Below are 245,203 nucleotides of genomic sequence, written 5' to 3'. Positions count from 1 at the left end.
CTCTCCTTCTCACGAAGAAAACCGTTACAGAATCACCCACCACCAACGGACCAAGCAGCGTGTCAACAGGCAGCAGCAGCAGCGTAAAGAGGAATGGACATGGGAGGACGTTTTGGATGGCAAGGGCTGTTACACTTGGGAGGAGATACTGGCTGGAAGAGATCGCCTCCCATGGGAACAGGTGGAGGCACTTAGGAGAGCAGAGGCAGCCGGAGAGAGGAGCCGGCGATATGAGGGAACACGGCTGGCAAGGAAGCCCGAGAGGCAGCCCCAAAAATTTCTTGGGGGGGGGCTAACAGGGAGTATGGCTACGCCAGGTAGGAGACCTGGGCAGACTCCCTGTGCTTACCGGGGGGCTAGAGAGACCGGACAGGCACCGTGTTATGCAGTGGTGCGCACGGTGTCTCCAGTGCGGGTGCATAGCCCAGTGCGGTATATTCCAGCTCCGCGTGTCGGCCGGGCTAGATTGAGCGTCGAGCCTAATGCCATGAAGCCGGCTCTACGCAGCTGGTCCCCAGTGCGTCTCCTTGGGCCGGTTTACATGGCACCAGCCTTGCGCTCGGTTTCTTCGGTTCGCCTGCATAGTCCAGTGCGGGCTATTCCACCTCGCCGCACTGGCAGGGCGACCGTGAGCATTCAACCAGGTAAGGTTGGGCAGGCTCGGTGCTCAAGAGCTCCAGTGCGCCTGCACGGTCCGGTTTTTCCAGTACCACCTCCACACCCCAGCCCTCCGGTAGCAGCTCCCCGCACCAGGCTTCCTGTGCGTGTCCTCGGCCCAGTACCACCAGTGCCAGCACCACGCATCAGGCCTACAGTGCGCCTCGCCTGTCCAGCGCTGCCAGAGCCTCCCTTCTCTTCAGCGCTGTCGGAGTCTCCCGCCTGTTTAGCGCTGTTAGAGCCTTCCTTCTCTACAGCGCTGCCGGAGTCTCCCGCCTGTTCAGAACTGCCAGTTAGCATAGAGCTGCCAGTTAGCATAGAGCTGCCAGTTAGCATAGAGCTGCCAGTTAGCATAGAGCTGCCAGTTAGCTTAGAGCTGCCAGTTAGCAAGGAGCTGCCAGTCTGCAAGGAGCTGCCAGTCTGCAAGGAGCTGCCAGTCTGCATAGAGCTGCCAGTCTGCATGGAGCTGCCAGTCTGCAAGGAGCCGCCAGAGCTGCCTGTCTGCAGGATGCCGCCAAAGCTGCCAGTCTGCAAGGAGCCGCCAGAGCTGCCAGTCTGCAAGGAGCCGCCAGAGCTGCCAGTTAGCATGGAGCAGCCAGGGCCGCCAGTTAGCATGGAGCAGCCAGGGCCGCCAGTCAGCATGGAGCAGCCAGGGCCGCCAGTCAGCATGGAGCAGCCAGGGCCGCCAGTCAGCATGGAGCAGCCAGTCAGCATGGAGCAGCCAGTCAGCATGGAGCAGCCAGAGCAGCCAGTCAGCATGGAGCAGCCAGAGCTGCCAGTCAGCATGGAGCAGTCAGTCAGCATGGAGCAGCCAGAGCTGCCAGTCAGCATGGAGCAGCCAGTCATCATGGAGCAGCCAGAGCAGTCTGCCAGCATGGAGCAGCCAGAGCTGTCAGTCAGCATGGAGCAGCCAGAGCTTCCAGATCTGCCAGTCGTCCAGACTCTTCCAGATCTGCCAGTCGTCCAGACTCTTCCAGATCTGCCAGTCGACCAGACTCTTCCAGATCTGCCAGTCGACCAGACTCTTCCAGATCTGCCAGTCGACCAGACTCTTCCAGATCTGCCAGTCGACCAGACGCTTCCAGATCTGCCAGTCGATCAGACTCTTCCAGATCTGCCAGTCGATCAGACTCTTCCAGATCTGCCAGTCGACCAGACTCTTCCAGATCTGCCAGTCGTCCAGACTCTTCCAGATCTGCCAGTCGTCCAGACTCTTCCAGATCTGCCAGTCGTCCAGACTCTTCCAGATCTGCCAGTCGTCCAGACTCTTCCAGATCTGCCAGTCGACCAGATTCTCCCAGATCTGCCAGTCGACCAGATTCTCCCAGATCTGCCAGTCGACCAGATTCTCCCAGATCTGCCAGTCGACCAGATTCTCCCAGATCTGCCAGTCGACCAGATTCTCCCAGATCCGCCAGTCGACCAGATTCTCCCAGATCCGCCAGTCGACCAGATTCTTCCAGATCTGCTAGTCGACCAGGATCTGCTGAAACCGCCAGCCAGCCAGGTTCTGGTAGTTTCTACTACCTGCCTGGGCTTCCTCTCAGTGCTGAGCTTCTTCTCAGTGCTGAGCTTCCTCTCAGTGCTGAGCTACCCATCTGTCCCGAGTTACCTCTATCCCGAGCTGTCCCTCTGTCCCATGTTATCATTGTGGTGGGTAACCTATTTAGGGACGTTTAGGAGGGGGATTAAAACTGTCATGGAGTGGGGTCCACGTCCAGCGCCAGAGCCGCCACCGCGGACAGATGCCCACCCAGACCCTCCCCTATAGGTTCAGGTTTTGCGGCCGGAGTCCGCACCTTGGGGGGGGGGTACTGTCACGCCCTGACCATAGTTTACTTTGTATTTTCTATGTTTTGATTGGTCAGGGTGTGATCTGAGTGGGCATTCTATGTTTCATGTCTTGTTTGTCTATTTCTATGTTCAGCCTGATATGGTTCTCAGTCAGAGGCAGGTGTTCGTCATTGTCTCTGATTGGGAACCATATTTAGGTAGCCTGGGTTTCACTGTGTGGTGGTGGGTGATTGTTCCTGTCTATGTGTTTTTCACCAGATAGGCTGTTTTAGGTTTTCGTTACGTTCATCACGTTCTTTATTTTGTAGTGTTTGCATTGATTCGTGTTTTACGTTTGTTCATTAAAACATGGATCGCAATCTACACGCTGCATTTTGGTCCGACTCTCCTTCTCATACAGAAAATCGTTACAGGATGCAACATGGAATCTGATAGCTGGATCGGTTGAGAAGTACTCTAGTGGCTAGCTAGACAAAGACGACTCACTAAGTTTACCATCGGGACAGTGATTGTATTGCTCTAATGCTAAACAAGCAGCATAAGCGAGCTCTGGTTAGAGCAAAGAGATAATTGAATATAGCTGGACAAAAGGTCTTCAAAGAGACAAAACCAAGATCAGTTATGGTTAAACTGGGGGGAATGGAGGTTCACCACCTATAGATCAGTTATGGTTAAACTGGGGGGAATGGAGGTTCACCACCTATAGATCAGTTATGGTTAAACTGGGGGGAATAGAGGTTCACCACCTATAGATCAGTTATGGTTAAACTGGGGGGAATGGAGGTTCACCACCTATAGATCAGTTATGGTTAAACTGGGGGGAATGGAGGTTCACCACCTATAGATCAGTTATGGTTAAACTGGGGGGAATGGAGGTTCACCACCTATAGATCAGTTATGGTTAAACTGAGGGGAATGGAGGTTCACCACCTATAGATTAGTTATGGTTAAACTGGGGGGAATGGAGGTTCACCACCTATAGATCAGTTATGGTTAAACTGGGGGGAGTGGAGGTTCACCACCTATAGATCAGTTATGGTTAAACTGGGGGGAATGAAGGTTCACCACCTATAGATCAGTTATGGTTAAACTGAGGGGAATGGAGGTTCACCACCTATAGATCAGTTATGATTAAACTGGGGGGAATGGAGGTTCACCACCTATAGATCAGTTATGGTTAAACTGGGGGGAATGGAGGTTCACCACCTATAGATCAGTTATGGTTAAACTGGGGGGAATGGAGGTTCACCACCTATAGATCAGTTATGGTTAAACTGGGGGGAATGGAGGTTCACCACCTATAGATCAGTTATGGTTAAACTGGGGGGAATGGAGGTTCACCACCTATAGATCAGTTATGGTTAAACTGAGGGGAATGGAGGTTCACCACCTATAGATCAGTTATGATTAAACTGGGGGGAATGGAGGTTCACCACCTATAGATCAGTTATGGTTAAACTGGGGGGAATGGAGGTTCACCACCTATAGATCAGTTATGGTTAAACTGGGGGGAATGGAGGTTCACCACCTATAGATCAGTTATGGTTAAACTGGGGGGAATGGAGGTTCACCACCTATAGATCAGTTATGGTTAAACTGGGGGGAATGGAGGTTCACCACCTATAGATCAGTTATGGTTAAACTGGGGGGGATGGAGGTTCACCACCTATAGATTAGTTATGGTTAAACTGGGGGGAATGGAGGTTCACCACCTATAGATCAGTTATGGTTAAACTGGGGGGAATGGAGGTTCACCACCTATAGATCAGTTATGGTTAAACTGGGGGGAGTGGAGGTTCACCACCTATAGATTAGTTATGGTTAAACTGGGGGGAATGGAGGTTCACCACCTATAGATCAGTTATGGTTAAACTGGGGGGAATGGAGGTTCACCACCTATAGATCAGTTATGGTTAAACTGGGGGGAATGGAGGTTCACCACCTATAGATCAGTTATGGTTAAACTGGGGGGAATGGAGGTTCACCACCTATGGATTTACTGGCATTAAACAGTGAGAGTGGAATCCTAAATTATGTAACTGCTCATGAAGTTCTTAAACTAAGTAAATTAAGTAACAGCAAAGGACAAGATTGTACACATATACTAGGGTCGCTAATCTCAGAGTGGTGGGCAGGGGCAAAGGGACATTTAGGTCATCAATCCTTATCTGCAAAGCCTTTTAAAGCTAGTATCAACAAAGTGCTGTTCTTATCTGTGTGACAGCAGAAGTAGAATAAGTCCTGCTGAGACTGAGCCTGTGCTAACATGGACACCGTGCGGCAGTCATCTCCCGGGCAGAGGAATGATGGTCCCTCAGAGCTACTTCAGTAATACATAGTGGCGCCAAAAACACAAAACCCAGGGCCACCCAGTAAAGAGCCAGAGCAAAAGCAACAGAGCCAGGACTAAACTCTGAAGAGAGAATAGCATCCCTCCAGTGAATTGCAGTAGTTTGTATACAAGTGGATTTGACAGGTTCACTGTAATACAGCTTGCTTTGGTACATGTCAGTGGTGGGGTGAAGAATGACTCTCCAGCACACATCTCAGGGTCAAGTCTGTGTCAGAGGAATGGATGGGGGAAAGTGTCCACGGGCAATGCTGTTACCTACAAGCCATTGAACAAAGACTGCCTGATCATGACATTAATGCTTTGTGTCACAGTATACATGATGCGATTTCTGCATGTGGAGCAACACAAGCCTTCATAACTGTGGACCATCTTCACCATCCTCCCCTCCATCCTCCTCAATCCCAGAGGCTCTTATGTAATGTGGGTCCGAATCAAAGATGGAGACGGCTTGTATAGGACAATACACAAATCCATCCAGCTAAACACTGTCCCCGAGGGTGTATCTGTATTAACAGGGCAACAATAGAATGGGATTTGAAATAATTCAGACAATATTTTCCCCTAGACTACATACATTTTATTCCAGAAATTGGTGAATTATTTGCTGTATTACTTTGTTGGTTGGAAAGAATAGGTCATATTTCTTAATGAGTATTGTGTCGGTCACTAAAATGATTGCTAGATTGGTAGAGTTGTGACGCAGTAGCCAGGAAACTGCTAGTGTGATCGTTAACTACGGTATTGCAAATTAACTGGAAAGATACTTAGCAATTTAGCGGAATATTGAAAGATAATTGAGGAGACACCAATGCCTTGATACAACATACATCTCAAGACCATAGAACAATGCTGACCAACAGCCGTTCACCAATGTCAGCAACCATGAACTGTGCAGTGAGATACTCTACAGTACATCCCAACACAGCCATGTGCCAAGACGGAAGCCAGCATTGAACTCTGTCAGTCTCTGCCCATTTAGTCAGTGCAGCATGCAGGCTCTCCAGTACTTCTGGAGCTTCTGTCATATGTAGGACTGCTTCTCCTCCGAGCCTCCTAGCCCGCCAGGCAATGCCTCCGGGCTTCAGTGTGGGCGAGGGTGGGGAAGAAGCATGCCACGACCACTTACCGCCTCATGCCACTGCGACTCTCAGAAACCTTCCATCCCCTTGACCCCCGGTCGGCCTTGTAATTAGAGTAGGCCAAGTCAGCTGCGAGGCAAGGAGCAACCATGGGAAGTGACCTGGAAAAATTATTCATTTTTCTCAGCTGCCCCTGAGGGGTTCGGAGGGCGGGGGAGGGGGGCGGGGTTGGATGAGATCGATGTGTTAGCCTTATAGCCTCCATTAAGCCAGGGTAGGCCTTCATTGTAAATAAGAATTTGATCTTAACTGACTTGCCTATTTAAATAAAGGTTAACTAAAAAGATACAAAATAAAAAGCCTACATTGCCTCTTGAGGGAAATGTGGCAAATGTGGTGTCACGTACAGGATGTGAACTAAACCAATAAGCACGGCAGTGACCCTCAGAAGGCGACGGTACGTACATCACAATGGCTGCAGATTGTGCTCTGAACTTTACAGTGTTGTTCCAGACAGAAGTATATATTAACATTTTATCTACACATTCAGAAGACCCTCCAGGACCCTGAAGCGTCCTCGGAGCATAGTTTCACTTGGATTCAGTTTGGAGCCATGTCTCGCTCACTGTGTTCTTCAAGCGATTTCTCGCTATTTGCTTCTTTGGGGGGCATGCTAATTTTAATTACATTCACTGCCTGTTCCAGAAGGCCAAGAACAAAACCAACACAATTAATGAGTGATTCATTTTGGTCTTTGTTCCTCCACAGTTAAGCCAGCTCAGTACTCCCCCAAGCCCAAAACGATTAGCTTTTTTTTGTTTTACTCAAATCCGCCTCTGTAATTTTTATTTGCTAAGTATGAAGTAAATATCTCCTTCACAAGTTCACAAACTCTCTGAGCAAAGGGAATTTGTATGCAAGAGATTGAGTGTAAACACTAATGTCTTCTTGGACTCTGAAATGCTGTCATAGTGATACTGTGTCTCTTCCAGGACAGCTCACCGCACAGTTGGATTTCTCAGAATTATTTTTGACTGAATAAATTGCAGATGGTCTCCATCTCCCATGTGCCACTTCACTGCATATTGGGGTTAATTAGCTAGTGAGTGCAATGATCTGGAGAAGAGAAACCATCAGACGTGTGGATGGATGTAGAGAGTACTGGGTCCTATTCATGAAAACACATTTTACTTTTTGGACACATTCAGGTAGACTGTCCCTGTTTCCATCCATTTTTCTTCTGTTTGGTTTCTAATTAACATGACCCTGCTTGGTGACCTTCATATGAGCAACATGATAATAGTCCACCCTGGGGATAACATATATAATAAGTGTGTAGCTACAGGCATTAGTGAAAACTAGGTTATGACTGTATATTTCCATCATACTAATTCATTTATGGGATGATCATGGCGAAGGACACAGATTGAACCGAGAATACTTAATTATGGTATGTTATGTTGTTTTATATTATACTGCAAATTGCAACGTTTGACAGGTGTCGCTTTTTGTAATGTATTATGTAGTGGAGCTGCATAAGTGTTGCTCTCCACTTTCTGGAGAATCAAGTTTTGAAATCAGTGAAATTAGAGAGTGATCGCTAAAGAGATGGAGAAAACACCTGTCTCCGGATTACATCTTCAAACTAAGGGCAACCGTGGTATGGCATTCCTGACAGGGAGGGAGACGTGTCCATCATGCATGATGATGTATACAGGTAAGATAGTCTAGCGTTGTCTAGCTACATTTTCAAATATTACACATTTCTAATTTAGACAGAAACTGGTTTCATTTCAAGCAAAAGTGTACTGTTAGCTAGCTAGCTAATGGCTGGCTCCCTAGCTGACATTATTTGTTTCCCCGAGCTGTTTGCTTTTCTAGTTAGAGCCTAATGTTAGCTAGCTAACATTGAACCTGGTTGGTTAGCTCCAAGCACTGTGGTATTGTTGGCATGTTGTTCATTGTTGTTTAACTAGCTAGCGTTAGCTGGCTGGCTCGTTAGCTAACGTTACGTGTGTACAACACCCGTTGAATGTGGCCGGTGTCAGTAAACGACTGCAAAAAAGCGTAATGAAATTGTTGCCAGTAGAGATGGTTAGGCTGTTTTCATGTTATCCATAGGTAAACAAATCATCGGGCAGAGCATCAAGTGTGCACTCCGAGAGCAACATGAGATGGGTGTGGATAAAGCTTAAGAGGGTGTGAACGATGATGAATGGGTGTAGACAAAGTAGAGCCCTTCACTAGACTCCAAAGCATTCAAAATCAATTTTCTCAAAAGTGAGTTTACAAGTTGATAAACTTTCAAAGCAGAATTACTTTCCCATATTTTTCTCAAATGTAGCATATGATATACCATTTTGTAGCTCTGATTCTCTACTTGTATCCAATGTAAAAAAAACCATTTCACATTTTGTACACAAGACCAAATCCAGGTAGTGACTCACATTTGAGGTTTAGGGAAAAGGGGATACCTAGCCAGTTGTACAACTGAATGCCTTCAACTGAAATGGGGATTCAATCCAGCAACCTTTCAGTTACTGGCCCAATGCTCTAACCACTAAGCTACCTGCCATTTAAAAAGGCTTCTGAAGTTTGGAAATTCCCATTGGAAATTGCAGACTTGATTTTTTCTTACAAAAAAATGTACCAGCCCCTACAAAAATGTCCATTATTTATAATCCACAATTTCTGTTTCTGAAGGATTTTTTTTCCTGCTGTAGCAAACTGGCTCAAATTAAGATCCTACATCTGTAGCCTATGGACGGACAACTACCGCATCCCACATTGTCCACTGTCGTACTATGGATAAACGTCATACCTGAGATAATGCCTCTACACATGTCACAACAACACGGATATATTTAATAATAGTCAGTATTCCCAGTGGTCTTATATCAGTGTTTAGTGGTGATAATTCCAGAGGAAACATTTACTTAACAACTGTAGGCTAATCTGTAGTCCACTGGCTCATGGTTTCTAACCTTTGAAAGGTCATTTGTTGGCAAACCGCCTCAGACAGACAATGTCCTGGGACTAAGGTCATGCTGATGGGCAACCAGGACCTTTCCATGAGAGACTAATGCTAGATAGAATAAATAGAATGTGCAGTTGTTTCTCTGCTGAGAGAGGGAGGTAGAAAGAGAGTGGGGGGGATATAGTATCACGACCCAGATGCAGACAGTTCGAATCACAGATGTTCATTGACCAAACAGGGAGCAGGCAAAAGACAGGACAAGGGCAGGCAGAGGTCAGTAATCCAGGGTAGAGTCAGTAAGGTACAGAACGGCAGGCAGGCTCAGGGTCAGGGCAGGCAGAGGTCAGTAATCCAGGGTAGAGTCAGTAAGGTACAGAACGGCAGGCAGCGCCAGGGTCAGGGCAGGCAGAGGTCAGTAATCCAGGGCAGTGTCAGACAGCTACAGAACGGCAGGCAGGCTCAGCGCAGGCAGAGTGGTCAAAACCGGAAAAACTAGAAAAACAAGGTGCTAGAGCAAATCAGGAGTACGGGAAAAACCACGCTGGTAGGCTTGACGAGACAAGACAAACTGGCAACAGACAAACATAAAACACAGATATAAAGGCACATGGGATAATGGGGAAAATGGGCGACACCTGGAGGGAGGTGGAGACAAGCACATGATGGGTGAAACAGATCAGGGTGTGACATACAGAGATAAATAAATGAGAGACAGAGGGAAGAGAGAGGGGGAAAAGATGAGAACTATTCCCTGATTATATTAGAGAATGGCTGTCATCCTCTCATACTCCGTCACGTTTAACAAACATGTGTCTTGTATTTTTTTCATTGATTTCATCCCATACTGCACAATGCATGTGTTCACATAGAGTACAGTTCATGCCGAGACATTGTTAATCTCCCCGGAGAAGCACAAAAAAACATTCATTCTATGTTTCATTGTTTCACCGGGATAGGGATTTGTTTTACAAAGTGTTTTCACAGGCCTCTATAGATTTTTGGAACACAACAGACCTCAGGTTTGGAAATGAGAGTATCAGGTTTAGTAATTTCCTGAATATGTCAGCACATACCAGCGGCTGTTTTACATGGCACATTTCTTATGATTGGACAGCACATTGAGTTGAGCCGGATCATTTGGTGAAATTGAGAATAAACAATGGTGTGAATCATTTGAAGAGGGACTGTCATTCTACTGCAAGATCTCAGCAAAGACCCACAATCTGATGATTTCACATCATTTGGTGTTCCTAAAATATCTTTGAAGCTCTTGTCATTCAAAGGTGACCACCCTAGTTCAATCACTGCTCATGGGTAGTCTACCGCAGATTAACTATTCTCATCTGGGTATTTTCCCGAAGAGAACATAGACAGATTGTGTTCTCTGAACCCCACAAAGAGCATAAAGAGCCCTTCTGTATCGTCCCTATCGGATGCATGTATTTCTCCCCACGGAGATCATGTCGAGGCATCTTCAAAGAAAAAGGGGAAACCGCAGCATCCACTTTTGTTGATGCGTATTTCATAACCTCTCATTTTGTATATAAATATATATTCTTATTTGGCCAAGTGGGTCCCTGAACAATGCAGTCGTAGCTCTTAGGAGGCATTAAGAAGAAGCCTTGTGCTCTCAGACGAAGAGTAGCAATCACGCGTTGAAGGAATGAAGGGAATTGAAGGCTTTCAGAGCCACGTGAAAACTTAAACACATCTCTGGCACATTTTTTGTTTTGTGACTAAAGCCAGCTCTCAGAGCAAGGTTTACGGAGAGTTTCATCACTCTAGATTTGTAGTTGTTTTTTGAATGTAATTCATGAATTAATTAATTTTCCCACTGTGTGTTACTTGCGATGTGTGTCTTCAACTGCAAAAGTGTATGTGTTAACACAAATGTCCCACTCGGCACACACTGGTTGAATCAACATTGTTTCAACTTAATTTGTCCAGTATTGTGACGTGGAATCAACGTGGAAAATACATTGGATTCGAATAAAGTAATCAACCAGTATTGTTTACTTCATTTCAACCAGGGTTGCAAACATTGAAATTAGGGTAAAAGAGAAAGAGATACTTTGGGATTTTGGCAATGAGGCCCTTTATCTACTTCCCCAGAGTCAGATTAACTTGTGAATACCATTTTTATGTCTCTGTGGCCAGTATGAACAAAGTCAGAGGTAGTCTCGCGAGCCAATGGTAGCTAGCGTTAGCACAATGACTGGAAGTCTATGGTTATCTACTAGCATGCTAGGAAAAACAAAATGGTATCTACGAGTTCATCTAACTCTGGGGAAGAAGATCAAGGGCCTCATTGACAAAATCTCAAAGTATCCCATTGAAGGTAGACTCAGTGACGTACAGTAGATGCAGAAAGTAAACAGCATAGTGGGTCACTTTCTGCACCAACTACGAGCGTTGAAGTGTGAGGCTCATCTTCTCTGCTGTTTTGGTCCTGTGGCTACCACAAATTATGACAACTGACTATTTCATTCACTTTTGGAAAAATCATTATTTTTATTCTTTCATTTATTCCTGCCTTCAATTGTCTGTTGTGGTTGCCATAGCTGTTTATCATCGAAACACAACTTACCCTATTTTTGTTTTCACAACTCCCTGGCAAGATGGCTACACTGCATATCAAGTGTCAGTCTGGGCAAGAAATGTGTTTTCGTGAGTTCAGTTACAGAAATTGCTTATGGCAGACTGAGACTGCTATACCAAAACAACATTCCATAAATACACCATCAGATATATAGAGATTCAGCCAGCTGAGATTTATGGTAATCTTGCACACATAGAGAGAGAGACACACACACACACACACACGCACACACACACACACACACACACATCTAAGTCAATGATTTTTACAAGCATGTCGAGAGAGTGCATAAGTAGATTAACATCAGCTGATTTTAGGTCAAATGGCCAAGTTGAAAGTGTTTTCAATCAATCAATGTTGGCCTAGTATTTTCCACTAGATAGTCATTGGATGGTCATTGGTCCCCGCTTACGCCGAACAACTTGGGATGACATAGCGGTAGTTACATACAGCAGCCTACTATCAATCAACTTTATCAACCAGCATCCACACGGCTGCTGTATAATGTCACCTCTACTGTTGCACTTGAATGAATCAAATTATACTTCTAAAACGTTTCCAGCAAAGAGTTAGATGTGTGTATTTTCCCTTCACATGGAGATGTAATTGTCAGCTGTTCATTGGAACATGTTGCACTCTCGCTTGAGGCACGAAGACCCAGGCCTGGTACGATACAGTGCACTTCACTCCTCTAAGAAAGTTAGCATCGAGGGCAGCTGGGACTCGTCATACTGTACTGTAGGCTGGAGCACTGGAGCAAGGCAAATTAACTAATCCAGAGATGGTGCTCAAATCTGTTTGTGGAAAACGAAGCAGCTGTTAACCAAACTAATTACCACAGATAATGACTCTCAGTTTTCCAGAACAAACTCAACACGAACCCACACGCAAACAGTGGACTGGCTGGAGTCACAGTTTCCACTGTATGTCCAGGCATTATACCATGGTTCCTCAGCAAAGTTCCACTGTCTGAAATGGAAGCAGATCCATGGAGCTCCACCCCACTGTTGGACCTGGGTACAGTTTGGCGCTGTGGCTGGGATTGCCCACGGAGCGGGCAGGGCAGTAGAGGAGAGGACCAGATGATGATGAAGTTATTTCTGGCTTTGGCCACCGTAATCTTGCAATTTGTGGATGAATGCAAAATTGGACATACTTTAGTTGATAGCACTCAATGTGTTGGCAATGTTTCCCTATGTTGTTCATCTTAGTTTTGACATTGGATCATTTAGAAAACAACACAACCAACAATATGGCTGGCTATGAAGTAATACTACACCCAGTGCTTGACTTGGGATGAAATAAGAGCAGGAGCTGTCTTTTTCCAAGTACATCAGACTGTGTTCACCGAAATTCACTACATTATACTATAGAGACCTCTGATTATTCACTCTTACGGGTCCATACAGCTCTTCCATGACTTCTCAATGACTTTCAACCAAATTTTCATGACTATTATTATTATTAAAGCCTACATGAAAAAGAAAGCATTATTGACATTGGAAGGCTGCTGTGTCTGATCCCATATAGGCCCACCATCTCCTGCCACTGTGGCCTTGATTTAGGCACTTAACCCCCAACAAAGTAGTACTGCACTGTTAGTCACATGTTGTCAACATGTGGTCAACCCTACATCTGGAGAGCTCCCAGGTGTGCTGCCCTGGCTTTTGATCCAACAGAAGGTCCTGTTGAGCAGCTGTTGTTTAAGCTACAATGTGGGAAAAAAAGATCCGGGCTTGAACAAAAGCCTGCACACCCAGTAGCCGTCCCGGAGGAAGGTCGCCACCCGTGATATAAAATATTTTAACATTAGGCCCACAAGCAAATTATTTTGTCTTTATGAAGTACTTCCCTCATTCAATAAATCAGGGATCAATGGATGAGGTAGGCTACTTCATAGCATGGTATCTAGACATGTATATAAGGCTCAAATATTGTTTCAGCAAGTTATTTGTCAATTAGGCCATTCTTATAATATTTGTAACATTGGCGCAATTACATGGGAATCCCAGTTTCCCGACGTTGCAGACTTATTTAGGTTATCTACAGTGCTGGTTGAAAGGCGACAACGACATTAGTAGTTAGTTAGCCATAGTTAAACACGGACACCAATTTAAACAGTTTTTGTACACCTGCCTTTAAAATGATGGCATATTTCACTCCCACATGATGGGCTGGGAATAAGCCCTCATCTAGCGCAACACATACAAAGATGATGGTCTTGGTGGCACAGTTTGACATGGAATGATGGATTACAGGAATTTGTCTCGGCACTTTACTGTCAACTTTGATTAAGGTGTAGTCAGTGCTTGATGTGGGCCAGAGCGGTCTTGAGCGCCTTACCAGCACCTACAATTTTGGCATACCGGCTTCTCTATAATCACCAGCCCAGATTCACACACTGAGGCAAAAAAGCTTGATCAAAGCGGAATGAAGGCGAGATCTGCATTAATTCTTCAGGATTGGTGGGTCCCCTGCGGGACGGTTGAGCTAACGTAGGCTAATGCGATTAGCATGAGGTTGTAAGTTAACCCACCAATGCTGTTAACTTCTTCAGGAAGTGAACCCACCAAGTTAAACAGCAACAGACAGTGGGCATTTCACTTCTTGATTCCGCTTTGCTCAAGTTTATTTGCCGCCTAGTCTGTGAATCTGTGCGTAATCTGTTTGAGATAGGGCAGATTGAAAACGCGCCAGCCGGAATACGTATGATTCGCTGTTCCAAGTTGTCAAATTAGGGTTTGTAAAAGGTCATGAAAAGTCATAAAACCATGTGTTTCATGTACCTGATACCATTTCACTGATTCCTCTCCAATCATTACCACGAGCCCGTCCTCCCCAATTAAGGAGCCACCAACCTCCTGTGGTGTGCGCCAGTGTGAGTGGGCCGTTGCCCGAGGCGAGGGAGCACGGCATTTCAGCAGCAGGTAAAAAATTATGACAAACAGACTAAACAGATAACCAATTCAAAACAAAACTTGAAGCAGATATATCACTAGTTAATTGGTCTGTTGGAAAGTATTCAGACCCCTTGACTTTTTACACATTTTGTTACGTTACAGCCTTATTCTAAAATTGATTAAATTATTTTTTTCCCTAAATCAACACCCCATAATGACAAATTTATAAAAAATTAAATACTGAAATATGACATTTACATAAGTATTCAGACCCTTTGGCAGCGATTACAGCCTCAAGTCTTCTTGGGTATGATGCTACAAGCTTGGCACACCTGTATTTGGGGAGTTTTGAATAGCACACTGTTTTACTATAAAACCAATATCAGGACATGAGACAGGAGTAGAAACTAACGTGGGCATTGTTAAATGTGTTTCACAGGACAAAACATTCCAAGCATTACCTCGATCCTGACTAGTCTCACAGTCCCTGCCGCTGAAAAACATCCAGACAACACGATGCTACCACCGCCATGCTTCACTGTAGGGATGGTGCCAGGTTTCCTCCAGACGTGACAGGTGCCTTTTGGCAAACTCCAAGCGGGATGTCACGTGCCTTTTACTGAGGAGGGGTTCCGTCTGGCCACTCTACCATAAAGGCCTTATTGGTGGAGTGCTGCAGAGATGGGTGTCCTTCTCCCATCTCCACAGAGGAACTCTTGAGCTCTGTCAGAGTGACCATCTGGTTCTTGGTCACCTCACTGACCAAGGCCCTTCTCCCCCGATTGCTCAGTTTGGCCGGGCGGCCATCTCTAGGAAGAGCCTTGGTTGTTCTAACCTTTTTCCATTTAAAAATGATGGAGGCCACTGTGTTATTGGGGACCTTCAATGTTGCAGAAATGTTTTGGTCCCCTTCCCCCAATCTTTGCCTCGACAAAATCCTGTCTTGGAGCTCTACGGACGATTTCTTTGACCTCATTGCTTGTTTTTTGCATTGTCAGACCTTTAATAGGCAGGTATGTGCCTTTCCAAACAATGTCCAATCAATTGAATTGACCACAAGTGGAGTCCAATCAAGTTGTAGAACATCTTGATGATCAATGGAAACAAGATGCACTTGAGCTCAATTTCGAGTCTCATAGCAAAGTTTTTTTTACACATTTTGTAACAACCTGTTTACACTTTGTTATGAGCTATTGTGTGTAGATTGATGAGGATTTTGTTTATTTACCTATTTCCAATCCCATCGCTGCAGCTCCCCATATGGACTGAGGAGAGGCAAAGGTCAAGAGCCGTGCGTCCTCCGAAACACAACCCAGCCGAGCTGCATTGCTTCTTAACACAATGCCCGCTTAACCAGCCACACCAATGTGTCAGAGGAAACACTGTACACCTGGCAACCGTGTCAGCGTGCATTGCGCCTTGCCAGCCATAGGAGTCGTTAGAGCACAATGGGACAAGAACATCCCTGCCGGCCAAATCCTCCCCTAACCCAGACGACGCTGGGCCAATTGTGCGCCGCCCCATGGATCACTGGGAGCAGTGATGGCCAGCTGTGACCGACCCTGGACTTGAACCAGGATCTCTACTGGGACAGCGAGCACTGTGATGCAGTGCCATAGACCACTGTGCCACTCGGGAGTCCCTTGGATTTTTTTTAGTTAATCCATTTTAGAATAAGGTTGTAACGTAACAAAATGTGGAAAAATGTGGAAAAAATCAGTATGTTTTCCAGAAGTTACTATGTCTGTCCCAAAATTGACAAAACAAACATATACTGGGTTAGTTTGTTGTATTGAGTAATCTTGGCCAGCATTGCTTAAGTCCACTTTGCTCTCCTGTCATTCATTGCCTTGAGATAAAACATTCAGTTTGAAATAATGAACACAAATGAAAGATAAGTAAACCCGTTTGTCAACTACGATCAGTCAACCAGAGTAGACAGTACGTTTAGCTCGCCCCTGAGAAAAATCCATCACAATTGTCTGAACCACTTTTCTCCCAATTCAATTTCAATGCAAATCATTCCCAAAAGCAATTTTCAAACCAACCAAAATACAGAGAAATATTCCGCATTAAATTCATACAACTGGCCCATAGTGCATTAGTCGCTTCATGTATTTTGATAGGATTCAATCATTACATAACCAATGCGCTATCCTTATAATAATTGTGCATTATTCAAACATAATGTCTGGGCAAAACCAAGTCCTGATCTTGCCTTGTACACCTGTAACATTAGTAAACAGATTTGTGGGTTGCAGCATATGATCTTGTATATTAATCCATGCTGAATATTTATTTTCCCTGACAGGAGAGGATCATGAGCGAGAGTGACCCCAACAACTGAAGTTCTATGGCGACGGACGAAACCTACTGTACATAAGCCTTAGCCCGCCTACGCTATAGACATAAGTAATTCATAAGAAATCTTTATTTCAGTATAGCTATGAGAGGGTAACTGAGAGAAGCAGTGAGGGGAAAGTATTTGGACATTTTTCCTGGGACACAAAAGGGGTGGGGGGGCACCAGCTCTGAAACATTCATGTGGACAGGAAGGGACGTGGTGATGCCTCACTCACTTTTAAATGAAACATATTTCCTAAAGGGGAACAATTAAGTCATGCATACACTGCACTGTGTACATCAATCATACACCAACTAGGATGCATACAGTATTCACACACTGTAACCATACCTGAATGATGGGTGGCATTAGAAACTTTCTTACGTTTTGAAGAAAAGGCTCCCCCCCCGTGAAATGAAGAAGTAGGATGAATCCTTGGGGAACCTCCAATGAAGCCATCCACTTAATGACTGTAAAGTGAATTGTCATGTTTAATGATGCTGGGTCTCCCTCCAGCTCTACGCACAATAGCTTTGAGAACCACATAGAGAGAGATCAATGAAGAAGAGGAGAGGGAGGAGTAGGGTCACTACCCTGGACCGTTCTGACCGAGAATAGGTGGACAACTACAAATACCTCAGTGTCTGGTTGGACTGTAAACTCTCCTTCCAGACTCACATTAAGTGTCTCCAATCCCAAATTAAATCTAGAATCGGCTTCCTCTTTTGCAAAAAAAAAGCCTCCTTCACTCACGCTGCCAAACATACCCTCGTAAAACTGACTATCCTACCGATCCTCGACTTCAGCGATGTCATTTACAAAATAGCCCCCAACACTCTTCTCAGCAAACTGGATGTAGTCTATCATAGTGCCATCCGTTTTGTCACCAAAACCCATATACTACCCACCACTGCGACCTGTATGCTCTCATTGGCTGTCCCTCGCTTCATACTCATTGCCAAACCCATTGGCTCCAGGTCATCTATAAGCCTCTGCTAGGTAAAGCCCTGCCTTATCTCAGCTCACTGGTCACCATAGCAACACCCACCCATAGCATGCACTCAAGCAGGTATATTCCACTGGTCATCCCCAAAGCCAACACTTCCTTTGGCCGCCTTTCCTTCCACTTCTCTGCTGCCATTGACTTGAACGAATTGCAAAAATCTCTGAAGCTGGAGTCTTATATCTCCCTCTCTAACTTTAAGCATCAGCTGTCAGAGCAGCTTACCGATCACTGTACCTGTACACAACCAATCTGTAAATAGCCCACCCAACTACCTCATCCCCATATTATTTCTTACCCTCTTGCTTTTTCCACCCCAGTATCTCTACTTGCACATAATCATCTGCACATCTATCACTCCAGTATTAATGCAAAATTGTAGTTATTTTGCCTTTATGGCCTATTTATTCCCTACCTCCCTACTCTTCTACATTTGCACACACTGTACATAGATTTTTCCATTTTTCTTTTCTATTGTGTTATTGACTGACCGTTTGTTTATGTGCAACTCTGTGTTGTTGTTTTTGTCACACTGCTTTGCTGTATCTTGGCCAAGTCGCAGTTGTAAATGAGAACTTGTTCTCAACTGGCCTACCTGGTTAAATAAAGGTGAAATAAAACAAATGAAAAAATAAAAAAGGGTGGGACGGAGAAGAAGGAATGAAACGGGGAGGAAGAAAATATAAAGTCATTGCCTGACCCGTCCAAGATGGTGGACAAGAAAGGCAAGATACAGACTTGTGTATAGCCGATAAGTCCTGACCTCATGTGTCTTTCCAAAAAAAAAAACACAATCTATCTTGCCTTTACACCACAGTTCCACACAACAACTGCTAAGTACGGAATCAATATTTCACAGGGACAGCTGAAGCTCAGACCTCTCCAAACAATGGAATAGAATAATAGATGCCCATCAGGCATTGACCTTGCATTATTCATTCATTCTCTCCTCTCCAAGTAATACACATAGCACACGGGGATGCAACTTTTACCAAACTTCAGATAAGTGAATCTCAACATCCGTCTTTCCTATCCACAAAACCTCTGCGGCGATGCATGATGTTTCAGGCCATCTACAATCACGAGCCTACCCAGTAGACTGAGCGGGAGGCCATTGAAAAACATCACAACTTGGAAAAGATTTCTTGTGAATCTTATTTATTCATTCTAACAATAGATATGGAGTGGCATACAACTGCAGATTTGGCATCCATGCCAAAGATGCACGGTGGGCCACGGGAAAAGATTTAAAAGGTACCTCAAAATACATTCCGCTCGTCTCTTCAAGTGGGATTAATTTAACGTTTTTTTTTTTTTATATATATACAATTTGGTATGGCTCTAAAAATATGTGCAACCGTTAAACTCATTTAAGTAGAGCAGATCTGTGTCTCTCCCTTCAATCAAACGTAGCTCAACAAGAACATCAGCGTAGCATCCTCATTAAAACGAGAACGCGTTATCTTAATTAGAAATGGACTCGTTATATTCTCGTGCGGCAGTCCATCTGAGCGAGTGTTGAGCCTCGACATCCAAAGTCATCAAGCAGAACAAGTGAGTCGTTCTGTCAAGAGGAAGAGCGAGGGAAAGACAGAGAACATATCACCTGTTGGGACTATATTAAGTAGTAAAGAGTTAAAAGTCAAGTTTGTTCAATCATTTCAACCCCGTTACCTGCACAACTGATGTCAAATGTGTCTGTGTTTTGAGAAAAACAGACATCAGTGACTATACTTATGGCTTGTCTATATAGCGTACGTTAGCTGATCCTTAAACGATTTGCCTGCTGCTATCTGCTGTGCAAAGTGAGTTCTCGCAGTAAATGGTGCATACCAGTCCCAGCAGTCTTTTTACAGACAGGCTCACTGAGAGGGAGGTACAGTGAGAGAGAGGACCGAGGAATGTGGAGAAGAGCCAACGGTTCTGCTTTTCTATTACTGCTCATAGGACCGAGGCCAAATTCAGTTCGGCCACCTCTCTGCCCCTGCTCTCACATGCTCAGGAATGTTCAGTGAACGGTTTACATTGACATTGTGTGTGTGTGTGTGTGTGTGTGTGTGTGTGTGTGTGTGTGTGTGTGTGTGTGTGTGTGTGTGTGTGTGTGTCTGTGCGTGCGTGTGTGTGTGTGTGTGTGTGTGTGTGTGTGTGTGTGTGTGTGTGTGTGTGTGTGTGTGTGTGTGTGTGTGTGTGTGTGTGTGTGTGTGTGTGTGTGTGCGTGCGTGCGTGTGTGTGTGTATAGGCCCAAGATGACCCTGCCTGTACTCAGAGTCTTCTCTTCAGCAAATACACAGCCTACTTATAATCAGGACTTCTGCTTCAGCATAATTACAACCTGCTCTGAGAGCCTATGGTTATGTGGTTAAAGGCGGCCGTGCCCAGAACAGTCTCTACGCTCTTCGAAAAAAAGGTTACATCTAGAACCTAAAAGGGTTCTTCAGCTGTCCCCATAAGAGAAACCTTTTGGAAGCCTTTTTTCTAAGAGTGTATAGTGTAGTTTAGCTTTGCCTCATAGACACAAACTGAGGCAAGATCCGGTTTGACTAACTGCAAGGTCAGCAGGAGTTACCACATTGTCTTCCAAAGCAGTCCTGTCATTTGTAATTATCTAAGTTCCCTTTTAAATGATATGTTACTTGCCAGAGAGTTGTAGTTTAAACGTTTCTTACTCCTCCAAAAAACAACCATCTCTCAACATATTCTAAAAATGTTCGGAGAACAAAGCTACTACTGCGAGTTCAATGAAGAAGGGGAGGGAATGTGTTGATGGTCTATCTTAAATCCGTGCAGACATAACAGAGATTTATTTTACAACCATTTTGCACCTGCAATACAAATAATGACAGTTGATTTCTGAATTCCATGTTGAGTGACATAATTTCTGGTCAAGATGGTGACAAGGGATCCAGAGCATCACTTCAGACGCTTCTGCTGTCCCACTGTTACTTACTTTCCACTGAACCGGTCATAGAAACAAAGTTGTGAAAAAACCTGCACCTTGAAACAACTGGTTTCCCTTCTCCTGAGGCATGCTGGGATTAATAACATCTCTGAAACAGTGTTGCCTCTCACCCCGGAGGTTACTAAGAGCAAGGGGAGCACAATCTGTCATAACATCTTATTCTTCCTGTACTTCCCATGTGGGACTATACCGTCATTGCAGAACTCCCCTCACCTCCCCTGAAATAACAGAAAGGTGTTGTGAAGTCATGAAGTACAATACCAACCCCGGGGTAATATGCCTGCTGAGGATAGTGTTTGCAGACGACGTGGTAAAGAATGTGTGTACAATATGTTTTGACAGCTATTACATGTAATACAAAGCCTTGTTTTAGCAATATGAGTTTAGAACGGTATCAGATGGAGAGAGAACCCTTAACACCCCTCAACATATTACATGGATTTTATCTATGTGCTTTTTAATATCCTGAGTGAAATGTATGTGCCTTATCGTGGCGGTCCGGAAGCTAGCATGGGTGCGAGTCGAGAGCAGAGGAGAGGAGAGGAGAGGAGAGGAGAGGAGAGGAGAGGAGAGGAGAGGAGAGGAGAGGAGAGGAGAGGAGAGGAGAGGAGAGGAGAGGAGAGGAGAGGACGGCTTATCAAACGTAATTTCACAGGAGCTTATTGGTACCTGGTAACCTGGGGATATTTAGTTGATACTCAGCACACATTCTCCATACGCTTCAATGGTGAATGATGCATTTATTGGAGCCAGGTGACGGGGCACAGAATGTTGCAGGAGGTTTTAATAACCATTTAAACAGATAGCTGACTGTACCTGTCTCTAGTTACCCTGACCGTCCTGTACCCATACACCTCCATTCGCTCATATGTCAACATAGGTATGCAAAACATTTTACTGAGTATGTCTTCACAGAAGGTTTGCATCACAAATGGCAGCCTATTCCCTATATAGTGCACTACTTTTTTTTGTACCAAGGTCCATAGGGAATAGCCCACTATATAGGGAATGGGCTGCCATTTGGGGCGCACCCATGTAGTCACAGTTCTTATAGGAGAGAAACAATCTGTCTGTCTCAGGTCTGTTGGCACCACGAGCCAAACGGTCTCCATTTGGTTCTCTGCCAGTGCAGCTAAAATGGAAAAAAGGACATCTTACTCAAAACAGTCTGTTCGCTCTGCATGCAAACATCTGAACAAAAGAGTTGCAAGCCCTTTATTTCACGGATGTAGTTGATGTATTGATTTAATGGGTTTTGACTGTTGGATGGCATGTCCTTTTCACATTGTCCGACTTGATTAACCCATGGTGAAAATGTCACGTGAGACATTCCATTACTGTAGATTAGCATCATATTAAGGTCATACACGACACGTGTATGAGTATGTGTTGACATATACATACAGTTCATGAATGTATGAAGACATGTTTGTAAAAAACCCAGAGCACTACAGAGCTCTACAATCACAGGCTAGAATTACTCCATAAACAAAATAAATAGAAGCATTGGTTGTAGGACAAATTTCACCTTTGCAAACAACATGCAGACACTTCACGAAGGGCAGATCCCAGCTGTAACACATCACATCGGCAGTTGGCATAGTGTTTGCATTGGGGGATGTTAGTTAGCGCCATCCTCCCTGCCAGAAATAATAACCTCCTAGTGGGCATCTCCCTGCTGCTGCCCCACTGGAGGGACCATTCAACCTGATTGTCACAATCAAAACAAAACAGGAAATTGCACTCAGCCAGTCAGAAGCAGCAAGGCTGTCGCCTAGGAAACCGATGGTGCAGTGAAACAGAAAGACACTGCGTGTGCCCCTGATGTGACGTGGTGCTTTTCAAATTGGCTTATCACATTTGTTCATCCAACAGAACACATGGGAACACCCTTGAGAGTGTCAAGATGATTGAGGGATGTTCTCTATCATTTGTTTCCTCTACAATGTCATGCTGGCATGGTTCATAGACTTGACTGTGAATCTGAATGGTGTAGAGGAGAGATTGACTGCATCACTATTTGTCTTTGTGAGAGGTATTGACATGCAGAAAACACTGAAGTGTCTGTACAAACAGCTAACACACAGCTCAGACATCTTCCACATCAAGTAACTCATGCGAAGCCGTAAAATCAGATAAAAAAAAACAGAATAAAACAACACCTCAAGGCACAACGCGACAGCAACGCGGGAGCTAACACACAGCTCAGACACCCGTACAATACATGCCACCAGTGGTCTCTTCCCAGTCCCCAAGACAGAACAGACTCTGGGGAATGTGCAGTACTACGTAGAACTCTCTTCCACATTAAGTAACTCAATTTAAAATCCAATTTTTAAAAAACAAATAAAACAACTCCTCATGGAACAATGCGAACTGTGAAGAGTCCCACACACAAACACACACACACGAATACACACTCTAACATACACACGAACACACACACACACACACACACACACACACACACACACACACACACACACACACACACACACACACACACACACACACACACACACACACACACACATTGTAATGTTATGGTATTGTGGATTTTATATTGTAATTTGTAATAATGGAGTAAAATTGTAATAATGTCTTGTATGTTGCATTGATTTATTTAATGATGTAGGCTGTTGTTGTGTTTTGTTCTGATGTAGTTGTTCTAATCCTCTTCGGACCCCAGGAATAGTAGCTGTTGCTTTGGTAGCAGCTAATGGAGATCCTAATAAATACTACATACTGGCATGATTGTTGCATAATGAAAAAATAGGTGCATGTTTTTTGAACTTCAAATGTTGACCATCAAGTTGCATATCGTTGCATCTGAATGTTCGAGATCTGTTTACGTATACTCTGGCCTATCAACAACGGCTGCCAGAGACAACTACACTTTGCAGCTCTGGGCTACTTCCAAGCATCTAACAGTTCTTCATTCTCTCGGTTTCAGTACAGTAAATGCATTGGGAAGGCTAAAGGAGGTGTGAGGGTTATACCTCCACTTCCTCATTTCAGCACTTACTGACCTCCACTTCCTGATTTCAGCATGATGGGTAACATCCATCATACAGCGCCGAGCTCTGGGAAACACCTCCATGGAAAACGTGACCATGGTCTGAAGTCACTATTGTCACGCTTCACGGCTGCTGACAGGGAGTGATCAACGACTGGGAAAGGATGTCAAGGGGACTCTGCATGACATGTAATGACATACTGCATATGATCTATGTCTGTCATAGTTCTACGTCATCTGTCATAGTTCAATGTCATCTCATCTGTCATAGTTCTATGTCATATGTTATATAGCATGTTGAGCGTTTTTTGTGCTTTGTTTGTTTGCCACCTAGAAGAATGTAATTTATCATACTGTTTTCTCAGAGGCAGAATCTTGTCAGACCCACTGTATGATCCAGGTACACTAGATGTTGCCCCAACCTACTCTTACCATTGGAAGGTTAAAAACATATCCTGACCTTAGAACAGTTCTTTAGGTCAAACCGAATCACTTCACTATGCTTATAAATGTTATCTCAAATGACCAGTTACAGCAGATGTTTCCCCAACCTACTCTTACTATTGAGAGGTCAAATGCAAAAGTGACCTTAGATTAGTTTAAAGGTGTGAATCATATGAGCCAACCCACTGAACCCACTGAGCCAAAAACCAAGAACCACACAGGATACTGTCCCACAACATTGATTTCACCCAGAACATTCAATATGTGTTCAGGTGAGAGAGACAGAAAGGACATACCTGAGTTGGCCTTTATTTTCAGCGTGCTCAGACAGGCCTGTTCCATACTGTAAGGGCCCGCGGTAGGCTTTGATCGGACAAAGAGCAGGATATGGAACACATGTGCTTTCACATGGGGAGGGATCACAGCTGTTTCAGGGCTATCGGTGTTGAGCTGGCCTCTTAGACATCAACGGTGTGTGTGTGTGTGTGTGTGTGTGTGTGTGTGTGTGTGTGTGTGTGTGTGTGTGTGTGTGTGTGTGTGTGTGTGTGTGTGTGTGTGTGTGTGTGTGTGTGTGTAGGGTAAGCAGGGTATCTGTGTGTGTTGGGGGGTCACTGAATGTTTTGATGAGCATGGATACGATGTAAACCATATGCCATGGCTGTCTCAGTCACCAGATCTCAACTGAACATTTATAGGAGATTCTTGAGCGACGCCTGAGACAGCGTTTTCCACCACCATCAACAGCACACAAAATGATGGAATTTCTCAAGGAAGAATGGTGTCACATTCCTCCAGTAGAATTCCAGACACTTGTAGAATAATCTATGCCAAAGCGCATTGAAGCTGTTCTGGTGGCTTGTGGTGGCCCAACGGCCTATTAAAACAGGCCGTTCCCTTACAGGAGTAAGGGAAGCGCTGCTAAGGTACGCATTAGTAGATCTTGGCAGACAGAAGGTGCTCTTTGGTAAAGGGGTAAATGGGTCATCAAATAGAAAGGAGGACCAAGGTGTGTGTGTGTATGTGTGTGTGTGTGTGTGTGTGTGTGTGTGTGTGTGTGTGTGTGTGTGTGTGTGTGTGTGTGTGTGTGTGTGTGTGTGTGCGCGTGTGCGTGTGCGTGTGTGTGTGTGTGCGTGTGTGTATGTGCACGCTTCTGCTCGTACATCTGTGTGAATGTGTGTGTTTGCATGTGCTTCCATAAGTACAGTACAGTATGTTAGCATCAGTATGAACATGTGTAGTCCGTGTTTGCTCTGTATCCCCCGTGGACAACGTTACGGTCGGATGGATAAATTTCCCTCCTCCTCTTCTTCCTCATCTTCCTCCACCTCTCCTCCTCTTCCTCCTCTCTTTCCTACTCCTCTTCCTCCCCTTCTTCCTGATCCTCCTCTTCCTCCTCTCCTTCCTCCTTTCTCCTCCCCTCCTTCCAACTCTTCTTCCACCACCTCCTCTTCCTCCTCCTCCTCCTCATCCTCCTTTCCCCTCTCCTTCCTCCTCCTCTTCTTCTTCCTCCTCCCCTCTTTCCTCCTCTTCCTCCACCTCCCCTTCCTCCTCCCCTCTGGCTGCTAACAGAGCTAACAGAGCTCTGAATCGCCCATCTTCCATCCTACTTGCTTCCCAGCCCCCCTGATGATGTGCCCATCCACTCTGGGCACTGTTGACATCCAGTCAAATCAGAGTCCCTCCCTGTCCCGACCACCACAACCTCAAACATGATGCAGATGAGCCAGTGGTAAAACACATCTGGATGATTATTTACTAAGTATTCCAGCGTTCTTGATTCACAACTGTCTTAGGGTTGAATCAAAATGCTGGCCCAAGGTACACAGCATTATGCAGGCTATTTAGTTCATGTGGAAAACGTTAGTGGGTCTCCTTGGCAAAAACAGTAACAGAACACGAAAATCCATGATATTTAGCATTTTCTCACTGTGTGATAACAATAAGGGACAATTGGGTCAGAAATCTTGATAATAAACAGACAGCTAGCTGCTGGTCCTTTTTGCTAATGAGGTCCTCCTGGGCTCAAACACCCTTCCTTGTGCAACACATGCACACTCACACGCATGCAAACACATGCACACTCACACGCATGCACACACAGTGATGGTGAGAAAAACATTGAGGATATAAGAGGCTCATTAATGCAGTGGGCACCATAACACGTGCAAATATTATGTAGAAAAATAGATCCACATATGCTCCATCTAACTAAACACTCCAGTACATCAATGGTTTGTTGACCTCCCACAGCTCACACCAACCAACTGTTTACCCCCCTGCAGCAAGAAATCAAAGGCCAGTCGGCTTATTCTGTTAGGAGGCCATGTCATCACGCTCAGAAAGAAAGCTGCTTTGTATTGGCTATATTTGTTTTCACAGTCCATGCAAAGGCTATTCAGAACAAAGCTGCTATCCAGAAAACAGACATGTCCCACGGGCCCAAAAGAGACAGAAGACAAAAGAACCGGGCCTAATATTCACATCCCATTGGGCACCCACTGGTTGAATCAACGTCGTTTCCTCTTCACTTCAATGAAATGACGTTGAACCAACGTGGAATAGACGTGGAATTGATGTCTGTGTCCAGTGGGATAGTCAAGCATCATTCCCCATCGCTCTCGCGTTACTAAGGCAGATTGCAAAAAGTTAGTCTTTTTTATATCACAGATTCTGTAAGCATTCAGCAGCATAGCGACTTTTCACGGTATCCTTTGGTGGGCTCCTTTGAATAACTAGAACATTGAAATAAAACAGAAACAATGCATGGGCAAGCATTCAGTAACAGAGGAAAGCTTCTAAGGAGAAAAATAATTGTGTGCCATTGTTTGTAGTCATTGTTTGAGCTTCGATCTTACTGGGCTTGTCGGTTTTTGGCCACAAAAGAGCTTTTGTTGTACAACTCCTTTCTAGTTGAGATAGATACCAAACAGTTCACATTACTTCTGGAGGCGGATAAATACTCAGGAGAGAACACAGAGTCAGTCAAACCTTCTCCCTGAAGGCACAGGGGTGTGTGTGTTCATCTCTTTGAAGAAGCGTACTTTCACTTGTTTTCTCTCTCTCCTCGGTCTCCCCCTCTCTCTCTTTCTCTCTCTCCATTCTCTCTCCCTCTCCTCTCTCTACCAGTTCCCCCCCCCCCCCCCCCCCACACACACACATCTCTCCCTCCTTCCCTCCCGCTCTCCCACCAGGAGTGTTTTCTATGAAACAGCGTTGCGTGGGCAGGGTAGCAGAGCGGAGTCGGGACCTCAGAGACAGAACAGAACCACCGACGGAGTGTGTTCCTTCTCAGAACCAGAACCACTCCTCCTCCACTGGGCTAAGGATTGAGGTCAGCCTTGGGTCTGGCTCCAGAACCATCTGGTCCCCATGGTTCCACTTTGCAAGAGCCAAACCGGAGACAGAGGGAATTACTGTGGCCTGCATGCGATCATCTGCCTCCACTGTATCTGCTTGTTCTGCAACACTGACAATCTATTACAATGCATGGTTAATGTCAGGTGGACAAGGGCAAATAGCTACACCGCTCCATACCTGTAGAGTATGATCACTGCTTTCCATAGACTAAGATATCCACTGGGAACTAATAGAAAAATGTATCCCTCTCTTAATAAGTGGTTGATGTCAGTAAGATGTACTCATTGATAACTTGAGAGAGAAAAAAATCTGATTGATTCATTATGTCTTGTATCCTTTCTCTCCTTGTGTCTGTGCTTACACCAGGCTAAGGGGAAATTGAGCCCAAATTTAGTAAGGATTGTAAGACCTACCGCTGCCTTCTGGGAAAAAAAGGAGGGAAATATTCAGTGGTCTACAGATACACAGTGATTGGAATTCCGATTGGGTGAACCACAGGCTTTAAAGGAAATACTTGAATCACATGCTTTGACTGCCGGATTGGATGCCAAACTAGAGGGGATTCTGAACAGTCCATGGGACACTGCACCATTGAATGTCAGCTATCTTCGAGGAAGTCCGTTTTCAGATCATTATGCAGTCTGATTGCACAAATCAGAATGATTTTGTTTTATGGAAGCAATTTTCCACAGAAAGCTTAACATCCCTTTGAACTATTTTAAGCTAGGGGATTTGATTCATTTTCAAATGTTCAAAATACTTATAGTTGATGGTTTGCAAGTAATTGCACGAAATGACCTACTGAATAGCTTAATCAATCGTCAAATTATCAAAGAGTAGACCATGTTTCTATGATCCTCTGACGTCGGTGGGAAATCATTGTGTCTTCTGACCACATCTCTCTGGCTGTACTTACACACGGGATTAGCAGGACATGACCAATTAAGATGTGGGTAATGATCTCCTGGAAGTTAGTTGTCAGCTCTGTTCTACGCCGTAAACAGATTTAGGACTTCTCCTGAGCTCAGTGGGAATTAAAGCCGCCATGCGTGGAACGTTCTCATCTCAGGTTTCTAACACGGAGGTATTGGTCTTCACTCTTACCTCCTCCCTTCCCACACTCTCTCGTTCGCCCTCTCGCCTCCTCTCTCTTTTCATATGATTTTTCCTCAAGGTGAAGAATTATGAAATTGTCCAACTATATCCAAATGGTTTTAAAAGAGCGTTGGGTGATAAAGGATGATGTGGAGGATTTAGATACCTTTAGAATGACAAGATGGACAAGATGACTAAGCAAAAAGATCTAGGGTCCCCTCTTTTGGTTCAAAACTGTTATTACACCGTCAAACATTTACATCGGTTACATTGCCACTGGTAAAAGGCGTATCAGGGCACAAGCTGTTAACCAACCAAGTACACAAAACACCTTCTTTCACGTTTAATTACACCATGGCACATTTAAGACGACACACAATACAAAAGCTGACATCCGGTCAAAACTCAGGCCTTATACATGTGTTTGTAGATTTTTTTGGGGAGTAAAAATTGTTAGACATAATAGTTATTAAGAAAAAAAAATGTATTGGATGACATGCTACAAAAAAAATCATTGACAACCACAAAGCAATGTGGGGTATCAAATCATTTTCAAAGAGCATGGATCTATGGCATACTTGACTCCAAACACACAGACATTCAGAATAGTGCTTAGAAACACAAGCTGTTGAAAGCGTTTTTTTTATAGAAGTAAAGATGGGACACGTTTTCGAAACAAGTACTGTCATTTTGTGGGACACTGCAAAGACATGTAGAAATGTGTGAATCCTTGTAAATAATTCCAATGTCTATCACACATCAAATTCCTCTGACATGCGGACGGATTGAAACAAACATAAACCACCCAAACTCCCATTTAGAAAGTGTGCAATATTTGCCAGCAAATATCCACAAAACTGGGAAATGATTGGAGACTACTAATGTATTTGGGAGCAAAAAGGTAAGTTATAGAGGCAGACAGTGCACGTAATGACAAAAGCAAGAGACGTGTTTGTTTTGTTGTTGAAAAGGAGGAATCAAAAATAAAATGGGCAATTCCCAGAGTCCACAGTAGAGTAAGTGCAAATATCTAGTTGAAATCCCATAACAATCAGATAAATACAGTGAGAGGTAAAGCAATGAACCTGTCAGGCAAGCAATGAACTTGTCTTTTTAATCTGCTTCCAAAAATACTCCTATGCAGCCATAACCTTGACATCAACCACCTAATGGAATGAGGGAGATCATTGGAATTGGAATCATGTTGATTTGACCTTGTACGATAAGCCATGCTGTAGCAACCATGGTGAAGTGAAATCCAAAAGCTAAAAGAACAATGCTAACTACGGAATGAGAGAAAGCAGATGAGACTTTATAGACGGCCAAAAAACATTTGATGAAAAGAGAGAGGAAAGGAACTTTGGCACGTGGCACATTACTGTACTGATCGCAATAATAGTTTTCTTTTAGAACCCAATTTTGTTCAGTAAAGCTTTGACAGAGGTTAACTTTTTAAACCGTGTTAAAACCACACGACACAAACATTTAGACAGCCTGTAAAAGGTTTTTGTTTAGCTAGGTCGACCTAAAATGCATTAGAATGCTTATATACAAACTGTTGCAAAAACAGTACTGTGGGCTCTGTTACTTGGTGACTGACATTGAATAAAACTCTGTTCATACAAACTCGTACGATACTTACCGGGATATATTATCAGCAAGTAAATACACTCTGAATATTTAGCAGCGATCACTAATATATATGATGACTTCAGTAAATATATAAGGGTAGGATTGGTCATGTAAATTGACTGTAGCTTATCAATCGTTGCCATAAATGTTAAACCTTCCTGTCTTCAAAAGTCACCTCTACATATTACATTCAGTTCAATTTAAACTGGGGCCTTATCGAAATGTGGACATGCAGTAATAACTGTGAATCAAATTGATGAACTTGACGTTTGAGGTATGTCTTGCGGACAGTTAGTTTTGATCCTCTCAAACAGCTCAGAGAGAGTATTTAATAACAAAGGGGTCCCCAGGATACAACATCAATTGCGGATCAATACATAGCAAACAGGAAACACTTGTGACTCCGTACCAAGTCCGTAGTATAGGCAGCAGCTGCACATGTAAACAACCCCATGGCGTCCATGTTTGGGGGGAAGGACAGAGGGGAGGACAGAGGGGAGGGATGGAGGAAGGGATGGTTAGCATCACCCCACGGTCCGATTGTCCAGCTTACACCAGTGTCTCTGGGAGTGTGTCTGCATTTTCCGAGGACAAGAGTTGCCAGATCTGCCATCTGTCCCTCTGCCAGTCCTGCCACTCCTGGCTCATGGGTACCATGCTGTACGTGGTAGGGGAGGCTGAGTTCTGTGGCACCGTTGGCCTCCCACCCTGCAGGGGTTGCTGATGAAGGGGTGCTGCGGGGGAGGGGGAGACAGGCTGGGCTGGTTTAGAGGCAGCAGGGGAGAGCCTGGAGGACGAGCTGTTGTACGGGGGAGGGGGTGGACGCCCTGAGAGGGCGGGACCCAAGTGGGCAGAGTTAGGGCTGAGGATAGCCTGGTGTCTAATTCCCTGGGGGAGGTCCTCTGCGCTGCTGGCTGCTGATTGGCTGTCGGGGTGCGGATGGGGTGGGGTCAAAGGGTTGAGGCTCAGCAGGAGGAGCGGCCGTCCCGCCTCGCCGTGAGGGCTGCTGCAGACCCGTGTCACAGGGGGGTGGGGCCTGCACTCAGCCACGCCCAGCGAGGTCTGTGTCCGTCGTACCACCTGCCTGGCATCGCCTTGGAGACAGTCAAGTCCTTCCTGGGAGCTGCGTGAGCTGCCCTCTGACATGTTGCTATGGGAACCTGGAGATACAAATGTCAATGGGAAAAGTCCGAAAACGAAGATAAGTAAAAGTCCAAAAATGTGATTGTTACATTTCAACAGCTTACCTGCATAAGCCTGGTCCTTCAGCCCTGGTTTCAGAGTAGAATGCCAGGCTCCCCAGATATTAGCATGCTCCTCTGACACATAGAACATAATGAACATGACCGTGTTTAGGGACCGTCATACTCATCATCATCATCAAGATTATACAGTGCCTTGCGAAAGTATTCGGCCCCCTTGAACTTTGCGACATTTTGCCACATTTCAGGCTTCAAACATAAAGATATAAAACTGTATTTTTTTGGTGAAGAATCAACAACAAGTGGGACACAATCATGAAGTGGAATGACATTTATTGGATATTTCAAACTTTTTTAACAAATCAAAAACTGAAAAATTGGGCGTGCAAAATTATTCAGCCCCCTTAAGTTAATACTTTGTAGCGCCACCTTTTGCTGCGATTACAGCTGTAAGTCGCTTGGGGTATGTCTCTATCAGTTTTGCACATCGAGAGACTGACATTTTTTCCCATTCCTCCTTGCAAAACAGCTCGAGCTCAGTGAGGTTGGATGGAGAGCATTTGTGAACAGCAGTTTTCAGTTCTTTCCACAGATTCTCGATTGGATTCAGGTCTGGACTTTGACTTGGCCATTCTAACACCTGGATATGTTTATTATTGAACCATTCCATTGTAGATTTTGCTTTATGTTTTGTATCATTGTCTTGTTGGAAGACAAATCTCCGTCCCAGTCTCAGGTCTTTTGCAGACTCCATCAGGTTTTCTTCCAGAATGGTCCTGTATTTGGCTCCATCCATCTTCCCAACAATTGTAACCATCTTCCCTGTCCCTGCTGAAGAAAAGCAGGCACAAACCATGATGCTGCCACCACCATGTTTGACAGTGTTCAGGGTGATGAGCTGTGTTGCTTTTACGCCAAACATAACGTTTTGCATTGTTGCCAAAAAGTTCAATTTTGGTTTCATCTGACCAGAGCACCTTCTTCCACATGTTTGGTGTGTCTCCCAGGTGGCTTGTGGCAAACTTTAAACAACACTTTTTATGGATATCTTTAAGAAATGGCTTTCTTGCCACTCTTCCATAAAGGCCAGATTTGTGCAATATACGACTGATTGTTGTCCTATGGACAGAGTCTCCCACCTCAGCTGTAGATCTCTGCAGTTCATCCAGAGTGATCATGGGCCTCTTGGCTGCATCTCTGATCAGTCTTCTCCTTGTATGACCTGAAAGTTTATAGGGACGGCCAGGTCTTGGTAGATTTGCAGTGGTCTGATACTCCTTCCATTTCAATATTATCGCTTGCACAGTGCTCCTTGGGATGTTTAAAGCTTGGGAAATCTTTTTGTATCCAAATCCGGCTTTAAACTTCTTCACAACAGTATCTCGGACCTGCCTGGTGTGTTTCTTGTTCTTCATGATGCTCTCTGCGCTTTTAACGGACCTCTGAGACTATCACAGTGCAGGTGCATTTATACGGAGACTTGATTACACACAGGTGCATTGTATTTATCATCATTAGTCATTTAGGTCAACATTGGATCATTCAGAGATCCTCACTGAACTTCTGGAGAGAGTTTGCTGCACTGAAAGTAAAGGGGCTGAATAATTTTGCACGCCCAATTTTTCAGTTTTTGATTTGTTAAAAAAGTTTGAAATATCCAATAAATGTCGTTCCACTTCATGATTGTTTTCTACTTGTTGTTGATTCTTCACAAAAAAATACAGTTTTATATCTTTATGTTTGAAGCCTGAAATGTGGCAAAAGGTCGCAAAGTTCAAGGGGGCCGAATACTTTCGCAAGGCACTGTAATCAACATCATTATCAAGATTATAATCATCATCATCACCTTCACCACAATCATCATCATCATCGTCTTAATTATCACCACCACCACCACGATCATATCAACCACAGCTAAGTAAGACTGGACAGTAGTCCTCTCACCCTTTGAGACCCAGGGATTGGACCCATGGGGGTTCCGTGTCCGTCCTTCCACCTGCCTCACCAGGGTGTACTGTTCTGGGACATGAAAGAGCCTCTCTGACCCTGGGCTGGTCCCTTCCCCCGGGTGCTCAGACAGGATGGGGGAGTTGTTGTCATAGGGGGACAGCTCTCCACTGGAGACCTTGTTGGAGTCACTGGATGAGCGCCTCTCGCTCAGGGAGAAAGGATCCTCCGATCGCAACACGTCTGGACTCCTGTGGAGTGGAGGGAGGGATGGATGGGGGAGAGAAAAGGATGGGTAGAGAGAATAAAAAGATATTGCCATAGATAATGGGTTCTCCACTTTCTCTCAACAGACATGAACACCAGGCTTAAGCAACTACTTTCCATGAGTACTCAAAATGTGTGACTGTGATATGTGCAGTGGAACCAATGTACTCACTGTGATGCTTTTCTCCTGAGCAGATAGTCTACCACATCAGGATCAGTCTCCAGTAAAGTCATTAGGACCTCATTCTGCAGGTCGGGGGGCACCTACACACAGATAACCACAGACATAACCAAACATGTACATAAAAAACGGTTTATGTATGTAATGGCAGTTGATGGAGCACTAGGGGGTGCTATTGTCCAAGACAACCTCATGTGAAAGTGAGTCTAACTTTTTCCATCTTCACGTTCAGTGACCACAAGCCAATCAATACATGAACATAGTATGTTTGCAGGAAATTAACTTGAAAAATAACATTTACTCCGACCCATGAGCCACTGCGGCCCCTCATAATGAGTTCCCGATTTTTTTGTTGCCCCCATCAAAGTTTCCCATCCCTGATGTATAGTGTCTGGGCAATGGGCAATAAAATACAAGGGTAATAAAAGAAGTGATTTGGCAATGAAGCACGACAGTCCAAACACATCCGACTAAAGAGCTACAAACATCTTTATTGGTTTACGTCAGGACCTTCAGCAAACAACCCAGCCCAGTCGATAAAACACGAGGGATAACATTTCAGAACCTAACAAGACCTCTTTCCATTGTCCCGCCACTACCCTGAATTCCATGATCTGGGCGGAGGAGAAAACAACCTCTGCAAAGTTCAACGAATGCAACTTCTGTTCAGGGAAATAGTGGTGGTGGTGTCGGAACAATCAGTGCAAGGGATTGGCCCATAAGTCCCTCTGGCACTGTCTCAGAAGCCTGTGATCTGTAGTGGTCCTGAACTGGGCCCTAAGGCCTTTAATCAGGTCCAGGATCAGCTCTAACAGCACTAACAAAGGCCCACAGAGCTTTGTTTTCATTCTATAAGACAGAGCCATTGTCTGGTAAAGCCTGGAGATTCTCTAACTTAAACACAGGCTCTGTCCCATATGGCACTGTATTCCCTATGAGCCCTGGTCAAAGGTAGTGCACTATATAGGGTACAGGGTGCCATTTGGGATGCAGATATATTTTACTGAGTGGCACTGCTAGGGAGGGAGGGAGGGAGGGAGGGAGGGAGGGAGGGAGGGAGGGAGGGAGGGAGGGAGGGATGTGTGATGAAAGAGGACAGGCAGAGATAATGGAAATTGAATGGATGTATATGGACCCAGGACATAGAGAGATCATCAAATGTGTCAGTGCTAAGCCCATGTATTTGACATGGTAACTACATAAACAGATTTGAGTATACTATGCAGTTGTTGCAACTTCTCTACAACTGCGTCACCTCGCCTGTATGTAGTGTATACAATGAACTCACAAGGGAGTCTTACTTACTGGCCAATCTAAAGTGATCATTAATTGTAGCTTGTTTGCTGGCTATTACGAATACATTACTGTAAAAACACAGTACCTGCCTGTCCAATTACCATACAAGTGCAAGGTTGTATTATAAAGAGTGACTAAACAGGAGAGTGGGTAGGATATACACACACACACACAGACACACACACACACACACACACACACACACACACACACACACACACACACACACACACACACACACACACACACACACACACATAGTATGTTTATATCTTTATTCTTTATTCAAACACAGACATATGTGCGCAGGCACGCACACACAAGGAACCCCCCACACACCATGAAGAGAGAGTGGAAGGTTGTGATCATCCTCTGGAGGACAGCGATAACAGCAGTGCTCTCCTCTGCGCGGGCCGAACTCTGCACACTGAACTCCTTGTCTGAACTCTTCTGCTTGTGGAGGAGGTTAGGACCAAAGATGGTGGCCAGGTTCAGAGAGGTCATCTTGTTCCCGGTCACCTGGAGGAGATGAGGACATAGGAATAACAATAATGCCAGCTGCTTATCAAACAGTTATATCTAAACAACTGACAGTACAGGGAGTGCATTCAGTTTTAGTGTGTCCTGTAGGTGATTCCTGCATACAGTAGCATGGAATCACATACTAGACAAACAAGTGCAATTGATTGTCTTTAACAAAGAGAGACACACCATGGAAAACAATTCCTTTTTCATTATACTTCCTGATTTAAAAAATTTTTTTCGACCAGATAACAATATATTGACCTCATAGAATACCATATTAACCTCATAGATTACTATATTGACCTCATAGAATACCATATTGACCTCATAGACTACTATATTGACCTTATAGAATACTATATTGACCTCATAGAATACTATATTGACCTAAGAGAATACTATATTGACCTCAGAGAATACTATACTGACCTAATAGAATACCATATTGACCTCATAGACTACTATATTGACCTTATAGAATACTATATTGACCTCATAGAATACTATATTGACCTAAGAGAATACTATATTGACCTCAAAGAATACTATACTGACCTAATAGAATACCATATTGACCTCATAGACTACTATATTGACCTCATAGAATACCATATTGACCTCATAGACTACTATATTGACCTCATAGAATACCATATTGACCTCATAGAATACCATATTAATCTCATAGAATACTATATTGACTCAAAGACTACTATACCGAATAGAATACTATATTGACGTCATAGAATACTATATTGACCTCATAAAATACTATATTGACCTCATAGACTACTATATTGACCTCATTGAGTACTATATTGACCTCATAGAATACTATATTGAGTTTCCTTATATTTTTATTGAGTGCTTCAAGAAAATAACTAGTTAAACAGATTGGACAACTACCATGAAGAACAAGAGACCAAATCAGTCACTGTGCATCAGAGGGACACAATTACATGACAATGTTTTGATTGCACGTTCCTGAGAGCTTGTGCCCCTAGTCTCGGTGCGAGTTAGAGACCTAGTCTCAGTGAGGGAGGAAGCTATACTGTTGAAACGGCAGCTTGACGCCGGTTACACCCCTATCCAATCCTCTCAGATCTAGTTTCTAGGGAGGTCTAGGGGGTAGGGGCTTGTGGTTGTTTTGGGAATAATGGGGAGCGGTGGGGGTAACAGAGGGGGTATTCGACTCACCTCCTGTCCGTCTTTGTCCTGGCTGTCGTGGGCGTGGTTGGCCACGGTAGAGAGGAACTGCAGGAGGCGGTGCAGGGTGTCGCTGTTACAGGCTGGCAGCAGGTAAACCAGGAGCTGGGTGGCACTCTGCTGCTCCTCACAGTCCAGCACTACAGAGGAACAGGACAGGGGTCAGGGGTTAGATGTCAGGGGTTAAGAGTGAGGATTCGGTCTAAATCATTAGAAATATGTCACACTCTCACATACAGTGCATACACATAGCCAAATATACATGCATAGACATACATGTAGACAACGACAATCACATACACAACATTTGGCACAATGTGTGCACTCTGGTAGGCTAAAGCCCAACATTTACAGAGCATACAACATGTCTGTGTGTCATTGACTCAAGTATACACTCTTAAGTGTGGGTTTAGTGCAATCTGAGGGTGTGTCCTACTGAAAGAGGCCAACCAAGGTGATTGGGCCTAGGGAAAAGAGTGAGTCTACTACTGCACACACAGAGAGTAGTATTCATAAGTAGTGAAGTTGATGTGTCCTCACACATGGTGTTTATGAAGGCAGTGTAGAGCTCCTTGGTGAGGAGAGGGTCAGGCATGTCTCTGAGGAACTCCTTGAGCAGCGCGGCCACGTCGTGGACACTGTGCTCCTCATCCAACTGGACGTCCACTCCCCGGTCAAACTCCTCCCTCAGCTAAGAGACAGAGTTAAACAGAACATGAGATATACCGTGTAGCCCACGTACTTTACTGCTTATAGCGACTACAGTTAGAAAGTGAACTCAAGAGAAACACTCAAACAGATTCACAAAAATACATTCCACACACATTACGGGGACACACAGATACACACAGATATACACAGATATACACAGGTATGCACACACCAGGTGTGACCTTGGCGGTGAAAACATTCTCACAGGTAGTCCTGGTCCGACCGGTTCTGTTCCCATACTGTATCAACCTACTTACTCCACAATCTGACCCCTAGCATTACTCAGGGTTAAAATGGGTCCACTTTGTCCAGTAAGATAAGCATGATAACCAAGTATTGTATTTGATGAAGCATTATATCAAAGTGTGATTATAGCTTGTGTTTTGGATTTTTTTTTAAACAAACTTTGTTACAGATCTAAATGTCGTCAGGAAGTAGCCAACCAATATAGGTACTTCCTTAAGTGAGAGATAGTTGAGATTTAAAAGTAACTTTGAAAATACTAAGTGATGTCGATGAGCTAGTCTGTTCTTTTTCAAGTCAGCAAACTACAGTGAGAAGTCATGGAAATTGTCTCACATGGTGACAATTTGATTCAACGCGCTGAGAGCATTGTATTCCCTCAAACGGTGAGATGTTGGAAATAAATGTAAAAAATCCCCATCATAGAACGGAAACAACACCATTTAAGACTGAGACTGAAACCGGCTGGCACCAGTGCTTGTTTTTGCTGACTTGAATGAAAGATTAAGATCTGCCATTGTGAGCGTTGCGTATGAGCTACGCAAACAGAGAACACGAGAAGTTCAAACTCGGAGAACACAACTCAGAAAACACTCAAATCTCCTTTAAACAAAGACATTGTCCAAGAACAACACTAAAAACGAATGGAGTTTTCTGCCACAATAACCAAAAGCAAATGTTCAACTGGCATTTAAAAAAAAAGGAGGGAAAGAAATTTATGGCGAGCAAAATAAGACTAGAGAGTAAAACCACACCTGGACGATATAGGCAAAACATACCTGTCCATGTAATCTGATTCATTATGATATAAAAGGCTAATCTGATCCTAGATCAGCACTGGGATGGAAATTGAATACAGGCCCTGGGATGGAAATGAATGCTAAAAGCCCTGCTTGAATTACAAATATGGCATTAAGGCTCGACTGCGTCCCTTTGTAGAGCAGGGCCACGGCTACAGAGGAGCCTGGCTCTTCAGCCGAGAGACAAGTTCATTTGCTCTGCTTCCTTTAATAACAGACGCTGAACTAATGCTAAGTGGGTGTGTATTCTCCGCAGCGGCGGCAATATCAAAACCAATGCATGAATATAAATATATTCTGTTAATATATCTGAATTTGAATAGCTTCTATCTATATCACAGTATGCAGAAATATAAGGTAATTAGCATGGGCCCCTGTAAAAAAAAAAAAAGTACTTATGAAACCATATAGTCAACCAGAACAGTCAATTCATAAAATGTGTAGTTCATGACAATCAATGCTTCAACTAAGTTAACACTACAAGATCACCTATTAATAAGATGAATTAAGTTACAAGGTGTCGCCGACCACTCACGGTGAGCTGAAACAACAGTGTTGTGCAGCAATGTGTGAGAAGTATCAAAAAGTGCCTCTCCCAGATTCTCACCTGCCTCACTCTCTTCTTGGAGCTCCCCACTCGGAATATCCCCACCGTCTGAAGACCTGTCGGAAAGAAACAGCGGAGGACATAAGTGAGCATCATCCTCCCCTGGTCAAAGAGACACTCAGGCCGAATAATCACAGATGGAAGAGACGTGAAGAAGCAGCCGCCATACGCCTCCTTTCAACACAGACATCATGAGCCATCAAACCTAAACCAACGCTGCTGTGGCCCATTCACGCCTTAGAGGACTTTAGCTCCTAACATTCAGTCCAGCAAGTGAGGATTTAAAGACTGTGGGAGAGCGGGGGGAGTAAACCCAGGGGTCCACGTTGAGAAGGATTGCAAAGTCGGTTCACTGAGTGTCAGGAATGAATGGCCAGACACTACTGTCTTGTTTCTACATCATCTTGGTTGGGCAGTGCAGGGCAGGGTAAAGATGTGGGGCTGGTTGGGCAGGGCAGGCTAAAGATGTGGGGCTGGTTGGGCAGTGCAGGTCAGGGTAAAGATGTGGGGCTGGTTGGGCAGTGCAGGTCAGGGTAAAGATGTGGGGCTGGTTGGGCAGGGCAGGTCAGGGTAAAGATGTGGGGCTGGTTGGGCAGGGCAGGTCAGGGTAAAGATGTGGGGCTGGTTGGGCAGTGCAGGTCAGGGTAAAGATGTGGGGCTGGTTGGGCAGTGCAGGGCGGGGTAAAGATGTGGGTGGGGCTGGTTGGGCAGTGCAGGTCAGGGTAAAGATGTGGGGCTGGTTGGGCAGTGCAGGTCAGGGTAAAGATGTGGGGCTGGTTGGGCAGTGCAGGTCAGGGTAAAGATGTGGGGCTGGTTGGGCAGGGCAGGGTAAAGATGTGGGGCTGGTTGGGCAGTGCAGGTCAGGGTAAAGATGTGGGGCTGGTTGGGCAGTGCAGGTCAGGGTAAAGATGTGGGGCTGGTTGGGCAGGTCAGGGTAAAGATGTGGGGCTGGTTGGGCAGTGCAGGTCAGGGTAAAGATGTGGGGCTGGTTGGGCAGGGCAGGGTAAAGATGTGGGGCTGGTTGGGCAGGGCAGGGTAAAGATGTGGGGCTGGTTGGGCAGGGCAGGGTAAAGATGTGGGGCTGGTTGGGCAGTGCAGGTCAGGGTAAAGATGTGGGGCTGGTTGGGCAGGGCAGGGTAAAGATGTGGGGCTGGTTGGGCAGTGCAGGTCAGGGTAAAGATGTGGGGCTGGTTGGGCAGTGCAGGGCGGGGTAAAGACGTGGGGCTGGAAACTCCAACAGACTGCACCCTGTAGGGTCAGATCGGGTGAGTGATCCCGGACAAAGACCAGGATTTTGAAGACAGGAATAGAGCCGTGTCCAGCACATAGGAAACATTTTGAAACAGGGAGGTGCTACCTGTGCTCGTTTTTGTTTTCCTTTGCAAAACCTTTTGCTATATTGTGCCATACTGAACAGGCCCCAGGTCTGGTCAGTGAGAGGGGCTGTGTTCATTCGTACCATACTTCTCCAGGTGCTGGCAGCAGCTGTCCACCAGGCGAGGCACCTGTCTGTAGATAGGGTTGAGGCTCAGCCTCTTGTCCCGGTGCTTCTCCTTCTTGCTGGGCGCTTCAGCGGGCAGAGAGAGCTGCAGCGCCTCCAACAGGCGGGATTGGTTATTGTCCAGATCTGTGATGGAGTCCACTGACATGCCCCCCTGCAGACCACAATGAGAGCATTATCAAGCTGACGTCTACTTGAGGTCACAGACACACACACAAACACACACGCACAACGATGGAGTGTGTGCATGGAGTTGGTACAGTAGGCGTGTGGGGGGAGACCCTCACCCTCCTGCGCGCCCGCGGGGCAGCCTCGGGCGTGTTGGGCGACGTGGACTCGTTAGCTGTCTCCGAGGTGGAGCTGAGGGAGGAGTTACTGCTGGACAGCTCCTTATTGGTGGACCTCTTGGTGGCAAACTGCAGGATGGACGACACCAGGTCCGACGGGTCCTTATGCTCCTCCCTGTGAGGAGGGTCCTGACGCAGGCCGTCCTGGCGCTGCCTGTGGGTCCGGTCGTTGGCGATTACCTGGGACAGGGCCATACCAAAGGCCTGTGGGATGCATTCTGGAAGGGGAGGGGGAGAGAGGAATGTAAATACCATATTCTCAGGGAGAGAGAAAGAGAGAGAGAGAGAGAGAGAGAGAGAGAGAGAGAGTGTGTGTTTGGTCGTGTATGGATGAAAGATGTGTGCCGCCCTCTGTGTGAATGTGTTTGTGCGTGAACGATCGAGATCTTTAGATTACGATCGTTACTGTTTGGATTGTTCTGTGATTACTCATTGAATATTTGGACGCAGGTGTTTTGGCACACGTATCCACGCATTCGACTACATCATACTTCCTTTGAGACATTGACAGGCCCACAAGAGAAAATAGAAACATTCTTAACGTGAGCTATAATAGTGAGAGAAAAAAACATCACAAATAATGTTTTAACGGAAATTCAATTCACAAGACAGAAAGAGAAGGGATTAACGGAAATTAAATTCACACTACAGAAAGAGAAGTGTCACGCCCTGACCATAGTTTACTTTGTATTTTCTATGTTTTGATTGGTCAGGGTGTGATCTGAGTGGGTATTCTATGTTTCATGTCTTGTTTGTCTATTTCTATGTTCAGCCTGATATGGTTCTCAGTCAGAGGCAGGTGTTCGTCATTGTCTCTGATTGGGAACCATATTTAGGTAGCCTGGGTTTCACTGTGTGTTTGTGGGTGATTGTTCCTGTCCTTAGTGTTAGTTTGCACCAGTTTAGGCTGTTTCGGTTTTCATTACGTTTATTATTTTGCACTGTTTGTATTTAGATTCGTGTTGCTATAGTCAATAAACATGGATCGTAATCTACACGCCGCATTTTGGTCCGACTCTCCTTCACATACAGAAAACCGTGACAGAATCACCCACCACAAAAGGACCAAGCAGCGTGTCAACAGGCAGGAGCAGCGCGAGGAGATGCGCAATAAGGATTTCTGGACATGGGAGGAAATCCTTGACGGGAGAGGACCCTGGGCTAAACCAGGGGAGTGTAGCCGCCCAAAGGTGCAGCGGGAGAAGAAACAACAGGAGCAGCCCAAAGAGGAGTGCAGTATGGAGTATACGACTTGGGAGGTGATCGACAGGTGGGCGGCCGACCCAGGGAGAGTGCCGGAGCCCGCCTGGGATTCGATGGAGCAGTGCGCGGAAGGATATAGGAGAATGGAGTTTGCGAAGCAAGCAAGGCGGCGCGGACGGAGGCCCCATAGTCAGCCCCAAAAATTTATTGGGGGGGGGCTCAGGGAGAGTGTGGCAGAGTCAGGAGCCAGACCTGAGCCAACTCTCCCTGTTTATCGTGAGGAGCCAAGGAGGAGACCAGAACCAGAGCCGGTGTTGGAGGTGAGTGAAACAGAGACTGTGAAGGAGTTCATGGGGAAATTGGAGGAGAGAGAAATGAGGGAGTTGCTGTGTTGGTGCATTTTGCATAGAATTCGCCTGACGGAACGTGTCAGGGATTTGATGGCACCTGGGTTAGCGCTCCATACTCGTCCTGAGGTCCGTTTTAGTCGGCTGGTGAAGTTGGTTCCAGTCTCACGCATCAGGCCTCCTGTGCCCATCCCTAGCCTTGCACGTCCTGTGCCAGCACTATGCATCAGGCCTACAGTGCGCCTCGCCTGTTCAGCGCAGCCAGAGCCTCTCTCATCTCATGCGCTATCGGAGTCTTCCGCCTGTTCAGCGCAGCTAGAGCCTCTTTTCTCTCCTGCGCTATCGGAGTCTCCTGCCTGTTCAGCGCAGCCAGAGCTTTTCTCCTCTCCTGCGCTGCCGGAGTCTCCCGCCTATTCAGCGCAGCCAGAGCCTCTCTTCTCTACTGCGCTATCGGAGTCTCCCGACTATTCAGCGCAGCCAGAGCCTTTCTACTCTCCTGCGCTGCCGGAGTCTCCCGCCTGTTCAGCGCAGCCAGAGCCTTTCTGCTCTCCTGCGCTGCCGGAATCTCCCGCCTGTTCAGCGCAGCCGGAGCCTCTCTCCTCTCCTGCGCTGTCGGAGTCTCCCGCCTGTTCAGCGCAGCCAGAACTGCCAGTCTGCATGGAGCAGCCAGAGCTGCCAGTCTGCAAGGAGCTGCCAGTCTGCAAGGAGCTGCCAGTCTGCAAGGAGCTGCCAGTCTGCAAGGAGCTGCCAGTCTGCAAGGAGCTGCCAGTCTGCAAGGAGCTGCCAGCCTGCAAGGAGCTGCCAGTCTGCATGGAGCTGCCAGTCTGCAAGGAGCCGCCAGTGCTGCCTGTCTGCAAGGAGCCGCCAGAGCTGCCAGTCTGCAAGGAGCCGCCAGAGCTGCCAGTTAGCATGGAGCAGCCAGGGCCGCCAGTCAGCATGGAGCAGCCAGTCAGCATGGAGCAGCCAGAGCTGCCAGTCGGCATGGAGCTGCCAGTCGGCATGGAGCTGCCAGTCGGCATGGAGCTGCCAGTCAGTATGGAGCAGCCAGAGCCGCCAGTCAGCATGGAGCAGCCAGTCAGCATGGAGCAGCCAGAGCTGCCAGTCGGCATGGAGCTGCCAGTCAGCATGGAGCAGCCAGAGCTGCCAGTCAGCATTGAGCAGCCAGTCAGCATGGAGCAGCCAGATCTGCCGGTCGACCAGACTCTCCCAGATCTGCCAGTCGTCCAGACTCTTCCAGATCTGCCAGTCGACCAGACTCTTCCAGATCTGCCCGTCGTCCAGACTCTTCCAGATCTGCCAGTCGTCCAGACTCTTCCAGATCTGCCAGTCGTCCAGACTCTTCCAGATCTGCCAGTCGTCCAGACTCTTCCAGATCTGCCAGTCGTCCAGACTCTTCCAGATCTGCCAGATCTGCCAGTCGTCCAGACTCTTCCAGATCTGCCAGTCGTCCAGACTCTTCCAGATCTGCCAGTCGTCCAGACTCTTTCAGATCTGCCAGTCGACCAGACTCTTTCAGATCTGCCAGTCGACCAGACTCTTTCAGATCTGCCAGTCGACCAGACTCTTCCAGATCTGCCAGTCGACCAGACTCTTCCAGATCCGCCCGTCGTCCAGACTCTCCCAGATCCGCCAGTCGACCAGATTCTCCCAGATCCGCCAGTCGACTAGATTCTAACAGATCCGCCAGTCGACCAGATTCTAACAGATCCGCCAGTCGACCAGATTCTCCCAGATCCGCCAGTCGACCAGATTCTCCCAGATCCGCCAGTCGACCAGATTCTCCCAGATCCGCCAGTCGACCAGATTCTCCCAGATCCGCCAGTCGACCAGATTCTTCCAGATCTGCTAGTCGACCAGGATCTGCTGAAACCGCCAGCCAGCCAGGTTCTGGTAGTTTCTACTACCTGCCTGGGCTTCCTCTCAGTGCTGAGCTTCTTCTCAGTGCTGAGCTTCCTCTCAGTGCTGAGCTACCCATCTGTCCCGAGTTACCTCTGTCCCGAGCTGTCCCTCTGTCCCATGTTATCATTGTGGTGGGTAACCTATTTAGGGACGTTTAGGAGGGGGATTAAAACTGTCATTGAGTGGGGTCCACTTCCAGCGCCAGAGCCGCCACCGCGGACAGATGCCCACCCAGACCCTCCCCTATAGGTTCAGGTTTTGCGGCCGGAGTCCGCACCTTGGGGGGGGGGGGTACTGTCACGCCCTGACCATAGTTTACTTTGTATTTTCTATGTTTTGATTGGTCAGGGTGTGATCTGAGTGGGTATTCTATGTTTCATGTCTTGTTTGTCTATTTCTATGTTCAGCCTGATATGGTTCTCAGTCAGAGGCAGGTGTTCGTCATTGTCTCTGATTGGGAACCATATTTAGGTAGCCTGGGTTTCACTGTGTGTTTGTGGGTGATTGTTCCTGTCCTTAGTGTTAGTTTGCACCAGTTTAGGCTGTTTCGGTTTTCATTACGTTTATTATTTTGCACTGTTTGTATTTAGATTCGTGTTGCTATAGTCAATAAACATGGATCGTAATCTACACGCCGCATTTTGGTCCGACTCTCCTTCACATACAGAAAACCGTGACAAGAAGGGATTAACGGAAATTCAATTCACAATACAGAAAGAGAAGGGAGTAACGGAAATTACATTCACACTACAGAATGAGAAGGGATTAACGGAAATTCAATTCACACTACGGAAAGAGAAGGGATTAACGGAAATTAAATTCACACTACAGAAAGAGAAGGGATTAACGGAAATTCAATTCACACTACGGAAAGAGAAGGGATTAACGGAAATTAAATTCACACTACAGAAAGAGAAGGGATTAACGGAAATTCAATTCACACTACGGAAAGAGAAGGGATTAACGGAAATTCAATTCACACTACGGAAAGAGAAGGGATTAACGGAAATTAAATTCACACTACAGAAAGAGAAGGGATTAACGGAAATTCAATTCACACTACGGAAAGAGAAGGGATTAACGGAAATTCAATTCACACTACAGAAAGAGAAGGGATTAACGGAAATTAAATTCACACTACAGAAAGAGAAGGGATTAACGGAAATTAAATTCACACTACGGAAAGAGAAGGGATTAACGGAAATTAAATTCACACTACAGAAAGAGAAGGGATTAACGGAAATTCAATTCACACTACAGAAAGAGAAGGGATTCATTGAAATGTAATTGACACTACAGAAAGAGAAGGGATTCATTGAAATGTAATTGACACTACAGAAAGAGAAGGGATTAAGCTAAAAACAAATTGCTGTTTACAGAGTTGGTTTATCGCAGCTCAGGATTATCAACATGAAACAATTCACCAATTAAACATTACAAGATACCATCTGTGTTTCGATGAACACGCCAAAAAGAGATTACTGCACATGCTACGAATAAAACAGATGAAACTAAATCTCTTAAAACGTCTCATCCAGCCTATATTGTCCCATAAATAAGTCAACAAGGAACCATTTCTTAACAGTACGTCTGTTTAAGACTTCTCTGCACATTAGCCAGGTGGTCTTTGATCCCAGTGAACAATAAAGCCTGTCCAGCTACAAGTCATTTTTAGAACAGGCTCACGGCAGTCTCGTAAACTCAATTAACAGCGTCCGTGTGATCTGGCTCTACTCTAGGCCTGTTCTCATTCTCTGTCTAGGAGAGAAACTAAACTATTTTAGTTTGCATACTCAAAATGAGCACTAAAATCAACTACTGTTACAGCCTTCAGAGCAAGTGCGTCTCCAAAACTGGTGGTAGAAGGCTACATTATAAACAGATCCCTCTCAGGAGTGAGTTTAACGCAGTGTGTACCCAAATGTAAGAAAGTTCATTTACTATGGTTGTCTAAACAGCTGAGAGAGAGAGGCTGCTCCAGAGGCCAGTATGGAATCACATCAACCCAGTGGACCACAGCACATGCCACATCATCACATATGTCCCACTCTGGTGACAGACTGAGCCAGAGCTTTGAGACAGCACAGGACAGCTGGAATAGAGAAGGGGGAGAGAGATAGATGTGGGGGAGGGATGCAGGGAGAGAGGGGAGAGGGAAGGAAGCAGGGAGAGAGAGCGGGAGGGAGGGAGGGAGAAAGAGGGATGGAAGTAAGGAGAGTGAGAGAGGGGGCGGGGAGGGAGAATGAGCGAGTCATCATGTACTAAACAACCATATATGCTAGGTGACACAGTCCACTCTCTCTACAACCACACACTTTGAGAATGTTTACTTAAACACACACACACACACACACACATGCATTTGAACATGAATACATACACACACACACTGTAATGACAAAGCATTTGGCAGCCTGCATGTTCACAGCCACTATGGTTCTAACCCAGTACCTCAGGGGAATGTTTCATCGACCGCCAACCTCTCCCACAGTGAGTTTACATGACATGAGAAACTGAGAATGGGACTGCTGCTGTGATGAATTATTTACATACAGTGCCAGTCAAATGTTTGGACACACCTACTCGTTCAAGGGTTTTTCGTTATTTTTTTTATTTTTTACATTGTAGAATAATAGTGACGACATCAAAACTATGAAATAAAACATATGGAATCATGTAATAACCAAAACAGTGTTAAACAAATCAAAATATATGTTATACAGTGGGGCAAAAAAGTATTTAGTCAGCCACCAATTGTGCAAGTTCTCCCACTTAAAAAGATGCGAGAGGCCTGTAATTTTCATCATAGGTACACTTCAACTATGACAGACAAAATGAGAAAAAAAATCCAGAAAATCACATTGTAGGATTTTTAATGAATTTATTTGCAAATGATGGTGGAAAAAAATGATTTGGGCAATAACAAAAGTTTATCTCAATACTTTGTTATATACACTTTGTTGTCAATGACAGAGGTCAAATGTTTTCTGTAAGTCTTCACAAGGTTTTCACTCACTGTTGCTGGTAGTTGAAGTGTACCCACAATTGGAGGCTGACTAAATACTTTTTTGCCCCAGTGTAAGTAGCCACATTTTGCCTTGATGACAGCTTTGCACACTCTTGGCATTCTCTCAACCAGATTCATGAGGTAGTCACTTGGAATGCCTTTTGATTAACAGGTGTGCCTTGTTAAAAGTACATTTGTGGAATTTCTTTCCTTCTTAATGCGTTTGAGCCAATCAGTTGTGGTGTGACGAGGTAGCGGTGGTATACAGAAGATAGCCCTATTTGGTAAAAGACCAAGTCCATATTATGGCAAGAACAGCTCAAATAAGCAAAGAGAAATGACCGTCCATTTACTTTAAGACATGAAGGTCAGTCAATCCGGAAAATGTCGAGAACTTTGTAAGTTTCTTCAAGCGCAGTTGCAAAAACCATTGAGCGCTATGAAGTAACTGGCTCTCGTGAGGACCGCCAAAGGCATGGAAGACCCAGAGTTACCTCTGCTGCACAGTATAAGTTCATTAGAGTTACCAGCCTCAGAAATTGCAGCCCAAAGAAATGCTTCACAGAGTTCAAGTAACAGAACAAAACAATACAGCATAAACATGACGTTCTGTAGAGCTCACAGGCATCAACACAAAAACAAGATCCCACAAAAACCCAGTGGGAAAAGGCTGCCTAAATATGATCCCCATTCAGAGACAACGATTGGGAACCACACCAGGCTAACATAGAAATACAAAAACTAGAGTACCCACCCTAGTCACACCCCGACCTAACCAAATGAGAGAATAAAAGGCTCTCTAAGGTCAGGGTGTGACCTGAAGAATCGGCCTAGAAGTGGCCCTCTTCCAGGGGGGCTTGAATTGATTGAATCAGCCCGGAATCGGGTTAGACCGATTGAATTCTGTCTTTTGGTCTGATGAGTCCAAATTCTTGATTTTTGGTACCAACCGCTGTGTCTTTGTGAGATGTAGAGAAAGTGAATGGATGATCTCCGCATGTGTAGTTCCCACCGTGAAGCATGGAGGAGGAGGTGTGATAGTGTGGGGGTGCTTTGCTGGTGACACTGTCAATGATTTATTTAGATTTCAAGGCACACTTAACCAGCATGGCCACCACAGCATTCTGCAGCGATACACCATCCTATCTGGTTTGCACTTAGTGGGACAATCGTTTGTTTTTCAACAGGACAATGAACCAACACACCTCCAGGCTGTGTAAGGGCTATTTGACCAAGAAGGACAGTGATGGAGTGTTGCATCAGATGACCTGGCCTCCACAATCACCCGACCTCAACCCAATACAGATGGTTTGGGATGAGTTGGACCGCAGAGTGAAGGAAAAGCAGTCAACAAGGGCTCAGCATATGTGGGATTGCTGGAAAAGCATTCCATGTGAAGCTGGTTGAGAGAATGCCAAGAGTGTGCAAAGCTGTCATCAACGCAAAGGGTGGCTACTATATATAACATATATTTTGATTTGTTTAACACTTTTTTGGTTACTACATAATTCCATGTGTTATTTCATAGTTTTGATGTCTTCATTACTATTCTACAATGTAGAAAATAGTTTTTAAAAAATTGAAAAACACTTGAATGAGTTTGTCCAAACTTTGGACTGGTACTGTGTACAACGGGCAGAGCTGACGTTGATGTTACTGTTGCCCACCAGCATCAAAGAGAACCTGAAATACATGCATGTTTACATCGAATAAACTGACTGCAAGGAAAGTTCCCCACAGCTTGTGAGCAAATGTGGAAGATACTTGGAGTGGTTTTTACCTCCATCTCTATTGGAGAGTTACCTTCCTGCAGATCTGTAGTTAGCACATTGCCAAATATGCCGTCTGTGATGCAAGCACAGTGGCTGTATTTCAGCCCAGTCCCCTTACAAGGAGTCGCTCCACTTTGCTAAAAATATCCCTCCTCCTCCCCTAGTAAATATGTCTGTGTTTTCATAGCCACTCTGCTATTCACCTGGGGCTGATGCTACACTTTAAAAAAAGGTGCTATCTAGAACCTTAAAGGGTTCTTCAGCTGTCCCCAATGGAGAACCCTTTTTGGTTCTGAGGCAAAAAGCCTTTTGGGTTCCATGTAGTACCCTTTCCACAGAGGGTTCTACCCAGAACCAAAAAATAGTTCTACCTGGAACCAAAAAAGGTTCTCCTATGGCAACAGCCGAAGAACCCTTTTGGAACCCTTTCTTCTAAGAGTGTAGGGCTGGAGACTGACAAGGTTCTGTTTTCCCTGAAAACTAAATGACCAGGACTGGGAAAACGTCTTCATAAATGTAAGTGACAGCATAAAAAGAAAAACCCAAAGAAAAAATGTCAACTAGAGCGCTCCCCCCTAACCCCTGGTTCTAGTTTGCATCTGAAAAGACACCCAATCCTTATCTTTCCAATATTTCCACTATCCTTCTGCCTCCTTAGTCCATTTTGAAGCACCAATAGTGAAGGGACTGCTTTCAATGTCTGCCTTGTTAAACAGTGTTAATTGCATTACCAAGGGGGATGCTGCTTGCATAGCCTAGAGATCTGTTACATTAATTTGAACAGTTTGTCACAGCAAGAAAATGTACTGTACAAAGCACTTCGTCTTTCCATAAAAATTCTATTGTTGGGGCGGGGTTCCACTAGTTACCACAGACACAAAGTCAAAAGTAGCTATATAAAAATTGGTTTATATTTTGGTTAATTTAAAGTTAGGGTTAGGCATAAGGTTAGCCGTGTGGTTAAGGTTAGGTTTAAAATAAAACATTTAACAAGAGAAATCGAAGAAATGGACAGGGTTTATGACTTTGTGGATGCGGTAACCATGTTGAGGGCTTCACATTCATATACCTTTATCTTTATTTTTCTCTTTCGCCAAAGAGTCCAACTTCCTCCTCAGCGACTTCTTCCTTTTCTGTCCATCTGAGAGAGAAAAATAAAGAAAATAATGAAAACTGTAATTTATCTGTACACACTGATAACAATCCACACATTGACCTGCTGTCACATTAGGTGATATTTTCCATTAGCGTGTATGTCGGACATTTTGAAGATGATCAAGCCAGTGGCTTCAAAGAGCATTGCTTATCAGAACACTGCAGCGATAAAGATGACAGATGAGTGTCTCCAGCCTCTGGTCCAGTGGTTTCATCAATAGAGGATCAAGAGGAAAGAAACATAGGACATTCTCATTTCCTCTTGATCCTCAGGCTTTCCTGTGAAGAGGGATTATTAAGGAATCAGCCAATCAGCATTCAGGACTCAAATCACCCACTTTATAATAAGGAATCAGGGCTCCAGTTCACCTGAGCTCAATCCTGGAGGTGAAGCTTAACCCTGAGAAAAGTAGAGAATGAGCCCCTTCAATGGCCAGCAGCATACTGCCCTGCATACCACTGCTGGCTTGCTTCTGAAGCTAAGCAGGGTTGGTCCTGGTCAGTTCCTGGATGGGAGACCAGATGCTGCTGGAAGAGGTGTTGGAGGGCCAGTAGGAGGCACTCTTCCCTCTGTTCTAAAAAATTAAAAATAATAATATCCCAATACCCCAGGGCAGTGATTGGGACACTGCCCTGTGTAGGGTGCTGTCTTTCGGATGGGATGTTAAATGGGTGTCCTGACTCTCTGATGTCATTGAAGATCCCATGGCACTTATCGTAGGGGTGTTAACCCTGGTGTCCTGGCTAAATTCCCAAACTGCCCCTCAAACCATCACGGTCACCTAATAATCCCCAGTTTACAATTGGCTCATTCATCCCTCTCCCCTGTAACTATTCCCCAGGTTGTTGCTGCAAATGAGAACGTGTTCTCAGTAAAAATGTAAAATATATTTTATAGCATATTATTATACTGTTATATCAAGGTTACAGCACACCACTTAACAAGAAAATATATTACCAGCTGTGGACTGTTTGGACAATTTCACATCATGCTTTGAATTAGTGTGGATCCAAATATGAGTTTCAGTTTGAAAAGGACTGAATCGTTATGAGGAAGGGAAAGAAGTGTTTTGTCAGCTGTCAACAAGATCTATGACTCCTAGCAAGAACTTTGATTAATGCACAGGAAACCTCCGGTAGCTTGGACCAGGGGTTGGAACTCTATTAGGGAAATACCTCAAAACTGTGTCTATAGCCAGAGCAACTCTAATCAAACAGTCGATTGATCTGTCTTCAAAACAGTCGAGATGTTATTAACTGAGCACACACTGGTTGAATCAACATTGTTTCCACACCGTTTCAATGAAATTACATTGAACCAATGTGGAATAGATGTTAAATTGACATCTGTGCCCTGTGGTTATGCTCTTTTGTAATTGGTTTATAATCTTAACAAGGATTGTTTTTTTCCCAATTGACTCAGTCAAATCTGTTCTTGGAACAGGTACATAGAACAGGTTGCTAAGAAACTATGCTTCGACATATCTACAGATCGTTATGGAATATCTGAAGACCGAGTATGAGAGAACAAGAGTGAAGAATAGAGAGGGAGCGGGAGAAAGACAGCGGGGGGGTATGAGACAGAGATGCCATGAGAGAAAGGGAGCGGGAGACAGTATGTGTGTGACAGAAAGAAAGAGAATGGAAGGTGTATGAGAGAGAGAGAGAGCAAGAGAGAGAGAAAATGAGAGAGAGAGAGAGAGAGAGAGAGAGCAAGAGAGAGAGAGAAAATGAGAGAGAGAGACAGAGAGAGAGAGAGAGAGAGAGAGAGAGAGAGAGAGAGAGAGAGAAAAAAAAAGAGAGAAAGAAAGAAGAGGAAATGGTTTGGATTCTTGTCAGTTGATTCTGCAAAGTTGGACAGTAATCCCAGGAATCTCCAGTCCTCTCTCTCTTCCCCACTCCAACGACTCGTGAAACGATCCAACGAGCCATTTGCTTTTCTGTTCTCTATTTTTTCAAGGATCTCCGGGCCTCAGCGAAACACCGGCTAACCCAACCCCAGGCGAAGATAAACAAAACCCACAGTCAGTGTGCTGAAATATCTCAGTAACACATGCCTGAGGGGTTCTGGAATTCATAAGGAACACAGACAAACGCATTAAATCATCCGGGGGAGAGGTAGAACTTTTGACTGGAATGCACGCCCTGGCTAATATACAGCTCTCCACAGAGCATGACTTAGAACAGAGCAGCAGGCTACGGCCCTATGGTACTGAGTGGAAAGGGCTACACATCTTCATGTGTAAGAGTCTTAGTGACACTACATAAGACAGGAAGTTCACTCCTGAGTCTTCTAGATGTACTGTATAGGAAAACATGTGTACTGAGGTTTGCATCTCAAATCATAAGTGCTTAAAGCTTCTCCAAACACACTCTGTGGAGGGGAAGCTCACGGTTGTCTGCTAGACAGTTTGATGTTGGTCTCGGAGAGGTCCAAGGTGGATGTTGATGGCATATGTTTGTGAAATCGCTTGTAGCATTGCCACAGGGACAGACTGACTAGCCATATGAACAGACAGGCGGATGGACGGACTAGAAAGGAAGACAGACAGACAACATTTACACACACACACACACACACACACACAAAACACCTCGATGCTTTACCTTTGGGGATGGTGATCTGACAGCCCAGGTCATAGTCTTGATGGAGCCTGTTGAAGGCTACCTCCTGTAGCCAGGTCCGTTCCAGCTCCGACAGGCTCTGGATGGCCGTCGGCGTCAGCCGTACACTCCGCCCTGACAGGCTGTTCCAGGTGAAGTCACCCTGGGGAGAGATTTCTATTCTGTCACTTGGCAGAGGAACATTTGTTAGCTACCGGAGCGAGTGGCTAGCACCAGCTGTTCTTATTTAAGACTACCTCCACTGTTACCACTTTCATCAGTGATACTGTCACCAAAACCTGACCGCGTTGTCAGATATTTTCTGTTCGAAGAATGGGTCTGCAATAACTACAATTGACCGTGATGCCCATAATGATCGAAGGCTGCTTGTTTGTAAAGTTGCAACACCTTGAAAGGAATGGACAAGTCTCGACTATCGTCACAAACAGATGCTACAGTATCGGGACAGATTGTCCTTAGATTCAAACCTCTACAGCTCAACCCAAAGCATTTTATGCCTGAGCAATAAGTCCTAAAGGCGCACTCCTTAGCTTGAAAGAGAAGCCCAGGTCAGTGAAGCTGATGGATGTTTAGGCTCAGCATTTGTTTTGTTTTTGTTTTTGTTTTTTTTACCTTTATTTTAACAGGGACGACATATTGAGACCATGTGAGGTTTTCAACTGTTTTTTTTTGTTTTGTTTTTTTATAATTGCCCTGACAGTACTCAGTGGTATATTCAATCACTTGTGGATCTTCTTGTAGCCATTATCAGATTTAGGAAGGTCTACGACCATCTGTCCCTTTTGAACTGCCCGTTCTTTTCTTTTCTTCATGGTGTTGGATGACAAAGGGATATTACATGCGTGTTACCGCATTTTAATACCCTAGTGAAAAGGGAAGTGATGTTATGGCTCAATATAGTTCCAAAACACTTAGATCAACTTAAATAAGTGCAATTTAATTCCTGGTCTAATTTTGGTAGATGTTATTCACAATAATATTTAAGGGTGCCATTAATTGTGAAACCTTGATTTGGAGGACATTGATTTTAATTAAATCAATAAATTATTTTGTTGGGTTCCATTGAAACATTAATAAAGTACAGTATTTTTCACATGTTGGTATTTTGAGTTTATCTCTAAAATTGCATTGTTTATATTTGTTTAAGTATTGTTTATGCATTGCCAGTAATTTTGGGCCCACTGTATATACAGTATATATACATAGTGGAGCGGACAGTATTGTATATGGTGGGTTAGGGAAAGGGGAGGGACGAGAGTGGATGGCTAGACTAGCAGTCAACTCAAAAAGAGCTTCATGATGAACTCATAAATCACCTCAATCCCTGGGTCTATGGTTCTGCATTCCCCTCTGTCATCCCTACAAGCTGGTGAAGAGAGAGGACAGAGCTAGAGTACTGATGTATTAGCCAGCGATCAGAGCAGGTCAGCATTTTTCATCATGAATCTTGTTCTGGAGGCAGCTCTGCAGAGTGGTCACTAGTGGGCACAGCCACAAAGTCTTAAATCTGACACACACACACACACACACACACACACACACACACACACACACACACACACACACACACACACACCTCCTTGAACCGGCCTTAGTACGTCATAGAACTTCATTTAGCTTGTAATTTGTTCTTACGCAAGCCTAGTTTTGTGCAACAACTTTGAATTCACTCCTGCTTAAAGATACAACAATACCCACCTTGTGCTTCCAAAACGCCCCAGCCAGCTGAGAGGAACAACAGCATCCTCCACCAGAACAGTGAAAAACAAGGAGGTGGAAATAGAAGATCTACACAGCTGTACTAAGAGGACAGAGGCTTCTCACCCGCCCTGATACTTCCTAGCTAACGAGCATGCAGAGGAACAGCCAGATGCACTCGCTCCAATAGTTAGTCATTAGCGTCTAGCCCTGTGTGGATGAAACCACAGCAGTGTTGTTGTGAGTTCCCCACCCCACTGGTGGTGGCAGGGAGCTCGTTCCGTTCCAGTCCCCTCCACTGGTTGCACACATAGGACACAGCCGTAAGGGGTGAAGGGAAGGGGGACCTTTGAAGGGGGTCGGGGGGGGGGGGGGGGGGGGGGGACAGCTGGAAAAGCAGGGGCTGCTACTCTCTTGAGCTGTTGGCATGGCAGGGGGGCTGAATGCGATGGCTGAGCTCCAATTCCCCCGAGTCCATCTATGGATCATGTATGGAATGTCTATGGAACGCTGGTACCTCAGAAATGGTGCTCCCTCCTCACCACTTGGGAGTTCTCTTCAGACTCTAATTCTAGTCTCTATGAGCACATTTACAATACAGTAAACAGGAAAGCCAGTTGACTTTGACAGTGCTTAGTGTACACAACTCATTTGTTACAAAACAATTCAACATGCTTGTCAGAGCCATGACCCACTGGGTGAATTAAAGGGGTCAAATATCTACTATGGCTCCCTTAACAACCTCAGGAAGAAAAATTATCTTGTCCAATTTTATCCTCTCCTCTGTACATACTGTAAACATTTGCCAGAGAACCAATCAATATCGGTCAGTTTGTGTTTCATAATCGCTCTTTTCACACTTGGCTAAGGACTACAGTTGACTAGGAACTACATCTCCCAAACCTGTTAACCATCTCAACTCCTGTTCCACCACCCAGCTCTGGGTCCCACATGGTCCCAAATATAAAGATATATAAAGACAGGGTCCGACCAGGCTGCCTCCCTCCACACTCTTAGTGTGTTTTCCACTACTCACATATTATCATATCCACTCTGCGCCTGAAAACATGTTTACCCTCGACACAGGTAGACCTCATGGCCGAAGATACTGCCAATAGGATGAGTACAAATTGTCACTCAGAATGAGTTGTCCTCAACACATCAATTCCATTTGATTTCCCAGTGAAATCAGGAAATCAATTCAACTTCCTTGCCAACTGCATAGAGCTGAAACAATAAGCTTACTGTATGCAAGTTGATTCTTACCTTGCCTTTCAGTAGCACATTGTCATAGGTCTCAATCATGTTTGAGCTTGCTTTAATAGCGGGATGAGAATAGAATTGTAAAATGGTCGTGTACTGCAATCGAGTTATTCCATTTGCTTTGAACATCTCTATTCAACCAATCATCAGACGATGTGCAAGAAAACACTTCCTGTTATCTAACTATAATCTTATTCAGGTTGTCATGCTGCGGTCACTAATCATATCACTTAACAACTTGGCTTAGGTAGTAATTCAATTGCTTTGAAAAGTGTAAAAGTCTTGCAAGAAGAAAGGTTAACTGTAGCATACCAATGACTGTCATGTAGGGTAGGCTATTACTCTACTGTGATATAAAGGACACGTCTACAATAACGCCTTCAGGTTCGCTAAACAAAGTATAGAATGTATAGAGGGAGGATCAACATCTTCATCTAATCATGGCTATTCCAGACTCTCAAATCCGAGCTGAAATAAAATCTATTGACTCATGACAATATTCAACCTATAGGTTCTGTTCTCTCCTATGTGATGTATTGTGTGGGAGTGTTACTGTTTGTCAGGGCAGCCCTTCTCTAAATAGCTTTGGGATGGCTCGGCTAATGAGGTGGGCGTATGCACCTTTTTAATTCTGTTCAATGAGCGAGGACAAATTGCACAAATTGAAGCAAAAGAATATGTTTGTTTCCATGGTAACGTATACACAGAGCCTCAAGTGTTCCGGGATATGCAGAAAACATCCCCATGGCAACCCTCGAACGAACGCTCAATCGCTAAACTTGCCCACGCTACTGACCTCACTGAATGGACATACGGTAAAGAAAGCGCATCATCAGTTGAATCAATGCGCATGTTTTCATATTAGAAGACCAACTGGAATGTTCCATACGCTCTCTCTCATTTCTCAGCTAAATGCAGTGACCTAAAACCATCTTCAACAACTCAGCAACCATCAGCAGTAGCAAACTGCACAGTAACTTCAACTACATCATACAATCGAACATTTCATGGTGATTTTCATAACACGCTGTCTGCATGAAAACCAGTGAATTTAAAGTTGGGAAGACACAATAGCCCTGGTTGGCACTCTGCCAAAGACAACATGTTCCTCTCTCTCCATTAGATTCATTCTATTAAGACCCTGGCAGGTACAAACCTACTGCTTTAATTGAGAACACATTCAGCTGATCCAAAGGACCAGATGAACCTGGGCCCAGAAATGAGGTGTAGGATGTCACTCTAGGGATCAACACACAGTCATAGCCTATAGGTGAGAGCATAGAAATAGGGGTACACTCAATATGGCCGCCGGAATGTCGACTTGAACGTTCGTTCTAGTCATTCTAATTCAATGGGTGAGAGAGTGTATAAAAATAATGAATAGTATGAATGAATGACTTGAATAGGAATCCTCTGATATGACAACACATGTCCATAGTGTTGGTTGCAGGACAAAAGATCACGACATCACCCATTAAACCACAGCAAACAAACAATGCAGAATCCTCTGAACATAACTAAGCAATTCACCAGTCAGATGAATTAGTGGGCCACAGGAGGTTTGTGGCACCTTAATTGGGGAGGATGGGCTCATTGTAATGGCTGGAGGTGGAATAGGTGGAATGGTATCAAACACATCAAACACATGGTTTGATGCCATTCCATTCGCGCCATTCCAGACATTATTATGAGCCGCCCTCCCCTCAGCAGCCTCTACTGCAGCGGGCCGACGTGTAACCTCGCTTATGCCCGGACAATAATAGGTTATTGACACCACTCTGGTTCCTTTCAAGTGGTTTCATATGCATATGCCTGTACAGAATCATGTGAAGTCAAACTTTAGAATGAGAATCCAAACCTTGCAAATGAAACAATTTGATCTATCTACGAGAACATTTTAAACAATGTGATTGTTTCTTATGCTGAAGGTACAGGAGGCTATCACTCGTTATACAGAGTATTAAACGGAACTGTATACATCATACAATAAGACAACCACCTCATATTGCCAAGTGAACTTTTGCTCAACCGTTCTTGCACCACTGACCAGTATGCTACAGGCCTCACTTTGAGGATTTCTTATTATAACAACAACCCCATGCGAATGTGATCGTGAACAGATTAAATCGGAGACAGCTGATGTCCCTGTCATCAACTCTCGCCCTTCTAATTTTCTAAATCCATTGTTACCGCGTGTGTATTCTATGTGGTATTATGAAATAGAATCTAATTCATGTAAAAACAAACCTTGAAACACCCCAACACAAACATATCCACACCACAGAGAGAGGACAGGCCGCACATGTAACTAACGGCAACATCTGTTGCCTTTTGAAAATGATCGGCTCTCCAACCCTCACGGTCGGCTCTCCAACCCTCACAGATGTGGATACCACATCGCACATCTGAAGAGGAAACATCCCAATCCCAAATAGGCCTCCCAATCCCAATTTTGCATAGGGATACCGCCTGATTCCGTGGCCCACGAAAAAAAAAAAATTAAAAGAGGGAAATGTGTTAAGCGATTGCAGCAAAGGAATGTTCCTTTTTACGTCATTGTTTTCACTCTTTATGTTTTTGTTTTACAAGTCCCGTTGACTCTGACGGGGTAATGGATTACTCGTGTAGCGCTGGAACCACACCAAGGCGAACATCTGCCTGCAATTACAGCGCCGCTGGGCTAGCTAAACTCTGGTTGGCCTGTCAGAGACAAAGGATTGATGGACCCCTCCACCTGCCGTGGTCCATCCGTCTCGCTGGCTGAGAGAAAATAGCCCGGGGAACATCCTGGTACGTCAACTAGCAAAAGTCAAGTTATCAGAAGACAACTGGGGGGGCTAATGAGGACGATCGTGTATCATAAACATTCAGTAAGAAGCAAAATCATGCCTAACTATCCGAGCACCTCAATTGTGAGCCTACATCTCATCTCGAGCATGGCTGTCAGGGAGAGACTATGTTCGCTGCAAAATAAACCACGGTGAAGCAGGGGAGGTAACTACCACTGGCCATATCAACAATTACAAAATATTTAGTGTTTCTTCAGGGGGATGGTGTGCTTCCAATGTACTATTCTAAATTGCAAATATGTGGGACTGTGACAACACACCAGCTCCAGCTCGTGACAAACATACTTGCTTGCTAATCAAGTGGAGCGGGGTCATATGAGGTAGATTATTTTGAAGACATTAGGGTAGCACAAACTCCAAACTGTAACTACATAAGAATGTGTGCATTAGGGTAACTGAGTTCAACCCTTGAGGTTGAGGGTATAGATGACGTCATTGTTACATAACATATAAAACCAAAACAACTCTGGTATCTAGCAAATGTGACTGTTAAGGAGAGGTTGTAGACATTACCCCAGTCAGGCCAGTAAGACAACATGGGTTCAATTAAATCATAACCACATTGGCCCAATTTTTCTACTGACAAATTCAATCACAGAATGGTTTATTACTGTAAAGTTTTATTAGTGTAAGTTAAGTACTGTAACGTTTCCCTTCAGCTATAACTTTATGTGTGTGCGAGTGGCCCGTGTGTGTGTGTCATATATTTTAATCATATAACCTCATGTAAAACTAAACCACACCTCCTCCCACTGCTCTATTCAGCCTATAGCATGACCCAAGATCGCTCCCCTCTCTCTCCTTCCTTCGCTCTTCTTCCCCACCCCCCTGTCCATCCAGCCAACCAGCCCAAACACTAAGGGGCTCTGGTGCAAGCGCTCCCTGCTCTCTCTTCCCCTACAGCCGAGATCACCACCACCAAAGAATGTGTGTAATCTCCCATGCATGCCAGCAGGCAAATCCTCTAGCTTTAGAGATCAACAGCGCTGTGAGCTAACGAACGCTCTTAATGATTCCAATATTATATGCAGAGCTTTCAATGATTAGTCAATGGGGGAAAATATGTGGAATTAATGTGCAATTTTAAATGTGCAATTGAACTTGAGTGCTGCTGCGTGATTAAAGCTAGAGAGGAAGGCAAGACCTTTCCTCGACTCTTGGTGAATTGGAGCCTTTTTAAGTAGTAGTTGCGACCTCCGAATGGCCGCACAATAACAAAAGATGAAGATGTCACCGCAAACACGTAAATGTGAGGCAGGAACGCAAAGAAGGGTGTGGCGCTGGATATTAGTTTCAAAACTTGGAAAAGTGGTAGCCATAAACATTGAAAATACATACAAATTGTGACTGTATGTTCTCACATCTACTTCTTCAATGTCAAGGGTCAATGAATGGATACATATTGCTACAACATAGCATGACTACTCTTTGTTTCCCCATTTTAACCGCTGCATATACTGTCAGGGACCTGTGTCTTTTAGGGAAATTGATAATGATAATTGATAATGTTAAGGGAAAATACCACCCAAAAACGATCTTTTGGTATTTATTTCATTAGTCCAGTAGAAGCTGGGTAGACAGTGATGGTTGAGTTCCTCACTGGAGATACAAGTACGTAACTTGAATTTCCGTGCCATTGACATCAATGCATGATTTACACAAACGTCTGAGCTATACACACATTTCTCCAGTTAGGATTTGGCCCTGAATCAGGAAACCTTGAAAATATAATTTTTTTTTTTTTTTTTTTTTTTTTTTACTATTATAGCTCACATTAAGAATGTCTCCATTTTCTCTTGTGGGCCTGTCAATGTCTCAAAGTAAATATGATGTAGTCAAATACGTGCATATCATAAGCAAACGCACCTGCGTCAAAATGCTTAGACTAATCACACAACAATCAAAACGATAACGAGTATAATCGAAAAAATCTCTGGCTCACACACAAACACATTCACACGGAGGGCTGCACATATCTTCTCATGCATACACGACCAAACACACTCTCGCTCTCTCTCGCTCTCTCTCTCTCTCTCTCTCTCTGCTGAACACATGCATATCGCAGCCTATTGTGTTTCAAAGGGGGCATGCATCTCTGACCTCTGCCCTGGGATTAGCCACTGATCATATAAGGTACAGTCCTTTTTTCAAAGGCTCCACAGCTGCAGAAAGTATTCCATCTCCCCGCAATTGCTGGTTCTAATCTACCCAGCTAGAAGCTCCTGAGTTAAGGCAGCCAGGGCAATGCCATTCCCCTTTAAAGTCACCCTTATAGTAGGATTTACACATATTTATTGACTGGAGGGAGGAAACCCTAAAGTCCTAATAGTCCCACTTTAAGACAGCTTATGTAGGTTCCCTGACACATAGGTTGATTGATTTTGCTTCATACGCAAGCGCTTGTTACTCGAGGTATGCACACAGTAAAAACTGGAGAGTGTTTTTTGCAGTTAAAATGATTTTCCTCTAGAGTCGTCAAATTAAATCCTTTTAGAGTGTAATTATTACCAGCGGCCGCTAGAGAGAGAGCAAAAATACGGATTCAATTATATTGTTGTGAAACAGCATGACCACGCCCACTAATGTTGGTTAAATGTAGATTTTGCCGCCATCGTCCATTTGCAAGTGTCTCGCGAATGGAAAGAGTGGACAGATCGAGAGCGAGGATCCGCCGAACATCAGAAGTCATTCACAGAACCACAGAATTTCTTCATTTCTAAACTTAATTAGAATTCCAGGTAAGTGCACTGTTATTGGTTAACTTTGTGTGCAAATTGAAACTGTTGAGCAACATTACAGCTAGCTAGCATTGTAGTGTATGCTAACTGTTACAGCACTATTTGCATAGTCAGATGCTAATGTGAGCATCTGGCTAGAGCTAATTAGCTAGCTAGCTAGCTACTGTAACATTAAGTTATACCACTTTTAGTGGTTTATGGACAGTATGTACGCCCGGTGGATCGGTGCATCACCTGCTTTAAATGTTCAACAGAGCGGTATTAGCTATTATCAGTAGCTAGCGGACTTTACTGACTACTGCCAGCAGGTTAGTCAGTGCAACATGTGTTTTACTCTGAAATGGTAAGCTGTTAGCCGACAGTTAGAGGCAGTTGGTCTGTGCTACATGTGTGTTTCACTCAAAGTTAGAGCTATTAGACAGTTTTTAGCTTCGGTTTGGTCGGTGCGACATGTGCATTTTACTCTGAACTTTAGAGCTGTTACCTGTTGACGGTTTTTAGCTCCTGTTTGGTTGGTAAGACACATGGTGTTTACTGTGAAAAGAGAGCTGTTAGTAGACAGTATTTAGTGGCAGGCAGGTCGAGGCAACACGTGTGTTTTACTCTAAACAGAGCACTGCTCTCTTGTCATTTGTGCATATTTGTGTTAACGCAATTTAAATTAACTTTTTTTTCTTGTCATCAAGGATGCAGGCTGTACGTGTGAAGTACAGGGATTGTCAGAAGTACATGTGTTATGAGGGGCAACTGACCTTCAAATCCTTTTTGAATTGTGGTGAGTGAAACGTTTCAAATTTCACACAATATCCTATGGAACAACATACTTATACTGATAAACTTTAAATATGCTTACTTTATATTTACTGTCAAATTGATTGCCAATTACCTTGCTGATAATGAATACAACGCAAACCTGCGCCTCCCCAAATCACAGATCAGTCAAAGATTGGTTTCTGTTTTGGGAGTTGTCTAGTTATACTCATCTGTAACTGCGCTCATTGTCTTTGCCGGTAATTCATGGTTTTAAAGAATAAGTGATACTAACATTTGGATGCCTCTACAATGAGCTCAGTGTTGATAGCTATCTGTGGTGTATTGCTATAATACTCAGACTGCTGTTCTAATAATTCAGTAAGTGGCAGTAGTAGACAGGCTGTAGACTGCATATAATTGGAATTGACGTGGAAAGGAGCACTAAGTCAGTTTTGGGGTTACGATGTTCACGTAAAGATGACCTCTTGATTTCTGTCTTCTGTTCTGGGTTTTCTCAAAAAATACACAACATATTTAATCAATAAGGTTGTGCAATCTTATTTTGTCTTCACAGTTGCCAATAAATTTGAGTTTATTCTAAAGAAACAAGACCTTGGTGTGCAGGAGATTTGTTTACCCCAAGACCCAAATCGTGATGGTGAGTTGCTTATTAGCTTAGAGCTTCACATTCATCCATACAGTCCTGGCTAGCCTAACACATGTTCTGAATATGTGAGACAAGCAGATATATCTGCTGATTTTCTTTTCTCATTTTGATATTTTAAAATGATATTTGTTTCTGTGCTCACCTCTCCCACCCCTTTTAGAACGGTAGTGGGCCTAATCAATTCAAAATGTTATTTTTTGCTTTCCGCTTATCATTAACAAAAGTCCTCTAATCATAATAATGGATGTTTCCACCTAAATTGTGTTATAATTACTGTGTTAATCACACCAGTTAAAGTGTTAACATGAGTTGAGCTCCTCTGCAAGCAGCTCCTTATCAAAATACACTGGATACAATGAGGGGGACTCCGATGACACCATTATATTGCAGCAGAGTCCTGCTACAACAAAGACAGCCGAGGATAACCTTTTTCACTCTCCGGGACTTGTTTTACTGTCGGGTGATGTTTTTCTTCAAACAAAATATATGTTAATAACATGTTTCTATGCCTACCATCTCTGCCATCTTTCCTAAGCTCAACTCTGGTGGTATAATAGCCCAGTTAAGTTCTGCACTGCGAGGGGCAGACCTGTTGAATGAGCAATTATTCATCTATGGGCGCATCTGTAGTTTTATAAGAATAAGAGCACCTCCTCCCAGCTGCCCACTGCACTGAGGTTAGGAAACACTGTCACCACCGATAAACCCACTATAATTGAGAATTTCAAAAAGGACTTTTCTACGGCTGGCCATGCTTTCCACCTGGCGAAACCTACCCCGGTCAACAGCCCTGCACCCCCCACAGCAACTCGCCCAAGTCTCCCCCATTTCTCCTTCACATAAATCCAGATAGCTGATGTTCTGAAAAATCGGCATAATTTGGAGCCCTACAAATCAGCCGGACTAGACGATCTGGACCCTCCCTTTCTAAAAGTATCTGCCGAAAAGGTTGCAACCCCTATTTTTTTTTTTTTTTTTTCTTTTCTTTATTTAACCAGGCAAGTCAGTTAAGAACAAATTCTTATTTTCAATGACGGCCTGGGAACAGTGGGTTAACTGCCAGTTCAGGGGCAGAACGACAGATTTGTACCTTGTCAGCTCGGGGGTTTGAACTCGCAACCTTCCGGTTACTAGTCCAACGCTCTAACCACTAGGCTACCCTGCCGCCCCATTACTATTACTAGCCTGTTCAACCTCTCTTTCATATCGTTTGAGATTCCCAAAGATTGGAAAGCATCCGCGGTCATCCCCCTCTTCAAAGGTGGAGACACTCTAGACCCAAACTGCTACAGACCTATATCTATCCTACCCTGCCTTTCTAAGGTCTTCAAAAGCCAAGTTAACAAACAGATTACCGACCATTTCGAATCCCACCGTGCCTTCTCCGCTATACAATCTGGTTTCCGCGCTGGTCATGGGTACACCTCAGCCACGCTCAAGGTCCTAAATGATATCATAACCGCCATCAATAAGAGACATTACTGTGCAGCCGTATCCATCGACCTGGCCAAGGCTTTTGACTCTGTCAATCACCACATTCTTATTGGCAGACTCAACAGCCTTGGTTTCTCAAATGATTGCCTCGCCTGGTTCACAAACTACTTCTCAGACAGAAATCAGTGTGTCAAACTATGGAGGTGCCACAGGGTTCAATTCTCGGGCCGACTCTCTTCTCTGTAAACATCAATGATGTCGCTCTTGCTGCTGGTGATTCTCTGATCCACCTCTACGCAGACGACACCATTCTGTATACTTCTGGCCATTCTTTGGACACTGTGTTAACCAACCTCCAGACAAGCTTCAATGCCATACAACTCTCTTTCCGTGGCCTCCAACTGCTCTTAAATGCAAGTAAAACTAAATGCATGCCCTTCAACCGATCGCTGCCCGCACCTGCCCACCAGTCCAGCATCACTACTCTGGACGGTTCTGACTTAGAATATGTGGACAACTACAAATACCTAGGTGTCTGGTTAGACTGTAATCTCTCCTTTCAGACCCACGTCAAACATCTCCCATCAAAACTTTAATCTAGAATTGGCTTCCTATTTCGTAACAAAGCATCCTTCACTCATGCTGCCAAACATACCCTCGTAAAACTGACCATCCTACCGATCCTCGACTTCAGTGAAGTCATTTACAAAATAGCCCCCAACACACTACTCAACCAATTGGATGCAGTCTATCACAGTGCCATCCGTTTTGTCACCAAAGCCCCATATACTACCCACCACTGCGACCTGTACGCTCTCGTTGGCTGGCCCTCGCTTCATACTCGTCACCAAACCCACTGGCTCCAGGTCATCTACAAGTCTTTGCTCGGTAAAGCCCTGCCTTATCTCAGCTCACTGGTCACCATAGCAGCACCCAACCCCGTAGCACACGCTCCAGCAGTTATATCTCACTTGTCACCCCCAAAGCCAATTCCTCCTTTGGCCGCCTCTCCTTCCAGTTCTCTGCTGCCAATGACTGGAACGAACTGCAAAAATCACTGAAGCTAGAGACACATATTTCCTTCACTAGCTTTAAGCACCAGCTGCCAGAGCAGCTCACAGATCACTGCACCTGTACATAGCCCATCTGTAAATAGCCCATCCCCATACTGTATTTACTTATCTTGCTCCTTTGCACCCCAGTATCTCTACTTGCACGTTCATCATCTGCACATCTACCATTCCAGTGTTTAATTGGTTTATTGTAATTTCTTCGCCACCATGGTCTATTTATTGCCTTACCTCCCTTATCTTACCTCATTTGCACACACTGTATATAGACTTTTTTTTAATATTCTTTCTACTGTATTGTTGACTGTATGTTTGTTTACTCCATGTGTAACTGTGTTGTTGTATGTATCGAACTGCTTTGCTTCATCTTGGCCAGGTGCAATTGTAAATGTAAATTGTAATTTGTCAACTCGCCTACCTGGTTAAATAAAGGTGAAATAAAATTTTAAAAATTGCCCTAAGCCGTGGCTTCACACAGACAGGCGACCTGGTTCAAAATGCTGAATCCACAACAGAAGTGGAAAATGGTCTGCTGGAATAAAATGATTATACTAATGGAAGGGAGCATTGTTTTTGAAAGCAAATTGGAATGATGTAACTTTCAGTGAAAATGTGTACTTTCAGGATGGGACAGTGACATGTCATCTATTTTGGTCCTTGTCCACCTTCTGCCACCGTCACCTCATGGACACAAGAGACCAGGAAAAACCTCATCCAGACACGCCAGTGACCACATTGTGAAGTTTATCAAGGTGAGGTTACAGTTGACTATTCTGTCCCCATTCCTAATCCTAATTACTACTTTTGTGATTAGGGACAAATCATAGTAAGATCATGTGTAGCTGTAATTTACATTTTCACAAACTGTTTGCGAACCGTGATTCATTTTATTAGCACACTAATGAAGTTCTTGTGTCACAGACTGGGACCAGCATCCAGGGGCATCTGGAGAGCATCACGGAAAGCCTTCAACCCTACCTGCTTGCTGTGGGGACCCAGAGGAGTGTGACTCACAAGTACTTCATTGTGATTGACAAACATGCAATACCTTGTATGTCAGCAGACTCTCTTGCCTGTTTTGATGAGCTTTTCAAAGCTAATTTTGTCTTCGGTACCTCGTACAACCAGGATCTGATAAATGTGTGCAACTTCTTGCTAACCACAATTTATGAAATTGATGTTGATACCGCTAAGGTTAATCCTAGGGTTGCAGAGTTGAGGGCTCGGATGCTGCTTTGAGTTACCGTATTACATTTTTTTTTGAAACACTTAATCGCAGAACACCACGGGTCATTCAAGCAATTTTTTCCGAAAAAGAGGCTGCTACCGAAGCATCATTTTATGGTGCATTACCCCAAATTGGACCGGTTTTGCATAGCTGGTGCATGCGCTATGAGGCTAAGCATAATGTATTTTTAAAAAATGAAAAAGTTTTAATAAATGTAACTAAAACATTGGCAAAAAAACACTGAAGTCAAATAGCATACAGTTGGCAGACAATTGGCATCAACAGTCATGATCGATCCAGGTAAAATGTTATCTTTAAATGTGGTAGAATGACACCATGGTTTTGAATATTAAATGGGCCAAAAACCATGGAAATATGTATCGTTCAGGTTTAGTTGTTTGTCTTAAAGTTCATTGTGAGATGCAAGTTTTTCAGAAAATCCACCATGTTGTTGTTAACGATGAGAGGTTACTGGTTGGTTACATTTGCCCTACAAAACAATATGTCTTGATGAGCAATTTTAATGCATATAGAGTTGGGTGTACAACAGAGGGACCTTATGTAGTTGATGTTAAAGAGCTTTTCTGTCACAAAGCATTTGATGTACAGATGTCTTACAGCTGTGACGATTCAACTTTGTTTATTGTCCCATACTGTTTCCTGTGATTCTAAAAACTGCACAGTAAGCTCTTTAAAACCAAGATGTATTGTATTGCAATATAGGATTTTTTTAATTTACTTTTAATACAGGGGGGACAGATGCCAAAATGGCATTTTACAGAGGCCACAATTTTATTTTATCATCAGTGTTTTTGATGTGCGAGACGCCAGTTTCACAAGATCCTCCATGTCATTTTTAGATGTATTGAATTTCAATATTGAGCTTTTTTTCTATGTACAAGTATTAAAGTGAACCATTTCATTTAATTTCATTTAAAGTGGCCAACATTTCATTTCAGTCCACAATTTTATTTTATTATCATCAGTATTTTGATGTGTGTACTGCAAGAGTCTTACATTTAAGAATAAAGTGCTCTGTTAAATGTGAACTTCTGATTTATTGACATTAAGTTTGGTTGTACAAATGCCAATCTTGACTGATAATATTAAATTCTATATTGAGTGAATTGAGTTCTCATTTGAAGCAAAATTGAGTAAATTACAGTTTGTAGAGTTATATAAAGACTGAATAAAGTAGAAATAACTCCCCCCAAAAAATGAACTCTGAAACGAGTCATTTTCACTCTATTTAGACTAGGACCAAACGTTATCTTTGTTGAGTAAAAATGTATTCAATTTGTGTAAGAAATGACACTTTGCACAGATAATATTCAATTCTATATTGAGTGAATTGGCAGTAGAGTTGTTTCCATGTTAAGCTAAACAGAGTGAATTACAGTTTGTGGCGTTAAATGTAAGCACTGAATAAAGTAGAAATAACTTTGAAAATTGAACTCTGCAACAAGAGTAATTATTACTCTATTTAGACTGGGACCAAATGTTATCTTCTGTTGAGTATAATTGTATTCAATTTGAGTAAAAATTTACTCTGATAAATTTACTGTGCAGGCCACAATGGCACCGCGGTTCTGTGTTTACAACAGACGACGCACTCCATTAGTTTTCAATTGTCCTTTGATGTCAAAGCTACCAGGGTGGTCAAACATGTGACCCGAGGCAAAACATGAGGTTTTGGTTAGGTGAAAGGGGAGTGGCTGATATTGAATGAAATTACCTTTGTCCAACTTAGTTAATTATAGTGCTGTGAGTTATAGACTATGCCCAAATCAGAGGTGGTAATGACAGTATAGCTGAGGCATGTTTTTAAGTATGGCCTTCCAATGTGTGTCAATAACTCTAGGAACTCTTAACTGCAGACGTTAGCTTCAGTAGCCAGCAGCTTCTGGTCTCTTTCCCCCTCTCAGCTGTGTGGGCATTGGTTTCTCACAGATTGCTCCGAGAGAACACTCTGCCATACCCACGGCATGAGAACATATCACTACATAACCCATTCCCCAAGAAATAATGTGCCACTCAATCATCCTCCTCAGTCGGGACATCTGGAAATAAATAGAGAATCAATCAGGAGTAATCAAGCTGAACGACCATATCGAGCCACATGATCCGCTAGTTGGTTTCGGAGAAACTTTGGTTGCTAAGGTGGTTTTCTTAGGACCAATAACTAGAGAAAAACAACAACACAATATTTCACAATGTTCCACCATCAAGACTGGAGGTTTTCTGTGGGGGCCAGAAAAGTGAAACATGTTATTTCCCTAACTCCTCTCCTGTTCGTTTCCTTGCCTCTCTTCCTTCCCTCTCTCCTCTCGCATTTCAGGAAACCAGTGTTTGTTCGCCAGATAACAAACACACCGGGGACCTCCAGACGCGCTATACTCGCTGTGACATTTCACACCCCCTGCAAACCACTCGCATCATTTCTCGAGCCCAGACAGACTAAATCTGTGGCCCTTGTGGCCTGTTAATGTGATGTCACAGCAGCTCTGGCTCTTACGAGAGCTTCTTTAGCAAAATGGCATGGGCCACTCTTTAACAGCGCTTAAAAAACGCTCCAACTAGCCCACTGTGAGCGAACCCCAAGCCACACTGCATTCCATCCGCTACCTAGTCCTCACTTTGACAGACCCTGTTAAAAAAACAGGGATTACAACACTGCTTGGTTCCACTGGGCTGGTTTAAAGCTTTGGTGACAGGGGGAAGGCTGAGCACCAGGCAATACCCCCTTTACGAGACACATGGCACCGTTTACACTCGCTACGCGCTAAGACTCTAAGAAGCCATCAGACGTTCATGAGAATGTGATTGATGGTTACAGAGTGTTATGGCTGTGCTGACTTAAGCAGCCTGAAAATGAAGGCGATTCATAACCAGAACAGTTACGCCTGTAAAGTCGTTTCTCAGATGTCCCGATGGAGAGGTCATTACAGTACATTTATCCTGTCAACTTTCGACAGGCCATTATTCATTCAACATACATCAGGGTTTCTTTAAACTATGGGTCGGGAGCCAAAGTGGGCCGTGGGCATGTGAGAGGTGGGTCGCGAGTTCTGAAAATACATCACACACTATTTATTCTTCATTTGGGTTGTTGGAGGAGGTTCTGGGTCACGGGAGGACGGTCAACTACTTATTAGGGTCTCGAGACGAAAAAGTTTAAGAACCCCTGATCTATAGAATGGAAGAACTCAAATGGTGTCCTCCATTGTGTCACTTGAAAACCACCTCAGGTACTTCACCCTGGTTAAATCAATGCTGTGTCCACGTCGTTTCAATTAAATTATGTAGAACCAATGTGGAATAGACGTTGTATTGACGGCTGTGCTCGGCGGGTTGCTGTTGATGCATCACCACTTTGTCATGGACTGTGTCATGAATGCCTAACTATAGGAAATGTTTGTCTTTGAACCCTGCCAACTGAAATGACCAATAGGAAAGGACCTCTTACAGAACTTTCTCTTGGACAAAGAGAATCTCCATGGCTGAATGAGAATGCCTGTCCCCGGTATGACCTGGATGATATCTGACCGTGGCACAAAAGGTCACCATCACATTCTTCCACCTCAGAGAAAAGCTTTTCAGAGTTTGTTTATTATTTTGTTAGACTGTGTGTGTGTGTGTGTGTGTGTGTGTGTGTGTGTGTGTGTGTGTGTGTGCGCACGCGCATCTGTGTATGCATCTGTGTGCGTGTGCATCCGTGCATTCATATGTATGCAGGCTGTGTGTGTGGCATGTGTGTTGAAATTGCCGAAAGATAATTATGTCCTTATCTCTACCCCAGTTGAGTTGTTTTGTGCACAATAACACAACCACAGTTTAATTTACCAGTTGGATTTGATTTAACAATTACTCGCAACGTCACAAGCTGCCACAGTCAGTCATTGCTGCTAATTTCTCTCCGCTCAGTAAGTGTGAGACAAGTGTCACTTCCGGCAGGTATGTGTGTGCGTGTGCGTGTGTGTGTGTGTGTGTGTGTGTGTGTGTGTGTGTGTGCGTGCGTGCGTGCGTGTGTGTGTGTGCGTGCGTGCGTGCGTGCGTGTGCGTGCATGCGAGCGAGGGAAAGAGTCCTTGGCTTTTAAACACCTTCAACACAGAAAAGCCGCCCAGTGCCCAGCGTTCCAGCACCAGGGCCCTGCATATCAGTCAGTTCGGTTCAGATTATTGATCTGAGTTGCCCGGCTCTGTACCTCCTCCCTCCAGCACCACAACCTTCAGCTGACCTCTTCGGAGTCCAGCGTTGTGGACAACTTTCCCTTTTAGCCGAGTGTTACCATGGGCATTTGAACTGTGGGGTGTAGTCAGTGTTCTATCCAATCAATTCATTTGTTCAAGATGATGAATGTTGTTCAACAGTTTGAATTCTTGTTGATGAGTTTCAATGAGGCATTTTTTAATAGCATACTGTACGGTATCGCTCCACTATAAACATAGTCTAACACTGGTATGCTGTCAAGTCTACACATGCACTGCTTTCCTTCCACACATGCACACACACACACACACACACACACACACACACACACACACACACACACACACACACAATAGTTCCCCAGATAGTGATATATTGGTGTGTTTATGTTATGGTGCGTGAATGAGGACCCAAAAGCGAATTAACAAACAGAGTACTTTAATGACGAACATACGTGGGCTCAGATGGACAGGTAGATTCCGACAGGACAGGACAAGGTTGCAGCACACACGATGATAGTCTGGTTCAGGCATGAGACACATAAACAAACAAACAAGAATCCGACAAGGACAGGAGCAGAAACAGAGACAGATATAGGGACCTAATCAGAGGGAAAAAGGGAACAGGTGGGGAACGGGGTGAATGGGTAATTAGGAGGAGACAAGGCACAGCTGGGGAAAAGAGGGGGAGAAAAGGTAACATAACAACGACCAGCAGAGGGAGACAGGGTGAAGGGAAAGGACAGAGACAAGACAACATGACAGTACCCCCCCACTCACCGAGCGCCTCCTGGCGCACTCGAGGAGGAAGCCTGGCGGCAACGGAGGAAATCATCGATCAGCGCACGGTCCAGCACGTCCCGAGAGGGAACCCAACTCCTCTCCTCAGGACCGTACCCCTCCCAATCTACTAGGTACTGATGACCACGGCCCCGAGGACGCATGTCCAAAATCCTACGGACCCTGTAGATGGGTGCGCCCTCGACAAGGATGGGGGGGGGGGGGGGGAAGACGAGCGGGGGCGCGAAGAACGGGCTTGACACAGGAGACATGGAAGACCGGGTGGACGCGACGAAGATATCGCGGCAGAAGAAGGCGCACTGCGACAGGGTTAATGATTTGAGAGATACGGAATGGACCAATGAACCGCGGGGTCAACTTGCGAGAAGCCGTCTTAAGGGGAAGGTTCTGAGTGGAGAGCCAAACTCTCTGACCGCGACAATATCTAGGGCTCTTCGTTCTACGCTTATTAGCAGCTCTCACAGTCTGCGCCCTATAACGGCAAAGTGCAGACCTGACCCTCTTCCAGGTGCGCTCGCAACGTTGGACAAAAGCCTGAGCGGAGGGGACGCTGGACTCGGCGAACTGAGATGAGAACAACGGAGGCTGGTACCCGAGGCTACTCTGAAAAGGAGATAGCCCGGTCGCAGACGAAGGAAGCGAGTTGTGGGCGTATTCTGCCCAGGGGAGCTGTTCTGACCAAGACGCAGGGTTGCGAAAAGAAAGACTGCGTAAGATGCGACCAATAGTCTGATTGGCCCGTTCTGCTTGACCGTTAGACTGGGGGTGAAAGCCGGAAGAGAGACTGACGGAAGCCCCAATCAAACGGCAAAACTCCCTCCAAAATTGAGACGTGAATTGCGGACCTCTGTCCGAAACGACGTCTGACGGAAGGCCATGAATTCTGAAAACATTCTCGATGATGATTTGTGCCGTCTCTTTAGCAGAAGGAAGCTTAGCAAGGGGAATGAAATGAGCCGCCTTAGAGAACCTATCGACAACCGTAAGAATAACAGTCTTCCCCGCTGACGAAGGCAGTCCGGTGACAAAATCTAAGGCGATGTGAGACCACGGTCGAGAGGGAATAGGAAGCGGCCTGAGACGGCCGGCAGGAGGAGAGTTACCGGACTTAGTCTGCGCGCAGACCGAACAAGCAGCCACGAAACGACGCGTGTCATGCTCCCGGGTGGGCCACCAGAAACGCTGGCGAATGGAAGCAAGCGTACCCCGAACGCCAGGGTGACCGGCTAACTTGGCAGAGTGAGCCCACTGAAGAACGGCCAGACGAGTAGGAACGGGAACGAAAAGAAGGTTCCTAGGCCAAGCGCGCGGCGACGGAGTTTGAGTGAGTGCTTGCTTTACCTGCCTCTCAATTCCCCAGACAGTCAACCCGACAACACGCCCCTCAGGGAGAATCCCCTCGGGGTCAGTGGAGGCTACTGAAGAACTGAAGAGACGAGACAAAGCATCAGGCTTGGTGTTCTTAGAGCCCGGACGATAAGAAATCACGAACTCGAAACGAGCGAAAAACAGCGCCCAACGCGCCTGACGCGCATTAAGTCGTTTGGCAGAACGGATGTACTCAAGGTTCCTATGGTCAGTCCAAACGACAAAAGGAACGGTCGCCCCCTCCAACCACTGTCGCCATTCGCCTAGGGCTAACCGGATGGCGAGCAGTTCGCGGTTACCCACATCATAGTTACGTTCCGACGGCGACAGGCGATGAGAAAAATACGCGCATGGGTGGACCTTGTCGTCAGAGAGGGAGCGCTGAGAAAGGATGGCTCCCACTCCCACCTCTGACGCGTCAACCTCGACAACGAACTGTCTAGAGACGTCAGGTGTAACAAGGATAGGAGCGGATGTAAAACGATTCTTGAGGAGATCAAAAGCTCCCTGGGCGGAAACGGACCACTTAAAGCACGTCTTGACAGAAGTAAGGGCTGTGAGAGGAGCTGCCACCTGACCGAAATTACGGATGAAACGACGATAGAAGTTCGCGAAGCCGAGAAAGCGCTGCAGCTCGACACGTGACTTAGGGACGGGCCAATCAATGACAGCTTGGACCTTAGCGGGATCCATCTTAATGCCTTCAGCGGAAATAACAGAACCGAGAAATGTGACGGAGGAGGCATGAAAAGTGCACTTCTCAGCCTTCACGAAAAGACAATTCTCTAAAAGGCGCTGGAGGACACGTCGAACGTGCTGAACATGAATCTGGAGTGACGGTGAAAAAATCAGGATATCGTCAAGGTAAACGAAAACAAAGATGTTCAGCATGTCTCTCAGGACATCATTGACTAATGCCTGAAAGACAGCTGGAGCGTTAGCGAGGCCGAAAGGAAGAACCCGGTATTCAAAGTGCCCTAACGGAGTGTTAAACGCCGTCTTCCACTCGTCCCCCTCCCTGATGCGCACGAGATGGTAAGCGTTACGAAGGTCCAACTTAGTGAAAAACCTGGCTCCCTGCAGGATCTCGAAGGCTGAAGACATAAGAGGAAGCGGATAACGATTCTTCACTGTTATGTCATTCAGCCCTCGATAATCTATGCAGGGGCGCAGAGACCCGTCCTTCTTCTTGACAAAAAAAAACCCCGCTCCGGCGGGAGAGGAGGAGGGGACTATGGTACCGGCGTCAAGAGCTACAGACAAATAATCTTCGAGAGCCTTACGTTCGGGAGCCGACAGAGAGTATAGTCTACCCCGGGGGGGGGTGGTTCCCGGAAGGAGATCAATACTACAATCATACGACCGGTGTGGAGGAAGAGAGGTGGCCCTGGACCGACTGAACACCGTGCGCAGATCGTGATATTCCTCCGGCACCCCTGTCAAATCACCAGGCTCCTCCTGTGAAGAAGAGACAGAGGAAACAGGAGGGATAGCAGACATTAAACATTTCACATGACAAGAGACGTTCCAGGAGAGGATAGAATTACTAGACCAATTAATGGAAGGATTATGACAAACTAGCCAGGGATGGCCCAAAACAACAGGTGTAAAAGGTGAACGAAAAATTAAAAAAGAAATGGTTTCACTATGATTACCAGAAACAGTGAGGGTTAAAGGTAGCGTCTCACGCTGAATCCTGGGGAGAGGACTACCATCCAGGGCGAACAAGGCCGTGGGCTCCTTTAACTGTCTGAGAGGAATGTCATGTTCCCGAGCCCAGGTCTCGTCCATAAAACAGCCCTCCGCCCCAGAGTCTATTAAGGCACTGCAGGAAGCTGACGAACCGGTCCAGCGTAGATGGACCGACAAGGTAGTGCAGGATCTTGAAGGAGAGACAGGAGTAGTAGCGCTCACCAGTAGCCCTCCGCTTACTGACGAGCTCTGGCCTTTTACTGGACATGAAGTGGCAAAATGACCAGCGGAACCGCAATAGAGACAGAGGCGGTTGGTGATTCTCCGTTCCCTCTCCTTAGTCGAGATGCGGATACCTCCCAGCTGCATGGGCTCAGCACCCGAGCCGGCAGAGGAAGATGGTAGTGATGCGGAGAGGGAGGCGACGGAGAGCGCGAGCTCCTTTCCACGAGCTCGGTGACGAAGATCAACCCGTCGCTCAATGCGAATAGCGAGTTCAATCAAGGAATCCACGCTGGAAGGAACCTCCCGGGAGAGAATCTCATCCTTTACCTCTGCGCGGAAACCCTCCAGAAGACGAGCGAGCAAGGCCGGCTCGTTCCAGCCACTGGAGACAGCAAGAGTGCGAAACTCAATAGAGTAGTCTGTTATGGATCGATTGCCTTGACATAGGGAAGACAGGGCCCTGGAAGCCTCCTCCCCAAAAACAGATCGATCAAAAACCCGTATCATCTCCTCCTTAAAGTCTTGATACTGGTTAATACACTCAGCCCTTGCCTCCCAGATTGCCGTGCCCCACTCACGAGCCCGTCCAATAAGGAGAGATATGACGTAGGCGACACGAGCAGTGCTCCTGGAGTAAGTGTTGGGCTGGAGAGAAAACACAATATCACACTGGGTGAGGAACGAGCGGCATTCAGTGGGCTCCCCAGAGTAACACGGCGGGTTATTGATTCTGGGCTCCGGAGATTCGAAAGCCCTGGAAGTGGCCGGTGGATCGAGGCGGAGATGGTGAACCTGTTCTGTGAGGTTGGAGACTTGGGTGGCCAGGGTCTCAACGGCATGTCGAGCAGCAGACAATTCCTGCTTGTGTCTGCCTAGCATCGCTCCCTGGATCTCGACGGCTGAGTGGAGAGGATCCGAAGTCGCTGGGTCCATTCTTGGTCGGATTCTTCTGTTATGGTGCGTGAATGAGGACCCAAAAGCGAATTAACAAACAGAGTACTTTAATGACGAACATACGTGGGCTCAGATGGACAGGTAGATTCCGACAGGACAGGACAAGGTTGCAGCACACACGATGATAGTCTGGTTCAGGCATGAGACACATAAACAAACAAACAAGAATCCGACAAGGACAGGAGCAGAAACAGAGACAGATATAGGGACCTAATCAGAGGGAAAAAGGGAACAGGTGGGGAACGGGGTGAATGGGTAATTAGGAGGAGACAAGGCACAGCTGGGGAAAAGAGGGGGAGAAAAGGTAACATAACAACGACCAGCAGAGGGAGACAGGGTGAAGGGAAAGGACAGAGACAAGACAACATGACAGTTTATAAGACAATGACTTAATTCTGTTCTCCTGCCCTCACAACTTCCTCCTCAACATCCCTCATAGTGACAAATGACTCCCAAACTACCTATTATGAAAGACTCTTCCACTAAAAGTGTCATTTCATAACTACACAAATCCTGGAGAGATCCGTTCCTTGGTGAATCATCAACAGGCCATAATACAGCCTAAGCTCCGAAACTTTGAGAGCACTTCTGCTGTATAAAGAAATGAAAACCTTGTTGACAATGTTCTTTTGCGAATCCATTTGGGTCCACCCTTTCTAAAAGTACAATTTAGTCCGATATTTTTGAGTTTCTTAATCACACCATGTATCTGTATACTTAGCTTGTTTTCTGGCATGATTTCACCTTCTTTTTGGACTTCTTTACCACAATTAAAATAGATTCCTCTTGGAAAGCAGGAGGTCTGGCCATTAATCCAGCTATCTGCTGGCTGTCACCAGAACCACCCAGCCTTTTATACTCTGTAGGACTTGGCAAGGGAAGAGATAAAGTGCTGGACCTTAACGGTCTTCACTGAATGTTTTCTTAGACAAGGACCCTCCAAGTCAAACTGGGCTCTATCCTCCTGAGGGTCTAAGAGAGAGGGTGGGGGAGTAGCCTTGCTGCCTTTTCAAAGACCTGAGACTCAAAAGGAAGGAACACACCATCGTTTTGTTCTCTCTTTCTCTTTCGTTCTCTGACATCACAGGAACCCTGTGAAACAAAGTGGGAAGCTCTTTGACATTTCTGCGTTGAGTCTGGTGGGGGGGTCTCATTGGGAATACACAGCTAGCTCTAGACATGGGATATACTGTATACTAACGAGGAGGCCTTGGTTGATGTTGTGACGTTACTGGCAAAAGGGAAAGGTCCATCATGGCATCACCTACAGAACAGTGCTTTGACTTAACCACTGACATCTCTTTCCTCTTGAACTCAAAACGTGGAAAAAGGGACAAACAACTTTCACTTCCTAAAGGAACTTGCCTGCTCAGTCCATTGAGAGAGAGTCGCTCAGTCTAACCACACGAGGCTGTCACAACACAAGATAAATGTCCACATGCTGGAGATGAGATAGAAGAGAGACTGAAGGCAGAGGAGACAGCCCTCAAGCCCCACATCACTTCTGACGGATGGTTGTTCGGTCTCCCGTTCATCCCGTTGGTGTTTCCTCTGTCCCATGCACCTCTGACCCTGCCTGTTGGAATCCTCTGAGCTATCCTGTGAGCTATCAGCTCACGGTCACAAGACACGACCAGCAAACATACCAGGAGAGTGGGGGAGACAAGCACGTTCTGCTTTTTGTTCAGCCACATGCAATGTTTACCGCAACCAGTTGAAAGTGAAGGGTGTAGCCATTCAGCTGTAATGATGAGGAATGTCATCCTGATGTCAGAGCTTTGATGTGGTAAATATAATATATTGAGTGGGATGTCAGTGTAGTTGAAAATTCACTAATCAGTGATGCTTAACCTTGTTCGGCCTCAATGTATGATGATGAGGTCACACACTGGGCTGTGTGTGTGTGTGTGTGTGTGTGTGTGTGTGTGTGTGTGTGTGTGTGTGTGTGTGTGTGTGTGTGTGTGTGTGTGTGTGTGTGTGTGTGTGTGTGTGTGTGTGTGTGTGTGTGTGTGTGTGTGTGTGTGTGTGTGTGTGTATGCATGCGTGTGTGTTGTATGTGTTGTATGCGTAGACACACTTTTCGGCCTGACATTCCTCACCTCAGCATGGAAGCAAGCTTATCTACTCTTAAAGGGAAAATTCACTCAAAAACAATCTTTTGGTGTTTTTTTTCCCGTAGTCCACTGTCGATACAGTCCCGAAATGTTTTGCGTGTCAGCTGTCACATTTTCAAGTTATTGGACTTTCAAGAAGCAAAGTGTCACCAGCCGCATCAGCATGAGCTAAGAGGTCGCACACTGGGCTTTAATTAACTATGGCCACCCATACACAGACCTGTGATTGCCATAACACACACACACATATTCACTCACGCGAGCACTCAAGCGTAAACACCCATTTACACATAAAATCACCACAAGCCCTCTTAGGCCTGTAACCTTCTGTGAATAAGTCGTCTGCAGAATTCTCCTTATATGGTAGAATATGTGCTCTTCATCATCTAGATTGGCAGTGCTTCTGTTTCCAGGAATAGAAATTGAACGTAGAACCACTACACTCACTTTACAGTCTACAATAAAGTGCTATGTTCATTCGCTCTTTGCAATGATAACTCTTCGGAGCATGCAAGTGTAGATGTGAAATCAAGTGGGAATGTCCTTTCTATCCATTCAATCTCCTTCTTGGGCACTGCAGGAAATTGGCTCCATGTAAGCAAAGAACATGAATTTGTCAAGGAGTTCCAGGTTTTTGATCAGGGAAAATTATATAAAAAGCTTTTTATATCTACATCATCAAGGGGAATTTACAGGGAAGCAGGGAATCTTCCAGAGTTCATTTGGACACTGTTTCCATCGGAAGCATATCCCACTATTTTTCCATGCATCATCTAAGTTTTTCAGTGTAGCTGCATAAGCTTTTTCTTTGAATGTTCCTCTCCCCTGGCTGGTTGATTTAGCCTAGCCACACTCCCCCGATCCTGAACATTGCCTTGGCTGCAGTTCACTGAGCTCCATGCCCTTTGACCGTACACAGTGAGACATATCAGAAAAGTTAATCAGATGACAGTGATGTGCTGACCCCTGTCTCACCTTTTGACCCTATGACCTCTGTAACACCACAGGATTTTTCCAGTCCCAGGCTAAATGGGCACTGGAACAAAATAACTGCATCCGATTTTAACGTCCAACATTTGACCCCCGTTGGGCTGTTATGGCGGCTTTAATCCTGCAATACAACTTAAATCATGAGATAAATAAAATAAGAAATCGGTCTGGCCTCTTCAAATGTTTTTTGAAAATGATATTTAACAGTACATTTTATTCCTTGTATTTATATGTGAGGTTCTGGTCAGATTACACAACCGTAAGTAGAGATCCAACACACTGAATCTGTTTCCTCAGAGTCCAATACAACGTGTTATACTGTATTATTAGTTTGACCATGTTGGCTGAAATCACTGAAATCGCCGGTAACTGAAAAAAAGTAAAGCGTTGATAGAAATAGAAATGTTAGAACTAGAACAGCTCTAACTCAATCAGAATCAATAGAAATCTACTCAAACACTGTTGGAACTGGGCAACATCCTGGATGCCATAGGATCCGACTGTGTTTAATCATGGAGTCAGGTGCCCTGAAACAGCCTTCTTTGTGCGGCCGATCACCTGAGTCCTATTTGCAGAGGGAGTGGTTGTGGTTGGGGCAAAGCAAACAGCCTTCAGGAAACAACGAGGACAAGGTGAGCGGGAAAAGGGTAAGGGGGCCAGACCCCGTTACGAAACATCTACTTAGTACTAGAACAATGAGAGGAATTTGGAGCCTGTCTGGGCAGGTACTTGGCCCTCAGACTGACAAGGCTCTCTTGAATGTCTCCAGGATAGGGAAGAGGGTGGATGCGGGTTCCTTTTGGCCAGTGATGCCTCGGTTAGGGGGAGAGGCAGGAGGGCAAGAGAGAGTGTGTGGACAGGGGGACAGAGACAGAGGCCCAGCCACTGTGACACAGAAGTCTTTTGAAGGTCAGCTGACACCAGCCCGTATGTAATCAGTCATTCAATTAATCAACAATTAAAGAATCCGATCTGTAGTTAATGTGTCTGATTTTCTGTCTGCTTCCTCTCTCTGAGTCAGTCACATGCACGCAGTAGCCAATAGGTCTGTTGCTACATCACATAATGTACCATATCTGTAGCCCTTTCCTGCAGTCATATGACCAAAGCGCCATCTAGTGGCCTCATGGGTGGAATGTTATTAATATTTTTCACAATTTCATAATTAATAAAAATTCTAAAAACATGTCTGTTTCTTGGTCAAACAATGTTGTTATATTTCAGGCTTCTGTGATGTATATAACATGTAATATTGGGATACAAACTCAAAATTGAATACATTTCAACTCTATATCTGACATGGTTCAGGTGTCTTCTTTTTTTAAGCCCATAACCATGTGTGTGGGGTATATACTTTTGTTATGAAGTAGATCTGTTTAAGACTACCAAGAAACACTCTGTGTGACCCTGAGTTATCCCACTGCAGTAAAAGGTTAAAGGACACAATGGAGAGCCAGGGGAGAGTAAAGATGCAGCTTTCGGACAACAGTGATACAAGTCGGAGCAGCAGGAACCAGCCTCAGTAGAGTGAGTGGCAGCTGAGGTTGACATCACTTCCCCTAACCATGCTACAAACACGTGCCATCCTGTGTAATGCCGTGACACTACAACCAGCCACCAGATGACATCCAGATGACATCAACACATCACCATTTTAGTCAAGGAGGAAGCAGGCAGCGGATGTTCGGCCAAATGAGGAAGAGAGAATCCATCATGGAACCCCAAACCCCAACAAATAGAAAGCATGGGGGGGGGGGGGTCCAAACACATTAGATAACAACCGTGTAATAACACACGTCTGGGAATGGTCTGGAACAAAGGGGTGACCGGGTGAAAACCAACCCTGTGGGGTCTGATCATTTTTTTAAACATTTTTGTCATTTAGCAGATGCTCTAAGGGTAAAGAGCAATTAGGGTAAAGTGTCTTACTCAGGGACCTTTCGGTTACTGGCCCAACACTCTAAACCGCTAGGCTACCTGCCGCCCCAGTGAGGAGTTGTGTCTAGGTTGAGTATTGGGTCGCCAGCTCTAGTACACCTGGAGGAGCTAGCATCACTCCGAAGCGAGCAGAGCCTATCAGAGCCTAGCAGAACTTAGCATAGCCTAGTAGAGCCAATCAGAACCTAGCAGAGCAGAGCCACATGGCTGCCTACAAGACAGATTCAAAGTTTATGCCTTGGCAACAGCCATGGTGCTGCTCTCTCCTCTTCAAATCCTCAATGTCTCCAACCAGTATAACACTGGAATCTGGAATATTTATACACAGTGGACAGAATGACGGAATATGGAATTTGTTTATTGGAAGGCTGATGGGGAAAGCTTATGCGGACCTAATCCTCCTTTCCACGCTTTGTCACCAACTTTGGGATCCTTCGGCAGTGATATTAACCTTGGACTGCATCATCAGAATGCCAGAGTTCACGACCAACAGCCAACCATAAACCACTCCTACACACTCGAGGAAGCAGCACTCAGGTTGCTATGTCTAAGGCTATGTGGAGTCTGCTTAAATAGTTACAATGAAAACCAAGGCACTCTGAAATATGATATGTGCAATGTGTTGCTTACACTCCACATGACATTCATAACTCCAGAGACAGTTGAAGTTGAACGACCAATTAATTGCGGGCGAGAGAAGGCGGACATGTTGTTTATCTAAGTAAAATGTGTGTGAGTGATACCACAAATGAGAGGCTACACACTTGCATGGGCTTTTCATACATACTACGTTTCATGCCCCTCAGGAAAAAGTGTCAGCTGGGAGACCACAGTGTGGGCCAGCGAAGCCAAAGAAAACTGTATTGTTTTTCAATCTTTGGTCGCACTTTTATGAGTCTTCGCCGCAAAAACATAGCTCATAAAGTGAAGTCGACCCACCGAACAGCCTCAGTGGGCAGTAGATTACTCACACATGGGGAGAAATTACCCCACATCATTTCCAAGGGCAAAGACAGCAACCCGCAACGCTGATCTTACCACCCATGAGGATTTACAAGCAGAAGAGTTCTTTGTCAATCTACGATTTGGTTAAGACTCCACTACGTAAACAAAAGACACCACTCACAATTGCTAATGAGGCTATAGTTGCATTAGTTCAGGTATTTTCTGTGATCACCGACAGAATAGACTTGATTTGTCCTTATCTAACACCTCTGTGGTGCCTGATGGCGTCAACCACTTAACCACATCAAAACACGATTGTGGCAACACGGGGTCATTGGCTCTCAGAGCTCCTATATTGTATTACGTAACCCACTATCTTTTAAGTCTCAGAAACGTGTAAATAAACCTGTTTATGAAGGTTTATCTCCATATGTGTCACTTTGGAATGAGCCCTAATGCATGCTGGGATTAAGCAAACATGCAACACATTCTGACAGGTGCAAGGCGTGTGTGTGTGTGTGTGTGTGTGTGTGTGTGTGTGTGTGTGTGTGTGTGTGTGTGTGTGTGTGTGTGTGTGTGTGTGTGTGTGTGTGTGTGTGTGTGTGTGTGTGTGCGTGCGTGTGTGTGTGTGTGTGTGTGTGTGTGTGTGTGTGTGTGTGTGTGTGTGTGTGTGTGTGTGTGCGTGTGTGGTGTGTGTGTGTGTGTATGTCTGCGTGCGTGCGTGCCTCTCTATCCTCTACTCTGCCTCTCTGACCCTTGCATCATTAGACCTCTCTCTCTCTCTAATAAGAAGCATCATAGAATGTGAAGTTAGCAAGAGGGAAGACTGTGGGCTGATGGTAGGAAACTACAACATGTTCAGTTCATGAAATATTGGAAACACTGAGGTTCCAAAAGCCCAGGACGTTGTAGGCTACACAAAACCTGTTGCTTTCTTTGCTCAGAGCTCTATGTGAAGCCTGAGTGCACTCACTGCACTGGAACCCTGACCTGGCAGTGAGGAAAAAGAAGACTTATAGACTGGCTTTGCTTGTACTGTTCTTTCTTCATCTCTGTGGTAACATCCACTCAGCCAGCCACATAACTCTCCGGAGTCATGAGGCAGCCTACCACTGACCTTAGCTGCCTCTGGCTTTCTCCTCTCCTGTTTTGATATCTGGAAGGACACTGGATGGTGTGAAACTAAACCGATTTTAGTTGCATGCTTCTATGGGAATTACATTTGAATAGCAGCTGAAATGAGGTGAGGCTAAAACACTACTGTCTGGAGGAAGAAGTAAAACAAGTGTGCATAGCACATAGCCTGGATTCATGTCGATGCTGCACAATGTGTCAGTCATTTCCTTTCAGGAAACCAATATCCTCCCATCTCTGTCCTCTAACATGAACAAATACAGGAGGAAGCCTATGTCTCAACTACCGTACTTCTGAAAACCACAGGCTGTAATGAGAGAAGAATAAGGCAGAATACTTACAAGGTAAGAATTGTGCCTCTCCAAGAATACGGAGTCGCCCATGGTTCAGAACAAGTATCCACATATACAGTAGCCTATCCAAAAGTGAACGAGGAAATAAAATGAATGTTATTTGAATCCTTGCTAAAGTAACGGACCGAGCGTTGTCGTTATATCCTCACAACTCGCTGTATCATCAATTTCGATTAAAGAAAAAAGCTAAACAATTTTTTAAAACAGTTGTAACAGGTTTATGCTGAATAGTCAAATCCCCGAATAGGACAACACTTGTACGGTTGGAGGTTATGCATGCCACGGAGGACAGCAGTGTCAGTGCGCAACAGCTCCCGCTCCATGCTGGCTACTCCGCTCTGTAGTGGACCTACTGATGAAGTTAGCGATGTTGCGCCGCTGTTCTGAACAGAGAGGAAACGAGTCAGGGAGAGGGGCTAAAGGCGGGGCACCTCAAGGGAGCACACGGAGAGCGAGTGGAGAAAGTAAAAGAGATGATCGGCCAATGCAACAACAACATACCGATATTCAGTGCATTTTTTTTTTGCAGTGTTACAATACATTTCCTGCAATTCTACGCATTTTGCCATAGGGTAGTGAGACACTTTTGCTGTTTTAAAGCACATGTCTTGCAGTTCTATATATGTTTTCATCATGTTCATGATATCTGTGTGAGAGTGACTGGGGGTCAGGGCCACAGTAACCTAATGTAGCGTGTGTAAAAGAAACGCCTGAGCGGGTCCCCACATTATAGGCAGTTATAAGCTGTTATAGGCTGTTATAAGCTGTTATGGGCTGTTATAAGCTGTTATAGGCTGTTATAGGCTGTTATAGGCTGTTATAAGCTGTTATAAGCTGTTATAGGCTGTTATAGGCTGTTATAAGCTGTTATAGGCTGTTATAAGCTGTTATAGGCTGTTATTGGCTGTTTCCTCTCTCACCCTCCCGTTGTACAATTACTGTGGGCTGTATTAGGCATGGTTGTCACAGCGGTGTGTAATTGGATAACAAAAACAAAATAAACAGTTCACCCCATTGCTTCTACAGAAACTTACAAAGAATCAACAGCCTTTGGAGTATGGACGCTGGGAAATGACTGTAAACCAATGAATGTGTTGTGACCTCATCACTACGCAAAACCCCTTCAGTACATTGTTTGCGGTGGGGGGGGGGGGGGGGGGGGCTATAGATGAGACCCTCAGACTTTACAGTTATGCACGATGGCTATGTGTCACACTACTGTTAAAAGGATATTAAAGACAACTAGTGGCTAAAAATAACTCTAAATGAAAAAACCCATTAGGGCTTTAGGGGGACATTGCTGAGTTTTTGCAATGCTTTGTGTGAGACCAGATTTGAGCAATCCTGGCCAAGGTTTGCCTGCAATTTCTACAAACACAGAAATAAAATAAAGCGGTTTCATCGGGTCACGGTGCACAGGGACTAATACTGGCCTCCTGTGAGGGGTTTACAATACACTTTCCAGGCTCATATTCACTTGAGTTATTGCAAACCATTTGCTTTGCTAGCTGACCAAGGGTTTATTGGGAAACTGTCTTCACTGTCCATCTCTCATGTACAGAGCTCTTATAGGGGACATTAATACTGAACCAGCCCGGAGGCATGGTTAAACCTCAGGGGACTTGATTGAAAATGACATGCAGCACATGATTAGGGCATGTAGGCTATACGCACATTCATACACACACACACAAACAGGCTGAATACCGGTGTAATCAGAACGAGACGTGTAAACATCTGAAGAGTGTGTGAGGCACAGCAAAGAGAAATCTGCTGACTAAAAGGAATGGAGGGTTTTTGCATTGCACTACAGTGCAGCTATATCAAGGTGCATGATCACGATCAACTGACGTCATCACTTGTTACAATCTTGTTACAGTATGGAAACCTGGGAAACGTGTTAGGTTGGCCAACCCTGCTCCCTGAAAGAAACATAGACCTTGTGGCACTGTCCAAATGAAACAATTATGAAGTCGTTTATTTACGGGTTTTTTTCCAATGCCACTCATTGAGTTCACTCCACTGGGTAAACATGAGTTCATATCTGAAGGAGCCACTTTGTGATCCCCCTGGAGAAGTCCTTTGTCTCCTAAAATGGCAGTTTGATAGTCCCAGTGTGACTGTGGCTGACACGCTGACCCAGCGGCCTGTGCTGCAGAGGAGGAAGAAGGAGGAGGAAGGAACGTGGCAGAACATCCCAAAACTCCAGATGTGTTGCGTCACACAACATGGGGCGCTTTGTCCCAACTGAGCAGAGCTCTCACTGTTCAAGCCCTGGCAGTGAGAGAGAGAGAGAGTGTTTAACTCAAGAAGGAACGCTGATCAAAAAGAAAAGGTCAGCAGCAGTGGTTTATTAAGTGAAACAGAAGACATGTTTAAGCTCCCACACCTCTCTATTGAGAAAAGGTTGCCAGTTCAATTCCAAACTGGCCACTGCTATGTTACAGTGCCTTGCGAAAGTATTCGGCCCCCTTGAACTTTTGCGACCTTTTGCCACATTTCAGGATTCAAACATAAAGATATAAAACTGTATTTTTTTGTGAAGAATCAACAACAAGTGGGACTTTTTTAACAAATCAAAAACTGAAAAATTGGGCGTGCAAAATTATTCAGCCCCTTTACTTTCAGTGCAGCAAACTCTCTCCAGAAGTTCAGTGAGGATCTCTGAATGATCCAATGTTGACCTAAATGACTAATGATGATAAATACAATCCACCTGTGTGTAATCAAGTCTCCGTATAAATGCACCTGCACTGTGATAGTCTCAGAGGTTCGTCAAAAGGGCAGAGAGCATCATGAAGAACAAGGAACACACCAGGCAGGTCCGAGATACTGTTGTGAAGAAGTTTAAAGCCGGATTTGGATACAAAAATATTTCCCAAGCTTTAAACATCCCAAGGAGCACTGTGCAAGCGATAATATTGAAATGGAAGGAGTATCAGACCACTGCAAATCTACCAAGACCTGGCCGTCCCTCTAAACTTTCAGCTCATACAAGGAGAAGACTGATCAGAGATGCAGCCAAGAGGCCCATGATCACTCTGGATGAACTGCAGAGATCTACAGCTGAGGTGGGAGACTCTGTCCATAGGACAACAATCAGTCGTATATAGCACAAATCTGGCCTTTATGGAAGAGTGGCAAGAAGAAAGCCCTTTCTTAAAGATATCCATAAAAAGTGTCGGTTAAAGTTTGCCACAAGCCACCTGGGAGACACACCAAACATGTGGAAGAAGGTGCTCTGGTCAGATTAAACCCAAATTGAACTTTTTGGCAACAATGCAAAACATTATGTTTGGCTTAAAAGCAACACAGCTCATCACCCTGAACACACCATCCCCACTGTCAAACATGGTGGTGGCAGCATCATGGTTTGGGCCTGCTTTTCTTCAGCAGGGACAGGGAAGATGGTTAAAATTGATGGGAAGATGGATGGAGCCAAATACAGGACCATTCTGGAAGAAAACCTGATGGAGTCTGCAAAAGACCTGAGACTGGGACGGAGATTTGTCTTCCAACAAGACAATGATCCAAAACATAAAGCAAAATCTACAATGGAATGGTTCAAAAATAAACATATCCAGGTGTTAGAATGGCCAAGTCAAAGTCCAGACCTGAATCCAATCGAGAATCTGTGGAAAGAACTGAAAACTGCTGTTCACAAATGCTCTCCATCCAACCTTACTGAGCTCGAGCTGTTTTGCAAGGAGGAATGGGAAAAAATTTCAGTCTCTCGATGTGCAAAACTGATAGAGACATACCCCAAGCGACTTACAGCTGTAATCGCAGCAAAAGGTGGCGCTACAAAGTATTAACTTTAGTGGTTGAATAATTTTGCACGCCCAATTTTTCAGTTTTTGATTTGTTAAAAAAGTTTGAAATATCCAATAAATGTCGTTCCACTTCATGATTGTGTCCCACTTGTTGTCGATTCTTCACAAAAAAATACAGTTTCATATCTTTATGTTTGAAGCCTGAAATGTGGCAAAAGGTCGCAAAGTTCAAGGGGGCCGAATACTTTCGCAAGGCACTGTATGTGGAGCAATCCACTTCATTCTGCTCACTGGTTAGTGAGTAGGATATACTTTGAGAATGCTCGACACTATAGATTCCATCTTCAATTTGCTGCCGAACAAATGCCTCATAAATGTGTCTGCAAATGGCAACCTAACCAAAAGACCATAATGTCACATACGGTCTGGATGAAGCCTACATACATACTATCCTGAGCTCTTCTTGCAATTTACTCACAGCTCGTCAAAGAGACACATTGCCTAATCCAACAAGTGAGAAATAATAATTAAAAGGTGCAGGTCCCTCCCTGCTTCCTCCCTCACAGCGTAACACTTTGAAAGTGTACGGCTCCGAGATGGGACCCTGATAGTCATCATATCCAGTCTGACCTGAGTCATCTTGAGCACATACATCTTGAGCCTTGGGATTTTCTCTGTCACCTTTAACCTGCTTCCTGTGCTCACCTTCAGCGGCAGAGCCATTGTCTTTTGGTATCGTATTTAGCACTGTGCTTGATATTTCCCACCGTTGATTCTGGCATAGAATGATCCTATTGATGAGCGACATATTTCACAGTCACAGTCATAACAAAAATACTAACAAAAAGACTAACAGTGGGACAGAATGTGGAATGTTACTACTCCCCAACACGAGACATAAACACACACATCTAATAATGTTTCACATGCTCCATTATTTCTCACACCGCTGATATTTCTGGTTGTGTGTACATTGGTTGTACGGACAATTGCTTCTTGTGATTCAACTACAGTACAACGTACGGTGTATATATAACCCTGACATATTCCACTGTCTGCCATGTGCCTGTCTCTGTAACTGGTAGTTGAATTGTTTATTCCTATGCCTGGTTCTGTGTGACGTTACTTACTACCTCAGTTGTTTCTCCCAGGCTTATGCATCTGGAAAAATACTAAAGAATGAAATGCACTCATCGGCGGCCATCCTAATGCCTTCTGTCATCGTAAACTCAGAGCGTGGAGCAAAATGCAAATGTTTACATCGCTCAGTTACTACGCGCCCGCTTTATCCAGACAAGTGACTACATGCTTCTGCACTGAAATCCCTGAATCGTATGGAACATCTCCCATAAAAGCCTTTATGACAATCCAATGAATGACAACATATCCCATTAGTGGTCACGACCTGTCTAATAAACATTCGCAGAAGAAACTCGGCATGAAATACTTGCACGAGTTCTGTTGTTGCCCTTTCGGTGATCGTTTGGTGGATTCGTTTTTGTTTACGTGACTCTCTTTCCTCATCTGGATATCTCCCATGATACAAGACAAGAGCCAATGAAACACTGCAATAGAAAAATTATTTATACTTCACCCTGGACAAATTTACCGTACTTGTTTACAGCCGCTTATTACCACTGTGTCTCTCGCTGACGTCTTCAAGGACCTCGGACAACGTCACCTGTACGAACATGAGTTCTTGCAGAGGAAGGGGGTTAGGGTTAAGACACCCTTCTTCGCATCCACCCCATCCCAAACACACAACACCCCCTGGTCTGGATTCAATCAGCAGGCTTCAATCAGCAGGCAACAGGGACCACTTGCCCTGAATCCATTTCTATCCTGAGGGTGAACAGGGGTTCTATACATATTGTTTACTCCAGTTGTCCCATCCAAGAGCTGTTCAAGACCTATGCTAAAGCTTAAATGGGCAGAATTTATTTTCAAAAATTCCAAGTTAAAAGTAAGGCAGGAAGGAAGTAAAATGTTAATCAAATCCAAGTGTTTCAGAAGACAAAAGACTATGGCAGTGAGATGGAATCCAGACCTGCATGCTTTTTTTGGGGGTCAGTGTTTCCTAGTTACACCCTCTTTGCCTGAATATCTGTCTGCTGATGGCTGGCTATACTTCATCACATGCCTCACAGTCATGAAGTTAGGCTTCTCTGGCGAAACTGCACAGCTTGTACTCTCCAGCACAGTGGTATGATACAAATTAGGATTAAGTTGGCCTGTGACGGACTGGGAGTGATGTTTATCAGGGTACACGCATAACACTGTGCTCTATTTCTCCCCTTAAGTTTTACATGTAGACAGGGCCACTCACATCAACTATTCCCTGTTTAGCTCACTTAAAATACGGCATTATCAATTTCCTGTTTAGCTCACGACACAGTTTAAGAAATGTCTCTGTTGTGCCTTGGCTTCGGGAGGCTTTTAAAACCATGGCAAATGATGTAGTTGGAATGGCATTCGTGTGAACTGTTAAGGACCTCAAAGGTAGTTTGAGAAGGCTTGCACATTCTGCGAAGTGTGTGAACAATGTCTCCATGTCAGACTGTCCTTAAGGGGAACACTAGTCCCGAAGAAACCAATGCGGACACAGAGGAACTGAAGGCAGGCGAAAACCAGACCTAGACAGGGAAATGGGATGTGCGGCTCACGCTGCTTTTACACAGCGACAGAGACAGACATCCTCCACCTACGCACCTACATGTTTTCCACTGACCACCGTTGACGACTGTTGCCATGGCGTCGCGGCCTGCCAGCTGTGCAAGACAGCACAATGCTACGGATGTCCATACAATGTCAGTGTCACACAGCGCATTGTTTGTCACATGAAACATACACTAAAGCTGATAGAGGACAGACAGAGGGTTACTTGACTGAAATGAAACACAGCAACGGGCATGCACTGCATCTGGTACTGACAGTTTGACAGATGGCATTTGCGTGAAAATGTGGTGGACAAATTATACTAACTACAATTATCAAGCACTTTAGACATTACATCCCTACCTCCATCGGTCCCCTTCTCTCCCTTTCCCTAAACCCCTTCTATCTGAGTCCTACTGTTGGCTCCAATGCCTTCCTGTGATGCTGTGATGCTGTGTCTAAGAAGAGAGAGAGATGTTTGAGGGCTCCTTGTTGAATTCCTCCTCAATAAAGCCAATGTCTCACCCTACAGTAATCAGAGACGGCAGACCCAGAGAAAACACCAACTCACTGCCGGCTAATGTCTCTCAAGTGACTCCTCTTCTGCACAGCTAAATATCCCTTAATTGCCCTCCCTCAAAATAAGGGTTGTCTAAATGGGCACACAGCAAGAAGAGGAATGGCTACTTTAAATTAGCTGATTATATTGCCCTGCGCTGTTGGGGATGTAGTACACGGTCTGCTCTGTAGTGTCATTGTGTGATTATGGGTGTTCTGGTCCATTAGGGAAAACTGAAGCTTGAGCATAGCGTTTGGTCTTATGAATTGGTCTCACAGACAGAGATAAAGCCAGAGTGAGACGACCGCATCCACACACACACACACATGCATGTACGTGGTCGTAGACAAGCACTGAATTTTCTCTCTCATCCTCCAGCCCTCTCCTTGTCTCTCCCCTCTCTCTGCTGGCCTTGACAGGGTCACCAGGCCTCTGAAGCCTGACCTAGCCCAAACCCAGTAGACATAACAGAACAAGTAGAGTGACAATGTCTGGAATGGCTGTTCTGGCGTGACCATCCTCTCTTTTTTTTACCCCCTTTTTCTCCCCATTTCATGGTATGCAATTGTTAGTAATTACTGTCTTGTCTCATCGCTACAACTCCCGTATGGGCTCGGGAGAGACAAAGGTCGAAAGCCATGCATCCTCCGAAAAACAACCAAGCCGCACTGCTTCTTAACACAGCGCGCATCCAACCCGGAAGCCAGCCGCACCAATGTGTCAGAGGAAACACCGTACACCTGGCGACCTGGTCAGCGTGTACTGCGCCCAGCCCGCCACAGGAGTCGCTATTGCGTGATTTTAAAAAAATAAAATATTTCACCTTTATTTAACCCGGTAGGCAAGTTGAGAACAAGTTCTCATTTACAATTGTGACCTGGCCAAGATAAAGCAAAGCAGTTCGACACATACAACGACACAGAGTTACACATGGAGTAAAACAAACATACAGTCAATAATACAGTATAAACAAGTCTATATACGATGTGAGCAAATGAGGTAAGATAAGGGAGGTAAAGGCAAAAAAAGGCCATGTTGGCAAAGTAAATACAATATAGCAAGTAAAACACTGGAATGGTAGATTTGCAGTGGAAGAATGTGCAAAGTAGAAATAAAAATAATGGGTGCAAAGGAGCAAAATAAATACATTTATCAAATAAATACAGTAGGGAAAGAGGTAGTTGTTGGGGGTAAATTATAGGTGGGCTATGTACAGGTGCAGTAATCTGTGAGCTGCTCTGACAGTTGGTGCTTAAAGCTAGTGAGGGAGATAAGTGTTTCCAGTTTCAGAGATTTTTGTAGTTCGTTCCAGTCATTGGCAGGAGAGAACTGGAAGGAGAGGCGGCCAAAGAAATAATTGGTTTTGGGGGTGACCAGAGAGATATACCTGCTGGAGCGCGTGCTACAGGTGGGTGATGCTATGGTGACCAGTGAGCTGAGATAAGGGGGGACTTTACCTAGCAGGGTCTTGACATGGAGCCAGTGGGTTTGGCGACGAGTATGAAGCGAGGGCCAGCCAACGAGAGCGTACAGGTCCCAATGGTGGGTAGTATATGGGGCTTTGGTGACAAAACGGATTGCACTGTGATAGACTGCATCCAATTGGTTGAGTAGGGTATTGGAGGCTATTTTGTAAATGACATCGCCGAAGTCGAGGATCGGTAGGATGGTCAGTTTTACAAGGGTATGTTTGGCAGCATGAGTGAAGGATGCTTTGTTACGAAATAGGAAGCCAATTCTAGATTTAACTTTGGATTGGAGATGTTTGATGTGGGTCTGGAAGGAGAGTTTACAGTCTAACCAGACACCTAGGTATTTGTAGTTGTCCACATATTCTAAGTCAGAGCCGTCCAGAGTAGTGATGCTGGACAGGCGGGCAGGTGCAGGCAGCGATCGGTTGAAGAGCATGCATTTAGTTTTACTTGTATTTAAGAGCAATTGGAGGCCCCGGAAGGAGAGTTGTATGGCATTGAAGCTTGCCTGGAGGGTTGTTAACACAGTGTCCAAAGAAGGGCCAGAAGTATACAGAATGGTTTCGTCTGCGTAGAGGTGGATAAGAGACTCACCAGCAGCAAGAGCGACATCATTGATGTATACAGAGAAGAGAGTCGGTCCAAGAATTGAACCCTGTGGCACCCCCATAGAGACTGCCAGAGGTCCGGACGGCAGACCCTCCGATTTGACACACTGAACTCTATCAGAGAAGTAGTTGGTGAACCAGGCGAGGCAATCATTTGAGAAACCAAGGCTGTCGAGTCTGCCGATGAGGATGTGGTGATTGACAGAGTCGAAAGCCTTGGCCAGATCAATGAATACGGCTGCACAGTAATGCTTCTTATCGATGGCGGTTAAGATATCGTTTAGGACCTTGAGCGTGGCTGAGGCGCATCCATGACCAGCTCTGCTACCAGATTGCATAGTAGAGAAGGCATGGTGAGATTCGAAATGGTCGGTAATCTGTTTGTTGACTTGGCTTTCGAAGACCTTAGAAAGGCAGGGTAGGATAGATATAGGTCTGTAACAGTTTGGGTCAAGAGTGTCCCCCCCTTTGAAGATAGGGATGACCGCAGCTGCTTTCCAATCTTTGGGAATCTCAGACGACACGAAAGAGAGGTTGAACAGGCTAGTAATAGGGGTGGCAACAATTTCGGCAGATAATTTTAGAAAGAAAGGTCTAGCCCGGCTGATTTGCAGGGGTCCAGATTTTGCAGCTCTTTCAGAACATCAGCTGACTGGAATTTGAGAGAAGGAGAAATGGGGAAGGCTTGGGCGAGTTGCTGTGGGGGGTGCAGTGCTGTTGACCGGGGTAGGAATAGCCAGGTGGAACGCATGGCCAGCCGTAGAAAAATTCTTATTGAAATTCTAATTTATAGTGGATTTATCAGTGGTGACAGTGTTTCCTATCTTCAGTGCAGTGGGAAGCTGGGAGGAGGTGTTCTTATTCTCCATGGACTTTACAGTGTCCCAGAACTTTTTTGCAGGAAGCAAATTTCTGCTTGAAAAAGCTAGCAATGAGACAAGGATATCCCTACCGGCCAAACCCTCCCTAACCCGGACTATGCTAGGCCAATTGTGCGTTGTCCCATGGCCTGGGCTCAAACCCAGAGTCTCTGGTGGCACTGTGATGCAGTGCCTTAGACCACTGCACCACCCGGGAGAACCGATCATCCTCTCTAAAAGAAACACAACCCAGTGAACCCAGTCAACCCACTATATTATACTGAGAGCTGGGAACAGCCCACTACTCTACAAAAAAACATGCAGGACATATTTAGTGACTTTGCTAATAATTCATTTCTACGATTTTTTGTTGTTGTCATTTCACAACGTCCAAATCAACAAAGTCTTGACGTTGAACACATCGAAACCCTTATCTGTCGCACAACCGAGAAGCTCCAGTTCTTTTGCGCTCTCGTCCTAAATATTTATGTTGGATTCTAAACACATAGTTCTGAGAACCCGGTCTGCAAGCTGTAAAAACGGGGTCATTGTATGTGTTAGAAGAAGGACAGGGAGCAAGCAGAGAGAGGGCAAGCACCGAGGATATCGTTTTGGTTTCATGCCGCCTCTTCTTGTGTCAGAGTGCCCTATTTGTCAAACACAACGTAGACTGGACCATGACATTGCTATCTCACCTCCTACTGTCACGACTTCCACCAAAGGTGGCTCCTCTCCCTGTTCGGGCGGCGCTCGGCGGTCGTCGTCACCTGTCTACTAGCTGCCACCGATTCCTTTTTAATTTCTGTTAGTTTTGTCTTGATTGTTTTCACCTTGTTACTTATTTGTTGTTAATTATTGGCCTATTTAAACTTCCAGGGCCCGACTGCATTTGTGCGGGCTTATTCTCGCTGTCAGTGGTGTAATTGTTTTGCTTATACGAATTTTGCTGTCTGTTATTTTTCCTGGTTTTGGGGACATACCTGTTTATTGGTCATTTTGCCTGGTTGTTGGCTAGACTCAGCTTAATAAACGTATGCGTTGCTCTCTGCGCCTGACTCCACACCCACCACTCCTAGCTATCCGTGACACCTACACCACACTAGGCCACCGCAAACATTAACACACACGCTCACACACGCACAAAGACCCAAAAAAAACATTCATGACGTTTCATCTTAGCCTACCCATAGTATAGTTTTGTTGTATATGACCTTGTTCACCTGACCTATGAAGCAAACACGACCATAATGGGTTATACATTCTCTCACATCAGCTTGTGGGGAATTCCACTACACATCATATTATAGTATTTTACACGTCATACTGTATATCCATAGTATGAAGTATGTGGCATTAATGATGAGTGAACACAAACTACCACTGTTTATATAGTCTATTGGCAGTCGGTGTAAAAGTACTGTAAACAATATTGAATTCATTGTTTGCAGCATTAGGTCCAAACTGTACTTTTCCAGACGTTCTGTAAACATTTACACTAACCCACAGAGGATTTGACAATTAAAACATCTACATTTTGGAGAACGATTCTAAAGGTTTATCTCATGAATTGACTCTCCTTCCAAAAGCTTAGACAATTGAAACATCTACATTTTGGAGAACGATTCTAAAGCTTTATCTCATGAATTGACTCTCCTTCCAAAAGCTTAGTTATGTGTTCCACTTCTATTTGAGCTTCTGCAGGCAATTGTGGGAGAGAGAGGGATGAGGGAATGAGGGAGGAGGGGGAGAAAAGGTGGAGATTGAAAGATCCATCCCGGCTCCTCTGCCCTCCCTGGGAGCTCCGGAATGCGTCTGGAATCCTACCCAGACTCCCCCATGTGCCCCACCCCTCAGCTCCAGCCTCCCTCCATCTCAAACCAGCAGGCTCCTCTAGCACTGCAACAAAACACACAGAGATGAGATCTTCAACTAATCACAGCACAAGAGATGGTTCAAACTGATGTGGATGTTACATTGTGTGTCGGAGGTGGTATTCTTGAGGTGGAATTCATGGTTCTTTAACGGACAGACACTGGAGGGTTTATTTGGCCCCTATAATAGCCAAAGGAGGTGGATATTTTTATTTTATTTATTTTACCTTTATTTAACTAGGCAAGTCAGTTAAGAACAAATTCTTATTTTCAATGACGGCCTAGGAACAGTGGGTTAACTGCCTGTTCAGGGGCAGAACGACAGAACAGGGGCTACATGTGGTTGTGAGGAACAAGCATTGGGGCGGCAGGGTAGCCTATTGGTCAGCTCGGGGATATGAACTTACAACCTTTCGGTTACTAGTCCAACGCTCTAACCAATAGCGGCGGCTACCCTGCCGCCCCAATGCTTGTTCCTCACAACCACATGTAGCCCCTGTTCATTACAGCCTACCTACCTATACTGTAAGCTATGTGTATGAGCCTTTAATATTCTCTGAGTGTAATCGGTCCACGTTCTGGTTTATAGAACCTGTAAAGATGCTGTAACCAATCTGGGACTAAATGCAGTATAGAGACATCTCAGAGGCTTTAGTCCAATACCGTTCTTCTGCATTACCCTACGTAGTCACCCTCCTGCAGACAGGGTCACGAGAAATGTTTACAACTCTCCATGGTCGCCATAGCACGCAGGAGGAAGCAGAGAGGAGTGTGTGGGGAAATATCACCGTTGGGATTACGCAAAAGCAAAACGTATATCCGGCAAATTGTACAGTTTTAGGTCCTACCATTGCTTGGCTATTGCAACATTCGATGACCTAACTAACCACATACAAAATGTTACATTATTATCAGATGGAGAATCCAATATTTTTCTTGGACGCAACACAATGAGTATATATATATATTTTTTTTAAAGAATTGCCCAACTGAGTACTGTCCTTGGATTTCACTCCTTAGTCTGCCTTTTTCACACTACCATAGTTCCTGGAACCGTACAGTATGGTTCGGTTTGGCATGATAGTGTGAAAAGGGTACTTCATTTTAGAACCATGTCCTGTAACCCTCCATCTATTGAGTCAGAGTGGATGGTCAACCTAGAGGACAGTGGCCACTCACAGGTCAGTCCGTTTCCCTGAGTCTTAATGCACCACAGGCCCTCGTCTCGAGTGTCCTCTCAGTGAGAGGTTAGCAGCGTGTGTCCTCCTGCTCTGAGAGCTTCCAGCTGTTCTTGGCTCCATAGGGGTGAGCCGACACCAAGTGAGAGAGTGAGAGAGAAAGTGAGGGAGAGCGGGAGGGAGGGAGGGAGAGAGAGAGAGAGAGAGAGAGAGAGAGAGGGAGAGGGAGAGGGAGAGGGAGAGGAAGAGAGAGAGGGAGAGGAAGAGAGAGAGATACACTCCAGGGGTGAGGTAGAGAGGTTTGTCTGCTCGGTTGCATGACGGGCCTGCCTGTTGTTATTACAGATACATGTGTATCCAATGACAACATCAGTAAAAGTAGTGGTAACAGTATCAATTGCTAGTGGTAAAAGTAGATGTAGTAGCATGAAAGTGATAGTGGGCTAATATCAGCAGTTTCAACATGGTAGAGGTAGCATGCAGTTGAGCATACAGTAGCAGACTGATGAGTTTATTAAGTTATAGAAACTTGGATGGACAGCCCCCTGAGAGAAGAATGTTGGGCTGCTGGTTGGTAGCAGTGTTGGCCAGTAGAGGGCATATTCTAGTCGCTCTGCTGCTGCACTACAATGAAACAGTGTTGGCAACACAGTGACGATGACAAACCCACATGCTATGAATCTACGAAGTACAGGTTTAACCCAAATGTGCTGTCGGTCTGTCGGCAAACAGAAGAACAGGAGGTGAGAAGGGACAGTTTGGTATGAGTGATTGCAGTTTGTGTGTGTGTGTGTGTGTGTGTGTGTGTGTGTGTGTGTGTGTGTGTGTGTGTGTGTGTGTGTGTGTGTGTGTGTGTGTGTGTGTGTGTGTGCGCATGTGTGCGTGTGCGCGTGTGTGCGTGTGCGCGTGTGTGCGCACGCAGGGTGTGTGCCTGCCTGCCTGCCTGCCTGCCTGCCTGCCTGCCTGTCTGTCTGTCTGTCTGTCTGTCTGTCTGTCTGTCTGTCTGTCTGTCTGTCTGTCTGTCTGTCTGTCTGTGGGTACAGCACAGTGTCTAACATGAAACCCACTGTCTTACATGGAAGCCATTGTCTCACACTGAACCCAGTAAGACAGTGCTTTGCTCCTCACACAGCGGCAGCAGCAGTAAGTCATTTCAGAGCCTATTAAGTCTCCATTAGAGGGAAGCCCTCCCTGCTGGCTCAGCTAATCTGACACAGGTGTGGCTCCAGACAACCACAGCTCCCAAACAGGCCTCAGGCTGAGCAGCTTCTACCCAGAACTCCGTTTCCCACGCTACCCCTGGGCTTTGAGGCTTATTAACCGCCCTCCTCTCAGTTTAGGGCAAATTATGATTCATTCATTGCCTGGCGACTCAAACTGAGTTCTTCGACTGTTCTATGTTCGCTCCATACTTCAGTCTGAGACTGCCATCGTTGAAGTCGTTTGTGGTGATGTCAAAATGAGGGATGTTGTACAAAACAAAGTAATCTGCAATTGGGTCATTTCTAACCAATCAGAGTATCAAAGCCAATGACACATTTTCAAAATGCTGCTTTTACCCACGTTTTATGGCTCTAGCCCAACCCATCGGTTTCTGGTTCCAATCAGAATGGTTAGAATGTGTTTTCGTTCTAGAAATCGTCTGGAAGGTACTCAGGCCCAAACTCATTGCGGAGAATAAACTCATGTTTGGCCTAAGCAAGTTTGGTTAGCCAGGAAAATGAATTCAGCATTCTGCTGCAAATTAGTAGGAGACGTCCATTTTTACGATCGTATTAAAGCTCAGACTAATGTCTTAATATAATGATCTAGACTCCTAGTTAAAGTGTTGGCTCCTCTTTTTTTTAGATTTACCACAAGAACCTCCCCTCTTTGTTTCAACAAGCCTCCCGAATGTATTTCCTTCATTCAAATGATCCAGAGACAATTAGGCTATTCTAAACTGAAATTCGCCCATCTTTTGGGCTTCTTAATGTAAATGACCCCATGGGGGTCTTGATTCAAATGACTCTGACTTTTGAATAACGAGAACTCAGCCTCCTTTCCCTGTAGTAACACCCTCCTCCCCCTACTCCTTCCCTGCCCCTCCCTCCCTCTCCTCTCTCTACCCCTGAAGCCGTCTGCCTCTCTCCCTAATACTCCTCCATTGCCACGGCAGCTCGAGTTTCCCGAAAGGGCCCGAAAGAAAAATGCTTATTCCTGTAATGTCTACATTCCAGCAGCAGACTGTTCTCGTCTGAGTGGAGCCAGTGGGGTGTGGGTGTAGTGATACAACATGACAAAGGGATGTGGAAGCAGAGAGAGACAGGAGCAGCAGCATGGACAAAGCCAGTCAGACTAGGCACAGTAAAGTGGCCACTAAAGGGGACTCTTTCAGTGTGTTTATTCTGCACACATTCCCACAGTGCACTGGGCTTTGGGTAGAATGATGACATTTTAGACTCTAGAGCAATCTATGGCTCTAGTCTTCTCTAAATCATAACAAGGGCATTTAAAGGTTTATTAAGCACTTGGCCAGGACATGAGCACATCATCAAGTGTATCCAACTGCTAAAACAGACACACACACACACAGAACACTGAAGTGCGTCAGTGCTCTTCAGAACCTGCTCTGGTATGACGAGGGTCTTTGCTCCCTTCCAAAACAGTGTGAGTGCAAGGGAGGGAGGGAGGGAGGGAGGGGGGAGGGGGGGGGGGGAAGAGGAATAGACACAGGCGCTATGTTTACCTCTGTAACCAAGATAACAAAAGGACAGCTTCTTTATGCCGTCTATTTAATTAGCTACTAACATGGAGACTGTGGCAATGTCCCAAATGGCAGCCTATTCCCTATACAGTGCATTAAGGGGCCATACGGCTCTTGTCAAAAGTAGTGCACTATATAGGGAATAGTGTGCCATTTGTGGCACATCCTGTGACTTAAGGAGGACATGCCATCAGAATAAAGAAAGGGATGGCCAATAGAGAGATGAAAGGAGGAAAAGGAGAGATAAAAGGTTTGAGAGGAGGAGGAGGAGAGGGGAAAAGGTGGACAATGAAAGGGTGTTAGAATACAATGCAATACAGCAAGGTGACATATCAATAGATTATCCTAAGTAAAGCAACTAAATATTTCAAGCACCCATATTAGAATACATACAGGGTTGCAGACCGTACCATAACGAGTGTGCCATATCGCTTATTTTTCTATGTTGACATAAGAATATAGCCCTCCATCGGTGTTAGTAGAACAACATACTGAAGGTTGTCGGTTTGTTACCTCAGTTACCCTGCTCGTCCTGGTTCAACTGACTCCCCCACCCCTCATTTGTGCAATAATAATAGTCACTCTCCTACAGTCCTCCCATGTTACCATCTATTCACCCCTGGTGAACTCGACCCTAACCCTGGTGAACTCAACCCTAACCTTGGCGAACTCAACCCTAACCCTGGTGAACTCATCCCTAACCCTGGAGAACTCAACCCTAACCCTGGTGAACTCAACCCTAACCCTGGTGAACTCAGCCCTAACCCTGGCGAACTCAACCCTAACCCTGGAGAACTCAACCCTAATCCTGGTGAACTCAACCCTAACCCTGGTGAACTCAGCCCTAACCCTTGTGAACTCAGCCCTAACCCTGGTGAACTCAGCCCTAACCCTGGTGAACTCAGCCCTAACCCTGGTGAACTCAGCCCTAACCCTGGTGAACTCAGCCCTAACCTTGATGAACTCGACCCTAACCCTGGTGAACTCAACCCTAACCCTGGTGAACTCAGCCCTAACCCTGGTGAACTCAGCCCTAACCCTGGTGAACTCAGCCCTAACCCTGGTGAACTCAACCCTAACCCTGGTGAACTCAGCCCTAACCCTGGTGAACTCAGCCCTAACCCTGGTGAACTCAGCCCTAACCCTGGTGAACTCAGCCCTAACCCTGGTGAACTCAGCCCTAACCCTGATGAACTCGACCCTAACCCTGGTGAACTCAACCCTATGCTAGGGCTGGGAATTACCAGGGACCTCACGATATGATATTATCATGATACTTAGGTGCCGATAAGATATGCATTGTGATTCTCACGAATATATATGTATCGCGATTCAAAACTGTGATTTTATTGCGATTCGATATTCCAAGCATATTGCTCACCATATGTCTGCTGCAAAGGGACAAGATAGTTTTTTATCAGTCATGGAAATAGAAGCGCTGAAAACGAATTGGCTCCCTATTTAAAAATAAAATGGAGAACAAGCTATGAGGGAAAAATACTGACGTTTTGGTGCAGCTACAGCCAACTAGTGCAAAAATAATATTGCAATATTGTCAAAAAGATACAATATATCATCCAAAAATAATATCCCGATATGTAACTGTAGCGATCTTTTCCCCCATCACTACTCTACACTGCTCTCACATCTAGAGGCCAGGATACACACCACATTTATACACACACACACACACACACACACACTCACTCACTCACACACACACACACACACACACACACACACACACACACACGTCACACGTCACACGTCACAGCACCAGGCTTCTGGGAAGGGACCCAGCAGTAGGGTAAGGGATCCATGCCTGGATTTCATGTCTAAACCCTCTGAGTAACTCGTTAGTACTTTATTTTCTGGCTACAGTATTACCATAGTTCACACTCTTCAACAAGATTATTATGTTGTAACAGCATGATCATTTATAGGGGTTATGATCCAATGAGTCATTTCCACCACCAAGTTAGAGCAGGGAGAGATATTCATGTTAGCCAGAGGAGGGGAGTCCAGGCAGCTGGGTACCACGGTAACCACAGGCCACCCGGGAGCTCAGCTCATTCACACTGACTGTGTTTTGCTGGATTGTACCAAATGTCATTGCAGCTGTCGACTCAGCACTCAGTTCAGCAAGCTTTGAGTGAGGCTGTAATATGGGATGGGGAAGGTCAATAGCACCCCCGTCTGGTTAACACGGCAACCTACACCTCCAATTTCTCAACATTCCATTTTGTTTCTTGCACTCTGGATGCGGTCCAGTCAAACTCCCAACTCAGCCACATTGAAATGAACACCACTAGGTGGAGTTGAAGGGTTGCATTGCCAAATGAGAGAAAAGACACTCCTTTTCAGACGCATTGTCACAGAGGAGCACTCCAGAAGAGACTATCTGGAATCGGGTTAATCAATTATTGTCGATGGATAATCTCCTCTAATGCATTTTTGTGTGACAGGGCATACACACACTCTATAACGAGGTGTTCTTTTCCTGTCCTACTCACAAAGCCTCCAGTGTGTACTGGCCTGTGACATGAGGCAGACACACATACACACACGACTCCACAAAGAAACACCTACTGTATATTGACACCAACTGCACCCACTACCACGTTCACATGGACATGTACTGTGTAGTTGGCACACACACACTAAACACATCGCCCTGTTTCTCAAACGTAGGCCGTCCGGAGAGAGAGCAACAAAATAGTCGAAAGCTATTTTCCTCTTGCCTCATGTTTTGTTATGCTTCCTTGCTGTCTGACAGAGTTCAGGGTGAAAGGTCTTCTGGTTAGAGAGTCTGTTTGGCCTACATCTGAGGCGCATCCCAACATCCCTGTGTTTAAATGTGGAGATTCTTCAGCTGCTGGGCTCTGCCTGTCTGACACAAAAGCTCACAGAGTTTCTATCTCCCATCATTGCTTAGGATGGATAGGCCTACAAGAACGACAAGTTAGTCAGGCTCTGTGATCTGTTCAGGTAGGACATATGGGTGCAATGATTGCTGGGGTCTAGCTATATGTTGTCATACAGGGGTTGCAGTTAGCTTGTTTTGGAATGTACTGGTAGCAGTGGGGTGCATTTAAGTGGATAGAGCTTGTCAGTTAGCCGGACTATTTGATTTAATAAAACTGCCACATGGTTGATGAGTAAGGCGGACTCGGATACTTCTCGACCCACAACTAAGAATTGTTTGTGAGCTTCGTCCGTGTGATTAAGTGCGGTGAAGAACGCTAGAATACGGAGGAGGAGGAGGACTCAGCCCAGTTGGCTGCCACGGAAACCAGAGGTCAGGTCACAGCACTGAACAGACAGAACGGAGAGAGGGAGCGGAGAAGAGAGAGAGAGAGAGAGAGAGAGAGAGAGAGAGAGAGAGAGAGAGAGAGAGAGAGAGAGGTTTGTCTGCTCGGTTGCATGACGGGCCTGCCTGTTGTTATTACAGATACATGTGTATCCAATGACAACATCAGTAAAAGTAGTGGTAACAGTATAATTTGCTAGTGGTAAAAGTAGAAGTAGTGAAAGTGGCAGTGAGTTAATATCAGCAGTTTCAACATGACAGAGGTAGCATGCAGATGAGCATATAATATCAGGCTGATGAGTTTAGACAGGGTTCCTCACTTGGGCCTCATGCCTCCCCACGCTGACTTACTCCTCTTTTGACCCGAGTCAATCAGAGAGCTGTCTAGGACAGAACATTGGATTCTATGTTCACTTGGATAAGAACGCACTGAACCATATCACAGGCTGCCTGTGGAGTTTGTTTAGCTATGAATTGATGCCCAACTCAAACATCTGAATATGGAATCAGTGACATGACAATGTTGCTAGGCATGGACTTGATTGAGTGTCAACATGATCCTATATCGATATAGGATTAAACTGTATCCTCCCGTCTACATCAATCAAATGGTCAATCAAATCAAATTTGATTTGTCACATCCACATGGTTAGCAGATGTTAATGCGAGTGTAGCGAAATGCTTGTGCTTCTAGTTCCGACAATGCAGTAATAACAAATGAGTAATCTAACCTAACAATTCCACAACTACTAAAGGGATAAAGAATATGTACTTAAAGATATATGAATGAGTGATGGTACAGAACGGCATAGGCAAGACGCAGTAGATGATATCGAGTACAATATGAGATGAGTAATGTAGGGTATGTAAACATAAAAGTGGCATAGTTTAAAGTGGCTTGTGATACATGTATTACATAAAGATGTCAAGATGCAGTAGATGATATAGAGTACAGTATATACATATGAGATGAGTAAGGTAGGGTATGTGTAACAGTATAGACTTTACGTCCGTCCCCTCGCCCCGACCTGGGTGTGAACCAGGGACGCTCTGCACACATCCACAGTCACCCTCGAAGCATCGTTACCCATCGCTCCACAAAAGCCGCGGCCCTTGCAGAGCAAGTGGAACCACTACTTCAAGGTCTCAGAGCAAGTGACGTCACCGATTGAAATGCTATTAGCGCGCACCACCGCTAACTAGCTAGCCATTTCACATCCGTTACATATGTAAACATTATATTAAGTGGCATTGTTTAAAGTGGCTAGTGATACATTTTTTCCATCCATTTCCATCCATTTCCATTATTAAAGTGGTTGGAGTTGAGGCAGTATGTTGGCAGCAGCCACTCAATGTTAGTGGTGGCTGTTTAACAGTCTGCTGGCCTTGAGATAGAAGCTGTTTTCAGTCTCTCGGTCCCTGCTTTGATGCACCTGTACTGACCTCGCCTTCTGGATGATAGCGGGGTGAACAGGCAGTGGCTCGGGTGGTTGTTGTCCTTGATGATCTTTATGGCCTTCCTGTGACATCGGGTGGTGTAGGTGTCCTGGAGGGCAGGTAGTTTGCCCCAGGTGATACGTTGTGCAGACCTCATTACCCTCTGGAGAGCCTTACGGTGGTGGGCGGAGCAGTTGCCGTACCAGGCGGTGATACAGCCCGACAGGATGCTCTCGATTGTGCATCTGTAGAGGTTTGTGTGTGCTTTTGGTGACAAGCCAAATTTCTTCAGCCTCCTGAGGTTGAAGAGGCGCTGCTGAGGCCTTCTTCACAACACTGTCTGTGTGGGTGGACAAATTCAGTTTGTCCATGATGTGTACGCCAAGGAACTTAAAACTTACTACCCTCTCCACTACTGTCCCGTCGATGGGGATGTTTCCTGAAGTCCACAATCATCTCCTTTGTTTTGTTGACGTTGAGTGTGAGGTTATTTTCCTGACACCACACTCCGAGGGCCCTCACCTCCTGCCTGCAGGCCGTCTCGGCGTTGTTGGTAATCAAGCCTACCACTGTAGTGTCGTCCGCAAACTTGTTGATTGAGTTGGAGGCGTGCATGGCCACGCAGTCGTGGGTGAACAGGGAGTACAGGAGAGGGATCAGAACGCACCCTTGTGGGGCCCCCGTGTTGAGGATCAGCGGGGTGGAGATGTTGTTACCTACCCCAGGTGGTGGGAAGTCCAGTACCCAGTTGCACAGGGCGGGGTCGAGACCCAGGGTCTCAAGCTTGATGACGAGTTTGGAGGGTACTATGGTGTTAAATGCTGAGCTGTAGTCGATGAATACATAGGTATTCCTCTTGTCCAGATGGGTTAGGGTCAGTGTGCAGTGAGCAGTGTGGTTGCGATTGCGTCGTCTGTGGACCTATTGGGGTGGTAAACAAATTGGAGTGGGTCTAGGGTGTCAGGTAGGGTGGAGGCGATATGGTCCTTGACTAGTCTCTCAGAGCACTTCATGATGACGGAAGTGAGTGCTATGGGGCGGTAGTCGTTTAGCTCAGTTACCTTAGCATTCTTGGGAACAGGAACAATGGTGGCATCTTGAAGCATGTGGGAACAGCAGACTGGGATAAGGATTGATTGAATATGTCCGTAAACACACCAGCCAGCTGGTCTGCGCATGCTCTGAGGACGCGGCTGGGGATGCCGTCTGGGCCTGCAGCCTTGCGAGGGTTGACACGTTTAAATGTTTTACTCCCATGGTTGTAGTGAAGGAGAGTCTGCAGGTGTTGGTAGCGGGCCGTGTCAGTGGCACTGTATTGTCCTCAAATTAGTCTGCCAGGGAGCAAGACATCCTGGTCCGCGAAAGGGCTGGTTTTCCTTTTGTAATCCGTGATTGACTGTAGACCCTGCCACATACCTCTTGTCTCTATACTGACTCTATACTCTATACTGTCTCTATACTGACGCTTAGCTTGTTTGATTGCCTTGCGGAGGGAATAGCTACACTGTTTGTATTCGGTCATGTTTCCGGTCACCTTGCCCTGGTTAAAAGCAGTGGTTTGGCTTTCAGTTTCGCGCGAATGCTGCCATCAATCCACGGTTTCTGGTTTGGGAATGTTTTAATCATTGCCATGGGTATAACATCGCAGATGCACTTTCTAATGGACTCGCTCACAGAATTAGCATATTCGTCAATGTTGTTCTTGGACGCAATGCGGAACATATCCCAATCCACGTGTTCGAAGCAATCTTGAAGCGTGGAATCAGATTCAAAACGATCCATATTATTATTTCTAACAGTGAGCCAAGGCTCCTATAGACATAACTGAATGAAGGGGACCTAGTAGTTCTACAGCATAAACATCCATATGCCATTCAGACTACTGTATGTTTCTGACACCAGTGCCTTGGTTATTCTAGGTAACAACAGGCCTGGGAAAGCAGGGTGAAAAAATAAAGCAGAAATAGCTGGAATTTAGCTGAGTGTGAAGCCAGAGGATTGGGAATTGTGGGCAGTCACCCTTTTTCGACAGGGTCCCATGCATCAATGGACTGGAATTCCAAACAACTCTTCCACCCTTCTCTAAGGCTGAAGCTAGTAAGAAGCCATAGACGAGTGAGGATGAAGCTAGAATGACTGCCGTGGACGAGTGAGGCGGAAGCTAGGAAGCAACCAAGGACGAGTGTTGCTGGAAACCAGCCATGGGTCCAGGAAGCAGTAATGGACAAGCTTCATTCCCTCATCTACTATGAAAGTGTACAGAAAAAAACGGGATGATTCGGACACGTAAAACGTAACCTACTGCACCCAAGAACACTTTTCTTTCTTCTTTTTCGGAATGACTGTATTAGGAATTATTGTATCTCAAAAAGTTAAGCACAAAATATGAAATTCTTGGATGTGGGAGTGGTAATCCCGTCTTAAAAGTGATTTCTTTCTTCTCCCTCATAGTGATACTGAGTCTCAGTAGGAACGGCATGCGAAAGGAAACTAGATGCCAAACTTAATGTTCTCGAAAAACAAGCACAAATCATTTCTGCTTATGCCGATCTTATCTGATTTGAGTAGAACTGTACCAATGTTGAGAGTTCTAACACAGACAAAATCCTAGATGGAAATTAAAGCACAAGGTAAATGAAGACATATAGTTGTAATAATTTGCTAATGACAGTTGTTTTCAGGCTTCTCTCTCCAAAAGAGATAGAATTCACATCGCAAATAAATTCACGTATAAAAAGTCATTTGAAACAATATGTGAATCCCAACCACCAGTAGACTATAGTGAAATGGAAACTTACTATAGCTGGACACACCACTTGTGTGTCAAATATAATATTTCTTATTAAACTCTCCTGACCAACAGAAGTAGACCTGGCCTCTAAAACACTTCCTTCCTTCGGGCTCATTCTCTAGTAATGAAAACGTCTCGATTTCCTTGGCCTGATAGTCTACAGGTCCTGCTGGCAGAAGGGGCAGCCGGTACAGCCCTCTATTACAGATGAACAGAGGCACAGAGAAACAGCAGCACCTCTAAACTAGTCTTCAGGTGGCATGTAAGATGGTAATAACAGTAGAGAAAAATACCTGAGTCTAACTCTCCAAGCTTTGTGATCTTGAGCAAGTGTGTAGGTAGTCTATAAGGTGTTCTATTGAACAGCCACAAACATGGCAAACAGTAATATTGGCTTGATGGGAACGGAGGGCCTCTTCCACAGCCACTATTCTATTTCACAGGGGTTGAAAGCCCAGCGGCCTCATTTATAAAACTGTGAGGAGGATTCACGTCAAAAGGTGGCTTATGGACCAAACACTGAATGTGCTTATGCACAAAAATATTCTGATTTATAACACAGTGCCCACGCACGTTCCACCCCGGTTTCACTTTATAAATCACAATCAACTCGAAATTTGGCGCACGTGAACACCCATAGTTGCCTATAGATAGTCAGTGAAAGGTCCCTAATTAATATTCATCCATACTGACTGCATGACAACAATGACCGCACATCCTCACAGAAAGGCTAAAAAAAAGAAAGTTATTGTAGGGGAGGTTGAAGCAATGAAAAAATATATTGTTTGGTGGACACAGTGTGAGCATTGCAAATGCCAAAAAGGCGTTAGAGTGGCAGCATGTGGCGGACGCTGTGGATGCTGCTGGCTCAGAAGGTCGGACCCCCTCAGAAATAAAAAAAAAGAAGTGGTCCGACAAAAGTGGAGGCCAAGATGGCCTTACACAGACAAAGTGTTTGTGCCAACGGCGGGGAAAAGGGGATACCGGAGCTCAACCCCCTTGACTTGCCGGTATTATAGGGGAATCCCTCCTGAGTGCAGTAGTGACGGAGGTGGACACGGACATGCAAGACGCACCGGATGATCCAGGTATGTAATTAGTATTCCCTCGTTTGAAAAGAGTAAACCAAATGCATTCAAGTTGTGTTTAAACATTTATTTACACAAACAATTGTGACATTTTCTATTGTTTTTAGTCGCTGCGTGTTCTAGCGGGGTCGGTGGTGCTGCAGCTGAGCAGGAGCTGAGTGCACCCTGCCCCGGCGTCTCCACCGCACCTCGTGCGTCACAACCCTCCGGCGGCTGTGTCCTCACAGATGCAGTCCTGCAAACGCAAAGAGACACCAACGACGCTATTAACCGAGGTTGCCAAGGATTTGAAGTGGGACAGGCACGGATTGGTTTCTGCAGGTGCTTCTCTGTAAAGCTGGGCCCATTACAGCACAGAGATCCAAGAGAACAGCTCTTGGAAATCGGAACCGGCTCATAAGCCCTCCTCATCATTGGCCAGTAAATCTTGCAGGTCTCTAAAATTGGCTCTCTCTGAATTCTTCCATTCGCCAAATCTTCCAACAGCAGCCATTGTGCGTCAATACGCATTGTAATTGCATGCCTTTTTTATACCCACCCATTTGATTGTCAAAGATACCCAATTGCGTAACACCTTCAGGTGTGGTAATTACCCCGGTTGTAACTGACAATGACTGGGCCAGAATCACATTGACAGTTCTGCGCAACAAACATGTATGAAATTTGTGAAACTGTGTACTCTTATCTGCCCGACAAAGGCATCGAAAACGGCATCAGTTTAAACGTAAGTTGCCCTACTGTTCACCTTATGTTTTATTAGAATAAATGTCATAACATGCACATTCTCTCATCAAGTTTGTTTTTAATAAATCCCAACGTTTGCTTAGAAAGTGGCATACGCCTTCTTTTGTGCCTACGCAACGTTTATAAATGAGGCCCCAGGTCTATCACTTGTGAATTTCTCCATGTGAAAATGTAGCCTTTGTATATCAGATTGCCACAGTTTATATTCAACAAAATTAATGAATACATTGGATTCATAAACCCAATACCCAGTACAAACAGTCATATCGGAGGATTGTGAGGGTTTGAAATGGCTTAAATCATATACATGCTTTTCCCATGACTGACCACATTAATGTGTGTGTCCTTGTAGGAGAGACTTAATTGGCAACAGACACTGAGATTTGGCAACGAAATGAATGTTTACTTTGCATGTGATTCTATTTCAGTATATGCCCCTTTTTCTCAAAGGAGAGAACCCTTTCCATATAGACAAATAATAAACCAAAACCATGCCCTAAAATTCCATTTGTTTGGTGAAATGACTGCTAATTAACAGTATACATTTCCCACTACAGTTGTGAAACGTAGCAACCAAAACGTTTTAAAGCACTGAAAATCGTACAAAAATCCAGCATTCAATATTACAAACTAACAAAATGATCACCCTCAGCCAGATCATATTTGTCATGGCATCCAACTCCTGTGTCCTTTGTGGCACCCAACTCCTGTGTTTGAACAAACCCACAGTTTGGAATGTTTTCCTCTCCTGACAGGGAGATCAGAGGATGGCCATTTTCCTTTCTCCAAGCTGTAAAACATCATCCTAGAATGAGATGTGTGATGTGATTTTGTACTGCATAAACATTCCACTGTTTCTCTCACAAAGACAGCAGGAGCACTTCACTCTGTGTATCTCCTGAGGGAGCCATCTTAAGATAATGCAGAGGCCAAAAGTCAATAGCCTAGTGGTGATGGTGGGCTAGCAGTAGTTGCATAGCCTGGCCCCAGATCTCTATGTGCTGTCTTGTCATAGGAGAAGAGTCCGAAGAGCACAGAGATCTGGCTAGAAGTTGTAGGAATGGTGTGTCAATGTGTCTCCTGATAAACCAACAAATAGTCCCCTTCATACACAAATCCAATAACATGCTATTTTTGCTTCTAGGATTTTCTTTGTCTTAAGTCCACTTTCTCAGTCAGATAGCATCTGTAATTGACTGATACATCATAGAGATATGAAACGCAAGCAACAACTCTAAAAAAAACAATCTGACCTAGATAGCATGGTGTCGATCGATAATAACAACGACCACAACAAATTACATTCTGCGTGAAATTAGAATAGAACTCTAGCGGCAGCAGACCCGCAGACGCAAAACCACGGTTGATTTCCCCAAGGAGAATTATGTGAGCGGGGAAAAATGCGAACCAGCTATTTCTGCTGGTGTGCCATGCAGACGCACTGTCTTCTTTCTCCGGGCAGCTTCAACATTTGATTGAAGTCCGGCCAGGGAACAAGAATTGTCGGATGACATTCACCGAGACTTCTTCTCCGAGCTAAAAACAGAGCTGCGATTCAGCACTGTGTGAAAAAGCGAAGTGGGCAAAGGGGATGGCAGGTTGAACCAATCCAGACGCTACTACACACACTCTGGGAAACATTCTCGGAGATGTCTCTGTCAAGGTCGTCACCCTCCCGACGCATCTTTAAAAACTGTGCGTGTGTGTGTGTGCATGCGTGCCTGTGTGTGCGTGCGTGTGCGCACGTGCAGAGTGTAAGGTGGGATAGCTTTTAGGCAAGATGGCATTGAAATCAAAACCCTTTCCTAAAAGATCCCAGTGTGATCCCTCACAATGTGTTATCAATCAACTGGACTCGCCTAAACAGCACTATAGCCTGAAAACAGACCTTGCGATGACGATACTGAGGAGACACACTCAGCACACGTCCAGTACAGTAATATCTACCTAAACTTCTTTGAACACATGCATCCAGTTAGGCCTGCAGTCTGCGGTCTTTGAACAGGTACGGGAAGTTAGGCCTGCAGTCTGCGGTCTTTGAACAGGTACGGGAAGTTAGGCCTGCAGTCTGCGGTCTTTGAACAGGTACGGGAAGTTAGGCCTGCAGTCTGCGGTCTTTGAACAGGTATGGGAAGTTAGGCCTGCAGTCTGCGGTCTTTGAACAGGTACGGGAAGTTAGGCCTGCAGTCTGCAGTCTTTGAACAGGTACGTGAAGTTAGGCCTGCAGTCTGCGGTCTTTGAACAGGTATGGGAAGTTAGGCCTGCAGTCTGCGGTCTTTGAACAGGTATGGGAAGTTAGGCCTGCAGTCTGCAGTCTTTGAACAGGTACGGGCAGTTATCAATGGTCTTTGAACACATGGTCTCGATTGTTTTGACTGGAGATCTTCTCTCGGTAACTTGACTGAAGAATGTACCTCTGGGTGTCTGTCTCTGTCTATGCCAGCTAGACTAGAACACGTGCATTATACAGTGGAAACTGTCCATAGCAGCACTGAGCATCAACCAACCTGTAGCTCAGAGGAGTTTTCCTTATTCAATCTTACACTAACAGTGATTGCACAAACTTAACCGCACCCCTAACCTTAAACAATTGGGATTACATGTCTAAACTTAACCTGTCACATTTCCCGCTTAAATAAACCATTCACATTTATTTCTGCCCTCGAGGCAGAGCTGCCATCAGAACAAGATTGAATATGGACAACTGCAACCTGCCATCCTGTATATCAGAATACTCTGTTATCCTACTGTGACCTTATAGCAGTGGGAAGAAACCATTGGGTAACTGCAGCTAAATGGACCAATAGGTTGCCAGTATAAATCACAAGTAAGGAGGGAAGGGGTAACGACGGGGTGCCAGTTTGTGAATATCTCTTTGAGATAACATCTAGTAACTAAATGAATACATACTTACACTAAATGAGTATGATGTGGACATATCAGTGAAATGCACATGCTCCAACCAGAACTATGTGAAGAGTTTCATACCAAAATGCTACATGGCAATTTTTCTGAGATGTTGGTAAATAAGGTTTTACAGGCACTGGGATTCTCTGCCTCAAACCCTATTACAGGGGCTGAGTCACTGGCTTATTGGTGCCCTTCCATGCCGTCAGTAGGAGGGGTGCATCACTTGAGTGGGTTGAGTCACTGATGTGATCTTCCTGTCCGGGTTGGCAGAGATCTCAGTGTGCTATACTCGGCCTTGTCTCAGGATGGTAAGTTGGTGGTTGAATATTTCCTCTAGTGGTGTGGGGGCTGTGCTTTGGCAAAGTGGGTGGGGTTATATCCTGCCTGTTTGGCCCTGTACGGGGGTATCATCGGACGGGGTCACAGTGTCTCCCGACCCCTCCTGTCTCAGCCTCCAGTATTTATGCTGCAATAGTTTATGTGTCGGGGGCTAGGGTCAGTCTGTTATATCTAACATTGAGTGGCTGCTGCCAACATACTGACTCAAATCTCTAGCCACTTTAACAATTAAAAATTGGAAATGTATCACTAGTCACTTTAAACAATGCCACTTTATATAATGTTTACATACCCTACATTACTCATCTCATATGTATATACTGTACTCTATACCATCTACTTCATCTTGCCTATGCCTTTCGGCCATTGCTCATTCATATGTACATATTCTTATTCATTCCTTTACACTTGTGTGTATAAGGTAGTTGTTGTGAAATTGTTAGATTACTGGTTAGATATTACTGCATGGTCGGAACTAGAGGCACAAGCATTTCGCTACACTCGCATTAACATCTCCTAAACATGTGTATGTGACCAATACAATTTGATTTGAGAATTTCTTCTGTCTTATCTGGTTTCCTGTGTGAATTTAAGTATTCTCTCTCTCTCTCTCTCTCTATGAGGACCTGAGCCCTAGGACCGTGTCTCAAGACTACCTGACCTGATGACTCCTTGCAGTCCCCAGTCCACCTGGTCGTGCTGCTGCTGCAGTTTTAACTGTTCCGCCTGCGGCTATGGAACCCTGACCTGTTCACCGGACATGCTACCTTGTCCCAGACCTGCTGTTTTCAACTCTCTAGAGGCAGCAGGAGCGGTATAGATACTCTGAATGATCGGCTATGAAAAGCCAACTGACATTTACTCCTGAGGTGCTGACCTGTTGCACCCTCTACAACCACTGTGATTATTATTATTATTTGACCCTGCTGGTCATCTATGACCATTTGAACATTTTGGCCATGTTCTGTTATAATCTCCACCCGGCACAGCCAGAAGAGGACAGGCCACCCCACATAGCCTGGTTCCTCTCTAGGTTTCTTCCTAGGTTCCGGCCTTTCTAGGGAGTTTTTCCTAGCCACCGTGCTTCTACACCTGCATTGCTTGCTGTTCTGGGTTTTAGGCTGGGTTTCTGTACAGCACTTTGTGACATCAGCTGATGTAAGAAGGGTTTTATAAATACATTTGATTGAATTTGATTGATATTGTTTTAAGAAATTATAAAAGAGATTGGAGTGGTTTTTTTTCATGGCATGGGGTTGTTCATTGACAGACATGTACAGTATTTGGTTTCATTTCAGAGGGAGAAATAATCATATTTTTTTCAAAATGCTACATATCCTCATCACTCTCAGATAAATAAGTAGTGTTGCTAAGTTTTACACAGTCAAATGTAACACATAAGACAAAAGAAATTGACATCCATATTTAAAATATACATCATTTTTGTTGTATATGCATCATTAAATATAGTAATATGAGATGTCCTATTTAAAACATTTACACTTGACATTTTAGTCATTTAGCAGATGCTCTTATCCAGAGCGACGTTACGTTAAGGGCATCCATCTTAAGATAGCTAGGTGAGACGACCGCATATCACAGTCAAATATACAGGATACGAACATTCCATTCCAGCTAAACAATGGATATATAGCGTTTTGCCAAAAATAAAACCATTTCCTATACACATCTACAATCTATGAATTGAACATTTGAGAACAGTAATATATTACACACACAGGTGAAGGCACCCATTAGCAATCATTTCTGATGAAAAACACAAATGTGAAAAATAGGTGGATAAAGCATATTGGAAATAAACTCTTCTTATGCTATACTCTACAGAATGTGCATTAAATGAAGTAATATAGGCCTGGATGAGTCTTAGGGCTACTTAGCGACAACGGAACTTAAAAAGTAAACATGCAGTATGTCCAGTAATGGACCTTTCTTGTTATAGCCTGACTGAAGCTCCAAGCGGGCGTCTTTAGTCGATGGACTCAATAAGATAAACTAAGACACCCTAGCTACTGCTTTTCTCCTTCTCTTCCCTCTTTTTCTTCTTTCCACTCGGTCACTCTTAAACCATTAATACAAGTGATGTCCAAAAATAGTTCCTGAATGTAAACCTAGTTCCTCACAAAAGTCAACACACTGGTTTCACTTCCTGTTCGTGGATCACATCGGAAGATAAGAATTACTTTACTCTGAATCTCTTAGCTGAGGGGTTGGTCGAAATGTTCAATTCGGTATCTTGTGATTTCATTAGGCCTCTCTGACACAGAATCCATGCAGAATCAACACCCACTAATCAACACCCAACACCCACGAAGAGAATCCAAAGATAGACTGTCAAATGGCAATTTATGACAAGATAAGCAAGCTACAAAACTAAATATGATATGACAATAACATGTTGGAAAAAACAGAAAACACGACAACATGAATCCACTAGTTGTCTGTAAGAATAGACTAGTGGGATACCACTACCGTATCTGAATAATGTGGAGATGAAGAAGCAACCCTGCTTTATCTCAATTATACATAATGTATGCAGTGGTAGGATTCCAAAAACAGAGTTACGACCTTGTTAGTGTATAATATGATAGGACTTTGGAGTGATCCAAAAACCATAAATCCCAAACCACCTTTGCCACTTTCAGTTTGCAATTAATGTTCCCTGTACTCTCAATAGGTGCCCTTTTGGTTTTAGGCTGGGATTCTGTATAAGCACTTTGTGACATCTGCTGATGTAAAAAGGGTTTGATAAATTCATTTGATTGATTTATTGATTGATTGGTTTAATTCGGGATGGGAAATTAGACACCCAGGGAGGCAACACCCAATTACACCCAGGTAGACGATTGATTGTAGACTTCAAAGGAGTCTTCTAGAGATCTTAGATAGCAAATCAAACAAACTTTTCCACACACTAACTGAATCAGAGAACCACAATACTTTATATGTTACATCATATGCTGTTGATGTCAACTAGTTTAGAACCTCTGGTAATGATGAACTATCTGTCCTTTCCGTTGCCATATACCTGACAAACCCAGTAAACCTGAAATGCTGGTTTTGAGAGGGAGTATTTTAAACAACTTGGCACCGTCATAAGATACCACCTTTCCGACAGATTTCTGCCCTGCTAGAGCTGCCCCGGTGCACTGTAAGTTGCTGTTAATGTGAAGTGGAAATGTCTCGGAGAAACTACGGCTCAGCCGCGAAGTGGTATGTCACACAAGCAGAACGGGACCACCAAGTGCTGATCGCCACCATTGGACTCAGGAGCAGCGGAAACGCATTCTCTGGAGTGGTGAATCACGCTTCACCATCTGGAAGTCCGACGGACAAACCTAGGTTTGGCGGATGCCAGGAGAAAGATGCCTGCCCAATTGCATTGTGCCAAGTGTAAAGTTTGTTGGAGGAAGAATAATGGTCTTGGGTTAGGTCCCTTAGTTCCAGTGAAGGGAAATATTAACGCTACAGCATACAATGAAAGGGCCTTCCAGTTTGGGGAAGGCCCTTACCTTTTCCAGCATGAAAATTCCCCCATGCACAAAGCGAAATCCATACAGAAATGATTTGTCTAGATCGGTGTGGAAGAACTTGAATGGCCTGCAAAGAGCCCTGACCTCAACCCCATCAAACACCTTTGGGATTAATTGGAACGCCAAATGCGAGCCAGGCCTAATCGCCCAAAATCAGTTCCCGACCTCACTAATGCTCTTATGGCTGAATGGAAGCAGGTCCCCGCAGCAATGTTCCAACATCTAGTGGAAAGCCGTTCCCAGAAGAGTGGAGGCTGTTATAGTAGCAAAGCGGTGACCAACTCCATATTAACGCCCATGATTTGGAATAAGATGTTTGACGGGCAGGTGTCCACTTACTTGTGTAGTGTAGCTCGAAGGGATAATACCAGTCTCAGGTAAGACACTACCTCTACTCCTGCATCCTAGAGCATCGAAGTCACCATAGTTTAACTGTCAGCACAAAAAGGAATCATTTCTGTTGCCTCTGTTTAATGGATTTAAATATATATTTCATACAATTACATTATATTCAATCACATTCAGGCTTGTTGGAAATTCCCACCATTCACATTGACTGAGTTTCCTGAATCATAGGTCTATGTCACATTCATTGCCCTGTTTAGGGAACAACAACATAATGGGGAGGGGATAAAATCGTGAGATAGCTCTTTTTTTTTCATGTGTCTGTCTTTGACCCCGTGACAGTTCAGTTCACACTCTTGAGAACCAACTCAGTGCCATCAAAACTCGTCGTCACGTGCTGCCAAAGCAACGCTACATGAGCTTAATTCCAGGGTCATTAACGCTAATCGGGATCCTTGGGACGTCCCAACAGTAACCCTAACCTTAACCCCTACATTTACCCTAGAGCTCTCCAACCCTGTTCCTGGAGCGCTATCGTCCTGTAGGTTTTCGCTCCAAAACCAGTTGTAACTGATTCAGCTTATCAACCAGCTAATTATTAGAATCAGGTGCGATATATTAGGGTTGAGGTGAAAACCTACAGGATGGTAGCGCTCCAGGAAGAGGGTTGGAGAGCCCTGATTTACCCTAACCTTAACCATAACCGCAGGAGTTTGGTGGAACCTTAATTGGGGAGGGTGGGCTGATTGTAATGGCTGGAGCAGAAACGGTGGAATGGTATAAAATACATCAAACACATGGTTTCCATGTATTTGATGCCATTCCATTAACTCCTTTCCAGCCATTATAATGAGCCGTTCTCCCTTACCTAACCCTAACTTTAGCCCTTACTTTAACCATTTTAAATTTAAACTTCATGTATGAGCGTCCCAAGGATACCGGATAGCAAGGGAGTCCACAAGGGATGGGGGGAAAAACATCATTATACCTTTCAACTAGACTGGAGCATGTGGACAGCATGTGGACAGCTGCCAAATATGCGGCCAATGAAGCCGCTGCTAAAAATAAGTCCCAAGTATGTTTTTGTAAGGATTTCATTATGGGTCTGACTGCTGCACACACTCTGCAGACCCTGCTACATGCACGCTTCATTTGGAAGGCCTAATATTGCAGGTACTCTCTCCTTTATTAACTGTAAAAAATATTAAACGAACCATCTCTAATTATTAAAAGACAAGAAATGGAAATAAAAACACATAAAAACTCCGGACCGTTATACAGTGCCTTCAGAAAGTCTTCCAACCCCTTAAATTGTTACACATTTTGTTGTGGTACAGCCTGAATTCAAAACGGATTCAATCTTCTTCTTTTTCTACCCAACTACACACAATAACACCATGATGGCAAAGTGAAAACATGTCTTTAGACATTTTTGCACATTAATTGAAAATGAAATACAGAAATATCTAATTTACATAATTATTCACACCCCTGAGTCAATGCATGTTAGAATCACCTTTGGCAGCGATTACAGCTGTGATTTTTTTTTCCTGGGTAAGTCTAAGAGCTTTGCCCACCTGGGTTGTATTATATTTGCACATGTATAATTTGTTTTAATTCTTCAAGCTCTATCAAGTTGATTGTTGATCATTGCTAGACAGTCTTGCGGAGATTTTTAAGTCGATTTATGTCAAAACAGTAACTAGGCCACTTAGGAACATTCAAGGTCGCCTTGGTAAGCAACTCCAGTGTATGTTTGGCCTTGTGTTTTAGGTTATTGTCCTGGTGAAAGGAAGATGTATCTCCCAGTGTCTATTCCGTTTATTTTTATCCTAAAAAACTCCCTAGTCCTTGCCGAAAATTGGAAGTGGTACTCTTTGCCCCAAACATACACATTGCATTGCAGTTTTATTTTAGTGCCTTATTGCAATCAGGATACAGGTTTTGGAATATTTGTATTCTGTATTTGTATATTGTATTTATTAGGGATCCCCATTAGGGGACAGGGTAGCCTAGTGGTTAGAGCGTTGGACTAGTAACCGGAAGGTTGCGAGTTCAAACCCCCGAGCTGACAAGTTAACCCACTGTTCCCAGGCCGTCATTGAAAATAAGAATTTGTTCTTAACTGACTTGCCTGGTTAAATAAAGGTAAAATAAAAAAATAAAAAAATTAGCTGCTGCTCTTCCTGGGGTCCAAACACACCAATGCACGCACCCACATTACATATCAAACAAAATATAAAACAGTGAACTATGTTTGTACTGAATGAGCTAAAGATAAAACAGTACATCATATAACATCCCTACACCACCACATATCCAGAACACAAAACGTTTAATAATACCACTATACAACAATATCACAATGTGTGCGTATGCATGTGTGTGTACCTTGCCATAACAAAGGTATTGAATACTTATTGACTCAAGACATTTCAGCTTTTCATTTTTAATTAATTGTAAACATTTCTAAAAGCCTAATTCGCGATATTTTGTGTAGGTCAGTGACACCAAATCTAAATGTAATCTATTTTAAATACAGTCTGTAACAACTACATGCGGGGAAAAGTCAAGGGGTGTAAATACTTTATGAAGGCACTGTAAATCTTCAAAAACAAAAGTAGGTTGTCATTTCATTATATCATTCCTCTGAAATACCATGAAGACTTTTTTTTTTTTTACTGCGTGGAGTGCACGCGTCGTCATATTTACCTCCGACTTCCAAACGATATAGGCGTGAGAACTGGACTGTTGCTGCTTCTTCTGAAGCCATCTCCGCGGTGAGAATAATGTGTTTGTGCTCCCAGTTGGAGTGACGCTGGGGCTCCTCACCAGAAACGGTAAATCCCACGCGGTATTCCGCTTTGTGCCCCTCACAGTCACGTCATAGTCAAAGGGAAAGTTTGATGTCGGGGAGATGTCCAAGGGTGTGGAGGGACCAGATAAAGACGAAAGGGGTTGTTTCACCCTAAGATTTCTGGAACGGGGATCTGATTTCAACGCAACCGGGTGCTCAGAGGAGCTTGGCGAGGATGAAAACGCACCTGCATCCTCAACGCGCAAACCCGGTAAACCCAAGCGGTCCCCACGGGTTCCATCTGTCTCTGTGCCACATTTCCTTATAATATCAGGGTCCAGGCTCCGAGTTTGTCGCAACTTCCTTTTGGAGATGGCTTTGGAGGCTGGAGTGGAGCAGGAGAAGACGTTCAATATTCCTTGTCCAGATGACATCTCTATCTCCGCTCTGCACAAACGCAGCAGCGTTTAAAAAAAAACTTTTCTCAGAAGTTTAGTTCGAGCGCCATAAAGAACCAAACCACGAGATAAGTCCCATCAATATACTCTGACAGGGAACCCTTGGTCCACGTGTTTTTATGATGTCATCGCCAGAATGCCTTTGCTTCAGATAAAGCGAGAGACAGACAGCGCGCAAATGTATCCAATTCTCTGTGCGGTGTTATTATGCATGCAGCTCAGCTCATTCCCAAACTGTAGTCAGAGCGGACGGCAGGATGAGAGAAGTTTCGCAACTGATGACCCTCGCCGCCGCTCCTCTAATCCGTCCAATGCGCTCCTGTGGCCGTTAAGACAGCGCTCTCATGTTGCTCCAATGAGCAAAACCAGTGCATACAAGTGTCTTCCCCGGGTCTTTATCTGCATCTTTCAAGTTTGTACCATACATTAATTGTATAGCCTACATATATGACATATGTGATGCATAGGCCTATAGCTGCATAGCCTAACTTTCACTTTGTTGAAATAAAGCACAACTAAAGCTGGCCGATTGAGGACAAGGCATAAAGATTAATCATCGACCTAAAGCCATAATCCATAAATGAGGATTAATCCTATAGTCTAGCCTATTTTACTACTATTCACATTTTTTGCATTACATTGGGGCACACTTGTGTCTTACTCGCTCAAAATAAATATCATGGTCTGATTATCTTGCTCTCTGCATTTTCGCACCACAAGTTTCTCAGAAGCCGCGAGAAAGACTGTCAGGCACCACAATGTTGCTATATATGGGTTAGCTGCTGTGCAGCACGTTTGGCCAGAAGGAGCTCAGATTTTGGCGCTTTCCTCCAACCCAACTCTATTAGTGTTTCCATTGTAAATGGACATTTCGATGGTGTCTTTTGAGAATCTCAGGGTTATAGGGTCATGGCTTCCTCTTTATATAATTCTCTCTGCTTTCTTTCTCTCTCTCTCTCTCTCTCTCTCTCTCTCTCTCAATTCAATTCAATTCAAGGGGCTTCATTGGCATGAGAAAGATATGATATCATTGCCAAAGCAAGTGAAATAGATAATAAACAAAAGTGAAATTAACAATCAAAATTAACAGTAAACATTACACTCACAGAAGTTCCAAAATAATAAAGACATTTCAAATGTCATATTTTGTCTATATAGTGTTGTAGCAATGTGCAAATAGTTAAAGTACAAAAGGGAGGAGCCCCAGCGTTTTCAAATTCTTTGTGGATCTCTCTCTCTCTCTCTTTATCTCATCCGTTCCCCCCGTCTGTTTTTAGGCTGGTCAAATCTGACTGAGCTGTTATCAGTGTCATGCAGTGTAGCTTCATAAGCAGCTTTATCAGGGCAACCCCCTCCTCCAGTCTCCCATGATGCAGCATTTTCCCCATACCTTCACACACACATACACGCAGGTACACACGCATGCACACATACACATGAATGAAGGTACGCATGTACGTACACAGAAAGGCATACACACACACACACACACACACATACACACAAGCAAGGCAATTATTCATCCCTTCTCATCATTTTGGGGTCCCGAGTGGCACAGCGCTGTAAGTCACTGCATCTCAGTCCTAGAGGTGTCACTACAGACCCTGGTTCGAGTCCAGGCTGTATCACAGCTGTCAGTGATTGGGAGTCCCATAGGGCGGCGCACAATTGGCCCAGCGTTGTCTGGGTTAGGGTTTGGCCGGGGTAGGCCGTCATTGTAAATAAGAATATAGTCTTAACTGACTTGCCTAGTTAAATAAAGGTGAAACAAAATGGTGAAAATGCAGTAGAGGAATAGAGATTGGTGAGAAGGAGTCAGAGAGAAGCAATCTATTGCTGCTCTACCTCCCGGCTGCAGTGGTTGTAAAACCAGACACAGTGTACGGTGTGTATGGTTGGTGTGTACCAGAGGTAGAAATCATCCTCGTCACATGTGCATGTGAGCTCCCCCATGTTAACCCAATGAGTCCCACCGTAACGCAGGCACGTTTTGGACTTCTAACCACTTTCAAACATCAATGTAACATTGGATCCGTCTATTTATTCTGGATACGTAGATACCAACCATTAGTCTGTGTGATTAATAAAACCACATATTTAATTCACAGAGAAATGGGGCTAAAACAGCCTGCAGGGGTTAAATTAGGATGAGAGGGGCGCTGGGAAGGGACCAAGTAGAATGGTTTCTAATATACTTTAGTGGGCACCAGCCACAAGAAACCAAATATAATTTTAAAAAACACTTAAAAAAAATGTGTTTATAGATAATAGCAGTCCAATTGGCTGTAAAGTAAAGATTTTTAACAAAGAAACTGCTCTGATTCATTATAATTGGAGAAGTCACTTGTCTAGCCATAAGGCAAGAAATAGGTAGCCTACTTAATCAGTAACCTACTCTGGCCACCGGTAAACATTTGTAGTGTGTTAGGCTAATTAAGTAGGCTATGACATACAATCCGGACCTTGTGACTTGACTGAGCTAAATGTGTCACTCATTAGAATTGCACAGTGAATGCAGGTCTTCTTCGTGGCACACGTCGGTGCGGTGACAGATGTGACAGCAGAGATAGCCTGATGGTTTCAGTCAGAATGGAAAAAAGCACACACTGGCACTGATAAGAGGTTGAGCATACAAGGCATCATACACACAAATACAGATAGGCTATACAAAGAGGGATTTCCTTCAGAGTCTGAAATGATGCTAGTTCAGTCTCCAAATTTAGAAAAGAATGAGCCTCATTAAAATAATGAGCCCCATAATTGTTTTTGTTTTACTGCTCTTTTGCACACCAGTATTTCTACCTGCACATCCTCATCTGCGCATATATCACTCCAGTGTAAATTGCCAAATTGTCATTACTATTGGCCTATTTTTTGCCTTACCTTCTTAATTCATTTGTACACACTAAACTTTTGATTTATTATAGGGAGGGAGGACTACATGTCACCTCAGCACCCTGGCAAACACAAATTTTAGTAAGATCAAATTTGAATAACGGACGCCCTCTGCAGGTACATTTATGTACTGTTTATTTCTACGGCGTCCACGAAGGACCAAACTAGATATTCCCTATTACGGATTCGTTTGATGAGTTGTGTCCTAGCGCCATCTCCATATTTTTTTTCAAAGACCCCTTTGGATACAGCCCGGCAGGGAAAGGGTTAAGGAGCGGGGGGTCCAGATGCCTCCTCTCCTGCTCGCTATGACGAACAAATGAACTCCCGGGGAATGAAATTTAAATTCCACAAAGGAGAAAAAGTCCTCTGTTTCGAACCTGACCCTACGAAAGCTAAAGTACTCTATGATGCAAAGGTAAATGGCTTGTTGTTTAGCCAAGAGTTTGTTTGCGGTCACGAGACTGATACCGCATGCAATTCCCAAACATTTTGATTGCCAGTTTTTATGGCTTTATCCAATACTGTAGCTAAGTTAGACATTATGTTTATTTAATATATCCGGACAGACCACAGAAGGCCCGACCGAGGTTGTCATGCTAGCTAGCTGCTAAAAGGCTAACGTTTGTTATTAGGCTAACTGGTTTATGGCAAAAGGAGGCCATCAATAATGGCTGCAGCCGTGTTATTTGTTGTTAATCTCTGCACATACTGTAGGTAGCCAAGTTAGCGCGGGTATATTTTCTTAGCTAGCTCGTAGCTGCTACATTTAGCCAACTAAGTAGCTAACGTTAACTGTCATAACAACTGTCCGCTAACGTTGGAAGTAACGTTAAACTAGCTAGCGTTAACGTTAAACACCAACGGTGAATTAACATATCATGAGTTAACGTTAGCTAGCCTCTGTGCAAGGCCAGGGTAACAAATTACAATCAGCCAACCCGTTGTTTACATAACATTATCTAGCTAGCGCCAATTAGTAATGTAACGTTAGCTAACTAATGCGTACTGTTAGCTAGCTGTCCAGATGTGGTGATACATTTTCCTGCTGTCTGTTACACGATAACTTGAGTTTTGTCGGCTAACGTTAATTTCTGGAATTGTATGTTTTAGGTCGTCGATGTTGTAATTGGCAAAGATGAACGTGGAAAGCGAGTCCCAGAATACCTGATTCACTTCAATGGTTGGAACAGAAGGTAAACTCATACACAAGACAGTCTGAGGTGGTGGGCTTGATAAAGGGATACTGGTGAGGAGGATGGGTGGGACAGTTAGGAGGGTTCTCGCTGTGTTCCTGGGGGGTGGATGGGAGGGTCATTCCCTGTTTCTATGAGTGGTTTAGGTTAATTTCCCCATCCTTTGTGGGCTCTGCATGTCGAGCAGCAAAAGGGCTCATTTTCCAAGACTGTTAGCTGATAATGTTTACTTTGCAAGCTACTGGTCGAAACCTTGTACGGTTGACTAAACATAGTGGTAACTTTTATTTAACAATCCCTTAAACTGTACGTAGTTGTCTATGGTTTTAGCTGTCTATATGGTGGAAATCATTGAGTGTGGAAAGAAACCTTCAGTGGAGCTTTGTCCTTGATATCACTTAGACAAAACACTCTGCATGCAGCTTGAATTGGAAGGGGCGGTACTCATCATCTGTTGCTTTGTGCTACAGTTGGGATCGATTGGCAGCGGAAAACCATGTGCTCAGGGAAACTGACGAAAATCGCAAATTACAACGTAAACTGGCTCGTAAAGCTGTGGCTCGCATGTAAGTTTGTCTCCATTGGAGAAAATCGGAAAAGTAAGCAGTAGGCGTGACTGCAGATTTTGGTGCAAGTGTCCTGTCTAACTATGTTCACTTCAACCCACAGGAGGAGAAAGGGATGGGGGAAGAGACGTCGTCGTCTACCCGGTGTTGAGTCAGCTCTGAAGACACTTCCAGAAGAGAAGGAAGAGAGTGATGACGCATGTGAGTTTGACTGTAGTTTATCGGAATGGTTTTTCATTTTCATTGGAAATGGCTTGCAAGCTAAAATGACAGGTACTTTTTGGTGGGGGTATCTTTCAGGTTTGATTACGTCTTCAGACAACAGTGACGAGGACGATTCTGAGGATCCGGAGTCTTTGAAAAGCGAGGAGAGCGACTCTTCTGAAGATTTGGACAAAATGGTAGTGTTTTGTTATAGAGTACTACAGACAAATATGTTTTCTTAATACATAACCTATCGACTCGGTTGTTCTATTGACATTGTCTGAAATACACATTTTGACAAAATGGCTGGATGGATCTGAAAGTTTGCCTATCTATCTCTAGCAGGAAGAGCAGGAAGCTCACGCTAAGATGGAGAGTGAGGACAAGACCATCAACATAGACATCCCTGAGGTTCTCAAGAAGAAACTGGAGGATGACTGCTACTACATCAACAAGAGGAAGAAGGTGTGTAATTAAACAAAGATAACTCCCGCTTTATTGTAGTTCCGTATACCTATTCCTAATCCTCCAAATCCCGAGATATTGGTCATGTTTAGTAGGGACAAACGTATAAAAACGGGGAGGTACTAACTGAACTAGTCCAATAGGAACACAGATATGTCATTTTCTGTTGTAATTTTTTTTGCCTCCATGTACCCTACTGAATGCAACCCTTGACTTTTGACAGTTCAACATCTCACTGCCAATGAGCTGTGATCATTAAGGGCCTTGTTCTTTTTCTCCCCAGTTGGTGAAGCTTCCGTGCCAGATGAACATATTGAACATCTTGGAATCATATGTGAAGCACTTTGCCTTCAACGCAGCCTTCTCTGCCAATGAGAGGTACAGAAGTCACCAGAGCACCGCCCAGACTAGCCTCAGTCCTCACTATGTTCCTCCAGAGAAGAAGTGAGTCCCCAAAGTACAACATTTCCCATTAGCCTTTTTGCCTCTCATAGGCTACACAATGTTTGTTTTTTACATTGCAGGCACCTGCCAACTGACTGATCTACAAATCACCTTGCATCATAAATAACTACTCAGTGTTATTTGTAGATCAAGTATGTCAGTTACAATATTACCAATAAATGCATCACAGATTCGATGCTCTCGAACATGGTCATCGTGGATGAAATGATCTTTGATAGTAGCTAGAAGTCACCATTTTGTTTCAGTGAGGAGCTTTGCAAGGAGATGGTGGACGGCCTGAGAATCACCTTTGACTTCACCCTTCCCATGATCCTCCTGTACCCCAACGAGCACGCTCAGTTCAAGAAAGTCAGCTCCTCCAAGTTTTTCCTGCCTATCCGGGACAACACAGCCAGCTCCTGCAAGTAAGACCGACCATCAGGCTATGTATGCAATCCTCTTGACTAATTAACATCGGGTCATTTTCAGGTCAGAAGATGGAACAAAATGAAGTTGAAAACGTTTTACTGTTGGAAGACGCTAAGTACATTAGGCCGTTTGTTCAGTTTGTATAGCTGACCTAAGATGAAAATGCCAGTGACAAATTATTGTACCTTTCTTTGTGATGTTGGATGTCATTACCAAACTGGTCTTTCTTTGATCATCTCCACCCTCCCTTCCTGTCCCAGGACCCTGCGTGAGCGCACCCCCAGCCCCTCGGGCCACAACCCATCCACCCCCCAGTCCACGGACAGCCAACCGGCCCTGAGTGAGGCCTCCACCACCACGGCAAACCCCACCACCACACCCAAACGCCGGCGCTGTGCCTCCGCAGCCGACCCCGACGCCCCCCAGTCCCTGCGACGCTCCACACGCCACACTTCGGGGGGCGAGCGGATGGCGGGCGAGGGGGGCAGCGGCAGCGCTACGACCTCACCCCAGCCCAAACGCCGCCTTGACACGCCTGCCCAGCTGCCCAAGTTCTTCCTCATTCTGGAGAAGAGTGAGTGGCAAGAAAACACACTAAATCACAGAATAAACAGTTGATCGTGTAGTGCTTTACTTTATGCAATGTTACTCGTTGCCTCTGTTGTTGTAATGACCATATCCATCCGCTAGATGGCACTCTTCCCTGTTGCCATACATTATAGTACTCTCCCAAACACATGGAATAGTCTGTGCACAGCTTCTCAGTGCTACAGCACACAGTGAATGTCTGTTGTTTCTTAAGTGTCCATGCCAATGTTGTCCTCCACCCACACTATCAGTTGATTGACTGCCGTCTGCCCTCCTGTCCCCTTCCCAGAAACTCCTGTCCACAGTGGCTCGTCCTCTCCTTTGCCCCAGACGCCCAGTAAAGAGGGCAGTGGCGTCTTCTCCGGCCTGGAGAGCCGACGGAACAATGAGCTCAACGAGGTCCTGAGCTGGAAGCTGACCCCTGATAACTATCCCCAGAGTGACCAGCCTCCCCCACCCTCCTACCTGTACGGCTCACAGCACCTCCTACGCCTCTTCGGTAGGTGTCCTCCTAAGCCCTTTCTCTGTGTGTGTGTGTGTGGGGAAACAGGGATTGTTGTTTAGTTCAATATAGCCTCCAGTCACTCGTTCTCTTTCAATCTGGTTTCTTCCCCTCATACAGTGAAGCTGCCAGAGATCCTAGGGAAGATGCAAATCCCAGAGAAGAACCTAAGGGCCCTGGTCAAACACCTGGAGCTCTTCCTCAGGTACCTCCCATCTTATTATAGAATAATCACGTTTTCTTTACTTTCATTCTTCTTTTAGTGATCAGCGACACACCATAACTAGGCTAGAACCAGGGCTACAATAATCTCTTATTTTGGCTGCCAAAGCTCATACAATCTAGGCCTGGAACGTTTCCTTGTGCTGCCGTAAAGCCAATCTCAGGTGGTTATTTAAATGCCTTCTCAATAACCTTCCTGGTTAAATAAAGGTCATATTTTCTAAACTGGGTGGTTTGAGCTCTGAATACTGATTGGCCGAAAGCTGTGGTATACCAAATGTATGACAAATTACGATTTACTGTTCTAATTATGTTGCTAACCAGTTTATAATAGCAATAAGGCACCTCCGTGTTTGTGGTATATGGTCAGTATACCACAGCTAAGGTCTGTATCCAGGCACTCCACGTTGCGTCATGTCCAAGAACAGCCCTTAGCTGTGGTATATTGGCCATATACCACACCTCCTCAGGCCATATTCCTTTAATAACCCCTCAAGCCAAATTAACGCACATTGGAACCAAAGATGCACAAGAAACCAGTCTCCAGGATCAGTGACACTGACTGGGCGAAGCCCGTTATCCCCCAGTCAATCACTGCCTGGTGTATAATTGGGCCGGCCGCATTGCAGGAAGGGACAGGCTGCCATTTAGTTGCCGTGCCGACGACAGTTCCATGATAGACTTCCTTTGATCACTGCAACGCGATACTGCCCAAGTCAGCATTTCTTTGGACGTGCTCACTTAGCTAGCCTGGTGAGTGGTTTCCACTTGATGGGCCTCTGACGTACTAACGTTAGCTTAGCATGCAGAAATGTTTGGACACTGCGGCAGCTTGACGGGCCTCTGCTGTAACATGAACATTAGCCTATAAAAAAAAAAAAAATAGTTGGACAGCGCAGCCGGAGAATAGAGAGATGGGTTTTTCCCCCAGGTGGCTTTTTGTATATCTTAGAGAGGAATGGGGGTCCCTGTTGGGAGCAATGGGAGTGCAGTGTGCATTGATCTGCTGACATGCGCACACAATCCTCTCCGCCTATCCAGTGTTAGCCCCGTCACCTGAAGTGTAGCGCATACACCGGGGCAGTTAACTGTGGTGTAATGCTATTAGGTAGCAACTCTCTGTGTGATTCATGCAGCTCACTGAGTGGAAAAAGTGCTCACTGACCTGTAAGCTGGTTCACCCTGCATGCCTGCCATGGTTAATGTAGCCATAATATTGTCTAACAGGATGTGATCAGTCGACGATGGCTTGAGATGTTATTTATGCAGAGGGATTGATTTGCTGTTTTTGTGTCTCTGCATGCGCGTGTGTGTGTGTGTGTGTGCGCGTGCGCACCTGCATCTGTCTGTGTGTGTGTGTGAGACTGTCGGACTACATTAAAGTGAAGGGAGTTGAGTGGGCGTTACACAAGCCTGCGATTCTAATCTTTAAATCCTGCCCAGCGATCTTCAGCTGTCCCCAAACCTAGGGGATTTATTCTCTCTCCTTTATTAATGAAACGCCTGCAGTTTACCCTCCAGCCACCGCTCTGCGCTGTTGCACACAGAGGGACATATGACTCCTTCTAGCAGCTGGTTACGTGTCAATAGTCTATTAGGGGCTTCTTCCACTAGTGTCATCTTTTTATTGACAATAACCACGTTTCCATCCACAGTGTTTTATGCAAGTGATGTCATTCCGTATAGAAATAATCGTGACGGCTGTGATGGAAACAGGAAGTTTCTGTATAATTTTATGAATTTGTTCATTAGATATGGTGGGATCTTTTTGTGTCAGTAAAATTAATTATGTGAGAAATGGCGGTGGAAAGGCCTTTATGCAGAAATATTGATATAATAACTATAATCTCGAAGTCAACTTGGGAGTCACGCGATGACATGGTGTGGGGTCCTCCCAATACGACTGGGGAAACCATGCGGTTTATTAAGCTGTGATGAACTTCACAGGGTGGTGAAAATGTACGATATGAGCTTGATGCTCCTTTCCAATAAATATCAAAGGTATTACTCTGGTGACATGATCGATGCTTGACTGCCATTTGACAAATAAAAATATTATTCTCATGTAGACTAGCCTACCAGCACTATCGGCAAGTTGTTGCCTAAACCACACGTGCCAAGACCAGACTAGGCATATTTGCTATTTAACGCAACAGTTTTTGTCATAAAACTATTGACAAGGTTGAAAATGTGATTCACTTTTTGTGCATTGGTTTTTATCCGCGACAAGTCAATTTGGTGGAAACGCACCGCTGGTGGGAAAATGCACATTGGCTTTGTGCAGATTTTGGAATATTCGCATGAAAATCTGTCACTAATTGGATAGATACCTGGTTACTTGTCTGAAAATACAGGAGCATTCAGAGAAATAATGTTGGATGCTTTAAGCAATATATTGATGCCTGCCCACGATGGGATTTAACTTCGGCTGTTCACGCCCATTTATTTTAGTCTGCTACGGATTGAAAACGAACATCTTTAGAAAGGAGGTCTCTTCAGACTAGTGAGAGACAGGAAGGAAAAAAACCTTACTGGATGTTGACTGTAGCAAAGTGGAGAAGTGCATGCCGGGATTGGGCACACGGACGGATCTCTGGAAGAATCGTGAATCGTCTGGTGTGTTTCTGTGATACAGAGGGAGGGACAGTGGTGTAAAAATACTTTAAAGTACTTCTTAAGTATTTTAGGGGGGGGTATCTGTACTTTACCATTTGTGTTTTTTACAACTTTTACTTCGCAACATTTCAAAGGAAAATAATGTACTTTTTACTCTATACATTTCCCTGACACCCAAAAGTCCTCATTTCATTTTGAATGCTTAGCAGGACAGGAAAATGGTCCAATTCACACACTTATCAAGAGAAGATCCCTGGTCATCCCTACTGCCTCTGATCTGGTGCAATCACTAAACACAAGTGCTTAATTTGTAAATTATGTCGGATTGTGTTGGATTGTGCCCCTGGTTCTCCATAAATATATATTTTTAAATGGCAATTGTGCCATCAGGTTTGTTCAATATAAGGAATTTAAAATGATTTATACTTTTACTTTTGATACTAAAGTATATTTAAAACCCAAATACTTTCATACTTTTACTCAAGTAGTATTTTACTTGAGTCATTTTCTATTAAGGTATCTTTACTTTTACTCAAGTATGAGAATTGGGTACTTTTTCCACCACTGGGGAGGGAGAGCGAGGGAGTGCCTAGTGTGTATGAGAACGAGGATGCCTGTGTCCGCCCAGCTGCACTCTCATGAAAATGTGTCCATATCTAACATCTGCAGAGAAATGTGGTTCGAGTTTACAGCCTTTGCTCTACATATGCACTGACTAATAGATAGGACGACCAATAAATAATGAAATATATCTGTAGCCACGGTCCTGTGGTCCGTACTGACTAGTTCGGTGCTCCACAACGACCATAATAATTTGACGCCGGTTAAAGCGCCTCTTAATTTCGCCCTCTGATGAGGATAATTTGTTTGCAGATGAGATGGCAAGATTTAGAGGATTTGGCTGAGCAGCGGTTACTAAGAACATTCTGGATTATTTTCCCTACTGATTAGACGGGGAGATTTTCCCTCTCCAACTCTGGCGAATTGGGTTATTTAAGGCAAGTTACTAAAAGCACTGACTGACTGCAGGCCTGGAGTGTGGTAGGGGTGTTAACAAGCCCCCTGTTGGAAGGAAGACGCCAGGATTGGGAGTGCTGAGTCTGGTCCGTGACATCCACAGGAGTCGGGGGAGTGATGCATTTCCCACAGTGGTCTTTGTTTCAAATGCATTAGCTGTCTGTTGATGGCCATGCAGTGTTAACTAGCCTTAACTTCAGACTTCTACTCAGTGTGGTGAATTAGACCCTGTTATGGTGTTATATCTATCTTCTCTCTCTCTCTCTGTCCCTCTTCCTCCATCTCTCTCTCTGCTCCCCAGGTTTTTGGCTGAGTTCCACGAGGACTTTTTTCCGGAGTCGGCGTACGTGTCGTCATCGGAGGCCCAATACTGCATGAAGCACCCGCGGGCTGTTTCCTGACCCCGTTTATCTCACCCTGCCTCGCCCTGAACTGCACTGCTGGGAGGGGAGCTCCAAGCTGATTCCCAAACCATCCCTTTCACATCCTCTCTTAGACTGCGCCATTATCCCTCTCTATGTTCACCCCTTGCTCTCCTAAATCCAACCCATGCGGCTATGTGGTTTTGCCCGGCCTATCGTAAAGAAATAAAGCAAGTGTCTTGGCTTCTGATCGGTCCAGTACCTCACACTCCCCAGCCCCCAACCTGGCAGTCTGGCCTTAGGAACAGACCCCCCTGGATGCAATGATTACCCAAAGCATGGACGTCTACTTGTTATCCTAGGCTGTAGACCCTAACCCCCTGCTGGGGTCTTTCCCCCGATGCTGACTTTGTCTTGCTTTCTCGCTCTGCGCTCAAGGACCACGTTTGGCCCTCTCTTTCTCTAGCAGCATCTGCGTCTGATCCTTCTCTCTCCGTCCGCCTAGACAAGCATACACAGAGAGAAGGGCTATTTGATACGTTTGCTTTACGTGTGGCTATTGGAGACTGTTTGGCTTCTCCTCGGTTCGCCATGCTTGCTGCCCCAAGCCACGCTTCAGTGTGTGTTGTCGATTTAAGCTATTTCTAAATGCTTGTAGAATGTCATTACTCTAGTAATGTCTACTATCTGTGTTCCTCTTGCTTAGAGGGGCTGTGACGTTATGGGCACTGTGTGTTCATATTTATATTTGTCATGGCATTACCCTCAATGTTTGAAGAAGGTCAAGTTGATGTATAAATTCCTTATTCTGTTTGTTTTATTACACTGTTAACTTGTAGACTCGAACAGGAACCCACTGTGGAGGTGGAAATGTAAAAAAATATCACCTTTCAGTCTGTTTTCTATTACTATTATCTGAAATAAAAGTTGGAGCAATGTTTTTTTGCATGTGGTTTATGAATATTGCTGTTCTGTTGATTCATAAAGACCTAGGCCGGGATTCAATGCAAGGCATGTTATATGGCAGCAAAATATAAACAGGTGGTTTACAATTGAGCCGACCTGCACAATGTTTACCGTGAATGTAATCTCTGCGAATGTTGTTGCCTTTTAAAAGGTGAATTGTCAGCTGTGTAGATACCTGCGCCATGCGTTTGATCCTGGTCCTATTCTCTGCTGTTCTTCTCTCCTTCAAGTTGAGTCCCTTTTCCTTATAGAAACATTCTTCACACTATATAAAGGGTGTTCTAAACTACAGCAAAGTACAAGGGCAGATCGTTGGGTTTATCCTCATGGTGAATCTGCTACGGTTTGAGATTGAACGGGGCCTTTGGTCTCAGAGGTGTGATGTCAGAGATTTGAGAAGGGCAGCCAGAGGAGGGAGCCTGGACCGTAGGTAGTGTTCTTCAGAGGATGACTTCAGCCTCCTTTGATGGGCACACAGCGTTTTGGGTTGTGCCCTGTCGGTCAGTCACTGGATTTTGGTGCTGCTCCATTGATTTTGAGGTGCCAGAGTTCCTACCAACACACAGTACCCGTAGACCAGGGATCATCAACTAGGTTCAGCGGCAGGCCAATTTTGGTATCTTTTATTTTAGATGATGGACAGGGACGGAACATAATTTCCAAGAATTTGTAGACTGCAAATTGACCTCGAAGCACAAAACAGATCTAATATTTGTCTAAAAGATAATTTCACCCCTTTCATTTGAATACAACCACATATACAGTATACAATCACAATCTGTTATGCGTGGGAATACGTTGGAACAGATTTGAAATAAAATCACTAAGCTGATTTGCTGGTGTTTTAGTCTTGTGTCCAACAATAAAACATTTTTTAAAAACTGGGGGGCCAAATAAAATCACCAGCGCACCAGTTAGGGAACCCTGCCGTAAACAATGCCTCCGCTCTGTCAGCTTCTGCCGTAGCTGCCTGCTGTAGAAACCCTCTTAACATTGACCAACACACACACTGCCTCTGAATATGGGTTCTTGCGTGTAAAGGCCAGTGTTGCGATCGACGTACAGAATATTTTTGCCTCTGAACAACTCCAGTGGTTCTGGTTGCTCTGACTGAAACCCCTCCCTCAAGCTATCACATTGCCTCTAAATTAGCGGTATTCAACTCTGACCCTACGAGGTCCGGACTACTGCTGGTTTTCTGTTCTGCCTGATAATTAATTGCACCCACCTGGTCTCCCAGGTCTAAATCAGTCCCTGATTTAAATGGGAAGAATGATTCAAAAGGACTAACTGGCTTCGAGGCCCAGAGATTGAGGACTTGATGGAGTGTTTGGGGGTTTTTGGAGGGAAAATGCTTAGGGTGGCCTTTGACTTGTGATTACAGTCCTATCATGTGGTCAACATCTCTAGGTCCTGAGGGTCAGGGAATGACTAGAGCCTCATCTCGCCACCGGCTAGCCCAGCCCTGATCCTCTTCCGAACAACCAGATAACTACACCAAGGTTCTGGAATCACTGGCAAATGTGATGGATTGCAGTGATAGGATACAGTATGTAGGCCTAACCAACGCTGTTGCCTTGTGGTTAGTGTCTGCCCAGAGAATGGAAGGTTAGGGGTTCAGTCCTCGGGGGAGTCATACTTACAACTCAAAATGTCACAAGTTTGCTGGCTGTCCTCCAGTGATATCTGTTGATGTATTATTCCCCCTACATAGTTTTCATATCAGATTTCATTTTGAAAATACACTGCTTTTTTTTCATCCCAATACTTTAGTGTCTCGTACATATTTGACACTCACCAATGAAAACAGGGACAAGTATATTGTCCACATTTTGAGTCAGACACATACTGTAGTTTTTCATTCACGATTGCCATGTGGCAGACTATCACGTGTTATTACTTTGGCTACAGTCGGTGCAGTGCTGAAGCTTTCTACTCAATACACCAGGAGGGTTTCCATAGCAAAACTATGCTCTTTGCACCCTCAGCCCTAGGGAGGTTATCATTGCTACCATTACAGAGGCTAAGTGGGTCTAGCGGTAAGCGCTAATGCTTTTTGGATAGAATGGAGTCCTGTAATCAACCACTTCTACCTGGAATCCGAGATCAACACCCTGCTTCGGTGGTATCATATGGCCAGGATAGAGCTTTGTGTTCAAGAATCTCCGTCTCCCAGCCGCAATAAATCGATTTCTGTTCCACCCTCTCGATATCCACTTACCAACTGATTCAATTGGCTGGAGAGCCGTGTGTGTGACATCACCTGAAGAAGATAGCAACACTCATCTCACACAACTCCTCACCTCTTTTGTTAGTTTCTTCTCTCTCTTAGTCTCATCCCTTCATCTCACCATCATTCTCCAGCGTGGCTGTCTGGGCATCATGAAGGGTGGTGATGAGCGCAGGCGGAGAAAATAGAGAAGATGGACACGTGTCAGTGATGGATGTCGGGTGGCAGGAGACAGCCATTACCCAGCAGCCTGCAGAGTGAGTAGCCTCTAGCTAGCACTTTGATTTGGTTTCTTCTCTAATGACAGAGAGTGAGAACAACCCTACTTTCTTCAGTCTGTTTTCTCAGTAGATGCTGGTTCCAAGCAATGCTAATATTTAGGAGTAGAAATTGAGAGTTGAAGGTCATTAGGGTTGTACTGTACAGCAAGTATTGGTTGAAATTCCTAATGTTGTGACGTCAGAAATAGTTTGGACCTAAATAACTATCAAAGTTATCCACCAAACCATCAAACCTTTTGAATCTCAAACTATTGTTGTGAATGTTTTGTCCTCTGATTGTCTGCTATTGTTGCTACTCCTAACCAAGTCCCTGACTCGATTTTCTGGCTCAGCTAACTTCTCCCAGGGTGTCACTTTCTAAATCTCGGATGGGCTTTAAACGCTACACCCCCCACAAAGACACTTACTGGGGGGGAATCCTCCTCAATAACTTTCATAAAAATAGTGAAACATCAAAAAAAGTTATACTTTTTTTTTTTTAACACTGCTCAAAAAAATAAAGGGAACACTAAAATAACACATCCTAGATCTGAATGAATGAAATATTCTTATTAAATACTTTTTTCTTTACATAGTTGAATGTGCTGACAACAAAATCACACAAAAATTATCAAAGGAAATCAAATGTATCAACCCATGGAGGTCTGGATTTGGAGTCCAGACCAAAATTAAAGTGGAAAACCACACTACAGGCTGATCCAACTTTGATGTAATGTCCTTAAAACAACTCAAAATGAGGCTCAGTAGTGTGTGTGGCCTCCACGTGCCTGTATGACCTCCCTACAACGCCTGGGCATGCTCCTGATGAGGTGGCGGATGGTCTCCTGAGGGATCTCCTCCCAGACCTGGACTAAAGCATCCGCCAACTCCTGGACAGTCTGTGGTGAAACGTGGCGTTGGTGGATGGAGCGAGACATGATGTCCCAGATGTGCTCAATTGGATTCAGGTCTGGGGAACGAGCGGGTCAGTCCATAGCATCAATGCCTTCCTCTTGCAGGAACTGCTGACACACTCCAGCCACATGAAGTCTAGCATTGTCTTGCATTAGGAGGAACCCAGGAGGAACCCAGGGCCAACCGCAACAGCATATGGTCTCACAAGGGGTCTGAGGATCTCATCTCGGTACCTAATGGCAGTCAGGCTACCTCTGGTGAGCACATGGAGAGCCCCCCACATGGAGAGCCCCCCAAAGAAATGCCACCCCACACCATGACTAACCCACCGCCAAACTGGTCATGTAGGATGTTGCAGGCAGCAGAACGTTCTCCACGGCGTCTCCAGACTCTGTCACGTCTGTCACATGTGCTCAGTGTGAACCTGCTTTCATCTGTGAAGAGCACAGGGCGCCAGTGGCGAATTTGCCAATCTTGGTGTTCTCTGGCAAATGCCAAACGTCCTGCACGGTGTTGGGCTGTAAGCACAACCCCCACCTGTGGACGTCGGGCCCTCATACCACCCTCATGGAGTCTGTTTCTGACCGTTTGAGCAGACACATGCACATTTGTGGCCTGCTGGAGGTCATTTTGCAGGGCTCTGGCAGTGCTCTTCCTGCTCCTCCTTGCACAAAGGCGGAGGTAGCGGTCCTGCTGCTGGGTTGTTGCCCTCCTACGGCCTCTTTCACGTCTCCTGATGTACTGGCCTGTCTCCTGGTAGCGCCTCCATGTTCTGGACACCGCTGACAGACACAGCAAAAGTTATTGCCACAGCTCGCATTGATGTGCCATGCTGGATGAGCTGCACTACCTGAGCCACTTGCGTGGGTTGTAGACTCCGTCTCACGCTACCACTAGAGTGAAAGCACCGCCAGCATTCAAAAGTGACCAAAACATCAGCCAGGAAGCATAGGAACTGAGAAGTGGTCTGTGGTCCACACCCGCAGAACCACTCCTTTATTGGGGGTGTCTTGCTAACTGCCTATAATTTCCACCTGTTGTGTATTCCATTTGCACAACAGCATGTGAAATGTATTGTCAATAAGTTTTGCTTCCTAAGTGGACAGTTTGATTTCACAGAAGTGTGATTGACTTGGAGTTACATTGTGTTGTTTAAGTGTTCCCTTTATTTTTTTTGAGCAGTGTATATTAAATATATTTACGTCACCAAATAATTTATTAAAACACAGCAGCACTCTGTAGTGTGGCACCATGGTGTAGCCAGAGGACAGCTAGCTTCTGTCCTCTGGGTACATCGACTTTAATACCAAATCTAGGAGGCTCATGGAGAGAAAGAGCTAGCTATATTTGGCTGTATTTTTTTTAAGTTCACTTAGCTAGCAAATGCAGCTAGCTAGTTTAGCATACTCAAACACCCGGCTCAAACAGAGAGGGATGTTATGTTAGCTAGCTGGCTATGGCTATCCAACACTGGAACTCTTCCAAGTCAAAGTAAGCTTTTGGTTTTATAATTTGTTTTCCTACCGGGGCCCACTGTCCTGCATGAGTGTAGTGGGTTTAGTAACTCGTTAGTTCTAGTTGACATAACGTGACAACGATGTAGGCTGTGTGTAGTGATTAGCGGTCATGATATGAAGGTTTGACTTGGAAAGGTTTTTTCACGTGGTCACAGACAACTGATGTGTTGTGCACTGAAGTCCACAAGTGAAGGGAAAATATGAGAGGAGGAGAGCGCGTAGATAGCTGCGAGAAGGAATTATATATACAACGAGCAAAGTGATCATGCTGTTTTTATGTGAATCAGGGGTGTATTCATTCCAGGGATAAACATACCTGAATTTGTCCAATAGAAACTCTAATTTGCAACTGTTGGACTAATGATTACATCCTAGATGCAGACAAAAGTGTGCAAGGCAGTATTGAATTTGTAACTGTCTGTCACCTTGATTACTCAAAATGATCTTGACCTGTGCACCTACATTGTAAACTTTCATTCATTGGCTAGGCTGTAGCAACTTCATGATGGGTATAGGGAAAATTTGACTATCATGTAGTAGCCTAAACCTATCGATGTTACATTGAACTGGTTTAACGGAATATGAAAGACAGTCATCCAATATGCTGTAATAGAAATAAGGCCATGCTCATAATAAAAGTAATCATCCTCCCTCATCTTAACCGGCACCGACCGCCACTGGATGTGATATGCGCCTGGATAGTTGATACTGATCCAGAGTCTTCTTTGTTTGTGTTTTTTCTATTAAATTCCTTTCTAAAATACTTAGATTATTGTGAAGTATTATGGTGGGGATGGAGAGCATACGGAGTTGGGTGTAAGTATGGATATCGGAATAGACTGTAAGAGTTATGGTTTGGCAGAGTCAAGCAACTAACACTTGTAGGCCTCAAAGAGAAGTCTCGCAAATGACACATTTTTTGTTGTTGTTGTGTAAAGCAACGGATCTGGTGTCAAAATCTGATTTGGGAATCAGATTCCCAAGCCACCTTTGTAGGTAGTCCTGGACAATTCTAAACCACATACCCACCTTATTGGGTAAAGCAAAGAGAGAAGAGCAAAAATCAACCGTCACTCAACATTCTGCTCTACATTTCAATTAATTGAATCTTGCTTTAATCACTTTTCACCCCACACCGGACGCCAGTGATCATTATTAGAGAGGCGTGTCCAAGCATAGCCGGACGCCACAGGGGTTTTGATAGCTCATACATCACGGCGCGGTCTGTATTCATCCACGTACGCCCCACTGCCCCATGGGAGGACCCCACTCAGTCCTACTGAGACAGGAAAGCTGATATAGTGTAACGCGTTTGGCGTCGTTAAGTAAAATACTGTATTTCATTGAACTCCAGATTTGACTATTTGTCATCCCTCTGACAGGTTCTGACATGAAGCAGTGAGAAGGGTTTCAATGTCAAATGTGTACAGTTTAAAGTGCTGTATGGAAACGGGGAGAAAGCAAGTGAGAATAGGGATTGCAAATACCTTGATGGGTAAAAGGGAAGATGTCAGTTGTTCTGTTTACACCACAGTGGTGTATTCATTTCAACACGTGTGGTCATGAAGCTTTCAAGAGATGTCTGTGAAGCACATTGCGGCTCTAATTTGAACAGAAACCTTCGTGGCTGTACTCACCACCTCGCCACCAATGCTTATGATTGACAAGTACAGTAATTATACAATCAAATATCATACATATGTGAATGTAGTATATATATATAGCTCCTTCAGATCTCTGATGAATGGGGTCGATTCAACCACTGACCTCTCTTATCCCTTCAAACGTCTACCCTTATTGCAGTCATTCATTTCCACGCATCCTCACTTTCCATAACCTTGTAGCAGTCTTATCCTCTTCCTCCCACGGCTCTCTCTCTCGCTCTCTTTTTCTCTTTCAGTCACCCCTTGTCCCACTCTTATGCCCTCGCCATCCCCCCACCTCTCTCTCTGTCTCTCATTCTGCACACTCATTCACTCTATGAATTTCCTTGTCTTGTATCCAATGCTGAACCAGATAATGTGACAGAGCAGTATTCATCAAAGCCTGACTCTTTCTCTCTCTCTCTCTCTCTCTCTGGCTCTGTGTCTAAACCCCAGCACAAGGAAACAGTTAATGTTCTTGCACTGTATTTAAAGTCTAAAGAGGTTACAGTGGTCGGGAGAGTTTAAATCTGATTGAGCCATCTGGAATGTGCCTGTACCCGCAGCTGGCTGGGATGAGCCAGGTGAAACGTTCCCACTCTCTCTCCAGATGTGTCCGTGGAGGGATCCCGCCCCGCCTCACACCGCGCCCCTAACTGAATAGTCCCCCCCTGACTCCCACCTAAGCCCTCCCAATGCACCAGAGCCCCATCAGCTCTCACACAAACACACCTACCGCACATTTTCTCAATCATACTCATGCATTTATTTTCCAACACTTTTTGACACCCGTTGTAATTACTTCATCTCCTTCTTGGGCTCAAGCAGAGTGATTTTGCTGCTGTCGTTTTTTTTTTTCATGTGACGTGGCCTTTTGACCAGCCCTGAGGATCAGGGTATAGAAGCTGGGAGCGCTGCAGGATGATACTCTGAGTTATGAGGTAAGGATACATCTTTACTTGGAGTGAGGGAGTTTTGTTCTTGAATGATGTGAAAATGTGTGTATGTGTGTGTCTCTGTCTGTCTGTCTGGTTGTGTTGTGTTCAAGACCACCTAAAGCGAGACCGGTTCAAGACTGGAGAAAATCGAGTCCGAGTCAAGACCAAGACTGGAGAAAATCGAGTCCGAGTCAAGACCAAGACAATATTAATGTGTCATAAAAGGAGTGTGTACATTTGGCCTGGCGAAGTGATTTTATGACTGAATAGGAACTGATAATTGAGTTTTTGTACTCCACTGGTCTCAGCTGGTCTCAGGAAGAAATTAGTAGTCCTCATTGTCCGAGGCCGAGTCAAGACCGAGTAAAAATGTATCCAACACCAAGACAAGACCGAGACAATAAATGGTTTGGAGACCTAGAACACTGCTGTCTGTGTGTGCATTTCTGTGAATGTGTGCCTCTGCACACGCAGGTCGGTCCCACCCCCTCTCCGCTCTTGGTCTTGACTCTGACTCTATTTTCTCCGGTCTTGGTCTTGACTCGGATTTCGATTTTCTCCACTCTTCAACAGGCATGTCTTAATGAGCTACAATGTACAGTAGTACTGGCTTGCGGGCGTAGGCAACACTTAATCACAACGAACATGTGACAAAGGTTAATTTGCCAATTAACCTGGGTATAATCTACAAGCCATTTTTGCCAGAAACTACCGGAGATTAAACTTGAGATGAGTTGTGGAAATCAAATAATTAATACAACAAACTTGGTCACATCCGTAGGCCACATCATCTCATTAAACATTGTGTGCTTGTAAAATATGGAGCAATTATTAAAAAAGAAAACAGTTTCTTTCTGTAATGAAACAGCGGGTTCATAGCTCCTCCGGGTGTACTGCCTTTAGTTCCAGCTGATCCAACAACCCATTACCTTCCATAGAGATGGTAATTAAGCTTTTAATTGGTTTTATATAACATGAATATGACATGAATACTGCCAGACCTGTGTCCTGTACACCAAATCAGGAGTAAGTTACATGCCTGTTCTTTGAAACAATTTTGGAGGTAGTCTATCAATTTCAGATAAAGGCACAGTCATCGGCACTGTCGCACTTTGAAGTAAAATCGATATACCTTTGTGTCTGCGTGTAAATGTTGATAAACTTTTGATGGATAGATGACCAGAGGGTTTAAGCATGGTTAATTTAAATGTTTCTGAATGTTGTCCACACTGTATGGCTGTCCTCTTGGTCTATGCCATGTAGCAGAGTTCTCTCAGTAGCTTTGTGTATTATGCCCATGTTAGCCTGCTGTCCTCCACACATACACACACCATTCACCATTCAATCGTGTTGTTTGTATGTCATGGGGAAAAAATGGGGCTTCTACCTCAGTGGTGATCCCGCCCCAGAGTCATGTGGCAGGTCACATGACCAGACGAGTTCCGGTTGGAGCACTACATACTGATGGATAGCATGCTATAGAATTCTGGCTTGTGCTCATTGGCTAAAATAGTCAGCTTTCAACGGTGAAGCTGGAGTGCTTGTGAGCTGAGCCCCCTTACCTTCACACAATGCCAATATATATATATATAGATATATATATATATATATATATATATTTTTAAACAATGTCAAGATGATGTCATGCAGCAGCAATGTCAGAAAGTATAGAAACCTGCATGTTTGACATTGGCTATGGACAGATTCGCTAACCTATCCTTTTAGATTAGAGGCAGTCAGCTTACTGCAGAGATGCCCAGCATCTGTCCCCTTAAGACAAAGCCCTGTAATAGGCAGGAGCAGAGATCACCATACACACAGCGCCATCCACCATGTCATCGCATCAAATTAGCATGGGCCATGAACTACAGTATGTTAATAATACTGTGTTCATGTTATCTAATCAAATCAAAATCAAATCAAATGTATTTATAAAGTCCTTCGTACATCAGCTGATATCTCAAAGTGCTGTACAGAAACCCAGCCTAAAACCCCAAACAGCAAGCAATGCAGGTGTAGAAGCACGGTGGCTAGGAAAAACTCCCTAGAAAGGCCAAAACCTAGGAAGAAACCTAGAGAGGAACCAGGCAATGTGGGGTGGCCAGTCCTCTTCTGGCTGTGCCGGGTGGAGATTATAACAGAACATGGCCAAGATGTTCAAATGTTCATAAATGACCAGCATGGTCAAATAATAATAAGGCAGAACAGTTGAAACTGGAGCAGCAGCACGGTCAGGTGGACAGCAAGGAGTCATCATGTCAGGTAGTCCTGGGGCATGGTCCTAGGGCTCAGGTCAGTTGAAACTGGAGCAGCAGCACGGCCAGGTGGACTGGGGACAGCAAGGAGTCATCATGTCAGGTAGTCCTGGGGCATGGTCCTTGGGCTCAGGTCCTCCGAGAGAGAGAAAGAAAGAGAGAAGGAGAGAATTAGAGAACGCACACTTATATTCACACAGGACACCGAATAGGACAGGAGAAGTACTCCAGATATAACAAACTGACCCTAGCCCCCGACACATAAACTACTGCAGCATAAATACTGGAGGCTGAGACAGGAGGGGTCAGGAGACACTGTGGCCCCATCCGAGGACACCCCCGGACAGGGCCAAACAGGAAGGATATAACCCCACCCACTTTGCCAAAGCACAGCCCCCACACCACTAGAGGGATATCTTCAACCACCAACGTACCATCCTGAGAGAGCCCCAGTAAGCCAGTGACTCAGCCCCTGTAATAGCAGGCAGAGAATCCCAGTGGAAAGAGGGGAACCGGCCAGGCAGAGACAGCAAGGGCGGTTCGTTGCTCCAGAGCCTTTCCGTTCACCTTCCCACTCCTGGGCCAGACTACACTCAATCATATGACCCACTGAAGAGATGAGTCTTCAGTAAAGACTTAAAGGTTGAGACCGAGTTTGCGTCTCTGACATGGGTAGGCAGACCGTTCCATAAAAATGGAGCTCTATAGGAGAAAGCCCTGCCTCCAGCTGTTTGCTTAGAAATTCTAGGGACAATTAGGAGGCCTGCGTCTTGTGACCGTAGCGTACGTGTAGGTATGTACGGCAGGACCAAATCAGAGAGATAGGTAGGAGCAAGCCCATGTAATGCTTTGTAGGTTAGCAGTAAAACCTTGAAATCAGCCCTTGCTTTGACAGGAAGCCAGTGTAGAGAGGCTAGCACGAGTAATATGATCAAATTTTGGGGTTCTAGTCAGGATTCTAGCAGCCGTATTTAGCACTAACTGAAGTTTATTTAGTGCTTTATCCGGGTAGCCGGAAAGTAGAGCATTGCAGTAGTCTAACCTAGAAGTGACAAAAGCATGGATAAATTTTTCTGCATCATTTTTGGACAGAAAGTTTCTGATTTTTGCAATGTTACATAGATGGAAAAAAGCTGTCCTTGAAATGGTCTTGATATGTTCTTCAAAAGAGAGATCAGGGTCCAGAGTAACGCCGAGGTCCTTCACAGTTTTATTTTAGACGACTGTACAACCATTAAGATTAATTGTCAGATTCAACAGAAGATATCTTTGTTTCTTGGGACCTAGAACAAGCATCTCTGTTTTGTCCGAGTTTAAAAGTAGAACGTTTGCAGCCATCCACTTCCTTATGTCTGAAACACATGCTTCTAGCAAGAACAATTTTGGGGCTTCACCATGTTTCATTGAAATGTACAGCTGTGTGTCATCCGCATAGCAGTGAAAGTTAACATTATGTTTTCAAATAACATCCCCAAGAGGTAAAATATATAGTGAAAACAATAGTGGTCCTAAAACGGAACCTTGAGGAACACCGAAATTTACAGTTGATTTGTCAGAGGACAAACCATTCACAGAGACAAACTGATATCTTTCCGACAGATAAGATCTAAACCAGGCCAGAACTTGTCCGTGTAGACCAATTTGGGTTTCCAATCTCTCCAAAAGAATGTGGTGATCGATGGTATCAAAAGCAGCACTAAGGTCTAGGAGCACGAGGACAGATGCAGAGCCTCGGTCCGATGCCATTAAAATGTAATTTACCACCTTCACAAGTGCCGTCTCAGTGCTATGATGGGGTCTAAAACCAGACTGAAGCATTTCATATACATTGTTTGTCTTCAGGAAGGCAGTGAGTTGCTGCGCAACAGCCTTTTCTAAAACTTTTGAGAGGAATGGAAGATTCGATATAGGCCGATAGTTTAGTTTTTTATATTTTCTGGGTCAAGGTTTGGCTTTTTCAAGAGAGGTTTTATTACTGCCACTTTTAGTGAGTTTGGTACACATCCGGTGGATAGAGAGCCGTTTATTATGTTCAACATAGGAGGGCCAAGCACAGGAAGCAGCTCTTTCAGTAGTTTAGTTGGAATAGGGTCCAGTATGCAGCTTGAAGGTTTAGAGGCCATGATTATTTTCATCATTGTGTCAAGAGATATAATACTAAAACACTTGAGCGTCTCTCTTGATCCTAGGTCCTGGCAGAGTTGTGCAGACTCAGGACAACTGAGCTTTGAAGGAATACGCAGATTTAAAGAGGAGTCCGTAATTTGCTTTCTAATAATCATAATCTTTTCCTCAAAGAAGTTCATGAATTTATCACTGCTAAAATGAAAGTCATCCTCTCTTGGGGAATGCTGCTTTTTAGTTAGCTTTGCGACAGTATCAAAAATAAATTTTGGATTGTTCTTATTTTCCTCAATTAAGTTAGAAAAATAGGATGATCGAGCAGCAGTAAGGGCTCTTCGGTACTGCACAGTACTGTCTTTCCAAGCTAGTCGCAAGACTTCCAGTTTGGTGTGGCGCCATTTCCGTTCCAATTTTCTGGAAGCTTGCTTCAGAGCTCAGGTATTTTCTGTGTACCAGGGAGCTAGTTTTTTATGAGAAATGTTTTTAATTTTTAGGGGTGCAACTGCATCTAGGGTATTGCACAAGGTTAAATTGAGTTCCTCAGTTAGGTGGTTAACTGATTTTTGTCCTCTGGCGTCCTTGGGTAGACAGAGGGAATCTGGAAGGACATCAAGGAATCTTTGTGTTGTCTGTGAATTTATAGCACGACTTTTGATGTTCCTTGGTTGGGGTCTGAGCAGATTATTTGTTGCAATTGCAAACGTAATAAAATAGTGGTCCGATAGTCCAGGATTATGAGGAAAAACATTAAGATCCACAACATTTATTCCATGGGACAAAACTAGGTCCAGCGTATGACTGTGACAGTGAGTGGGTCCAGAGACATGTTGGACAAAACCCACTGAGTCGATGATGGCTCCGAAAGCCTTTTGGAGTGGGTCTGTGGACTTTTCCATGTGAATATTAAAGTCACCAAAGATTAGAATATTATCTGCTATGACTACAAGGTCTGATAGGAATTCAGGGAACTCAGTGAGGAACACTGTATATGGCCCAGGAGGCCTGTAAACAGTAGCTATAATAAGTGATTGAGTAGGCTGCATAGATTTCATGACTAGAAGCTCAAAAGACGAAAACGTCATTTTTTTGTAATTATTTTTTGTATTTATTTTTTTCTACTCAACATGCAAGTCACATAGAGTGAGGAGGACTTTGAGAAGTTAAAATACATGTACGTTTGTGACCCTGTTGGAATGAAGATCTGAACAATAAATGGTAAATCAAGTGCCGATTGGTGAAGTCATTTAGGTTGCCGAGTGATATATAGGCCAATCAGGCGGAAATCAGGAAATGCATTCCCAAGCCAAGCCACATTATGTAAAGTAGGCTCATGGTTCAAATAAGTGGATAAAAAAATAAATAGCTTTAACTTACTAGACGCTTCATCTTGTTTTTCCTAGTAAACGGCCAGTTACGTAAGGGCCTAGCGATTCCAGATGGATGCTGCCTGCCACAGACTAGAGGCACAGCAATTTGGTGAACAGTCAATGCGGCGTGTTGCATGGGGCACCGCTGAGCTGCGTTAAATGAGAGCTTTGCTCGGTGGAAGTGGTATTAAGCTACAGAGTCCATATGCAGGGTAGTGATGTTCAGTCATCCTAGTTCACAGATCACAGTTTAGCTCCGGTTGACTGATGCTGTGTTGATCTTTTCACAGATACAGATTTGTTTTAATTGGTTTTATACCGTTAGCAATAGCTGAAAATAGCCAACTAATTTAGTTGTTTTTCTCTTGTTCCTGGAGGTTTGTCAATACAGTATACTCTATGCTTGGTTATTTTAGGTACTGTGTGTGGGAGGGAGGCAGCGATTAAAAAAAATATAAAAAAATTAAAAAAGTTATCCAATAACCAATAATACTGGCATCAGACAGCTGTCTCTAACTGCCGCTCCTGTCTCTGCCTCTGGTAACGGCTTTGGAGTTCGCTGGCTGGCACACATCTGTTCACGCATTGATCCTCTCCCCGTTTGTGTTGATCTCCCCATCCCACTCCCAACCTTCTTTCTCTCTGTTTTCATTGTGCTCTCTCTCTCTCTCTCTCTCTCTCTCTCTCTCTGTCTCTCTATCGCTTTAAGCACTGGCCTGGAATGTGATGATGTTGTGTCATTATTCAGGGTGGGGGAGGTTGTCTCCCCAAGGGCACTGGCCCCTAACTCGCACAGCATGACACTGTGAGTGTGTCTGAATGTGTGTGTGTGTGTGTTGAACGGTTTATCCCGGCTAGCCCAGATGCCCAGGCTAAATCCATCACCAACGGTGCTGTGCAGCGAATGCTAAGCTGGAACATTTGGCACTGAGCTGAGGACCAATAGGGAGGGAGGTGAACAAAAAACACAACGTTCGCAAACACCAGGCAGTGGAGGAAGTGGATTTTCAGAGGGGCTCTCAGGGAAAGGGACTGGAGCACTTTCCCCTTTGAGCCTTTAGCGGGCTGGAGTGACCGTCCGTCCGTCTGAAGGGATGGAACGGTGTGATGATGAACTAGGGGTCTTCACCATCATCCAGTGAGTACCGTACTCTGGTCTTTCTGCTTCAGAGGCATGTGTTGTTGTCCTCCTTTATGCCTTGAATGATCTTTGTCCAGCTATTATCTTGTTTGAACTACTAGGTAGAGTAATGGGGAGGTTTGTAGGCCCTCTGAGGATGTGTGGCGGTGGAGACCAAACTGTCGTGCTGTATTCAGTAGAACTATAATTGTGATTTCACATGAAATTTCACATGTGAAAACGTGTTTTTGGACATGTGCAGTTTCATGTTATCACATGTTTCTCTAGATGTTGTCACATGTTATCACATTAACTTCACATAAGATCACGGGTTATCACATGAAAACGTGTTTTGGAACACCTCACCTATTCACATTTTTCCCGTACGGGACTTTCCAAAATGTCAGGTTGTGCTGGATAGTGAGCCTTCTGTTGCCTTTACCAAGATGGACAATGTTCTGTTTTATCCTTGAGTTGCATCTCATGGTGTTGCTGAGCTTTGAGAAAGATGGCAGCAGTATTGTGTTGGATCTCATAGTGTTGCTGAGCTTTGAGAAAGATGGCAGCAGTATTGAGTTGGATCTCATAGTGTTGCTGAGCTTTGAGAAAGATGGCATCAGTATTGAGTTGGATCTCATAGTGTTGCTGAGCTTTGAGAAAGATGGCAGCAGTATTGAGTTGGATCTCGTAGTGTTGCTGAGCTTTGAGAAAGATGGCAGCAGTACTGAGTTGGATCTCGTAGTGTTGCTGAGCTTTGAGAAAGATGGCAGCAGTACTGAGTTGGATCTCATAGTGTTGCTGAGCTTTGAGAAAGATGGCAGCAGTATTGAGTTGGATGTCATAGTGTTGCTGAGCTTTGAGAAAGATGGCAGCAGTATTGAGTTGGATGTCATAGTGTTGCTGAGCTTTTAGAAAGATGGCAGCAGTATTGAGTTGGATCTCAGTGTTGCTGAGCTTTGAGAAAGATGGCAGCAGTATCGAGTTGGATGTCATAGTGTTGCTGAGCTTTGAGAAAGATGGCAGCAGTATTGAGTTGGATCTCATAGTGTTGCTGAGCTTTGAGAAAGATGGCAGCAGTATCGAGTTGGATGTCATAGTGTTGCTGAGCTTTGAGAAAGATGGCAGCAGTATTGAGTTGGATGTCATAGTGTTGCTGAGCTTTGAGAAAGATGGCAGCAGTATTCCACATGCTTTAGGTACACGCCCTGAGAACATAAACCAGCAAACTAAAACATGCACAAACCCCAATCTCAACCATCTCGAACCTCAGTTGGTCTTTGAAGGTGTTATTAATCAAACTAATTAACCATCCATAAACCAATTAACAATCCATAGGAAGGCAGCATGTAGTGTGGTGTATTGGCACTTGATATCTGAGCGGTAACAGTCAGCATGGGGTACAATCCAACCCCTCACCAGTCAATATTTCCCATATCAACAGTAGGACTTTTAAAGCTTGTTAAGAGATATTCTGTGGCCATCAGTACCCAAACCAATCAGGACAGGATTGTTGTTGCATGGCATGTTGGGCAAGCAAGATGGTCTGATGGTCATTTCATCTGTCATTGCGTTTTTCCTGAGCTGCATTATAAGTGGCTAATATTGATCATTGATACTGTCTATGCAGGCAGATGCACACATGCCTTTCCTATTGGAAAGTGAAAGCAAATGATAGGAAATATAATGGAGTCTCATCTAGCTCAGAGGGACTGCATGCTAAAAGAAAGGAAGGTATTCTCAAGTAGGAGCTTAATAGTATGTAGTGTGAGGGGTGTTTTATCAAATTCTTGGTGTGAATATAATAGTTATGTTAAGGTTTTTGGTTACATTGTTTTAAGGTTAAAGATGACTGGGACATCTGCAACAACCTATAGCAACATTGCAGACGACAGAAACACAGATACTCCATTCACCTAAGCCACGGAGGAGCAATGGCATCGAGGTGTGTAAGTCCATCCTTGCTTATTTTTTGGTCATTCAATTAAATTGAGAAATCTCTTCAGGTTTTTTATTTCTGCTTTTTAAAAAAAACATTTTTTACCCAGGATTGAACATCTTGAATAATGGCATGCCGAGCTGCCACAGTATAACTACCCAGCATTTCCCAAACTCAGTCCTCGAAACCCCAAGGGGAGCATGTTTAGTTTTTTGCCCGAGCACTACACAGCTGATTCAAATAATAAACTAATTATCAAGCTTTGATCATTTGAGTCAGCTGTGTAGTGTTAGGGCAAAAAACAAAATGTGGAGGAGTCAGTGGACTAGAAGAGTCCATGTTTCTATAGTGGGACGAATCAGGGGAGGAGTTAGGGAACTAGAAGAATCCATGTTTTTATATTGGGAGGAGTCAGGGGTCTAGAAGAGTCTGTGTTTCTATAATGGTAGGAATCGGGAGAGTCAGGGGACTAGAAGAGTCCGTAGCTGTGTTCGAATACCCATACTAACATACTGTATACTGCATACTTAATGAGTATACACTACATACTAGTAGTTAATTTTAGTGTACTGTAAACAAACTGTATTCTTTCAATTGAGCATACTTCGCCTGTCTACCGGAAGTTGTTTATGTTGCTATGGAACCTCTTGCTTGTTTGTTAGCATAGCAAATTACTACCTAGATATTTTACGACTTCGGTTGTATTTGGAGTGCTCTCTGGGCATTCGTAAATTCAGAGCACTGTCAGAATGTCCGTTCGTAAATTCAGTGTTTCGCTCTCGGAGCGTTCATACTACGAGCCTTCCAGACAAGCTAAATTACTTCTATGCTCGCTTCGAAACAAGCAACACTGAAACATGCATGAGATCATCAGCTGTACTGGATGACTGTGTGATCACGCTCTCCGTAGCCGATGTGAGTAAGACCTTTAAACAGGTCAACATTCACAAGACCGCAGGGCCAGACGGATTACCAGGACGTGTACTCTGAGCATGCGCTGACCAACTGGCAAGTGTCTTCACTGACATTTTCAATACTCTCCCTGTCTGAGTCGTTAATACCAACATGTTTCAAGCACAGTCTCTGTGCCCAAGAATACTAAGGTAACCTGCCTAAATGACTACCGACCCGTAGCACTCACGTTTGTAGCCATGAAGTGCTTTGAAAGGCTGGTCATGGCTCACATCAACACCATTATCCCAGAAAACCTAGACCCACTCCAATGTACATATCGCCCCAACAGATCCACAGATGATGCAATCTCTATTGCACTCCTCACTGCCCTTTCCCACCAGGACAAAATGAATACCTATGTGAGAATTCTATTCATTGACTACAGCTCAGCATTCAACACCATAGTGCCCTCAAAGCTCATCACTAAGCTAAGGACCCTGAGACTAAACACCTCCCTCTGCAACTGGATCCTGGACTTCCTGACGGGCTGCCCCCAGGTGGTAAGGGTAGGTAACAACTCATCCGCCACGCTGATCCTCAACACGAGAACTCCTCAGGGGTGTGTGCTCAGTCCCTTCCTGTACTGTAATGGAGCAGGTGGAGAGCTTCAAGTTCCTTGCTATCCACATCACCAACAAACTAGAATGGTCCAAACACACCAAGACAGTCGTGAAGAGGGCATGACAAAACCTATTCCCACTCAGGAGACTGAAAAGATTTGGCATGGGACCTCAGATCCTCAAAAGGTTCTACAGCTGCACCATCGAGATCATCCTGACTGGTTGCATCACTGACTGGTATGGCAACTGCTCATCCTCTGACCGCAAGGCACTACAGAGGGTAGTGCGAAAGGCCCAGTACATCACCGGGGCCAAGCTTCCTGCCATCCAGGCCCTCTATACCAGGCAGTGTCAGAGGAAGGCCCTAAAAATTGTCAGACTTCAGCCACCCTAGTCATAGACTGTTCTCTCTGCTACCTCACGGTAAGCGGTACCGGAGCGCCAAGTATAGGTTCAAAAGGCTTCTTAACAGCTTCTACCCCCAAGCCATAAGACTGCTGAACAGCTAATCAAATGGCTACCCAGACTATTTGCATTCCCCCCTTCGTTACGCTGCTGCTACTCTGTGTTTATTATCTATGCAAAGTCACTTTAACTCTACCTACATGTACATATTACCTCAACTAACTGGTGCCCCCGCACATCTGTACCGGTACCCCCTGTATTTAGCCTCGCTATTGTTATTTTGCTGCTGCTGTTTAATTACTTGTTACTTTTATTTTTTACTTATCTATTTTTTACTTTACTTTTTCTAAAACTGCATTGTTGGTTAAGGACTTGTAAGTAAGCATTTCACTGTAAGGTCTACACGTGTTTTATTCGGCGCATGTGACAAATACGATTTGATTTGATCACACGCTGGACCCTCTGGCCAAGGAGTAGGGTTGATCCGAGCGTTCTGACCTCAAAACGTCAGTCAAGCACCCAATCTAACTGGCTAACATTAGCTAGCTACTTCCAGACACAACACCTCACTCTGACCATTTTACTCGCCCTAGCAGAGCTGGTTAGGCTGTTTTCATGTACCTGTGCTGCTGGCAACAATTTTGTACAATCGTTTGTAAATTCGTTAGTTGTTCTGCGCTCCCCTGGCACACTCAGGCGAGAATGCTCTGAAATCGGAGTAGATAGCCAGAGCGAATTAACAATGACCATTGAGAACGCACATTGACTATACCACTTAGCTATGCTAAGAATGACATATAGTTAATATACTGGCAAGTTCGATGTATTAGTACTAGCCAACTAACGTTTTAGGAAGCTAGTTAATATACCGGTACATACTGCTGTAATGATATGTTGTGGTTTGTAAGCGTAGCGTAGCTAACAAATTGTCAGCCAAAGTAACTTATTTGAAAAGTTATTACATTCCTCAAAATTTCTTAACATTTGTCATAATTATTTAAAGCCATGAAATTGTATCCGCTCTCGTCAGACTTCGGCTGCATATTTTCTGCCATTTTCTTGAAATCTGAAACCGTTGTGAAGCCACATCCATTCTCTGAAGATATGTATTATGGGCCCTAAAAGCACAGAAATAGTGTCCACTGCTTGAATACTTCGTATTTTGGTGAATTTAGAACGACATCCGGGGACTTTTGGAATTCTAACTATATCCATTCTATGACCAATAAGCATACTACATACACAATGTACGTCACAAATAGTACGATTCAAGCCATTAGTATGAGTATGGGCTCCCAAGTGGCGCAGGGGTCTAAGGCACTGCATCTCAGAGCTAGAGGCGTCACTACAGACCCCGGTTCGATTCCCAGCTGTATCACAACCGGCCGTGATTGGGAGTCCCATAGGGCAGCGCACAATTGGCCCAATGTCGTCCGGGTTAGGGTTTGGCAGGGGTAGGCTGTCATTGTAAATAAGACTTTGTTCTTGACTTGGCTAGTTAAATAAAGGTTAAATTAAATACATATTTTACAATTTGAACACAGGTCATGTTTCTATAGTGGGAGGAATCAGGGGACTAAAAGAGTTCATGTTTCTATGGTGGGAAGAGTCAGGGGGCTACTTGCATTTTGGCTGTAACACCAGTGTTACACTAGTGTATAACCCTTATGTTATACTAGAACAATTTAATTTCCATAGCTAGGTCTGACAGTGAGGACTTGTGAAGATCAGAACCAACAACCTCTGCATAATCAAAACAGTTCACAATTAGCCATTGTTGTGTAACTGCCAGCTGTAACTACCGGCCCGCGCAGATGGAAACAGAGAAGTCTGAGCCTTTCGGGTAAAAACACTGGTTTAAATCATGTATGGAAACGTGGCACATTCTCAGCAATTGCGTAAGACACAGAAATCAAAACCACAAGACTTGACGGCTTTGTAATTACAGTGCACACTTTCGTGATTACATCATGGCATTAGGGTTTAGCCCAAGCGTCGGGAAGCATTGACAGGTTACAGGGTCAGGGTTGTGTTGGCTTGGCTTGGGTTCAGAGGGGCAGTAGTTTTGAGTTAGATTTACAGTGAAGTCACAGGTTGGATTAAGGTTACTCACATAGTTCTGATAAGAAACCAGTTGGTTTTGTTTACTGTAAGGGTGATGTAACAATGTATAAATCACTCGCTTTGCATCTCAAAGCAGGGCTTCGAGTTTGGAGCCAAAACGTGAGGGCATATGAGATTTTCTCTGAAAAGTGAATGACTCTTTATCCACTACTGTATATTTGTGTTGGTGAGCATGTACAGTGTCAGTCAAAAGTTTGGACACACCTACTCATTCAAGGGTTTTTCTTTATTTTTACTGTTTTCTACATTGTAGAATAACACATGGAATCATGTAGTACCCTAAAAAGTGTTAAACAAATCAAACATAATTTCATGTGTTTGAGCCAATCAGTTTGAGCCAATCAGGGGTAGTATACAGAAGATAAAAGACAATGTCCATATTATGCCAAGAACAGCTCAAATAAGCAAAGAGAAACGACAGTCCATCATTACTTTAAGACATGAAAGTCAGTCAATCCGGAAAATGTCAAGAACTTTGAAAGTTTCTTCAAGTGCAGTTGCAAAAACGGTCAAGCACTATGATGAAACTGTCTCTCGTGAGGGCCGCCACAGGAAAGGAAGACCCAGATTTATCTCTGCTGTAGAGGATAAGTTCATTAGAGTTACCAGCCTCAGAAATTGCAGCCCAAATAAATGCTTCACCGAGTTCAAGTAACAGACACATCTCAACATCAACTGTTCAGAGGAGACTGCGTGAATCAGGCCTTCATGGTCGATTCACGCAGCAAAGAAACCACTACATTTGCGTTTTTGTTACTTTAAAAAAAAACGTATTTTGTACATAATGTTGCCGTTACTGTCTCTTATGACCGAAAATTACTTCTGGACATCAGGACTGAGATTACTCACCACGGACTGGCAGAATCCTTTTTTTCCTTTAACGAGTCTGACAAGCCCGACGTGAACAATATACTGCTTCCTCGGGAACAGGCCCAGATCCCCGTGATTTGCATGAAGAGGAGGCGGAGAAAAGGAGGCCAGAGGGCGGGCTGCCTTCGGAGAATCCATAGGCAATCGAATAAACCCCCACTTCCTTCCATTCTGCTAGCAAACGTGCAATCTTTGGAGAATAAAATCGATGACCTACGCGCAACGGGACATTCAAAACTGTAATATCTTATGCTTCACGGAATCAATGCTGAACGACGACACTATCAACATACAGCTGGCTGGTTATACGCTGTACCGGCAGGATAGAACAGTGGCGTCTGGTAAGACAAGGGGCGGCGTACTATGTATTTTTGGAAATAACAACTGGTGCATGATATCTAAGGAAGTCTCGAGCTATTGCTCGCCTGAGGTAGAGTATCTCATGATAAGCAGTAGACCACACTATCTACATAGAGAGTTTATCTGTATTTTTTTCGTAGCTGTTTACATACCACCACAGTCAGAGGCTGGCACTAAGACTGCAATGAATGAGCTGTATTCCGCCATAAGCAAACAAGAAAACGCTCACCCAGAGGCGGCACTCCTAGTAGCTGGGGACTTTAATGCAGTTGAACTTAAATTATTTTTACCAAATTTCTATCAGCATGTTAAATGTGCAACCAGAGGGGGGGAAAAACCCTGGACCACCTTTTCTCCATACACAGAGACGCATACAAAGCTCTCCCTCGCCCTCCATTTGGGAAATCTGACCATAGTTCTATCCTCCTGATTCCTGCTTACAAGCAAAAATTAAAGCAGGACGCACCAGTGACTAGAATAAAAAAGGGGTCAGATGAAGCATAGACTGGAATATGTTCTGTCATTCCTCCGATGGCATTGAAGAGTACACCACATCAGTCATTGGCTTCATCAATAAGTGCATCGATGACTTCGTCCCCACAGTGACCGTACGTGCATATCCTAACCAGAAGCCATGGATTAGTTGTGAAGAGGGCACGACAAAACCTATTCCCCCTCAGGAGACTGAAAAGATTTGGCATGGGTCCTCAGATCCACAAAAGGTTCTACAGCTGCACCATCGAGAGCATCTGACTGGTTGCATCACTGCCTGGTATGGCAACTGCTCGGCCTCTGACCACAAGGCACTACAGAGGTTAGTGCGAACGGCCCAGTACATGGCTGGGGCCAAGCTTCCTGCCATCCAGGACCTCTATACCAGGTGATTTCAGAGGAAGGCACTAAAAATTGTTAATGACTCCAGCCACCCTAGTCATAGACTGTTCTCTCTGCTACCGCACGGACAATGATCCAACACACCTCAAGGCTGTGTACGGGTTATTTGACCAAGAAGGAGAGTGATGGAGTGCTGCATCATATGACCTGGCCTCCACAATCACCTGACCTCAACCCAATTGATATGGTTTGTGATGTGTTGGACCACAGAGTTAAGGAAAAGCAGCCAACAAGTGCTCAGCATATGTGGAAACTCCTTCAAGACTGTTGGAAAAGCATTCCAGGTGAAGCTGGTTGAGAGAATGCAAAGAGTGTGCAAAGCTGTCATCAAGGCAAAGGGTGGCTACTTTGAGGTTCTCCAAATGTGAAATATATTTTGATTTGTTTCACACTTTTTTGGTTACAACATGATTCCATGTGTTATTTCATAGTTTTGATGTCTTCACTATTATTCCACAATGTAAAAAATGGTACAAATAAAGAAAAACACCTTGAATGAGTAGGTGTGTCCAAACTTTTGACTGGTATTGTATATTAATCACTTTAGAATTAACATTTTAATCATGTTGACCTTTAGAGTCACCCATTTTATATTTTCTGTAAAGGTCATTGTATTTATGAAACATAAATCTCAGAGCTACATATATTGGCAATGTCCAAAGACTTATATCAGTTCAATGAAGGGGTAAAATAGGAATATATGAATATACTGTAGATTATTGGAATAATGCCAAACCTTTGTCCCGATATTCAATCATAACCAGTGACATATTTTGATGTTTCAAGAACATTATTCTTGTGACATATGGTTACATCCGGTAGGATTGTGACTACAGGTTACATAATATGACCAAGACCACGGAGTACAGGACACACCAGTGTTCTTGATCACATGACTTTGAAAAAGAGATTGCGAGATCACACATCGTTGTGGAGGATTACAACGATTGGGTGAAGGGTCACTCCCCATGAAACATGTGGCCTAGAAACCAGATAAATGAAATGTGCGTGTGGGTATTTGTATTGTTTGTGAGGATATTTTAAAGGTGTGTAAGGGCAGTCACCAGCCATTTCTCTTTCTTGTTTCACTCCTTTCTACCATTGGTAGTTTCAACAGGAAATGCAGATGTGTTGACACATTGATAACTCCTAATAATTGATTGATCATTTCTCATAAAACATGTCTTATAAAACGTGTAAAACAGGAGGGCGTTCAATAGACCCAACTGTTCAGTGCGGTCTCCAGACACATGGATGTCGCCACAGAGCTGGCAGGCATCTATAGCGCTGAATCTTGCATCCCCTAATCCCATGTCTGTCCGGCTCTGGAGCCTGGTGCATTATGGGATGCTGCTTTAGATGTCGCTGGGCCAGGCCGGCGGCCAAAGCGGTCAAGGCCGATTGGTTTACACCGCAGAGGCGTCCACATCCGAACACAGTCAGCGTCTCTTTACCTCAAACTCCTCCCCCTGTTTGTGAAACGTCATGGTGTCTGGACCTGACGCGGTTAAAGCTGTTGACCACACATTGACCATGCTGACCACTGAATCACTAGGGAGTGCAGACTCTCGCAGAACTGTCAATACTATAGAGCTGGCTTACACAGACATGCTGGGGTCAGGTTAGCCCGCTTGTCACTCATTAGCACGGAGCGCTTGTGGTTGTCTGCCCTACAGAGCTTGTTAACCCAGTGCTAATCCAAAAGCTAACAGGGACGAGATATTTTTTTTCTGGTGTGGTGGCTGTGTGTTTGACCTATCGAAAGTCATTTCAACATGGTGATTGCTGTGGGCAATAGAAAGGTGTTGGGAACATCTGACTCACTCATCGTACCCCCAAAAGAGAAGCCTTCCAGAGTTCATATGCCACAACAAATATTAAGTAGCCCCGAAATGGCAGTTTTCCTAAACAAAAGAAACAGCATCTCTATATACATCACCAACAACATGATCATTTTAGAAGTGTGGGATTAGACAAATGCATGATGTACTCGCTTACATTCCCATGACACTGTGTGTACACTCTCATCAGCCAATCATAGTCTTCTCAGTCCCCCATGGATGCAATAAGAGCGCCCATTACAGTTCCCGTGATAAGTAGGAAATAGGACAGATTGAGATGAATGACGTTGGGGGAAACACTGTGTCCACACAATGGCAAGCCGATGGGTTCCTGTGTCCCGTGATCATAATCTTCCAGTAAGAAGGATTTTAGCATCCATGTCAGCCTTACGGATAGAGTCCATAGCGTAAATGGGTCTACAACTCATGCTAAGTGGGGATTTACAGTGTTGATCTATGAAAGGCTCCTGATGTTTGCAAACTGTCAGAGATCTTTTCATGAGGCAGAGCAGACCATGTTTAGTCTGGTTCTCACACAATGGATCAGATAGCCTCATTTGCCACCAATAAACCAGATCAAAGGTTCTGTAAATCTGTCCTTGAGTAAGATTTTAATAAAGACATCAAAACATAGTTTGGAGAACAAGCCCCTAGTGTAGAATACAAAATGAAGTGCTCTCAAGTGGAGAGCTGACATGCAGAGAGAGCACCGCCAACTGGCTCTGAATACAGAGCATGTTTTTTCACAGAATTTCAATGTCTGACATTCAGATTCTGGTCTGGGTTCAGCATATAAAGAGAGTGTCCACATGTTTAGTCTGGCATTGGTCTGACATGCAGCAGGTCTAGATTCAGTATTTAGGAAATGTCAGTATGTGCACGTCTTAGAGTATATGTGTGTACATGCATTATGAATTAGTGTGTGTGTTTGCATGTGTCCCTGCTTCCATGCATGGCTGTGCGCCTGTGTGTGTGTGTACCCTCTCTTCCTCTGCAGTGGTTCTGAATGTGGGGTGACAAGCAGACTGTGACACTCTCATCCAGACTGTGAAGCAGTGATAAATGGCTGTGGCTCTGTGACTCTGTCGTATCTAAACGTGCCACATGGAGCTCTGCTATTCATTTAGTATTCTGACAGCAACCATACGTCGCTGATCTACCCTCCTCGATGTCACAGACTGCATGAGTCAGGGGAGAGAGAAAGAGAAGGCCCCGAACGCCGGTAATCCATAAAAAAAGATATACTTTCCCTCCAAGAGGGAAATTCACAAAGTTATAGCTTTCGCTTGACTCTACTGCCAAGTCAGGATCAAAAGCTTTTCGTTCCCTGCAGGTATAATTTATTGATGTGCATTTGCTTGAATAGAGAGATAAGAGAGATTGAGAGATGAAAGTTGTTCTTTCTTTCAAGACAGGTAGAGGTTTTTAGTGTTATGATGTGTTTGGACTATCAATCCACAGAGAGTTAGACAAGAGGCCATAACTGGTACTGAAGCGTTACTGTATAGCTTATTTCTGGAAGGTTTTGTCATTTGAAATGGTATTAGCGATAGCCTACAATTGCAATCAAAACATTAGACATTCTTGGTAGTGTTAATATATTCACAGTGCTCTGGACCCAGACATAAGCATGGACCCAGCATATTGTTGTGGTCAGACAGAGGTAATGACATACCAGTCACAGGCCTATTCTTAAACCCAGTCTACGTTATATTACTCTAAAGTTGCTGGCTGGTCAGATCATTTTTGCCAAAGACAGGTGAGTTGGTCTTGAATAGGGCATTCGATCTCTCTAGGTAGACAGGTTGTCTCCCACATTAACAATGTTCCAGCATACACGTGTCCACAGGTACAATCGTCAGTTGGGCCAGGTTGAAATGGACATGCCGGAAACCCGTCTAGAGCCTTATCTGTATGTGCCCTGGTGTAAACATCCTCACCAGACATAAAATTGGTAGCTAGCTAGTTGGCACTTGTGGAGGATATTATCAATGAGTGTATTTCGCAAGCAAGTGTTTAATTTATTTTTTGATACGCCAAGACAGCTAAAGTTAGGGTTACAAGCGTTCAACCACTGACTGGCTGCGGCTATAATAAGTCTAGCTATCTGCGTCCACATTGTGTTTGTCTCTCTCATGTTTTCAAGGGGATTATTTTTCAACAGCACAATTCCCGCTCTAATTTTAACCTTTCTGATCTCCCCATCCCGGATCCGGGTTCGTGAATACAGACTCAAGCTCATTACCATAACGCAACGTTAACTATTCATGAAAATCGCAAATGAAATGAAATAAATATGCTAGCTCTCAAGCTTAGCCTTTTGTTAACAACACTGTCATCTCAGATTTTCAAAATATGCTTCTCAACCATTGCAAAACAAGCATTTGTGTAACAGTATTGATGGCTAACGTAGCATTTAGCATTAGCATTCAGCTGGCAACATTTACACAAAAAAACAGAAAAGCATTCAAAAAAATCATTTACCTTTGAAGAACTTCAGATGTTTTCAATGAGGAGACTCTCAGATAGCAAATGTTCAGTTTTTCCTGAAAGATTATTTGTTTAGGACAAATCGCTCCGTTTTCTGCGTCACGTTTAGCTATGAAAAAACCCCTGTATCCAGGATTGTGTAAATCTATCAGCAAGCTCATTAGCATTACACAACGTTAACTATTTATGAAAATCGCAAATGAAATGAAATAAATATGCCATCTCTCAAGCTTAGCCTTTTGTAAACAACACTGTCATCTCAGATTTTCAAAATATGCTTCTCAACCATAGGAAAACAATCATTTGTGTAAAAGTAGCTAACTAGAGTTAGCATTTCGCGTTAGCATTTAGCGTTAGCATTAGCGTTAGCATCCAGCACGCAACATTAACAAAAACATAAAAGCCTTCAAATAAAATCATTTACCTTTGAAGAACTTCTGATGTTTTCAATGAGGATACTCTCAGTTAGATAGCAGATGCTCAGTTTTTCCAAAAAGATTCCTTGTGTATTAGAAATAGCTCCGTTTTATACATCACATTTGGCTACCAAAAAAAATCCATAAATTCAGTCCTCAAAACGCAAACTTTTTTCCAAATTAACTCCATAATATCGACTGAAAACATGGCAAACGTTGTTTAGAATCAATCCTCAAGGTGTTTTTCACATATCTCTTCATTGATACATCGTTCTTGGAAACATGCTTTCTCTCCTGAATCCCAGGAGAAAATGCCTGCACCTGAAGATTACGCACAAATTTAGACAAAGGACACCGGGCGGACCTCTGGAAAATGTAGTCTCTTATGGCCAATCTTCCAATGATATGCCTACAAATACGTCACAATGCTGCTAAGACCTTGGGCGAACGACAGAAAGTGTAGGCTCATTCCTTGCGCAATCACAGCCATATAAGGAGAGAATGGAAAACAGAGCTTCAGAAATTCTGCTAATTCCTGGGTGATGCATCATCTTGGTTTCGCCTGTAGAATGAGTTCTGGGGCACTTACAGACAAAATCTTTGCAGATTCTGAAACTTCAGAGTGTTTTCTTTCCAAAACTGTCAAGAATATGCATAGTCGAGCATCTTTTCGTGGCAAAATATCGCGCTTAAAACGGGAACGTTTTTTATCCAAAAATGAAATAGCGCCCCTAGAGCTCTAAGAGGTTAAACACCGCCTACGCAGACTCGTGATTTGTTGGGAGTTGTCTTTCTGAAGAGCACCTTCCCCATGAGTGTTTTTTTTAAAATCCCATCTAGAAATGGTCCAGAAAACCCACCATGTTACCCAGACCTAGTACTGTTGCCCTAGGTCTGGGATTTCCCAGACTACATGAGATCCTTCTCTTTATATCTGTCAGGGGAGCAGAGAATCACTCCAGCACTGTTTGGATGCCCCCCCCCCCTCTATTTCTCTCTCCATCTCCCACTATCTCTCTGGAGGGAATGGCTACAGTGTTGTCTGGGGATTAGGCAGCAGGCTTCCTGATAAGGAAAGAAGACATTGCTGCTTGGATTACGGGAGATGGGGTGCGCAAATCTATGATCTTATTGTTTAGACAGGACACAGAAGGCCGACATGCACTTTATCCCTAATAATTACTGCAGGGTCTTCAGAGAAGCCAGAAAAAAAGGGTTCCAAAAGGGTTCTTCGGCTTCCCCAATAGGAGAACCCTTTTTGGTTCCAGGTAGAACTCTTTTTGGTTGCATGTAGAACCCTTTTCTACATGGAACCCAAAAGAGTTCTACCTGGAACCAAAAAGGGTTCTCCTATGGGGTCAGCCGAAGAACCCTTTTAGATTCTAGATAGCACCTACCATAGCCGCACCCTCAGCACCCCCTGAAAATTATTATTTTCTTCACAAAATTAGTGCACTGGGCCTTTAGTAGTCGTGTATTAGCAGACCGATATAGCCGTCTGTAGTAACCCCCACCCCCAAAATTCTTCCCGCGGCTATGACTACTACTACTACTACTACTATTATGACTACTAAAAAGAGCTCTATAAATAAATGTGATTGATTGACTACTATTGTAGCCTGGTCCCAGATCTATTTGTGCTGGAAACTGCTATGGTCATTGTCATGTCAAACATGTTGCTATTCACACAGTCACCCAGACAGATCTGGGCCCAGACGACTAATACAGCTGCTGCTACTACTTTGGTGGGTTTAGTTGTATAGTTGTTCTGGAAGACATTCTCAATCATTTGAAGTGTATTGTTACTATAAGGTTTAGAAAGAAAAGCAGTTACTCCAATACACTATCTATTATGGACTGTTAATGATCCAACGCCAAAGAAACCAGTTAGTTAATGGAGAATTGGTACCACACAGTACCCATTGCAGTTCCACTGTGTAGAGTTAGAGTGTGTCCCAAATAGCACTCTGTTCCCTATGTAGTGCACTACTTTTGACTAGGGCCCATAGGTCTCTGGTCAAAAGTAGTGCACTATATAGGGAACTGGGTGCCATTTGGGAGCTGCAGTACAAAGTGTACAGGACACTTCAGTGTACATTATGTCATGTTAATAATAAAGCTCATTAATCATGAGATGGAGAGATATGTGATATGTACTCTAGGTGAGAGAGCGCTGTCAGCCAGTCATGTAAGAGCAGAGACAAGGCATCACTGCTGATGAATTAGCCACATGACATTGTGTTGATTCCTTTGTTAACATTCATTACCAGCGCTGCTCTTTAATTGAATGCCACTATAAAATCGCACTCTGTAGGATGGTCATACTGTACCAATCCAAAGAGTGGACCACCAACAATGTTGCAAATGTGTCCTCCATGATATTTTCACATGCAAATAGCACTTGACAACCAAAACACGGGAATATAGGTCCTTTAGTTATGATAAGTTCACACAGATCCTATTAGTGTACATGACATTATACGTCCTTAATTGAAATGACTGGAAAGCTTACAGACTGTGTCTTTAAATGTGATTTTCAATACACCCATTTGGAGGGAGAACTGACAGACTATGGATAAGATGCGGGAGCTTGGGGCGTTGTTACGTAATACTGTAGAAGTGAATCAGCCTCTGTCAATCGCATGAGACACAATTACAAAGTCATCCTGATCAAACAATAGATGTCTCGTTAAGAAATGCTCCAAGTCACTTTGGCTTTTCAATACCCCCCTCATGGAAAAAAAGATTTACAAAAGGAGCATTACGTAATACGGTATTTGAATAGTTCATCTTGTGGTTGTTCTTTTATCACTCGTATTATTTAATTATATTACAATCAAAGTGTAGCTACCTGACCTGGGACCGTATCCTCAAAGCGTCTGAGAGTCGGACTGCTAATTTAGGGTCAGGTCCATGTAATGTTATTCATTACTACATCAAATGTGGAACTGATCCTAGATCAGCACTTCTACTCTGAGTGGCTGTGTTCATTTGTATTGCTATAACCTTCCTGCACATCATAAGGCATCTGCAGGTTCAGGTTTTACTACTGCAACTACATACGATCCCTGTGTGTGTGAGCTGATATAATTCATAGTGCTATATAACCTTGCATGCATATTATAGCAACCCTACAAGAACATACATCTAACTCTTTTCCCAGGCCCATAGCTGTTTGTTTTCAGTTTTCAACATTCTGGACCATCCCTTGGGTCACAAGGAGAATACCAAAGCAAAATACTAATGTGGTTTTTAATAAAACACACACAGTCTCCCGTTGTGACCTTGGGTATATTGGTTTCCCCCTGTGGACAGTGTAGCCGAGCACGTCTTCCTTATCTCCCTGCAACACAAAGCATCATTGACGTTCTATCTAGACGAGCACCGCTGAGCACGTCCCTTGGCCCTATAAGGTTTAGAATCAGTGCAGGCGGTCTATTAAACCCAAGTCCAGGGCTTAGTGCTAGAAGGTCTCTTGTGTCTTGTGTAACTTTGATGTAGAGGCTCATGGCTTCCTGTATGGATGGATTCTTTGGATCGCAGAAGTTCCAAAAGCTGAGTTGACTTTCATGGTGTGGTCTATGGCAGGGGCGCGACTTTGGTTTTAGAAATAGGGGGGGGCGAGGCCTCCCGGGTGGCGCAGTGGTTAATTAACTCTTGATACTAGCCATCCGGGATCGTGAATACAGCCTCAAGCTCATTACCATAACGCAACGTTAACTATTCATGAAAATCGCAAATGAAATTAAATAAATATGCTAGCTCTCAAGCTTAGCCTTTTGTTAACAACACTGTCATCTCAGATTTTCAAAATATGCTTTTCAACCATAGCAAAACAAGCATTTGTGTAACAGTATTGATAGCTAGGTGTAGCATTTAGCGGGCAACATTTTCACAAAAACAAGAAAAGCATTCAAATAAAATCATTTACCTTTGAAGAACTTTGGATGTTTTCAATGAGGAGACTCTCAGTTAGATAGCAAATGTTCAGTTTTTCCAAAAAGATTCTTTGTGTAGGAGAAATCGCTCAGTTTTGTTCAAAAACGAGAAAAAAAAAAAAAAACGCCAAACTTTTTTCCAAATTAACTCCATAATATCGACTGAAACATGGCAAACATTGTTTAGAATCAATCCTCAAGGTGTTTTTCACATATCTCTTCGATGATATATCGTTTGTGGAAGTCTGCTTTCTCCTCTGAATCCCATGGAAGAATGCTTGCAGCTGAAGATTACGCACCAATTTCGACAAAGGACACCGGGCGGACACCTGGTAAATGTTGTCTCTTATGGCCAATCTTCCAATGATAGGCCTACAAATACGTCACAATGCTGCAGACACCTTAGGGAAACGGTAGAAAGTGTAGGCTCGTTCCTGGCGCATTCACAGCCATATAAGGAGACAATGGAAAACAGCGCCTCAACTTTTGCTCACTTCCAGTTTGAAGTTTCATCTTGGTTTCGCCTGTAGCATCAGTTCTGGGGCACTCACAGACAATATCTTTGCAGATTTGGAAACGTCAGAGTGTTTTCTTTCCAAAGCCGTCAATTATATGCATAGTCGAGCATCTTTTCGTGACAAAATATTGCGCTTAAAACGGGAGCGTTTTTCATCCAAAAATGAAATATTGCCTCCAGAGGTTCAAGAGGTTTTAAGGGCGCTGTACTGCAGCACCAGCTGTGCCATCAGAGTCCCTGGGTTCGTGCCCAGGCTCTGTCGTAACCGGCCGCGACCGGGAGGTCCATGGGGCGACGCACAATTGGCCTAGCGTCGTCCGGGTTAGGGAGGGCTTGGTCGGTAGGGATGTCCTTGTCTCATCGCGCACCAGCAACTCCTGTGGCGGGCCGGGCGCAGTGCGCGCTAACCAAGGTTGCCAGGTGCACGGTGTAGCCTCCGACACATTGGTGCGGCTGGCTTCCGGGTTGGATGCGCGCTGTGTTAAGAAGCAGTGCAGCTGGTTGGGTTGTGTATCGGAGGATGCATGACTTCCAACCTTCGTCTCTCCCGAGCCCGTACGGGAGTTGTAGCGATGAGACAAGATAGTAGCTACTACAACAATTGGATACCACGAAATTGGGGAGAAAAAGGGGTAAAAAAAAAATGAAAAAAAGAAATAGGGGGGGCATATAAAAAAATATTTGTATCCAATCTGATTAACACTCCAAACAGCCTACCCAACCGTTCGGGGGCGTCCGCATGGCCCTAAAGCACACCGAAGCCATTCCAATTATAAAACTGTGAGGGACAGAAATGCAATTTCAGAATGTGGGGAAGGCATGTCCCCAGGGAAAGTTGCACCCCTGGTATATGGTCTGAATATGGTCTCTAAATATGCTTTGTGTCTGCATCCCACCCATTCAACACAGAAAAGATCATCAAGAAGAAAGTTTAACCTCTTGGAATCTACATGACACTCTCTGTGTTGCCTATGTTTGAAAAGGCTACAGATGTGAGAAAGAGTTTTACGCTTCAGGCTCGTCTTTGAGATGGGTTGTCACGGCGACCCCTGGAGACAGCGCTCAAACACAGGTAGAGCTCTTTAGGAAACGCTGGGGTCCTCATAAAAAATGAATGTGACATAAAAGAGCCTCTCTCCCACATCAAAGCTGTCTTCTCCACTGCCTGACTTAAAGCGCTGTTTTAACTTCGCTTCCCGATGCTCTGTTTTTAGAAAAGGGACGCTCTGTTCTTAGTGCGCCTTTGATTCACGGGGGGATGCAGAGAATGGCATACAGCATTGAGCCATCAACCTCCATGGGATGAATGAAGGGTTCTGCAGCCTTGTTTCCAGGAGCAGTTCAAAGTTCAGCAAGTGCTTGGACCTCTTGGCGTAACAAGTCACTTTCACCATAGACACCCATACAGGTGTGAGATCAGTTTGACTTTGTTGAAAGTAACCAGAGGTCAAAAAAGGTATACAGGTCTGGGATCAGGTTGAACATGTTAACATAGCCTGTGTTGACTGTGGATGGAGAATGTACAATGACCCCAGGACAGTGGTGGGTGTGTGTTCTGGTGCTGAGGAGATGAGCTGTGTAAAGGGGCCGCTAATATAACTGACACAATAAGGACAGACCTGAACCTGTGCATCTCAGTGTAGGAGTCCTGATCTAGGATCAGTTATGTATTTTAGATCATAATCAATACGATGATATGGACAGGGGGGGGGACCTGATCAGCACACTGAGACGCTTCATGAATACTGACCCTAAATTCTACCTATGGGTTCCCGGTATGGGGACCTTCTATATGTGCCCACACACTTTAAAGCTTCAATATGTAACTTTTAGGGCAGCCCAATCAAATTCACATAGAACTATGAGTTATAGACCTGTCAATCTCATTGAAAGCAAGTCTAAGAAACGGTAGATCTGTTTTATGTGTGCTATTTCTATGCTTCCCTTTCTTAAGTTGAGGTTTTGTGCACCCCCTTCAAACAGCTGAAAATACAATATTTTTGGTTATGGAAAATATATTTCACAGCGGTTTAGATTGTACAATGATTATCTATGCTATACTCGCTTGTTTTGTCACATAAACTGAAATTAGGCGAACTATTAGAATTTTAGCTACCATGAAATATCTGAGCGATTTCAGCAGAGTGCATCACCTAATCATGGGATTACATATAGGAAAACTGAAAACGATCCAACATGTTTCTGATAGTATTTCAGTTCATCTTGGTTGCATATTTTATGTGGTTGAAAATGAAATACTGTCATCTTTTATGTCATTGAAAGAAATGGCCTTCTTCGGCTATACAACAGATCCCTAAGCGGGCGCTCATTCTCTCAAGATGCTGAAAGAGAAAAAAAAAATGTATCCACTCCTGTTCCCGAGACAAAAGGACCATTTTGGTCTATCATTTTACCGTGAGGAACACAGCAGTTAATATTATAATAAGCTACATGTGAGGCCTACAGTCAGTGTCCAGACAGTTACTATTCCAACTATTATGCTACTTATATTCTGCCATCCATCCATATAGTGCCATTTGATAAATTCAAAGACACCACTTACAAAACGCCAAAAAGTGTTATGACTTTCTGTGATTGTCATCCATTAATTAAGCCTACACAAGTCTTGTAACCTGTAGTGATGCGTACACTGCTGCGGTCTCAGCCACTCATCTTGGCAACATTTCAGTGATATCGGCCACTCATCTTGGCAACATTTCAGTGATATCGGCCACTCATCTTGGCAACATTTCAGTGATATCGGCCACTCATCTTTGGCAACATTTCAGTGATATCGGCCACTCATCTTGGCAACATTTCAGTGATATCGGCCACTCATCTTTGTCAACATTTCAGTGATATCGGCCACTCATCTTGGCAACATTTCAGTGATATCGGCCACTCATCTTGGCAACATTTCAGTGATATCGGCCACTCATCTTGGCAACATTTCAGTGATATCGGCCACTCATCTTGGCAACATTTCAGTGATATCGACCACTCATCTTGGCAACATTTCAGTGATATCGGCCACTCATCTTGAAAACATTTCAGTGATATCGGCCACTCATCTTGGCAACATTTCAGTGATATCGGCCACTCATCTTGGCAACATTTCAGTGATATCGGCCACTCATCTTGGCAACATTTCAGTGATATCGGCCACTCATCTTGAAAACATTTCAGTGATATCGGCCACTCATCTTGGCAACATTTCAGTGATATCGGCCACTCATCTTGAAAACATTTCAGTGATATCGGCCACTCATCTTGGCAACATTTCAGTGATATCGGCCACTCATCTTGGCAACATTTCAGTGATATCGGCCACTCATCTTGGCAACATTTCAGTGATATCGGCCACTCATCTTGAAAACATTTCAGTGATATCGGCCACTCATCTTGGCAACATTTCAGTGATATCATCGAATTACACTGCATTTTGGAGCATATTCCACCAGTTGTCAAGTCTATTTGCTCATTTTTCATGCGGCTCACATCTCGCATGCGGGCATTGATAAATACTGTAATAGCCTACAGTTTTTTGGGAATCTGTTTTAATTATTGTGATAGACTCACGTGTCACCGGTTTGGGTTACCCCGCTATTTATTTTGTCTGTACTCCATATGGGACCGTTCCAGCTTACTTTCACCCCTGATTCTACCCTCGAACAGAATGACACAGTACAGGGCATCAGAAACAGATCTAAGCTATTAGTTAATATAGGAAAAAGAGGATATAGGTCGAAAAGGAATGAGGAAAGATCGAAATAATATGGTGTAATAAAATATACAATTAGAACAATATCATTTAACAGAAGGCTAGCCTGGCTAGCCTGAATGCCAGTCTGTCTGTGCTTTCATGCCAAAATTGTCACTCTTTGTCATGCCAAACAACGCTTGACAATTCCATAAGGAGTCGGCATGTGAGTAGAAACAGACACCCAGGCTGATATGCAGTAAAAACACCACAGCACAGAAACAATCAGAGCAGAACTGAACAGACTTGCCTTTTGGTTGTGTTACATTGGGTTTGTGTGTTGAATTGTATTACATGGTGTGGTAAAATAGACTTAGGCTGTTTTGAATTCGATTACAGTGTGTTGCTGCTGAGAGGCACGTTCATATGGATGCCATGTTTTGTCCTTGGCCCCTGTGGGCTCACTCACAGAAGGTAGAGCATCCTGTTGCTCCCTGGACCATCTGCAGGACCACCGTCACTGCTTCAGGGTGAATGAGGATGGGTCCTAATGGACTTATGCGTTCCTGTTTGATGGTGTGTGTGTGTGTGTGAGAGAGAGAGAGCTAGTGAGAGAGAGAGCAGTGTGAAATCGACGTACATAAAATGCCTACAAAGCATGTCAAGGAGTAATTACACAAAACGCAAACAGTCCTAACGGTTGTATCTCTGCTCATATGTAACTACATATATTTCTGAGGCTCATCAAAGAGTCGTCAGGCATAGCTCTGTTTCAGGTTTGTAATTATATGAAAGTTAGCAGTGTGCTGGTGTTCTTTCTATATGGCAGTGTGGTTGCTGTGGCTCACTTAGCAACACAAATAAACCAGAGAGACAGGGTCCTGCTCCCGCCAGCCTCCCTCCCTCTCTCTCGTTCTGCAGAGTCAGCGCTCCTCTCCTCTCCCAACGCTCGACACGTCTCTCTCTTTCCATTCCTCTGCTGCACTCCGCCCTCCCCAGGCAATTCCGAGCATCCCTCCCTATCTCTCTCCACCCCTCTCACTTTCGTAAAGGGGTGAAGACCAGGGGGACGGATGGCTCCTTTCTTCTCCGCGGAGGATGTGTGAGTGCTGGGATTTGTGATTTGAGTCCCTCCTCCTTTCCTTCCCTTCCCTTCCCTCCCTCTCTCACTCCTCCACCCCCCCTCCTTCTCTTCATCACCTCCCTCTCCTTCTTTGCTTTTATTCTCCATATAGCTCTGGACCGGCACAATCTTCCAGTTGAGCTGAGATGGAGACCACCCAGAGAGGGCTCAGCGTTGCCCACCACGGCCAGGAGGAGAGCGGGATAAAGCGGACTGGCTAGTCAGAGGGGGGTCCTTCACTGGCCCACCCTATACCCACTCAAGGGCTTTACTCTGGATAGGCAGGACAGGTCTTAAGGCTTTGCGCTTTCAGCAAGGAATGACACTTCTGCTTGTTGGACTTCTCCAATGTTTTGGCACCTTTACTTACTGAATCCTAATTATGGAGATTGTGAAAATGTGGTTTTCCCTACTCTGGATTTGAATCTGGATCTAATCGCCATCTGGAGTGCCTGAGTTTTTACAGCCGTAACTCAAACGCATGGACGTCTTTGGTTTCGCGAAGATGGCAAAGCTGTCAGGGTGAGTGTGTGTACTGTACTGGGACAACGGAAACTAAGCGGGCGCGCGGGGAGGGGTTGAGGGTGGCGGAGGTTGTCTCTGCATAGGAACAAGGAGTGTGTGACCAATGAGCGAGCAGTCTGTTGTGCCTGGGAGCCGAGTGTGGATTGCAACACGAGCAGTGATTCAGGACTCAGGCCACGGCTTTGTGGCTGATCCAAAAAGTTCTGAGAGAGAGAGCTGAGCGACTGTGTTTGGCCAGAGAGTTAGATAAGTTGCAAGAGAGTTTGACATAGAGAGTGTGAGAGAGTAAGATAAAGACTAAGGGGAAGGGAAGGTGTGTGAACTAGAGAAGAGTCATAATTTATGTGAGTGAGAAAGGACAGAAAACAGATATGGAGATGATGTACCAGAGAGCTACAGAGGGAGGAGGAAAGGAAGAACAGAGTAACATCAAGATAAAGCAAGGTAAGTAAAGTGACCAGAAGCAGAAAGAGGAGAAGGCCCATCAGGGAATGTGAAAAGGATAGTGAGGGTTGGTGAGATATGGAGGAGGGAGGGAGAGAGGGAGAGAGAGACAGAGAGAGAAGAAACTCACTATCAATGAGAATTGAATTGAAACAGAGGAGGTTCCATAAGTAGAATGTTGTTGTAATGATGAATAGCTCAGAACACAATTCTTCCTGATCTCTGTGACTTTACACTCCAGTCACCCTGCTTCTAGTCCACACACACACACACACACACACACAGTGCCTGTAGCACAATCACACACACATGCAAACAGAGCCTGTAGCACACACAAACACTGAAACACAATCACACACACAGACGTTGGGATGATCCCTCCCCTTGAGTGGGGTCGCAACACTAAACCCACTAAACATGGCTCAAAACAAATCTTTTAAACCTCAGCACACAGAGAGAGGTCTACAGCTGGAATGAATCATTCTCTCTCTTGTAAAGTAGTGGGAGTATGCGGCGTAGCTCGGCACCTAAAGTTTGTAGAGGCCCGGGATCTTCTGGGTTCCTTTGAGGGATTACTTTAAGAGAGATTAGGCAGCTCATTGGAACTAGTTGGGGCTGTTATTGGCTGAAAAAGTTTCAAACGTGGGTCATCAATGCTTATTGATGTCTCTGTATTGTTTCCAGGGGCACCACTTTCACTGGGGACGGGGGGCACATTCTGAAAATGCATTTCTGTTCCCCCCCAGTTTTATCATTGGAATGTGATTTTAAAAAAGCGATGCAACGGTGTGCTTTAGGACCATGAGGATGGCTCTGAGCAGTCGGGTAGAGACTGTTTGGAGTGTTTATCCGACTGGGGAGAATAGATATACACTACCAGTCAAAATTTTGGACACACTTACTCATTCCAGGGTTTATCTTTATTTGTACTATTTTCTACATTGTAGAATAATAGTGAAGACATCAAAACTATGAAATAACACATGGAATCATGTAGTAACTCAAAAAGTGTTAAACAAATCAAAATATATTTCACATTTGAGATTCTTCAAAGTAGCCACCCTTTGCCTTGATGACAGCTTTGCACACTCTTGGCATTCTCTCAACCAGCTTCAACTGGAATGCTTTTCCAACAGTCAAATCAAATCAAATGTATTTATATAGCCCTTCATACATCAGCTGATATCTCAAAGTGCTTTACAGAAACCCAGCCTAAAACCCCAAACAGCAAGCAATGCAGGTGTAGAAGCACGGTGGCTTGGAAAAACTCCCTAGAAAGGCCAAAACCTAGGAAGAAACCTAGAGAGGAACCAGGCTATGTGGGGTGGCCAGTCCTCTTCTGGCTGTGCCGGGTGGAGATTATAACAGAACATGGCCAAGATGTTCAAATGTTCATAAATGACCAGCATGGTCAAGTAATAATAATCACAGGCAGAACAGTTGAAACTGGAGCAGCAGCACGGCCAGATGGATTGGGGACAGCAAGGAGTCATCATGTCAGGTAGTCCTGAGGCATGGTCCTAGGGTTCAGGTCCTCCGAGAGAGAGAAAGAAAGAGAGAATTAGAGAGAGTATACTTAAATTCACACAGGACACCGGATAGGACAGGAGAAGTACTCCAGATATAACAAACTGACCCTAGCCCCCCGACACAAACTACTGCAGCATAAATACTGGAGGCTGAGACAGGAGGGGTCAGGAGACACTGTGGCCCCATCCGATGACACCCCCGGACAGGGCCAAACAGGAAGGATATAACCCCACCCACTTTGCCAATGCACAGCCCCCACACCACTAGAGGGATGTCTTCAACCACCAACTTACCATCCTGAGACAAGGCCGAGTATAGCCCACAAAGATCTCTGCCACGGCACAACCCAAGGGGGGGGCGCCAACCTAGACAGAAAGATCACATCAGTGACTCAACCCACTCAAGTGACGCACCCCTCCTAGGGACGGTATGAAAGAGCCCCAGTAAGCCAGTGACTCAGCCCCTGTAATAGGGTTAGAGGCAGAGAATCACAGTGGAAAGAGGGGAACCGGCCAGGCAGAGACAGCAAGGGCGGTTCGTTGCTCCAGAGCCTTTCCGTTCACCTTCACACTCCTGGGCCAGACTACACTCAATCATAGGACCCACTGAAGAGATGAGTCTTCGGTAAAGTTCTCTGAGTTTGCGTCTCTCACATGGGTAGGCAGACCATTCCATAAAAATGGAGCTCTATAGGAGAAAGCCCTGCCTCCAGCTGTTTGCTTAGAAATTCTAGGGACAATTAGGAGGCCTGCGTCTTGTGACCGTAGCGTACGTGTAGGTATGTACGGCAGGACCAAATCAGAGAGATAGGTAGGAGCAAGCCCATGTAATGCTTTGTAGGTTAGCAGTAAAACCTTGAAATCAGCCCTTGCCTTGACAGTCTTGAAGGAGTTCCAACAAATGATGAGCCCTTTTTGGCTGCTTTTCCTTCACTCTGTGGTCCAACTCATCCCAAACCATATCAATTGGGTTGAGGTCGGGGATTGTGGAGGCCAAGTAATCTGATGCAGTACCATCACTCTCCTTCTTGGTCAAATAACCCTTACACAGCCTGGAGGTGTGTTGGGTCATTGTCCTGTTAAAAAACAAATGATAGTCCCACTAAGTGCAAACCAGATGGTATGGCGTATCGCTGCAGAATGCTGTGGTAGCCATGCTGGTTAAGTCTACCTTGAATTCTAAGGTCAGGTTTTACTGGTTTCATCGATAAAAGATCACAACGATATTTTCAAGTTTTACCGCCACAGTCGACCGTTGAGTTATTCTATGAATCTGCTGTTTCTCAGAGCAAGGTGCAAGCAGCGTCACACATATGTTTGAATATAGAAATCAGAGAGGCAGCCAGCTGGGAGAAACCAATCGGTCAGCACAGGCAGACCAGCCTGAACGGGCTCTCCATGCAACCCTTAAAGTTGCACGATTTTCTTGATTTGAGTCGCAATAATCCTCCCAAGGGATTTTGACGGGTGATCACCACGGCACACATGACCCCCGCTTCATTCAACTGGAAGAAATCGCTGCAGCATGTCTCCCTCTGTCCGTGTGTCTTTCAGTCAGTCCGTCAGAGGAAAGCGAGAGAGAGAAAGGAAGGACAAACAAGAATAGAGGAACAAATAAATACACAACAGGGATCCACAATGCGTTGTATTATGAAATAAAAGATTGAGGGATATTAAGTGGTGGTTGTTGCTCGTGGAGCTCTGAGTCGGGACACTGTAAATACACCCACATGTTGTGTGGGTAGTTAGTGTTGATTATGTAGAGTCTACGTAAGGGATAATCAACGAGGGGCTATGAGTTCTATGGAAAATAATGAACGACGTCAAAGATCTTTTGTAACTAAACCAAGATAGACCACAGCTTGTCGTTTCCAATGTGAACAAATTAATCATAGTGGGCAGAGCCTAGCACGCTCTAGCGATATGCTAATGACACATTCTAGTATACATCTGCATATTTCCGTTAGGGAACGCCTACTCTGTGAAGTGTGTGTGTGCAATAACGCAATTTGCCTTTGCACTCATTCTAAACAGTGCATTTTTTTGTTTTACTTTTGCAAAAGGTAAAGTCCACTCTGTTCATAACAAATTCTAGTTTTGGGAACAGAAAAATGTATTTAGATCAAATGTTTAATTGATGCAAACATTTACAGAATGTCTGCCAATATCCATCTTGTTCCATCTTCTCCCACTGCCCGCCAGTGGGCTTCCTCTCACTACCATGCTTGGTAGTGGGTGGAAACGCCACCCGGATGCTTCCCATTTATACATCCAGGGAAATATTGTTCTCTTTGTTCTATCTGTGACAATGTGGAAGGTGTATCCTTCCATGGAGTTACATTATTCTATTATTCTTCCAGAGAACACAGAGCTCTGAGTTGATTATCCATTTTATACCATTGCTATAATTGAACACAATTGTCACTAGAAACATGTTAATTTTCAGGTAGAAATGTGTTCAACATCCACTAAAGTAGCTAGCAAGTTAACTTGATAGCTATAGTTGTTGCCGTGGTTTAGCTAACCAAACCATCAGTCCTAGCTTCCTATTATGAAAATCAAATTCAACAGTACCAATAAAGTTTTCAATTCGATTTTGCTTTAAAAAGCAGCTCAAACCCAATATGTAAGAATGAACTATAGCCACTGAATTCTACCTTGTGTTACAGGAAATTAGAAAACGGGTGGGTCTAAATCTGAATGCTGATTGGTTAAAACCGCATTCAAGCCGGCGTCTATTCCACAAGTTACCACTGGCTAAATCTATGATGTTAAAATGCCCAGCCAAGCAATTTATAAACTGGATTTCCACTATAAAAAACATCTACACATTATCTCACATTTCTTTTAGACTAATATTTAGTTTTAAACAGCGGAGATTTGTATAAACCTTGCTGTCTGTCTCTCCGACATTTGCAACATTGTTTCAATATTCAAATTTGATCTCCAGCTGTCCCATAGTAATGAACGTGTTGGGAGTCGGGACAAGACAGACAGGCAGGCAATGTTTCTCAGCCAGTCGACATCATGAATCAGCTGGCATCGCTTTTATGGATTTATACAAAGAAATGTTAATTGAAAAAAGGTCAAACGAAAAACAAAGCAAAGCAGCTAGTTTGCAGTCTTTCCAGTGTCAGTTTGAAGTGATTGTGTTAGTTGTGTTGTTGGCTAGCTCCTCTGAACAATAGTGTCCCTACGAGAGAGCACATTTTCTATGCCAGGCGAAATCGCGCCTCATTAGCTCATTGTTATGGATGTATCCAAATAAATGTCAATACAAAACTGCTTAAACAAATGCTAATGCAGCTACTATTGTTATTCTGGCTGCACTGTTGATGTAATTCGCTAGCTAGCAAGCAAGCAAGGGATAAGAAAGTTGCCAGCCAGTATGTCCATAGATACAGAAAAAAAAAACTGAATGACTGGGTCGTGTCTCTGGCAACCGAACCGATAGAACGAACAACCATCCGGCTTGGGTAGCAACCCTAGATTTGTATCGGGACTATATCTTGTCGAAAGATGAAATAGTATGAATAAATTAATAAAAATAATGTTTTCAATTAAAATATGTCAATCAATATTTGAATATGGTGGTAACCCATTGTATAAAAGTGATAATGCCCTTGAAGATTGTTTGGAGGACATATTGGCACGGTTTACTGGCCCTCGACGGCTTCTCAGGCATTATCATTTAAATAATGCACGCTCTAGAAAGCCTATTCAAGCCAATAAGAAATGTAATTATCTGTTCAATTGTTGTTTTTTTTGCCTTTGCCAAAAAAACAAGAAGGAAACTCATCATCAAGCTTTGATTATTTGAATCAGCTGTGTAGTGCTAGGGCAAAAAACAAAACGTGTACCGAAACCCTGGTGTAAGTTATATGTTTGTAAGAAGATACTTGCAATAGAAAATGGCTACTGGGCTTTGGGGGGTTTTCGCAATATGTTGAAATTAAGGTATTGTAATTATCTGTTCAATTGTTGTTGTTTTTTCCTTTGCCAAGCAACAAGAAGGAAACTCATGTTTGAATCTCCCACCCAACTTCCGGTGATGTAGAGCAACAAATAGGTAGCAGCCTTCTCTGACAAATCATGATCTCAAGCTCCAACGCATTGATTGAAACTAGAAAGTAATCTTCAGCCAGGAAATTAAGTCCACTGTATGGAACAAATCAGTTTGCTTGTTTTTGTTTTTAACGGAAGCAAAATTAGTCACGGCAGAAGCCACCAAGTCTTAAACCTCTTGTCAGATGTGGTGTCGAAGAGACAAATACAGCAGAGGAAGAGACTACTTTTTGAAAACAATAGCTTGTATAGACAGAGGATTAATCATACAGTAGCATTTCTAACTTCTGGTTACACTGAAGAGACCAAGCACATCCTTTCGTCTCATCTCCCCTCCTCTCCTCCATTTATCACCAGCTTCCCCCAGATCAATTATGGAAATAAAGAAAAGCAAACAACCTTTTTTTTGCTTTCAATTTCATTTCTAGCTCACGCTGCTCTGGCAGGAAAATAAATGAGCTTTCGGGGAGAGTGCGCTGGCTAACCACTTACATGGTGATTCGCACCAAGCGAATGAACGGAACAGAACTGAACTTTGGGTCCCAAGTCCTCTGGTTACTTTTAGATGTTTGTCCATTTTGGTTTTTTTTTTAGGCCTTGTTTTGACAGCAGTTTGTGTCAAAATAATTGTCCGATTTCTGGCTAAACTTAACATGCTCTTCGGGTAGTGCCTTTTAGCAGATGCTATTTCCAGCTGCTCTCTGTTTTACTTTCCATGCATTTGTGCAGTGGAGTGTGGAGGGGAGAATGCAGTGTTTATGCTCCTGAGCACTGATCAACTTAGAGTTATCCTGTTTGGAAAATGTAGAGGGTTTTTAATGTTGACCGTCACATTTCAATTGGGTGTTTTCCAATTAAGTGGGTGCTATCATTTTCTATGTTAGATTACAACCACAGCCTTCAGTTCTGAGGATATTCAGGTAGTGGCTTTTAATATAGAACTTCTTGTTTTAGAGTACATAGAAAATGCCTCTCTGAGTGGTGGGCTAAAGTAAGATTTATAAATAAGCCTCTATGTTTGAAGAGAGACAGAATCACCTTTAAGGGACATATTGGCACTCTGTGCTCAACCAACCTGGCCTCATGGCAATTTGTAAGATTTAGTACGTACATTTCTTTCATCGATTGAGTATGATACTGTATATTACATTAAGTTACTCTATGAATTAAATGAATTAGCCACTGATACATTGCTTTCCATCCGTTTAGAATGACATATTACGTTAAGTTACACTATGAATTAAATAGTGGTCGTACAATAGGATACGAATTTGAGAAATTACAGTATCATACGTCTTACCCGGTCGTACAATATCATAGGAATTGGATGATGTAACGTATTATACATTTAGGGACATATGCTATTATACCTCTTTCTCTGAGACCAGGTTGCGCTGTAACAACAAAGGAAACTTCAGAGGAGAATTTACATTGCTGGTAAGGAGAAATAACAACAAAAGTTAGGAGAATGTACGTAGCAGGTTAGGTGAATTAGGTTAAGGTTTGGGGAAGGGTTAGAAAAAATTGTACAGTTCCCCTCTAACAAGCAACCTTTGGTTTGCTAGACGATCCCTGTAATCCTATGAGCAGGCCTTAGAGGACTGGCCCAAACTTCCGAATCTCCTTTCCCATCCAAATGAAATATTGAAATATTGATAATTTATTTGACCGAGACGCACGACGACAGAAAGACTCATCAATCTCAGTTAGAGCATCCGAGAGAGCGAAACAGCGCCGCTCTGTCTCAGTATGCGTAGACCATGAATCCAATGCTTTCTAGACCAAAAGAGTGTGACATGTCATACTATTTCTGTCCAGACAGCATCAGATACATGGGCTACATATATAGAGGTGCTGTTTCGCTTGCTCGGATACTTTCTCTGGTGTTATAGTTTCAGCAGAGAGGAAGAAGCGAAGCGAGAGGGTTCACTCACAATCAGTCCCGTGTAAGACCAATGCGTTTCTATGGGAATAATATGCAGATCTAACCTTGTCGCCTGCCTTCCCGCCTTTGGGACAAAGACTCCCATTGTTAGGGCGGAGACATGAGCATTTCATCATTATACACAGATCTCTGGTTTCAGCCTCCTGCGAATTTTGAAAGGAAAGTTGGCGCATGCTCAGTGCACTGTTAGGATGCTGGATTGCCCTAAAGTAAATTGATGTTTTGCCAAAAGTGTATATATATATATATATATATATATATATATATATATATATATATATATATATATATATATTTTTTTTAACTAGGCAATTTACAATGACGGCCAAACCCTAACCTGGACGACGCTGAGCCAATTGTGAGCAGCCCTATGGGACTCCCAATCACGGCCAGATGTGATACTGCCTGGAATCGAACCAGGGTCTGTAGTGACGACTCTAGCACTGAGATGCAGTACCTTAGACTCGGGAGCCCCATATTGTGACGACCCTCCCACTCTGTCTGCCAAATTCTCTCTTTGCGCTTGTTTTCCTTATTAGGATGTTTGTGGTCGTCAGCAAAATGGGACGCACCGGTTCGTGACAATATAATTCCGCCAGTCTAAATAAAATCATTCAAAATACATCACCGGGGAGTATTAGCTTCTTTTCTTTAAAAAAAATAGCTGTGTTTGGGAAGTCCTCAATTTGGGTGGTGCGCGTGACAATAGGTCTAGCTGATTGAGTCGCGGCTGTCAGTGAGAAGCGTCTAAAAGGTGTGAAGATCTTTTAAAATGTTTATATTAAAATGTTGCATCAAGAAGAAGGGGAGGGGTGTGTGGTGAAGATACTGTGCGTCCCTCTCCAGAATGCATGCATATTTGAGTGCCCATATGGCAATGTCTTATTTCTGATTGTCTTAAATCACCACATACTCCACACATTTTTTCTTCGCCTCACACAAGTCAACGAAGGCAGTTTTGTTTTAACATCCATTGGCGATTACACTTCCTCAGTATTTAAAAAATATTTCGAACACTCCCAGCCTGGATGTACGAATCAGCGAAACGAATCAGTTGGACGGGCCTTTTGGTTTCAATATGCGGGCCAGTAATTTTTCACCGATAATCACCAAGCCTCGATGTGAAAGAGCAAAATATCATGATCTGATGATTCCATATATTCAGTCGAAACGTCATTAAAAAAACTTGGCCTGGACCAGGAAACTCTGAGGGGCCGGAGTAGTCTATTTGATTCAATATTGCAAATTCGCTAGTGACAGCTTCACAGAGTTATATGCTCTCATTTCTTTAGCCTCCAATTGATCACAGTGTATCAATGTGTCCATATGGCAGAGGCTAGTGTTCTCATAGTTTAATTTTTACTTTTAGATTTATATCATTCTACTTCAGATTTTTATGATTAACCACGTGACAATGATTTTTAGAATCTAAAACGTTATTAATGAAAGTAAACTGTTTCACGAAAATGAGCACATAAAAAAGTTCATAACTCTCATTCAGATCGGTAGAAATTCTAGGTTAAATTGTGAGCTTTCCCAAACTTCTAACTCAGGAGCTGCCTACGGTCTTTATTGTAACACCCATTAAAAAAAATGTGTGAATGCGCAAGCACGTGCACACACAGCAGTTTCGGTGAAAAATTACTGGCCCGCATATAGAAACCAAAAGCCCGTTCAACTGATTCGTTCTGGCTTCGGGTCTGCGCGGACTAACCCCCCTACTTTCGTTTCTGTAACCATACTGTTCTTAATGTAACGTAACATATCATACATAATGGAGGTACACACATTTACGTAAAACAGTCTTTGCCTGTCCATTGAGTCCACTCCTGCTCAACAAACAGCTATGTAAAAAAAAAAAAAAAGATTTGCATTATTCACATTTTTTATGCGATCCATTCAAATTGGTAATTTGCATCTCATTATCTTAGAGTTATTGTCTCATGCTCTAGTCTAGCGTGTCTCGGACCCGTTAGATATAGGAGTGCCCAGTCTAGCTTTTATCAGCTAATGATGTTAACTCATTCAGCGATTTGTTCTGCTCTAGGTAGTATCACCCACTCACCACATGGATTCACAGTCAAAGACAAGCTGGGAGAAAGAGACCAAGGCATTAGTGGATGTCAACATGCAGGCAGGCACAAGCAAACACAGACAGACACACTCACACACTAACACACACACACATATCCCCTGTCTCTTTGCTGAATAACAGTAGTGGAACAAGTACTCAATTGTCGTACTTAATACGAAATTATTCAAGTAAAAGTGAAAGTCACGCAGTAATATACTACTTGAGCCAAGTCTAAAAGTGTCTGGTTTTAAATGTGCTTAAGTACAGTGACGGGAAAACTCACTTGTCATGTTTATAAACTCAGCAAAAAAAGAAACTGTTTTTCAAAGATAATTCATGAAAATCCCAAAACTTCACAGATCTTCATTGTAACATGAAAACTTGGGACACTAAAGAGGCCTTTCTACTGACTGAAAAACACCAAAAGAAAGATGCCCAAGGTCCCTGCTCATCTGCGTGAACATGCGTTAGGCATGCTGCAAAGAGGGATGACTACAGATGTGGCCAGGGCAATAAATTGCAATGTCCATACTGTGAGACGCCTAAGACAGCGCTACAGGGAGACAGGACGGACAGCTGATCGCCCTCGCAGTGGAAGACCACGTATAACAACACCTGCACAGGATCGGTACATCCCAACATCACACCTGCGGCACAGGTACAGGATGGCAACAGCAACTGCCCGAGTTACACCAGGAACACACAATCCCTCCATCAGTGCTCAGACTGTCCGCAATAGGCTGAGAGAGGCTGGACTGAGGGCTTGTAGACTTGTTGTAAGGCAGGTCCTCACCAGACATCACCGGCAACAACGTCGCCTATGGGCACAAATCCACCGTCGCTAGACTAGACTGGCAAAAAGTGGTCTTCACTGACAAGTCTTGGTTTTGTCTCACCAGGGGTGATGGTCAGATTCGTGTTTATCGTCGAAGGAATGAGCTTTAGGCCTGTACACTGGATTTGGAGATGGAGGGTCCGTCTTGGTCTGGGGTGGTATGCCACAGCATCATCGGACTGAGCTTGTCATTGCAGGCAATCTCAGCACTGCGTTTCAGGGAAGACATCCTCCTCCCTCATGCGGTACCCTCTAGGAGACAGAACGCATCTCATTCCTGAGTGGTAAGACAGCTGCGTGGTCCTGTGGTGTTTATACTTTCGTACCATTGTTTGTACAGATGAACGTGGTACGTTCAGGCATTTGGAAATTGCTCCCAAGGATGAACCAGACTTGTGGTCTACAAAAAATTTGAGGTCTTGGCTGATTTCTTTTGGTTTTCCCATGATGTCAAGCAAAGAGGTATTGCGTTTGAAGGTAGGCCTCGAAATATATCCACAGGTACACCTATTGACTCAAATGTCAATTAGCCTATCAGAAGCTGCTAAAGCCATGAGAATTTTCCAAGCTGTGTAAAGGCACAATCAACTTAGTGTATGTAAACTTCTGACCCACTGGAATTGAGATAATCTGTCTGTAAACAATTGACTCCTACAGAAGAACAATGTGATAATTTTTCCATAACACTTTTATATTTTGTGTACCACAGGTATCTCATGGTTGACAAATAATTCACCATACCCTTATCTTCCAACAATTATAATTTCAAAAATACTTTCATTGCAGTTAATTTTTTAGAATGTAGAACAGTTTCTCCAGTGATGTGTTTGTGGAAGAACAGTATGTGACATTTTGCATGACTCTAGTATGTCCTTTAACACCTGTTTTAAGTACTTTCAAGTAGATGCCCTTCATGTAAATAACTTAAATGCAATATGTAGTTAACTCATTTGTATGGAGGTTCAGTTAAAGGTGGTCTATCAACTTTAGCACTGATGACTTTTCTTAAAAGTTTAGTCATGAAATCTTGGTCTCATTTAAAATGAAGCCCTCAATGTGAACATACCATAGAATAACTACAAAAATACAATTAAATTAATTAAATTAAAACCAGCACAACTTGTAAATATCAAATATGGATCAATGTGATGTGCCAACATGCATGTCCATTATGCAGGTCCCTAAAGTCAATAACCATTCTCTTTGCGTTTCACACGATCAGCAATTAAGTTTTGAATTGCGTTAAACTCATGCTAAAGGCAAGACATGTCCTTCTGTACTGAGGTGACAGCAGTAAATAAGTATTAACTGCTTAGAGTTAATGCTAAATGTGGTGACAGACGTACTGTATATTGTAATGAATAAAAAAAGGGAATCAAGATCAAATGAATACTCACATACTGTATGTGATGACTTAGTCGTTTTTAATTCATTCAGATTAAGGTTCAAATGATCACACAAAATAATGCAACAGAACACATTGTAAAAAATTAAATCAATTCAATATTTTGTGCTGGTTCAAATCATACACAAATTGATTCACATAGAACACACCTACAATACATTTAATTTCTGACAATAGGGGTGACATGTCTTCTGAAATGTATTCAGATTCAACATACTATACAGGTTCATAAACTCACAGAAACGGTTCATTATGTAGCTTGGTTTAAACAAATTATTCACTCTGCAGTGATTCATAAAAAGAGCGTGCAGCAGCTGGCAAGTAGTTGAGCATGGTCATCAGATCTTGGTACTTGTTTTTTTTTTTGTTGATGGGCAGAGGACTCATATGCTCTAGGGTAGTGGCTTGCAAAATAGAGAGGTTGAGGTTAGGGGTGTACATCACCCCCTGTAGATCCACAGAAATGACATGGCAGTCAGCATTGGCTTTAGCCCACTCAGTCACTTTGAAGCCATGTGTAGGCCTTTTCGGTGGTGCAACTCACTTTCAACTGCAATCTTCATTTTTTCCCCCTCTTCAGATGTTGCTGCTGACATCTTAGTGAAGGCGTCACAGTTGCTGCAGGTGTCACTCCTGGGTTGGCTGAAATTGAGACTGCTGTTTGAAAATGTCCTTAAAGACCCAGAATTTTGCAGATGTGGTATTCTTCTTTGTAGAGTCGGTACAGTCGCAACAAATTCAGATCAGGGCTGAGGTATTCTGTGTACATCCCCCTTCATCCGAGAGTAGTGGTTCTGGGTTCTTGGGAGAGATCGAATGTGCTCCTTGATGCCCTCTTTTCACTGTAGCATGTATCCGATGTGGCCTGTAAGGAGACAACAAGATGTTAAACTACTATTCTCTCAATGGTCTAGGGACCTGCCTTAGAGTGCAACTGTCGCTATAACCGTGGTACAAATCCTGGTCACGCCATTGCAGTTTGTGGCCGGGGGTCCTGTAGGGCGGCGAGAATTAGGCCAGTGCCGTCCGGTGGGAGGGGGAAGGTAGTCGGCACTCAGTCCTCAATGCTACGGTTGTAGTTGGACAGCTTAGTTACCAACATTTTTATATTTGTTTCAGAATTTGCTATTCATCCATTCGATACTCTGTTTAGAGCACTGCAATAGTGAAATAATCCAGGCTGGAATCCATAGCGCATTACCTATTGCTATGCTACCCTCTTTCATCTACTAAAGGAGACCTAGCCTCAGTAGCCTGATCTGGAGACCTTGCATCCTCACCTGCCTCAGCCTGAACTCCTAACTTTTCCTGAACAACCTGACCAAAACAATTACATTGCAATAAGCAGGTTCTTAAACGAGTACAGAGAAAACTGTTTGTAATTGATATTCATAGAGACATTAATTCATAAGACGGCTGTTGGTTAGCTGGAACACAGACATGAGTGACCTTGCACACATTCAATCTCTGGCCTTCTTGCTGTACATGGTATTTGAAGGTTTGTTCCGGTCGTTTGTATCCTCAGGTTTACGTCTCCGTTTCACCTTATGCTACAATAAAAATTGACAAGGATAAATTCAGAATTTAATATACTGTAGCACATTCAGGGTATTGCTTGATCAGGACCTCCATCTTTCACACACTTCCAACCTATACACAGAATGACTTTGTATTGCACCATTGTGCAACACTGCACTTTTAGAGTTAACGTTAATGTACGTCTCATTACTGTCAAAGTTAAACTATGCAAGTGTTCAATATAGCCATTATAATAATAGGCGTTGTCTTATTTCTAACCTGTTCTAAGCCGGAGATAATCAACGCTTGTTGTTTCTCGTATGGGACAGTGTAGAAACTGTTGAAAAGATGCAGCTTGCGCTCATCAGTCAACTTTCCACAATCCTTTCTGCACGTCGTGGAACACGCTCTTCCCTGCAGGATACAGTGTAACGTTACATATCACTAGCTAGCTACTGTAGCCATGTCGAATCATCCGGTAGATGGAGAAAAACTATGTTACTTCTATAAATCTACCAATAACATTTGTAACGATAATGTATAAAATAGCAGCCAACGAACTTCAGCTAATATGTTCTCTATAGTTACAAATTAGACAACCCAGAACACACATGTTAGTTACTGTACTCTATAGCTAGCTAGCTTGATATACGGTTCTTCCACATACCTCTTTTGGACAGCTTCAGTTTTTTCTTGACCCTTACGATTTGTATAGGGTGGAAGAACCGTAGATCTTCCTTTGCCCATCTTTCCAGTCTTGTAGTTTTGTTTCTTTCCCACATTTCGGCGATTTTCATCAGCAACAGAAAAGTTGTGCGCTTGTCCGTCCATTCTGAGTGGTGCACAGAAAGGGTTATTCCACGAGAGCCTATCTTTAAATTATTTTTAGTTAGCGTGTGGAAAGCTTGTGAAACCAGTTCACTATATAAAAAGGGTGTCCGATAATGATTTTATGTATATCTCTTTTTTTTATGTCACATATGGTTCTTCGTCTGTAGAATTCAATTGTTGGAAAAATGACTTGTCATTGTCACTTTCGTTGTATGGCGGAGACCAAGGCGCAGCGTGGTAAGCGTACATCTTTATTTAACGAATGAACCGTGACGGAAATAAGAGTATTGCAGCCAGGCAACTAAACATAGAATAAGAACCCACAAATACCCTACACAAAATGGCTACCTAAATATGGTCCCCAATCAGAGACAACGATAGACAGCTGCCTCTGATTGGGAACCAATTCAGGCCACCATAGACCTACATATACCTAGACTACAAAACACCGTAGATATACAAAACACCCTAGACAATTCAAAAACTAACATAAGCACCATAGTCACAACCTGACCTGACCAAAATAATAAAGAAAACAAAGATAACTAAGGCCAGGGCGTGACAGTCATGCACAAAGTAGATGTCCTAACCGACTTGCCAAAACTATAGTTTGTTAACAAGAAACTTGTAGAGTGGTTGAAATGACTCCAACCTAAGTGTATGTAAACTTCCGACTTCAACTGTATTTGTCATGTATTTAGTGATGCTTGTTCTGTGGAGTTTGTGCTCCAGTGTTTTGCTAATGCAGATGTTGCATTCATCTGTGTTTAACACTGGCGAACATGATGCACCCCAACCCCACCACAAAATCTGTGTGTATGTTCTCAAGCTGCTACCATCAGCTGGGGCTTTGTCAACCAGAATCTGCACAGATCTCTTAATGATCGCTTAACAAGACTTGTGTTTCCTAATTGTTTAAGAAAGTCTAAGAACCCAATCTGGCAACCTGGAGCATTTATTAAAATGGGTGAATCTCAAAACAAGCTTTTATGAGCCCTTTAGAAGATCTAGGTCTACAGCATAGGACTACAATATAAGCGCTCCCTTTTCCATATGTGTGGGATATGTTTCATCAGTTTTCATACTGAAATGAATCATAATATCCTAAGTGCCAGCCTGGCTATCATGCCAACTCCCTGTCACTCATTGGCATGCCAAACATGTTTGCACAAACAGGTCTGGGACCAGGGATAGGCTAGAATCATACTGTCTGGAATGTGTTCTATTTAATCCCAACATCAGTTTGGGCAGAAAAGAGAACATTTACAAAAACATCTTGTTCTGCAACTTACAATATATCAAGTAAGTAAACAATGTAATCTATACAAATCATGTCCACATTGTACTACTAACATTGTACAACACTTCCTTTGGCTGCATTTCCTTCCAGTTCTCCGCTGCCAATGACTGGAACGAATTGCAAAAATCACTGAAGCTGGAGTCTTATTTCTCCCTCTCTAACTTTAAGTATCAGCTGCAGCTTGCCGATCACTGTACCTGTACACAGCCAATCTGTAAATAGCACACCCAACTACCTCATCCCCATATTGTTACTTATCCTCTTGCTCTTTTGCAGCCCAGTATCTCTACTTGTACATCATCATCTGCACATATATCACTCCAGTGTTAATGCTAAATTGTAATTATTTCGCCTCCATGGTCTATTTATTGCCTTACCTCCCTACTCTTCTACATTTGCACACACTGTACATATAATTTTCTATTGTGTTATTGACTGTACATTTTGTTTATGAGTAACTCTGTGTTGTTGTTTTTGTCGCACTGCTTTGCTTTATCTTGGTCAGGTCGCAGTTGTAAATGAGAACTTGTTCTCAACTGGCCTACCTGGTGAAATAAATCAAATTAAAATAAAATCATAGAAATTATCAGGTTATCTCAGGATTATCAGTACATTGAAGTGGGAGGAGAACAATAATGTGAGAAATAGCTGGATTAAATTATTTTCCATCAACAACAAAAAATGACAGTGATTATCTCTAATCTGTGGATTTGAAATATCCCTCTTGAATGACCTTTGTGTTATTCAGAATTGGCATGGCCGTTGCAAACTATCACAGATGCATGTGACCTAGCTCTATGAATCACTTTGTTAATGAGTGAGGTGTGTGTCAGCCGGCCAAATAAGGGGCCAAGTAATGGGCTATAATGCAATGTCATAACTTTATGTTAATGCTTTCTTTAAATGAAGGACGATACAGGTTGAAGTATTCAATGGACAGGTGCCTCTAGATTATAGGACGTCAAGCCAAATACCCTAGTAGAATATTTCCTTTCCACATCATTCAGTACTCAAGGACACCCCTTAAAGAGGGCATTTGGCCCATTTAATCATTGTTTGAAGGACTAGGACAAACAATATAGAGAGAGCACTACTAAACACACACACCTGCCATAAGACTAAGGGCAAAGGATCAGCTCCCTAGGGAACCACACTTCAGAACAGAATCTCAAAGGGTTCAGAGCCAGCCTTTGAGTCTTGAACTGAGTACGGATAGTCTCCCTCCCTCTGTGTGAGTGAGTCTTACTGGCTGGCTGGTGGAGCCAACTTAGGGTGTGCTGTTCTTACTGTTCTACTGCAGAGGGTCATGCTGTACTGTGCAGTGCTGTGGGCTGCCTGCCAGACCATGTGCCAGAGTTAAAACATTCACCCCCACTACTACCACCATTACCACCAGCAGGCTCTATGGCAGCCTCCTACAGCGTGCACACCCCCAGGACCCTCTCTCTCTCTCTTTGTGTTTCCTGCTACTGTCACTCAGGGACAGGAAGGAGGGCCATGGCTTTGTTTTGTTCTGCCTTTCATGTTCTTCTGATCTGTGCTCCCTTGAAGCGCAGTGTGATAGGTGTGGGGATGTCAAAACAGGTTATGTCATTTATAGTAAGATCAGAGCAATCAGCATCGATGGAGGTGTGTGTGTGTGTGTGTGTGTGTGCACGTGTGCAGTATACACGCACTTGACTTGATGTGACTGTAAACTACGCGTAAACGAAGGAGTATCGTGGCGTCACCCAGAGAATGTAGCTGATAGCTGTAACTGTATCATTGCATTCGTTACTGAGTATCAAGACTGTTCATTTGCCCAATTAACATACATCATTATATATAGCAGAGCCATGAATGAATAGCAATCAGATTAAGAGCATGGGGAAGCCTTTGGGAACCGTAGCCTAACATGGTCTGTGTGTGCCGGCAAGGAGGCCAAAAGGCTCAGGGGCTATGTGTGTGTGTGTGTGAGTGAGTGAGAGAGAGAGTCACTAAGTGACAGTGAAGAAAGAGATTTTGCAGGCTTTGTCATTCCAGCAACGTGCTTCTTGACCTTCCATTTTAGTAAATTGCTGCATCAAGGCGATTGCATTGAGTGCGGTTTCAGTAGGGTGGATGGATTGAGCACTAGTGCTGTCCATGGTGCTGAACAATTCAGGGCTACTGGTGGTGCTGAATGGAAACCTAAACCCCTTGTTTTACATTGTGGAACATCATGCTTTTCCCATACTCTAAAGCAATGAACTCTTAATGAATAGCAATTAACTCTGAGAAACAAAATCCCAATAAAACTGCAAGGTTATCCACTTAAAATGCACATTTTTGACAACTCAAAAGCTTCCATACATTGCATTTTAACGACAGCTGCCTCTGCGAAACGCCTGCAGTTTTTATGTGGTCCTCAGCATTCCCTCGTCTAGGCCTATAGTGTATCCTCCCTGGACAAAATGTTCAGAGCAGAGCACGGGGTGTGGTATGGCCGGGTTACATGAAACATCGCTGTGAGAGCTGAAGCATGTTGTCATCTTCAGAAAGCCATGCTGTATTAATAGGGAGCACATTGAGGGCATCCTTTAAAGACATGGAGGGATGTTTCATTTATGACTCTCTGAAGCACCACAGACCGACATGGGAGTGGAGAGGAATCTCTAGTAGGCTGCTGGTGGTGGAAAAAAAAGTTCATGGGATGCCTTGAGTCACAGCACTCGGATGAAGATGAAGTCAAGATCATAGATTGACAATGTGTAGAACTTGCATTGTACGTTGCCGACGGCGGCTATATCGGTGGGGCTATTTGTATCTCTAAGCCTGACTGATTTTATACCACATTCTGACTACATGACCTGTGAAGATGTACGCCGTCTAGGTAGAATTTAAAGTCCTCTCCATTCTGCCATGTCTATTTATACAGTTTGGAGCAGAGTGCAGAAGTGATAAAATGGCTCCTGGCAGAGTGTTTTAGTCATCCACAGGGAACGTTGTAGAACCACATAGGGACAGACTGATGCTCTCTAGCCACTGCCTTTGTGTCTGTTTCTATAATTCATGGCAGGGAACCAAACCTCTACACACTTTAGATGGAAGATCCCCAGATGGAGGGAGAGTAGGTTGCTGGGGGAAAAAAGCCTTAAATACACTCAGGATCACTTTAGCCTTTGCTCTCTGCAACTGTGGAACTCTCGCCGAACAAGGGAGGCCTTTTAGCCAATAAATAATGAAAAACAGCTATATTGTGAAAATATGCTGTAAAGAAACACAACATAGAGCTTTCTCAAATGTTAATGTTTCCTGTCCCCAAAAGTGCTCATTTTGGTTCCTTAAGAGACCGAGGTCGAGACTCGTCTCAATTGTATGACTGAGGTGCTCTCTTGTCGTTGAATATTTCTATGCCCTCCATCCAGTCTTGGGGCGAAGGGGGTATTAGCCTAGTTATTCCTTCGAGTGTAAAAAGAGAGGCAGAGCCAGGGGAGGGAGATTGTAGCATCTCTTTTTGGCATTGTGCTAATGGAGACTAAAACATCATGGAAAAGCTATTAACTTGTGTGTGGCTGGCTGAATGTCTGGGTAGAGGTCTAGGTGGTGGGGGGAGAAAGAGAACAGGGTTTTAGCCAGGGCTCTCTACTCTCTCTCTCTCTCTCTCTCTCTCTCTCTCTCTCTCTCTCTGTCTCTGTCTCTGTCTCTCTCTCTCTCTCTCTCTCTCTCTCTCTCAGTCTAGCCTCTTTACCCCTGCTTGCTGGAGCATGGTGAGTGAGTATCCGTCCAAGCTGAACATACTGCTGTGTGGAGTGTGACGAAAGCCTGCTAGCACTAACGGCATGAGGTCTCCTCAGCCATCAGAGCTTGACAAGAATGCAATCCTCTGAACCAAGCACTAATTGCTCTGACGATCATAGCTGGCGGTGGTTCCACAGAATAGTCCACAACTAGATGGGTATTTGAGGATGGGAGCACTCGGGAAAAGGAAAATGGCTTTTGACACACTTCTTGCTTGAAGAATAGGACAATGCTGGACTCCATCCTCGCGAAAACCTTTCTTCTCCAACAGAGATGGTTTTAGAATTGTTTTGGGGAAAGCTGGAGACTGTGCGTGGTCCTTTTCAAAGCACGTAGGTTAGACATAGCGAAGATATTTCGCTATTCGATATTTTTGTTACCTCCCAATGCTCACGCACACACACACACACACACACGCATGCACGCACGCACACACGCACGCACGCACGCACACACACACACACGCGCACAAACACGCGTGCGCAAGCACACACACACACACATCCAGTGCAGGGAGATTGCTGATTGTGTAATTTGCCTGTCATGTACTGTCATGTTGTGTCTTGTCTCTGTCCTTTCCCTTCACCCTGTCTCCCTCTGCTGGTCGTTGTTAGGTTACCTTTTCTCCCCCGCTTTCCCCCAGCTGTTCCTTGTCTCCTCTAACTACCCATTCACCCCGTTTCCCACCTGTTCCCTTTTTCCCTCTGATTAGGTCCCTATATCTCTCTCTGTTTCTGTTCCTGTCCTTGTCGGATTCTTGTTTGTTGTGTTTCATGCCTGAGCCAGACTATCGTCATGTTTGCTGTAACCTTGTCCTGTCCTGTCGGAATCTGCCGGTCTATCTGAGCCTACCTATGTTTGGTTATTAAAGAAGCTCTGTTTAAGTTAGTTCGCTTTTGGGTCCTCATTCACTCACCATAACAGAAGAATCCGACCAAGAATGGACCCAGCGACTTCGGATCCTCTCCACTCAGCCGTCGGGATCCAGGGAGCGATGCTAGGCAGACACGAGCAGGAAGTGTCTGCTGCTCGACATGCCGTTGAGACCCTGGCCACCCAAGTCTCCAACCTCACAGAACAGGTTCACCATCTCCGCCTCGATCCACCGGCCACTTCCAGGGCTTTCGAATCTCCGGAGCCCAGAATCAATAACCCGCCGTGTTACTCTGGGGAGCCCACTGAATGCCGCTCGTTCCTCACCCAGTGTGATATTGTGTTTTCTCTCCAGCCCAACACTTACTCCAGGAGCACTGCTCGTGTCGCCTACGTCATATCTCTCCTTATTGGACGGGCTCGTGAGTGGGGCACGGCAATCTGGGAGGCAAGGGCTGAGTGTACTAACCAGTATCAAGACTTTAAGGAGGAGATGATACGGGTTTTTGATCGATCTGTTTTTGGGGAGGAGGCTTCCAGGGCCCTGTCTTCCCTACGTCAAGGCAATCGATCCATAACAGACTACTCTATTGAGTTTCGCACTCTTGCTGTCTCCAGTGGCTGGAACGAGCCGGCCTTGCTCGCTCGTCTTCTGGAGGGTTTCCGCGCAGAGGTAAAGGATGAGATTCTCTCCCGGGAGGTTCCTTCCAGCGTGGATTCCTTGATTGAACTCGCTATTCGCATTGAGCGACGGGTTGATCTTCGTCACCGAGCTCGTGGAAAGGAGCTCGCACTCTCCGTCGCCTCCCTCTCCGCATCACTACCATCTTCCTCTGCCGGCTCGGGTGCTGAGCCCATGCAGCTGGGAGGTATCCGCATCTCGACTAAGGAGAGGGAACGGAGAATCACCAACCGCCTCTGTCTCTATTGCGGTTCCGCTGGTCATTTTGTCACTTCATGTCCAGTAAAAGGCCAGAGCTCGTCAGTAAGCGGAGGGCTACTGGTGAGCGCTACTACTCCTGTCTCTCCTTCAAGATCCTGCACTACCTTGTCGGTCCATCTACGCTGGACCGGTTCGTCAGCTTCCTGCAGTGCCTTAATAGACTCTGGGGCGGAGGGCTGTTTTATGGACGAGACCTGGGCTCGGGAACATGACATTCCTCTCAGACAGTTAAAGGAGCCCACGGCCTTGTTCGCCCTGGATGGTAGTCCTCTCCCCAGGATTCAGCGTGAGACGCTACCTTTAACCCTCACTGTTTCTGGTAATCATAGTGAAACCATTTATTTTTTAATTTTTCGTTCACCTTTTACACCTGTTGTTTTGGGCCATCCCTGGCTAGTTTGTCATAATCCTTCCATTAATTGGTCTAGTAATTCTATCCTCTCCTGGAACGTCTCTTGTCATGTGAAATGTTTAATGTCTGCTATCCCTCCTGTTTCCTCTGTCTCTTCTTCACAGGAGGAGCCTGGTGATTTGACAGGGGTGCCGGAGGAATATCACGATCTGCGCACGGTGTTCAGTCGGTCCAGGGCCACCTCTCTTCCTCCACACCGGTCGTATGATTGTAGTATTGATCTCCTTCCGGGAACCACCCCCCCCCGGGGTAGACTATACTCTCTGTCGGCTCCCGAACGTAAGGCTCTCGAAGATTATTTGTCTGTAGCTCTTGACGCCGGTACCATAGTCCCCTCCTCCTCTCCCGCCGGAGCGGGGTTTTTTTTTGTCAAGAAGAAGGACGGGTCTCTGCGCCCCTGCATAGATTATCGAGGGCTGAATGACATAACAGTGAAGAATCGTTATCCGCTTCCTCTTATGTCTTCAGCCTTCGAGATCCTGCAGGGAGCCAGGTTTTTCACTAAGTTGGACCTTCGTAACGCTTACCATCTCGTGCGCATCAGGGAGGGGGACGAGTGGAAGACGGCGTTTAACACTCCGTTAGGGCACTTTGAATACCGGGTTCTTCCTTTCGGCCTCGCTAACGCTCCAGCTGTCTTTCAGGCATTAGTCAATGATGTCCTGAGAGACATGCTGAACATCTTTGTTTTCGTTTACCTTGACGATATCCTGATTTTTTCACCGTCACTCCAGATTCATGTTCAGCACGTTCGACGTGTCCTCCAGCGCCTTTTAGAGAATTGTCTTTTTGTGAAGGCTGAGAAGTGCACTTTTCATGCCTCCTCCGTCACATTTCTCGGTTCTGTTATTTCCGCTGAAGGCATTAAGATGGATCCCGCTAAGGTCCAAGCTGTCATTGATTGGCCCGTCCCTAAGTCACGCGTCGAGCTGCAGCGCTTTCTCGGCTTCGCGAACTTCTATCGTCGTTTCATCCGTAATTTCGGTCAGGTGGCAGCTCCTCTCACAGCCCTTACTTCTGTCAAGACGTGCTTTAAGTGGTCCGTTTCCGCCCAGGGAGCTTTTGATCTCCTCAAGAATCGTTTTACATCCGCTCCTATCCTTGTTACACCTGACGTCTCTAGACAGTTCGTTGTCGAGGTTGACGCGTCAGAGGTGGGCGTGGGAGCCATCCTTTCTCAGCGCTCCCTCTCTGACGACAAGGTCCACCCATGCGCGTATTTTTCTCATCGCCTGTCGCCGTCGGAACGTAACTATGATGTGGGTAACCGCGAACTGCTCGCCATCCGGTTAGCCCTAGGCGAATGGCGACAGTGGTTGGAGGGGGCGACCGTTCCTTTTGTCGTTTGGACTGACCATAGGAACCTTGAGTACATCCGTTCTGCCAAACGACTTAATGCGCGTCAGGCGCGTTGGGCGCTGTTTTTCGCTCGTTTCGAGTTCGTGATTTCTTATCGTCCGGGCTCTAAGAACACCAAGCCTGATGCTTTGTCTCGTCTCTTCAGTTCTTCAGTAGCCTCCACTGACCCCGAGGGGATTCTCCCTGAGGGGCGTGTTGTCGGGTTGACTGTCTGGGGAATTGAGAGGCAGGTAAAACAAGCGCTCACTCACACTCCGTCGCCGCGCGCTTGTCCTAGGAACCTTCTTTTCGTTCCCGTTCCTACTCGTCTGGCCGTTCTTCAGTGGGCTCACTCTGCCAAGTTAGCCGGCCACCCTGGCGTTCGGGGTACGCTTGCTTCCATTCGCCAGCGTTTTTGGTGGCCCACCCGGGAGCATGACACGCGTCGTTTCGTGGCTGCTTGTTCGGTCTGCGCGCAGACTAAGTCCGGTAACTCTCCTCCTGCCGGCCGTCTCAGGCCGCTTCCTATTCCCTCTCGACCGTGGTCTCACATCGCCTTAGATTTTGTCACCGGACTGCCTTCGTCAGCGGGGAAGACTGTTATTCTTACGGTTGTCGATAGGTTCTCTAAGGCGGCTCATTTCATTCCCCTTGCTAAGCTTCCTTCTGCTAAAGAGACGGCACAAATCATCATCGAGAATGTTTTCAGAATTCATGGCCTTCCGTCAGACGTCGTTTCGGACAGAGGTCCGCAATTCACGTCTCAATTTTGGAGGGAGTTTTGCCGTTTGATTGGGGCTTCCGTCAGTCTCTCTTCCGGCTTTCACCCCCAGTCTAACGGTCAAGCAGAACGGGCCAATCAGACTATTGGTCGCATCTTACGCAGTCTTTCTTTTCGTAACCCTGCGTCTTGGTCAGAACAGCTCCCCTGGGCAGAATACGCCCACAACTCGCTTCCTTCGTCTGCGACCGGGCTATCTCCTTTTCAGAGTAGCCTCGGGTACCAGCCTCCGCTGTTCTCATCTCAGTTCGCCGAGTCCAGCGTCCCCTCCGCTCAGGCTTTTGTCCAACGTTGCGAGCGCACCTGGAGGAGGGTCAGGTCTGCACTTTGCCGTTATAGGACGCAGACTGTGAGGGCTGCTAATAAGCGTAGAACTAAGAGTCCTAGATATTGTCGCGGTCAGAGAGTTTGGCTCTCCACTCAGAACCTTCCCCTTAAGACGGCTTCTCGCAAGTTGACCCCACGGTTCATTGGTCCGTTCCGTATTTCTCGGGTCATTAATCCTGTCGCAGTTCGACTTCTTCTTCCGCGATACCTTCGTCGCGTCCACCCGGTCTTCCATGTCTCCTGCATCAAGCCCGTCCTTCGCGCCCCCGCTCGTCTCCCCCCCCCCCCCCCATCCTTGTCGAGGGCGCACCCATCTACAGGGTCCGTAGAATTTTGGACATGCGTCCTCGGGGCCGTGGTCACCAGTACCTCGTAGATTGGGAGGGGTACGGTCCTGAGGAGAGGAGTTGGGTTCCCTCTCGGGACGTGCTGGACCGTGCGCTGATCGAGGATTTCCTCCGTTGCCGCCAGGTTTCCTCCTCGAGTGCGCCAGGAGGCGCTCGGTGAGTGGGGGGGTACTGTCATGTACTGTCATGTTGTGTCTTGTCTCTGTCCTTTCCCTTCACCCTGTCTCCCTCTGCTGGTCGTTGTTAGGTTACCTTTTCTCCCCCGCTTTCCCCCAGCTGTTCCTTGTCTCCTCTAACTACCCATTCACCCCGTTTCCCACCTGTTCCCTTTTTCCCTCTGATTAGGTCCCTATATCTCTCTCTGTTTCTGTTCCTGTCCTTGTCGGATTCTTGTTTGTTGTGTTTCATGCCTGAGCCAGACTATCGTCATGTTTGCTGTAACCTTGTCCTGTCCTGTCGGAATCTGCCGGTCTATCTGAGCCTACCTATGTTTGGTTATTAAAGAAGCTCTGTTTAAGTTAGTTCGCTTTTGGGTCCTCATTCACTCACCATAACATTGCCATTGTTTGTTTCAAGTGTTTTACGGACCTGATCAAAAGAAGGGGAAATCAATGGAAGTAAGGTGTAACCAAGCAATAGGATGTAAGACTTCATTCAGGAGGCTATGACCATCATACAACAGACTATGTGTCATCATGAGACTGGCTGTCATTCACAGCTAGGCATTAGGCTAGAAGCCCAGATCTTACAACAACTTTAGGAATTGACTCGATTCACCAACATTCTGTTCAGAATGGCCAAGAGATAATTGTTCTGTTTTTGAATTTGTTGCTAATTTTTAGTTCTTTGGGACCTTTTGGAGTTGAATCCGAATGATTGATTCAAAGCCTTGAGTGGTTCTGCTATCCTTTGGGGGGGGGTTGCAGCAAAAGCTTTTCAGAAAATACCAATTCTACCTCTGAAAGGGAAAGTGCTTTTCGATTTCCTAGAAAAGTGTTGCTACATGCCCACGTTTCATATTGATTACAGGCTTCATGGTTGAATGGTTGCTTTATTTATTCTTGCAAAGTACAGCCGCTCTGTTTTATGATGATGATGATGATGATGTTGATCATTGAACTGATCATTTGAATCTTTTATTATCATAGTCTTCTCCTCTTTTTAAATCCCTCCCACAACTTTTCCTTCCTGCAAAAACAATGAGCGTATTTGCACTGAGACAACAGGGTTCCCACATCAATACCCTTTCCCTTTCCCTTCCGTACATCAACTGTTTTTGAGGAACAGTCTCCCCCTTCTGCTCCCTGCTAGTCTATGACATCAGATCTCTAGTGGAATGGCATTTTTCATACACTCCCTCTCCTCCTCCTCTTCCTATAAATCCTCTTACTATACACACACACACACACGCACACACACACACACACACACACACACACACACACACACACACACACACACACACACACACACACAGACAGTGGTGGATTTGTTTTGGCTCTGATGAGGAGGATTAGGAGATGAAGGCCTCAGCTCTGAATCCGCCACAGCAGTTTGATTTAGAGTTTAGACCAAAAGCCTCTTCAACACAATGAGACACACGCTGAGACACAAGCATGTCGACCGACTGCATGGCTGGCTCTCTGAAACCCAACCCCATGATGGGATAATGGGGGGTGATATTGTCCCACTGATGGCTTAAGGATGATATTTTTTGAGGGCTATTTAAGTATCAGCTGATTTAAAATCCACGCTAAATTGTTTTCACTGGGGTTTTGTGTCCGTAAAGAAAGGCTACTGATAAAAACATGTTTTCTGATCTTGTCTTTATTGTTATGTTGCCTTAACACGTTGTACAGCAGACATCAATGCAGCATGGAGGCTGGAAGGCTAAAGTGTGACCGAACACACTGTGACACAACAATCTGTGGGTGTTTGTCACCTACTGTGTGTTCCTGACATTGATGTCCTCCCTGTTCCATTGTGCCCTGGCTTGGCGTTGTCGTTGCACTGTCACAACAATGTTATTTCTACCTCACGGTTTCAAAGTCAACTGGAGAGTGTTATTCTCGAGGCAAATCTTTTGTATGTGAAACAAAAATCAACAGATGGTGTCTATTGTATGTTCTGTATGATTTGGCCCTGTGAAGGGTTGAGAGTGGCAATGATACGTTTTGACTCTAGGCACACTCTATGCAAAAGCTTGTCCAAGCGAGGATGCCAATTTTAGTGCTGTTGATACAAAACCAATTTCACGGATCTCTAGCATTAGTTTGAAGCCCGTTGTGCTTTGACGTCTCGATTGCGTCATTCATTTCATTTACAGTGAGCCGTCCGACGGTCGTCTCGGGGGTTCTCTAACCGTCTCATGCCTTCACACTCTTGACACAATTTCGTGGCAGGACTTGGCTACAGCGGCTATGTAATGACTGTAGCAGCCAATTATGTAGATATCCAACTCGAAGGACCATGAAAAAAGAATGTCCCATAGTCCAGTAGTGGGTAGGCAGTGAGAAAGGTGCTGCTCAGAGCAACATCACAAATTAGTAAGACATCCATACGGTTATCCTTATACCTCATTTTGCTCTGCTTCAGCCACAAGACCAAATCATCGGGCTGGCCTCCCCCCTCTGGATCCTGGGGCACCCTGCCGGGAACCCCCTATGGCTGGGATATGTGCTCTTCCAGGGACGGCCGAGACTACTTCAGCAAGTAAGTACCATCCTTCCCCAGGGGGGTGTACAACAACAGTGTCCAGGCCCAACCCCCAGTGTCCAGGCAAATCATTCTGCTTCTAGGCCGAATTCAAGTCCACCTATAATGCGCAAACATTCTCAAACATTCTCATCACTTGTTTGCGCATTATAACACGTGACACACTGTTGCGCAGTGAGTGTGCCTTACAATATAATTAGTGAGTGTGATCACATACATTGTTTGATTAATAGTCCTGACATATACTTTAAATGATCCTCAAATCAAATTTCCCCCAACATGCTTCACAGGGCGTGACAAAGTGTGATTACTCAAAACGTCAGTTATGACAGGTGCTAGTGCTATTACAGCGCGTATGCTGTAATGGAGGTTCCTAAGTATTATGAGCACTAGTGTGGTGTTTTTAAAGGTCAGTCGTTCCAATTTTGTCTGGAAATTCCAGACACGTCATGTTCTCCCGTGTTCTGTATCAACAGTATGCCAATGGAATACTGATTTCCCCCCCCCCCCCCCACCTCCATCCCCTCATCCCTGTCTGACGTAGACTGCCTCAGTGTCTTGAATTCTTTCGGAATACTGATTTCCTTTGCTACTTCTGTGGACTCATAAAACACACCTTTTCTCCCCTGAGTGACGCAGGAGTTCTGAACAAGGAAAGGGTGCTGTCTCCTATCTCTAGACATGTCACTAGCACGGAGGCTTCTTTGATCCCAGTGAGGATGGGGTGACGTTCACAGAGATGACACCGTAGTGCAGATAAGGGAGCGTGACAATTGGATTTCTAGGCGCGAGAAATAAATGGATGAGGACAGGTAAACAGAAGAGATTGTTCTCCTAACCTAACCTAGCATAACGTACCGTTACAGGTTTAGTGAATGTTGCTGTTCTCCTTCATGGCAAAGGGGAATGTACGTGCTTGCCTGCCTACGTGTGTGTGCGAGCTGCACCATCTGAGATGTGAGACAGGTATTAGGAGGATAATATATGGCTGGTCTCAGAGCAATATATCTGGCTTTGTGGCGATATATTTCTCTGATTGGCCAGAGTATAATAGACGGGTCTTCCTATTGGGCATAAAGGACTGAGTGGATTTCAAATACATCACCCTCTCTGTGCACTTGGGATAATGATAATACACAGAACCCTCTGAATCCTCAATCCCAGACAGTCCACACTATTGATATTATCCTTCCATATCCAGGGAGTATGAGACATTCCAGTGTTTACTGTGTCCTTGGTATACCCATGTATGGATTACCTGGTCAGAACCATTTGGAATAGGTAAAGAGAGGGCAGAAACCAATAAACATGGAGGATGTGGACTGTGGGTATGGTGCAGTGGGTACATCAGAAGCACAAATGTAGGATGTGTGTGTGTGTGTGTGTGTGTGTGTGTGTGTGTGTGTGTGTCAGTTGGTTTAGGAGTGTTATTTAGCACAGTGTAAATTAGATGTGCGAGTTATCTACGTGGGAAGTGTCTATTTGTAGAATGTTGACCCCACCCTGATACAGGGTGCCAGACTGCTGATTGGTTTTATGAATCAGGTCGTAATTGTAAATAAGAGTGTGTTCTTAATTGACTTACCTATGTAAATAAAGGTCAAATAAAAAATAATAATTACTGGAGATAATAACAGAATCATTCTGGGGCCCAATTCCAAACTGATCCCACGGCTCTCTCGCTGGTTTCTGTCAATTGTGGGACTGGAGCCATTTTTTTTAGGCAGGGAACAAAAGAGTTCGGTGTGAGGCCTACCCAATAGTAGGGAAAACACTGTTCTAGTCAAGACTGTCCTATGTCCTTAGTCTCCTGTTGGATCAGTTAGGACTGAGAGGCTGCTCTTTTGAGTCTGTCTCTGATGATGCGTTGCCTGTTCCTGTTTCCTCTCAGCCACGTGTCCCAGAGCAGCTCCCTGGAGGAGGTGCACCGTCTGGATGGGGTGCAGCAGGTGCCCCCTGCCCCCCGGCTGGTGGAGATGAGACGGGACCCCGTCCTGGGGTTCGGCTTCGTGGCCGGGAGCGAAAAACCGGTGGTGGTCCGCTCCGTCACGCCTGGTATGCATCAATGTCCCACCAAGTGCCTACGTCTCCCATGACCCCTCCTGGTATATCCCTCCGCCTACATCTCCCATGATAATCACTGACCGAACTCGCCTGAAGAGCTGGAATTTAAAGCTACATCAATATACATGACACTCATGTCAGAACAGGGCTGAACAGTAGCTGTTTCATGGGATTATGTCCAGACATGTCCCTACATGAAGTTTAGAAATCTACTGAACATGATATTGGCACAAAGTGTTCAAAGACATTTTAGTGAAGGCAAATAACATTGTGGTGTATGTGTCACAAATACCTTTACATACTTGGGTTAATTCTGTCTTTCCCACCGACCTTTCAAGGGTCAGTAACACTTCCTTGTCTGTATTTTGGTTGATAAGAGCAGTTCACTCGTTGTCACACGTTTGCAGTATGACATTGATGCCATAGGGCTTTTCGCGCTTAGCACTTGTTAGCGGTGGTTCTCGGCCCCAAGCTCGTCACATCTCTATCAGCCTAGGGGGTATATCAATAATCACTGTTTGATCAACAATACAATTCAATAACCATTAGTGTCATGGTCGGGTATTATTTTAAGGAATATGAGGGTCGTGTTGGACTTTCGGCCCTGGTGTGATGTTGCCTATCTGCCTGACTAAATAAATGCATGAGGCAGCCACGGCCATGGATTGTGTCTTGCCTATAGCAGCCTCTAAGCAATTATGAATTCTTGACATAACAATTACCTCTTGAACTGAATCTCCACTCTGCTGTATATGAGCTCACTGAAACAGAGTGCTGTAGTGGTGGCTTTTCACTGTTAATTAGTGTGACAATTACAATGGCACAATGCAATTGGACATGCAGTGACAACAATCAAATTATTTTTTGTTCCCATATTACAATTTTAGTTAAATAAAGTGATTATTAGTCGGTGAGAAACACCAATCGCTGATGGGTTACATGAAGGATGTTGGACAATCGATCATTTAGGTATTCCATGTTGTTTTCATTTCATCCCAATAATCTACTGAAAGAATATGACACATTAAACATTATGAGCGTTGCTCATCCGGTGCTTAGTGTGACTACAGACCGAGACCACAAAACAGTTGGCATTCTATGACTAGGTGAGGCCGAGGGACTCTCTCTCAGCTCCTCTCTATTCTATTCAGATGTTTGGAGAGTTTCTGAAGCCCCCTACGCTCTCTCCCCACGTCTCCTCTCCTCAGCCAGTGTCATCCGTCAATCCGTTTATTCAGCGCTCCACTATCATGGGAAACAGGCTTTCCTGTGGCATGTGGAAAATAATTAGCGCTTTCCGGATCGGTGCAGGCATCGGGAACAACGGCCCAACGGCCCATCTTCATCTGTCTTGTGCCTCTACAACACAAGGAGAGAGATTCAATTGCCAGCGCCTGGCTGAGAAGCTCATAATCTCCACAGGAGAGATTGGGACACCGAGACTGTGTGTCACACCTGGGAATTGATGGAACAGGAGCTTTTGAGAAAAAAAGTCATGAGTTTTTTTTGGTGTTAGCAGGCAGCGCTGATGTTTGAAAGCAGATTTGAACCCAAGAAAACGTGAACATGGAGTCGAAACGTCTCAGTGTATCGGCACTGTTTACGACAAATGTATGTACAGATCGCTGACAATCTGTGTGTGTTTGTGTGTCTGTGCATTCATGTGCATGTGTGCGTTTTGTGTATGTGTGTGTGTGTGTATGTTTGCAGGAGGTCCCTCGGAGGGAAAGCTGATCCCAGGAGATGAGATCATCATGATCAACGACGAGGCAGTCAGCTCAGCGCCCAGGGAACGAGTCATCGACCTCGTCAGGTAACCCTGTCTGACTTATTGTCTCTGTTTATCTAGGGTATTCAGCATGGGTAACTATGTCCAGTTGTGCCAACAGCTATCATCTCCCATGGCTCTTCAGGCACCAGACTTTTCAGGCACTTTTTGCTTTGAGAAAAGAATTTCATGACCAACTATTTCTGTCACCTTAACAAAGTCAAGACGTTACAAAATATTTGGTGAGTTGATGGCTGTAATTTTCACGACACATCCAGGCCTATCCAGTTTTTGTTTTGTGATTAGGCTCTCAGAAATGTGTCTTGTGTAGAGCGTAAACACGGATGCCAGTTGTTGTATTTCTGAGGGATGACCAGACTTTCTCAAAAGGCTTTCGGTCGTTTATGTGTTCAACTCTGAAAAGTGAACGTTGCATTTTAGTGACTGCATTACTTGATTGGGCATCTCTCACGTATTCCTATCCAATTATTACTGAACAAATCTGCCAAAGGCTTGGGTAATTGTATTTACATTATATAATTATATTTACAATTATGTAGCAGACATATGACATTTCTTATGAAAAAGATAAATGTCAGTCTGAAGTGAGGCTGTGTTCTTGCCTGTTTGTTTGTGGAGACGTGAATATTTTTAATAACATCTCACACCCCCAGATACCAGAATATGGTGTGTGTGGGTGTGTGTCAGCTCACGTGCGTGTGCGTGCGTGTGTCTGTGCCTCTGTGCGCCTGCGTGTCCCTTAGTTCATTACATTGGATTGGAAATCATTGGTTTCCTGTTGACGTTGACATTAAATTGAAGTCATTCACTGTAACTATCAGTCAATTAGATGTGCTTTTCTCCCTCCAGAAACTGTAAGGAGTCCATCATGTTGACTGTTGTCCAGCCGTACCCTGTGAGTATCTTTATTTTTTAGAACTGTTGGTTATAATAACAGGATGTAACATTGCTGCACACCCGACACGGGGATTGGTTTCATCCTGACCTCCATACTCAATCTCTCTGTTCTCAGTCGCCCAAATCAGCGTTCATCAGTGCAGCCAAAAAAGCCAGGCTCAAGTCCAATCCGGTCAAAGTGCGCTTCGCAGAAGAGGTCATCATTAACGGTCAGGTTCCGGTAAGTTCTCCTCCTGTCACATGGTTGACCGTTGAATTTGTCCATTTGACCTTTGACCACCAATTGAACTGTCAAAAGTGATTTGTGTATATTTGGTTCACATTAATTATATCTACTTTTTTTTTTTTTTTGTACAAGTAAGACTCTGTTCTAATATCCACACCAGCATATCACTTCAAATGAAACAATGTATTGGGGATGCATTCTAAATGGTGTGCTAGTATGGATATTGGTATTCAGACCTCTTGACTTTTTCCACATTTTGTTACGTTACAGCCTAATTGTAAAATGGATTAAAGAAAACATTTTCCTCATCAATCTAAACCCAATACTCCATACAATGCGAAAATATGTTTTTAGAATTTTTTGCACATTTATTAAACATAAAAAACAGAAATAACTTATTTACATAAGTATTCAGACCCTTTGCTATGAGACTCGAAATTGAGCCCAGGTGCATCCTGGTTCCATTGATCATCCTTGAGATGGTTCTGCAACTTGATTGAAGTCCACCTGTGGTAAATACAATTGACTGGACATGATTTGGAAAGGCACACACCTATATAAGGTCCCATAGTTGACAGTGCATGTCAGAACAAAAAGCCACGAGGTCGAAGGAATTGTCCATAGAGCTCTGAGACAGGATTATGTCGAGGAACAGATCTGGGAAAGGGTACCAAAACATTTCTGCAGCATTGAAGATCCCCAAGAACACAGTGGCCTCCATCATTCATAAATGGAAGAAGTTTGGAACTACCAGCGCTCTTCCTAGAGCTGGCTGCCCAGCCAAACTGAGCAATCGGGGGAGAAGGGCCTTGGTCAGGGAGGTGACCAAAAACCCGATGGTCACTGACAGAGCTTCAGATTTCCTCTGTGGAGATGAGGGAACCTTCCAGAAGGACAACTATGTCTGCAGCCCTCCACCAATCAGGCCTTTATGGTAGAGTGGCCAGACAGAAGCCACTCCTCAGTAAAAAGCACATGACAGCCTAGTTGGAGTTTGCCAAAAGGCACCTAAAGAGTCTCAGACCATGAGAAACAAGATTCTCTGGTCTGATGAAACCAAGATTGAATTATTTGGCCTGAATGCCAAGCGTCACGTCTAGAGGAAACCTGGCACCATCTCTGCGGTGAAGTATTGTAACGAGTGCGCTGAGAGTTGGGAAGCAAGTTCAGGGAGTGAGTGTTTTAATAAATAAAATAAACAATGAACACACACAACACATCGACATGAAAACAGAGTCAATAACACCTGAGGAAAGAACCAAGGGGAGTGACAGATATAGGGAAGATAATGAAGGAGGTGATGGAGTCCAGGTGAGTGTCATGAGGTGCAGGTGCACGAGACGATGGTGCCAGGTGTGCGGGATAATCAGCAGCCTGATGACCTAGAGGCCGGAGAGGGAGTATACGTGACAAGTATGCTGGTTAGCATCATGCTGTGGGGATTTTTTTCAGTGGCAGGGACTAGGAAACTAGTCAGGATCAAGGGAAAGATAAATGGAGCAAAGTACAGAGAGATCCTTGATGAAAACAAGCTCCAGAGCACTCAGGACCTCAGACTGGGGCTAAGGTTCACCTTCCAACAGAACAACAACTCTAAGAACACAGCTAAGACAACGCAGGAGTGGCTTCGGGACAAGTCTCGGAATATCCTTGAGTGTGCCCAGCCAGAGCCCGGAATTGAGCCCGATCTAACATTTCTGGAGAGAACTGAAAATAGCTGTCCAGCGACGCTCCCCATTCAACCTGACAGAGCTTGAGAGGTTCTGCAGAGAAGAATGGGAGAAAGTCTCCAATACAGGTGTGCCAAGACTGTAGCATCATACCCAATAAGACTTGAGGCTGTAATAGCTGCCAAAGGTGCTTCAACAAAGTACAGAGTAAAGGGTCTGAATACTTATGTAAATGTGATATTTCCGTTTTAAATTTTAATACATTTGCTAACATTTCTTTGCTTTGTCATTATGGGGTATTGTGTGTAGCTGGATGAGGGTGAAAAAAACAATTGAATCAATTTTAGAATAAGTCTGTAACAAAATGTGGAAGAAGTCAAAGGGTCTGAATAGTTTTTGTGTTGGTATACACTTGTTTATCTGAGTACATCCAGACAGGTCAACAGTGCTATCAAGAAATATAAGGTCATTCATTTATACTGGAGGTTTTTTATGTCCTGCTTCCACCTAGAACGCAGCGAAGGACAACTCTGTCCTCTTCATGTGGACTACTGTATGCCTTGTGTATCATTCTTCTGTGTCTCCTTTCCACCTAGAACACAGCAAAGGACAACTCTGTCCTCTTCATGTAGGCTACTGTATGCCTTGTGTATCATTCTTCTGTGTCTCCTTTCCACCCAGGACACAGTGAAGGACAACTCTGTCCTCTTCATGTAGGCTACTGTATGCCTTGTGTATCATTCTTCTGTGTCTCCTTTCCACCCAGGACACAGTGAAGGACAACTCTGTCCTCTTCATGTAGGCTAATGTATGCCTTGTGTATCATTCTTCTGTGTCTCCTTTCCACCTAGAACACAGTGAAGGACAACTGTCCTCTTCATGTAGGCTACTGTATGCCTTGTGTATCATTATTCTGTGTCTCCTTTCCACTCAGAACACAGTGAAGGACAACTCTGTCCTCTTCATGTAGGCTACTGTATGCCTTGTGTATCATTCTTCTGTGTCTCCTTTCCACCCAGAACACAGTGAAGGACAACTCTCTCCTCTTCATGTAGGCTACTGTATGCCTTGTGTATCATTCTTCTGTGTCTCCTTTCCACCCAGAACACAGTGAAGGACAACTCTCTCCTCTTCATGCAGAAGGTTCTGAAGGTGTACCTGGAGAACGGGCAGACCAAGTCGTTTCGGTTCGACTGCAGCACATCCATCAAGGTGTGCGTGACACAGAAGGGGGGGGGGGGGGGTTAGAGTGGCCCTGTTTCCATAATTACTGTGGCTAAATGGGAGGAAATTAATGGAATATGGCGTGGGGACTCAACCTTGACTTGAAATGCAACTGCATTCTATCCATCTCAGCTACACGGTGGCAGAAAACGAGGATACAAATAAAAGATAGTCTTGTTTATTTGTTTTATCATTTGGTATTATGACATTGAAATTTACCTTTGTTTATGGTGTGATAGGATGTTATCATGACCCTACAAGAGAAGCTGTCCATCAAGTGCATTGAGCACTTCTCCCTGATGCTGGAGCAGCGGACGGAGGGATCGGGCAGCAAGCTGCTACTCTTGCATGAGCAGGAGATGCTAACTCGGGTAGGAATTACTGTGGGCATGCTAACGCGAAGTCATTGGTTTGACCTTTACTTATCCAGGAAGTCCCATTGAGGTCAAGCGACCGCTTATGTAAAGTATACCTGGGTAATTCATGACAGAGATCAATCAATCAATTTATAAAGTCCTTTAATAATTAGAAAAAGAGTGGAAGAAAGAGAATCCTAAATGTAAATGAACTTAGACACCCCTTGGCCATATCAGGAGGATAGGTCTCAGTATGGAGCTCTCTAGCTACAGGTCCAGGTTATCAACATCCCAGAGAGAATGAAAGTCAATCATATGTTGCTAGCCCAGAGTCCCCCTAGTGATCCCATTCTGCTTCCTTAAAGTACTCCCACCTCGACCTCTTCACTTAGTATCCTATAGATAAGAGGCAATTCTATTCCAGCACGACACCACAATCACACTCCAAGCTTCTAGCTGAGACAAAATACTCATCCCGAATGGCACCCTATTCCCGTTATACTTTTGACCAGGGCCCATAGAGCATCCCATAGAGCGCTGGTCAAAAATGGTGACCTAGGGAATAGGGTGCCATTTGGGACGTACACAAACACTTCCTGCTCAGTATTCATAGAGCGACTCAAGAACACAGCATGATTTATCAAGTCTGGCACAAGCAGGGCGCCTCTGCTTTCAATGTTTTAATGAAAGTGTACTGCGATCATAGTGAGGATATTATAATATGCATCACCCTCATCCCGCACAGACAGCCCTGTGATGATAATCAATAATGGAAATAACCGATGAATAACAAATGATGATTCTTTTCAAGGATGAAAAGAGTTATGTAATAGGTTTTGTTATGGTTTTGGTAAGGGGCTGAAATCTGTAAACTCAATGCTCAAGATGGTACATTCTTTGGGGGAATAAAGGTGCTATCTAGAACTTAAAAGGGCTCTTCAGGCCATCCCCATACGATAACCCTTTGAAGAACCCTTTTGGGTTCCATGTAGAACCCTTTGGCTCCTACATGGACCCCAAAAAGGTTCTACCTGGAACCAAAAAGGGTTTTCCTATGGGGCCAGACGAAGCACCCTTTTGGAACCCTTTTTTCTAAGAGTGTACCTGTGAAGGAAATAGGGAATGAGGGCAATCTACTGACCCTTGTAGCACTTACAATATATCTCCCTCTGCGTGTCTTAATGAATTCCTGTCCCTTGACAGAGGCCAAGAACCTGTCCAATGGATGTAAATTTGCCTGACTTGTATTTGCAACAATGACTCACCCTGTCCTTAGCACAGACCTTACCATCCCATTATGTCCTTAGGAATGAATTTACCTGACCAATTTATGAAGTTTGACATCATACCTAGCACCTTGAGGGACCTTGCATTTGATGTTTTCCTGTTTTGATGTGTCACATCAGTATACATTTACAGCGCAGTAAAACATTTGATTATTTTCTCTTTCACACTTTCCCCCCTCCTTTTCTCACATTCTCTCGTCCTCTTTTTCGTTTCAGGTGACACAGAGGCCGGGGTCCGATAAGATGAAATGTTTCTTCAGAATCAGCTTCGTCCCCAAGGACCCGGTGGATCTGCTCAGACGGGATGCCGTGGCATTTGAATACCTCTACGTTCAGGTGAGAGCACCACAGGAGACCTGGCCCAATCATAGTGGAGCATAACACAAGACCGCATTCCTGTGTTCTCAGGTAAACTTGTCTAACAAGCATTGAGACCAAAGCATGTCAATAATGGCCTTTTGATCAATGCATATCAAGTTCAAGGTTCCCATCCAAAATTGGTTGGTTGTCCAAGGTTTTAGGCTCATTCAGAACTTCAGAATATTTGCTGTACACTTGGGATTGACTATTCAAAGCAATATTGCTTCTATGTCAATGACAACAATGTCGGTTTCTAGCTTGGCCTTCCTCTACTTGTAAATAGAACAAAATGTGTCTATTTTGAATGGCTTTGAGTCGTCCACTGGTTCTAACTGTCCCTCCTGGTCTTCCGTAGAGCTGTAACGATGTGGTTCTGGAGCGCTTTGGCTCGGAGCTGAAGTACGACGCCGCGCTACGATTGGCCGCTCTGCAGATGTACGTCCTCACTATGACGACCAGACAGCTGCAGAAGGTCTCACTCAAATACATCCAGTAAGTGTGGTTGTTTTACACTCAAACATGGGCGACGGAGCTGCTCAAAAGGAGTCTTTGTACAGGTGCATAATAATAATTGATTAAAAGGTGAACACTAATTTGCATTATTTCCACGCCCTTGAATATCAAATGCCTTCTTAATTTCCAGGAAGGAGTGGGGTCTGGCCCTTTTCATCCCACCAGCAGTGATGACCAGCATGAAGGAAAAGAACATCAAGAAAGCACTGACGCACATCCTCAAAACCAATCAGAACCTAGTGCCTCCGGGAAAAAAGGTACGGTACGGATTGCATCGTTGCCTCTCTCTCTCTCTCTCTCTCTCTCTCTCTCTCTCTCTCTCTCTCTCTCTCTCTCTCTCTCTGTCTCTGTCTCTGTCTCTGTCTCTTTCTCTCTCTCTCTCTTTCTCTCTCTTTCTCTTTCTCTCTCTCTTTCTCTCTCTCTCTCTTTCTCTCTCTCTCTTTCTCTCTCTCTCTCTTTCTCTCTCTCTCTCTTTCTCTCTCTCTCTCTTTCTCTCTCTCTCTCTCTCTCTGTCTCTGTCTCTCTCACGGTCTCTCTCTCACTGTCTCTGTCTCTCTCTCTCGCTCTCTCTCGCTCTCTCTTGTGCTTAGCAGAGCTGCCCTCTAGAGGAGTGTAGCTGTCTGTTTGCTTTCTTTTTTTTGCTTTTAGTGTATTTTTGTTAACCTCGAGATCTTTTCCTCTGTCTTTTTTTCCTGCAGTTGACTGCATTGCAGGCTAAAGTGCACTACTTGAAGTATCTCAGTGAGCTGAGGTTGTATGGAGGGAAAGTGTTCAAATCCATACTTTTGGTAAGACCACTAGTTGTAGCTTTCTCTATTTCAGCCATTGGTCAAATAGAAAACCAATCTGTATCCACATAGATATTGTTCCAAATCCATATCCTGCCTTCTCTCTTTTACACACTCACTCACTCGCACAAATACACATACACACCCCTATTCAACTCCAACACACACACACACACACACACACACACACACACATACACACCCCTCTTCAACCCCAACACACACACACACCCTCACCCCCAACACACACCCTCACAGCAAGGGGAGAAGCAGACAGAGGTGACCTTGCTAGTGGGGCCCAGGTACGGCATCAGTCATGTGATCAACGCCAAGACCAACCTGATGGCCCTGCTGGCAGACTTCAGCCACGTGAACCGCATCGAGATCCTCACAGAGGATGATATCAACGTCCGCGTGGAGCTACACGTCATGGATGTCAGGGTAAGGAGTGGGGCCTGACGTGTCGAGTTGACACTGTTAAGTGGGTGGCTTGAGACTTGGGCGGCAGGTAGACTAGCAATTAATAGCATTGGACCAGTAACCGAAAGGTCGCTCGTTCGAATCCCGAACCGGCAAGGTGGTCAAATCTGCCGTTCTGCCCTTGAGCAAGGCAGTTAACCCCCAACAACAACTGGGGACCGATGACGTCGAGAGGAGTTGGTTTAAATGTGGAAGAAACATTTCGATTGAATGCATTCAGTAGCGCAACTGACAAGGTATCCCCTTTCCCTAAAAATCTACAGATTTATCTACAGGCATCGTGCCCTGGTCAATATTAGCAGGCTAATAAGTAGAAAAAACAGTTTGTACATAAATACTATTCTTGCAAGACCATATCCTTGTGTTCTGTAATGTTTTAATTTTTATGTTTGATCTGTAGCCCATCACGTTGATAATGGAGTCTAGTGATGCCATGAACCTGGCGTGTCTGACAGCAGGGTACTATCGACTCCTAGTGGACTCTAGGAGATCTATCTTCAACATGGCCCACTGCAACAGCATTGCTGAAGAAATGGGTTGGTCAACCTAGTACTATGCGGTGTGTGTGTGTGTGTGTGTGTGTGTGTGTGTGTGTGTGTGTGTGTGTGTGTGCGTGCTTCTGTATACATGTCTATTATATCCAGTATTTTGTCAAATTGTTGAATTGAGTTCCTCTATTAAACAACAGATCAGGACAATCTTCTGGAGTGGCCGTACAGCACTTCGTTAGACAACTGTGAGGACCCCAATGCTGCTGGCCAGGACGAGCGTTACAGCAGTGACATGGACTTCTCTAACAATGGAGGGAGAGAGAACAACATCTCTCCCTACATCCCCGAGCCCCAACACCATACCCTAACCCTGCAGCAGAACGAGAGGCCGTCGGAGGGGCGGAGGAGTCCCCAGCCCCCACCTCTCCCACCTGCCAGAAACAAACCCCAAGAATCCCCCTGGAGCGCCAAGGTCTCCTTCATCTTCGGAGACCCCCCTTTGAACACTGTTAACCCCCAGAACTTTGGCTACGAGCGCCTGATGGATGAGAGTCCCGAGGTGCCCGAGCACAGGCCCATAGCCTACTTGCACAACAACGTCAACAACCCGGGGGACTTTAGGACCCAGGTACCCGTGCCCTTCCAATTCGCCGACGGCATGCCGCATGTGGTCTACAGCAACATCGGCGAGGAGCTGGTGGAGGAACCGCTGCTCAGGGACCTTTGTTATGCAGACACCACGGACGACGCCGAGGATGAGGACGACGCCAGCTGTGAGGAAGACTCTACCGGGACGGGAGGGGGGGAGGGTGGAGGAGGCGGCACGACGGCGGCGAGCAAAGCCACGATCCTCACCCTCTCGGGCTCCAGCGATGACATCATCGACCTGACCTCACTTCCTCCCCCCGAGGGGGGCGATGATGACGATGATGATACCGACGGTGTCCTCCATTCGCTAAATCTCGCCATTGCCGCCCCGCCCCCGGGGTTCAGAGACAGTTCTGATGAGGAGAGTCCCGAGAGTCACCCTTTGGCCACTGCCGGCAACAATGACATGCCCGTGTCGCTGATCGACGCTGTCCCCACGGGGTCGCATGGTGAGGGGAGCGGCAGGGAAAGGAGGCTGGAGGATGCCATGGTAACAACCCTGCAGGCACTGGAAGCCCTGACCGTGTCCGAGGAGAGGCCACGCCCACAGCGACCACACCCACCACAGCCCAACAGTAACCCAGGTCTTTACTACCACCAACACCACTTATAGTTTATAGCTGTTGTGCGTACAGTGTCATGGCCTTGCTCTAGTTTTGGTTTTTCAGTGTTCACTGTTGTGCATACAGTGTCATGGCCTTGCTCTAGTTTTGGTTTTTCAGTGTTCACTGTTGTGCATACAGTGTCATGGCCTTGCTCTAGTTTTGGTTTTTCAGTGTTCACTGTTGTGCTTTGTGATCAGACCAAATTAGGATTTCTTCAAACTATATGTTGAACTTTGTTAAAAGTGATATAATAGAATTGTATTACTTTTATGTAGACAAGGTTGAAAGAAGCTCAAATTATATATTTTTTTCTCCCTGGCTCACATAGGTGTGCAAATGTCTCGAGCTTTCAGTCCTGAGTCTTCCTCTGACTCAGGCAATGAGACCAACTCCTCAGAGATGACCGAGACCATGGAGCAGGCCGCCGCCCACAAACTCTTCCACGAGAACCACAGGCGCCTCCTTATCGCCACCTCCGAAGGCTACCAGCCTCTGATGGAGGAAAAGACAGACTTCCCCATCTCGCCCAGAGTGGCCACCCAAAAGAAAGCCCACAGCCCCTCCCACCATCGAGACGGCGGGCCGCCGTCGTCCACCGCGCTCCCTAAACAGACCCTCCATCCAGATGGCATAGAGCTGGATCCAGAAACCACTGATTCTCTGACTAACCTCTCCTCCGGCTTCAGCAAGCGACCCAACTCCGTGGTTGTTGGAGGGAAACAGTTAAAAAAGTTGGCCGACACCAACGGGAAGTTCAACACGTTCAGTACCAGAGACGGCCACAGGGGGAGCCAGCTGGATGTGGAGCGTACCTCGTTCTGCGAGAGGCTGCTGAGAAGGCCGCCTCTTCCTCTACCAGAGAATTCCATCTCCATCATGGCGGAGAACCTGGCGGTGAACAGCCTGCCAAGGAGTCACCGCAGGCTGCCGCGCCCCCCTCCCCCACACCCTGAACGGACAGAGCCTGAGGAGGAACCAGGGGAGGCTGCAGTGGGGGACACTGGGGCGATGGGCGGCCAGCAGGAAGAGTACCTGGGGGGAGCGGCAGGTCCCTTCCCCTCCTCCCCTACCAAGAAGCCCCGGGATCCCCCCGGTGGACAGGGAGATGCCCCAGGGGAGCAGCGGCAGCAAGTGAGGCAAGGGGTTGCCCGGCTGTGTGAGTACCACCTAGCCAAACGGATCTCGTCCCTTCAGAGCGAGGCTCACAACTCCCTGCAGGGCTCCCAGTGCTCATCACTGGACGCGGGCTGCAGCACGGGGAGCAGCGCCTGTGGCACCCCAACGGATTCGCCCCTCTGTGCCCCCGACGGCAACCACCACCCGCTCTCCGAATCTTCCACGTCCCTCAGGGTTTTCACCTATGAGGACAAGGCTCCCCATGGCACCCCGGGCCAGATCCCTGTGGGCAGGGACCTCCACCCCCAAGCAGACCCCACACTCCTGCGGAAGATGCTGCCCAACATACACCCTCCTGGGTCAGACACCAGCAGAGAGGGTTCCCTCCGGTCGGCCAAGATGAAAGAAACCACAGGTAGTACAGCTAAAAGGAGTAACCTTCAAAATGATCTGCATGCCAAGACAGCCTGTGTAAGGGGTGCTAACCTCAAGGAGGGGAACGAGTCCTATAGGCAGCTCATTAACTACCTGACAGTGAGCCAGATGCATCAGGGAGGCAGGTTGCACAGTGCAGGCCTGGGAGGGGGAGTCAGGAAGGACACTAGGAGATATATTACCAGTAATCCCCAACTGATAGAGATGGTTAGGAGTAAAGGGAACACCATTCACCGCTATCCCTGCATGCCCCCCTCGTCCTCGTCACCCTTTCTCAGCCCGAGTCTAGTGAACCCCAATGCAGTCACCTCACGGGTTGACAAAGGCCCCCGGCCCTATCACTCCGCCACCCTGCCCGCTAAGTTGAAGAGCAATCCTGACTTGCATGCTCAGAGACCCGCTGACAGTGTTGAAGTAAGGCCCAGTGGCACAGAGAGGAGGAGCTCCTTTTCGGGCCTCGAGAGTGAGTTAGAGAGGGGCGCCATCGACCCTGAGGTCGAGCGGTTCCTGTCCCTGAGGGACAACATCCATGGTGGGGGTGGGGGCATGGTCCACAGGCCCCCCTCCAGGGCGCGGAGTGTGATGTCCCAAAGCGGTGCCAGCATCTGTGGCCCAGAGGACTGGCTCAGATCTGACTGCAGGACAAAGCATGCCATCCGACAGACTCCTAACGATTATCTCTGTTTTTCTACTGCCCCTAGTGTAGCTCGCACAGAGCAGCTGGGGACGTCACTGGGAGCGGAAGCAGGAGATCACCCATCAGCTTTCACTAAGCAGGCCAGAGCCTGTGCCACGGCTCCGCCCCCACCTCCTCCACCACCTCCTCCACCTCCCCTACCAGCCAACATGAGCACCCACAACTCCACTGTGCCAAAGCAGTCCACCGTCACATACAGACAAAACCACATCCAGTCAGTCACAGCCAGCCTCCACCACCAGTGCGAGCCCAATATGAACAGCCTCCAGAGGGGCAGGGACTCCAGTATGAACAGCCTCCACTTGGGCAGGGAACCCAGCACCAACAGCCTGCAGCGGGACAGGGAGCCCAGCATCAACAGCCTCCACTTGGGCAGGGAGCCCAGCATAAACAGCCTCCACCTGGGCAGAGAGCTCAGCACCAACAGCCTGCAGCGGGACAGGGAGCCCAGCACCAAAAGCCTCCACCTGGGCAGGGAGCCCAGCATCAATAGCCTGCAGCGGGGCAGGGAGCTCAGACGGAGCACCAGTAATGTAACGGCGGGCTCCGGGAGTGTGGAGGTGCTCTTCGACAAAGGCAGAACCAAGTGCCAGCAAGGACCAGTTGACCCCAAACTACAGAGGAGACCCACGAGGAAGAGGCTGTCGAAGAGCTACTCGCAGGGCTCAGTAGCGTCCACGTGCGGGTCGGCTGGGGGCAGAGACAGCCGGAGGGCCTCAGTGATGTTCCCCCTGCAGAAGGACGCCAAGCACATGAAGGGCTCGCAGAAGATGGACTCGAGCAGCCCCTGGAGGTGCCACGGTCCCTTCAGCTACTGCTTCTTCAAGAGGAAGAGCCAGGCAGAGGAAGATGAGGTAGAGGGGGGTGAGATGGGCGAGAGGGGCGAGAGTTCCAGGCGCTGCCATGGCAGGGAAATGGAGGAAGCAGCGTCTATCTACGGCCTGGCCACGGACGCAGCAGGCGACCAGCTCTACAGCGAGGTCCTGACCAACATGAGCTTCAGCGACCGGCTGTCGCGCATTAACACGCTCAAAGACCGCATGTACGTCTTCCCCGTTGGCTTCTCGGATGTACGCCGCGACGCCAGCGAGCTCATCGCCCTAGTGCGCTCAAGCGTAGGCAGGGGGGACTGCAGCGGCCAGGTGCCACAGATCACAGCCGACCTGTCCCAATACAAGCAGCTACTGTCCATCGAGTCTAAAGAGCTGGGGCGGGCATGTCGCAGGATGGCCCAGGCCCACGGCAGCCCAGAGGAGATGCTGCTGGCCATCACCTGCAGTTTCCAGGTGCTGTGCTGCCTGTCTGAGGCCTGCATGTGCCTGGTGAGGGGCCTGAGGGCATCAGCTGCCCAACAGCAGAGGGAGGTGGTGGCCAAGGTGGACGAGCTGGTCATGAACTACATCTGCCTGCTGCGCGCAGCCGAGGCGGCGTCCATCGGAGCGCCCAGCGACCACAGCGTCAATGCCCTGGTCCGCCACTCCAGCACCATGTCAGCCATCGCCAACGCACTCACCCGCTCCCTCAAAACGCTGCTTAGCAAGTAGTGGGACGTCCAGCCGACAGCAACGTCTTTTAGTGTTATGTACATTATACAAAGCCATACAAGACCCGGCCTTTGTAATAAGAACTGATGTTATTATAGACACCCTACTTCTTGTGTACAATTTATTGTCCATGTATATAATGTACATACAGTACATATGATACACTATATGAATATATAAATTGCTATAGACATTTTGAGAGGTCATTGGGAAGACAGGTACTCTTTAATGTGATATTGACGATGCAGTTCTAGGTTGCAGTGTGGAGAGAGAGGATTGACGTACAGCACTGAACTTGCACTGCATTTAATACTCCTTATTTCTAAATGATTTTGACATGTTTTTTTGTTTTTTTTAAACAAATACAGAGGGCATAAAACTTCACTGAAAAGACATCAAATAAGTAGGCAAGTATCTTATTAAAGAGCTTTTAAGTCGATCGGGCAGGTGTGTAATGTTTCATCATTTTTTTACAGCCTTTCATTGTATGTGTTTTAATATGACCCTCTCTGGACTAAATGGTGTCCTTCAACATTTATGTTTCAGACTGCATTTTATTTCTCCGACCATAAACATAAAAATCCACTCAATATTTTTTTTTCAGCTTCTCTGACCCATTAAAATGTTTTACATATCCGAGGGTCATGGCGTGTCTTCACTTGCTATTTCATTTGCTCCACTAATATCTTGTAGAAGAACTCCAGTAAAATAAATGTTTCACTTGTGCACCGCCTCATTTTTCTACACCCTAGGCCTAGTAGCTTTCTCTAGCTACAAAAAAAATAAATGATAATGCCATTTTGAACATGTTTCATTCTGAATTACGTCTTATTCATTTGGATATAAAACAATCTATTCATTTCAAATGAACAGGAGGCCCTTCTTTCCTAGCGTGATGCTTCTCATGTGAGCATAGTAAGAGGGAGTGTATCACCAAGGCGTTGACAAAGGTTTCTGTGTGTGGATAAAAGAGGCACTTGAGGTATCATCTGACTACAATCTCAGAGTTAAATCAAGTTAAAACACACAGATCGAAAAGCCTTAAAGGGTAAGGGGGGGGGGGGGGGGGGGGGCTGTGAGGACATTTTGAAAGACCACAATCTGTAAGGGACCATTCCTTTCCGACTCTCTGGCCAATGTGCTTTTCAACCAACACGTGTAACTATTATGCCTTGATCCCACCAAAAGTGTCATCATTTGGATATGTGTGCAACAAAAGTTCAACACTCACCTTCTGCTACCATTTCTGTTAAGCCGTCTACGCATACAGTTTGACACAGAACACACTTCAAATGCCTCTGCAACGCAAAGCTGCATACAGTTTGACACAGAACGCACTGCAAATGCCTCTGCAACGCAAAGCTGCATACAGTTTGACACAGAACGCACTGCAAATGCCTCTGCAACGCAAAGCTGCATACAGTTTGACACAGAACGCACTGCAAATGCCTCTGCAACGCAAAGCTGCATACAGTTTGACACAGAACGCACTGCAAATGCCTCTGCAACGCAAAGCTGCAAGGCAAACGCAGCGTTACTTGGAATTGAATGTACTTCTGGTGTACCAAAATGCAATGACGCTGTCGGTCTGATTGAGGCGTCAGTCAAGTCATAGTAGGCCTGATGTATATGTGGCAGGACAAGCAAATACATGATTATTTTTTAATGCCCAGTGCAGACAAAACACTTGTTTCCCCCGCTTTTATATATATTTCCACAGTATGAGGTTGGAATAATACTGTGAAATTGTGAAAATTATGATAATGTAATTTTAGTGTAAAAACTGTTTGAAAAGACCGCCTGAAATGTCAGCCTGTTTTGGTGGGATGGAGTTTTGGTCTTCCAAATAGCATGGGACCATAACGTCAGATGCCAACCGCAGAAAAAACCCACCTAAGAAGAAAGGCATCGATTTTGTCCAATGAGGAAGGGGATGGCAGCCGCAGAGAAATACTTGGGTTTGTAAGGTTGCAGGGGGTGTTGAGTAGGATTAGATAGGGTAAATAGTGGAATAGGGTGGTGTTTCTTTATCATTTTATTAAGGGCTAATAGTTGGTAGGATATTTTGTTCATTTTCCCCGACTGTATAATACTGTATCACAAATAATTGTATGTAGGTACGCCGTGAATAGCCTCATACTCCGGTACAATAGGCGGCAGTGCATGCACCTTAAATCGGATGCGAGCCGCAAAAACAATCCCAAATAAGAAGAAGAAGAAGAATTAGGAAGCGGCATTTCCGCTCTACCATGCAAACACGATTCTCACTTCCTTTTCAGTTTTAGGTCTCCTCTCGTGCTGATCTGCTATGCGTGGGCTACAACGATAATAAGTTAACTTGTTAGCTAACTTGCCCCTCGAGGGATAATTGTTGCATCCAAAATCTCCTACTCGCATAACCAAATTGCACAGACATATTTAGGACATGCCGAACATCGTGCTTTTCAGCGGGAGCTCCCACCAAGACCTGTCACAAAAAGTGGCTGATCGCCTCGGACTGGAATTGGGGAAAGTGATAACGAAGAAATTCTCCAACCAAGAAACATGGTAGGTTTACTTTTTACTCATTTCTCGTCTGTCTTTAGGTAGGTGCATGATTAGCTAATTTACCAGCTGCGTTAGCTGAGCTAGCTCGCAGGCGCTGGACGTTAACTTACTGTAGCCTGGGTCATGCATGCACATGTGCGCAAGAGTAGTAAGTTTGCCAGCTATGCGAACGTCACTGAATAACACTAGCTTGCTGACGTTATTACATCAATCACTAAATTGGCTAGTTAGTTATATCTAGTTATGTAATCACATGGTCGCGCATGCTGGTGTTCATTGTTGAGTCGTAACTTTGAAAGATACATGCTAGTTAGTTTGCGAAAAGACTCACGTGACTTGATAATAGCCAACAGTTCGTGTAAACAGAACCAACTACCGCAGCAACAGAGAACAAGGCCACGTTCAGTATGCAAACGTCTTGAAATGTTGCAGTTACAAAATGTAATGAAAGTGAGTGATATCTGTGCAGGTAGCCTAGTGGGTAAGAGGGTTGGGCCAGCAACCAAAAAGCCGGCTGTTTGAATCCCCTAACCGACTAAGTGAAAAATCGGTCGATGTGCCCTAATTGTACCTTCAGAGAGCCTCTGCTAAAATTATTATATATTTTTTTTTTTATCTGTTTTTTTTATCCGAATTGTTCCTATAATTGTTTGCCCTACTGCCACCCCTGGTTCCTTCCCTGCCCACATTGTCATGCACTTCATCCTAATTGCACCTGTAAATTGCTCTGTATATGAACCTCTGCTAAAATGATTCAAAAATAAAATATATGTTTTTCATTTATACATTTTCCTTATCTGATTTATTCCTATAATTGTTTGCCCTGCTGCCACCCTCAGTTCCATTTTAGCCTAAATGATGTCACGCGCTTAATCTAGGTTCATTTCCAGCCAGTAAGCAAACTGACCTAATTGTTCAGTAGAGATGGTAACTACATAAACCTGCGCTGGTGTATGTAGACGTTACAATACTTGCAATATGATGCAATGGGTGTGAGTGAGTTCACTGCACTTCCCCATGAACCAAGGTGAGCTAAGGTCTCCTATTGATTTAGCCTAGCTACATTACTTTGTCCCCTATGTGCAATAGTGGGTTTTTGTCAGCTATATTTATACAATAATCTGCTTTAGCATTTTGTGGATACTTTTGGAGAAAGATTGGTCTGATAGTGGGACACCTATTAAATAAGATCTTATTGTGGGATGTCCTCCTTGCAAGGACAAAGTATTAATAAGTATTAAGATCATTGCCAAGGATAGTTTTATACTCAGCTGGCCCCTCCCTGGATGTTGTGTTAAATGCTCTACACCAAAGCTTTCTCTGCCTCTTACCTTGTTCTGAACACCTCCAAAACAAAGGTCATGTGGTTTGGTAGGAAGACTGCCCCTCTCCCAACCGGTGTGATTACTGCCTCTGGGGGTTTTGGGAGTACTTGGGAGTAAGGCTAGACGGTACATTGTCCTTCACTCAGCACATAGCAAAGCTTAGGTTAAATCTGGACATGGTTTCCTTTATTGTAATCGCCCCTCTTTCCCCCAGCTGCCAAACGAACCCTGATTCAGATAACCGTCCTACCTGTGCTAGATTACGGAGATGTGATTTTATAGATCGGCAGGTAAGGGTGTTCTGGAGGGACTAGATGTTCTTTACCATTCGACCATCAGATTTGCCACCAATGCTCCTCATAGGACACATCGCTGCACTCTGTACTCTTCTGTAAACTGGTCATATCTGTATACTCGTCGCATGACCCATTGGTTGATGCTTATTTATCAAACCCTCTTAGGCCTCACTCCCCCCTATCTGAGATATCTATTGCAGCCCTCATCCTCCACATACAACACCTGTTCTGCCAATCATATTCTGTTGAAGGTCCCTGGGTTGCTCGTCTTTTCAGCTCGCTGCAGCTAGCGACTGGAACAAGCTGCAACAAACACTCAAACTGGACAGTTCTATCTCTTCATTCAAAGACTCAATCATGGACACTCTTACTGACAGTTGTGACTGCTTCGTGTGATGTATTGTCGTCTCTACCTTGCCCTTGGTGCTGTTGTCTGTGCCCAATGTTTGTACCATGTTTTGTGTTGATACCATGTTGTGTTGCTACAATGCTGTGTTGTCATGGGTCTGTCTATGTTGTGGTGTCTCTTGTCGTGTTGTCATATTTTTATTTTTCAACCCAGCCCCCGCAGGAGGCCGTCGTTGTAAATAAGAATTTGTTCTTGACGGACTTGCCTAGTTAAATAAATAAAAAGTATAAAACACACCGAGAATCTCACTGCCTATAGGTACTTAACACCGTGGGAGGCCGTTCCTTCTCTTGCAAGAACAAAAACAGAACCTGTAACTACGAACCTACTCATTCTACTCGTAGAATCGCAACGCTCATCAGTGGCCCTCAATTTGACTTTGAGCTAATCAGAGAGCACAAACCCCCGCGTGGGGAGCTAACAAAAAATATTTTAAAAAATAAGGGCATTTTCTCCCCACATCCATGGATGAGCCAGTCGCACTTCATATTAGAGGTTGACCGATTATGATTTTTCAATAGCGATACCGATTATTGGAGACCAAAAAAAGGCAATAACCATTTTATATAATATATATATATTTTTGTAATAATGACCATTACAACAATACTGAATGATCACATTTTTATTTTAACATAATATAATACATACATAAATCTATTTAGTCTCAAATAAATAATGAAACATGTTCAATTTGGTTTAAGTAATGCAAAAACAGTGTTGGAGAAGAAAGTAAAAGTGCAATATGTGCCATGTAAAGAATAGCTAACGTTTAAGTTCCTTGCTCAGAACATGAGAACATATGAATGCTGGTGGTTCCTTTTTAACATGAGTCTTCAATATTCCCAGTAAGAAGTTTTAGGTTGTTTATTATAGGAATTACAGGACTATTTCTCTCTATACCGTTTATTTCATATACCTTTGACTATTGGATGTTTTTATAGGCTCTTTAGTATTGCCAGTGTAACAGTATAGCAACACAACGACAACAGCCACCATCGAAGCAGCGTTACCCATGCAGAGCAAGGGGAACAACTACTAGAAGGCTCAGAGTGAGTGATGTTTGAAACGCAATTAGCGCACGTTAACTAGCTAGCCATTTCACTTCGGTTACACCAGCCTCATCTTGGGAGTTGATAGGCTTGAAGTCATAAACAGCGCAATGCTTGACGCACAATGAAGAGCTGCTGGCAAAACGCACGAAAGTGCTGTTTGAATGAATGTTTACACGCCTGCTTCTGCCTACCACCGCTCAGTCAGATACTTAGATGCTTGTATGCTCAGATTATATGCAACGCAGGACAAGCTAGATAATATCTAGTAATATCATCAACCATGTGTAGTTAACTAGGGATTATGATTGTTATTTATAAGATAAGTTTAATGCTAGTTAGCAATTTACCTTGGCTTACTGCAAGGCAGTTAACCCACCGTTCCTTATTTTCACATTTCATTATTTACTTGAGGCTAAATTGATTTTATTGATGTATTACATTTAAGTTAAAATAAGTGTTCATTCAGTATTGTTGTAATTGTCATTATTACAAATGAATAAATAAGAATTGGCCGATTTTAATCAGCTTTTTTGGTTCTCCAATAATCCGTATCGGCATTGAAAAATCGTAATCGGTCAACCTCTAGTTCTTAGCTAACCGTTTATGTTTGGGGGAGGTCGGGAACATATTTTTTAACTGGTTATCTTATTATTTCATCAAACAGTGCGCTTAAAGCATCAGACAAGCTCAGTGCATACTGTTGATTTTATTAACTTAAGGTGTGCCTTTATATGGGAAAAATACGTTTTAAAAACGAATCGATTGGTCGAAAGAACACTCTCGGTCGATCACTTTTTTTTTATTTTTTATACTCTGCGACAGTCCTAGTCTGTACAGTAGCGGTGGGTCTCGTGTCTCCTCACGTCTTGCTTACGCTCTCCCCTTAGAACACAGATTCCCTCGTGCCTCCTCTTCTGGGTGGTTCAGATAGGTAGACCAGCTGTTGCGTTAATTGCGTCTCTTGGTCAGATGTGAGCACATGACTGCAGCGGAGGTAGGGAAAGGGGGTTGGTCTGTCTGGAATTTTTCAGACGTTTCTTTTTTTTAACTTGTTTTGATGCCTGAAACTTGTGGAGAAGTGTGTGTGTGTGTGTGTGTGTGTGTGTGTACACTGATTCCCGGAAGTCTGCTTTTCCACACGCACTTTCAAATAAGAGTTCTCATGTGAGGCTAGTTAGTCAATGTTAAGCTCGTTCCGGTCACTCCAATTTACTGTACCAGACCTCCATCAGTCCTCCGCTTTTGGTGTGCAGTTATGTTACTGTGTTGTTGAAAAGTGATTCTTGGTGCAGTATCTTTCATGAGTGAGTAGCAGTTGCCCTTTTTTCTAAGCATACCTTGTAGGGGGAGGGGAGATGGCCTAGTTGATAAAGGGCCTTGGTGAGAAGATTATGATCAGCCTTCTCCGTCAGGGTTTAGGAGCAATAGGCGAGGAGGGAGGAATGATCTTCTCTACCTCAGTGTGGAGGTGAGTGTGGGGTTCCGTGGTGGTGGTAAGAATTATGATCCTCATCCTTTCCTTAACATGCCACTAAATAATAATGCCGCTTCTCTTGGTCAGCGTGGAGATCGGGGAGAGCGTGCGCGGCGAGGACGTCTACATTGTGCAGAGCGGCTGCGGCGAGATCAACGACAACCTGATGGAGCTGCTGATCATGATCAACGCGTGCAAGATCGCCTCGTCGTCCCGAGTCACCGCCGTCATCCCCTGCTTCCCCTACGCCCGGCAGGATAAAAAAGACAAGGTAAGCTTACCTTCCGGGCTGCTCCTAGGCACAAATAAGTCACGACTATGATTCACTGTGTGGTGTTCAGTATGTAGTGCAAAACGTAGCATATTTACATTACCAGTCAAAAGTTTGGACACACCTACTCATTCAAGGGTTTTTATTTGTACTATTTTCTGTATTGTATAATAATAGTGAAGACATCAAAACTATGAAATAACAAATGGAATCATGTAGTAACCAACAAAGTGTTAAACAAATCAAAATATATTTGAGATTCTTCAAATCAAAATATATTTCACATTTGGAGAACCTCAAAGTAGCCACCCGTTGCCTTGATGACAGGTTTGCACACTCTTGGCATTCTCTCAACCAGCTTCATGAGGTAGTCACCTGCAATTCATTTCAATTAACAGGTGTGCCTTGGTAAAAGTTAAATGGTGGAATTGATTTCCTTCCTCTGTTGTGTTGTGACAAGGTAGGGGTGGTATACAGGCGATAGCTCTATTTGGTAAAAGACCAAGTCCATATTATGGCAAGAACAGCTCGAATAAGCAAAGAGAAACGGCAGTCCATCATTACTTTAAGACATGAATGTCAGTCAATCCGGAAAATGTCCAACTTCTAAAGTTTCTTCAAGTGCAGTTGAAAAACCATCAAGCACTATGATGAAACTGGCTCTCATGAGGACTGAATAAATGCTTCACCGAGTTCAAGTAACAGACACATCTCAACATCAACTGTTCAGAGGAGACTGTGTGAATCAGGCCTTCTTGGTCGAATTACTGCAAAGAAACCACTACTAAGAAGAGACTTGCTTGGACCAAGAAACACAAGCAATGGATATTAGACCCGTGGAAATCTGCCCTAATTTTACATTTTTGGTTCCAACCACTGTGTTTTTGTGAGACCCAGAGTAGGTGAACGGATGATCTCTGCATGTATTGTTCCCACCGCGAAGCATGGCGGTGGTGTAGGGGTGCTTTGCTGGTGACACTGATTTAGAATTTAAGGATTCACACTTAACCAGCATGGCTACCACAGCATTCTGCAGCAATATGCCATCCCATCTTGTTTACGCTTAGAGGGACTATAATTTGTTTTTCAACAGGACAGTGACCCAACACACCTCCAGGCTGTGTAAGGGCTATTTGACCAAGGAGAGTAATGGAGTGCTGCATCAGATGTCCTGGCCTCCACAATCACCCGACCTCAACCCAGTTGAGATGGTTTAGGATAAGTTGGACCGCAGAGTGAAGGAAAAGCTGCCAACAAGTGCTCAGCATATGTGGGAGCTCCTTCAAGACTGTTGGAAAAGCATTCCAGGTGAAGCTGGTTGAGACGGCTAAGAGTGTACAAAGCTGTCATCAAGGCAAAAGGGCAGCTACTTTGAGATTCTTCAAATGTGAATGTCATCCAATAACTTCTGTGTTACTACACAAAAACCATATGAGAAATACAGCATCTACCAAATATAGCTGTCGGTTTGAATCAGAGCATGGTTCATGACCCGACAACAATTAGGCCTAATTCTCGTTAACAGTTCGTGCTAATGTTACTTAACTGAAAGTTGACGTCAGGCATTCCAAGAGGGGAGAAAGGGTTCACAGACCACCGCTTATCTGGTAAATGATTGTCACACACTGTTCCAGTTAATAAAGTAACAACAGTTTCCTCATGTAGCAAGCCAGTTGTTCTAAGGCCAATCCAACATTCCACCGTTTCTCACTCTTTCTCTCTCCATCAACCCAAAGACAGTGTATCAAGCACCAGTTACTATCATGAGACCCTAAGCATGAGATATCTTAACGTTTTGGAGCATATTTAACCTTTATTTAACAAGGCAAATCAGTCTAGAGCAAATTCTTATTTACAATGACGGTCTACTCCGGCCAAACCCAGACGACGCTGGGCCAATTGTGCGCCGCCCTATGGGACTCCCAATCACAGGCCGGATGTGATACAGCCTGGATTCGAACCAGGTTTGAGATAACCAGCACTGAGATGCAGTGCCTTAGACCGCTGCGCCACTCTGGAGCCCTGTTATGTTTTCTAACATGAAGGTGTAACATGCCAGACCCCAAAGGCCCCTCTATTGTAGTGGCATACTGTAGCCCAGTGTCTCCCTGCTCTGGTACTCCAGTGTACCCCCAACAGCACACATTTTTGTTGTAGCCCGGGCTGACTTAACTGATTCAAGGTCATGTCTAGCAGGGATCCTGCTAATGTCAGTGACGTCATAACTTGTATATTCGAGGTCACGTTGGAGAATTTTTGCAATTTAGCTAGCCCTTTTCCTAACCTTACTTCAATGTTCCTAACCTGCTTTGAAAAGTCACTTCTGCATCCCATCTAGAAACCCTGATTCAACTCATTGAGGGCTTGATGATTAGTTGCATCAGGTGTGCATGTCTGGGCCTACAACAAAAATGCGTGCTGTAGGGGTTACTGGAGGACACGTTGGGAAATACATCTGTAGCCTATACAAACACTCTGAACTACAAGTTCTAGAACAGGACATAACAGATTTCTCACAGAGGGTTTACTTACGTTTGTAAATCAAAGTTCAATACAAGAAGGATTTAGACGGGGTATGTTTGATTATACCAAATGATGGATGTTTAATACCACATGTTGGCCTATCACTGTTGTCTTTTCCCTGAGGCATGTTAAATCCATTCATGGCACTGTGGAATGTGACCTAGTACAAAATTGAAACAAGTTGAAACAAGCATCTTGCCAGAGTTGAACTTGTGTGTGTAAATTAAGTAACCTGGGAGTTGTGATTTGTCCCCTGAAACCAGAATCTCTACGGTCACCTTGTGCTGCTATTTGGCTACAGAGGGCTGTGTGTGCATTAACCGCAGAAGACTAAGATGTCTGTGTTGAACACGCGACAACCTGTAGCCAACAAGGATTGTGTTCCTTGTGGAGGAGCAGAGGATTTAGACTTCACTAGTTATTTAAGTCCAGGGCGTTTTACTGTAGTACTACAATTGTTGCCACGCTAAATAATTCAATTGTGTGCTTCATTTGAAAGAGCCTGTAACTCCCTCTGTCCCAGAGTCGCGCTCCCATCTCAGCCAAGCTGGTGGCCAACATGCTGTCTGTAGCCGGCGCCGACCACATCATCACAATGGACCTCCACGCCTCGCAGATCCAGGTAGGCAGCATCCAACACGTCACAGCAATGCAATTGCAGGGTGCAGTTTCCCCTGTCGATTTAAATTAAGTTATATTGAATTGAAACGACTAGTAGTAGTTGCTCAATTTTAGTTTCATTCCAAGTTATGGCAGTGAAGTCTGAAGTTGTCGCTATGTTTTTGCTCAATATTGGGCTAATCGGAGAGGCTGTATATTATTATGTTAAAGGGGAAATGTTTGAAACTTTTTCTGGTCTCTCTCTGTAGGGATTCTTCGACATCGCCGTGGACAACCTGTATGCAGAGCCCGCGGTCCTCCAGTGGATCCGGGAGAACATTCCAGAGTGGAAGAACAGCTGCATTGTGTCCCCTGACGCTGGAGGAGCCAAACGGTAATAACCAATTCAACGTGGCAGGGTCACATGAACCAGGTACGGCTGGTCCTGAGGTCTTCAACAATGTGGAAAAGCTATGGGGAAAGTCAGAAATGTTTGGACCTGTTCATCTCTCCCTTGTTTAACCTTTCATTGGGGTTTGTTTGTACTTGTCCATCTTCGAGATGAGTAATGCTCGACTTCTGGAGGTCATGCGAATGAGATGCTATTTTCAGCTGAGCGCTGACATGCATATCTCATATTTCTCATATTTCTTTGTTTGAAATTCCTGTATCCAGAGTGACCTCCATAGCTGACCGGCTGAATGTGGAGTTTGCCCTCATCCACAAGGAGAGGAAGAAGGCCAACGAGGTGGACCGCATGGTCCTGGTCGGAGACGTGAAGGACCGCGTGGCCATCCTGGTCGACGACATGGCCGACACCTGCGGCACCATCTGCAAAGCTGCTGAGAAGTGAGCGACCACACGTGTGTGTGTGTGTGTGTGTGTACACTCACACAGCTCCTAATAGCCCCAAAGTTATTCTACCATGGCCTTGATCTAGTTTATTTGTGTTTGGCTTGTGGTGTCAATACAAGTCAGTATTTATAGATGGTTGCTATGTAGCCTCATCTGTTGAGCATCCGTTGATCTCAAATCACCGTATTGGTTATTGACCTGATCCACTGTATCAAACCTAATGAGATAGATTGTGTAAAGGGTGAGGAGTGATGTGGAGACTCAAAATCCACTCAGGGTTTTTTTCTGAATGGGGGCTTGCTCAAATGTAGAAGCCCTCCTGTTTGCTGCAGTTACAAAACGTATCTGTTTTTAAAGCAAGTTTTCTGCTATTTTTATTTTACTGTTTGAAAAGGGGAAAAACCTGGAAGTCATTATCGTTTGTTCCAGTCTCAACCATGGCTCCCGTTTCATTGTCTCTCTGAAACTCTTCAACATTTCACTCTTCTATTTGATGCTTGTGCATATTTCATTTTTCTACTTTGCTCATATGCATTATTTTATCTGACTTTCAAACGCAGTTTCCATATTACTGTCACATTGTTTTTTTATATTACACCACTCATATCTCTCTCTAGATTGATTGATGCCGGTGCGATCAAGGTCTATGCTATCCTCACGCACGGCATATTTTCCGGTCCGGCCATCACGCGCATCAACGATGCTCCCTTCGAGGCCGTGGTGGTCACCAACACCATCCCCCAGGAGGAGAAGATGAAGTCGTGCCCAAAGATACAGGTACCCACTGTCCAGATGGGCGCACTTCCTGTTTACTCACACGTCCTGGTACCTTTTAGCCAATGAGGTTTGAGGAATCCCTTTGTTGATACATGCAGCATTTTGCCTCTCCCATGTCTCGAAACTGTACCTTGCTGCTGTTAGAGCTAACCATTCCAACCAGGATTGATTGGCTGCCCTATAGGTTACCTGACCTGAGGCACTGGTTGATGGCGGTCTGCTATAGAGATGTATCTATTATGTTGTATTTCTATGGTCTCCACCAGATCATAGATATAGCCATGATCCTGGCCGAGGCGATCAGGAGAACCCACAACGGCGAGTCGGTGTCCTACCTCTTCAGCCACGTTCCCTTGTAAAGGATGGCCACGAGCAGAGGCCACAGCAGCCATTTCCTCTCCTCATGGTCCAATCAGCTCGCACCTTCAATGACCCCCCTGAAGTCCTTAAACCCTGACGGTTTGGGCCAATTACATGTGACCGATTCCTGAAGGCCACGCCCACTTTCCCAGCTCCGTTGTTCCGTGTGGAGACCCAAGAAAGAGTATCACCTCCTCTGAGACCAGCAAGTTTATATTTATGCGTATTACCATGTTAAGATTTCCTTACTGTGTTGGTTCAATATCATGCTTTGCCAGCCTTGCCACCCAAGGGATCTGGCTGTCGTTTTAACCGAAGGTCCATTGCCTAACAATGTTCCTGTTTGTTGTACCTCATTTTCCTTCCATTTCACTATAAATGAAAGCATTCCATTGTGTGATGTCACTTCTTGATTCATCTGACTGTTCTAACCTGCTCTCTGGAGAATCTGCAACGCTGTTGGTTTTTAGAGGCACCTTTGTTTCATCAATACACACCGATTACGAAATACCAGGGTCCTATTCACTAGACTAAAAACAGTAGCAAATGGGGAGGGACTATCTGTACAATAAGAAATGCCTGTCTTAATTTTCTGTTGCAGGATTTTTTGCTACGGTGTGTGCTAGTGCTAATCAATGCCACCTAGGGTTGTTTAGTCATCAACAGCTGATTTGTTTTTGATTTCTTTATTTCTTTAACCAGCAACATTTTGGTTAGTGTGGGACTTTTTTCTCTCAAAAAAATCTAGAGTAGAGGCTGTATTTGTTCAACCAGTAAATAGATTCCTACATAATGTTTAAGCATCTATCTAGCATTGTCTTCTTAACGTCCCAATATTGTATCATGGAATTCAATTCAGATATGAGAGAGACCGTTTGGAAGCATTTCCACAATTTCTGGCATTCTAGTTTCAAACATTATTTCGTTAGTGCCACGTTACAAGGCCAAATCTGATTTGCCATTTTAGTTTCCTTCATTTAGTATGCCCCTGGTGGTGCACTCCCTCTTGTGACGGACTGGTGTCATTGCAGGGCCTCATGCTCACTTTCGTATTTCTGATTTACCATCTTGAAATTGCTAATTTACTAAAACTCCCAACACCACTACTAATCTCCTGCTGCCCAGTTTTTCAACAGTTATCTTTTCAGATTTCGGCGATAGGATAGGATGAAATTAATAGAACGGGTATCCAAATTCAAGTCAATGATACACCCGCTGTATTTATGTAAAGTTAATCCGATCCGATTGCCGAAATCTGATCCGATAACTTGGAACAACTGGGGACAGTACCTCTGTATATCAAGTTTATCCATTTCTCAAAGGGTGATTGGTCGAACAACCCACACCCATAAGGTCATGAAGTATAATAATTCTACTTTCCTCATGTCTTGAATATATATATATATATTCAAGTATTAGTTGAGGAAAAAGTTATAATGTATGAGTAACTCCTCTGCGTTCATTTTCTCCTGTTGTACGGTGAGTGTGCGCCAAAGGCATTCTTCAGAACGAATTAGCGGATGGGTTGAAAGCTGCTGGCGGACAGGCAGCCACACGTTTTTTTTGTTTTTTTTTACACCACCAGGGTTTTCATTGACAATAAAAACTTTGACAATGACATGACATAATGCTTGACTCTCTTTTCTTTGGCCTTTGGTTACTGAGGATCCTCAGATGAATTGTTATAGACAGTACACTGTTATTTTCCCTATGGGGGGGGGGGGGTTGTGTGATCCCATTGGAAGATGTGAGTAATTGGGTGGCCATTTGAGGAGCATGTGTTGCTACTCATTGCACCATAATCTTATTGCAGTGCCATGTGAGAGCAAGGACCTTGGTTGAATTAATGTTTGTCAATTGCAGGTCTTTAGAAAGGCAAGTTCACCAAACTGGGCATGCAACACTACCACCCAACCACCATCTAGGATCAGGTCCTCCTTGACCATGTAATCTTATTAATTGTGATCTAGAAGGCTAAACTGGTACTAGATCAGCACTCCTAGTCTGAGACGCTTTGCCCTGGACTCCCATCCAAGGACCAACCAGAACGAATATCCTTGTTTAGGCTCAGACTGAGACAACTGCCAACAAGGGGGATGCTTGTTGGTGTGGCTGATGGCTACAGCCATATATAGTGTGTGTATGTATGTATATATATATATATATATATATATATATATATATATATATATATATATATATATATATATATATATATATATATATCCTGACGGTGGGGGGTTGCCTTATTACTGCCTTGACACGCTCTGTATGGGGAGTTGGCAACAGTTTCTCAGACATGAGGACTGTCATTTTTGATTCCTTAGTGATGGATAGTGGCTGATGAAAAGATCCATAGCTGGCGTCCACGTGCTTATTAGGTATTTAATCTGAACCAGGCCAAACTATCACGTAACCATAACAACATACTTCACAAAGGATCATCAGGTGAAAATAAGACATAAGTGCTATTAGATACAATTTGCCAGCGGGAATAATCATATGGGTTTGTTCATATAGACCATATAACTACTGGATCGAACAGAGTTAATAGAAGGGACATGTTTTTTTTTCTCTTTTAGAAATCAACGGGTGTAAGAAAAAGTCACATGATAATGGTGATAAATACAGTATGTGATACCTCCATTTTCCGACAGGTGGCGTCTTGTGCATACTTCTCTCTGTGGTGCCTGAAACTCGGTGAATAAAGTGATTAAAAACACATCTGTGAAATTTTGGACACGTATCACGTCTCCATAATTTGTTCAAATTCCCGCCGTTGAAAATTTAGGTTCAAATGTTGTATTCTAATTTTAATATAGCATGTATTTAATGTCCAAATCGCTCCTGGATGGAAGCTGTGTGATGACGTCAGACTCATTTGCATATTGCTCAGTATATCTCCTATGCTTGCGCAAAGGCGGGACACACTGCTGCAACGCGAAGCCTGGAGAAGTACAATTAGTCAATCAGTCCCAACTTTGGTAAGCACTGATATTCATATTAACTTTATGGTATTGGTCATATAAAAGTAGGATGCCTGATATCTGCTGAAATGCTGCCAGAATAGTGTAACTAACCTGAATTTATCCTTGCGAGAACATTCTAACCTGTACCATGCCAAGGACAAAAGGTGCGACTAGAAAGATGTTTGGATGGGTGCAACCTTTTTTCTTTTTTTTTTTTAAAGAAACATCTAACTAGTAAAATAGAAACGACTGGATATGTGTTATATTTGAGGTTCGTTGTGTAACACTAGCCATATCAGTCTATATCCTTTGTTCAGATTGTTTGTGGTGGCGATAGGCTACAGTCAATTGTCTAAGTCATGCGTAATAACATTTGAAAAGTGCCATTAGATAGATAGTATGTAATGACACGTATAGTCATGAATGGGCCTATTTGAGGGAGTCGCGGTACAATTTGGGAGCCTATCTTCGAAGGTAAAGCGGATCTGGGCGGTGGTTCTCCAGATTGCGCTGCCCAAGGGAGAGGCGAGTCTTAGACCAAACATGTGGAATTGACGTCTGATCAGCGTTGTAGACAAATATTTTTTAAATGCATATAATATGCAGTATCTTTATACTTTAACCGTTGATTTGAACGCATAGTTGGTTATGTGTGGCCAACCGCTTTTTCTCTTTTCGGCGTTCTCAACATGGGAACGCGTATTGTTATGTAAATGTTAATTTTGGGGAATATTAGGCGCCATTCATTGTGGGGTGCGGTTTTGTGCCCCTGTGTGTGACATGGTCCCTGAATTGGGTAACGGGATGTGAGGCAAATTGCACCAGGCTCTGCTTGAGGCGAACAAAAGAATTGCAGGCGCACTACTTGCACGTTTTGGTCACGTCCCTAGTTGCGCACTTGAGGAAAATATATTGTGGCTGCAGTACTGTCTGCGCATATGTTTAATTAAAACAATGCTTCTCGTTTTGACAGATTCTTCGCAATCATGTCTGACAAGCCAAATCTCGAGGAGGTCGCCAGCTTCGACAAGACCAAGCTGAAAAAGACCGAGACGCAGGAGAAGAATCCGCTGCCGACTAAAGAAAGTAAGGATACAGACATTTATGCAATAGTCTGACATTATGATATGACACATGAATACTATATTTAAAAAAAAAAATCTTAATAGACCTATCCCACTGGGCACACACTGGTTGAATCAACGTTGATTTCGATGAAATTGTTGAACCAATGTCTGCCCAGTGGGATGCATCATAAGAAGGCTACTGTAGGCCTACGGGTACTTCTATAGAATTTAATCCTACCTTTTCAATAGTAACATTGTGTGTCTAAGCTACGCTACAGTAGACATGATAGGCCTAGGGTAAGTGAAAGACCATTTATGCCTCAAGGGTGTTGCCAGTGAGATTCTCATCACTGTTTTTTTGTCTCTCTGTCTCTCTCTCTCTTTCTGTTCCCAGCCATTGAACAGGAGAAGCAGGCGTCGTCGTGAAGACCATCCCTCCGTCATGCACTGTACACCCCCTCCTCCTGCATTGCCTTCTTTTCACTCACTTCTTTTTAGCTGTATAACTTGTCAAGAGAAAACCGACCAACAACACAAAGCTGCACTGCGATGGATGACCATCCATGTCCAGGAGCTGACCCCGCCCCTCCTACCACCTCCACCAATAGAGGAGCAGGCCCTCGCCTAGCCAGGCCAGGAATGAGGAAGTACTACCAACCAACCAGGGGCGGTACGGTGAACGGTACCAAAGTTGTCGGGTGTGGTGTCCAAACATCAACACGGGGTAGAGAGGGCTACAGGATGTGGGCGTGGCCTTGGATCTAGGAAGTTGCGTCTCTCGTTCGACATCCAATTTCCTGTGTGGCCTCTTGTCGACCTGGTAACACATGCCCCAACGGTCTCCGGCTTTTTATATTTTAGTTTCGGAAAAATGCAAAACCTTTTTTTGTTTTTACACTGGTAATATGATTAACATACCCATCGGTTAATACAAGTTTTCTGTCAGATATTTTTTTTATCGAACCAAGGATGAAAAAACATAATCCATCTAGTCTTGGGAGATACTCGCGTGGACTTTATTTACGTTGATGTTTTTAAAACGTTTATTGTACGGTGACCTTTTTTATCGATGTGATTTGGGATAAGCTTTTTGTGTTGCACCCTGTCTCTGAATTGTTTAATATTGTAAGGAAAAAAGATCATTACTGGAAATTAATTCCATGTGTTCTGCAGTCGATCAAATTATTTGGAGTTTTCTAAATTCCCAGCAGTCATGTTAATCTACCACATACCATTACCAATAATGGAAACGTTGAAATGTTGTAATAAAAAAACAATTTGTTTCTATGAAGTGAATTGCGACATGCTTTCTTTATCCATGCATTTTTTTTAAAACTTAGTGTACCACCCACGTTCCTTATGTGTCAACTAAGGCCAAATCTCTGGTCTGCCGACTAACCCACATTTCGTGCTCTACACAACCCATGGGCGATGACCCTTGAACCTGCAATGCTATGAGGCTGTTTGCACTGGGAAAATCCACTCAAGAACCACAATATTTTGATTGATGTATTTTACAAATTTAACTAGACAAGTCGGTTGACAACAAATGGTTAATTACAATGACAGCCTACTAGGGAGCAGGTTAACAGCCCTGTTCAGGGGGCAGAACAACAAATTTTTACTTTTGACAGCTCGGGGATTCGAACGAACAACCTTTCGGTTACTGGCCAATGCTTTAACTACTAGGTTACCTGCTGCCCCAATATCTTTGGGTATTTTACTCATTAGTCCACTGTTGATACAGTCCCAACATTTTTATGTCAGCAGTCAAGTTTTCAAAATGAATCAACGTGATGTGGCAGGTGACAATTTGCTTCTTGAAAATCCTATATCTGGAAAACTTGACTGCTGACATGCAAAATATTTGGGACTGTCAACAGTGAACTAATACACATATCTTTTTTTTAAAGAGAGTTTGAGTAAATGTACCCTTTTTAAAGGCATATCCAGGACATTTCAATTAAGAATGCAGTACTCTATTTCCAGAAAGATCCATGATGATTAAGGCCTTTTATGCCATGTGACATCTCAGACTCGGCATTGATTATTACACACATTCAGTATCAGCTCAGGCATTGTAGACACTTAGTTGAGAGAAAAAAGTAGTGGCTGCGTTCATATCTACTGTTATTCATGAAAGACACATAGAGTATTTATTTGTAAGCCATGTGAACAAGTGTGTACGGATGCACAAATATCTGTGGCACAGTGTAGATGTAAACTCTTGACAGAAGACTATTTTTTAAACGTTCAAAGAAATATAATAAGCTCATAATAAACGTGAGTAAGATTCACCTCTCAATTCGATTTTGTATGAGTTAGCAGTTCTTTGTCCTCGGTGGGGTCAATAGGGTGTTGCCGCTCTCTAAGTTGGGGATTTATTCAGCCCAACTCCCTTCAGCTTGAATTAGTGTTCCCCTGCTAAGCCTAATGGTATTATCATGACATCAGACACTCCACTTCCTGGAGATGGACAGACCGATGGCAAACATACTCACCTCCATCCATACACAACCCAGGCCTGTTCCACTTCCTTATCAATATAAAAAAGACAAGTTGCGGATTGGGCCTTTAATGAGGACACTGTTGGTATTGTATGTTGCGACTGCAATCAATTGCGATGACTGAAAATAATGAAATCTTGAGATGAATACTGCAGTCTACTCTGTTGACATCTCTGTCCATCGGCCATATGCTAGTGAAAAGAGAAAGAACACTGAGTACTGTATAAGGATTTCAATCCAGTCCTCATTCCGGCCTGCAGTGTCCACAAAAGATATCCAAGACCTAACAGTAGGTTAATCACACGCCAGTGTAAGTAGATTGATGTTAAATCAGTTACTCTTAATAAGACATTCATCTGCTGCCCGGGCTGGACAAGGCTGACGACTCTTGAGACAGTCTGAGAGAGAGAGAGAGTAGGCCAGAGCCACAGCCTCATTCTCACGCCTCACGCTGCTCACATGCATGGGCACCGTGACCTCCCTGGATTAACCCCATAACTAACTAACTAACTAACTAACTCTCTCTCTCTCTCTCTCTCTCTCTCTCTCTCTCTCTCTCTCTGTGTGTGTGTCTCTCAGTCTCTCTCTCTCTTTCTCTCTTGTTCGTAGTCACCAACTGACCAACCCTATTGAAGGACGTTATTTACCAAGATGAATGTACTGCATAATAATCTGGAAGTAATATTAGCAATCCAATAGTGTGGTGACTCATATTTTATGTCTTAGTATGTGTATATGTGATGTGCCTATGTGCATTTGGGCCGTGCATAATGAGGTGGGGGCGGAAAGGGGACAGGGCTGTGCATCGGGCCAGATGTGTCACCAGGGTGACTGAGGACGGGGCCGGGATGACCTACCCCATAACCCATGGTAACAACTGCATGGGACTGCTGCTGAGTAATTTCCTGGTGTGTTACTCTGATGCTTGTTGTGGATGATCACAGTGTCCTACCAAGCACATTCCATGGGTTTGCAGTCTAAATAGAAAAACCTTTATTGTTATTTCTGCCCATTTTAAAGCCACAATCTGGATTTATGTTTCATTCCAACTGCAGTCAATGGGTTGGGTAGTCTTATATATTTCATTGAAATGATCATTGAACAGCAGGAAATATCCCATATTGTTCATTTAAAGAGTTCTGCGAGAAAGAAATACACAGACAAACATTTAGGGCGCCCATCTAGAACGAGCTCATTCCATCTCTTAAATTCATCCCTCTCTCCACTGTGGATTTTGAAATCTGTGACCTCCTCCTTGGGTCCAGTTCCACAGAAGTCATCTATTGTTTGAAACTGGGCACAGATAGAGCGATGGCCACATTCATTGATGGATTGATAGATTGATTCATTAATGGTCCCTGTACAATCATTCCTTCCCTGCCTGCAGACATACCCTGCAGAAGCCAATGGGGGGCCGGTTAGCTCTTCACAGGTGGTTGCACAGGCTTGGTGCTCTTTTATGTCCGGGACAGCGGGCACTAAATAGATAAGTGAAGATGGGTGTGAGAGTGGGTGTCGATGCTCGGCAGCACAAGCGAACAGCACCTGCTGCTCTCTCTCAAGAGCAGTGTTGTTGTGCCATAGGCAGGCATAGCTACTTATTGGGGACTGTAGATGATATGTAGGCTACCAAATATGATTGTAGATGATGTGCAATAAAATGTGTTCAACTATGTCATATCATTGTGACATATTTGGCTGATTTGTGTTTACTAGCATTGACATGCTCCATTGAGATAATGAAAAATAACAGACAATCTGTTTTTAATCGTACAATGATTGTTCATGGGATGCTTGATTTCTTTCTCCCCAAAGACAACACAAGACGTGTGTGGCAGAGACTCCAGACAATCAGGGACTATAAAGGGAAAGCCAGCCACACCGATGCCTTGCTCCCGGACGTGTTAAAAATCCTTCTTCCGCTTCGAGGAAAACAACACCGAGCCGCCGAAGAGGGCTCTCGGTGCTCACCAGGACTGTGTGCTCCTGTTCTCTGTGGCCGACGTAAGTCATTTAAGCGTGTTAACCCTATGCAAGGCTGACGGCCGAGACGGCATCCCAAGCTACGTCCTCAGAGCATGTGCAGACCAGCTGGCTGGAGTGTTTACGGACATATTCAATCTCTCCATATCCCAGTCTGTTGTCCCCACTGTGTTGTTCCTGTACCCAAGGAAGCAAAGGCAACTAAACTAAATTACTGTCGCCCCGGAGCACTCACTTCTGTCGTCAAGTGCTTTGAAAGGCTAGTTGATGATCATATTACCTCCACCTTACCCGACACCCTAGACCCACTACAATTTGCACATCGCCCCAACAGATCCACGGACAAACCAATCGCCATTGCCCTGCAAACTGCCCTATCCCACCTGGACAAGAGGAATACCTATGTAAGAATGTGGTTCATTGACTACAGCTAAGCCTTCAACACCATAGTGCCCTCCAAGCTCATCACTTAGTTTAGGTCCCTGGGTCTGAACCCCTACCTGTGCAACTGAGTCCTGGACCTCCTGACAGGATGGTAGGCAGCAACTCTCCCACAGGGGTGAGTGCTCAGCCCCATCCTGTACACCCTGTTCAGCCATGACTGCGTAGCAAGGCACGACTCAAACTCAGTCATCAAGTTTTCTCACGACACAACAGTGGTAGGCCTGATTACCAACACCGATCAGACAGCCTACAGGGAGAAGGTGAGATCCCAGTGGAGAGGGTCAAAAGCTTCAAGTTCCTCTGCGTGCACATCGCTGACAACCACACAGACAGGAGGCTGAAGAAATGTGACTTGGCCCCTAAGACTCTCACAAACTTCTACAGATGCACCATTGAGAGCATCCTGTCGGGCTGTATCACCGCCTGGTACGGCAATTGTACTGTCTGCAACTGTAGGGCTCTCCGGAGGGTGGTGCGTTCATCCCAACGCATCACCGGGGGCACACTGCCTACCTTCTAGAACATCTACAGCACCCTGTGTCACAGCAAGGCCAAAAACATAATGAAAGAGCTCAGCCACCCTATCCATGGCCGGTACACCCCGCTAACATCTAAGGGGCAGAGACAGTACAGGTGCATAAAAGTTGGGACCGAGAGACTGAGTAACAGCTTCTATCTCCGGGCCATCAGACTGTTAAAAGTCTCCCCCAGTCGGCCTTCGCCCAGTACATGGCCCTGAACCTTAGTCACTGTTCTAACCAGCTACCACCCGGTGCTCTAACCTGCACCTGAGAGAGTGCTGCCCTATGTACATAGAGTCATTGAACACTGGTAAATGTAATATTGTTTACATGTTGTTACGGTTACTAGGCAGCTCAGGAACATTCAATGTCGCCCTGGTAAGCAACTCCAGTCTTGTGTTTTAGGTTATTACTGTAACCTGTTGAAAGGTGAATTTGTCTCCCAGTGTCTGTTGGAAAGCAGGCTGAACCAGGTTTCCCTCTAGAATTTTGCCTGTGCTTAGCTCTATTCCGTTTCCTTTTATCATTATAAAAAACATCCTTGGTCCTTGCCTATGAAAAGCATACCCATAACATGATGCAGCCACCACCATGCTTAAAAATATGAAGAGTGGTACTGTTTTTTTTTGGATTTGCCCCAAACATAGTGCTTTGTATTCAGGACATAGAGTTAATTTCTTTGCCACATTTTTTGCAGTTTTACTTTAGTGCCTTATTGCAAACAGGATGCATGTTTTGGAATATTTATATTCTATACAGGTTTCCTTCTCTTCACTCTGTCAATTAGGTTAGTATTGTGGAGTTATTACAATGTTGTTGATCCATTCTCAATTGTCTCCTACCACAGCCATTAAACTCTGTAACTGTTTTCAAGTGACCTTTGGCTTCATGGTGAAATCCCTGGGCAGTTTCCCTCCTCTCCGGAAACTGAGTTAGGAAGGACGCCTCTCTCTTTGTAGTGACTGGGTGTATTGAAAATAACTTCACCACGTTCAAAGGGATATTCAATGTCTGCTTTCGTTTCTTTTTTTTTACCCATCTACCAATAGGTGCCATTTTTTGCTAGGTTGAATCTGGTCTTTGTGGTTGAATTTGTGTTTGAAATTCACTGCTCGACAGAGGGACATAACAGGTAATTGTATATGTGGGGTACAGAGATGAGGTCGTCATTTCAAAAATCAAGTTAAACACAATTTATTGTAAGTCCACGCAACTTATTATGTGACTTGTTAAGCACATTTTAAAACCTGGATGTATTCAGGCTTTGCCATAACAAAAGGGCTTAATTGACTCAAGACATTTCATATTTACATTTTTAAGGAATTTGTCAACATTTTGAAATACATAATTCCACGTTGACATTATGGGGTATTGTGAGTAGGCCAGTGGCAAACAATCACAATTTAATATATTTTAAATTCAGGCTGTAACAACAACAAAAAATGTGGGAAAAGTCAAGGGGTGTGAATACTTTCTGAAGGCACTGTATGTATATACTGTATTCTAGTCATGGCTTGTCCTGTATAACTATTTATTTTAATTTTTTAGGGTTATGTGTGTATCGTTTTTTTCTGTGTTATTATCATTATTATTGCTAATTATTATTACTGCACTGTTGGAGCTAGAAACACAAGCATTTCGCTGCACCTGCGCAAATCTGTGTACCCGACCAATTAACTTTGATTTGATTTGTCTGAGGCCTTTATCTTCTTATCGCCTCACCCAGACAGTATGTCTGAGCAAACAATCGTATGCCCAGTAGTTTGTATCAGTAATGACTCTGAAGTGGAAGTACACTGCATTCATCCAAAGACCTGACAGTAGCTCATATATCCATCTGCCAAGATACAGTGTGAACTGTTCTGCACTCCGCAAGACCTATGCCTACTTGTCTAGAGCGACTATTACCTGTATTACAACATCACTGTTTCATGTTTAACATGTCTCTTTCATATAGATTGTGATCGAGCTGTAAGGTATTAGCCTTGATAAGAGCTTCAGTATGTAGGATGCCATCATGGGGTCGAAGGTCATGTTGGTTTGCGATCACAGGATGTGACTTCATACACCCTTTGAAGACATGTGAACTGCAGGGATCTGTCAGGAATCCTTGTCTTGCCAGGTGATAGGTATTTTCATCATGTGAATTCATGCAAAAAAAGGGAGGCAAGGCTATACAACCCCTTACAATGCAGTTGGGATATTGAGGCTTCACTGTTGTCAGCATTTATTACCCTCGTTCCTTTGCTATGTGATACAACCGCTTATCAATCTAGTATCTGTCACCGTGTCATTGATTGTCTGTGTCTTCCTCATCAAATGTCATTTTTAAAACCATGTCCTGGACTTAAGCAGGAGCCATGACTGACATCTTCATCTCTGCAATCAGCTGTATCTTGACTTGGCTCTGGTCTCATAGATAAGAGATATGTTCTGTTTACTCTGCTCTGCCCCAAGAAACAAAGGTGTGTTAATGCTTGTCTCTGCAGAACAAGTCGGGGAGAATTGGGTCTGCCCTTGTCTCTACATGCTGAGTGTGGTACTATATAGTTGGCTATAGTAAAGAGATTGCTGCCGAACTATGTGCCGCACTCCTGTAGACTACACCCTACTCTATTAGACTAGCCCCAGTAGGCTGGAGATCAATGATGGCTAGTGGTGTTGACTGTTCTCCATTCCATGTCTGTACTGTAATGCGTTAGCCGAAGTAGAGGGGAAATCGATGGGCACTGCTTGGACAGCAAAGCTAAGCACAGCATCAGTCCACCCATGGCAGATCGACTCATGGTGATTTGATGAAGTGGCATGCTGGTGCTACTGACAGTAGTTATCGACTCAAAGATGTTGACTTTGATGTTGATGTTGACTCAAAGATCTTGATCCCCCCCGCATGTCTGCCTGTCCTTCTGTACAGTATGTCTGTGCCTCTGCATGTAAACATGTGTATGTGATCAAGTCTCATGTTCTGCATTCAAGTGTAAAAGTCACATTTAGCAACATCTGCGTTGTCTGCCTGCCTGCGTTGTCTGCCTGCCTGCGTTGCCTGCCTGCGTTGTTCCTCCACTCCTCGTTAAGAGGTGGAAGGTGTAAACATAAACAATCTCTCTTTATAACTGCAGTGAGTGACAGTGATGTCATTTCCACTGAGCAGGAAACTGTGCCCGACACGCTAAAAACAAGTGTGTGCCTGTGTGTGTGTGTTCATGCCTCAAACCACAGAGATATCTGAGCCATTTCTCACTTCTTCTTCCTCTGAGACAATGCAGCTCACTTCACTTTCAGATTTGTCTCTGTCTCTGTGAGACTGTGTGTCTGGTGTTGGGTTTGCAGTGAGACTGTGTGTCTGGTGTTGGGTTTGCAGTGAGACTGTGGAGGCACAGTATTAATTATATTGTCACAGTAGGGCCTGAGAAGGATAGAGAGAGAGAGAGCTCTGGTTAATTACCAGCCCTGGTGCCAACGATGTAAGACTCCTGATTCAAACACAAAGACCAGGGAGGTTTTCCAATGCCTCACAAAGAATTGCACCTATTGGTAGATGGGTAAAAAAACAGACATTGAATATCCCTTTGAACATGGTGAAGTTATTAACTGCACTTTGGATAGTGTATCAATAAACCCAGTCAATACAAAGATACAGGCGTCCTTCCAGTTGCCAGAAAGGAAGGAAACCGCTCAGGGATTTCACCATGAGGCCAATGGTGACTTTAAAACAGTTACAGAGTTTAGTGGCTGTGATAGGAGAAAACTGAGGATGGATCATCAACATTGTAGTTACTCCACAATACTAACCTAATTGACAGAGTGAAAAGAAGGAAGCCTGTACAGAATAGAAATATTCCAAAACATGCATCCTGTATGAGGCACTAAAGTAAAACTGCAAAAGATGTGGCCAAGAATTTAATGTTATGTCCAGAATGCAAATCGTTATGTTTGGAGTACCACTTTTCATATGTTCAAGCATGATGGTGGCTGCATCATGTTATGGGTATGCTTGTCATCGGCAAGGACTAAGGAGTTTTTTGGGATAAAAAGAAAAGTAACAGAGCTAATCCTAGAGGAAAATCTGGTTCAGTCTGCTTTCCACCAGACACTGGGAGATGAATTCATCTTTCAGCAGGACAATAACTTAAAACACAAGGCCAAATATACACTGGAGTTGCTTACCAAGACGATATTGAATGTTCCTGTGGCATAGTCACAGTGTTGACTTGAATTGGCTTGAAAATCTATGGCAAGACTTGACAACAGCTGTCTAGCAATGATCAACAACCAACTTGACAGAGCTTGAAGAATCACAATCCAGGTGTGCAAAGCTCTTGGAGACATACCCAGAAAGACACAGCTGCAATCACTGCCAAAGGTGATTCTAACATGTATTGACTCGGGGGTGTAAATACTGATGTAAATAAGATATTTCTGTATTTCATTTTCACAAAATGTGCAACATTTTCTAAAAACATGTTTTCACTTTGTCATTATGGGGTATTGTGTGAGAAAAAATATATGTAATCTATTTTGAATTCAGGCTGTAACACAATGTGGAATTAGTCAAGGAGTATGAATGCTTTCTGAAGTGAAGTGCTATGTACCTTAGTTAACATATAGCAGTGGACAAAGTCTCATGTGATTGCTTAACACTCCAACTATTACCAGAATATCTCTTGGCCGTCGGATCGACACAGTATGGAGACTCTCAACCACTAACCGTTGGGATAATAAAATGAGCAGAATTACCATGCTGGTTTGGGAATATGTGAAGGAATAGCTGAGTGGAACTGGAACGTTCAATATGAGCATTTCCAATGGATAAAACGGGGCCCTTTTTCCATTGTATGAGTGCCCGTGTGCCTGTTTGTGCACATGAATGTGTGGTGTGTGTTTTGTCTGTCAAGGCAAATACTGTGTCAACTCACTGTAGCATTGCTCACCTCGAATGCTACTGTGTCCTTGTGTGAGCATGAGCACTTAGCTCTAACTGGTGATCCAATCATTCAGTCTTACATGATACTCAGTCAAAGTTTCTGTGATTTATAACACTAACTATGTGCCACAAAATGCTATTGTGTTCCCTTATAACACTCTTCCTGCAATTAGGAATAAGTATTAGGCATCAATCCGCCTGAATCTGTTGTTTGGGCCCATGTGCTATTTCTTATCCCTTAAAGCTCCGATCTGGGATTTGTTGTATAGCAGAATAGCGAACCAACCATTCACTTGTTTTGGTTGAACAGATTCCCAGATCCCAAACTGTAGCTTTAACTAAAGCAGTGGAACCCAGGAGTCTTACATGGTTGGCCCAAACATTGCTCAATGGTATGTGTTCATGTTGATCTCTGTCTAGGTCGAATATGTTTCAGCCTGGTTCTGTCTGCTGCCTTTGGGGATGGTTATTAGTGCAATGGTGACGAATAGGGACATATAAAACTGTCTTATGTTTGGCTCCTTATCGATGAATCATCTCTTGCCAGAGCCCTTGAGCTAAGAGGTTGATAACGTTCTCATTCGCATGTCAAGTCTGAAATCATAATTCATTCATTGACTAAGACATCAAAAATTGGACTTGTGTGGGCCGTTCGGATGACAGTTGTGTTGAAAGACATGCATTGTACCGTATATTATTGGTCTCCTCAAATGTATACATACAACGGACTACAGCGCCAGAGGCCATCCATGAGTCATGTGGCTGGAATCCACAGTAGGGTGAAGCAGCGCCACTGACCGCCCCACCACCGTTGTTATAGTTTTTGTTGCCGAGCTGAGGAGCATCGCACATCATAGTACATTATTTATTGCAGTACATACATATTTTGCTCTTCTATCAGGTGTGCAATGATGTCCGAGAGGGAGAGTTTGTTGTTTACAGAACAAGAACTAGGAGTACCTTGCTGTTGTAATATCGCAAACGGACGTGGCTGTTTCACCATTAAGGATTCCAGCTTTAAGTCACGCACACATGAGGAAGAAAATATTTGACTTTCTAGATTTGAGATGGGAGCCCTTAGACAAACTGTATACAATGACATCACGGTGTCCAAATGGATCCGGGGTATTCTGCCAGAAGGAGGGGCCATTCACAGAATACTCCGGATGCATTTGGATGTGTGTGTGTGTGTGCGTGCGTGCGTGCGCGCGCGGTGTGCCTGTGTGTGTTGGTGGGGGGTTCAAAGGTTAATGATGAGATGACTGTCAGTCTGATTGAAACACATGATTCCTATTCCCACCCTATAGTGAGCAACAGCAGACACACCTTTCTCCAGCGCAAGGGAACCAATCCAGGAAGTTGGTCCATAATCAGGGAAGCGGTAACTAGCTGTAGTGGAGTGCATGCAGAGTCAAGGTGAACAGCACTAAACCAGGTAGAAACCAGGTAGAAATGTGAGAAGGATTATAGCATGCAGCAAGTACATAATGTCTCACATGCATACATACATACATACATACGCACACACACACACACACACACACACACACACACACACACACACACACACACACACACACACACACACACACACACACACACACACACACACACACGCACAGGCTGTGTTGCATGAAAGATTTTAAAAGGGGACATTAGCAGATATTTTTCTCATTAGCTGTCAAGTTGTACACCACCCGAGTGAGGTTTATTGGAGTTTCACGTAAATCTTGTAATAGGAGAGAGGGGAGCCAGTGGAAGAAAAATAATGATGTCATTGATCTCCTATATCCTGTTTCTCATCTCTAGCTACACCAAGGGGATGTTTTTGATTATATTCACACGTTTCTAGAGCCCCGCCCACTCTTCAAACACATGCACACACGCACCTCTGTACGGACACAAACACACCCACACACCATGGGTATGCCATGGCAAGGGACCAAGAGGGGCACATTGTCCTTATTACCTCAGATGAAGTAACCAACGGTAGGCTATATAATGATGGGCCTCCAGAAACAGCACAAGGAAATCCTCTTGTCCAGTAGATAACTTGGACGATAAAAAACTCAAATGAAGATGTTGGATTTGTCTTAGTTAATCTACAGTAGGGTCTTGCTAAGTGAATATTTATCCTGCTTCGATAAACATAAACAGAATTGATAATTTATCTATTTTCTCTGCAAGGACAGCCTTGGCGGTTCCTGAACCTCTCATCACACTCAAGGTCATGTACGTGGGCGTTTGCACACAGAACGTACACACAACGTATAGACAATGTTTCATTCACTACTTTGCAGGCATGTTAGGAATTTCAGCCACATTTTTTTTTTTTTCTGAGGTCAGTGAATTCTCTTATTGATCCGCACAGACGTTGTGGGAATTGGCCATAGAGCTGGACCCAACTTAACCACAGAAGACATTCAAGGACATGTTCTCCTTAGAAATGTGTCTGTTGCTGAAATTGAGTTGGAGTTTGCAATTGTTTGACACAGTGTGTTATCTTTGATCCATAAGGAATGGTGTTTGCTGACTTCATCATGCTTTTTCAAGAGGACCAGTGAGAATTGTCCACTCCTGTCTGTCAGAAGGCCGGCCAGTTAAATGTGTACTTTAAAGTTTTCAAAAGAACCTAAGTATGTTTACCAGTATTTGAAAACTGCATATATACAAAAGTAAAAACCCACATGGCTGCTATATGGTGTGGCTGAAATAATCTCTCTCTCTCTCTCTCTCTCTCTCTCTCTCTCTCTCTCTCTCTCTCTCACACTCTCTCACTCTCTCTCTCTCGCTCTCTCTCACTCTCTCTCTCTCTCTCTCTCTCTCCCTCTCTCTCTCTCTCTCTCTCTCAGCCAAGTCTTGCTGAGCTTCCTCCGTTCACACCAGAGGACTGAATGTCCCTGAATGTTCTCTCTTCCTCCATCACAGATGAATGAGGCCTTTTGTCAGCTCCATCGAAACAAAAAGAAGAAGTAGAGGATGTCACTTCCTCTCAGGGTATATCAGTTGAACAGTTTAAAAGTAACAGGAGCTATTCAGATGCAGTTTGGCAATTGCGCTATATGTTATATGTTGTGTGGTCCATTGGAAAGGAACACACGGAATGCTGCATGTTTTAATAATTCCCGAGAAGCAAAAGACATTCAAGTTCGAAAATTCAGAGGGGGTGGAGTGATTCTCAAAGACGCCAGTGTCATAGGAGGCAAAACAGGAAGTTGCACAGCAGTGGAGCTCCAAAATGGACCTTTTTTGTGTCACTGCCCATCTCCTCTCAGATCCGTAGAGTGACTGCCTGGGCCTCAGCGCTGTCTCCATGGCAACCGACCAGCTAGTCCCCTCAGGACGTGTTGATGATGTACATCTCAATCTGATAGCTGTGATAGGCCTGGGGGCAGTAATGTATTTAATCTGACCTGGTGGAGCAATCATTTCAGGTGTGAGACTGTCTGAATTCGATTCGATATGTGTTTGTGTGTCATTCAAAGGTTGAATAGGCAAGACACAAAATATATGTGACTTTGAACAGGGTATGACAGTAGGTGCCAGGCGCACCGGTTTGATGGTGCCAAGAGCTGCAACGCTGCTGGGTTTTTCACGCTCAACAGTTTCCTGTGTGTGTCAAGAATGGTCCACCACCCAAAGGACATCCATCCAACTTGACACAACTGTGGAAAACATTGGAGTCAACATGGGCTTCAATCCCGAGTGGCGCAGTGGTCTAAGGCACTGCATCTCAGTGCTAGAGGCGTCACTAAAAACCCTAGTTTGATTCCAGGCTGTATCACAACCGGTCGTGATTGGGAGTCCCATAGGGCGGCACACATTTGGCCCAGTGTCGTCTGGGTTTGGGTTTGCCCGGGGTAGGCCATCATTGTAAATAAGAATTTGTTCTTAACTGACTTTCCTAGTGAAATCAAAATATTTAAATACAAATAATTCCTGTGGAATGCTTTGTAGAGTCCTTGCGCCAAAGATTGAGGCTGTTCTGAGGGCAACAGTGTACTCAGTGTATACACCATGCACTATCGTGATACGTTAATTCACCTTGATGGCAACATTACCAGTAGGCCTATCTATGAGTCATTGACTATGAAATTGATAAGGCAATCTATTTTAGACTGGAACTCGTTGTCCCACAATAGAGTAGCCATGTAGGCCAATCTGATATCAATGTAGGTAAGACTGGATGACTGTGCCCGACTCCGTGCACCAGAGGAGGCTGGTGGGAGCGGTATGGAATGGTAACAAACACATCAAATATATGGAAACGACATGTTTGACTCCGTTCCATTCATTCCATTCCAGCCATTACTAGGAGCCCATCCTCCTATACCTCATCCCACCAGCCTCCTCAGAACTGTTGTGAAACCAATGATACACTTTATGTCAGGGTGTGGCTGATGTTGAAATCATTAGATTTGCAACTATTCGTGCTACACTGATAAGGCATTGCTTAACATAATGAAGTTTGAACACAGGAGGTTGTTGGCACCTTCATTGGGGAGGACGGGGCTCTTGGTAATGACTGGTGGAATCCAATACACCAATCACGTGATTTCCATGTGTTTGATGCCATTCCATATACGCCGTTCCAGCCATTACTATGAGCCGTCCTCCCCTCAGCAGCCTCCACTGAGTTTGAATAATGCACAAGGTGAATCAGATAGTATCTTTCCCCATGTGAAAAACCTGCTAGCATGCAGGTGTTGACGCTACATTTTCTACAAAACAGCACATCATCTGAATCCTGCCTGCTCTTTCAGATTACATGGATACAAAACTAGTAATGTGATTGAGTACTTTGTTTCTCTGCAAGGTTTTGTTGATTTGAGGTTGGTCCTCCTCTAGACTTCCTGAGCTCAGGTCTGTGTGACTGTGAGCTTGAGAAGCCCCTCGTTGTTCCTCTCTGTGTGAATTTAAAACAATACGCACTGTGATGTGTCTGAAGTTCTGTCGTCTCTGCACAAGGAAGTCGGCTTCAAGGAGCTGATTGCACTTCCTGTTTTGGATGAGGTTCTTTGGCCACCTAGCTGTTCTCCTTTCGGACCAGTTTCCTCCTTGTTAAATATCAAAATGTAAACCACTGCAGAGGTGGTGACTCAGTTGGCTCATGCTGGGAGGAAGACACTGTTGAACGGTTGTGCAGTCGACTGAGCATTGGCCAACCCTCTTCAGAACTTCAGATACTTAAGTCTCTTGTGACAGAG

At 44.6% G+C, this 245,203-nt stretch overlaps 6 protein-coding genes and 1 long non-coding RNA gene across 11 annotated transcripts; 6 read left to right on the top strand and 1 right to left on the bottom strand.

The window, feature by feature from the left end:
• Window positions 1–28,905: 28,905 nt before the first annotated feature.
• On the bottom strand, window positions 28,906–119,707 carry LOC110495817 (rho GTPase-activating protein 6). Of its 4 annotated transcripts, none has more exons than XM_021571269.3 (13): window positions 118,423–119,707; window positions 53,033–53,192; window positions 50,340–50,411; window positions 40,983–41,260; window positions 40,654–40,849; window positions 39,195–39,250; window positions 37,374–37,524; window positions 36,825–36,973; window positions 35,442–35,621; window positions 33,798–33,889; window positions 33,356–33,609; window positions 31,457–31,528; window positions 28,906–31,369 (listed from the first exon to the last, which is right to left on the bottom strand). In XM_021571269.3, the coding sequence occupies exons 1-13, from the start codon at window positions 118,939–118,941 to the stop codon at window positions 30,759–30,761; spliced, it is 2,790 nt and encodes a 929-aa protein (XP_021426944.3). In that variant the 5' UTR covers window positions 118,942–119,707; the 3' UTR covers window positions 28,906–30,758. The 4 variants fall into 4 exon arrangements, with proteins under 4 accessions (XP_021426944.3, XP_021426946.3, XP_021426945.3 ...); XM_021571271.3 differs by lacking the exon at window positions 118,423–119,707 and adding an exon at window positions 83,462–85,386; XM_021571270.3 differs by lacking the exon at window positions 31,457–31,528.
• LOC118941122 (uncharacterized) lies at window positions 65,968–67,124 on the top strand (the record flags this gene model as incomplete). The annotated part of the gene is made up of 3 exons (XM_090208102.1): window positions 65,968–66,049; window positions 66,147–66,274; window positions 66,444–67,124. Coding segments are annotated over 3 exons (528 nt in total), but the record flags the coding sequence as incomplete, so codon positions are not given.
• Window positions 82,712–114,598, top strand: LOC149975465 (uncharacterized). The gene is made up of 2 exons (XR_016488367.1): window positions 82,712–83,464; window positions 112,438–114,598. It is a non-coding gene; the product is annotated as an uncharacterized LOC149975465 (long non-coding RNA).
• Window positions 119,708–122,013: 2,306 nt separating the features above from the next.
• On the top strand, window positions 122,014–131,411 carry LOC110495815 (MSL complex subunit 3). 2 transcript variants are annotated; one of them, XM_021571267.3, is made up of 12 exons: window positions 122,014–122,278; window positions 122,974–123,056; window positions 123,527–123,622; window positions 123,726–123,823; window positions 123,923–124,023; window positions 124,169–124,291; window positions 124,575–124,735; window positions 125,002–125,160; window positions 125,425–125,738; window positions 126,042–126,251; window positions 126,375–126,459; window positions 130,411–131,411. In XM_021571267.3, the coding sequence occupies exons 1-12, from the start codon at window positions 122,180–122,182 to the stop codon at window positions 130,508–130,510; spliced, it is 1,629 nt and encodes a 542-aa protein (XP_021426942.2). In that variant the 5' UTR covers window positions 122,014–122,179; the 3' UTR covers window positions 130,511–131,411. The 2 variants fall into 2 exon arrangements, with proteins under 2 accessions (XP_021426942.2, XP_021426943.2); XM_021571268.3 differs by having other exon boundaries at window positions 122,029–122,278; window positions 124,172–124,291.
• A 14,201-nt stretch (window positions 131,412–145,612) lies between these two features.
• Window positions 145,613–213,533, top strand: LOC110495814 (FERM and PDZ domain-containing protein 4). Its single transcript, XM_036952267.2, has 16 exons — window positions 145,613–145,824; window positions 195,781–195,897; window positions 197,792–197,955; window positions 199,675–199,777; window positions 200,603–200,648; window positions 200,766–200,870; window positions 203,651–203,758; window positions 204,010–204,141; window positions 205,629–205,748; window positions 206,128–206,264; window positions 206,416–206,542; window positions 206,984–207,073; window positions 207,332–207,514; window positions 207,954–208,089; window positions 208,242–209,276; window positions 209,626–213,533. The coding sequence occupies exons 1-16, from the start codon at window positions 145,781–145,783 to the stop codon at window positions 213,087–213,089; spliced, it is 6,111 nt and encodes a 2,036-aa protein (XP_036808162.2). The 5' UTR covers window positions 145,613–145,780; the 3' UTR covers window positions 213,090–213,533.
• Window positions 213,534–214,969: 1,436 nt separating this feature from the next.
• Window positions 214,970–227,204, top strand: LOC110495813 (ribose-phosphate pyrophosphokinase 2). The gene is made up of 7 exons (XM_021571265.3): window positions 214,970–215,636; window positions 220,283–220,466; window positions 223,513–223,611; window positions 223,859–223,983; window positions 224,265–224,438; window positions 225,062–225,221; window positions 225,488–227,204. Exons 1-7 carry the CDS (start codon window positions 215,515–215,517, stop codon window positions 225,578–225,580), a joined length of 957 nt encoding a protein of 318 aa, XP_021426940.1. The 5' UTR covers window positions 214,970–215,514; the 3' UTR covers window positions 225,581–227,204.
• A 1,318-nt stretch (window positions 227,205–228,522) lies between these two features.
• Window positions 228,523–230,904, top strand: LOC100136027 (beta thymosin). The gene is given in 3 exon segments (NM_001124350.1): window positions 228,523–228,565; window positions 229,524–229,636; window positions 230,012–230,904. Coding segments are annotated over 2 exon segments (132 nt in total). The 5' UTR covers window positions 228,523–228,565; window positions 229,524–229,536; the 3' UTR covers window positions 230,044–230,904.
• Window positions 230,905–245,203: the final 14,299 nt, after the last annotated feature.

Source organism: Oncorhynchus mykiss, chromosome 18 (assembly GCF_057628025.1).
Source record: "Oncorhynchus mykiss isolate SJ-2025 chromosome 18, ASM5762802v1, whole genome shotgun sequence".
NCBI classification, from domain to species: domain Eukaryota; kingdom Metazoa; phylum Chordata; class Actinopteri; order Salmoniformes; family Salmonidae; genus Oncorhynchus; species Oncorhynchus mykiss.
Note: the sequence above shows the minus strand (reverse complement) of the source record. Positions and strands in the feature narration are given on the sequence as shown.

What these genes read in the sequence shown, in the direction of transcription:
- LOC110495817 (XM_021571269.3), bottom strand. Translation starts at nt 118,941, where the DNA reads ATGTCATCTGGACAAGGAATATTGAACGTCTTCTCCTGCTCCACTCCA. An exon ending in ATATCGTTTGGAAGTCGGAG is followed by an intron (nt 53,193 to 118,422) that starts GTAAATATGACG and finishes ATCTCTCCCCAG; the next exon opens with GGTGACTTCACCTGGAACAG. An exon ending in CTCAGGAGAAAAGCATCACA is followed by an intron (nt 33,610 to 33,797) that starts GTGAGTACATTG and finishes TCCACTCCACAG; the next exon opens with GAGTCCAGACGTGTTGCGAT.
- LOC110495815 (XM_021571267.3), top strand. Translation starts at nt 122,180, where the DNA reads ATGAACTCCCGGGGAATGAAATTTAAATTCCACAAAGGAGAAAAAGTC. An exon ending in TATGTTCCTCCAGAGAAGAA is followed by an intron (nt 124,736 to 125,001) that starts GTGAGTCCCCAA and finishes ATTTTGTTTCAG; the next exon opens with TGAGGAGCTTTGCAAGGAGA. An exon ending in CTTCCTCATTCTGGAGAAGA is followed by an intron (nt 125,739 to 126,041) that starts GTGAGTGGCAAG and finishes TCCCCTTCCCAG; the next exon opens with AAACTCCTGTCCACAGTGGC.
- LOC110495814 (XM_036952267.2), top strand. Translation starts at nt 145,781, where the DNA reads ATGGAACGGTGTGATGATGAACTAGGGGTCTTCACCATCATCCA. An exon ending in GGCCGAGACTACTTCAGCAA is followed by an intron (nt 195,898 to 197,791) that starts GTAAGTACCATC and finishes GTTTCCTCTCAG; the next exon opens with CCACGTGTCCCAGAGCAGCT. An exon ending in TGTTCAAATCCATACTTTTG is followed by an intron (nt 207,074 to 207,331) that starts GTAAGACCACTA and finishes ACACCCTCACAG; the next exon opens with CAAGGGGAGAAGCAGACAGA.
- LOC110495813 (XM_021571265.3), top strand. Translation starts at nt 215,515, where the DNA reads ATGCCGAACATCGTGCTTTTCAGCGGGAGCTCCCACCAAGACCTGTCA. An exon ending in TTCTCCAACCAAGAAACATG is followed by an intron (nt 215,637 to 220,282) that starts GTAGGTTTACTT and finishes TCTCTTGGTCAG; the next exon opens with CGTGGAGATCGGGGAGAGCG. An exon ending in AGTCGTGCCCAAAGATACAG is followed by an intron (nt 225,222 to 225,487) that starts GTACCCACTGTC and finishes GGTCTCCACCAG; the next exon opens with ATCATAGATATAGCCATGAT.